Source organism: Rhipicephalus microplus, chromosome 6 (assembly GCF_043290135.1).
Source record: "Rhipicephalus microplus isolate Deutch F79 chromosome 6, USDA_Rmic, whole genome shotgun sequence".
Classification (NCBI taxonomy): Eukaryota; Metazoa; Arthropoda; class Arachnida; order Ixodida; family Ixodidae; genus Rhipicephalus; species Rhipicephalus microplus.
Window position 1 is genome coordinate 112,676,388 of NC_134705.1, and position 254,851 is coordinate 112,931,238.

A 254,851-nucleotide genomic window follows, 5' to 3' on the forward strand; every position below is an offset into this window, starting at 1 on the left:
ACAATGACTTGGTTTGTGCACTCTGAAAACTCTAATGTCATATCTTTCGCTATGATAAGTTCATTATTAGCGGAGAAAATCAAGCTTGACATTTCATTTTAAAATTTCGTGCCAAGATCTCTGGACGTGACGTTAGAAATTTCAGAATGTATTTTTGATATTTTCGTGGCATTCACTTGATGCAATTTTTTGAACCTTCATATGCTACCTCTATGGCACCCACAGATTACAATGTAACTCATTTTTATCTACTAGAAGCTACTCGGGGGCCCAGTAGACGGCTTCAAAGTTTCTAACGTCACTGTGTTCGGTGCGTAAATCTCAAGATGGCGTGGCCACCCGCATTTTTTTTTCATGTGTTTTCTTGCTTAATAATAGTCTTCTCGTGGTCAGAGATGGTTTTTGTGATTGTGAAATTTTACTTTACTAATACGCAAAAAATACTTTTGCTTTTTTACATCATCATCGCGGTGATGACGATGATGCCTGACTACGTTCACTGCTGGGCAAAGGCCTCTCCCATGATCTGCCAATCAACCCGGTCTTGTGCTTTCCCTTTAAGGGGTACTGACTAGAGATTTTTCACTTGCTGATATTTTGCTTCTACGATAGGCCAAGCCCCCAAGAACGTAGAAAATGTACGGTAAGTGTGAGTGCGCCCTGAAAGATTAATTGCAACACGCTTTCAAAAGGTAGTTTCGGTTTCTACTGTATTCTGATGTCACAGCATGGGATGAACTGTGCCGCCAGGCAGTAGTATGTGCACACGCAAATTTTCGTGATGTATCTTCGTCCGCGCGTCGGTTCTTCGATCGTCTGTTAAGTCTGCTGCACGTGTGGTTACTGTCGTGGCAGGGAGGCAAAACGTTAGTATGGCATCACTTGTAAGGCACAGGTTCTTCGTTGACAATCCAAAGTCTGTCAGCAACTGCTTGTTGCGTGTTTACGCGTTTGTAGTGAAGTGCAGCGAAAAGAGTAAACTCTGCTTGGTTGGCGTCCAGTCTTCGCCTCGACCACAGCACACGAAGTCGACCCACATTTGTCTCGGTGCCGGATCGGACAGAAATCGATGGAACTTGCACCTAATGTCCCCTGTTTTACTGGTACAAGATTTCATAAGGCAAAATATTGGTGCCTTGATGACAAAGTCAAAATCAACAGGATTTCTTTGCCTTCTGATAAGCGTATATCTTGTATTCACATGCACGCACACTATGCCAGATTCTGCTAGCTCGCTTATCAAGTACGCTGAATGACAGTGACCGCACGACCATACTGCATGAGCAGACAATGGAGAAGGTGACGCGGAAGCTGTTATTTTTTGTGTTTTGGTGCATGACGTCATCACAACTAGCTGCGTGAAATCACCAGGATACTGTGGCCTGACGCCAAGTTAGTGTCAGTGTTAGTAGGTGCACCGCGAGAAATGCGACTAATATCAAAATAGAATGTCTTATCATTTGCTGAGCATCACACTTGCTCAGAGCCGTCTCTGTATGCAAGAGATTTGTGTGACAGAGTAAAAGGGCCTCCGAAGAGAGGTGTCAGTACCCCTTCACTGGAGTACTGCGACCTTTACATTATAAGAGCAAATAGCTAACATCAGAAAGTGCTGGCCAACACTAGCGAGTGCTAGCTAACATGCGCCTGCATTTAGTGCCAATGCCCCAAAATGGCATATCGCCAACTATGCCAAAATGTCGTCAGCATTAGCCAATATTGAGGCAGCTTCATCTGGTTCTATAGCCTATACCTATGCTATAGCCAACAGTTGGCTAAAACTAGCAAGCATTAGCCAATATTGGTCTGCACTGGCCACCACTGTCCAAGACAAGCATGCTATAACCAGCTGCCAAGCTAACATTACCTAAAACTTGCCAGCATTAGCCAACATAAAACCAGCATGATGCATTAGTTGTCAACATCAGCCAATGTCAACCAGTACTAGCCAATACCAGCAAATATTAGCCAATGTTAGGCTGCACTGGCCACCACTGCCCTAAATTAGCATGCTCGAGAGAAAAAGTGCCGTCATGCCGGGTGGCTCGCAGTTGTGAAAAGGCAGACGTCATAGCCTCGGAAATGCATTTTGGGAGGGTTCCGCCTGTTTTGCGAAGCCCAGAGATTATGGTGTCGCCCAGGGAACCTGCTGTGACAAAGTTTATAGTCAATACTAGTTTACAGTGGACTAACATTAGCAAAAAAAACTTTGGACCATTTCGTCGAAGGGAACTCTGATGAGATGCGGAGCAGCAGCGGTGCACACGGCGTTGACCCGGTTGCGTATTTGGAATTTCTGGCCCCGCATCACACGAAAGAGGGAAAAGAAAGAGTGCGAGGAGGACGCCAGTGCCAGCCTCAGAGTTGCTCGCGCGCTATTGGTTCGCCTCTGAAGGTGATGTGCTGTTGATGCGCATGCCGGAGGTGCAGCGACACAGACTAAGCTTGCACACCTGCACCTCATTTTCAGCCATGCTCCCCGCTCTGCCATTGTACCTCTCCGGCTAAGCAGTGCAGCCCCCGCCATAATCAGTGGTAACGAGGGACGGGGTCGGGGATACACAATAGGGTAGCGAAGAAGAGACTTCACTTGGGTGCTCGAGCTGCCTATTCAGACGCCCTGGAAGCCTCGGAAAGGGCATTGTTAACTCCCCCAAGATTGCCGGCTTCGTGGTCGTTTGAAGCAAAGACATGGGGCGAAAGAAGCGTTTAGGGCTGTTCCATCGTGCAGAAGCACCCTCGCCTCTTCGGTGCCTTGGATGGATCGCTACCGTGCGGCGAGGGCATGAGCGAGTGGGTTTCGATAGAATGGCGATAGCACGGTGATGGTTTCAATGAGCGAAGAGGCTCCGACTGTCAGCGTGAAGTGCCTCCGCGACGCCTTCAGCACAGACAGCAGCAAGCAACTAACGACGTGGATCGTCGTATTAGTTCCCTTGCTGTAGCTTGTGAGCCACTCGTCCGCGTCCGTCTGGGCAGAGGTCGACGAGGAGGCAGTTTACGTCAGATGGGCAGGCTGAACTGGTGTCTATTTCTCACGTAAATGTTCGCGTGGCTGCAATGTCATTCAAAACCGCGTTGTTGACCGAAACACGCTGCCCGTTTGATGTGCTGGCGTCTAATTCAGACGTGAGCGTCCGCCATGAGAGTCGGGATCGCGTTTCTGCAAGGGCAGTTGGAACAGGTATGGTGTGTGACATAAGCGCAATGCACGTGACCGAACGTTAGATGGTAATTTCGAACTTTTAATTCGCACATGAGTGTCGACCACGCCAGAAGAGGCGCGAATGATATAGTGGTTGATTGAATAAAAAAAACAAGCAGTTACTCTTCTAAAACTCTTGCGGGTAGCATGATTCAGCTCCCCTCTTACAAGGAGACGGAAAGAGAGACGCCGAAAGGCAGAAGGAAAAGGTAGAGAAAGAGTGGCAACAGGTTGTGGGTGCTTCCGTACGGTGGAACAGCCGCAAAAACTCCACACATTCCATCGCGGGTGCGTGCGTGCGTCACCTGACGTCACCTACAGGCGCGCACGTCACCTACAAAGAGGAACCAATAGCGCGCGAGCAATCCTGACACTGGCGCTGACATCTTTCTCACACTCTTTCTCTTTCGTGCGATGCGGGGCTAGCAATTCCAAATACGCGACCCGGTTGAAACGGGCGTCGACGCGGGTGCTGGAAGAATGTTTTGAAGCGAAACTCGGTGTGGCGCTTACTCAAGTAAACGTTTGTTTGAAACGCAAAGACACGGGAGGTGGGACACATTGAAGACGCTTCCACTCGTATTCCTTGGCTCGTGTCTCGTCGGTTTTACCAGCGCGCCGTCTGTATTGTCGAACGCGATCGGCGTTCTTGACTCGCACCTCGTCGGTGTCACTGGTCTTCCACTGCTGACGTTTGCGTTCGGCTTCCCTGGCTCGCGCCTCGTCGGTGTTATTCGCAAACGCGATCGGCTTCGCCAACCCTCGCAACGCCGGCGACAGCCGGGAAGGGTACGCGCACACTAGCGGGAAGTATGCCGCGATGGCGTTCCGCCCGTTAACGCGATCGCGCGGCAAGCAGCGGCGCGCTGCCCGCATTGTAGGCGCCGCGAGATTAGGCGAGCGCAGCGCGTGCACCCGCCGGCTCGCGGCCTCTCGTAGACAGATGGAGAGAGGTGGCGCGGGTGACATGATGTCGACGTGAGGAGTGGGCTCGAATTGTGAGGAGGATGAAGCGAGAGAACTGACATGCGGCGAGCGCGTGGCAGGCGAGGGAGAGAAATGTCACCGCGTGCAGCTAGGAGGGCCTGAGCTACTTGGCACGGCTCCAACACCTGCAGCGAGGGGAGTGCTGCGGACGCAGGGACAGCGTTACACAGGCTAGTCAGAGAGCAGCTTCGCTTCTAAAACTTGCCTAAATTAGTAAAAATTGAGCCAGCGTCAGGCAGTATTTGCCAACATCAGCTACCATTGAGCCTGTTGGAACGCACTGCTAGGCCGAGCTGGGCGAGCAGGTCACGTCAGTGAGATGAGCCTCACGTGTGTCAAACAACTGATCTTTTATTTCCTTTGAAGTGCCTAAAGAAAAGTCACGTGGTTCCTCGTGCTTGCGATGTTGGAATTCGTGCACAGAAGCGCCTTTTCACGGTGCTACAAGCGAATGTCACGCAATGCTAAGCAACCCTAAAAGTATAACCCAATATTAGCCTGTGCTGGCCACCACTTTCCTTTATTAGCATGCTATAGCCATACTATAGCCAACGTTATAAAAACTAGCCGGCATCAGCTAACACTAAACGAACTTCAGGTGCTAGTTGTCAACATAATCCAACACCATGCCAACGTAATCTAGTGCTTGCCAAGAGCTAGCCAACACTAGCAAGCATTAGTCTTCGATTGCCACAATTGTCCATAAATTAGCATGTTACAGTTAACATCAGCTGACAGCCAACATTGGCAAAATGTTAACATTATAGCCAAGACTGAATCAATGTTATCCAACTCTAGCCGACGTAGCTATGAAATGGTGCCATGAAGTTAAACAAAGTTACCGAGAAACAGAAGACACAAGGCGCTTGTGTTTCGTATGTTGCTTCGAGATTTTATCGTACTTCGTGGCATCGTTTCGTAATTATTAATTCATACCGACTAGTTGGTCCTGCTAGCCAGCATTTACCAACACCAGCAAGTATTAGCCAACATTAGCCAGTGCTGGCCAGCGGACAACACCAGTCTTTATTAGACAACGCTACTATGCCATAACGCTGCCCCGCAAATGGCTAACTAGTCTCAGTTTTGAGAACAAACGGTACTTGCCTGCAAGCAGGGGCGCCGATCGTTTTATGTGAGAGAGAAAGCGTGCAAGGGTAGCCGACAATCTTTGCTCAAACGGAGAGCAAACGCGCCGACCCTCTTCTGTCGCGCAAAAGATCCACATAAGGGGACCTCAGAAAGGAGTCCCATAATTTCCATCATGTAGTTATGCTTTTTTTTTTTCATATTTTGCACTCGTCTAAATGTGGTAGTCATGGCCGCGGTAACCAACCCTCATCATCAACCTCAGCGCCATAGGAAGTGGGATACGGCCTAATCAACGTGTAGGCTGCCTGAAAATACAAAAGTCACCGCCTCTTATGCCCCGTAGAGATGGTAGACTCACAAATGTTATAGATACACGTGTGATTTTGTAGACACTGCAGTGTGAAAAAAAAAAAAAAAAAACGACGATGAGGACTGAATGACGCTCGTGAATTTTGTGGCCTGTCTGGCGTTTAGTAGCCTGTGTGGCATTCGTGTGGCTTGTGTTTTCTTGAGAGTCAAGTAACTACTTCCCCTTCTACAACGTCTCGGGTGCTTGGAAGACGCCGCAAGACAACACAAAGCTCATAGGGGGTGGCGCCACGGATTATCATCGGTTTGTTTACGACGCCGTGTTACCCACGCTATGAAATCGTATGGTTAGCTGTGTAGCACATATAGCACAAATGTGGCTCTGAATTTCTGACGAAATGTGCAGAAAGTCCCTTTTGAATGCAGCATATGCTTCTTTGTGGTTTTCCCTTAAAATATAGCTCTTTTTGCCGCGATATGCGTCGCTTCGTCTGGCTTGTCGCACGCGCTTGGCGTCTCGTGCACGATATACCTTGATTGATTGATTGATTTGTGGGGTTTAACGTCCCAAAACCACCATTTGATTATGAGAGACACCGTAGTGGAGGGCTCCGGAAATTTTGACCACCTGGGGTTCTTTAACGTGCACCCAAATCTGAGTACACGGGCCTACAGCGTTTCCGCCTCCATCGGAAATGCAGCCGCCGCAGCCGGGAATCGAACCCGCGACCTGCGGGTCAGCAGCCGAGTACCTTAGCCACTAGACCACCGCGGCGGGGCGTGCACGATATATCTTGAGAAGCCAGCAGCATGCGTTTTGTCTTGTTCTGTGGCCTAGTGCGAGACTGTGTCATATTCACTGGGGGATGACGCAGTCTTGCACTAAACCACAGAACAAGACAAAACGTATGCTGCTGGAATTGCGCATTGGCCACAATGCCGATCATAAAGTCAAATGTAAACGCCGTGTTCCTTTGAAGAAAAAAAATCACAGCATATCCACGGAGTGAGTGATTGGTGGGACGAAGCGTTCGTCAGTCCATCCGTGCTTCCGCCCGTCCATGCGTCCGTCCGTCCGTGTGTCCGTGCATTCGTGTGACCGTCGGTACGTCCGTCCGTACGTTCGTTCTTTAGTCTGTCCGTTCGTCCATCCACCCGCCCTCTGTCTGTCTGTCCATCCGTTCGTATGTCTAGTGAACACTCCAAGTACAGACATGTCACACCTTTTCATCATGTATTCATCATATACAAGTACCCCCATCCAGCGGATATTCTAAGGACCGCTCTTTCGGGTATGTGCCACCTTTGGTTACGCATTACGAGGGACGCACAGGCTCTGCCGTAATGAGCTTCGCCCCAAATGGGAGATGAATGAAACGCGAGGTCTTTTCGCCACACGTTCTTTCTCGAGACACTATAGTGGTTGGTAGTGGCATTTGCCCAACGTCGGTGGCACATAGCCTTTTGATGATGATGATGATGATGAAGCCATGGCTCATACCCCCTCAGGGGAATTGGCCAAGAATTTATTACATGAATTATTTAGACAGTCCGGTGGGGGAACGAGCGATTCAGAGCGCATGCTTTGGCGGCGACCCTCGTTACGTGTTAATAAGGACCTCACAGCGCAGAAATAAAGCTCGGCCCTTTATAGGTCGAAATAGGAGCATCAAATTTGTGCTGTTCATAGAGGCGGCGACGCGGTAGTTAGACTAGGTCCTACTAGCAGTGGCCTGCGTTGTCGCCCTAAGAGGTGACACTAATCCGGATCTTTAAATGAAGTTTTTGGTAGTTTACCGAAATATGTAGGCGGTCTTTTGCTGGCGGACGCTTCATTTTTGGTGGAACAGTGGTGGGTAGTGAGGCTTGTCTAATTTGTGCTGCGCATACCTGAGCTATAAAGACAACCTGCCTATGGACATCCGTTGACAACTTTTCTTGGCACTGAAGGGAAAGAAAGCTACGGGGGCGGAGCTTCTGCACATGTAGCACTACGCGAAGTAGTCCGATGTGGCGCGCTTCTCGTAACGCTATACCGAAAGTGACGGGGAAGCACCAACAGCGTTTCATGTAGACGCAGACGCCGCTCAGCGTTTGAGGTGCACGTAAAAAAGGCGGGATTTCTCGCGCGCTCAGACACGCGAAGTAACAACGAGTAAACTAAAATAAATACGAACATCTTACTTATGTGAGCTGCGTCCTGTCTCAAATATCTCCACGGAGAAAATAACAGAGAATTTTTTATATTTCACGTAGAAAATACGGGTGCTATTGTGGAACTACTTTCGCTGGCGGTAGGATGCACGTGATTTGGCTCTGTAGCTTTCGCTCCAATGCCAAGAAAAGTTGTCGCCGAGTATAGTTTGCAGAGCTCCACTGTAAAAGTAATGCACCACTTCATCGTGCGTTTCATAGGTGCTCGTGTGTACACAACTTGCGCATGATTAGCTAAGCACGCACGAATAGAGACTATGTAAATAACAACATCACGTGTACTTTATGGATTCAGCGTAAAATTAAGTACATACAAACACCTTTCGTACGTCGTCGCTGTCGAGGTTGGATTGATAACTGCATACACTCTAACTAGATGGGTACGTTATACAAGAAGCTGCTCAGATATCAAACGGTCATTCAACAACCACACAATAAAAGTTTGCAGTATAATTATCAACAGTATACAGCGGCCTGCGCTTGGCGTCTTCCCGCAAATTGCAGCTGGCCATCTCTTTAAATCCAAAGCATGCATTCTGTGAAGGCTGCCAGCTATACCACAGTCTGAATCGATTATACGAAAAGTATGTCTCGCTATCACAACGATTTTTTTTTCATACATAGAACACATCAATTCGTTACAGAAAGTAGTGCGTTGACTTCGTTATTTTTGTCTATGTTTCGTTTGAGCAGTATGCAACCGTTACTTCAGAGCCACCGTTGGCGTACATGCACGCACAGGAATGAGCCTGCTAATCCACCTGTGCCATAAACTTAATGTTGCAGAACAATTGAAGCATATCGCTCGATACTAAAGTGCAGCAATACGTTCATACCTACTCCTTAAATGTGCTGTTCTACAGACAGACGCAGGTTCATCGTCGAGATGCAGTCCTGGAATAGTCGTAGAAGAAGCACCGTACACACTGAGCTGGAATGTGCCTCCTGGCTCAAGTGTCAATTTTCATTCACGAGAATATCGCTTGGCAACACATACTGCGTCACGTGTAGGATGCGTACCTACACACGCTACGTGTACGCTCCAACAGCTAACCCACCGGTAGATTGCGCTCGTTGAGTCGCAGTTCACCGTCCTCGTCGCCATCGTACAGTCTCTCCATGCGCTCCCTGGTCATGATCAGCGCCATCATTTCGATGGCCTTGGCATGGATCGCGCTCAGCGGTGGCAGGTTCGTGGAATGTAGCGACACCAGCAGGTCGAACAGGTCCGACGAGTAAGTGATGGGTCCCTCGGGCATGGCGGGCTCGAAACCGTCGAAGAAGAGCCCTTCGCTTCGCATCTTGGGCGACGCTACCAGCCCGGAGATGTCCGTCGACGTCGAAGTAGACTTCCGCTCCGTCAACGCGATGCTGGCTAGGCGCGTGAGCACGAACCCGAGGCACATGACCGACGCGCTTGACGGCGAGTTGGCCTGGAGCTCGTAGTGGCCGCCGATGTTGACCTTGTCGCCCAAGAAGATGGACTGTACCCTGTTGCGGATCGGCGAGGCGTCCACGCACGACTTCCACGTGAGCTTGTTGTCCAGGTGCAAACGGTCGCGCACCAGGTAGACGTTTTTGAGGTCGAAGCGTCCGAACGAAAGCTGCCTCTCCTCAACGTACATGATGACGGATGAGAGTTGCTCGGCGACTTTCCAGAGGAAGTACTCCGGAAAGCAGAGTCCCTGAGACACGAGGAAGATCTCGAGTCGTTTGAGTGTCGCGTCCGGCATCTCCATGATGAGGAACACGTTGGACGTGTCGGTGTCCAGCGCTAGAGCGTAGACACACATTAGGTTGGGGTGCGCCAGCTCGACCCATTGCCAGAAGTCTTCGTTGCTGAGCTGCACCGAATTGCAGGTGCCGGCGTGCGCGGCCATGTACTCACCGCCGTCCAGCACGCACCGGACGCGGTAGGTGAGCGCGCGGTGGTACATGTGAAAGTCGAACATGTCCTTGAATGGCGCACTCTCGATTTCCAGGAAGTCCTGGGTGCTGAGAGTAGTCAGCCGGCGCCTGATGAGCGGCGGCAGCGTGGGTAGGTCGCTGCCCTTGAGGCGACGCAGCGTGGTCACCTTGATCACGGCCCGGTAACACAGGTCTTCCAGCGTGTGCGGCGTTCTGCGCACCGGCTTCGGCACGGCGCCTTCCTTGGGGAATGGGTGGTAAACGTGCCTACCCTGGCTCAGTCCGTGAACCAGGAGCTCCATGACGGGGCACCCACGACGTGTGCTCCGGGTTGTACGGCGGTGGCCCCCCGCTGCTTGCCTGCAGGTACCCCCGGAGGTGCTGTGTCAGCGGAGCCGACCACATCCGGTGGGGGGAGGTACGCGCCGCGGGCCCTTACGGCCGAGGCCCTTCTGCTTGCTTGCAGCGCCCGCTGGGACCGTGCTGTGCTGGCGGCGGGCGGCCGCTCTGAAGAGCGCGCGCGCCCAACAGCCTTTCTGGTCGGCTTTGTCTTCGACTCCGTCTTCGTTGTCTTCCGCAGGCAGCGGTGCGCCTAGCGCGCGCCGCTCGGAGCGCTTCTTCTTCGCCCTCCCCGCCGTCTTTCCAGGGAGAACCTCGTGATCACGCGGTCGAGCGCGGGCGCGCGCGCCAGTGAGTGTGGAGCAAGGTCCGTATTTATAGCCGAAGACGCCGTCGACTTCGCGGTCGGCCAAGGGAAGAGATTGACGTCGGCCCGCGAACGAGAATCCGCGGGCCGGCGCGGATGCGGTGCCCTTAGCAACTCGCTGACTGCTGCCACGCCGGGCGAGCTTTGCATCGCTCCGCTCCCGCGATGCAGGAAGAGGTTGCGTTTTCTTCTCCAAGGGTGGGGTAAGACTTCGGACGCAATTAGAGGAGGCACGAGACTGCCTGCGCGTGTGTCTCCACTTTTACTGCTGCTTTTTTTTTTAACGGCGTGCTTCGTTCTTTTCTCGGAAATCAAAGAAAGAAAAAAAATAGAAGCGTGGTGCTCGTTTCTAGCCGGAGCTCGGGCCCGCTGGTTTTCTCCGGCTGTATATACGCCGGCGTGTAAAAAGGCGGCGTGTTTAGTGCCGTCGCTTGTTTACGGTCGGACCGAAGCCAAGTGCGGAGGGCCTTGTGACGTCATAGAAGGCTGCGACTGTTGCGCGCCTGGGTCACTGAGGAGGATGTTTTGGGTTTCACGTGGGAAATGTCTTCATATACGCACCGTTGCTCAACTTTGGGTCATACGCAGCCCGTTCCTCAGGCTTACCCCCCGAGCACTTGGACAACTATATTAAGCGGAAGTCACGCGCACTCTTAAAAAAGACAAAACAACGACAACAGTAAGGACAACGCTGCATGGTTACTCTTGTTTGTGTGTTCCGACTGCTACCCACATATATAACTCTATCCGAAGATACACGTGAGTTCTCTTTGGAGGTCATAAGCAAAAGAGGAGGTCTGAAAATTAACATGCATAAAACTAAAGTATAACGTGCAAAAGTCTCGATAGAAAACAGTGCTTTGCGATTGGTGACGGGACACCGGAAGTTGCAAATGAATACGTCTACTTAGGATAGGCATAGTAACCGCGGAGTCGAACCATGAGTGTGAAATAACTAGAAGAAAAATGATGAAGTGGATCACATTTGGCAAGAATTCACAAATCGTGAATGGTACTCTACAACATCCCTCAAGAGGAAGGTGTGTACCAGCTGCATCTTAACGGTACTAACCTGCGGAGCAGAAACCAGGAGGATTATAAAGAGTGTTCAACTTAGGTTGAAGACGACGCAGTTGGCGATGGAAAGGGAAACTATAGGTGACACGAAGAGACAAGAAGAGAGCAGAGTGGGTCAGGGAACAAACTGTTGTTAAGGATATCATAGTTGAAAACAAGGAGAAATGGAAATGGGCCGAGCACGCGGCGCCTAAGCGGGATAACCACTGATCATTAAAGGTAACTGACTGGATTCCATGAGAAGGCAAACGCGTGGGTGCGAGACAGAAGATTAGGTACGCAGATGGGATTAGGAATTTTGCAGGCAGAACGTGGCAGCACAAAGCACGGGACCGGGTTTATTGGTGGAACACGGAAGAGGCCTTTGCCTTGCAGTGGCCGTAGTTAGGGTGATGATTTACTCCTTTTTGAGAGTCGTGGGACGCATGTCTCTCCAAAAGGGAGTTAACGTGTGTCTTTAAACGGAGTTATGCATGCGGCAAATGAAGAATGACAAAGAGGTGTAAGATGAGAGTTCTGTTCTTTTTTTTTTTTTTAACAGCGAGACCAGTCTTGGTCGAGCCTTTCGTGTCCGGGTTCCATGGTAACGCTTGTGGGCATCATAAACGGGTATGGACCACATAATATGGGTAACCCCGCTATACTCACCAATGGTCCACTGACAATGAAGGCACCAGTTTTCCAAACCAAAGGGTACGTGCCACAAAAATTTGTGTGGCCTAGCGGGAAACTATCATCACCATGAAGGCGTATATGCCACAGAAATCGGACACATCCCACCACACACGACTTCCATCTAAAAAGAAGGCGGCAACAGTTTGCCCGAAAAATGGCGCGCACGTTACCATAGTTACAGTGTACTAGAAAGGGCTTCTAGTACGCTCAACCATAGTCGCAACTATAGTGTACTAGAATATTCTAGTACGCTATAGTCGCAGCACTGTCACGCGATACTCCGCGGTTACTACAGGTGGTGGCTATACTACCGCCTCAAAGTTGTGTAATATAGAGTAATATGCTCAAGATGCAATAAAACTATATTACACCACCTCACAAATGGTTTATCGATAAAGAGCAGTGATACAGCATATCTGAAAGACTTGTAAAGCATGCAAATGCATTAGGCCAATGAAGGCAGAACTGGCTGATTCCCCCCCCCCCCCCCCTAAAATGAGTGACCTATTTCGTGAATATTTCGTAAACTAGAAATTAAGAAAGCGCGAGCAAGTACAGAGGCGGATGTACGGCAAGAATAGACTAGTGTGTGCAAAGTGTAAACTTTTGCGTGCTACAATGAAAGACAATCGGCAAAGAAAGAAAAAAGAAAAAAAAAGGAAATGGGACGACACAAGTGCGAGTGCTTGCAAGTGTACGACACATTGCAGGACATTAAAAAGAAATTAAGCTTGAGTGTCATTCCCCACTCACAACGTAAGGTTGTGGCCGGATGGTTGGAGCGTGGGGCTCTCTTGTGCAAATAGACAGATGTTTAATTCAATCACGGGGCAGTACGTACGTACGTTCCTTTTTAAGCTTATGTGAGTTCCTTAGCTTATGAGACCGGCGTGCCACTCACCGGCTACGCCACTTCCGCACGAGATTCCGCGTAGACAGTACGTGTAGAGACAGGCAGAGAAGAAACGTTTAATGACGTCAAAGCCCGACAAGTGACGTATTTCACAAACTCCGCTAAGCTGCAGCACATCGTCACCTCTCTTTTTCGCGCATCGCTTCTCCGCAGTGCTGTAGGGTCCTCCGCCCGCGTCTTGTGCGCATTTACCTTCACGTCCGTCTCGCAACTGTCTCGTGAGCGCACATCTCCTACGCTCCGTTTTAGTTCAAACACGCTCCTTCACTATTTCTATTTTTTGACTTCCAGTTTTGTTCCGTTTTCTTTTGTAAGCACGGTCGTTTCCACCGCTCGAAGCTTTTGTTCCTGTTTCTTGGAAGCCGAAGCGTTTAGAATGGAAGGAGGGCAAACAGGAGAGGCAGAGGAGAGCGCGCAAGGCGCAACAACCCTTGGGCGACCTTGCGGCAAACGCTCCCACGCGACCGCAGCCAGTACTTGGGGTTTCGGAAGTGCGGCACAGCATAGGCCGCCGTCGAGCCAATGGCCTGGCGACGGGGCTACTTCGTAACGGTGGCGCTGCGGAGGATTCGGCAGAATACCGGAGCGTAAAGAAGAAAAAAAAAAACAAAAACGAAATCACGTCAAGGAGACGCGTTTTGACGCTCAACGACCGCGGATGTCAAGTGAAACGAACGAACCGTCGACGGCCGTTGGCTGGCTGCCAGATTTATTTATTCTGCAACGCTTAGCTCGAAAAGTCAGGGTGATTTCGTTCGCCGAGCGTACACTCACGTTTGGACCCGCAACGGCGAATACACAGTGCTTGTCAACAACACGTTTTGGATTTTTAGGGGCGAAGCTCGTTATTCCGTGGGGCGTGCGTCGTGTGCGTGGGGCGTGCGTCGTGTGTGGGAGTGCGGTGTGTGTTTCAGCGTTTTTGTCTGCCTCACACTACGATTAGATGCAGTTTATGCGCTCTTGACATTAACACATAGTTCTCGTTACAGAGTATAACCGAAAGAAGGGAATTTTTTTTTCGAGAGGCTCTGTTCTTAGTTCTGCACATTCAACCAAACGAACTCCACAAACATACAACAATAATCAGAAGAAAGAACAGACGAAAAAACAAGACCATTAGAGATGCAAACTTCACATCTGGATTTTTTTTCTTTTTGACGCTGCAATTCCAAACAATTTCTGAGAAAACAAATTGAGATTAATAAATAAACGCGCTTCTTGTGGTCAATATACTGGATATTTTTCAATACGACAAACTTGAGAAAACTATCGTGACAGTCGTGTCTAATGCAAATATGTATTGCACACATTCAGATTAAGGGATTCGACCTAAGCATCTTCTCAATCGCAAATCTTGTGCCATGTTTGCCCACATGCGTACTTCTAAATCATGCGGGCGGGTCACGGATAAACGGGCCCGCGACGCTGAAACTCCAGAGAAGCGAAAGAAACCGCGCGAACAAAAGAAAGACTGGTGCCAACACCGAAGGGGTGCTCCTTGTTCACACACGTCGTACTATAGGCGCATACGCAATATCGCGATGAGATTGCCTTGCGCGTCGGCAGACGCAGTGCCCGTCGAAGCGACGTCATGCTGGTTTATGACTTTTATTGCACAGGCCGCGCAATGCACACAAGACATGCACCGACGTGGGCCATTAACGTCAGATGTTTGCCGACCCGCATCGACAACAACGCTGACGTCATCAACAGCTTCTTTCCTATGTGTTTAGAAGTTTATTCGATCGTGAGACGCAACAAACCTATGGAACGAGCGCCTATACAACAAGCACAATAACATGTGTTTAGAAAAAGTGGGTAACGATTTAGAGTACTAGGTACTCTACTATAGGAGGGCACTGAGCCGTCCCGCTAAAACCTTCTGTGTGTTTAGAAAAAAGCGGGTAAGGACTATAGGTACTCTACTTTGAAGGGCATATAGCTGTGTTTAGAAAAACTAGTTAACGATTTTGAGTACTTGGTACTCTACTATGGGAGATCATAGAGCCGTCCTGTGGGCTTCACAGCGCCATAACAACCGTGTGTGTGTGGGGGGGGGGGGGTTAGAAAAAGGGGGTAACGATTTAGAGCACAGGGTACTCTACTATGGGAGAGCTTAAAGCCGTCCCCAAAGCGTAGAACAAACCTCGAAGAGAGTGCTTAACTAGGCATGATTCCAATGGGTGAGAAAAAACGCACGTTTATTGAGGAAGCGGGTGGACAGATAGCAGTGTACATGGCATGATAAATCACGGGCTTCTATGTTGTTCTGGTTAGCAGCCTTTCGTTTTGTTCTTGCTAACCTTTTGTGCTGTCATATGCTTCAATTGATGGGCGATCAAATGTCGGTGTTTTTGCCGGTGTCATGACCTTTTATTCAGTTCATCAACTTCTTTATCACCTTTTTGTTGTTTACAGATGTTTCGGTCTCTGTTCTGATGTAGACGGCGGGCGCCAGTTTATGGATGGTGGGACATTGCGTGGTACTAAGGTGTTTCGCCACTCTGAAAAGAAAGAAAGAAAGAAAGAAAGAAAGAAAGAAAGAAAGAAAGAAAGAAAGAAAGAAAGAAAGAAAGAAAGAAAGAAGCTTGTGTATTTGTCACTCTATTACAACCTATTCCTGCGGGTAGGTATTTGACTCATAAAGGTAAACTTTCCTGGGCCACTACACATGTGTATTCAACCAGCTGCTAATTTAAAACAAAGATGCCCATCTCTGCACAGAGCACATACTCATGCATGCAGCTGTCACTATGTTCTTACCGGATGAATGATTTGAACGTTTAAGCTTGGGATACCGTCCTTGTCCGCCTTAGGGTAAAAGTTTTTTAGGGGCGAAGCTCCTTATAGCGGCACCCGTTCGTCCCTCGTAGCCGTTGTAGTATGTAACAAGTATAACATTTTGATCCCCAAGGTGGTGCAGGTGAGAGATTTCTTCTGTGCGTAGTTGAATAATAAAAAATTCGCAGCGTGCGCGTTACCTAAAAGCCGAATTCTCCTGTCTCTCATTCCCCCTTAGCAGTCATTGGCATGTACATTGAGCACTATCTGACAAGAAAGGGTTGCTACGTTATACTCGCTCGGTGTAACCTCCTTAGTTTTACAAAGGTTTAGCGATCGTTGAGCCGCAGTGCCATGATTGCAATGAACTAGTATATACCATGAATTGACTCGAGTTGGTTAAAAGTGGGAAGTAGATATACGAAGTGCAAGCCATAAGAAAGTAAAAGCCGAGTTCTCCTGTCTCTCATTTCCCATTAGCAGCCATTGGCATGCACATTGAGCACTATCTGACAGGAAAAGGTTGCTACGTTATACTCGCTGGCCGTAACCTCCTTGATTTTAGAAAGGTTTAGCGAGCGTTGAGCCGCAGTGCCATGAATACAGTGAACTAGCATATACAATGGTGGTTAAAGGTGGGAAGTGGACCCGAAGCGCAAGCCGGTAAGAAAGTGTGCGTGTGCCACCCCTCGTTTAGTCCTTGGAATGTCCGCTGGATGGCGGTGCTTCTATATGAGAATATATGATGAAAAGATGCGAGATGGTGGTACTTAGAATGTTGACTAGATGGACGAACGGAAGCAAGAAAGAATGAACGAACGAATGCTTCGCCCCACTCTCCATCATTCACTCCGTGGATATGCTGCCAATTTTTTGTCCAGAAAGCTTCGCAAAGAAAGGGCAAAAAAATTAAAGAGCTTCGTCCACACATCTAGTTTCCATCACTTTTATTGTCGATCGCAAAAAAAAGAAAAGAAAAATAATATGGTGATGATGTTCGACAAATAATGACCGTAGGTGTAGTGAACTAGATAATCATGGGTATCGACACTGTTGGATAGGCAATGATTCGGCCGGTTGTAGTGCCATATACTTCGAGAAGGTTTCATAAAGCTTCATAAAGGCAAACGTTTGTGATTTATGATATGTGAATACAATCGGATAGATCTCTGCCTATACAACACTGTGGATATCCATGATCAATATTTATCAAACATCACCACCATATCACTTTCTTTTTTTTTTTGCGATCGACAACAAAAGTGATCTCAATGATGACAAGATGTGTGGATCTTGGTAGTGAAGAAAGTTTCGCTTAAGAAGCTCTCACTTAATTTTCCCCCCGTTTTTTACGATGCTTTATTAGCGAAAAATCTACCCAAGGCGGGCAAGGGCGACGTCCTAGGCTTAAACGTTCGATCCATTCATTCGATAAGAACACATCTGCAGCTGCGTATTCGTGCTGTACAGGGATGAGTATCCTTGTTTCAAGATTACGCTTACTTCATCTTTCTTGTTCGAATTCGACAACATAGATAGATAGATAGATAGATAGATAGATAGATAGATAGATAGATAGATAGATAGATAGATAGATAGATAGATGTGAAAGTGCTGTAGACTGCTCCCGATTTCTGTACAATCACCTTCATTGGGGCACACAGCGACTCGGTTATAAGTGGGCACTGCTAATGGCAACTTATTATAAGAATGAAGCATCAGTAGCTTGAAATCGCAAAAAAAAAATCACAGCATATCCACGGAGTCAGTGATGATGAGTGGGGCGAAGCGTCCATACATCCATCCGTGCGTGTGTCCGCCCGTCAGTGCATGCGTCCATGCGTCTGATCACGTTCGAGAATGCAGACGGGCACGCGGGTAACAACGAGAAGACGCGAGCCAAGGAAACCTAGCGCAAGCGTCTTAACGCGCCCGCCGCTCTGCTTAGTCCATGCCCCAATCTGTATAACTCTATGCCATGCCCCACCAACGATTCCCCACGTACGGAAACGATACAGAGACTGAGAAAGGCACTCGTTTTCCGCGCACTGTACTCAGGCAAAGCACGCGCAGCAGCCAATCGGAGAGTAGCGGTACAGCGCCATCTAAAATATCCTTACTCAAGTGCAGTTTGTATGTACTTCTATGAGACAGTGCCGTATATTTACTGTTCGGGAGATACTGCTTTCTTTTTTTTCTCGTCTCTTGTTTTTTTCCGTTACGCGTTACTAGTGACAAGTTAGACTAAGAGCAGCTTCGCCTCTAAAAAATATTTAAATAAATGAAGAAAAATAAATGCCTCGTTCTCGCAATCTGCTCGCTGGTGAAACGCAGGTGCAATCATTTCAGCTAGATCTCTCCGAGAAAATTCTAATCTTTCGTGTTCATGCTCTGCGCACAGTCGCCCATGCGTTGTTTCTACGGTGAAGCCTACAAGCAAGGCAAGCAAACACGACATCAAACAAGCAAGCAAGCAAAACGTTGGCTCCTCGCCGTCTGCTGGCAAAATCGGCGTTTCCGGCCGTCCCTATGGCGCAAGAAAGAGGACATAAATAAAGAAGATGAGAGATTAAACTCAGAAGAGAGAGGAAGCATGGTTTCTGCTGAAAGTTGAGGGAGGAGATGTGTCTGCGTGCGGCGGGGTCTCGTGCAATAAACGACCCCTGGCCAGAGTCCAGGCGCCGGAGATCAGCTGTTGTGGTAATGGCTGCTGCGCCGCGCGCGTCGTTTTGTTGGCCGCCCCTGACTTCCACCTCCTTTACATCTGCCGCCGCTTCTTCATTGTCGCCTAGGCCTGTCTGCTCTTTTATCGCGTGAAAAAACAAGAAAAAAAAAACACAAAAAGCGAAACGTTGTACTTTTAAATGCGAAGAATTCCTTAGTGAACTGTCGGCACTTTGAACGTATCTATCTATCTATCTATCTATCTATCTATCTATCTATCTATCTATCTATCTATCTATCTATCTATCTATCTATCTATCTATCTATCTATCTATCTATCTATCTATCTATCTATCTATCTATCTATCTATCTATCTATCTATCTATCTATCTATCTATCTATCTATCTATCTATCTATCTATCTATCTATCTATCTATCTATCTATCTATCTATCTATCTATCTATCTATCTATCTATCTATCTATCTATCTATCTATCTATCTATCTATCTATGCGCCTACGACTATAGCTCTCCTGGCCGTTTCGATACTGGGATCTATACCAAAATTGGTATGGCACAACATGACTGTATGAACAACGTATATGACTAGTAATAGCATGAAAATAATGACATGCATGTCATGAACGTCATGATTTACATTTCATGGTCTTGCTGCTATTGAGGTGGTTTAGTTCACACAACATATTGCAAAACTGGTATGATATGAAATGACGGCATGGTGAACATAAGTGACAGGCCCTAACGTGGAAATCATGACATGCTTGTCATGTAAGAATACGGCTGCATACCACGTTCATGATGCGCTTGCGGCCGTTTCGATAGCTTCACATGTACCAAATTTGATGTTATGTGACGTGAATGGACGACGAACACAAATTCCAGACGCAAACATGATAATCATGACATGGAAGTGATGTGCGACATCATTTACCTCCACGTCGTAACGTGGTGCCGATTTTAATGTGACATATCAACCTTCCTCATTCGTGCTTCGCATGTCATCGATTTCCACTGTACGTCGGATCTGCCATTTTTTTATTTTGTCACATTTATGTTATAGTTATTTCTATTAACATCCATTAACATCCTCTATACCTTGCAGGGTAGCAAACCGGATGTGCGTCTGGTTAACCTCCCTGCCTTTCCTTGTACCTTTATCTCTCTCTCTCTCTCTCTCCTCTATACCTTCCCTGGCATCGCTGTCTGTTTGTTATCGTTAACATCATGTCCAACGAAGAAATGCGAGCCCTTAAATTTACACTTTATTAAAGACAACTAGCCGCACATGACACGTGTGTGGCTGGGTTTTTTCGCGTATGACTTTAGTAAATGTTTCGCGCTACACCCGACGATTTCGGCGAGCCGCAGCTGTCTACAGGTAAAGCCAAGAAAAACACTGGGCTTTTGTTGCCTGGGCAACACCTTAATACGTACACTACAGTGCGACGTTCTGTCGTGTCGCGGGGTGACTGACACTAATGGCAGATACGCTTCGGACCGAAGAAGCGTGGTAGATTAAGCAAAACGTAAAAAAATCACTCGGTACCTTGTACGCACTCTCCAAGATGACCCGAAGTCGAAAGCGACCTTTTCCTTTTCTTCTCCGTCGACGTATCGATCCTTGCCCGCTCCCCACGGAATTCTTTTAGGCGCTGGGCTCGACTTGTCGACGTCTCCTGTCGTCACGCGTCGTGCCATGTAATTACGGTCCGTCATGAAGTTAACTTCATGTGATGAAGTCATCCTATCATGGATACAAGGTCGACATGATTTGTACCGCAATCTTTACGTCATCACGACGTGGCGAAGCACCTCAGATTTTCGACTTGTCGGCGTCTAATTCAGTCACGGTGTGTCGTGTAGTCACGATCCATCGTAAAAGCGGGTATGCGCCACAAAAAATGGTTTAACCCCACTGCTGGCTACATCAGTGCAATAAAAATGAACTAAGTTTATTTGTACCAATTAGGTGGAAAGGGGTAGCCGTCGCCAAGTAACGGTGACAAAAACAACTCCTTCGTTTATTTTCTATTTCAATAAAAAAGGCAATAGTTAACCCAACAGCTAATTCTTTTCATGTCAAGGCACAGCTCGTTTCATGGCCGATCTCCCACGCTTGGTTGCGCCAGGTAAATGGTCAATCAATCAATCAATCAATCAATCAATCAATCAATCAATCAATCAATCAATCAATCAATCAATCAATCAATCAATCAATCAACAACTTTAGTAGAGCTTAAATAGCCTTCCCTACATGCGGTAGGGAACTGAAATAGGGCATGAAAGGAAGACGACAAAGAAGAAACTGCATTCCTCGTCTCATTTATTCCCAAAACTTCAAACGGGCCGGCTATTTGTTTCTTATTAGTGCAGCTCTAGTTTAACATAAAAAGTTATAATATTAGTATTAGCATCATTAATATTACTGTTGTTTATAATTTTATTATTCACGTTCATTTTCAGTCATGATAACGACTATACTGTCTTCTCTGAACGAGAGAAAAACAATTATTGCACTCTTTCCGTTGTACGTACGTCATTTTCCCCATAAGTATTCAATACTGAAAACGTCTCACTAACTCCTGTAATCAATTCTTGGCTGATCCTCTCGAGTGGTTATGAACCATATTTGAGTAATAATAATAATAATAATAATAATAATAATAATAATAATAATAATAATAATAATAATAATAATAATAATAATAATAATAATAATAATAATAATAATAATAATAATAATAATAATAATAATAATAATAATAATAATAATAATAATAAATCGTCCCTTCCCAGTCTAGTTTCACACTATCCTGGAGATGAACTATCATTCCTTACACGCTACGCTCCTCCTACCCCCCTTTTTTTTCGCACGTGACCAAGCTTTGCACTGCCTCCTCGATCAGCCCACATTCGACCAAGCTGCGTCATGCGATCACCTCACGTAATAGTGACGTCGAGTCCTGACAATTTATGACGTCATGATGTCGTATGGCGATGTCATCGCACAATTTTTTTTTGTGCATCACTCATTCGGGCACCTACCAGCGCTCAATTTGCAGGTTATATAAAGCATATTTTAAGGCTTTCGCCATAAAAGCCACGGTAACGCGCGTGCGTTTGCATTTGGGTATAGGATGACTCACCTTATCAACAAATAGCACTACTGCCTCGGATTGTCGTTTTAAGTGATTGTTTGCAATTCAGCCCTGCGGATTCAATATTCTGTGTGAATGCATGCACCAAATAATTTGCCCTCGGGCTGCTGATTTCTGGCTGCCTGGACAGCTCAAGTGGTTTTCTACCACCTGTAAAGGCCGTTTGGTCCGAGGTTAAATTGCAGGTCCAGGACTAATTGTTTCGGCAACTAATGCAGCCTTATATCCGATTTCTCAGATAGAAAGTCTGAGAAATCTGCGCGGATTTCTTCGTGACTTCATGTTACATAAGTGATTATTAATGTATTTTTTATATTCATATCTTGTTTTGGGACGTTAAAACCTAGGTATATCATGCCATTTGGCCTATTTTCGGATCGCTCATTTCAATCTCGCTGCCGTAGAATTGATTCAGCCATGACGTCACACGCCTGCGTCTTGGAGTGGTGTTTCGTCATGAAAAAAAAAGAAACAAACAAAAGAAACCAAGAGTGTCCAGGTTTTCCTCTATAGTATACTCTTGCACCCGTTTTCAGTGTGTGCGGTTTCTTTTGTAATATTCTGCCTTATATTTAGCGCAGCAGTGCTCCATGGTTCAAGGAGATCCCTGCGAAAATGCACTGGCGCATTATCTGCCCGAAATGCCTCCCCTGTTGTTGAGAAGAAAAAGAAACTATATGAATGGCCAAAGGGGAAATGGGATCGTAGGTGGGGCCCCACGTCCCCCGGCTGGTTAATAATGCTTGGGGTTTAACGTCCCAAAACAACGGTATGCTTATCAGAGACGCCCTAGTGGAGAACTCCGGAAATTTCGACCATCTGAGGTTCTTTAGCGTGCAAGTGGATCTGAGAACACGGCTCTCAAACATTTTCACTTCCATTGAACATGCAGCCGCCGCCACCGCCACCGAGATCACCCGTCGAGCGCCATATATTACTAGTACACCGTAGTGGGACCTTCCGCTGCTTCTTTTTATTACACCACTACGAGGTATGACACAGTTGGTCTGTAGCCGCACCACGGACATGCACCCGGAAACACCGTCGGGTAAACTCTGGTTACCTTTTATAAATGCGCGTATGCATTATCCTGCATTTTATGGTAATCGACTGCACCATCACAGCAACTGTACCCCTGGTGCGTTCGTCGGCGAAATCCTTAATCTTGAAAATGTCCTTAACCTACAACTGGTTGACGCACGTTCTACTCATACGACTATGCGAACTCACCTACACGAGGCAAACTCGTTAATTTCGTAGTAGCCAAATTCCACGCGCGGATGAGACACTGAGATGTGCGTTATACAACACTCGTGCTCACGAAACTGCATTAATTAACTGGCGTAAGACAACACAAACGCAGTTCAGGTGACACTTCGAACCTCTGAAACACGATATTCTCGCCACTTCAGCACGAAAACGTTCAACGCGGATGCCACGGTTTTCTACCCATGGCCGTTTGCGTAATGCAGCCTGCCGTGACAGCCTCGTCCGAAAACGACAGCAGCTAGATGTGTCTGAACCATTTATGAAAATTCTTTCGCGACAGTGCCAGCTCTCAACTGCGACCTACACGTGAAATAGAAACGGCCTGCTGCATGCACGCGTTAAAAGGTCAAAGCACACGCAATCACGTTGTATACACGATGAGGCAAACAATTTAGGAAAATCTACGCCGTACTGGATCAAACAATCTGAAGCACTCCGACGACGCGAGTCCACTCTCGCTACCAGTTGAAGACGAATTGAGTGGCGTGCATCTAACATCAACACGGACGTGCGTTAACTTGACTTGAGTGTTCATGCCAGTGGTGGAGGAGCTAGCTTAGAACGTGCAACATGAAGTATTCGATGCCTGTCCAGAAGAGAGGTCTGCTCCAACACATGATGAGGAAATCAATCAAGGGAAGATGAGGACATGCTGTATTTTGGCTCGTACGGGTCAGGCCCAACGTGTGGTGGACTTCGGCTCCCAGTAGCTTTGAGTTCCGAAGTGGGGTCCGAACACGTTGAAGAAACCCGCTGGTCTTGTAGTGGCACCAGCTGATGCTGTTCCTGCTGGTGTTGTTGGTCCTGCCCGTCCCGATGATCCTGCTTATCGGGTTGGTCCGGCAACTGCTGGTCCTTGGACGTCGAGGGTACGTCCGAGGCGACCGTGGTGTTCGACGAAAAGGCCCTGGCTGCGGTGCTCGTCGAAGGAACCGTCTCAGTCGAAGCTGGTGGTGATGGGAAGCGCAAGAACTGATGTATCGTTTGTTGTGTGCAGTGTTACGCGAATAGTCGGTTACAGCGTAAGAATTCAGGCGAGTCTCGCCCACACCCATCACTGTCCATACCGGAGATGAGTTCCCCATTCAGCAGAATTAAATCGACTATTTAAATGACGTCAAACACTTCTCGTGTAGCTAATGACGGTGACTTTTCCGTCGTAATGAGAGTTTAAACCAAAGCCAAAAGCAAAATCAGAACTGAAGAAGACGAACGTCAAACGCGTCAGCTTCAGAACGCAGACAGGCTAGGAAAACCAGCGCGCCACATCATCGGCGAATCAGGGAGCGCAAGACGTTGGTGAATTGAGAAAAAGTGGTTATGCATTAACTATGGGACAGCTGAAAGCCATTACTTGGGCAAGCCGAATCGCACACATTTGTCTTATTTAGTTTTGCATCTGCTCTAGACTGGGAGTAACACTCTTGCTACACCCAAACAGGCACACGCTTCTGTCGCTCGGTGGAAAACTTGAGCTCTCTAGCAAATTTGAGCAAAGATTCCGACTTCACTATGCAGCCAAACGTGACATTTTATCAACGGACACGAAATTTTTATTCATAGCATGCGTAGTAAATATATATATATATATATATATATATATATATATATATATATATATATATATATATATATATATATATATATATATATATATATATATATATCAGCGGAAAAGTACTTATGGTTAAAACGAAAGCTACCGAGCGCTTATAAAAAGTGATTAAAGATTGAGAGTACTTCGTAATCAACTACGGGAAGGCAAGAAACCATCACAAATCATACGCACGGGCAAGACTAACACTGAGCACGACTGTCTTACAGAAAAAACGACAAGCGATCTGCAGTTCTGCGAATGACGCTTGTGTTTATTATGAGCTAGTAACCGACTGTAGTAACCAAAGTAGTAACCAACAGAAATACCTGACGCTATAGTAATGCACTATCCGTTTGAAGATCTACATACTAATCAGTGATGCACTAACTCATTGGTACTTATTATTCTACTAAATTTGATATTCACAACACTGCACACCAATACACGGTGGAAGAAGCAGGTATGACAGAACAGGTACAGAACACAATAAGGCAGCAAAAGTATTCCAATAGCCAGTACAGAACTCTGAAACCTCGCAGCACTGTAACTGTGAATGGCCAGTGCAAACAAACTCTCCTTCATTTGTGCCTATCTTCCGGGTTTACAGTAAGTTTGTAGTAAAAAAAATGCTTACCATTTTGAACAGTCCGTTGACTTGAAACGAGGCTCGGACCTGGAGGAAAATGACTGGTTCGCATTAACTGAACAACAACTCGTGAAGTGAAAAAGAACACACGACAAAAGCACGAACTCTGAAGTCATTTGTTTCAGAAAGATTTTGACGCTTCACAGTCACAAGATCACACTTGTGGTGAAATTGAAACAAAAAAGAAAAAGAAAAGACTCAATTTCGCCACTAGGGCGAGTCAGTGAGTGCGATAGCAACAAATTTGAATGACAAGTGCGAGGCGGTGAATGCGATAGCAACAAATTGAAATGCTATGCGACCTAAGGCTCAGTCGTTTAAGAAACGCGGCCGCTGCAGCCAGCGATGTGACCTTGGCGCTGTCTATGGCTTCAACGCAAGCTACGATGAGAGCACATCACGCACACAGATTTGAGCTCTCTGCTGTTATCCTCTGAAGATACGGTACCCGGGATCGCGGGCGACTAAGGCCGGTCAGTCGAAGTACGCATTTGCCGCTGCCACGACCCTCCTCAACTCCGGCTCCTATCTCGATGCGCATTTTGCGCGACAAAACACTGTCGGCGAGTTCTTTAAGGGGCCCACTACTGATATTTACTGTACTCGTTTTCTTGGGTGCAACGGAAAGATAACTGGTAAGAGCTTATAATCACGGAATGGTCACGCGGAAAACGCCGTAGAACATTTATAATAAAAAAATTTTCGAGTTGCGATGATTATGCACTGTCTTAAGGAAACATGCTGCAAACAGTGGATGTGATCGCGATCGCGATTATACGGCAGTGTAACGCCAGCAGTGATGAAAAGTGAAGGCCTAAGTACAAACACGTAATGTGTTTGTCAAGCCTGCAGTCTCGCCACCACTGCTTTCTAGCGCGCTAAATTATTTTAGAAGAGCTACAGCACTTTGCAGGGCCTTCTTATGCAAGTAATTTTGGTCGTGCACAGGTCGTTTTTTCGACTTTAGCCAAGTCGAGCTAAGCTAAGCCAAGTCTTCGAGAACGAAACGTACGCCTTTACAAGTGATCGACAATTGACGCATAGTATTTCACGTGCGGCCGTAGTTGGACGGCTTCGATATGTCATCGCTGGACAACTTGAGCGATTAAGGGGAACGAATTTGGGCTCACATGCGAGCGTAAAATTCTGGCCCCTATCAAGTAGCGTCAGAGTGGCATGCTTCGACAGACGACAGCGAAAGCGATGAATCCGACGGACCACCACCATCGCCACCACCAGCAGCACGCATGAAGCGATTCTCCTCAGAGTAGTAGGCCGACGGCATATTGAGCGCCCCGCCGCGGTGGTCTAGTGGCTAAGGTACTCGGCTGCTGACCCGCAGGTCGCGGGTTCGAATCCCAGCTGCGGCGGCTGCATTTCCGATGGAGGCGGAAATGTTGTAGGCCCGTGTGCTCAGATTTGGGTGCACGTTAAAGAACCCCAGGTGGTCAAAATTTGCGGAGCCCTCCACTACGGCGTCTCTCATAATCATATGGTGGTTTTGGAACGTTAAACGCCACATATCATCATCAACGGCATATCGAGTGCCGCAGCGATCGCATTCAAAAGCTCGCGTGCTTCTTCAACGCGCCCGACGCGACGAGAATCGAACTACTCATACGGAAACGCACCTGTTTCCCTGCAGAGGCCACGAAAGCAGCGCCACTTTTCATGACATATACTTTTTTAACCTTGTAAGCCACATAGAAACAACGGAAAATGAACAATAACATACGTATTCGAAATTTCAGCTCTTATTCTGGTGCGCTTTACATAATAGAGAGTTTTAGTACTGCGTACGCTGCGTACGTGGCGGTGTGTACGTAAGGACGCCACGTTCTGCGTAGTGCGCATGCGCAGACCGCAACGCGCACGTATCGCGTTACGTACGCAGCTGCTACGTACGCACGCATGAGATGCGTGCGTGCATACGTATGAGCTGATCGCGCCACTCTCGAACAAGTTCGCGACAGCGCGAGACTTCGTTTTGCAAAATGGCGGCATCGAAGGCAAGCACCGACCGGCTCTGTGGCTTAAAATATGGCCATAATCTGGCTATAACACTTGGATTGGCTGACATTGGCTGTCAACAGCACGTGCTTCTATTTCGATCTACCAGATGACGCAACACGCTTCACGCTCGTTACGTACGCGGGTACTACGGCGTACTAACAGCCGATTAGTGGCAAACGACGCCACGTAACGCAAGGCGCTTGCGTGATGCGTACGTAGCACCATTCCGCAGTACTAAAACTCTCTAATGACAGCAAAGTTATTAGGACTTCATAATTGTGTTTCATGGCTCTGGCACTAGGGGCGCGACATGTTGGTTTTGGTTACTTTTGAACGTGATTTAAAAATATAAATCCTACTCAGATCGCGAAGAGTATACTGTTACCTGTCACCATAATTCACGCTCTTTTCTTTTCCACCAGAATCTAATAACCAATTCAGGCCAATTGTTGGTTTCTTTAATGCGCGTGATCAGTGATAGTCGGCAGCTCTCTCATGTTCTCTCTCGATGATTGATTGATATGTGGGGTTTAACGTCCCAAAACCACCATATGATTATGAGAGACACCGTAGTGGAAAGCTCCGGAAATTTCGACCACCTGGTGTTCTTTAACGTGCACCCAAATCTGAGCACACGGACCTACAGCATTTCCGCCTCCATCGGAAATGCAGCTGCCGCAGCAGGGATGCGATCCCGCGACCTGCGGGTCAGCAACCGAGTACCTTAGCCACTAGACCATCGCGGCGGGGTGCGAACTAGAGTTGCGATACACGTCTTCACTATAGCAAATAAAGGATACAGACCCGTATGCAATGAAACCCACAGAGCTTTAATTTCGATAATGCACAAATAATGCATTACTTGTAATAAGCCTGTACACCTCATTGATTTCGCTGATTAAAGTTAAGAAACGTTTTTATTCATCTGTCAGTTAGAGGTGCACCCAGATACTTAGAGTAGTACGGGCCCCGCAGTTCCTTAAAACTAACTAGAGTGTACTCTGACGCTGCGATCGTTCGCCCGCCGTGGGAATGACGGGTAGGGCCGGTGCACGGATTTGCCAATAGTCTTCGCGCTCGCCGGCTTGGAACACACTTGCGGCCTTGTTTATTCCCGTGTTTTGGTTTCGTTTCGAATAAAACGAACGTGCCATTGCGAACTTTGTGGCCCGATTCGAATCGTTGAATCTATAATGAGGTCAAGGTGTAGTAGTAAGTGTGAGGTCAAGGTGTGTAGTAAGTGCTACACAGTGTAGCACTTACTAGAGCAGAAGTGCTAAACTTTTGCTGATGTTTGTATTGCGGCAAGGCAGATTCAGGCCACACGGAGCCAAAAAAAAAAAATTGGACCGAATCCACATGTTCCGCTGTAAATGTCGCCGAAAGACGATAGACTTGCGTCTGGAGAGAGTGAACAAAACGTTTATTTGAAATTCTGCGCAAGAAAATTGGTGAATGGTATTCTGAAGGCGCTGCGTTAGAGTGCCTCGAGCGTGTAACGGAGGCGAACAAGCGCATCTAGGCACGTTAGACACGAGCGCCATCTGGCAGTTATCTTCGAAAACGAAGGCGTGCGCGACCGCGGAGAAAGATGCGCGCCAGTCAAGTAGGTGACAAAGTTTAGAATGCAAAGCGACGGGCAGGTGCCACCACCGTGGCGTCGAAGCAAAGCGTTGGAAACAGCTTCTTGAGCATCGCGTTGCACTGTTAGCGCAGCGCGTTAAACGCTACAGTCCTTAGAGTTACTTGTGTGTGCATCTTTTAGTATAAAGGCAGGCATACAAAACATAGACATGTTGTTATGGCGCCTCAGATATGCGCAATATTTCCTTTTTTAATTGACAATCGCACAACGATGAACGCTAAACCTTGAGCAATATTGCCGGGCGCTGCGGATGGGGTTGGCCGTTTGGTGCCGTTTGAGGTATCGTTAGGGCAGACAAACAGACAAATGTACAGACAAACAGACAGACAAACAGACCAAAATTTTTCCGTTGAAGGTCCCCAAGAAGGACGATCGTTTTTTAAAAAAAGAAGACTAGGCAAAGATAGGCAAATCCGTGTACTCCCATACTCGCTGAAGCGCCTCGCGTTGCAGCTCCCATAGATACTAGCGGCCGAGTTCCCTCTAGTGTACATAAAGGGAACTCTATGGCACGAGCGACGTTCACGTTTACTATGCGATGGACACGCCAGGTGAAATTGTCCCGTAACTCCATCACTAGCCCACGCGATCTTAAAACTGCTGGTTCTTCTCTGTGAACATAACCATATCTCACACGACCTGTTTGCTAGGTCATGTGCCTCAATTGGAACAGTGGCAACTTTGTGTGAAGTGGGCCACATGCGTGGATCAACTCGAACTGGGGCACCAGAAGCAACCTGACATTATCACTTGGTCAGGTTAGCTTTCTCACCATCGCCTGTTATCGCACATGCTCTCTGGGCACTGTCGGATAGCTTGTGATGCGTATATCTCGCGTTAAAAATTGGATATCCTATCGCGTACCTTGTATCGTACTGCTCACGTTGTTGTTGACCGACTCGTCCGAGGTGTTCTCGAAGAGATCCGTGAACAGGAAGAGCGGTTCTTCGGATCCATCCTGTAATGATAATAGAAGAACACCCGAGCGTGAAATGCCGGGCGAATGCATTAGGACTATCATAGTTACAGTCTTACTGGTGTAGAAGCGTACTGCCACACACTCCCCTTTCTTTCTTTCTTTCTTTCTTTCTTTCTTTCTTTCTTTCTTTCTTTCTTTCTTTCTTTCTTTCTTTCTTTCTTTCTTTCTTTCTTTCTTTATTTATTTATTTATTTGTTTCTTGTTTGTTTGTTTTGTTTGTTTGCTTGCTTTCCGATGCTGGCCTACTATTACACGCATTGATAATGTCTAGCGTAAACCGTGTCAGAATATCTGATAGAACCCCAGATTATTTCAGGATCATCTGGAAGGCTTGAGCACGCAAACGTGGACAGCGGAGTTCATTCCCGAACAAACGCGACCCCCAGTGATAACGCTCAGTGATAACGCACCAGTGATAACGCACCAGTGATAATCTTCGGTGTCTCGTGTATAAATACCGATGCGCCTCGCCGCAGATCACATTATCGACGACCGCGGTACGCCGCTACCAGTGCCAGTACGTATTGCTGTAATCTGACTTTCCAGTTAACGGCCACAAGTTAGGCCAAATAAACAGCTTCATCTCGGACATGCAGATTCCAGCCTTCATCAATGTCACGACCATGTGACAATATCGTCATGCATACAAGCACCGCAAATGGGAATAAAGCAAGAATCAAGACAAAAAATGGAAACTACGGCTGGCGTAAGTGCCTTCATAGCGGTGCGCTAAAGTCGTGCAAGAACGGTAAAACTTCCCGCACATGAAGAAATTATTGTCGAGGGTGCGGGTTATACGCGAGAAAATACGGATATACAAAAATATTGCATCCAATGCCCGACTTTGAAAGTGGTTTCATATAACATATCCGAACATCTGGCATGTGTCGAGCGTATAATGCGACACATTATCGTAGTAGCGCGATAACGTTAAAAGCTCGTATCGCGGAAATTCCGCATTCTGCGTCGGTGTATAGGAGTCGTTCGTTGCGAGCGAAAAATCATCGTATTTTTCTTGACCGAAAAATCAAGATGCAAGTAAAATAAATGACAAAAAAGCTGCGGTCCGAGTGAGCATCAAACCCAGGCCACCGCCTGCGTGACAAGTGGTACGTGTTCTGCCCCAGGACCACGCTAGAATACACAAAACCGATCCGAAAAAACACATTTTAATGTTACGTAGTTGAAGGAGCCTAATTAACGCACGCAATATTGCGTGACAGAAGCGTAAACAGCGCCACGCTAATTTGGGCAGCGACAGGGTGTTTTAAGGGCCCACCCATTACCGAAACCACTCAAACATATGTTCGTTGACTTATGGACGCATAGTGGGACCTCTGCTGATTCAGAAAAGGAGAAACGGGATGATAGCAAAATCGTAGCTCACGCAAAGGATTGTTGGCTACGGCGCCCGTCTGCATCGACTTCCGGTTCGAGATGCCGCGCCGCCCGACGGCCACTCTTAACAGTGCCGTCACTCTGTTTGTTCCACCTATAGTACTCGCAGAAGCCTTTTCTAACAAACTGCTGCATAATACATTAGAGGGCTATACAGTTTAGACGAATGACAAACGCAGTCACTATTATATAATGGTAGGACCGGTAATTTTATTTATTCAAGCAGCATGCACCTCCAGACACATGCATATTTTGCAGCAAAGGGTGTTTCCGTGCATATATTCTCGCATACAAAGATATTTATACGCATCATAGCATCATGAAACATCCGTTCATTTCTCTTCATGTCGCTCACTCTTAGAATTGATTATTTGTGTGTCACAAACGTGCCATCTCGGCGTCATTATAGAGAATGGCAACGGTAATCAGTTCCTTATTCTAAAGAAACGAAATGTGCTCGCTGTTTTGTGGCTCTTTTTCACCGCTCAGTCTCCTTTTACGTGTCGTTCCCTGTCCCACTCGGACATCAATTGTGTTTCATTGCGTGCTGAACACACATTTGTGCCCCTAAGGATATCAGTAGGAGTGCAAGACACCCTATCGGTACTTCACGCTTGCTAGTCTGACATATTAGAGACCCCATACCATGCAACTCGAGTTCGTTTTATGTCGTCCGATACCTTAGAACTGAGTGGTCATTTTGCGCCATGGGCCTTTTACGTGCTCAGCCGCTTCCATGAATTTGACAGGCAGTATAAGAGATACAGAATATGCTGCGCAAATATACTGTATCAGCGTGCTTGATGGGGGCATAGTACGCGTATGTTGTAAACGAACTTATGTTGACATTTGGCTGCATGAGCTGACATGTGTGGGTGATTTTGAAGTGGCCATCATTTGTGGTAGAAAATACTATATCGAAGTGATTTTGCAATAGGTTACTGCGTGTTAAATGCGAAGCATTTCTTAGGGAAATTCGGCGACTTTGAGCGTATCTGTCTGTCTATCTTTCTAGGCGCTTACGTTTGGGTGCTCTCGTGGTTATCTCTCTCTTAACTTGGCCTGAACCAAAATTAGCACGGAAGGGTAAGATGGTTTGACGAATATGACGCGCTGGTCAAATCAAATGTGCTATAATATTACAATCGCATCGCGTACGTCGTCATACACTTTCCGCCAGACAGTGGCACATACCGCCGGGCGGGTATTAGCCGCTGGTATGCGGGTATGTGCCACAGGTGATTGACACTTAGTATCTACCCAGGAACGACGAGAACACGCATGGGCAATTTCAACGCATGAGCGTCAAGCAATACTGACATCGGTAGCGTCGACCCAAAGAAAGCACAGAATAAATGTCAGGGTTGCAGCTGGAATCGAACCAAAGAATCCTGCTTGGCAATGAAGCATTTTACCAAAGAGCTACGCCAGGTGTCGGAACTACTTTTCAAAAAGGCGCTGATCTTCGTGAAACGTCAATACTGGTTGCTGTGCTGCCTGCCCAATTTTAAAAACATTACATATGTACTCCTTTGATACAGCCGTCACGTCGAGTTAACGTGAATTGTGGTTAGGTGCTATGCGCTGAAGTTGATTTATGTAGCTGTGTCAAGGACCACCATCTTCACGAGCATCAGCGCCTCATATGAGCTTCAGGTGTCGGTAATACACATGTTCCAGCTGGCATCGTTGCGCAAGTGCAAACAGCCGATTATATCAACATTTGCAACTCTTCAACACATGCCTGTGCGTGCAACATTTGTACATATATTTATCATAATTTCATGACGGGTCGCTCCATAATAATTAACACGGAACACGGTCACCGTCCTTCCGCATGCTTCACATAACGTCTATTCCCAGGAACGTGGGATCAGCTGATTTTTTTTTAAGCTTATATACGCACTCGAAACCCGCCTCTCATAGTTGCTAGCGTTCGCCCTTTAATATCCTTCTCTGAAATGCGCGAAATGTCATGTATCATTTCCAAAATAATTCAAGAAAACACCCATTGGACGAGCGGCAACAAACACGCCGCAAAATTGCATTTGTTTTCTTCCCCACACCACGGCCGCTCCATCTCCGGGTGAGATCGAGTGGCCGTGCCCACTACACTGCGCAGCAAGGCGCCTTGAAGCGGAGAAGGGATATGTATCGAACCGGAAGCACAGCAGATGACACGCCGTTTTATTATCCGCCTATTTCACTTGCAGTTGAAATAGCAGTATACTTTGAAACGGCCAATTGAAACCAATTACGCGCACATTCGTTCGCTTTTCTTTTTTACGGCAAGGTTGAGGCATGCACCGAAAACCGAAGCCAAACACTAAGCCCGATTACGCTATCACATTCTTCTCTCGAAGGCAAAGGTCAAGCGTACTCCAAATGGCGCACTATGATGCAGTCATCTGCAACGCCAAGCAGAGAAAATTTGGTAATGATCTAAACAAACACAGACTTATTTGTGTTGCGAAAAATGTTGAAATGGACCAATGGTCTAATCACTATTTTTCTACAAGCGTACGCGAGTCGGTACGACTGACCTTGCGTACGCTGGTAGAAAAGCAAGCGTCATCAGATTTTCGCGACAACAGATGAAATACGCGAGTGACATCGTCGTATAGCCCCTTAGCAACCAGTTGCCGGAAATCCTTGCCGCACGGTACGCCGCGAGGTGCGGTTGTTCAGATCTACACTGATTCGAGAGCAAGTGACAAGTTCGTGATGTTTCTTGACGCTTAATGAAACGGTTTTCTAAGTTTACAAAGGCGCTATCATCGGCATCGCGCCAAGACTTTGAGAACGGCCGAGCATGACTGCACTGATAAGACAGTACTGGCACAACTGAAGACATATCTCAGCACAAGCAGTACATAAAGAAGGCACACGTGATAAAGTCTTCTGGTGTGCCCCCTTGCAGTTTTAACAATGCGATAGTGTTAATGAGATTGTTTCGCAGAATCTCCGGTATCGGCACCGTTGTTTGTGAGCGAAAAATCAGCGTTGTGCGTGAGCGAAAATTCGAGCTAGGCGCACATACGGGTAGAAATCGAAGCCAGGCCTTGTGCAAGGTAAGCTGGTGTTTTACTACAGAGACACACCATTGCTTGAAACTGCTCCGGAAAAAATCCGTATACGGACGTCATGTAATGACATGTCCTCAACACATGTAATGCTGCGTAGCAGACCGTAATATCGCGCCGCGTGTCACAACATCACAACATGTAAATTGCACAAGGAGTTGCTGCTTGAAGTGACCACCCATTACAAAGCACTCGGACGGCTGCGTGAGGTTTGCGTGTTGACTAACGGACGCTATACTTCTTCGCTGATTTTTAAGAGCATGAGTTATGTCGTAGTGGGCACTTCAAAGCTGCTCCCACTTTAGGCATTCTAGGGAGGTTTGAAATGACTGATCCTTCACCATCGGCATGGTTGAGGTGTCGACCGAGAAGTGAAACGAACTCTGCTGATTGGGAAGGCGATGCGAAGGGGCGCGATTACGCTATCACGCTCTACTGGAAGGCGAAGCTCAAGCGTGGTCCATCTTTTGTGTGTAACATCGTGCAAGCACCGACCATTGGGCATATGGTATAGTTTCTAATATAGGCGAGAAGCGACCATGTCAGCGTTACCACAGTGAACATCATAACGACTTTGTGGATGCACGGTAGCACAGAAAACGGTGTTAGTGTGTCATCATCATCATCATCATCATCATCATCATCATCAACAACCTGACTACGCCCACAGCAGGGCAAATGCCTCTCCCATGATCCACCAATCAACCCGGTCTTGTGTTTGCTGCTGCCATTTTATACCCGCTAACCTCCTAATCTCATCTGCCCACCTTACTTACTGTATCCCCCTCACCCATTTGTCTTATCTGCAGTTAGTTACCCTTAATGATTAGTGGAAATCCTGCCTACGTGCTACGTGCCCGGCCCATGCCCATTTCTTCTTCTTGATTTCAACCATGATATTGTCACGGGGTAGTGAGTGACGCGTCTGAAGGCAGGAGACTGGATGGTCGCATATTAAACTGTTTATTCAGGCCTAACTTGTGGACCCGTAAAAAGGAAAGTCAGATTACAACAGGACACTGGCACGGATAGTGGCGAGCACTATCAGGGCGAGTAGTGTAACGGGGTGATAACAAAACTTGAGGAAAGGAACGTGGCATTATCCTTGACTCTGCATTTGTTCCCTGGCCCACTCTGCTCTCTTCTTGTCTCGTAAGGTTGCACCTATACTTTTTACTCTCTATCGCTCTCTGTATAGTGTGTATGCATCTCTAAAGGCTCGATTAAACGTACGCTTTGCAGCTCTCTCTTCTTATGGTGAGAGAGGGCGAGCGGTTACACGTAGCGGAAGGCGGCGCTAGCCCGCCAGTGTACTCTGTGTGCTCGCGCGTCATGTGGGAAATTTTGTTGCTACTCGTCCATATTCGTTGCTAATATAAGTCAACGGCTCAACGCTCGCACGATATTTTCGCAACTGAAGAGCATTAGAAATCAGCATGCTTTGGGCGTAGTCCACGTGCGACGTGTTTCGCTCTGCCAAGATACTTGGCCGGCTAGCCGCACAATAAAGTTTCATTTTAAACGCCATCACCATGTCGATGTGCTAGAGTATTTCCACGATGTTCGTACCTGGAACGACGTGTTGGACGGCTGCGGCTGGCTGAACGTGTGGAGCGGTAGCGCGACGGGGATCGGAGAAGGCAGAGCCAGTTGCGGCGGCACGGGTGGCGCGACCGTCGATGCCAGGGCGATGACAGGGTAAGGCTCATGCGGCAACTTCCTCAGCTGACGTCGGGGACCCAGGATTGCATCCAGCGAGGCAGACGACGTGGACGGAGTCATCATGTTGCCTAGCACGCTCGAGCGGCCGGGCACAGAAGGGCACAGAGGCCATGGCTCCTGGAAAGTGTAATAAGGAAACATGAAGCATGAACTCCTCAGCTAACTTCTTGCGAGAAAGGAGCTTGACGGAACGCATGAGAACTACACTCAAACGAAAGATCGAGTAAAAAGGGTGCATTATTTGTCCCACGACAACAATCGTCAGCTGTCTTTCCTGCGTTTCCTTTCCCCAAAACTCGGCGCTGACCACTTTCTTATCAAGTATGCCATGTAACGCTGATAACGCGCATGTCGTTCGTGACATGTAAGTGTAGGGCACGTGGCGATAATGCAAGGAAAAGAACATGTGGATGGCGATTATCGTTGCGGCTGGCCGGATTTCTCGTCTTCGTTATTTTTGCGTGCCGCCATTTACTGGCACATAACACCAGGTGGCACTACTGCTCCTCCTCCCAACAAAGCATCGACTCGACGCTCAAACGATGTATACACCATATTGGGGCTAAGGAGGCCACACAAACAAGAAAGCAAACCAACAAACTAACAAATATGATGCCAATGTGGTGTTTTACGTGACGAAATCATGATATGATGAGGATCCACTCCATAGTGGAGAGCGTCGGACATTTTGACTATCCGGAGTGAACTTCAGAATTTCAGGCCAGACATTCAACTCGTCTGGTAGGTGGCCGTTGGCAATCAACTCTACTTGCATTGGCAACGCCGCTCGGTGACCCTCGTCCTCCGGAGAAGATGGCTCCGGCCGAAGTCGAGGCACCGGTGGGCGAGCCGGACGTGGCGCTTCCCTGGGCGCTGCTAGGTCCGGCACCCGAGCATCTGTCCGGAATGTTTCTCACCTTGGCACGCTCCTTTTCCAGCGCCTGGTGCAGCTTACTGTTCTCGGAGTGGAAAAACTGTAGTCGGCCCATGAGCGCCTGCACGTTAAAGGAAGCGAGAATTTATGAAGAATGATGCAAATAAAATAAATACTAAAAACTTAGGCCTGAGTGAGAACAGAATTCAGGCCACCTGCATGGCAAACAGATGTTTGGTCACAGAACCACGCCATTGCGCCGGCACGTTATGGAAACGCGCGACTTTTTGCGGGCGTTTATCACGCGCTCGTTGTTCACGTAAGAACATATCTATATGTAATAATTGTTCATGTAAGTAAATAAATGTTCATGTAATTGTTCATGTAAATAGTTGTTCGTGTAAGAACATATCTATACGTAATATATCCGACGAGTGGCCATCACCAATGGGTACCGATTATTCAGGAGTACTATTTTCTCGTGGGCTTTGCAGCAGAGGTGTAGCCAGGGGGTGGCACACCGATTCCGTCCACCCCCCCTCCCCGCGCGAAATTTTTGTTCGCCATACATAGCGCCACATGACCGTTTGCCTTCTCCTCCCCCCCTCTCTATCAGAAAAAGGAGGCACCTTCCTCTCCCGAAAAAAAGAAATGTGTGCCTCGTGTTTTCGATAAAAGGACGTCCCACAAGCTGCACCGAGTCATGTGCGATGGAAGTGCATTATGTCGCCGACTCACGCGATTGTCGAAGTCCAACTCAGACAGCTTTCGGCCCACCCTGTCCAGGCGTAGCTTGAGGAAACGCAGCGCCGACTTGATTATCTTGGTGGAGTCGCTGGGCTGTTTGGCGCCTTCGGCCGTCTTGCTCTCGCCGCGTCCGCTGGAGGAGCTCGCGCCTTCGGCTTCAGCTTCGCCGGTGGCTGTACCGGTGGCGCCCGAAGCGCGGCGACCAGCAGATGTCGGCTTCATGACGACGGTAGCTCCGTTGACCTGCAGGTAGGTGGGTTGCCCTCATGTAATCGGTGGCCACCACATTAGGGTACTATGCAAATGAGTTATGCGGAAACCCACAAGGTGGCGGAAGGGTTACGAAAGGGAGGTGGGGTGGTTTTCAACGAGACAGAATTCACTTCCATGGGCGGCTAGGTCTTGAGGTGGGTTGGCGACTTGCTTTTTTGGGGGGCACGCCGGCCCTCCGGGGTGCAGGATAGCTAGTAACGAGGAAAACAACCAGAGAGACTCTTTGACAGTAATATGGACAGATACGATTCCAAAGTGGCACCAGTATCTAAGATAGGCAGAGTCCAGGGCAAAAATAGACGTAGCCACGAGGGCCGAGCTAATCCAGACATAGGGTATATTAACATGCAGGGTGGCAGGAACATTCTGAAGTGCGAAGAGATAGAAGAACAGCTAAGGGAGGAGAGGCCGATGGTATACGGTTTTGAAAAAAACACATCTTAGGGACATGGAACAACCTCCTAACAATCCGGACTACGCGTGGCCATATTGCAATAGAACAGAAGGCAGCAGAAAGGGGGCCCGGGTGGTATTGGGGCATTCATTCATAAAAGTGCAGACTGGCAAAGGGTCAAGCAGGAGTGCAAGGAACATTTATGGCTAAAAAGGAAAGTGGCAGGGCAAATGACACTCCTTGGTTTGGTGTACTTGTGGACTGGAGCAAAGGCCAGAGAGGAAAACCAGGCAATGGTAGAGTGTATATCAAATGGCATTGAGGAATCATAGGAGGAGAGTCCGAGATAACTATACTAGGAGATATAAATACGCACATAGAAGACATAGATGGGTATACCGACTCAACAGGCAAAATGATCATGGATATGTGTGAAACGCATGATTTGATCATTTGCAACAGTACTGAGAAGTGTGAAGGGCAAATAAAATGGGAGGTAGAAAGGCTGCAGTCGACGATAGATTACGCATTGATGTCACATATGATGTATGATAAGCTCAGGGGAATGTACATAGATGAATGTGGCTCCAGAAGTCTGGGTAGTGATCACAAACGTATCGAGCTAAGTTTTGGAACAGCAGTGAAAGTGGGAAGGAGACAAGATGAGCAACTACAGGACATTTTTTTTATTCAGAAAGGCAACTAGAAATAGCTACTAAACAAATTTAGAAAGTAATCACTGAAGATAAGAAAACGGTGTGGACATACATGAATCTAATTGGACTGTTTGAGCTAGAGCTTGCCAAGACGCGTGACAAGTCACACCGGAAAAGAAGACACAAACCCAAAAGTTGGTGGCATGATGAAGTTAAGAGAGCCATAGCAAAACGTCAGGAAGCCTCTAGTGAACACAGACATGCTAATCAGCGGGATGAACTGACAGATGATGTGGAAAGAAAATGGGAAACCTTTCTAAGCTGTAGAAGGAATGCATCCCTTCTGATCAATGAAAAAATTAGAAGAAAGGGAGCTCAGTGGGTGGAAGAAGTACATAAAAAAGGTAGAAGGCAGCTGCGAAATTTTGGAACCATCTAAACTCCCTAAGAAATGAAACAAATCTAGAGCAGAGGATTATAACTACAGCTGAAGGCGCTAGTCTAGAAGGGGACGAAGCTATTGAATATATAAGAACAAGGGTGACAGAAAAATTTCAACAAAGAAGTGTCTTATGCACCACAATAGACAGGGATAGATCAAGTGGCACAATGGCTCCATTTTCACAACGAGAGTGGGAAAGGGCTGAGGAGAGGGTTCCAAGTAGTATATCAACAGGCCCAGATGGCATTCCAATTATGCTGATAAAGACATTAGGTTCGTAGTCCAAGGAGGTTTTGAGAGAGGCAGTGAGCAAAATAATATTCGATGGTGAAGTCCCCGATGGATAGAAACTTAGCAGGATGAGCATGATCTATAAATGAAAGGGGACAAAGCTGACATAAACAACTACCGTCCTACAAAAGTGACATCAGTAATCTACAGGCTGGCGATGCAGGTTATAAAAGAAAGACTGCAGGCATAGATGGAGGATGAGGGGGTGCTGGGGGAACTACAAAATGGGTTTCGGAAACACAGGAGGTTGGAAGATGATCTGTTCTAACTGACGCAGTGCATCGAAATAGCAGAAAAGGAACAGAGGCCCCTGTGGCTAGCATTTTTGGATATCAAGGGAGCATACGATAGCGTGGTTCAAGAGGACTTATGGGGAATACTGGACAGACTAGGTGTGGAAGATGGAGTTACTAATCTTTTAAAGGATATCTATAAAAGTAACAAGGTAGTTATAAAGTGGGAAAAACAGGTATCCAAGCCCGCAGATGTGAAACGGGGGCTTAGGCAGGGGTGTCCTCTGTAACCCTTGTTATTCATGATGTATCTACAAGGATTGGAGGCCAAATTAGAGAGAAGTGGACTTGGCTTCAACCTCTCTTTCGTCGAACAAGGAAAACTCATATAACAGGCACCATCAGCATTAATGTACGCAGATGATATAGTGCTAATGGCCGACAACTAGGAAGATTGGCAGAGATTGATGGACATTTGTGGTAATAAGGGATATAGGTTAGATTTCAGATTCAGTAAGAAAAAATCAGCAGTCGGTTTTTAATGATAATGAAGGTAGTGAGCTTAGAATACAGGAGGTGACGCTAGAGATAACAGATAAATACACATATATGGGCGTATGAATAAGCAATGGGACCGAGTACCTAAGGAAACACGAAATATACGAGACGACTAAAGGTAACAGGAATGCAGCCATGATGAAAATAGGGCACTGTGGAATTACAATGGATATGATGTTGTGAGGGGAATATAGAAGGGGTGATGGTTCCGGGTCTGACTTTCGGCAATTCGGTCTTGAGCATGAGATCAGAAGTTCAAGCAGGATTAGAAATTAAGCAACGCGGAATAGGTAGGCTTGCCTTAGGAGCTCACGGGAATACACCAAATCAGGGTGTACAGGGTGATATTGGATGGACATCATTTGAGGGCAGGGAAGCTAGTAGCAAGTGAAAATTTGAGAAGCGATTGAGAGAAATGTGGGAGGAGCGTTGGGCTAGGAAGGTTTTCAGCTACTTGTACATGAAGAATGTAGATACAAAATGGAGGAAGTTAACTCAAAAATTGACTGGTGAATGCTTAGAAAACAGCAGGGGGCCAAACCAAGAAGAATTATTGGTTAAGAAGAAGGTGAAGGAACCTGAGATCGATATGTGGAGAGTCGGCATGATTAAGAAGTTCGCACTAGAGATCTATCAAACGTTTAAGCAGGAAATTGCCAAGGAAAGGATCTATGATAATACTTGGGGTAGTTCTCTAATGTTTGAGGCCAGGACGGGAGTATTGCGAACCAAGACATATCAGGCCAAATACGAAGGGGTAGACACGGTATGCAGTGCGTGTAGAAAGGAGGAGGAAACTGCCGACCACTTGATAAGGTTTTGTAAAGGGCTTCACCCTATAGTTCAGGATGATGGCGCCGAGTTTTTCAAAGCACTGGGGTTTAGGGACAGAGAGGGCAAAGAAGACTTTAAGCGGGTAGAATTAACTAGAAGGAGATTATGTGATTGGTGGATAAAGTCAAGGCACGCGTGAAAATTAAACCCCTCACTGCAAAGTACAAGTCCTCAACCTCACTATTAAAAAAAAAAGAAATCTAGTTTTTGGTTCACTAAGTATTACGGCTTGATGGCGTTAGCCACCACCCGATCTAAAGGGTACAGCCATATCAATCAATCAATCAATCAATCAATCAATCAATCAATCAATCAATCAATCAATCAATCAATCAATCAATCAGTCCGTCCGTCCGTCCATCCGTCCGTCCGCCCGCCCGTCCGTCCGTCCGTCCGTCCGTCCGTCCGTCCGTCCATCCATCCATCCATCCATCCATCCATCCATCCATCCATCCATCCATCCATCCATCCATCCATCCATCCATCCATCCAAAAAAAGGGTGGTATCAGTAATCTTTTAGGGGCGAAGCTCCTTACAGCGGCACTTGTTCGTCCCTCACCGTAGTACGTAACTTGTCGTACGCTTTGACCTGCAAGGTGGTGCCGTGGGAGATTTCTCCTGTGCATTGTTGAACAATAAAAAATTCGCAGCGTGTGCGTTAACTAAAAGCCGAATTCTCCTGTCTCTCATTCCCATTTAGCAGCCATTGACATGTACATTGAGCACTATCTGACAAGAAAGAGTTGCTAGGTTATACTCGCTGGGCGTAACCTCCTTGGTTTTAGAAAGGTTTAGCGAGCGTTGGGCCGCAGTGTTATGAATACAGTGAACTCGAGGTGGTTAAAGGTGGGAAGTAGACCCGAAGCGCAAGCCGTAAGAAAGTGTGCGTGTGCCACCTCTCGTTTAGTCCTTGGAATGTCCGCTGGATGGCGGTGCTTCTATATGGAGAATATATGATGATAAGATGCGAGATGGGGGTACTTGGAGTGTTAAGTAGATGTACGAACGGACACACAGACAGATGCATGGATGGACGCATGAACTGACGCAGGGGCGGATGCAGGGACGAACGCAGGGACGGACGCACGAACGGACGCATGCACGGACGGGCGGATGAACGCACGGATGGCCACACAGACGGACGGACAGAAGCAAGAACGAATAAACGGACGGATGCTTCGCCCCACTCTCCATCATTCACCCCGTGGATATGTTGCCATTTTTTAAAAGGGTGTTGAGGTTCTGCGTCATATGACGTACGCGTTCTGACATTTAACGAGTCAAAGTGTGCGATATGGTTACTAACGCGCTGTCGAGCTCTGAATTAATCGTAACAGCGAGGAGTTATACAACGGGCACCTTAATCTAAGCATACGTGAGCGTTTTCGCATCATTTACCCTCCTACCCCAATCGTCATGCGATCGTCATAGCCGGCGATCAAACTCATGCACTTGAGCCAAGAAGAGCCAGAATTTAGCCAATAGTTTGTCATGGGGGTCCTCATAACCGGCGATCAAACCCGTGCATTTGAGCTGAGAAGAACCAGGTTTTAGCCAACATAGTCCGTCATGCCGGCTGATACTCGAACAGATAAGCGATAGCACAACAAGCGTCTTTCACCAAGCGACCGAGAAGAGAACGATAATCTGAACGATATTAACAATAAAGACGGGAAACACACAAAAAATGTTACCCTCAAACATTAGAATGTTGCGCGTGCGCGATCGAAATCGAGACCTCGACGGACACCCGTCTGGGCCGGGAGAGTCATTGAATGAAAAGGCGAGAACGCCGACCACAGCGTAGATACACGATGTGTGGACGTTGCGACTCCCACAACGGAAAGCCGTGTTCCCATTAGATGCTTTATAGAACGCTTAGCTTAGCATAGAATTGTCAAATAAGCGCGCAAGAACGACGGACGGGCGTGAAAAGACAAATGAACACTTTTCGTATACGTCGTTTTTAGGGCTACTGTTTGACGATCATGAACACAAATGAGCCGTGATTTACCGCTATTGTGAAGACCTCTTACTGGTTTTAGCGTGTGTAGCGCTCCTGCAAGAACCCGCAAAGCTATAGAGATGATCTTCACAACGGCGGTAATCGGGCTAGTTTGTTGTTCAATGCTCAGCTTCCTTTTTTCGGTTTTATTGTGAACAAGGGTACCATTCTGTCAGCTGAAACTCCCATACACCGTCTGTCTTCTTGTGGTGGGCGACCACACCAGTTTAATCAACGCGTATGGTTATATGGCACAGCGACGTCTTGTGGACGTCCGTGTTTACGTGTCAGCAAAGTGAGGGAGAGCGTCCTTGACGGTACTCGCAATCTCAAGAACTGCCAGCACTTCAATGGAGTCTCAAAAACACGTGGCCTCAAACTAGGGCACTGAACAATATGAATAGTTTTTGCCGGGAGGCACGCACAGCTGCAGGGGGAGAGAGGAGGGGGCTAGGGACTTTTTTCCCCCAAAATCAGATAAAGGGGGGTGTTTTACCAAAGACAATTATAGGTGTATTCAACGTCTTCGACAAGTGACCCCCTTCCCATTTGAAAAAAAAAATTCTGGTAACAGGCTGTTTACAAGGTGTAAACACTTTCTCATGGGTCTTTCTCAACATCGTGAAGACTGTACGTCATCCCGCGGCGTGGCTCAACACAGGCCCACACACACAAACTAGTCGCGATGAATGCGTGTAGCAGTGTCGATCCTGGTGACAACAAACTGGCGGCAAGACCAAATATTAGTTTGGCATATCGGATACTCGTTGTGACAGCAGAGATGAAAACCAGCTCTAACAAATCGTCATTCTGGATTACGCAAAAGCCCCACGTACAAATACACATTTATTCAAGGCTTCAAACCAACTTTTACAAACGAGATTACCTCGTTTGTAAGTTACAAACGAGGTAATCTAGACATGTCTGCTTGTGGCATATCAAACTAAATAGATCGGAATAGTGAAGGAGAAAATAGCAACAGACACACCAATGTCCGAAACTTTTTCAATCACATTTGAAACCAAATTTTCCGAGCCGGAACCGCGTTTGTAAGAAATGAGATCGTGAGTTGTCTTTCAACGTTGACTTTTACCACGATTACGTTGAAGAGCTCGTTTCACAGAAATTCCGGCTTCGGTGTCGGCGTCTTTGGTTGAGAGCGAAAAATAATCATTCATGCATGACCCTAACATTGAGGAATATGCAAACAAGGCAAATATTGAAAATATCCTGGCGCCAGTGAGGATCGAACCGAGGTCGTTTGCGTAGCAAGCGGGTATTCTTCCACACGGTCAGTGCGTCCGCTTGGAAATGCAGTGAAAATACCTTCCTCTGCTTGTAAATGCAGTCAAGTAACTTTCACCCTAAACACACGCATGCTGCATGCAACATGTAATACTGCAGTAATAATGCCTGGTACAAGCGTATATTGCGTTCGGGCGTCAGAACATGTGATTATCATAACGACTTCATAGTTTAAAGCCGATCACCTACGAAAAAAAAGAGCAACTCACGTTACTGTAGTGGGTGCATAGCAAGTTCGAAAAGATTTCACGCGCATAATTGCCCGTGCTTTAGAGAATGCAACCCATTACACAGAATGCAGCCATTTGCGAAAGCCTCACCGACACAATTAGCCATGGACTTTCAATTGGTTGAAATACGCACTATTGACAAGACATCGCTATTGCATTCAACTGTGAAAGGCGAAGCTTGTGAGTCCCCCAAATACCCCGCCGTGGTGGTCTAGTGGCTAAGGTACTTGGCGGCTGTACCGCAAGTTGCGGGATGGAATCCCGGCTGCAGCGGCTGCATTTTCGATGGGAGCGAAGATGCTGTAGGCCCGTGTTCTCGGATTTGGGTGCACGTTAAAGAACCTCAGGTGGTCGAAATTTGCGGAGCCCTCGACTACGGTGTCTCTCACAATCATATGGTGGTTTTGGGACGTTAAACCTCGCATATCAATGAGTCCCCCCAATCTTCATTATACCTTTCGAGTCTCGAGCCTTGCGCGAGGAAATAATTTATTGTCACAGCAGCTCTCGTATTTTCGGTTTCTTTATAAAAAGAATGTATAGTACCGAAATGAAACGTCACCAAAGTTTGCATAACGTATTATTCGCTCTAGCAGTGTTAATTAGAGCGAGATTCTTAAGCCGGAAATGTCATTTCAACGCTGCATGCACAATCAGCCGGCGGTCTTCGCCTTCTTGCGCCTCGTGGTACATAAACTTATGACGCCGACTGTACACAAGCGGGTAATAACGGGCGCCTACCTCGGCGGCGATAGCTGCAGTACTGCAGAACCTGGCTCTCAGCAGCGCATCCCTACGTCGTCGCTTACGTGGTACCGTACCGTGGTCAGCCGGTACGAGTGGGTGTGGCCTGGTGAGGCTCGACGCCAGCTGCAGCGACTGAGAGCGGTGTGCGCCGGGCCGGAGGCGCGGGCTATTTGCCAGTGCGCGTGGGCCCGCGAGTGGCGACGATGGTGATCATGGTCGACTACTGCACACGTAACCAAAAGTGGGGGGGGTCCTTAAGCTTCGCCTTTAAGAGCTGAATGCGATAGTGATATCCTCTATATATATACTTCAACCTATACTAGTGCATGCTTTTTATTGCGATAGCAATTATATGGACACTCTCGGTTGGATTTCGCCATCGGTTTCGATGTCATGCACCGTATACGTATCTAAACATGCGTATCTATCATCATCATCATCAGCCTGACTACGTCCACTGCAGGACAAAGGTCTCTCCCATGTTCCGCTAGTTAACCCGGTCCTGAGCTTGCTGCTGCCAATTTATACCCGCAAACTTGTTAATGTCATCTGCCCACCTAACCTTCTGTCTCCACCTAACCCGCTTCCCTTCTCTGGGAATCCAGTTTGTTACCCTTAATGACCAGCGGTTATCTTGTCTACGCGCTACATGCCCAGCCCATCTCCATTTCTTCTTCTTTATTTCAACTATGATATCCTTAACCCCCGTTTGTCCCCTAATCCACCCTGCTCTCTTCTTGTCTCTTAAGGTTACACCTACCATTTTTCTTTTTATTGCTCGCTGCGTCGTCCTCAATTTAAGCTGAACCCTTTTTGTAAGTCTTCAGGCTCTGCGCCGTAGCTAAGTACCGGCAATATACAGCTGTTATATACCTTCCTCTTGAGGGATAGTGGCAATCTACCTGTCATAATTTGAGAGTACTTGCCGAATGTGCTCCACCCCTTTCTTATTTTTTTAGTTACTTCAATCTCGTGGTACGGCTCTGCGGTTATTACCGGCCCTAAGTAGACATACTCTTTTACAACTTGAAGTGCACTATTACCTATCTCAAAGCGCTGCTCTTTTCCGAGGTTGTTGTACATTACTTTCGTTTTCTGCAGATTAATTTTAAGACCCACCTTTCTGCTCTCCTTGTCTAACTCCGTAATCATGAGTTGCAATTCGTCCCCTGAGTTACTCAGCAATGCAATGTTATCGGCGAAGCACAGGTTACTAAGGTACTCTCCATTAACTCTTATCCCTAACACTTCCCATTCTAGGCTTCTGAAAACCCCCTGTAAGCACGCGGTAAATAGCTTTGGAGAAATTGTGTCCCCCTGCCTTACACTTTTCTTGATTGGTATTCTTATGCTTTCTTTATGAAGCACTATGGTAGCAGTTGATCCCCTGTAGATTTCTTCCACGGAACGACAGAAACTGATACGCAAGAAGCCAATCAATGAACTAGCACTGAGAGGGAAAGTACAGGAATTCAGAGTGTCGCTTCAGAACAGGTACTCGGCTCTTAGTGAGGAATCCAACCTTAGCTTAGATACAATGAATGAAAATTTGACGAGTATCATTACGGAGTGTGCAGTGGAAGTTGGAGGCAGGGTAGTTAGGCAGGACACTGGCAAGCTTTCCCGGGAAACGAAGAATCTAATTAAGAAGCGTCAAAACATGAAAGTCTCAAGTACAACAGACAAAATAGAACTGGCAGAACTTTCGAAGTTGATTAATAGGCGTAAGGCATGAGATGTAAGAAGGTATAACATAGGGAGAATTGAACACGCTCTTAAAAACGGAGGAAGCGTCAAAACAGTGAAGAGAAAACTTGGGATAGGCAACAATCGGATGTATGCACTAAGGGACAAACAAGGCAAAATAACTACCAATATGGATAGGATAGTTAAAATAGCGGAGTTTCACAGAGATCTGTACAGTAGCCGAGACAACCACGACCCTAATACTATAAGAACTAGCAGTAACGAAGATGACACTCCACCAGTAATTATAGAAGAAGTCAGAAAAGCTTTGGAGAGCATGCAAAGAGGCAAAGCTGCTGGTGAGGATCAGGTAACATCAGATCTGCTGAAAGATGGAGGACAGATTGTGTTAGAAAAACTAGCCACCCTGTTTACGAGGTGTCTCCTGACGGTGAGAGTACCAGAGTCTTGGAAGAATGCTAACATCATCTTAATACATAAGAAAAGAGATTATAAGTGCTTGAAGAATGACAGGCCGATCAGCTTGCTCTCTGTAGTATACAAGCTGTTTACAAAGGTAATTGCTAACAGAGTAAACAAAACGTTAGAATTTAATCAACCAAAGGAACAAGCAGGATTTCGAAAAGTCTACTCAACAGTTGACCACATTCATACTGTCAATCAGGTAATACAGAAATGCTCAAAATATAACCAACCACTATACATAGCCTTCATAGATTACGAGAAGGCGTTTGATTCAGTAGAAATATCAGCCGTCATGCAGACACTGCGGAATCAGGGCGTAGATGAAGTATATATAAACATTCTGAAGGAAATCTACGTATCTATATACGTACCTATTTATATATATGAAAACGCAAGAAAGAAACCGCCCCCCCCACCCCCCCACCCCAAAAAAAAAAGACACCAGGGCGCGGAATCAAACATGGCACCTCCACGTCGTGAATGCGAGGCGTTAACCACTAAGCCACCGAGGGTGTTTTTTTTTTCTCTTTATTGTCTAAGCCACCGAGGGTACCTCCTCCAACGTTGAAGCGGCAATCTATTCATATCTACCACTCACCGCGGTTGGCGGGTATCTAGGGGGGGGGGGACTATCATGTTTTCAGCATTATCAGCAAGATGGTGGAGTGAGCGCGCGGCCGCCCTCATCTCTCAAGCGTACTTTGGCCCGCGTAAAGAATAAGGGGGGTTACGCTCGATTGCGCGCCCTTGTCTTGCAGTGGGGAGAATCGCACGTCTTGGCTAGCCTTTGAGTATCGGCGGAACGATCTTGTTGTAGTTACAGGGCGCACAAAGGTCACTGCAATCGTTGCACAGCCTACGTTTTCGAAAAGGGCGCGCTTCTCAGACACAGCGAAGTAACAACCGCGTACGTAGCGTGCGTCCTTTGTGCGTGAGAAACGCGGAGCACGTTTCGATCTCCTTGCCATTCTACGCGTGACCTACTAATTTGTTGCTATCGCGTTAATTGATTCGCCTTTGCGGCAAAGCTGCGACTTTTTATTGTGCGATGTTACTCGGGAAGTTCAAATTGTGGATTACTTCAATGTAATCGATAAACTTCAAAGTGACTGGTGTCGCTGAACCATTCAAGTATGGCTGCATTCTTTGTAATGGGTAGGATGCTTTAAACTAAGAGCTATTATGCGCGTGACTGAATCTTTTCGTACTTGCTATGTACCCACTATATAGGTGGTCTTAAGGGAATACGCACAGAGAGGTGTGTGGCTTTGGTAAAGGATGGCCGGCTTTAAACCCCGAAGTCATTATGTTCTGGCACCCGATGGCGATGTACCACGCAATATTACTGCGATATTACATGTTGTATTGTGAAGCGTGTGTTTGTAAAGCATTAATCTTACTTTCAGTGCACTTCGAAGCAGAAAAAGTTATTTTCACCGTGGGTCGAAGCAGAGGCGAGGCAGTGTGGTAGAACTATTGCTTGCCACGCAAATGACCTGGTTTCGATGCTCGCTCGGACCCGGAAAATTTCATTATTTAATTTATTTGAATCTTTCTCGATTTCCCGTTCGCGCTCTATATGATTTTCCGCTCACAACCAACGATGCCTACGCCGACGTCTCAGCACCGGAATTTCGGCGAAACGAGCTCTTTAATGATGTCGTGTTAAAACATGGGTACTGGAAGAAACTATAATTTGTCGATTGGGTCCTGCAGCGGAATGGCTAAACACACTATGGGAGATTTGCTGTTGAAGTTCGCTCGCTACGGTGGAATACATAGCGATTACGGGGTGGACCACTGACCCAAGAGTCGCAGACTCGAACCTCGGCATCGGCGGCCTCATTTCAGAGGAAGCAACATTCTAGAGGCCACTGCCCCTAGATTTTATACCCCATCTCAGAAGGTCCCTTCCGTTACGGAGCTTTTTTATAGTATTGTGGAAAACGCTATGCATTGCCGAACCTACAGGCTTCATAGGCATCAGGAAATGCGCAAATCCCCATGATGTGCTAATCCACGCGGTGTCGTCTGCTCAGCGTCCCCGCAGCGTATAGCGTCTGCAGACATGCAGTAGTTGAGTGAAGTGAGGGGACGGCACTGCTCTAAGAAAAAAAAAATGGCTACACCATCGACGCTGGTGGCCACCAACGTTAGGTGCCTACCACCTCGAATCTATCAGGTCGTCATGGGGCACTGCGTGGCCCTAAATTTCCAAACTGACACTTGTATTTATATTTATGTACCGAAGATTGGCTGCTGACCCGCAGTCATGGCCACGGCAGACGCATTTCAGACGGAGGCGAAAATACGAGAGGCCAGTGGGCTCAGCGCACGTTAAGTAACCCCAGGTGGTCGGAGTTTCTGGAGCCCTCCACTCACAATCATACGGTGGTTTCGGGACGTTAAGCCCTGACAATTATTATTATTGTCCCGACGATTCGGCAGCAATGTTTTCGCGTCAGTATTGCGCTATTTCCAAGAACCACGATGAAATTTTTGGTGCATTATGCTCAGCAGGCGTGGCAAAACAAACAACTCACCTCACCGATAACGAAGAAACCTCGTTGATGCTTTGTACTCGACGTGAAGTGTCACGAGAGGATGGCTCATTCCGCAATTTCTCTGTTGCTGTCAGCGCAGTGGTTGAGCAGCAAGCACAAGTTCGGTTCGAAGATGCGGTCGCGTCTGTATCGGTGCTGCCATGTTGATTTGTGACCATAGATATAGAGGGCTACAGATACAAATAAATGCGTGCGACGTAAATGCGCAAAATAATAAGCATATCAATTGTAGATATGACGTAGCACAAGCCAAACAGACGCATATGTGTCAGCTCTGCGATTGTTAAACGTACACTAAAGAAAAATAGCGACTTGGTTTAGATTGATAAAGTGCACTCTCAGAAGTCTAATGCCATTAGTTTCACTGTCATAAGTTCAATGCTAGCAGAGAAGATGAAGGTTGAATTCTCATTTTTAAATTTTGCGCCCAAACTCCGCTCGTGACGTAACAAATTGCAAAATTTATTTCTTCGTATTTTCGCGGCATAGGCTAGATGAAATTCTCCGCAGCTCCATATCCTAAGCTTATGGCACCCATGAATGACAATGTACTCAATGTTTATTGAGTAGAAGCTATGTAGGACCTAGTACGCGCCCTCAAAATTCACTACGTCACAGTGTTTGGTGCGGCAATCTCACCTGTGGCATCTCCGCCCGCATTTTCTGCATTTCCTCGCCTACGAAGCGTCATGTCGCGGTAAGGTTGTTTCTGGGTGCCGCATGAATTCGCGTGGTTTTCGTGTGGAAGAGGACGAAGAGGTTGGGATTGAGCCGCTTTTTAATGCCGCATGAATTCGCGTGGTTTTCGTGTGGAAGAGGACGAAGAGGTTGGGTTGGAGCAGTTTTTTCTTTTTGTCCTAGCCTGACGAGCAGTTCTGCGGAAGGTTTCCTTGAGTGAGACAAGATTGGTGACAAGATTGGTGGAGCTGCTGGGTACGACAACTGACGACGCACCCCATGCACAAGAGCCCATCCAGGAGCCGGAACACAAGCCCTGTGCCCGTGGACACGCCAGTTCACAGAACAAGCCGCCGCCAACGAGGCCTACCACCAGAGACACCGGCACAGCTTATCCATAGAGCGACTATGACTTCGCCTCAAGGCGTCATGGAAACTCCTACGTCGTCGGCACCAATTTATTGCACTGTCCAGAACCCGCTGATGCCTAGTCCCTTTCACGGAGAGCTGTTTGAGGATGTGGACGACTGGCTGAGCGAGTTCGAACACGTCGCAGCGATCAACTACTGGGACGAAGCCGCCAAACTCCGCAACGTCTACGCGTGTTTGAAAGACGGCGCCCGAACGTGGTTCATGAACAGAAGTGATGTCTTGACATCCTGGCGCGAGTTCCAGCATCGCCTCTTGGAGACCTACCGGAGCCCCGACCGCCGCGATCGTGCTGAACGTGCATTGCATTCACGCATCCAGATGCCTAATGAGACCGTCACCATGTACGTGGAGGACATGACGCAGCTTTTCAGGCGAGCGGATCCGGCAATGCCAGAAGAAAAAAAGCTACGCTATCTGATGCGAGGCGTGAAGGAGCAGCTTTTTGCTGGTCTAGTGCGGAGTCCTCCGAAGAGTGTAGCAGAATTCCTGACCGAAGCCACTACGATGGAGAGGGTACTTCATCAGCGGTCAGCCCTACTCAACCGGCAAGTGAATTCTGCATCACCTACTGAATTTTCCGCCAGCTTCGGGAGCAACAGCATTGAGTGGATTCGCGAAATCGTCCGCTCCGTCGTCCGCGAGGAAATCGCGAAACTACACGGGGCGAGACAGCCGGAGGTAAGCAGCATCACCAATATTATTCGGGACGAGGTCCAGCAGGTGCTTCACAGCCGTCGCCCTCAACCAACGGTTACAAATCTAGAACCACCTCCTGCGTCCACTGATGTTGGGAACCGCACATATGCCGAAGCTCTGCGCACTTCCATGCCGGTCTCAAGCCCTGCAGTCCCAATCCAGACGATGCCGCCAGTTTCAATTCAATCTGCGCATGCTGGTTTGGACATCGACGGTCGCCGTGCCCCTCCGCGGAAGTCCGATATTTGGCGTACGTCGGATAGAAGACCCCTCTGCTTCCATTGCGGTGAAGCCGGTCACATCTACCGGGAATGTCCATACCGACAACTTGGACTGCGCGGTTTCTCTATTCATTCGCCTCGTCCCCTAGTTGGTCAGAGGCCAAGAGAAATTGAGGACTACCTCGCGCAGCAACGTCTGCCTTTCCCACGGCGTCAATCGCGGTCTCCATCTCCACGACGACCCGCAGCTATTGGACCACGTCTCAGTACGATGGCACGGGGACGTTCCCCAAGCCCTCGTCGGGAAAACTGAAGGCAGCGACCTTCGGGGGCGAGGTCGCTGGGACTAAAAGTGCGGAAGACCTCCTATCGACGCTTCCACAAAACGCTGCAGACATTGAATTGACGTCTGAGTGCAGTGCGAGAGAAATGCCGGATTGTGCGTCTGAACCCAGTGGCCGAGTCTCACTCGACATTCCCGTGCTGATAGACGGTCTTCAGGTCAGCGCATTGGTGGACACAGGTGCAGATTATTCTATTATGAGCGGAAAATTGGCAACCAGTCTTAAGAAAGTGATGACACCTTGGAATGGGACGCGTATTCGCACTGCTGGAGGCCACGTTATTACTCCATTGGGTCGCTGTACCGCAAGAGTGGAAATACGCGAGTCAACGTTTGTGGTAACCTGCCTCGTACTACGCGACTGTTCTCGTCAGCTCATCCTTGGAATGGACTTCCTTCGAGAGAATGGCGCGATCATAAATCTCCGCGAGCGAATGGTGACTTTCTCGACGCAACTTGCAACCGATCGAGGCGCTGATAGCTGTCGTAGACCTGCGCTGCGTGTTGCCGACGAAAGCGTGACGTTGCCTCCCCGAGCGACTGCTTTCGTAGAAGTCACCTGTGAAGACCTCCAAGACGGTGACGTGGTCGCCGAGAGCAACGTATCCCTTTTACTGCTTCAAGGTGTGTGTGCAGTGCGAAGCATTCTGCGTGTGCGTGACGGACGGTCGCAGATACTCGTCACAAATTTTAACTTCGAGCACCGACATCTTTTCCGCGGCACCACCGTGGCCTTCGGAGACCGTGTAGCGGATGTCACCGAGTGCTTCGCATCCGAGGAAATGGTTGATGGAGATAAGTTTCTGGACCACATCGACGTCAGTTCGAAGCTTTCGGACGAGAAGAAGGCCGCACTGCATACCCTGCTGAAGGAATTTAAATCTTGCTTCGCCTCTTCATCTAGAGTCGGTCAAACACCCCTCATAAAGCACCGAATTATTACCGACGATGATGTTCGCCCAATCCGCCAGCAACCTTACCGTGTTTCGGCTAAAGAACGCGAGACTATACAGACGCAGGTAAAGGAGATGCTTGACGACGGGGTGATACAACCGTCGAGCAGCCCGTGGTCCTCGCCAGTCGTTCTAGTAAAGAAGAAAGACGGAACGCTGCGATTCTGTGTTGACTACAGGAAACTCAATAGCGTCACCAAAAAAGACGTCTACCCGCTTCCACGGGTTGATGATTCTCTCGACAGGCTACGACACGCGAAGTATTTTTCATCGATAGATTTGAAGAGCGGCTATTGGCAGATAGAGGTCGATGAGCGAGACAGAGAGAAGACAGCGTTTGTAACTCCCGATGGGCTTTATGAATTCAGAGTTCTTCCTTTCGGCCTCTGTTCGGCTCCCGCAACATTCCAGCGAATGATGGATACCGTCCTCGCTGGCTTGAAGTGGCAAAGCTGCCTTGTATACCTTGATGATGTGGTCATCTTTGCCGAGAGTTTCGAAGAACATCTGAAGCGTCTAAGAATGGTTCTGGAAGCTATTCGTTCGGCCGAACTCACGCTAAAACCCCAGAAGTGCCATTTCGGCTACGATGAGCTGAAATTTCTGGGACATGTTGTGAGTGCGGATGGAGTGCGGCCTGACCCAGAAAAAACTGCAGCAGTCGCCACCTTTCCTGTGCCGTCAGACAAAAAAGCGGTACGGCGTTTTCTCGGCTTGTGTGCTTATTATCGCCGATTCATTACCAACTTCTCGACGATAGCCGAACCGCTCACGCGACTCACCCGAGATGATGTACCGTTTGCCTGGACTACAGAGCAAGAAGCAGCTTTCACAGAGTTACGGCAGCGAATGCAAGAGGCACCTGTTCTTGCGCATTTTGATGAGGACGCTGATACCGAAGTTCACACGGATGCAAGCAACGTCGGACTTGGCGCTGTCCTTGTACAACGGCACAACGGCGTAGAACATGTCATAGCTTACGCCAGTCGTACTCTCTCTCGAGCCGAGGCCAACTACTCCACTTCAGAGAAGGAATGCCTCGCAGTCGTGTGGGCAACGGCAAAGTTTCGACCTTACCTCTACGGCCGTCCCTTCAAGGTGGTGACCGATCACCATTCGCTGTGTTGGCTGGCCAATCTCCGTGACCCGTCTGGTCGTCTCGCTCGGTGGAGTTTGCGCTTGCAAGAGTTTGACATCATGATTGTGTATAGGTCTGGGCGCAAGCACGAAGATGCCGACGCACTTTCTCGAGCACCCGTGGGACATCCTGATATGGACTCGGAATATGCTGATGGTTTTCTCGGAGCCCTCAGTGATTCTGACTTTATGTCTAGACAGAGAGCCGATCAGGAATTGCGCCCTATTATTGATTCCTTAGAAGGCCGAAATTCTCACACTCCTCGGCGCATCGCTCGCGAATTGTCATCCTTTTGTCTAAGGAGGGGCATTCTTTACAAGAAAAATGCTCGAGGTAGCAACAAAGCCTTCCTCCTCGTTGTACCAGCCGACATGCGGGATGACATCCTCCTCGCGTGCCATGACGAGCCCACGTCGGGACACTTGGGCTACTCGCGGACTCTCGCCAGAGTGCGCCAGCAGTACTATTGGCCACGACTTTCGACCAGTGTACACCGCTACGTGCAAGGCTGCCGCGAGTGCCAGCGTCGCAAGACGCCACCCGTGAAACCTGCGGGCCTTCTCCACCCTATTACACCACCACGGACACCTTTCGACCTCGTGGGAATGGACCTTCTAGGACCCTTCCCTTTGTCGGCCACTGGTAACAAATGGATTATAGTGGCAACCGATTACTTGACCCGGTATGCTGAGACAAAGGCATTACCCCGCGGCACGGCGTCTGAAGTGGCGAAGTTCTTCGTGCAGCACATCGTCCTCCGGCACGGCGCGCCGTCATGTGTGATTACGGATAGAGGAACATCATTTACGGCACAAATGCTAGAGGACATTTTCAGACTGAGCTGCACGAGTCACCGAAAAACAACGGCTTACCACCCACAAAGTAATGGACTGACGGAAAGGCTCAACAAGACCATAGCGGACATGCTGTCAATGTACGTGGACGTGCAGCACAAAACCTGGGACGATATCCTCCCATACGTCACGTTCGCATACAATACGGCAATGCAGGAAACAACCCGATTTTCACCTTTCCACCTTGTTTATGGACGCAACGTACAAACGATGCTTGACGCTATGCTGCCGTACGATAATAGCGATGCTCTTTCTCCAGAAGCCGAGCAATACACGCAGTACGCCGAAGAGGCTCGTCAACTGGCTCGCGTGAACATCGGTCACCAACAAGACGCAGATGCACGACGTTACAACCTTCGCCGTCGAAACGTCGCATACCACCCGGGTGAACGAGTGTGGGTGTGGACTCCTGTCCGACGACCAGGCTTGTCTGAAAAGCTTCTGAGCCGTTATTTCGGACCATACAAGGTTATCCGACGTGTGAGTGACCTTACATACGAAGTACTTCCGGACGGCACAGTGTCGTCACGTCGACAACATCGGCCCGAAACTGTGCATGTCGTACGACTCAAGCCGTACTACACACAATAGTCTCTGTGCTTGCGAGTTACTTCGCAAACGTGACAGTGATCTCATGTGGTGTTTTTTTTTTTTTCTTGACTCTTCCACTGGTGCTGTTGTGTTCGCGCATGGTCCAAGTGCTTGTGCGCCCTCTTTGTTTTCCCTGGCACTCACTTTGTCATTCTCTGCGTCAACGCGTGTTCTAATTATGGGGTTTTTTTTTTCTTCTTCTTTTTATTTAGAAGCATCGAGTCGATGCTTTTTAAAAGGGGGGACTAATGCCGCATGAATTCGCGTGGTTTTCGTGTGGAAGAGGACGAAGAGGTTGGGATTGAGCCGCTTTTTAATGCCGCATGAATTCGCGTGGTTTTCGTGTGGAAGAGGACGAAGAGGTTGGGTTGGAGCAGTTTTTTCTTTTTGTCCTAGCCTGACGAGCAGTTCTGCGGAAGGTTTCCTTGAGTGAGACAAGATTGGTGACATGGGATTGTGAAATTGTACATTAATAAACCACGATAAATCGTTTTGCTCTTTAGTTTAGCGTCCCTTTAAGGCGTTTATATCAGGAACTATGTTTTGCTGCGAAAGCATGTGGGCTGAACGGTAGCGGCGAGATTAGGCTGGTGTTTCGAGAGCTCTCCACTACGGCGTTTCTCACAATCACGGCCGTCATTTTGGCTCATAAAACGCCCTTTTTTTCTGATCTTAGCACTCGTAGCAGGACTCCGTCACGTGCAAGCGGATGTACAAGACGTATACACATGCGTGAAAGATACACTATCATATTTGCACAATAGGCCAGCTTTAATTAAACAGTTTGTTCATAGCCTTTTCGAGCCAGAGGAGGCGTACCTTGTGCCCTTGATGCAAGACTTTACAAGGCTTGAACCAAAGGCAGTATTTTATTTCCAAAGAAAAGCGTACCTGTAGTCACATTTGTAGTGCTGTAAGCCCGAAGCAGAGTGACGGGAGTAGGTGTAACATTTCGTCGGAATGTAAGGGGTATATTTATGGCCCCGTGTCATTTGATAAAATGTACGTGTAGAGTGCACAAAAAAATTCAGTTAAAAACATGAAGGCGAACAAGTATATCGACAGAAAAAATATTCGCCGTCGTCAAACTAAAATCTGCAGAACACTTCGCTCGTGATGAAGCACAGGGGTCATGCTCGAACGCTGCTGTTCAAAGCTGGTCGAGCAACAACAGATATACCATCACAGTAACTGAAAAGAAAGTCACTATCGCCTCTTCCTGCCGTAACCGTCAGACACACGTTGTGTTCTATCGCAGCTGAAATGGACTACTTTGAGCAGCGGTGGTACTTGCGGATGGGCTTTGGGAAAAGGTAGACAGCCTTCTTGCGCCGACAGACCATCCTTGTTCCATTTAACACGACGTGGGCGTGGTGAAAAAAAATGTCAGCCGTGGAAGCAATTTTTTCTCGGCCTACGGAACTTCAGGCACTGCATGACGGGGTCACACGGGAAGAGTGCATACGTCAGAAAGAACAGTAGGATGCCTCATAAATAACAGTGCACATTATTACTCATATTCACTTCACGCCGTGCGGCGCGGTCAAGCCTATGAAGTTCGAGCAGTCGCACAGCCAAACCTTGTCTGCGGTGGGCAACCAAAAAGGGTCGTCAAGGCACGGCGAACCGTCGTCCCCCAGAAACGAAGTCCTCGGGAAAAAAGTGTGCTCCACGCCCGTCACCGGGTAGTGAACGTGAAGGTGCACCATGTCGAGCGACGGGCAGGCCTTCCGCATGAAGAAGAGGCCCACTAGATCGATGGCCCGTTCCACGTCGGTCGAGTCTGTGCGTCCAGTCAGACAGAGGCGCTTCATCATGGGTGCAGCGGGCATGCCGAAGAATACGTTGAAGCGGTTGAAAGACGTGGCACCCTCGAACTTGGCCACGTGGAGCTGAGGCCAGATGGAAACGAGAGGTTCGACGTTCTCGTCCCCTCCTTCGCACCAGACGCCCAAGTTGCGCAGTCGCAGTTCCCGAATCGAGGCACAGTTGGACAAGAAGCGCAGGTTGCGAACGCGGTATAGCTCGCACAGTGTGAGGCGTTCCAGGCTGTCCAGGTAACGAAGTGGTGCTAGGGCGTCGTCGTCGCACGTGGTCTCCAGAAGGCAGATTGTACAGTTGGGGGCTATCTGTGGAAAGAAACGGACGTCCAACTCACGGAGCTTGAAGGACGCACGACCCAGAAGCGAGAGATGGTGCGGATGGCACAGAGCGCAGGCGGAAAGCGCCAAGGACCGGATGTGGTCCAGACCTCCGTTGGCGAGCATGGAACTCCACTTGAAGTCCTTGCCGAAGTGGAACGCGGACAGGTTGAGCTCCACGAGGTTGACGCAAAAACGGAGGAAATTGCACAGGGACGCCTGGTTGCGAATTTTGCCCTGAAACGAGGCAGCTACACCACTGGCTGGCACGATTGCGAGGTACTTGATACGACGGAACTTGTTTCCGCGCCACCATTCGTTCAGCCGGCTCATGGTCTCGTACTGGAAATCGCCGATGAAAACTGTCAGCTGGTCGTGCTCAGTCGCGTTCTCGGCATAGACGGAATCGAGCCTGCTGATAGAGACCCAACTGCGACTGCGCGAAGGAACCATTCGTAACGTGACACTCTTGTGCACTTCGAAACACAAACCAAAGTCTTCGAAGTCGTCTCCTTGTGGATCAGCGGCGCCTTCCGGCAGCACTGCGTCGGTGGGAGTGCGGTCCGCAGTGTAAGTGAACTCTTCGAAGCGGTCATCCGCGCCCTCGCGGTAGGCGCGCAGGACTTCGAGTGCCGTATTGGAGACTCTGGAGGGCTTGGTTACGCTTTGACGTTCGTGAAAGTGCAGCGACTTGAGAGCGTGGCAGTGCCTTAAGATTCGACAGATGAATTCCTCGTTTACGACCGTAGAGACAGCCTCGACGTACATAGACTTCAGTTTCGGCGGCATGATGGAACAGTAGCAATGAGACGAGCCCTTCCGATCCTCAACTATGAAATCGGGTGCTACGACGCTGACAGCGTTGTTTTCAGGCACGGACCAATGCAGGCACTCCAATTTTCGTAATTTCTTCCAGAGAAGCAGAACCACCGCTCCAGAAAGAATTCGGCTGTGGACACAGCGCAGCTCGACGAGGTTCGCGCACTGCGATATCGCTTTGACAAGCCTCTCCGATGTGGCCCTGACGTAGAAACGGACGTCTAACTCCACTACGATGTCGGTTCTGGGAGGGACCATTAGGGCAGTCAAGACATCCGGCGAATCATTCAGGGTGAAACGTACGCGGCGCATCCAGGGTGCGTCGTTGACGATCTTCTCCACCCGTTGGTACAAGTTGGCTAATGTTAGCCGGCACTCCCAGTCGAGCATCTCCAGTATGGCCCCCAAGAGATCATCGGGAAGCCACAGAAAGATTAGATTTTCGTGATGCAAATGAAGATTAGCGATGGTGTGGGTGCCGGAGACTGCGGTGGCTTCTTCGTAAAAAGGCGGCGTTAGCTTCTCCTGGGGCGGCATATTGAATATGCGTGTGCTTTCTGGCTGCCCGAAATTTTCGCGCACGCCGCAGTGATTTCGCTTAGCGGAAATACTGCTTGTTCCCAATGGCTCTTGGTCGCTTTGCAGGCTGTACTTAACTGGCCCAGCAATTCTTTGCACAGTAGTATATATAGGGCTGCCGTTCAGGGACTCAACGGAGAGTGCGCAAAGAATATGTAACCGGAACGTGTCTGACATATAGGAACAACGCGATAACTCGGAAAACATTTACATTAATACACCCTGTAGATAAGACGCTGACGTGAAGGACAACGCCGTTACCGGATGGTATTGTGACGGTAACCCTAAACACTCGCCAGCGCTTGCGCTCACTAAGATACACCAGTGCTCTCCCTCTCCCCAAGCCGTGATGCAACACTCGTTTGCACACACCCTCCCCTGCCCAAAGAGAAAATTCTGCGGATTTGGTTTAAATCACAGCTAATAAAGCTATTTTTTGCTATTTTGCTGAAAATACTCTGCCCGACGAAACCAAAGTTTTGAGCCGGTCAACATAATTTCACGCTTCTCGTTCACTGTATGCAATGCCACCACCCTTTCGAGAAGAAGACGCGTGAATTGACCAAGGCCTCATTTACTTTGTCAGACACACCCTAACGAAAAAAAAAACGAAAAGTGAAGCTACTTAAGTTCTATGGGAAATCACTTATATATGTTTTAGCTGTAGTACAGAAAGTGTACGACAAGGCGACCGCCGCACAACTGATAGAGCATCGGACACGTAATTGGAAAATCGGAGATTGTCCCCAACATCGACAAGTTGATTTCTAACGCACTTTAATTCCTTTCCATGGATATGACGTCATAATTACTATCATAAAGTTGAAGGCTACAACTAAACTATACCTTCCTTAGCTCTTTATTTGTTTGGTGGTTTCATTAGGTTATTGGCTTCATTTTCATTGGGGCCGTAGCATTCTACAAGGCAGTTTGGCTGCACAACAAAAATTTATGCACAACGTGGCGATGCCTTCGTGATCTCTGCCCTGTACGTGGACGAGAAGCACCGCTATTGTGCATGAGTTGCTGCGCGGATAAGCTACCTTGTAGTTTAATGAAGCTTTTTGTTAGGCTAGTTGACATGCTTACTGAAGTTCAAAAAGACGCATTTCACCGCAAAAGGAAATTTCTGTTCTGTCCTGAATTTTTTTCTCGATGGTACGCGCCTTATTGCCTTGTAGTTACTGGAACTCGTTTGGTTCTCAAGAAATGCTGATCCAGAGGCATGGACGAGCTTGGCCGCTCTCCTTTTATTGTTCGCGTACTTGATTGGCCAGTTTTGTAGCTGTTTTGAAAGTACAAACTTTCGTGAACTCCAAGCCCCTTTGTGAGCCTTAGCCAGCTTGATCGAAGAAGAAACCCAGCTGGTAGCGAGAGCTGTGGCTTTCTGGAAGAGAAAAACTACTCCGAAGACAATGCATAAAAAGTACCGAATAAAGACATTTATACAGCGTCAAGCTAACCAGTTTTTCGTGTCCCGCGGTAGTTAAGAAACGAACGGTGAAAACTCGTTCATTGTCTAATCAGAACCCATGCCTTGCGCTGGCTGATTATCAAGAAAGCCTAAAATCGATATGCCAATGCAATTATTCCTTCCCGGTAGCCACGCGAGCTTATCATGCTTTTCCAGCCCCTCTCCGAAAGATCACAATGCTATAGAGACGCAGCTGGTCGCACCTCGAACTACACACCGCGATTTTGGCAAAACAAGGGGGGATGCGTCACTATTGGGGGGGGGGGGGGGGGCTAGAGGCTGAAAGAGATTAAAAGACTCTGTTTTTGGAGCTCTCATTGGGGGCACGTGTGACTGAGACACGCAGATGCGTTCGCATCTTGTGCGCTCGAGTGTGTGGCTACTGCACTAAAGTGTCTGTCAATGTTCTAAGTATAGGGAACAGCATTACAGCAGACGCAGACTGCCCTTGAAAGCGGGTCGGTATAGAGGATGGAGATGTCGTTACTAAACGAAAGAAATGATAAATCTAGGCATCCGTAAAAATCCGTCGAATTTTCTTCTTATCCGGGAGTCAGTATACGGTACTCAAGAAAATCAGATCTACGGAAAAATGCATAGCTCTGGCGCCGTGGAAGCGTGACTTCGTCCGTTAATCCACCTCGTGGCGTTCGCCTCTCTATCAGCAGTGCGACGCTACCGTCTACAGCCAGTTACGACCAATGCGAAATATCGTAGAGAAAGGAATGCGAAGGAGATGTCATTACGTCATAAGCCGTATGTGGGGAAAAGTAAAGGGCTCCTCGCAAGGTCGATCAAGCTTCAGCGCGCTCATGCAAATATATATATATATATATATATATATATATATATATATATATATATATATATATATATATATATATATATATATATATATATATATATAGTGCCAGGAATTTGTTTTAGGCACTATAACGCAAGCGCAACTGGTGCCGGCGAAAGGGAGGCGAGCCGATGTCGGAGGTGAAGTTCGTAGGCGCTAAAGTTCTAGGGGCTTTAAGAGGCGCTGCGCGGCAGCGCCACCTCCAGCTGATACACGAGCTGGAAAAGCGAAGCTTTCGTGCCGATTAAGAGCAAACGTGCTGCGGTACTCGCTTGCAATATGCCTGAGTGCCACTAGCAGCCTAATTACGGCCCATACCCTGCATCTACAATTAACTTGCAGCTTTGTACTCTCTGTTTAATCGGTAGAATGAAAGAGATCTAACGGTATACGACTCTTGGACAGATAATCGCTACGGACATGCTGTATTTTTTTTCTTCTTACGCAGGTATAGTAAGCTCGGGTTACGGAAGATAATATCACAGTGAGAATCCTAATTGATTTTCCTATTTAGCAAGATGAAGCACCTTCGAATCATTCTTTCTGATGATACGTTCGCACAAGTATCGTTCGTAGCAGCGCGGGTCAGCATATATATTTGGCTGCATTTGGGCCAACGCTTTTTATTTGGACTATAGTTTATCTGGATGTTGGTTACGCGGCACCTAGCCCGACCTGGAGACATTGGCACAGAGGCTGAACTCACAGCCACGGCAAGGGATTTTTCGGGGCCACGATTATTTTCCGCAGCACCGAGAGGATTACGGCGGCGTTTAGGAAGCCTTCTGTGAAATGGTCTACATAGACAATGCCCCTTCAGCATTCCGCTGTAGTAGAAACGCTCGTCCACCCGTCGCGATAATCAGAGAGAGAGAGAGAGAGAGAGAGAGGAGACGCCATGCGTGGAGTCACATCTTCAGGGTGCCGTATCTGACCGAGATAATGGTGTCCAACGTTTCAGCCAAAATGTGTGATTCCGAGCCGCAGGACACGCTTCAGTCAGAGAAACTTCGTGCGCTTTACTTCTTAGTGGCACGCCTACATGCACATATTCTGCTATCCAGCGAACCTATGAGTCTGTCACTCCGGCCTTCGCTGACGTTTCACGCCAACTTCGCAAGTAAGCCTCAGCGCCGTTAGTCAGCTGCAGCGGCTGACTGGGTCACACTTCAATATGCTTTCAAAGCACAAGAAGGAGTCGGTGCGGATTCAAGCATGCGCAGCAGCGGCCACGACCAGCACCATCGAATCACTTGGACCGCACCAAGATGGCGTTCTCCGCCTTCCCGACAATGTCCTGGGCGCCATATTTGAGCTGCTCGGCTGGGAGCAACGGCTGGCGGTGGCGAACACCTGTCAAAGGCTGTCGGACCTCGTCAACGGTGGCCCGTGGGTGCAATGCGCGCGTTTCACCCCGCAGGATACGCCAGCCGTCTTCACCGCCGTGATGGTGCGACCGAGAACCGACGTAATCGCCGAGTTAGACCTGAGCTTCTACGTCACCGCCAAATCGGAGAGGCTCGCCGAAGCGATTTCGCAGTGCACGAACCTCATCGTGCTGCGCTGCGTTCAAAGCCGCATCCGTTCCACCACCGTGCTACGCCTTCTGAAGGACAAGCTACGGAAGTTGGAGTGCTTGCACTGGACGGTCGGCTCTGCAGACGACGAAGTGCCCGCTTACCCAGCAAGGGATGCGGAGGGCTCGCTTCGTTGCGACTGCTCGGTTATGCCTCCGAACCTGAAAACGATGTACGTCGAAGTCGTGCGTCTTCCCGAAAACGTCAATTTCGTCTGCGGGTTGCTCGGGCACTGCCACGCCCTGAGGTCCCTGCACTGTCACGAGCGCAAAGGCGCAGTCGAGCTCTCCGACTCGGCACTCTCCGCTATTGAGTACCGAATATTTGCGAGCTATCGCGATGCATCCGGTCGACATTTCCAGAACTTTACTTACACGACAGAGAGAATTCCCAGCAGCGACGCGCTGCTGACGCGGCTGAAAAATTCTCGCGCGCCACAGGTGAACGTCTTCAGTGCTCTCGGCTCGTGCGTCGATGTATGCGGCAGCATCGTCGTGCAAATCGGTCCACCGATACGGAATTGCGTCACACTCGGCGAACTTGATTCGGCGAATGTAGAGAGCACGCTGAGTCGTTGGCAGCTCACCATTCTTCTCGACGAGTCCGGGGAGGATGCAATCACCCGTCTGAAAAACATCTGGCTGGGCAGGAAGTTCGGCCGTCTGACATCCCTAACGCTCATGACGCTCCCGGAGTCGGCCGCCATGTTCGCTCGTAGCGTGCGCAATCAGTCTTGCCTGTGCAACTTCCTCCGGTCTTGCGTCGCCCTAGTGGAGCTCAACTTTTCGTCGTTCCACTTCAGTCCGCACTTCAACTGGAGTTTCATGCTCGCCACCGGAGGTCTGCACCAGATCCGGTCCTTGGCGCTTGCCGCCTGCGCGCTGTGCCACCCGGCTCATCTCCGGGCTCTGGCTCGAGCGTCCTTCCAGCTCCGCGAGTTGGACGTCCGTTCTTTCCCGCAGGACGTAAACGAGTGCAAGTTCTGCCTTCATGTGACCACGTGCGACGACGAAGCGCTGGCACCGCTTTGTTGCCTGAACCACCTGGAGACCCTCACCCTGTGCGAGATGCCCCACGCACGCTCCTTGAGCTTCCTGCGCGGCTGTGCCTCCATTCGAGAGTTGCGACTTCGCAACGTGCCCGTTGGGTCCGGCAAGAGCGACCGGGACATGGAGCCCTTGGCTTCCATCTGGCCGCAGCTTCGCGTGTTCAAGTTTGAAAGTGTCATGTTGGTGAAAGATTTCCACGCATTCCACTGCATGCCAACTGCACCGACAATGAAGCGCCTCTGCCTGGGCGCGCATTTTACGGACTGGTACACCCGCATAGACATGGGCGAAGAAGCGGGCCTCCTTCAGAAGGCCTGTCCCGCTGTGGACGTCCTGCATCTTCACTTTTACCTCTCGACGAGGGGCGACAAACACGGCTTCTTTCCGAGACGTCAGCTTCTGGAGGCGTGTGACGCGCCGGACATCGACGACGCCGCTTGGCTGTCCACTGCGGACAAGGTGTGGCTGTGCAACTGCGCCAACTACATCGGCTTGATCCCTCCACATGGTGTTAAGTAGAGCACGCTCGAGTAGTGCGTTGTGGTTTCGGGTATCTTGACTTATAAGCATCCGTTAACGATGAACCATTAAGTCTGTTAATTAAGTGGCCGCGGCTCTTGATTACAAGCCGTAGTTGATGTTTCTGCGACATGTTACGACAGAATTTTCGTACAGCAGGTTTTGTCTGAGATTTTCTTGCTCGCAAGCGTGTGACGTAGATCTTAACCTGACGGTGACATGTGCTTATCAGTCCATGTTTTTAGCATTTTATGTTTGCAACTGGACTTTCATGTCCCATTCTATGATCTTGACATTTTTGCATTAACCGACGTAAGTTAATAAAGGTAACATTTCCATGTAATCATGAGTACATTATGAGTTAGATAGCTAGATGGTAAATATAGATAGATGGATAGCAATTTTTAATGGTAACACTATTGTTCTTAGTGTGTTGTATCACCTGGCTTGCTACTCCAGGTGTCCTACGATAACTGTCATTTGTACACTTAAGCAATGCATGCAGTCGCAAACACACGTATTTCCACAAAAGTCAGGACAGTATTATTTGTCTTGATTAACCATAGCCTAATTATGACCTATAGTGAAAGGAATTAAAGTTAATGAAAAAGCACCCTCTGACTATGGGATCCAAAATGCCAAACTTTGTAATAAGACGCTTGAGCCATTCCCAACAAGACTTCGGAGAGTGAAGCAGCCTCACTCGCTGCCTCTGCAACCTTCGAAAAACGTGCAACAGCGGAAATCTAAAATCTTGATGGGAGCTGATGGATGGAAACAACGTAGTGGGATAATCATAAGATGAACAGGTGAAGTGTCTCAGACTGACTGGCCAACGTTTCGATAGGAGGACCTATTTTTTTTCAAAGGCGCCGTGTCATCTTAGGCGTGTTAGTTTTAAAGGGGTTAGTGGTGACGTCATATCATGGTGGTGGCGCGTGTCCCTGTTGACGATCGCTGTCTGAAAAGCAAAATGCTATAAAGAGAAGAGTGCAGTCCTCGCTTCACTTCAAGTCAAGTAATAGTGAATGTTCTCAGAGAGTGAAAAAAAAAGAAAAAAAAAATGAAAAGTGCAAAGTTGGTGCGGTGTGCTGCAAAAGGGGCAGTTGCTTTAGACTTGAAGAAGTGAAAGAGCTTGTTAAGGACTCGAGGTCAATAGCAGGAACGGCGGGCTTCTTCAAGGTAGCTGGCTCCCCACCGTCGTCCGCATAGCCAAACTTAACGCGTCGTTTCGCCAGTGAGGGGACGTGTTAAGAGAGATAGAACGAAGGTTTATTTACATGATAGTTGAAAGATGAGAATTGTACAGAGATTAAGAAGATTCAGCTCTTATTTACAAAATGCTTCGGCTTTTATTGCCCGTTGATTTTTTACACGGCAGTCCGAAGAAGGCGGTGACCACTGTTGCCGCGAATCAGGTGACGTGATGTCTCAGTGACCCACTGAGACATCACGTCATTTCTGATGACCCACCAGAAAGGGTGTAGAAATTGGGCCACTCGTGAGAAGAAGACATGGACATGGGCGAGAATGTCCAATGGTCATCACGAGTGCACCACACAATGATGCACCCGGCCCATACCTTGAAGGCACTGCGGGGCGAGGAGGTAGAGTCCAGAGAGGGAAAGTTGAGCTCCTCTGGGGAGATCGCTGCTGACACGAACATCAGCAGCGGTCCATAGCTGCTTTCAGCTACAGGCTTCCAGAACTCTCTCGAACATGGTAGTCCAAACGCTCGATTCCTGAGAATGGCTTCTTCGACGCCTTCCCACTCTTGCGAACTGTTACAGTTTTGCGATGACCTCGCGTAGATGACAATAGCCGAGTCGAGAGATTGACTTCATGCGAACAGCCATATTGAAGCCATCCCATGCTCTTCGAGCCCGTTCAACAAAAGGGTTGTGTCGCGAAGCTTTCGTTGAGACCCGACCACAGAGAACTACCTGGAAGCCCTACAGGACAGCGATGTGCTTTTCGCTTCTGTACGGGCGTGAGCCTTCTCGCAAGCCGGCTCACGCACAATGGCATCTGTTGAGATGAACTGCTGGGCCAAACGTAACAAGCTTAAAGCTTGGGAGTTGGCAGATGGCCACCGTGTGCGGCTACCAGAAAGAGGTGATGACAATGCGGTGTACGCCTGTTCCCGAAAACCTATGAATGAGACATACAACAAGAAAGCAGTTACAAACAGGGGGGGGGGGGGGGGGGGTGAAGTAGGCGGCGTATTTTTAAACGCCAAGGAGTCGAAGGCAAGAAATACCGGATGGTTTTTGAAGAGCGCGTGTTTAATGGGGAAGGTCATTGGCTAAAATATGCTTTCCGTATCCCCATAGGTGACCCGCTCAGTGGAATTTATTCAAAAATTTGGCGGCATGTTGGCTGACAAGGGAAATTGAGAAGGCTACAGAAATGAGCAACTAGGAGAGAAACACACAAAAAAGGGGGGGAGGGAGACAAAAGGCGGGGGGGATAGGTGGAATGTTAGGGTAAACAGACGGAAAAAAAGGGAGAAGAAAAAAATCAGAGAGAGGAAGGACGCAGAGAACTTTTTGGGTTGGCAATGTCCTGTAATGATGCACTGTAGGAATGGTTTTAGATATGGGGAAAGAAGAAACGAAGCAGTGGTTTCACGGTTCTTTTAAATTAAAACTTTGTAGTTTTATATACCCACAATCGTATCTACAACTCAAATTGAAAAATTGAAAGAGAACATTATTAGTACAATATGCGGGCTGGGAGCGATTCAATGTAATACCAGTTGTATCTATTGGGAAATTGAACGTATCTTGTCTCTGTAAATATTGCCTCAATTATGCTATAGATTTCAGTGATTCCAAATTGCCACATGATACATTGATTTGTGATGGGTGTAGGGACTTAAATTTGTGTATCAAATATGATACCACGTATTTTCTCTCTCGTGGGGACCGGATATTAGTTTGTGGAATGTAAAGCTTAGCTTGGTCGAAATTGTGGTCCTGTTCGTTGAAGTGACCGGCTACTGCTTTTGGTAAATTGAGTTCTGTGTCTGCACGGTGGCCGTTCATTCTTAAGTGAATCGACTGCCCAGTTTCCCCTATGTATTGTTTTCTACAGGTGGCACACTCAAGACAGTATATTAGGTTGTTTGAAGTGCAGGTGAAGTTCGATGTGACCTTGTGAATGTAATCAGATGCTGTGCTTTTTACGCTGGTAGCCGGCTGTATGTGTTTGCAGGTGGAGCATCTGGGCCGACTACAGAGACCACACGTTGTCCTACTCCTTGCTTTAAGTTTTGCGTGAACAAGCATGTCTTTAAGGTTAGCGTAGTGTCTGTAGGCGACTTTAGGCGGTTCGGGAAAGATTTTCTTAAGTTTCTGGTTGGTGGTTAGAATTGGATAGTATTTTGTGAGGATGTTGTTTATGTTAGGGAGTGCATTAGAAAGCTTTGCAGTGAAAAGAGGTGTAGTTGCTGTTGTTGTGCTTTTGGAGCGTCGTTTGAGTGCTTCATTGTGGTCCAGTTCCAGTGCGTCCGTATAGGCTTTGTCAAGGAATGTGTTAGGGTGGTTTCTGTCTGATAGTGTTCCTTTTAGGGCGGTAAGTCTGTTTACCTAGTCTTCGTTTTCTACGCATATGCAATGTAACCTTGCTGCCTGACTTTTGAAAGTGCCCTGTTTACAGTGTCTCGGGTGATGGCTTGTATAATCTAAGTATTGTTGCTCGTAAAATGGTTTTTTATATAGAGTTGTCTTTAGTACACCATTTTCAAGATAAATGGTCATGTCTAGAAAGTTGATGCGCTGAGCTGAGGTATCGGAGGTGAACTTTATTGTTGTATGAAATGAGTTTAGGAATGAGGTGAATTTATCTAGATTGTGCTACCCATGCCTCTATATTATAATTATGTCATCTATGTACTGAAGGTATGTATGAGATTTATTCTCACCGTAAGACAGTAATTCGGTTTCCGGAATCTCATGAATATATTTGCGTAGGTGGGAGCACATGGGTACCCATGCTTGTTCCCTCTATCTGAAGGTAGTAGTTTTCCTCGACTTCAAAGTGACAGTACTAATTCTAGTAGTGTTAAATATACTTCCGTACAATGTTGTGCGCTTTGTCGGGTAAGGTAAGCTCAACTGAAGCTAAGCCCTCGGGGACAGGAATGTTCGTATATAAAGCGGTAACATCTACTGTGACAAGAATGGCGTTTTGTGGTAGAGTACCATTCTTATTAATTTCCTCTATTATTCTCAGCAGGTGGGGTGTATCTTCCACAAATAACGGCAATGACTTTGGAATTACACCTAGAAAGTGGTTTAGAAATATGGAGAAGTTCTCAGTTGGGGTGTGGTTGTTTGATACTATTGGGCGCCCTGGAATATTAGTACCGTATTATTCTGTGGATGGTATTTTGTGAATTTTCGGAAGGAGATAGAACCGCCCCGCTGTTTTGCTGTTTGGTTTCAAGAATTTAAATTCTGATAGAGTTATCAGTTCATCTGCCAAAAGAGATCCAAGCCGGTTGGTAATTGAGTGTGTATTGCTCTGTTGGATCATTGTCTAATTTACGGTAGTGTTCAGGGTTGTTCAGTTGTCTGTAAACTTCGTGCTTGTACTTCTCTATTGGCAAGATCACTATGCTTCCACCCTTATCAGCCACCTTAATTATAATGTCTTCACGCGACTTGAGGTTAGAAATAATGTGGCCTTCTGAAGCAGTCAAGTTCTTAGGTTTCTTACCTGTTTAGATTGATTTATTATTTCCTACAGACCACGAATATTTCGCTTTGGACCGGAGATGCTCCACTGCTGCGTAAGTAGGTGGAATGGTGAACTTTTGTACGGTTCGTGCAAGCTGCACTAGAATGGGTGTAGCTAGAGTCAGCATATGTCCACCCTGGGGAACCGTAGGGAGCATATACAGTAACTTTAGGCACCTAGGCACTGCAAGCTGCTCAGTGACCGGAAAATGGCACTGTTGGAGTGCGACTGGTAATGAACTGACAGAAGACGTCTCGTCATAGTTCCGACCCGTCGAATTTTGCGGCACATTGATGGAATCTTGAATGCGGAGAACATATTCCAGCTTTTACATTTGTTCAAGATTATGTGCATGCTCTGTTGAAAGTTCTGTTTCAATCATCAACTTTAATCCTAATGTTTCACGATGTGCAGTTTGCCAGCTTTGTTACTAAAAAGCCCACTAGTAAATCGGTACATGCACTGATCAGCATGACATCCATGGCGTTTGAGCTCTGAACTGTTAGAGAGCTCTGTAAGGTTTGTGGCTCCTAATGACATACGAAAATTGGAGTACACCTGAGCTGCCCCTTCAAAATTAGAGTGCGCTAGAATAAATGGGCACCATGCGCAACATTTTCAACCCCGCCACAAAGAAAAGAATGTTTGTGTGCACAACAGTGGCCGTTTCAAAGTGTCATTGAATGCCTATTGCAAGCACAGTTCTTAAGCACCCACTATGCCATAATTCCTTTTACAAATTTCCGTAGTACCCTCTACATGTTCAAGCCTAGATGCACTTTGTAGGGGGTGGGCCGCTTTAAACCACCCACTTGAGCGATTCACACGCTTTTATGCCTGGTGGGATTCTATTATAATGCCATGAAATATTATATGCACTAAGGAGACCCCTCCCATGACATGAGATTCTTGTATCTATTTTTACAAAGCAGTTTCAAGCTCTGGCACGGATTCGTCGTAGATGACTTGCTTGCCATGCAGAAAGCCTGGCTTCGGTTCAAACTCGGACAGTCAATTTTTAAATTCGAAGCAGCTTATGAACAAGGCCTGTCCCCTCCTAGTCCAGCGTGCCCCGCTTGTACTCGGAGCACCCGCTAAAGGCGCAGCAGTAGCAGCGCTCTCTCTCTCCCCTAATGCTCGATCGACTGCGATGCGTACTCTAGTTTGACAGGAGGCCGCTGGAGGGCCACAACTGTAAACCGCACTCGCTGCGCTCTCTCTCTTCCAACAGTCGTCAGTCAGTGTGCTTTGACAGCATGAATGAAGATAAGCTGGCGCAGCGGAGGGCTCACAAAGCGGTAGCAGCGCGTGGGCTTGCCTTCAAGCGACCGAGAGCTGAGAGCTCAAGAAGCGGCCGCGAAATGGCAGCGTTTGCAGGTGAACCCGGAGACGGTGAGGTCTCGCAAAGCTGCGGCGAAACGGGCACGTTGACAAGGCCATTTGGAGTTGCGGGCTCGCGAAGCTGTTGCGAAGAAGGCTCGTCAACATGCAGACCTGGAGGCGATTAGCAGGGGTACCTTTGTGGTCTATAAAAATTATTAATACAAAATAAAAAATTTACAAAACTTTAAAATAAATCTATCGCTGTTTTGCATACTACTCCGGCTTCACTTTAGCGATAGATAAGTGTGATTTTTTAAAATAATTGATCTGTATCTGCTTCGAATTCGTGGCATGCTCACGCCTTTGTGACGAAATTCCGTACACGATGCGCATGTCAACTTGATATGTTTCAAAAAACATTGAAGGTGAAATAGTGGTGCTTTAAAACAACTGTTCTTCAGCCACTTTACTTAACTATGACTATTGCATTACAATGATAACAGCATGAAGTGAATCCAGTCCTAATGATGTTTTTGAGTAATATCAGCTATCGACCAATGGCAGCCATCAGCTAAATAAATAAATAGAGTTACCGCCAACAGCTGAAAAGAAAAAGTGAGAACGACCCCTTGTATGAAGAGAAAGAAAGTGGCAAACTTGTGCTTCGCTTGCGAGCTCTACAAAAACTGGCTACAAAATTTGGCTGGGCTGTTCGTAGCAGAGTTTGCTATCTGTGAAATGTTTTTTTATCAAGTCTACTTACTTCACGCACTGTCCGAAAGTCTGCACCAGCTTCAACCATACTGGTGATGATCCACTCTAAATAATGACTCCATGGCCAGTATGAAGAGCCATTAAAAAATAAGAGGAACAACAATGAGTAATTCATTATCTTTTAATTAACAATTCATTATTTTGTGAAAGATATTTACCCGTAGGTTCTTTTGGTGTGATCATTCTTTCTGAAAAAAAAAAAAACAGAAAGGTAGATTGGTAAGTCGGCGCATATTATGATAATTGTGTCTTGTAAGTTGTGGAAAAGTGCAGCATCTACCTGCTCCGCAATATTTTTCTATATGCCTAATGTGACAAAAATAGCTTATATTCGACGAGTTTGACAAACTTACGGGCGTTAAAATTCTCTTGTTGGAGCACAAGGTGCAGATGCACAGGATGTGCTGTGGCACGTGAAACATGGTGCTAATTATTAATTAACATGCCCAACTTGAACAAGATGTACCTAGCTGTAACCAATTTATATTTAGGAAAGATATAGTCACAACATAACAAATTTCGTTTTGACAACGTGTATGTGTTCCCAGAAGATGACACATATGATAGCATAAATAAGATTCGTCATGCATTATTTTCCATGCTGGCACAATCGATGGAAAGCTGATGTCTTATGTAGTCTGCTTGATAGTTGGCATTCCAGTATACTGTTGCCCACAGTATTGCCCAAGACAATGCACAGAAGTGAATTAACTGTTGGGCAGTGCTTTTATGTTTTTTTGTCCCGAGGTCTCCAGCTATAACATGAATGTGATGCATAAGCATTTCGTTAAACTTGAACTGCTGGTGAAAATTGCTTTGCTCACTAAGAAGACGAGATGCTCACAAACAGACGAGAAATAATTTAATGGGGTTCATTCAAATACAGATTAGGTAGTGAAAATAACGTTTGCTCCATTGCAGGTTTCGCTGAATCTGGGGGTTGGCTACTTGAAGATTCAGCAAAATTGGCATTTTTGCGATTTACTCTGTACATGCCCGGCAGTAGTGACAAAAAAAATGCAAGTTAGTCTGTTCTTGGTGCATGTTAAAGAACTACAGGTGACAAACACTAGATTATACAGTTAGCCACCACAGGCCCTCTGTAGGATGTTTGCTTGATGACCGAGATCACACCACAGAGTTATAATCCCATATACAAAACTAGTGATACAGGCACAGCCAAGCTGTTTCACTGACGCAAAAAGAAAGAAATATGGATAGCACTCACCTGTACAAAAATACCTATGCAAGCAGCCTCATTCAATACGACGCACGATCAACTATCCTTTCCTGAAAGGAAAGGTCAGGGATTAATTTTTCCAACACTGGGCAACCTAATCAAGCATCACAATTAAACAGTCAAACATTGAAGTGTCTCTATCCTCTCGCCAGTGGCAAGTAATCATTTGAAAAGTAAGACTTCATCAGCAGAGATCACATCAGCGCTGTATCGGGACCACATCAGCCCTGATGTGAGCCCCGGCAGACTTTTTCTTGTGCTGAAAGCTCTACAGTAGCCCGTAAGGCCTCTAGTTTGATCGTTTCCCAGGGGAAGTGACAGGATTTTTTTTACAAAGTGGCACCTACACTTCGACAAGTAAGTTTCAATAAAGGGGGGGGGGGGGGGGGGGCACGAAGGCGAGTAACTCATGCATTCTGTTTTGGCTACGTTTGCTCTTGGGACGCAAGGGAAAATTTTGGGGTGGCTTCAGGCACCACTGCCATGCCTCCAACTAGTGTTGCCCTTGTGATTATCCCATCAACCAATGGTCGGTCACAGAGTCTCCAAGAGAGGTTACGACAGCTGGACTTCAGGAAGCCTTTGTAGCATGAAAATCATGTTGCACTCGGTGTATTAACACTTAAGAAAACTATTTCGTACCAATCATTGCATACTGATCAGATAAATTAATTGCTTTTACGAGACTTTATCTTGCCACTTTACGGATGGACTCTGTATACTTGTGAGAACATTATGACTAGACATGTGCAAATATTAAGCACTTTGGATATTGGACCGAATATTACAGTATTCAAATTCACTTCAACATGAATTTAAATTATTTTTATTTTAATGCACAAATGGGCATATATAAACTGCATGTAACCCCTTGCAAAGATGATTTCACTCAAGTAAATAAGCGCTGTACCGTGAATATGCCTATCCAAGATAAATCTGTAATGCTGCAAGGCCCCACTTCGAGGTTAAATGAAATTAGTATTACTATCACACCGATTCGTCCCCTTTAAAGGTGGAAAGCTTGTGTATCGACTTAAGTGCTCTAAATACAGTCAATCTTAAAACGTAATGTATTTTACAAGTTATCACTTGCATTCTACTGACAGTCCAATACTGCTACTATTTAAAGTTGCTTCCATTTCCCTCTAAGCAACAATAAAAAAGATGTTTGCCTATGTCTTGTTCTTGATTAAAAAGAATGTACATGTTAGTTAAGTCGTGAAAAATATGCTCATTATTCTTTATAACATGTGACATGTACTATTAAAATTTGTTTTAAAATAACTTGACCAAGTCACTATTCATTCTGAATTAAAAGCTAATATTTACTACTTGCACATGCTTAATTGTGACAAATTATCAAACTGATTTCACGTACCTCAACAGATTAATCTTTTAGTAGAGATAAAAATTTAAAACCGATGTGCCTTTTGCCGCATAACAACAGGGCGTCCCTCCTCACCCCCAGACGACCTGGCCCATACTTTTTGCGTAGCAGATGCTAAAGACAAGTTGGCAAATGTGCTGCATGGCTTAACGAATAAATATTATGAAAAAGATAGCATTCAATTTTGTAGTGGAGTACAGTTATGAACGATCGTGAAATATACTTCGATACCATAGTTATAAAATTTAGACCAGACGGCCAGGTAGATGGAAAGTGTTACCTTCGCACAAGTTTATGTGGCATACAGGCCGAGACATGCCCACGCATCAGGGTAAGTTTGGTAAACGAGACCAGCTACACACTCACCTTGAGACCAACCCAGGAGTCAATGAGCTGCAATCCGAGGCTGCGGGCAGCTACCACTGGCAGCAGGTTGAAACGATACAGCCCGACTAGGGCCTCGATGGCCAGTAAGAAGGGCACCGTGTGCCGTTGGCGCAACGTCTCATATCGCAAGAGCGTGTCGAAGCTCACTGCAAGATGAAGCAAAACTTTCAAAGCAATCGCGGAAGTAGCAAGAATAATGCACGCTTACAAAAACACTAGTCCAATTTGGAGGCTGAAAACTTGGCATCTGTGGGCAAGTTACGGAGTTTCCAGAGATGAGGTATATTAGTTAATTACAGAAATTTATGAACCACATTAGGCCAAGAGGCCACACGCTCAGGTGAAAGCTAGCGCTGCACCAAAGGTGCATCACTACCTTTAATTGATGGCCTGGATGTTTTTTCACTGAGCACGAATATTTAGCACCTTTTCCTTCCCAGCACGACACACTGTCCGACAGTTGTTGCTTCGTGCTTCCATCTCAGGAGCAGTCTATAGGCATTGCTCTTGACAGTCGCAATCTATCTCACAAAGTGACATCCACATACCTGCCATGTTGAAAGATTCTGAATCCGGAAGATTTCAGCAACAGTCACGCTGAATTATTAGCCCCCCTTTTTTTTTTGACACACACACAAAAAAAAAAAAACATTGTGAAGCACAAAAAACAAGAGGGATCTTATAATGGCTTGCAGTGGCAAAAAACATGAGGGCAGGGTTTCCGACTAAGGTGAGAGTCTGAAAGGGGGAACACAAATACTCCCAAAATTTCTTATCATCAAAACAACTAGCAAAATCTCTTTAAAGGAGCACTGACATCAAATTTACTCATGCCAAGTTTTTGCGTCAGTGAGTAGCTATAGACCCTGTAGCAGCAATTCGCGACCTAAAATGCAACTGAGAGATGAATAACTATCACTTTTATTGATTCATGTTACTGGGATCTAGCACTATTCAAAAACAACCGGCAATCCCACCATTTTTAGCGCTGGGAGCACCAACAGTGGGGCTACCTCGCGGTCACCTCCACATCATGCCACAGCTGACCACTTCTTCACAGAAAAGAGTGATGTCAGGCTCAGTTGCTCCGCAAACATTTCGTCTGCTAGGCGGACACAGTCAGGCACGCCTAGTCACCTGCATTGCTGTCGTCGCCGTACAAAGTGTCGAGTCGGATTCAATACGATAGTCTGGAGTTTGAAATCCCCGCAATTCCTGACGTCACGAATTATTTTTGGTTCGATCGACCTTTTGCAGAACAGTGATTCCGAAATGGATGCCCTTCCAAGCAGCACTGCAAAGGTGCTTGAGTATGCACGCTTCAGCCACGTTCGCTCGTGTGTCTCAGTTGGCTATATTAGTGTGTTTTGGCGTGCAAAGCATTCAGGTATACGCAGAGGGGTCAATGCAATATAGCTATCGCGAATGAGCATCAGCGAAGAAATAGAATACATTTCCTGCTTGTCAGGTTCTTTTTCTCACCTCCAGATGGCCCCGCCTATCCAGCCTCTCATGGTTAACACTGTACTACCACTTTTACGTCGACGCAAAGCCTACAGATGAATTAACATTCAACAATACCTGCAAGTTACTTGTTAGCAATGATATCGGACTACACGCTCTTCCAGTTTTCATAGCTTGTGGTCGTGTTGATGTGTAACATGTACCTGATATGAAAAGACGCCCTTATTGTGCTTTTTCCATGCTTCGAACTAGAGGACTGCAACTCGCAGCGATTCCCCGACATGCTGACCGCCAAGCACACGTTTAATCATGCTCTTTTCTTTCACAACTCTGTTAAAGGTGGTTTTTATCTTGATAATTTCACGAAATCATTCAAACTGGTGCGACGAAGATCAGACGCGACGAGCCACGGCCAGGCTAGACTGCACCTGCGCGCGCTAGCCCGGCCGTGGACGAGCGAGTGCGTTTCTGCACTTTGGCGTCACGATAAAGACACTCGGATCGTACACGTCATCGCTACTAGGGCATCGTCACTCAGGATGGTATTTGTGGAATGTATCACACCGAACACGTGGCACTAGTGTCGATGCCGCAGGGCAGTCTATTTTTCGTTTTTTCTCCTTAGCTTTTCTACGCTGTTTGACATCGAATTAAAATAACTTCCATGCGACGGATGTTGTTCAAATTCGGCCAAAAAGACCTATGCATACCAAGCGATCGAATGATGGGCACATCTTGACCTTGAAATTGGATGTCAGTACTCCTTCAAACAACTCGCCTATGTTATTCTGGGACACACGTGAACGAACAGGGACGGAGCAGCTGGCTGTCGCTAAAGCACGGGTGAGAGCTTTGGTCTCTACTAGATTCTTTGGGCAGAAATTCCAAAACACTCCTTGCTTTTTTTTTTGTGTCTTTACAGCCTTTAATCTACCGCTCTATTTATCGCGTGCCCTCAGAGCTTGTAGATCACTATCGCGTCACTGCGACCTCGGTTTTGCGTGTGAGGGTTGTCAGTTACGTCGTTGCCATTCATGATCGTGTCAGGTATGACTGCTGTTTCGTACAAAGTAGTTGTGGCAATGACAACCACAAGCACTGTAGAAAACAATGCATGCGCTAGTGGCACACATACTTTCGAAGCTTTGAGCACACTGCTCTTAGTCTACGTTTGATGGTTTGGGTACTAAAGTTCATACCACCTGCCGCGATTAGGAAAAGTGTTCGGAATATTCGAATTTCGCTCAATGACCACAGTGGAACTTGGCTGGGGAATTTCAGAAAATAGCATCTGCCATGATTTCACATCAGAGATTCTACTGCGCATTTGGATGAACATCTCCTCAATTCGTTTATAATAAAATGCGGTGGGTTCACAGAAACCCTGGATCAGACTGACCTGCATTTTTGTCAATGCGGCCATATCACACAGAGAAATTTCGATTTCCAAGAGATTTTCATGACAACCGTACAAACAAAAGAAACATTCGAAATCCGGGAGTCTCCCGGACAATCTGAGGTACTTGGCAGGTATGCATCTATAAAATGCCACACTATTCTAGACAAGCCATAATAGCTGTGATTCTGCTATCAAGGTAGAGGTGTGATGGTAAGACTTCAGATGAATACTTTGCGTGAATAAAAAAAGGCACTGTGCAGCATTAACAAATCATTATACCTGTGAATAACCAAGACAACACATTTCCAGCCAAGCACTGCAGTTGACAAAAGGTGGCGCACCACTAGGTGCTGCAGACAAGCTGTTCAGCACGCGTTTGCATAGTCGCCAAACTTTTGTGGTTGACTGTACCATCCTTACGGTTATAAAGAACAAGTTGGTTATATTAGCCTACGGGCGGTAATGCAGACAATAAAGGATTGACGTGTGGGCAGTCTATGTGGCGAGCTGCCATCCTTGAATTGTTGGGTTGACTAAAGAGGGCCAGAGAAGCGCGAACAACAGGGACCAGGCTAATGAAAATCCATGGTGTTTAGGGTACTTTTAAGCCACACAACATATGTAACAACAGCGATAGACTATGATGGTGTTTAGGGTACTTTTAAGCCACACAACATATGTAACAACAGCGATAGACTATGATAACAGCTTGTAATAATATCATAAAACCATTTTATTTTTCTTTACTTGTCTGTAAAATCCACTGTGCCTTGGACAGTCGACGACTTGATAAGCATAAGACGTAAGACACAATACTTAATCATAATTACACGTAATGTGTAAAAAGGGATACGAAGGTTATTGCAAAGCTCCTTTGAAGGTTCAGGTGCATTTTGAAAAACAGCATAAATATTCGTTTTACAACCATCGCTTTCTTTGCATGCCCTATACCAAATATCAAAGCCTCACAATTAGGCATTAATAGTGTTATATAATTAGGCATTAATAGTAATAAGAAATAAGCAAAAAGCATGCACACTATTAAGAAAATGGCACGTCAGAACAATGAAAAGACATTCACCACACGAACACAAGAGCTTGTGTTTGAGTGGAAAAAGCTGTTTTGATTTTCTGTAGCACTGTTCTCTTATTAATGCCCCTCGTATTAACTAGCGCTACCGTCAGCGCCACTGGACACAGCTTTAATTGAAAGCTTTGTACTGTGATCCAACGATACGGTGCAGTCGAGATGTGAACATACGAGCTTTGTCAATGAGAGAAGCTCAGCTGACGCATCTTTTCGAACAAAACCCACTCGTACTCTTCCGCTACAAACTAGAGAAAAAATTAATAAATAAAGATTGCGGCAAACACCCAAACCTGATTATAACGAAGTTGCATCCTACATAAAAATCAGTTTGTTACATCTGAAATTTTTTCACAAAGTACTATACAGTCGCCGACCGATTTTTCGGACCTGGCGGGGACCGAAAAAAAGTACGAAAAATCGAACAGTCCGAAAAATTCGTTTTTGCCAAAAATCTGAAGTTTATTGCATCAGGCAGGTTTAAAAAAGTCCTTGATGCTGCCTTGCCTCAAACTACGCTTGGAGGCAATTTGGTTTGCCCGTATTTGCGCCAAGGTGACATCGTCGCTGTAAACGCTCGACAAAATTGTCACCGCGTTGGCGATCTCCGACGGCTGCGGGCGGTCGTCGTTGTCATCCGACAACAACGACGACCGCCATCCGGCGTCGACCGTCATCCAGTGACATCTAGCTGCGAACGTCCACTCTCTATTAGCTTGATTATGGCAGCTTTCTTCTCCATCGTCAGGGTCGTATACTTCCCACGCTTCTTCACACCACCTGGCTTCCGCGATGGCACAGATAGCGGAGCCATGGCACCGAGAACACAAAATTCAATGCCGCAGATAGCCGCTGCGAAGCACACAACGTCTCGACGCTAAGCGACACAACACGTGCAGAATGGCGACTGAAAAAAGCTGCAACGACAATAAAAGAATCCTTCTTTCGCCTCCTCCCCGTGCGATGTGATGACGATAGTGCTGACCGAAGACGAAAAAACGGCATCCATCACCGCGTCTTTTAAAAAGCAAACACGGCCTCTGAAACTTAAAATATGGCGTGCGCATTCCAATCTCGGAGGCAGAAAAGGTATCTGAAGACCAAGCTTAGCCAAGCCGACGGAAAATCCAACATGGCGGCGTTCACAATGGCTTGGGGCGTGGCACAAAACGAGCCATTTAGTCCGAAAAATCGAACTTTCAGGGGCAAATTCGCCCGAAAAATCGGTCGAAACAATGCATTAGCTCTATGAGATCCCTGACGGTGCATTTATGAAGTCCGGAATATCCAACAAGTCCGAATTTTTGGAGTCCGGAAAATCGGTCGGCGACTGTATTCCTAACACTAATTCTATAACAAAGACTACTAAGTTACTTTGTTATGACCGACATTTTGTTATATCCTAGTTCACTATATCGAGGTTTGAGTGCATTACTGCTGCCAACTTCGTTGTATTACCGCAAAGCAGCGCCGTGAAGCAACCTTCTGAAAGACAAAATTCACGAATAATTCTCGCCTCGACTTTACCTACAAGTTCTTCGCATAGTTTGTTCGGGTCATAAGCGAGAAAACCCGGTGATGTGATCATTGCACATGTAATCTTCCTTGCTACAACGTCGATAACTCACCTACTGGCTCTCCATTGTACACAGACTCGACCAATAGCTGAGCCAGTTCCTGGGCATCCCCAAAGCCGAGGTTTGCACCCTGTCCTGCCATAGGGTGTACTCGATGGGCAGCGTCACTGCATCAGTTTTGCAGAGAATAAAAAGAAAGATATCAAGTACTGCATAAAAACAGGAATAACATCCTGACAGGTCTGTCTAAGTAATTCATCTCTATGTTCTGGCCATTGAAAGAACAATAGTTAAAAGAGCAAATCAGTTTAGACTGACGACGTAAATAAGAGCTTGTGTGGGGGCTAGTTGGAACATACTGCATAAAAAAAGCAATGCTGCAAAGTTAAGAACACAAAAAACAGGGGCGGCACAGACGAGGCACATCTAACAACTGATTTGATCAAACGAAAAGACAAAAAAAAATCTGTTGGCTCATGCAAGGTTTGCCCACAGTGCCCTCTCTTTTATATACTCTCACTCCCTTTTTATAAGTCTTTTTGTTTTATTAAATCCGTGGTTAGATGCACTTTGCCTGTGCCGCCTCTGTTTTTCGTGTTCTCAATTTTGCAGCACTGCCTTTTCATACAGGATGACGTATTTTTTTCGAACACTCTCGCCATTATTTCAGCGATACCGTAATTACTCGAATCTAACGCGCACCTTCTTTTTGGTTATGCGAGCTCATAAATTGCATGCGCGTTAGAATCGAGTACGAAAAAAAATAAATACGGTCATTCTATTGCCACCGGCATTTCCAAAATGGCCACCCCTATGTGCGTCGGCATGGCGCGTCGGCCATTTTTGCCTATGTGTTTCCCATGTGCGGCACTTCTTATGTGTGCTGAGGAGTTCATCATCTTGTAGTGTATTAGCATCGATGGCATGGAATGGCCGATTCCAAAAACTCCAGTGCACCACGATACCGCTTTTAAAAGAAAAGTCATCGCGTGTGCATAAACGGACGGAAATCGAGCCGCATCGCTGTCGTTCGGAGTTCTTGAAACGTGCCTGCGGGACTGGGGGAAACAAAAGCAGAAGATTGTCGACAGAAAAGATTCACGCAAAGGCTTCAGTGGACCACAGCAGGGTCGGTTTCAGCAGGGTCGGTTAGAAGAGCTGCTCGCCGGGAATGTGCTTGAGCAGTGAGCGGCACAGTGACCCGTGACGACAAAACTGCTCCAAGAGCGGGCTATGCAATTAGCCTTGGAAAAAGGGCTAATGCGGAGCCAGTTTGAAGCGAGCAGGTGCTGGCTAACTAACTTTATAAAAAGGAAAGGCTTTTCCCTCCGAAGGTGAACGGGCATCTGCGAAATGTTTTGCAGAGGAGTGCAATAAAAAGCTGCACAGTTTTCAGAGGTTCATCCTAAACTTGTGGCACAACAACGGCTACCTGCTTGGGCAAATCGGGAATGCCGATTAGACACCTGTTTACTTCGACATGCCTGGCACCACAACCGTCGAGAAGAAGGGGGCGAAGCAAGTTCGCATGCTGACATCGGTTCACGGTAAAACTACAGTGACGGCAATGCTCTGTTACACGTCAATGTGGGCACAAGCTTCCCCCGTACCTCATATTTAAATGGAAGAAGCTCTCGAAAGGGGTCCTTTTTTCGAGTGGTGTGATCGTGCGGGCCAGCGAGAAAAATGGGTGCGCGTTGCAATTGATGTCTTACTTTTTTTTTTTTCGTCGTGGAAATTGGGTGCGCGTTACAATCAAGGGCGCGATAGAATCGAGTAGATATGGTAAATGAATACATATTTAGAAGAGAAAACAAAGGTTAAAGTTTCATTTTTGAATATCACACCAAAACATCAGCACATGAACGCCAGCATGATGTCACATACTTCAAAGTCTTTTTTACAAACAGTATTTGGCTATGTTTGCTCAATGAAATGTCTTGAAACTTGTAATACTATGTCTCTGACCCGGAGAAAAACTACAGCAGTTTATTTTCATTGATAAAGTTACATCATGGAAATGATGTAATGTGTGATGCTGTCATACTCAGAGAAGGTCCTGTGGGTTTTTGAATGGAGCCTTGCGAGACCTTTGTGAGCCCTTACGGTCTTGTAAAGTCTCGCAAATCGTTGTGTGCAAGTCTATAAGATGGGAGCATCAACACAACCATTTAAAGCTTTTGCGTTAGCAAATAAAATGAATAAATGTGTGTCAAATAACATTCACCCTTTCAATTTCTTGGTAATACGACATGCTTGTACTTTCTGCCACAAATGCTGCACCCCACTCTTGCATTTCTTTGTGAGAATTCTAGGTGTGAAACTGAAATTCCTTTTCTTTTAGAAAGGGCGAGTTTTCTGTTGTGCTGTAGAAAGCTGGGTCGAGAAAACTTGGTCCCTTTACGCACTGTCTGGCAAACAGACTAGGCAAAGAGGTGTCAGGAATAAAGTTTTCAATCAAAACACTAGAGGGAACCCTGGTGCTAGCGTCTATGGGAGCTGCAATGCGTGGCACTTAAGCCAGCATGAAAATGGTGGGTAGTACACAAATTTGTCTAATCTTCATACTTTCGGCTTCATTTGGCTTCGTGTGGCTTGACGCTGCTTTGTCATGAAATAACAATGGGCAAATGTTCAGCAGTTGCACCTCACCACGTGAACCTTTTCGGCTCACCAATTCAAATTTAGTCATGAAGTTCACAACAGTATGTTCTTTTGTTTTGAAACGAAACCGAAACACAACAACAAACAAAGCCGCAAGCACGTACTGAGCCCACTAGCACGAAGACTAGGGGAATTCGTGTACAACCCGTCATTCCCAAGGTGGCTGAACAATCGCAGTGCCAGAGTCCCCTGTAGTTAGTTTTTGGAAACTCTACGGTTTCAGAAGTGGGCAGTAGAGACTATGCAGTGTTGCTTACCCGATGAGGGCCACCCGGGGTAGTACATAGTGGGCCGCATAGCTCAGGCCCAGAGGGAAAGTGGCCCGACTTGCTGGCACTAGCGACAGTATGCGCATTGGGGCATCACTGGATGCAGGGGGCGCTAGTGGATCCAGTGTGCCAATGGAAAAAAAAAAGAAGAGAAGATCTGATACAAAATATGTGGGGTTTAACGTTCCGAAACCGCCATATGGTTATGAGAGATGCTGTAGTGGAGGACTCGGGAAATTTCGACCACCTGGGGTTCTTCAACGTGTACCCAAATCTAAGTACACGAGCCTACAGCATTTCCGCCTCCATCGGAAATGCAGTCCCCACAGTCGAGATTTGATACCGCAACCTGCGGGTCAGCAGCCGAGTACCTTAACCACTAGACCACCATGGCGGGGCAAGATTTGATAAAGATACACTCATGTCTCTATATAACAAACACGGATATAGTGAATTATCAGTTACATCGAAGTGAGTGAAGAACAGTTTAGTAATAAATGCAGAGTGAAGAATATAAACTTATAGCGAATTTTCAGGTATAACAAAATATTTTCAAGGCAGATGTGACTTATAGTGATGTTTGAGTGTACCTCCAAATCGTCGAAACACGAGCACATCATCCGCATAAAAAGAGAGGGGAAATACATGTTGTAGCATCTCATTCATCTTCCCAGAGACTTAAGAGCATGACATGTAAATATCACTTCTTTTCAAACCAAGCATTATCATGAATTTTTTGTGGTGTACTTTTCAGATTACTGCTTATGTAAATTCTCAGAATTTTTTCATAGCAATTAACTGTATTACACAAGACTAACGGTTTGTGCGCATAACTGCTCACAAAATTTTGCTGTATTGAATTAGTCACCAGTCACTTCAGCTCACAAACTTTTAAAAAGTGAGATGAAATTCCCTTGACTGATTGATTGATTGAGAGGTCGGCATTTTCAGGCACAAATTTTGTTCAAAGGTCTGCTAGATTACTGCCGATCCTTTTAAATATATAAAGAGATACAGAAAAAGAAAATACTTTGGCATGGCACAATCTGACAAAGAAAAAAAAAAGACTTGCTTTGCCAGGCTTTGTTTTAGAATACTATGGATGGCAATTTCGGCATTTTTTCTCGAGCGAACAATCACCCATGTACCAAGGAGGCAACCAAAACCACTCGTGAGGAAAATCAACCAAACTGCAAAAGTTAAGTCTTTTCAGTATGTTTCAGTTGATATAAAAGGCACTACAGATTCACACTCTATCCCTTAAGGGATAATAATCCTATGGGGTATTAGATGAAGGTAATTCATATGGGAATAATTTTAAAGACGTTTAAATTTATAAAGCACTATATTTATGCACACTTATTTCAATTTTCTCGATCAAATTTCCCTTTTAGCCAGAAAGTGCTGAGCCCAATGGATTTCTTTGATAAAAAAAGACGGCTGATAGCTAAGAATCTTACGTATGTGAAATGCTTCGTGTTCAGGTACCACTCACACGTTCAAGTACGACTGATGGAATGAAGTAATCTAAGTAAAAATGACAAATTCATGATGTTTTCTAGACAGTCATCTTGCCAAAGCATTGAGCAGTAAAGAAAACTAAAGGAGGCCGATTTGCGTCGCACAGCACGGACTAAAAAAGAATAAGTCACGAACAGAAGACACCACAGTGGCCTAGTGGTTATGCTGCTTGACTGCTGACCCAAAGTTCACTTGAAGGATCAAATCCCAGCCGCATCAGCAACACCGACTACAGTTCGATTGAGGCAAGATGCTAGAGGCCTGTGTACCTAGATTTGGGTTCGCTATAAAGAAACCCAAGTGGTTGAAATTTCCGGTGCTCTCCATAATGGCGTCCCTCACCACCAGCTATTGTGGTTTTTGCAACTAAAAGTACAATTATTATGATTATTATCATGTTTCCTCAGGGGTAGGTGACTGTTGTTGAGTCACTTACCGATTCCAAACCTCTGAAGTACAGATGTAACCGTGGAGAGGGCTGTGTTGACAAGGGGCATTTGCCTGCCTTTACCCCACTGCAGCAGGTAAGACGAAAAAAAAAAGTTTTTGGCACATGGGCAACACGTTGCACGTACATCATGATGTGAAGACATTAACTAAACACATCAGTGCAAGAGAAAGCAGACAATACATACTGATAGTTTTTTTGGGGGGGCTGTAAGTCCATTAACGCAATTCGTGTAATGGCATCAGCCACATGCACATCTGATACATATAACTGTTTAAGAGATGGCTAGTGTGGCCGTCGGTAAGTTGAAGCATGCGTGAAATGTAGGCAGAGAAGGAGTGACAAAACAAATAAAGAATTAAAAAACTTACTCCTAGATGTGCTGAGTGTTAAGAAAATAACTGTGCGGCTAAGCGTGCCTACAAGTGAAGCTGTTACAGGAGGTAGTTTACGCGACTTTAAGGTTAAACATGTGCACAAGCAACTATGCCCCCTCCCCCCAAAATGCTATTCTCGATGAAATGATGCTTGCGAGCAGGAGGATAGTTGCAGTCGGGGAGAGTCATTCTTTTTTCTGTGCTACACTAAAACATCTGGACAAAACGAGACAGGACACATATGTGCTTGATGTAATACGTGTCTCGTATTTTCGTTTTGTCCTGGGGGTTCAGCATAGTGCAGCGAAACAACGCTGCTATACCAACTAACTCCTATTGAACCTTTATTGTCGGGGAGAAAAATATGAGATAACTGAAAGACAACAAGCAAGCTACAGTTGACTGACCTCTCTACTAAGCAGTGTGAGAGTTTGTATGCTTGTTGTTAGCTGCCTATGCAGCATGCTTATAAACTGTATCATTGCATTAAAAAAGAAACATCAAAACTCGGTCTTTGTAGAAAAACTTGGACCATCTCCCCGAAGGAAACCCTGATGGGATGCGAAGCAGTAGCGTTGCCTACGGGTGGCGTCACGAGTTAAATGGCGCTAACGCTAGTGCTGCGGTGAGCGCTAGAAGATTCGTTTGAAGCGATGACTGGCGCAGGTCTTGTAGGTGACAAGTACAGACATGTTTCGACATTTACGTTAGGCGCACATCAGGTTTAGGTGCATGTGAACTGATGAGTCGGCCGTGTAGCGCGCGGTGGTCATGGCAGCTGCGGACACCGCGGCGAGCGCACGGCAGGCGAGGGAGAGAGTGATGTCAGCGCACACTGCGAGGGGAGCCTGAGGTCAATGCGCAGCAGCGAAGCGACTTACTTGGCACGGCACCATCACTAGCGGCACGCGGCACGTTTGTACGAAGGGACAGCGTTGCACAGGTTAGCCAAAAAGCTGCTTTGCATCTAATTAGCCAGAAAACAGTGCCAACCAGTGGTCAAAGCTGTTGAGAGACAAATATACTGCAATGCACACAGCGGAGTATTTACAATTCTGCATAAAAAAGAGTCAAGGATTGTTTGCTTTATCTTTCATAATGTTGTCCTAACTATGCAGCAAATCGCTGCCTGCCGAGGGTTATTGTTCGAGACCATATGCTCCATTACGAAGGTGTCCATGAAAAGCTGTTTGCCAACTCAGTGATCACTCACGGAGCGATCAGTGTCACCCGTGTCTAGTACATACAAGCAGAAAATAGAAAAAGGAAGCCAGACTACAATGCAACAATAAAGCAATGCAGTTGCAGTATCCATGCTGACACATTAAACAACTCACGAGGCTCTTGTTCAGGGCATCCACAAAGCTGTCCTCGGGCAACTGCATCAACTTATCAGCCAGGTCCGATCTCACAGTCCACACCAAGGAAGAGTGTTCTGAATCGAGCTGCAAGGGGCAGGCTTTGAGTTCACACACTTGCTCAATTGTTGCCAAGCTTGCTCTGTCATCATGTGAACTCGTTACTGCACAGTGCCACATTTCAGTAAATAATGCAGCAGCTATAGAGTAAATTAAAGATTGAACTTTTTGCTGGCAGGTTTGTGTCCATAAAAGTGAAAGAGCACTCAAAGCACAACAATGAAAAGACAGGACAATTGTGAGTCTGCAGGTCAAATGAGTCATTGTACTCATACACGAGTCATTGCACAATGCAGTCTCATCAATGGCACTGGTTTACGTCCCAGAATGTACACCACTGTTCGCACTGTGCAAGCAATTTAAATATAGACAATATTTCAGAATCACAATAATATTCCATGAGTTTCAAGTATCTAAAGGCTGGTACTGAACCAAGCTGTGACAGCTAAGAAGTTTTTAGCCAGGGGGGTGGTTGTGCGAGGTCAGAAGGAATGCATAAACATTACACATGCCAACATGGCAAAAATCATCGCAAAAGCTACGCCAATTGTTTATAGGAACCCCACATTACAAGCTACACGTTGCGTAGTGGGCAGTAACCTGCCCACTATTTAACAGTAAAAAGAATACCACTAGTGACGAACATAATGCGTCAGTGAACGTGTTGTAGGTGGTGTTGCCACTAACGAGAAACTGACAGCCAGAGTACTAAGCCTTTTCAATTCATCTCGTCTGATGGTTGCAGGTCCGGAAAAGTTCAAGTCTTGAACATACTGCATTAATAGAGCCAACGCTTTGACAAGTGGTTTTGCCTTCTTCAAGGCTGTTGGAGTAGCAATTTTGAGGCGAGACTACTTGTCGAAACATTGGCTTTAATAACAGGCCGCGTTAAAGAATTTTTCATCGCTTCAAGCTGCCATCTTCCCCTAAACTTGTGCCTCTGTTTGGAGGTATAAGTTTAAGGAAAAGGTATAAGTACTTATACCTCCAACCTAGTTGGAGGTATAAGTATAAGTAGGAAAAACTTCCAGTAATATGCCTGAAAAGTACGTGGATGCAACACGGAGACATGACAAGGCATTCACAACTGCTCAATTGCTCGAACGCCACTGCCAACTGCTGTACCATGTACCCGTGGAATTTGCTTGCACTGCACAATGTTTGTTATCTAGGTTGTTTGTGGAATAACATAAATGAGCAAGCACAGGACTAAGATTCTGTTGTCAGTGCACGCTAAGCTTTATGCATGTACCCATCTCCCAGTGCTTCACTATATACACAGAAGAAAGGAATAGTGGCTCATTGCCAGAAAAGAATGTCAGACATTATATGTACACTTGGCATCAAAAGCTTAGAGATCCTTAGGACCAAGACTCAACAGGACTAAGACTCAACCTCATCATAAAAAGTTGCATTTTAAATGAAAATAGGTTCCTTATGTCTAAATATTCACTATAAATGTTTATTCGTAACACTATATCTATTGTAAGACTATTCTTAACTTCGTTATAAGCAATACTTTATTACATCTGACTTCGTTATATTAAGGTATGTACCTGCTAATTTGAGAGTGAATTTGATTCAACTACACAATACAACAAAAGCTTCAGTTAATTCAAACTTACAGCTGATTCAAATTGACGCCCTGGTCGCACAGTCCTGTGGATTTTTATCAGGGGGAAAACTCCCTAGAATTCAAATGTGTCGCTATCCACAACGGTTAACTCGAACTGTGAGCCCCTGATTTTCATCGCGTCTCACAGAAGTTGGACCATAGTGAATCACAATGTCTCACGAAACCAAACTGCACCAAATTTACTAGAGATATGAAACAGCAGTACTTCTCAGCAGATGAGAATACTGACACTGCGCTGGAGCTCTCAGGTAAGCTGCAATCAATACTCACAGAGTTGCGACAAAAGCAACGTGTGCAAATGAAAATTTTTAATTACTTTTAATTTTGATTGCAGTAACTCTGCCATGTAGATAAATGTGTTATTATTAATGCATGCCTTCTTGTTTCTGGCATATTATTGATTGAACAATATCATTCCCAGTTAGTGCTTGGTGAAATTCATTTGTGAAATCACCTGCCCTAAACATACAGTTGTGCCTAATTCACAATGATGTATCCAGAAGTGGCTTGTTTGAGTTGTGCTCATACAGTGTGGCGCATTAATTCTAGTGCCTGCTCACTCATTCAAACTCTGCCTAACTAAACAACTTTACGCTCCACTTCAAGTTCGAATTAACAAGTTTTTACTGTACATGCTAGCGTGTTTTAGAATAGGCTGAAAATCTAAATACAAGAAATTCTGCCAAGGAAGAGGGAACATTCAGCTTTTTCTTTTGCCTCAGGGTACCTAAGCTTGCGATGCTGACTGCGCACAATAAACTCAAAAAGTCGTCCCAAGCTTCTCCTTGTCTTCCTCCAAGAGCAAGCAATTATACCGAGAAAAAAGTTTGCCTTTGAAAGTTTAAGAAATGCGCAAAATCATGTCTAGAGTGTTGTGTGTGCTAGAGTCGAGTTGTGCGAACAGCTAGAACAACAGACCACAGTGTGGTTGACTCACCGGCAGAAGGGCCACCACCCCGTTAGGCAGGAACCGTTGCCAGGCCACTGTATTGTCCACGGGCTAAAGCAGAAAGGGAGAGAAGGAAAGTGGGGGCAGTTCAGATACCAAACAAGATCCTCACTCAAAAGGGCAGTCTCCCAAATCGAGTTTGCTAACTGGGTACAGCTGTGTTGGCTACCAAAAGATGAAAGTAAAACTTTGCCAGGAGTCTGAACTACAAGAATTACAGAACGAGTTATGCTCAAAGCACGACAGGTCAACACTAATGGTTCCTTTATGAAAGACTGGAAAGCAGAAAGTTTCATTAACCCTTTTACTGGCAATCCCGAGGCAACTCTGGCGACACCACATGCACGAGCCCTACCAATCCCGAGTATGCTCGTTTTGCCTCTTTAAATCACTACCTGCCACTTGCGAGAGAGCTTAAAAAAAAAATAATAATGTGGGTGTGTCTCGCCGTCTATAGAGAAAACGTACCAAGAAATATCACTTGCAGTGAAATTTTGGACAACAAAAAAAGTGCACGATTGCACATACCGTATTTACTCGATTCTATCGCGCCCTCGATTGTAACGCGCACCCGATTTCCACCGCGAAAAAAAAAAAACGTAAGACATCGATTGCAATGCGCACCCATTTTTTCTCGCTGGCCCGCATGATCACACCACTCGAAAAAACTACTCCTTTCGGGAGCGCCTTCCATTTAAATATGAGGTACGGGCGAAGCTTGTGCCCATCTGACGTGTAACAGAGCATTGCCGTCACTGTAGTTTTACCGTGGACCGATGTCGGCACGCGAACTTGCTTCGCCCCCTTCTTCTCGACGGTTGTGGTGCCAGGCATGTCGAAGTAAAGAGGCGTCTGATCGGCATTCCCGATTTGCCCAAGCAGGTAGTCGTTGTTGCGCCGCAAGTTTAGGACGAACCTCTGAAAACTGTGAAGCTTTTCATCGTACTCCTCCGCAAAACTTTTCGCATATGCATGTTCCCCTTCGGAGGGAAAAGCCTTTCCTCTTCATAGATTTAGTTAGCCAGCACCTGCTCGCTTTAAACTGGCTCCGCATTAGACCTTTTTCTTAGACTAATTGAATTGCATAGCCCGCACTTGGAGCAGTTCTGCCGTCACGGGCCGCTGTGCTGCTCGCTGCTAAAGCACATACTCGCCGAGCAGCTCTTTAATTTGCGGAAACCGGCCCTGCTGTGGTCCACTGAAGCCTTTGCGTAAAGCTTTGCTGTCGAAAATCTTCTGCTTTTGTTTCCGCCGGTCCCGCACGCACGTTTCGGGAACTCCGAACGACCGCGATGCGGCCCGATTTCCGTCCGTTTCTGCACACGCGATGACTTTTCTTTTAAAAGCGGCATCGTGGTGCACTCGAGTTTTTGGAGTCGGCCATTCCACGCCGTCGATGCTAATGCACTACTAGATGACGAACTCCTCAGCACACGTACGAAGTGCCGCACATGAGAAACACATAGGCAGAAATGGACGACGCGCCATGCCGACGCACGTAGGGGGCGGCCATTTTAGATTTGCCGATGGCAATAGATTGGCCGTAATTTTTTTGTTCGTACTCGATTCTAGCGCGCATGCGATTTATGAACTCGCTTAACCGGAAAAAAGGTGCGCGTTAGATTCGAGTAATTACGGTAAGTGTTGACCCGAATTGCTTTGTCAGCGCCATGGGCGTGCGCTATTTGATAGAAGAAGGAATTCAGGAACGCATGACTAATTTGGGCTCCAAACGAAATGGGTGATTAGTGCCTCAGTGGCTCTCAAATAGTCAGTAACCATAAATAAAAAAATTATTTTGTTTATCCATTCATTGATTGTAATGAGGACTACTTTTATTTTGTTGACATAATTTCTAATAAATATGTTTACAACACTTTAACAGTATCTTACTGCGTTGCTAACAGAAAATTTCCACATAAAGTGCAGGAAAAAAAAAAAAGCCCAACATAATGTGTGCAGCACTGGTGGGAGGGAGTGAGAGGCAGTGAAACGGTTAAGTACGAAACTACACTCGTGAATGTAGTGAAGTGCAAAATACTGTAGAAGTTTTCTATGTTACATGATTTTTGAAATTTATCATGAGTACCTAACTCCCAAACAGACCCTTCGGCTGGAAAAACGAGGCAGTAAATCTGAAGTTACAGCCGTCCACTTTGCATCCATCATCTCATCCTAATGCCTAGCGCAATCTCATTGTCTAGCTGCGGCAACAAACTAGGGTGCATAACTCGGGTTTCTAGATATTTATTTCTAGTTCAGCACACTACTGTACTTATGAAGTTGCACGCCTTATGGCGCGTCATTGTTAACGCTACACTAAAACGCCCTCAATAACAATCCACACAGACTCGGCATGTGGAATATGCTAGCGTTATTGCGAGTGTTTTAGCCTGAACTAAAGCTTCCCTGTTCAGAAAAATCAAGGATGGTTGGCACAGTGATAGGTGGCAGTGTTATAGCGTGCCTTCGCCTACCTCGCACAGCTTCACGGTGGCAATGATGGACTTTTGGTTGTAGTTCCAGTGGAGGCACCGGACGGCCATGCTCTTGCGAACTTGTGAGTTGAAGCCGTCTGCTCCCACCTGCGATTCAATGCAACTGTGACAGTGCGTGCGATGTCAGCTGCTTGACTTCTTTGACTGTTATTTGTTCGCTCGCACGTTCTACGTCTGACATGTTTAGGTACGTGTGCTACGCTCCGCAAACTATGGTGACGGTGCTGAGATATCACCGAGTGCTTCAGGCAACTTAAGACAAAGTTTAAAAATACACCCTGGTATTCTGTGACAACACGACCAAATGTATGTTACTTATATCGCATAAAGTAAGTTACACAACATTCTGGGTTCTGCTTAATTACCTAAAATTTACTAACCGACTTCCACCGGCTGGGCAAAAAATTCAAATGAGAAAGAGGTATATCGATCTGCTAAATGCTTGATGAGAGACAGTTCCCAACTTTTTTATTTATGACGTATTGTCATACTTAGGCTCACTGCAAATGTCCAAGAAGAGCAAATACATACAATGTGACATTTTTGGTTGCATGCTGTGATTGCTGTGCTCTGTAGCATTTTCTACATTGTACAGATTTATTTTCCAAAATCTTTGTGTGCACTGTGGGTCAATCCTTGCTGACTGTGTTTACACCTTACGGCATATGCTGGAGTGGGCATCTGAAATTTACACCAGTGCAAGGAGTCTTAGAAAAGCAATTCACAAAAGGAAGGGAACATCAAATCACTCAATCTCTTTTAATTTAGCACATGTCACACAGCAATTACCTAACATGTAGGCTTTTGTAAATATAATAGTTCTGGTTTGAGGAAAGAAGTGTAAATTTGAGCGCTCATTTTTTTGTTAGACACAATATTAATGCGAAATAACAGGCCATTATGCCAAAGAAAGCATAAGGGATGTTGCTGGCAGTAATTGAAATGTAAATGTGAAGGAAAAAAAAGTTGGCGAAAAAATAACTTGCCACCGGCAGGATCCGAACCTGCAACCTTCCAATAATGGGTCTGATGCTTTACCACTGAGCTATGATGGTAGATCATCGGAGGTTTTATTCGAAAGTCGCAGGTTCGGGGTTCTGTCAGTGGCAATTAATATTTTCGTGCACTTTTCCTTCTTCATATTAAATTACCTTTACATCTAAAACCATCCCCTATACTTCTTTTACCATCATTGCCTGTTAGTTCTAATTAATACCGTACTTACTCGCATAATAGGTGCACTTCCAGTTTGGTCGCGAGCAATTAGATTTTTATTTACCCGCATTATAGGCACCCCTTAAACATGGCCATCATCAGTAGCTTTGTACTGTATTTGCACGGTGGCAATTGGATGCCCTCTTACGTTAACTGAAGCATGAAAAGAAAAAGCGAAAAGACCGCGCCAGCTCAATGAGCTCGCCGAGTGAAGAAGTACGGTGGTTGCCTAGGTGTCAGAGTAACCTTTGCACTGGCATGGCTCTGGCCGCTAGCCGGCCATGCGCGCTCCACATGGAATATGCGATCACGTCCTTGTCAAGTGCACATTAAATTTCCTGTCAGAAAAAGCGTCGTTATCGCGTTTGGTACCTCGTCCACAAATTTAAATGCTTTTCGGCTTTGCGAACATTCCCCTTTACTGCCACTAGCTGACTTGCACAAGCTCGACAGACTTTCGTTGCCGTTGATTTTCCGGCCATGAACCTATAGATTGTGTCATGCGCGCTGCTTTTGCATCAGTGCTTGAATTCGATCATTTCAACTCCCCATCTTCAAGTCAAGTGTGCAAACTTCCCACAACATGCCGAACCTCAGGCTAGACCTAATCATTTTTGGTGCTTATCGGTGGTGGCCATGGGTCTTCATTGTTGCGTTTTTTGTATGGAATCAACATAACTCTTTTGGTGGCTCTACTTGAAGAAAAGGGGGCTTGGGCAGAGCTTGTGACCACCGAATGGCGGTTCACGATTCTACGCAATGTCTTGTATATGAAGTGCAAGCCCCTGAAATGGAACAATTGGTGCGGTTAAGTGCAAAAACTTTAGGCTGCGATAATTGCGCATAATCTAAACGGGCTGAAACGTTATCTGCGAATTTCCGCGAAGGCCCTTTCTTTCCAGTTTTTTTTTTGCGCTCATTTCGTTGGCAACGCGGGTCATTAGATATGTTAAATTTCTGAAAATTGAAGGCACAACGCATCGCATCCCTCAATTTTCGGATGTGTGAGATTGTATGTTTTACACGTTTTGCGCTTGTGTGGCCTAAAAAGAAGGTTGTTTCAGCTGTAGTGCAAATATTTGACTTCGGCAGCGTATACATTATCAATGGTATATGCCATAGTTAAACAATGAATTTTGAGAAAGTTTTACGCCATGTAATAGGTGCACACTGAACTTGGAGCCTCATTTTCTGGAAAAAAGGTGCACCTATTACGCAAGTAAATACGGTATTTCTGGTTTAAAACAAATAGGAAATTCTGAAGTGAATTCGATAGTAGCGGGGTTCAAATAGCAGTAGGGCAAAAAATCATAAAGGGTAAAAACATTAAGTTTTAAAATTTCAAATATATAGTCCATACAAGCCTGTACAACTAAATTCTAAATTAAAGGTCTTAAATAAAAAAAAATTTGGGTGCACTGGCAATATGCACATTTAATGTTGAAGCGTGGCTCTGTGGCTGCGCATATTTCCTCTGAGTCGGTGGTTTCATGGCATTGCGACTCCATGCTGTGCAAAAGAGCAGTTTTAAGTGGGCCATGTGAGGTAGTTTGTCTATTTGTTTGTTTCAAGCCTTTTAAAATACCCGAAATTTCAAATTCATGTCAAAGCAGGTTCAAACACTCTCAAAGTCTAAATTTGCATGCAGGCCTACTGTATAAAAATTAGTGCACATATAAGAGCTGGCTGTAACTGCTTCAGGACAACAATGACCACCATCCGAGAAAATATAGCTCGAAAATCGTTCATGAATTCAGACAATCCCAGCTGTAACACCCGAAACAAATCCAGCAACCAGAGCTTACCAATAGGAAGGCTTCTAGCGGCTTGTCTTCTCCCAGCACCTGGATTCTTACTGGCGGACAAGGGTCTATTGGGTCATACCTCTCCAATGTCGGTAGCTCATAGTTAACCACCTGCATAAAAAAAAAAAGAGCGGAGGACAGGGCATTTAGATTGCTGCAATCTTGGATTCACACAACTATGAAGAATTCGCTAACAATACTATTGTCTGATTGAATGTAAACGCTATTATACAATTTGAGGAATGATTTTACAAACAAGCACCTATAACAGAGTCACTTTGCAAAATAAGCACGGTTAAACTTCAATTGTACATTGTGAACAGTGTAACAGGGTAAACTGTTGCGAGAGATCCAGTCTGAAGACTTTTGTATAATGCATATCAGGACTTCAGGACTACTTGGCTTACTGTCTCAACAGCGGGGGGTCAGCCAGTTCTGCACTTAAGGGGATAATGAACAAAACTTTTGCTGCCAAGACTTTCAGCCAAATTGTAAGATTGGGTGTTAAAATCGACAGACACAACTTCCATTTAAGGTGAAAATAATAAATTTAATTAGTTTTTGACGAACCACTGTGTCTAGCAGCTATACTGTGAACTGGAGGAGGCGAGGTTTGGCGATGTCACACGCGCCGGAAACAAGCATTTCAACAATGCCATCCCTCGCCCGTGTTTCTCAACCCTCTCAGCTCCCACTACGGTTCCCAGACCCACTATGACAGTGAACTATACTCCCAGCCAGGGTACAGCATCAGAACTTTTACGGAAGATGGAGAGTGGCGTGAAAGGAGAGGTGGAGATAATGAAGAGAAGGAAAGCAACATGTGGACCCGACATTTGCTTTGGGAAATGTGACATCATGGCTGGCCCTTGCGCTCACGTGCAGCTTTTGAGCACTGAACATCCACCAAAAAACACAATCAACTACCCAAAAATACATGAAATAAACTCTGTTTATCGAAACAGTGGTGCCTTTAAAGTAAAACTTCGGTGTTTTTAACAGTTTTTTAAAATATTTATTCAGTATAACTTTGAAAAATTTGCTTCCCGGATATCACTGGGAAAATTCTGTTATCGGGTGAGGATGTCCCACTAACAATTCAGATATCAGCTAAGTTCTTAATAATAATTGTTAGGGTTTAATGTCCCCCAAACCACCATATGATTATGAGAAACACCGTAGTGGAGGGCTTCGGAAATTTTGACCAACAGGGGTTCTTTAAAGTGCACCCATATCTGAGCACACAGGCCTACAGAATTTCTGCCTCCATCGAAAATACAGACGCCGTGGCCTGGATTCGATCCCGTGTTCGCAGGTCAGCAGCCGAGTGCCTTAGCCTCTAGACCACCGTGGTGGGTCTCAGCTAAGTTTTTCAGAATATTTATAAAATGCCATGAGTTCAAGTAAGAGAAAAAAAAGGGGAGGGGGTATTGGAAAAGTGTGGCATATTTTCTTTTCTTTGCTGCTTTAATGTATTAATGTGTGTTTTATGGTCCACACCCTGGAAGACTTCAAGATGCTGTTGTAAACGTCAACTACAGCTCATACTGCTGTAGGCCGTCTATGCCCAATCCCTCGACAAGTAAGTCAGCGATAGGTCAGGGACCTATTGGAAAAGTTGTCAGCAACAGCAACAGAAAAAAAGAAAGAGAGAGAGGTTGTTCACATGGTGGAAAGCTTTGCATAAAAATATGCTGCAACACAGCAGCACATCACTGGTAGTTCAATCATTACGGCACACGGCTGGTAAGTGTGAGGCCATGGGCTTAATCCCTAGCAGCAGCAAATGAGTGGCTTTTGGGCGAAAACGCAAAATGCAATATACTTTGATTTAGGAAGGCACAAACTGCAGGCACAAAAACCATCGTGAGAGCGCAACTAAACATGACACACAGGAAAAGACAGACGAGAACAGGCTCAAACTATCAATTGTAATGAGTTGGTGGTTTGTGCCTGTCCTCGTCTGTCTCTTCTTGTGTGTTGTGTTTAGTTGCGCTCTCACGATGGTTTTTATGTCAAAGCACCAACTTGCCCCACAGACAACGCTTTTGAAATTGCAGGCTGATATGGCTGAACCTTGGCACTGAGCCCAGCCGAGTCAAGGCATTTTTTTCTAACATCCTGGATGAAGTATTCCCGACTTTCAACGCTGTGTGCAAGACGACCTTCACATACACCCACACAGCATGGAATTCATCAATTGATCAAAAACTTAATTCTAAAAAATAAACGAGCTGGCCCATCAGAGCCATGAAACAACTATGACGTTTCATACACACAAGCAAAATAAAGTCGGCATATATGCAGGCAACATTTTATCCCTTTCAATTCAGCTTCAAATACTAAACCTTCATCAGTGAATTATTTCAGTCAATAAAAAATTACTGCGCCTACCTTGACTCCAGGGACGACACGCACCACCTGTGATGGTAGTTGTGCCAGCCTTCGATAGAGCGCATCAGCCAGGTTGCCCATGTCTACATCGAACGCGATTTCGTTGGCCAGCGTGCGCCCGAAGAAGGCGATGGAGGCAGTGGAGTGGGATTCCCAAACCTGTAAATGAATTCTTAGCTTCACATATTTATTTATTTAAAAACTCTCTCAACTTCACTTGTGGCATTACAGAAAGGAGTGGTGTTGCAAGTCAGATTGCTAGGCAGGTTGCTAATCATTCCGGGTTATACTTGTGCCTCTTCCATAGTTTTCAGATGCCACAGAATATTACTGTAGTGTAAGACTTATCTGGCGAAAGTGGACGCACTAGAGACAGTGGCTACAATGACATTGTCAAAATATTGCTTACAGTGACATTACTAGTACAATGAAGAAAAGATGTGGAAACTTGAAAGGCAAATTTTTTTTGCTAGACACAATATTAACAAAAACTAATAGACAACACTGCCACGGAAAGTATAGGGGACACCATTAGTAGTAAATACAATGTAAAGGTGTGCAAGATGTGCAATGTGATTGCGTGTTGCACGAGTTTGATCACTTCAGGCACCGCCAAGAAAAAAATTCAATTGTTGGGCTTCATGTGATCATTATTACATCAATTATGGAGCACACTGCAACAGGGTACTTTGAATCAATTTTGACCCCCTGGGAGTCGCTTAATCGACGTAAATTAGTGAATAGACATTTTTGTATTCTGCCCTCAGACAGGTGCCGTTCCTTAGAATCCAGACCTGTCCTCAAGTTTAGCAGCACGATATATTTTCCACCAAGCTACTAATGGGGGTTGCTTTGCTTGAACATCTGTCTTGTAAATAATTATCTGGTAGTACTTGCTTAACACCAGTTTTTCAACAGTCAGAAGTTATTCACTGAACACAGCACAAGCAAGTATAAAACGCCACTTGCTTTAAGCAAACTATATTTCGTAATTGCAGATGTCACGATCATCTGTGATCAGTATAACGAAATTCCAGTTGATGTTTCTTCTCATTGTACATGCTAAGAGAGCAATGTCATATTTGCAAGAGTACACCCCAGCTACAAGGCAAAGCATCACTTTTTATGTTGTTTGTGTTTTATTGCATGAAGTTTTATTGCTTACCGAGGTGTCACACTCAAAAGTGTATTTATATCACTTGTTCACAAATGCAGTAATATATTACTACATATAATTACATTTCTTTTATACGTTGTTTTAAAATTTATGTTTCTCTGTATAAATAGGCTGTTTCCTGATGTGTTTTCTAATTCTTCTATTTGTTATAATATTTGACTGCACTTGCATCCCCTTATAGCCTGCCTTCAGGGTGCCTACACCTTATTTCTAATATATCAGCTCATTTTAAGTAAACAGTACTCCTAGAGCTAGGTAGCCAGCAAGATGAACTGGTTTCAAAAAATCCCACTAAAAGTGCTCCAAAAAGCGCACAGCTCTTCTGACATCAATCATAACTGAGAAAAAGCAAAACAAGATAGAACAGTTTGGACAGTGTTAATCTCCTTTCCTGGAGCATTCCAAGCAGGTTAGAAAATACCAAGAATGCGTGATCACAAAGTCTAACCAGACCTTAATTTTAGGCTGTTCTCTTCATAATTCTAGAAGCAATCCTTTGAACTGCACATTAACCAACTGTAACAGGGCCACCTGCTGTGACTGTACTGATGCATTATAACTGCATTTGCTGGGGCTCGCCTTTTACACTTGTTAGCATAACAGAAGCCGATTTCTCATTTTGCATGCTGCGGCACAAGAAAACTGCGCTTCTACACATTGTATGCACAAGACTATACCATTACAAGTTGAACGAACGGCGTTGCATGAATGTCGCCTCAGAACTATGAAAGGGCTGGCTGAAGGGTACGGGCAAATGTTTTGCGGCCGGCAATTTTCGCAGCTGGCCGTCAATCACTGACCCACGACCCTTCAAAAAGTCAGGCCAAACTCACTCGCATTCGCTTGATGGTCTGCACTTTAGACTTGGGCAGCATGTCCCACACGCCCAGGGCTGTATGGAGAGTTTGGAGACCAAGAAAAAGATGAACATGACCATTAAATCCCTTCAATCCAAATAGAGGGGAACACAATGAAAGAATCTCAAAGAAGATGAAGTGCTGCCAAAATCAATCAGCCGAGATAGCACACGACAGTTTTCCCATGAGTGTCTCTTTCTAGTGCAAGATCCTGAGCAAGCCCCCCCTTCCCTAAAGTGCAGGATAATTCGAGAAGATTTGGACGGGGGGGGGGGTCATGGTTAAATATTTTGGCTCGGTCAAGAATCAAAATTCAAGATAGAGCCAAAACAGCTGCTGAGAACAAAGAATGCCCCCCGTGCTTCTAATAAAATGCTTCACTGAATTCGCACGCATTCCCTGTTTTCATGCGATATTCTCGGGCAGATAAAAACAGATCGAAGGGGATAAGAGGCCGCAGATTTGGAATATCTCAAAGCAAGGAGGAGGGTGCTTGCTCTAGATCTTACCATATATCTTTCTCTTTCTATTCCTTTCTCTGTTTTTCTATCTCTCTTTACTTTATTTTCTTTCTCTCTACCGCCCCTCCTTCTCCCTGTACTCATTCTCTTTCTCACATCCGAGTTACTGCAGCCCACGCCGTACAAATTGGTGCACGTGTTCTGAGAATGAATCAGAAGATGAAGAAGTAAATTAAGGTGAAAAATAGGACAAAGAGAGTGCATGCCGGTTCACGATAATAAAATTATATTTTTATGTACATAGCATAGGAAAAAGCTTAACAGTTCTGCTGTAAAAAACAAAACACCTCTGCAGTTCAACATTCGAAACCAACGCATAAGCTTCCAGAAATTTCCCAGGGTGCTTGTTTACGCGAGAAGGGGGACGATGCTGAGGGGGCTCTTGACAAGTTTCGACTACTCAGCTTAGCCATGGTTATGGATGAATTGACGAGTTCCACGTTTATCGACAACATTTATTTTATCATCAGTGTACACTAGTACATTGTGCAAGAACAACAAATAGATACAAAGCACATGAGATAATTGTTCTTACAACTTAGTTTTCCATTTACGTTTTCCAGTATTAAAACATGTCACGTCCAGGCATGCAACGTGGCTGTCAGTGCACATTACTCCATCTGAAATACAACAAAACGCTTCGACTACACGACTTCCATTTGCGTCACTCTGCTACCTCCATTAAAGTATAACCAATGCTTACTATCTCCAGTGTACAATAAAATGAACACGAAAGGACCTTTGAACTGTGTTTGCTGAACCCATGACTTAACAGTAATGGCGATTAATGGTAAAAGAAAGTTATTGGCATTCACGCATCGACTACTTCAGGAGGCACAGTTCTGCTCTTCTTTTCTAACGCTACAACTACCAAGCAAGGAATGCGAGTGGCTTCAAATGCGAAACAGATGCTTTCTTTCATCACAAATGTTCTTCCCAAAGTGGCCATCACAGCCAAGGAGACGATTTCGGGAGCTCGGTACTGGGAATCATACCTTGTAAAAAGCTCCTGCTTCCTGGAGTCAACGCGTACACGCGGTTGCTCCAGTTCTCTTCGTCATGGTCAGAACGGAGTTGACGTCTGTCTATGAGCAGCACACGCTTGTTTGCAAACGTCTCCGATGTTCCTGAGTGAACAGAAAGACACGGTCATGCAGTATTCGGATGACCAATAAACTGCGATCACGCAATCCATGAAACTTTTACTCACTCTTAGATATCTACGTGAGACGCCAGTTGAACACACCAAAGGGCACAACTATGGCAGTACTGAGTCAAGTAATGCTTATGAGTAATATGAATGCGTTTCTCTAGAGCCAAGTGCAGTAAGTCTTGAACAGTACCTAGTCACTAATAATGAATTACTGGTAACCAGTTACTTTTCAGGGACTTTCAAAATGCATCTCGTCACTTTCCCATTCTAACGCAATAAATGTTTTTTGACAACAATGGCTATACTCTGTCTTACTCATTAGAATGAAATCAGTTGAGTAAAATGAATAATTATGGTTTATAGAGGAACAAAAAATAAACAAGAGATTTACAATGCCATCACTTCATCAGCAGTGACTGTGACAAGTAGTTTCCCAGTTGAAGCTTGTAAGTACAACAAGATCACTTTTGTGCAGCAGGCTAAATGACTGTAATGCTGTTGCTTCCTGACAGCATTAACATGTTATATCCAGGTAACTCCTAACTGCAACAATGTTACTTTTCAGAGGGCACTAACAACCATTAGGTATCGAGCGTTTCAATGTCACCAAATATTGCGCGAGCATCACGTCAGAAAGAATGGCATTCAGTGGTGTTCTCGCCAAAGTACAAACAAGTGTCACTTATCTAGTGCACTAAAGTTGGTTTTATGTCAGTCAGCCATAAAACAGGCTTTGACCCTTTGTGGTGAGCCTTTGGTGTTCTTGCTTTTTGGCCAAAGCCAGCACTGCCAGAGTCAGGGTCATCAAGATCATGATTCCCCCTCGGCTATGTAATAGCAGAATCGAAAATAAAGTCAACACAGTTAAATTGGCAGCAGAATGTCTGCTCACGCTGCCTGTCTGATGCTGGCTTGGTATACTATCGCATTACTCTTTTCCTTTATTTTATTATTTTTACTTTAAGAATACTGACATCTCTTCAGAGATTATAGCAGGATAGGCGCAAGAAAGATGTTACTTGTTTACATAAGATGACACAAAGTTAACGTGCTCTATTGCTATTATAAGAACACAATATTAAAACTACTTTAATAAGAATGAAATCATGAACGAGATGATCATTGGAAACAACTATAAAAACAGAAGTCGCACATTTGTAATATGGCATACGTCAGCACCTACACATTTTTCGAAGGAAGAATGCATTATGAGAACAATTTTATGAACAAATAAATCAGAGTATGTCATTCAAAATAATAAAAAGAAAAGAAAGTTATGTTATTGTGACGTGACACAGACTCATCACTTAGCTGGTTTATTGATCTTTTAAAGACTTTAGCGCTACTTATGAAGCAAGCAGTTAATTTTTAATCGCTGTTGTAAACACGTGTAAGGCTGATTTGTCGGCTGCTGCGGGTTTCAGAGAGTTCGTCTTTAATGTTTTAAGGGAAAAAATTGAACATGCAAAAGCTTTTAGTGTTAGAGGAGTATTCGGTCACCGAACGGGGAGTGCTTATTACGGTTTGTTCTGCCAAGTGAGTGAGATATATACCCCTCAAAATCAATTTTGTCATCAATGTTGTGCAGTAGCTGGAACATAAGGCCTATTCTTTGTTTCGTTCGGTTTCGTAGCGTTAGTGTGTGTTCGGCGAGTCTGCCGGGCTTTTAATGTTAAGAATTACTGCAGTATCAAGTATCGCGTTCTCTCAGTTGTAGCTCTCACCCAAGGCGCAAGCGAGAGCCGCTCCAGCGAGCCCGGCTCCCGAAATGACCACGTCCCAGCGCTGTTTCGTGAGCTCGGACGCCTCGTCTTCGTCGGCATCCAGGCAGGCTGGCGACGTTCTCAGCAGGCGGCGAGAACCCGGCGACATGAGGCGTCGGCAACGCCTAAGCAAGACGATCGACTGCATGGCCGCGGCACTAAAGGATGCGACGCAGGTAGAAAGGTGATCGGCGACCTCACGGTCGATTTATTCGTGAACGGCTCGGAAAACTCGCAGCTACAAAAGTGATAACTGTTCAACACCACCTCCAACAAACGCTCCGTCACACTCCCGAGTTTGTTGTACCCATTCAATCGTTAACTATTAGCTATCACAACAAGAGAAGTACGCACGTTAACAAGACACCACCGTCTGCGAAACATGCGACAACAAGTTTGGTTTCCGCACGGTTTCCGTTTCTCAACACAGGGTCGCAGCGAACAAGTAACAGTAATAAATAAACAAATTAAAAACCACGTAAAACATAATATTGTATATTGTGTATTTGCGTGTGAAATTGTACGTTGTTCAGTAAAGTGAGTTAGTTTTATTGTAAACATAATCGCTGCGGTCCTGCAGCGCGTTGTTTTGACAGTAGCCATGACAACAAACCAGCGCCGGCGCGTTGGATGGTTTTGCGGCCGTTACCAACGTTACTAGTCGTTTCGTCGTCGCCACATACGCATGTTTCAAAAGACTGAATTGCCGTCGAAATAATTCGCGACGAGTGAATTTCGCTCGAAAGAGAAATCGGCGAAGCAAAAACGATGACGCCTGCACTGACAGCACGAGAAGGGAGAAATATTACGTCTTTCCAATCGCAGTGATGCCATCTGTGAGTTGTTCGATCACGTGTAATCAAAGTGGCGTAGCATGTAGCGCAATATGAGAAGTGTAACTTTAGCCGCTGTTGAGGCAGTTTCTTCAGCTTGAAGAGATTGAACTCCGTGTGATGTTACTGCGCGTGAAAGCAAAACGCACACGTTTGATTAGTCCACAAGAGCGGAGGAAAGCTGGGGAAAAATCAGAAACAATATAGCAACCTCCGGCAAACATCTGTTGGCGAAGAAATCTCTGAGCGTATGCATTAATCGGCTTCTGAAGAACATATTTACCGTCAACAAACAGCTTTTGTGGGGTATAGGCACTTTAAACGACGGTCACACATTTTACAAGTCGTACATGTGATCGGTAAAAAAAAATCGCATATACAATGACTCATATAAAACTGCAAAGTAAGATAAATAATTGTACCGAATGATATAATTAGTTGCTGAGTGCATGTTTAAAAAGTATCATTGGAAGTATATCCGTCAAGTGCGTGACATAACAGCTCTTTATGTAGCCTGGAAGAATATACCTGGAAAGATCACCGTACAGCCCACGTCAAGAATTCTTGATTTTGGTTTCGCACAAGCAGGCGAGTGTCATGCCATGACGGCTACATATGAGCATACCTGGTGAGATCCCCAACCAGCCGACTGACCAACTAAATAATTAACAAACTAAATAGGATGGTAGCTGCTCAAATATGCTACCACAGTTGTTCTTTTTCAATTTTAACTCAAAATTTATGAACAAGCACGGACAGCCGGATATGCTAGCTGCAGCTTCTTTTTTCATCTCAGTCACTCACACCATGAGAGAGGTCTTGATAGATTTTGTTTTCTTTGATTTGCATGTCTCCTAAGCGTTTTTATTGTGTGGTCGCTTGCCAAACCACATATCTGAAGGGCTTTAACACAATTATAGAGTTGTTTGCCAAATCCGCCATATTCCACTGCAAACGACAACCGCAGTTTTATATTTAGGTGGAAATAACGATTAATCGCAGTAATTAGGATATGCATATATTTTAGATGTAGCCTCAGAAACTTGAGTGTTCGGATACTTCGAGATGATCTCATGGTGGCGTAACAGTTTTCGGCGCGCGAGTTCTTATTAGAGCTATAGTTAAAATAATAATGCTAATTATGTCTAGATGCCCAAAAATTATGATCAGTCAAGATTTTTAAGATATCCTACCTGATAAACGGTGATTACGCTGCTTTTCGCGGGTGGTTAGACACACTATCGCCAGTAGGTGCTGTGTGTAAAGCGGGCTTTTTCCTGCGACAGAATGTACTGAAAAAAAAGCCAGCTTTCAGTAGTGGATTCTTGCAGAATGAGTTAATAAACTTTAAGGTCCGGCAGTTTCCTTCGGGCGAGAAAAATAGTCAGTTTGTGAGAGGTACAAGTACGGGGGGTATCAGTGAACCTAACACAGTTGCCTAAACAACTGAGTCATGGTGAGTTAACACACGTACCGACTTAAATCATCATTAATGCCATTAGATCACATAAACCTTCGGACCAATGGCCAACAAGTGGTTGGCAGAAGTGTGCTGTAACAACATTGAATTTTTTAAGAAGGGATTGGCATCCTTGGCCGATACTAGCACCTTCAATTCTTTCGAAACTTAAGTGAGTGTTGGCTGTTATGTTGACTATTATGTGACTGCTGGCGATATGGACTATATGTAACGGTCGCTCTTCAATATGTATTACATCACTGTTGCGTGCACATATATGTGATTCGTGAAAGCGTTGTTTTGAAATGTAATGCCTGGGGGCAAGCAAACTAGAGGGAGCATTTCGCAGTGCGACAGAAAGAAAAAAGTAGCGCGTCGGGCTTTGCTTGCTACCCATTTTCGGATTCGCTCGCAGGATTTCAAGCTGGACGGTTGTGCCCTCGCGATCTCCGACTTCAGCGTAGCTCCCGCCGACTGGTTCGCCCTCCGCGGTCTCCTGACGCCGTGTAGCTCTCGCATTGTGGCACCCCGCCCTTGGACTTCTTCGACCGGATCCCCACTTTCCTATCTCCTTCTTTTTTCCTCTCGTTGGCTGTCTTCTTCTGCTTCTACTTTCCTTCTATTCTTTTTATCCCTCCTTCCCCCCACCCCTATAAGGCACTGCGCCGTGTCGCCTGAAGGCAGACAGAAATTAGGTGCCTTCTTCCTCTTCATTCTAATCACTACCACCACCCTACCCATTTCCTAACCAGAGAAAAATCTCTTAATTATTTTTTTAATGGTGACTAGCTATGCCTTCCCATGTGTACACGCAGTTTACAATGGAGGCCACAATTTCCTCGTTTCGGGAGAGGAGGCGCTGCTCGTCTCCGCTGAGCACCGTGGTGTCCGTGTCGTCGGCCTCTTCCTCCTCCCTGGTGCGTTGCGCGTCCGAGTCGGCGCTGCAGCGCTGCGGTGCTCCTCCAGCGTCCACGAACGACGCCCACCACGGACGCAGGGCTTCGAGAGTCGACAGCTCGACGGACTCTTCGCCATCCACGGCAAGCCTGAACAACGAAGCAGGTCTGGACCAGTAGTTGCATCACTTACAGGGTGCCTACACCTTTGCTGGTGGCATGCAGGGGGTCCACGGATTACAGTAGAACGGACAAGTACGCGACCATCCGGCCTGTTCTGCGCATACTGACGGCCAGTATGCGCACACCGTCATACGTGACGTGACAGTTCCGCAGACTCTACATTGCATTACCGCCTAAATGACATCTGGGGCCAAGATTATATATGCTTGCTCTAAACGTGGGTGCCAGAGTAAAATAATCGGGTACAACGTTTGCATGCACGGGGCAAGGGTACATGCAGAGCTTTAGGTGTATGTATGTATGTATGTATGTATGTATGTATGTATGTATGTATGTATGTATGTATGTATGTATGTATGTATGTATGCATGTATGTATGTATGTATGTATGTATGTATGTATGTATGTATGTATGTATGCATGTATGCATGTATGTATGTATGTATGTATGTATGTATGTATGTATGTATGTATGTATGTATGTATGTATGTATGCATGTATGTATGCATGTATGTATGTATGTATGTATGTATGTATGTATGTATGTATGCATGTATGTATGTATGTATGTATGTATGTATGTATGTATGTATGCATGTATGCATGTATGTATGTATGTATGTATGTATGTATGTATGTATGTATGTATGTATGTATGTATGTATGTATGTATGCATGTATGTATGTATGTATGTATGTATGTATGTATGTATGTATGTATGTATGTATGTATGCATGTATGTATGCATGTATGTATGTATGTATGTATGTATGTATGCATGTATGCATGTATGTATGTATGTATGTATGTATGTATGTATGTATGTATGTATGTATGCATGTATGTATGCATGTATGTATGTATGTATGTATGTATGTATGTATGTATGTATGCATGTATGCATGCATGTATGTATGTATGTATGCATGTATGTATGCATGTATGTATGTATGTATGTATGTATGTATGTATGTATGTATGTATGTATGTATGTATGTATGTATGTATGTATGTATGCATGTATGTATGTATGTATGTATGTATGTATGTATGTATGTATGTATGTATGCATGTATGTATGCATGTATGTATGTATGCATGTATGTATGTATGTATGTATGTATGTATGTATGTATGTATGTATGTATGTATGTATGTATGTATGTATGTATGTATGTATGTATGCATGTATGTATGCATGTATGTATGTATGTATGTATGTATGTATGTATGTATGTATGTATGTATGTATGTATGTATGTATGTATGTATGCATGTATGTATGCATGTATGTATGTATGTATGTATGTATGTATGTATGTATGCATGTATGTATGTATGTATGTATGTATGTATGTATGTATGCATGTATGTATGTATGTATGTATGTATGTATGTATGTATGTATGTATGTATGTATGTATGTATGTATGTATGTATGCATGTATGCATGTATGTATGTATGTATGTATGTATGTATGTATGCATGTATGTATGTATGTATGTATGTATGTATGTATGTATGTATGTATGTATGTATGTATGCATGTATGTATGTATGTATGTATGTATGTATGTATGTATGTATGTATGCATGTATGTATGCATGTATGTATGTATGTATGTATGTATGTATGTATGCATGTATGTATGTATGTATGTATGTATGTATGTATGTATGCATGTATGTATGCATGTATGTATGTATGTATGTATGTATGTATGTATGTATGTATGTATGTATGTATGTATGTATGTATGTATGTATGTATGTATGCATGTATGTATGTATGCATGTATGTATGTATGTATGTATGTATGTATGTATGTATGTATGTATGCGAATTCCGATCCCGTCGGAAGAGCAGCGATTTACCTTTTCCGCGCTGAGACGCAGGCAGCCGTCCCCGCAGCGTGGTGAGGATGCGCAGCGTGTCCTGTTCGCCCCGCTCGTCACCGGCGTCTTCGGATGCGACGGACTACCCGGGCGCTCCTCGACCTGCGCTCATCGTCAAGATGAACGCGTGCACCATTCTCAGACAGAGGGAGCTGGCGTGAGTGCACTTGTAGCAGCGATGTTGCATGTGGCTAGAAGGTGCTGGCGGTCTGTGAGCGCGAATTTTTTAAAACCTCTTTTGTGCGCACAAACTGCAACCTTTTGTGACTGGCATTACGATCGAGTGTCTATGAATGAGTGAAATTCCCATAAGTTGCTTCCAATGATCTGGAGACAATTTTTAACGCGATTGGAATAGTTAGAATGACGTGCAGTGGGCTTCAAAGCAGTTATATGAAAGTCCATGCGAGCATGAGTTCCACTCATGTTGGGGCGGTACAGACGAAGTAGAAGATCACGTGAAGCTATACGGTGAGTCGCCAGAATCTGAAGACAGAGAGGACAAATGCTATTAATTGGTGTTAAAGGGAATCAAGAAAGGCACACGACCAGGCACACGATCAGTGCCATCTATCGCGTAAGCCATTGAATAACGAACGCATTCAATGTCTTCATGTTGCAGTATTTGCAGGGACGACAAAGTACTATTACCCAGTCCCATTTGATATGTAAAAACGCACGCACTGCCGCGTTCAGCCTTGTCAAAATAAAAAAAAATTGTGTGTAGAAGATAGTAGCAAGCAGTTTTAACATGATAGGGCTGCAACGCACATCAGAAGAAACGCCATATTTGCACAATTCGGATGGTAATCACTGCATGTTTGCCCGTTGATTGCCTAAAATTTTTATTAAATTTATTTCAATGCCAAGAAAGCTTCGTGAATTCGTGTCGATAACACTGAACTTGATGCAGTGGTGAAGCATGCTGCTCCAATCAGTCCAAACGGCTCCAAAAGTGAAATCCTGCTATTACACGTGCTGCTCCGAACTGCGATTTTTGTTAGTAACAGCTTTGAATCAACTCCAAAACAGCACTTACGAGGAACTCTAACAGGGCGATTAACTCACAAGTCATAAAAAAAACTAAAACAATCTGATGCTATCATCTCGGTATGCCACTTTTGCGGTTCTTTATTTGCTCTGATCTTATGTAGCACAAACTGCCTTACCAAGCGTATATCTCACTTTGATGCTTTCCCCCTAACTCGACATGCCCGCTGTTTGGGAGCTATGTGAAAATCACCACTGTTGCTTAAACATCACACCAATTATAAATTACTGCTTTGGCAACGTGAATGTCATACGGGAATGTGAATAATACTATATGGGCCCCAGCTTAATCAATCTAATCTCATTTCTGTCTTAAGTACCATATAGCTCGTTTCACGCATTATACTCGATGACCTATAATTGCAATTTTCTTTTATATTTATTTTTGAGTTATTGTTTGTATAAATACTAATATTAATGTGGCACTTGGGCAATGCTTTGAACTCAAAGACTTGTCGGCACATCAAGTCATCTGCTAAAAGAAAAAAAAAAGAAGACGTCAATAGCTTCTACAAACTAGCGTTTTTTCTGTCGTAAATTTTGGTCAAAAAGATAAAAAAAAGTCCCTTTGATTACTCCTAATGGGTACCCGTCCGGGAATGGAAATTGCTTCGTTAAATCGGAAAGTTCACAAAATTGGATTTCGTTAGATTTTTAACCATGTATAAACCCCAACGCTTGGGCATTGCTTAGACAACACCAGCGGAAGATTAGGCGCCCATCATCTAGACTGGTCATCCACATTTACGGAGTAAAGTGGAATCCAGTTTTTCTTGTTTTTTTTTAAACACAGCTACGGTCACCACCCAGCAGTTTGTGTGTGTAAAGTAGTGCAAGCATGGTCAATGACGCATTTCTACTTTTACAAAACTCCCTATTTTTTTGTGTGCTGACTTTTGTGGGCCGGATCTCAAAGCCGCTGTTGACGGCGCGCAGGCGCCGCCAGGAGAGTGAGCGGCGAGAGAAGCACGAGCGAGCTTGGGCCGAGCGTCGCAGGCAGCTGGACAGGGCCCAACTGAGCGACCGACTCGAGTTCGTGCGACGGCGGACCCCGGAGCCAGGACCTTCGGCTAAAGAGAGGCTCCGGGCTCTCAGGTATAGCTGGAGACTATGCTCCGCGATTCTACGAGATTTTTTCACATATTAATAATGGGCTTTTACCAATAATTCAATATACGTCACAACTTAAGGGGATACTGAACAGAAAAAACAATTGTTTCGCGTAGTGGTGGATTTAAAATTTATCAAGACATCAATTTTGCTGCGAGAAAATGTTTGAAAAACGAGAAAACACGTGAAAAGAAGTTGTGGGTGGCGGCGATACCTTGAAATGTCTGCACCAAACGCCGTGACGTCAGATTTTTACACTTTATACTAGGTCTTATCTAGTTTCTAGACAGCAAAAAAATAAGTACGTTGTCCTCTAGAAGGGTCATAAACTTAACATTCGGCAGGGAAGTTAGTTTTAGTCAATGTCTCTTAATACGAAAATACACTTTGAAATTTGTGACGTCACGCACGAAGACATTGTCGCAAAGCTTAAAAATAAATCACCTCTACTATTAAACATTTAATGGTGAAATTAATGGTATCAGATTTTTCAGAGCACCACTGATTAATATAAAACAAAGTATTGTATCACTTTAGTGCCACTTTAAAAAATCAGGAGAGGGTGAAGATAAGCTTTTATTCAAAGTGACGTTGGGAGTTGGCTCATATCAGTTACTTAATGTTTTTTTTTTCGGCATTATCGCTTGTACTGCAGAACAACATGCCATATTCGTTGAGTCTTTGATGTCATCTCAAAATTAACACTGACGCATCTCTGAAGGGGCCCCGTAACACTTTTTCAAGTTATCGCTGAATGGATTAATTAAAAGAGCTCATTGCCTAACGAATCGACTGTCGCAAAAATTTTTCGAACCCCTGAAATGCGAGCGTTGTTACAGGGATTCATCGCAGCTTCAGGGGCTTTTTCTCGCCTTTCGTACCAATGAGCGTCTTTAAGAGAGAGAGAAATAATAAGAATGAAGAAAAGGCAGGGAGGTTAACTATGGCTGAGCCCGGTAGGCTACCCTGCACAGGGGAAGAGGGTGACGGGAATAAATGGTACAAACATGAGCTCAGTGGTAAGTGTTCCAAAAGCTACGCAGGCGGTTACAAAGGGGGAAGATGACAAGTGGGCAAGGCGGCGCGTACGTTCGTCAGCGTGTGTGATGAGCTGTAGCACTTTTTAATTTTTTTTAATGAGAAGCATTTCTTAGCGAACTTCGGTGACTTTGAGTCTATCTATCTATCTATCTATCTATCTATCTATCTATCTATCTATCTATCTATCTATCTATCTATCTATCTATCTATCTATCTATCTATCTATCTATCTATCTATCTATCTATCTATCTATCTATCTGTCTGTCTGTCTGTCTGTCTGTCTGTCTGTCTGTCTGTCTATCTATCTATCTATCTATCTATCTATCTATCTATCTATCTATCTATCTATCTATCTATCTATCTATCTATCTATCTATCTATCTATCTGTCTGTCTGTCTGTCTGTCTGTCTGTCTGTCTGTCTGTCTGTCTGTCTGTCTGTCTGTCTGTCTATCTATCTATCTATCTATCTATCTATCTATCTATCTATCTATCTATCTATCTATCTATCTATCTATCTATCTATCTATCTATCTATCTATCTATCTATCTATCTATCTATCTATCTATCTATCTATCTATCTATCTGTCTGTCCGTCTGTCTGTCTGTCTATCTATCTATCTATCTATCTATCTATCTATCTATCTATCTATCTATCTATCTATCTATCTATCTATCTATCTATCTATCTATCTATCTATCTATCTATCTATCTATCTATCTATCTATCTATCTATCTATCTATCTATCTATCTATCTATCTGTCTGTCTGTCTGTCTGTCTGGTTGTCTATCTATCTATCTATCTATCTATCTATCTATCTATCTATCTATCTATCTATCTATCTATCTATCTATCTATCTATCTATCTATCTATCTATCTATCTATCTATCTGGTGCAAACAGGATAAACATGAGATGCGTGTCATGTAACAACATGATTGCATGCTACACTCATGATGTGCTCTTGGCCGTTTCGCTAGCTTCACATATGCCAAACCAGGTATTACGTGACATCAATGGATGACGAAGGTATGTGACTATTGCAAACATGATGATCATGAGATGCGTGTCATGTGAAAACATGACTACATGCCACAGTCAAGGCGCCAATACATACACTTCGACGTCGGCGTTCGTTTCCTCGCGTCCCGCCGGCGTTACCACGCCAGGCGGCGGTCCTGCCATATACTCGCAGGCGCGCGCTGCGTTGCTTTGACGCATGCGCGTTTCAGCGCGTACGGCCTCCCTCCGTCTCGAAAAGAGGCAGACGCAGTGCTGTCTAGGTAACGCATTGGTGCCAATTGCAGCATGTCGCATTTCGCGCCTGTTGCCGTCGGGCCGCGATGACTGACGCTGGTCGCGCCGATCGCGCCGATCGCGCTTGGCGTCAGACTACAGAGTGCTCGCGTTTTCCTAACGTAGCGTCGCTGTGCCCAGTGTGCGTGCGGGTGAACGTTACGTTGGAGTATATTGGGCCTTCCATGACGCTTTCGAGGCCGTTTCGCTAGCTCGACATATACCAAATTTGGTGTTACGTGGCGTCAATGGATGACGAAGGTGTAAGACTGGTGCAAACATGATAATCATGAGACGCGTGTCATGTAAGAACATGACCAGATACCACGCTCATAGCGTGCTCGCGGCCGTTTCGCTAGCTCCACATATACTAAATTTGGCATCACGTGACGGGAATAGATGACGAAGGTAAACGACACATCCAAACATGATCATCATGACACGGAAGTCATGTACGGCATAATGTGCTTCCACCTCTTAACGTTGTGGTGACTTGAAAGTGGCACATCAACCTTCCTCATTCGTGCTTCGCATATCATCGATTCCCATTGCACGTGGGATCTGCCCATTTTGTCCTTCCCCGAACGCCCGGCCAACTTTCGGCTGATCGCGAGCACATGCGTGGGCACGTGGCGGCATCTTGCGGCGGCCGTGATAGCTATGCAGCTTATGATGCTAAAATCAGGCAATGGCCCCGGACTTTGGGTTTAATGCGCAGTCATTTGGACATATGACATCATTTGTAGAGAGAAGACGAAGCGGTTTCTAGCTGAATTTGAAAATAATAAATTGTTCTGATCAGGTCTTAATGGCAGTCTGATATATGAGCTCAAAAGCATATTACTTGTAGTCTTAATTCATTGCAATACGTATCATTACCAATTTATCATTTTTATATCTCTTAACATTTTTGAATGACCTGCCAATTTTTCTACTACTCATTTTTGGCCAATATACCAGAATGAGTACGTGCCACTGGTTTTGAAGGACAAACAAACAGAAAACAAACAAACAAAGTCCAGTTTGCCTACTGCGCTGTTACGTTTGGCTTTCGCATTAATCTCATGAGCCTCGACTTAGTGGCAGCGTTTCGTCACTGTGCTGAAAATGTGTTGCAGAGAGGGCCCTTTGAACAACGTGTCCGCGTGACGTTTATGAACTGATGAAGGCAGGTACGACACCGGTATATTGCGAAGCGTGCCAGTGGCTGTTAGGATACTGCCGCCTAATTGTTGTAAAACAGACTTGCACAAGACAGAACGGTAATAAAAAATAGCACTTTCCCCTTCCTAACAAGAAGTTTAATCAAGCGCAGGCTTTGACTCTCAGGCTACCGCAGACAGGTTCGTATCCAAGCCCAGCTTCGTTGCATAAATTTTATCCTGACATCTATCATAGTAGCTGCCGCAGGCAGTGCAACGGATTCACTAGCCTAGACCACATGTTCTAGTGTTTCCCCTCGATGCGGGGCACAGACCTTTCCAATAAAGACAAGTGGCGCTCAGATATCAAGAGCCCCGATGTCGGGGATCAACTGTGAACTGTCCAGAGGGCCCACGATGTAGCGGTCGGGCTTGGTCTGACTGTCCCCACCTGGGAGTGGCCCGCTGCGCGTTGAGTCATGTACCTCAGGGCTTTATTTTAACTTTATTTAAGTTAAATGGATGGATGCGAAACTTTATTTTAAGTTTCGCATCCATCCATACTGTACGGTACCTTCTGGGACACCAAGAGAACGATGGTGGGGGGGGGGGGAGTAATGGTTAGAAAAGGAAAAAAGGCACCTAATTTCTGCAGCCCGGTGGGGAGCACGGCGCAGTGCCTGGAGAACGGACCGCGTCCATGCTGTGCTATCCCCACGTTGCTTTGTAGACGGTGCACCTCCTCATATACTACACAGCTGCTGTGAAGCTACAAAATGTTTTGCAGGTTCGAACGCCGATTCGGTTACGTGTACTATACACCGTTTCATACATAAGGTGTGCAGTGAATGGAAGATAGCAAGACTTCCAGCAGTAGATTAATTTGCACGAAGAAATACCCCATTTGTTTTAACTACCGTAAAATGATTTCTTTTCGTCTCTGGGTGAAATAGTAAATGAGGATGTCTTTTGCCTCTGATATGAACGTTCCATTTAATACTGTTGTCAATGGGTTGTTCTGAAGCGCTTAGCGTCTTTGTTTTCTTCACGTGTCCTTCGCGATTAGTTCCGTAGCCCGTAAATGGAGCCAATTGGGGAGGCCACGTTTTACAACAATGAAATCTGAGTGCGAGACGTGTGGACTTACACATTTTGCTGACCGAACTTCTTGGATAGCTTCCAGAGCGTAACACACTATTTATGAAACGGAGTATAGCCGCTGTAATGAAACAAGTGAGTATTCAGGATGCTTGGTTACCACGGGGAACAGTGCTTGTCGTTGTGTGTTCTTTTACTTTGTGTTTGTGTGTTTGCGGGCAAGGAATGTCAAGAAATAGTACAGCCACTGCGCAATATCTACACAATAGTATATTTATGTATCTACGGTACAATACGACATTCTAAGAAGCAAATGATGACAATATCAAAGAAGGTAAGAGCACGAAATAAGGAAAAATGATGGCGAAGAAACATTCTTTATCGTCCTTGTTTCTTATCTCGCCCTGTTACTTTCTTCGATCTAATTATGAACCAATTCGTCCTCATCAAGCTGTTATTACAAGGTTTCACGTTCAAAACAAGTATATTCACAGGTTTGAAACGTGAGAACTGTTCGTGGTGCCCAGATTTGATATTACCGATCCCCGACGTAGGCGCAGTACGCTGGAGCGTGAGGCGGAGTACAAGCGAGAGATACAGAGCATGCAGGCACGCGTTCGAGCCATGCCACTTCTCCTGGAACGACAAGCCGTGGTACGTGGTGGCTGCAGTCGCCCCATCTTCCTTTACTCTATCTATACCTTAGTCCCTTAACAGGAGTCCTCAATGGGCACCTTTTAATATGTGGCTAATCTTCATTTCATATCTTGACTGGATGACTTGGTTACTCAACAAACTGTGCACGCAATTTTATTGCACAATTAATGACATTGTACGATAGCGTAGCACGTTGCCAACGTGCTACGCTATTGGTCGGTTAAAGATTTGCGGCAAATCTTTAACCGACCAATTTTAGGCAATAACATTAATTGAATACGAGTTTGAAGTGAAAGAAAAATATTCTGACCTGAGTTGAGTTATGGCATATGCGCGTTCGTTGTGCTAGAAGATAACCCCCACCGGCAACTATAATAACAGCCTAAGTTCCGATGTTGTAATGTTATGTGCACTGTTTTTTAGGAGCACTGCGCATGCACAGAAAAAATGCTATAAATAGAAATGAAGCAGAGTAGAATGTGAAAATTTCGGCAACATGCAGATATGTCGATGACATTCTGAAGCTATTAAGTGGTCAAAGTGGTCATATTTCCTAAGCGCTGTGATCTAGTGTAATATTTGCGTTTACCCTTCGTTTTTCTCTTCTGCGCAAAGACGACCACATTTGCTTTGGTTATAAGCGTCCACTGAATATTTACTTACAATTCGCGTTATCGTTGTTAACCCGAGTCACATGCATGTGTTCAGCTTGCCTTGGTCCCGGAATCGGAAGTACCATTATAGGGACCCCAAAGTGACTTTGCAGTGACGTTTGCAAACTTGTGGAAGCAAACCTGTTCGATAATCGCCATGGTACTTATCATCAACATGATTACGCCCACTGCAGGACAAGGACTCTCTACCACGTTTTTCCAATTATACCTGTTCTGTGCTTGTTTCGTCCATAATATTTCCGTAAACCTTTTAGTTCCATATGTACAGCGCGCTTGCCTTTTCTCAGAATCCAGTCCATTAATCTTTGTGGCTAGCGGCTATCTTGCTTTCCGGATACATGCCCACGCCCGTTTCTTCGTAATTTGGGCTAAGGAATAAGCAGGTCCTTAAGACCTACTTGTTCATTGACCTTCTTAATTTGGGTTAAGATGTCCTTAAGACGTACTTGTTCCTTGACCAACTCTGTTCAATTCTTGTCCCATGAGGTTACACCTATCAGTTTTCTCATAACATTGCCCTCAATTTAAGTTGAATACCTTTCGTAAGCCTCCGACAGTAAGCCCCGTAAACAAGTATCGGTGAGATTGAGCTGGGGTGTGTTCCAATACTCGCCGTAGACGGCTAAATAGACAGCTAAATGGACGGCGGCCATCTCAAGTCCCATTCAAATTCTCACGTAGCCGGCAAAGTAGACAGCTCCGAGAAGACCGCATCGTAGACAAACACGATGCAGGATACTTAGCGCTCTAAACAAGATGGTGACTCAGCGAATCGCTCAGATAGATCGGATATCACCGGAATGGTCGTCTGCACACAAGCAGGCGCTTCTACAGAAGCTCAACGTGAGTAGCGTTTAGATTATTAAGATTTTAACACAAATTAAGCCAGAAAACACAGGTGTTACGGTTGTTTATTTTAGCTGTTTCTTCTCAACGCGAGGTGACGCCTCTTCGCGTAAAAGCCGTCTAGACGTGTTCCAATTTTTGAAGAGCGTGGGCTCGGTGCTGTTTTTTAAGCAATCTGCGTAGACTGTCTACGTGCTGTTTATTATTGAGAACACAGCTTTGTTTTATGCTTTTCGATAACTGCTTCTCTTAATGAATGCCTGCCAAAAGCACTCAACCCAATACTTCTTCTTCTACTTTCTTCCGTATCATGGTTCGAGTCTGCGATCATGACCATAGACCTCTGTCACTTACAGTGCCTTGCCACGTATCGTAAAGAAATGTTCGCGGAGACTTGAACATCACTTTAGCTTTTTTTACGTTCATTCCCTCATTCACATATTTTTTTGAAACCTCAGGCAGCAGCCCGGCGAAGACTTGAGCAGCAGTACGAGCGCAAGCTGAAGGAACTGGGACTGAGCTACGAATGGGTCCAGCAGAAGGCGCAACAAGAGCCTCACGATCGCCAGTGCGAGCAGCGCAGTTTCTCGGCCAAGCAGGGTTCCTCCGCAGTGTCCACGAGGTCGCGATTCCAGTCGGCCGCGGTGCATCGGTGTCCGGCCATCCGTTCACCGCCTCCAGAGTCGACGACGGCCGTGGTCGCCAGGCGGCGGTCGCGCAGTGCCTCGTCTAGCCTGCGCTCCGCGCTCAGCCGAACCGAGAGCGCAAGCGACTTCTCCGGAACTCCGCATGATGGGGACGGCCCTGAAGGTGGCCTCGTGGCATTTACACGAACTGGTGACTCGAGCGAGGAAGAGATGTGCGACGCTACTGGAGAGATGCGACTGGCCCTAATGGACCCGTAAACGGGTGTGCAGTGCGGATAAACTAACAGGGCGCCAGTTAGGCAGGAGAGGAAGGAGATCAAGTGTGCAACCGCACTTTTGAGGCTGTGCATATCATGAGTAGCCGTTGTTGGCGTATTGCGACGCAGTCATTCAACATTTCACTACAGAGTCTGTCTAGTCGTAAACATGAAATGTGTATTGTATCGTTATAAACATGAATAGCAAGCACCGCAAGCAAAATTGATGTTGTCCCGATATGACGCCTGCATAGGCTCATAGTCCTCAAAGGTGTCCTGAAACACTTTTTTGAGTAACCATATAACAGATTCGCTAAAACAGCTTATTGCCACAGAAATTCCATCACCAAAATATTTAAGAATCCGTTCAGTAGGAGTGAAGTTACGAAGAGTTGTCGCTCGCTGCAATCGTATTCTCCTTTCTCTCGTCCAGATAAAAGTAGAGGGGGGGGGGGGGGGTGGCACGGGCAAATAAAGTAAGTCACGTGCGCCGCGTGACCTAGAGCGCTTTTTTTTCTTCGAATACGTTTTTTTCGTGCTATCGCGCGCGTGGACAAGTCGCGGCCTCCCGCGGCAATCGCTGTAACAACCAAGCACGGCATGTTCAATTCAGCCAATGGCTTATAGAGGGCCTTCTACGAGTGATTTTTAAACATCCGTTGTTATTTGCCGAGAGAAGAGGAGGAATTTTTTTTAGCTGAATTTGATAATTTACTGTGAATTGCAGACCACGTACTGTGATATAATATTTGGCTCGCGTATTCTCGGGAGCCTTGATTGATTGATTTGTGGGGTTTAACGTCCCAAAACCACCATTTGATTATGAGAGACGCCGTAGTGGAGGGCTCCGGAAATTTTGACCACCTGGGGTTCTTTTAACGTGCACCCAAATCTGAGTACACGGGCCTCTAACATTTCCGCCTCCATCGGAAATGCAGCCGCCGCAGCCGGGAATCGAACCCGCGACCTGCGGGTCAGCAGCTGAGTACCTTAGCCACTAGAACACCGCGGCGGGGCTGTTCTCGGGAGCCTTTACTAACGATCGGCAGCATTTTATGGCCATGCTCCAAAACTGTTGTGGGGCCTCTTCAAGACTCTGATAGGCCCTTTTTCCAAGGTAGTTCACGTACTGGCACGGTTCCCGATACAACGCTTGCATTAGCTCTTTTTCCAGAGTACTTTCAAGTAATGCAATGGCTTTGTGGTAGAATACTTGACTGCCGTGGTGAAGGCCTGTTTTTGATTCAGGCTGGAGTCTATTAGTTAGTGAAACAGCACTAAAGTTTTTGTTTACCATAAATGCCGGTTTGGGCGTCAGCATCGTTGGTTGTGAGCGAAAAATTAGCGTTGTGTGTGAGCAAAGGTTCCAGACAGGCGTAAACAGATAAATAACAGAAACCGTATGTTCAAATAAAAATTAATCTGTGCACTTTCCTCAACGTGGCGAGCAGCTGTTCTACCACAGAGCCTAGGCAGTGATTTAATCTGCTTTTGGGAAATCAATGTCACACAGTGAAAAAAGGCTAGTCAATGCAAACAATATTGTGTGTCAAAAGCGAAGTTTCGCATTGGGTGTGTAAACGTGCAATTTACGCAATGAGTGGTGGCCTCAAAGACACAAGACTCACAAAAGAGAAGAAGCCTAAGAAAGTATTCTTATGAGCTACAACACCGGCAGTTTGTGCAGATAAGCGCCTGTTACCTTACGAATGTGAAGTGGCCACTTAGCCAATTCACAACAGGAAGAACTATAGGTGTAGTGGGCATTTCGCAAACGTAGTTGCAGTAGGCATTCTAGGCTAGTTTGAAGAGGCTGATGCTAAGCGCACAAACGTTCTTTTCCTTGCGGCACGGTTGATATGTCCACCGTGAAGCGAAGGCAGGCTAGCGATTGAGAAGGCAATGCGAACGAAGCCCGATAATGTTATCGTGTTCAACTCATGAAGGCGAAGCTCAGGCAGTTTTAACTTAACTGCTTCAGCGCTAGGTTAGACCGTGCAGCTGACAGAACAAGCAACTATTAACATCACGATCGACTTCTAACATTCTAGCGCATTGTTCAGGCAGCGTGCCGGGTTATGGGTTTAGCAATTAAAACCTTGCTGGTTACTACCATACAAGTTATGGCATCACAATTAAGAACACGTTCATCAAGATAATAGTAATTAGGAGCATGGCTATTATATTTCAATAATTATGTCTATGCTGACTGAGGTATATCTAATTAAAACCAAATAATTATGAACAAACCAATTATTCGTTAATATCACCGTAGCCATGACGACACTTCACAATGCAAGACAGTTCTACGCTACACATTGCCAAACGTTGGAATGCCTAGCCAAACCTATAGCAAGAACTTAGTCGAGCTTGTAGAAGTCAACAGAAGCTAGGATGGCCACAATCTTAGCTTTAAGTTTATCCTGACACCACTTTGTGCGAGCTGCGAATATTAATTTATACTCCTTGCATGCATCGGGGCGTTTAGCTCACCGACAACGATGCTGTTAACAGATTTACTATGACACGGGTTCCTTAGTGCTACCGTTGCGTTCCGCTAAGATTTAGAAAGACTTTGTATTGCCCTGTGTGGGCTGATATTGACTTTGCTGAGCAAACCCGCATTCCACAGGCCGTTGCAAGCGGGCATGTGCTATTGGTGTCCAAGAGAAATAGTTTTATCTGGCGCACCACAGGCATGTCACGGTACTACGTCATGTTTCTTTAATCCTGTTCCCATACATTCATGTCTTCTGATGCTAGCTTTAGTATGTACCGAGCTAAGGGGACGACCATGAGAGGGCCAGAAGTGCGTGTATGTGTCAATGGTGATTCACGATGTATATATCTATCCTGGATAGCAAAAATAAATAGTTTACGCTGTCCTGGCGCGGATATCCCCATACATTGGGCCTTTGCATGAAAGTATAAGCTTCATTGTAGGGAAGATGCGTGACGTACGCAGGAGGCCCGATAGTGGTTAATGTCCCAACCTGCTGCAGTCATATGCACTCCCAACCACAGGTGTGCACCCACGTGCGCACTTCCCTTGAGGGAGGGCGAAGGTTCATCGCAAGGCGCGGACTTTGTGCCCCCCCGCCATTTTAGGCGACTAGGGGGAGGGGCGACAACACCACCGATTCCCCCCCCCCCTTATGAACATGCGTGTGCCCATAAGACGGTGGTTCATTTTTGGAGACTTCGCATAAAGTGTGTAAAGCGCTGCATGCTTTACATGACTTCCAATTCCCACAATGCGCCGGAACTGCCGCGATTTCATTACACATACGTCTCACGCACGCAGAGAAAACGATTTTCGTATGTACGCAAGCTTTCGCATATTTACCTCAATAGCATAGCCGTTGCTGGACAGCCGGACCTGGCGTTGCATCATTATCAGCAGCAAATTGCGATAATAGCAAGCCTAACTTTTAATGACAACATGGGCGTCTTTAAAGATGTGATAGGCTCGGTGAGAAATATAATCGTGCGTATCTACATTAAAGGAAGAGGTCAAGTTACGGTACAAAGGAGTAGAAAAAGTTAAGTTCTTCAAGAGACGTCAAAACAAATGGCGCTCAGAAGCAGCCGCACGACGTCAGCGGGTCGCCTTTCCGCTCGCGCGCGGCGAGTCGCTTCGCTCACGGTTGGGACCTCGATAACGCTTCCGTTTGACGTTCCCCTTCGTGGTGCCCCTCGCCACTCTGAGGGGCTCGCGCAAGGCCCACCGACTGGCCTCCATGTCACGCATCGTGTTGGCCGGCTGCAGCCGAGTGGTCTCCGGCAGCCCCATCGCCATCACGGCCAAGTACAGCTGCAGCGCGGCTACCACGCCGTAAGCTGCTCCCTTGAGTCCGGCCTGGTTGATGTCGGCGACGAAGGCGGACACGAGCGTGCCGAGACGGCCGGAGGCGTAGCCGAAGGCGAGCCCCGTCACCCGCACCACGGTCGGGTACAGCTCGGCCGAGAAGAGGTACAGGGCGATGAGGCACATGTCGAAGACGAGCATCGAGGAGACAACGACGCCGGCGAGCAGGTGGTCGGGAGTGCGCAGCACGTGGATGAGTGCCTGGGCGAGCGACAGCAGGGACAGGGCGCCCATGCTGAAGCCCAAGGTACGGCGCCGGCCAGCGCGCATGATGATGGGCACGCCGAGCAGGACCCCGGTCAGCTTGAGGGCGGGGAGGACGAGGCGAGCGTACCTGTTGGTGTGAAATACCCGCAGCGTCGTGAGGTTGAAGACGGCGTAGCTGAGGAACCAGCAGCCGAGCATTACGGCTGTTCGCTTGCGCAGTCGTTGGTCGATGACCAGGTCCATGGCGTGCACCTCTGCGATTGCAGAATCAAAACGACTCGCAGGTGGCACTCTCGAAAAGTAGCTATGGCTCCTGTGCGAAAAAAAAAAGTATCTTCCAAGCGAATACTACGGATGACTCATTCGCAAAACAAAATGCCATGCGCACTACCGCAAAATACCGGCATATTGTTCCTTGATCCGCGACTTTCGATACGTGTCTTGTCAATTGGATGTTTAGATATTTTCCTGTGTCTAATTCCGAATGGAATAAAACGTCAAGAGGACGGCACTCTTGACGTCAGGAGGAGGTAGTGGTTCGCTGTTGCGATTGAATGGATATATAGATATCATATCCGAGTGCAACTTTACTACAGTAAAAATAAAGGCCGTTCAACAGTCAGAATTTTCGTCAACTCTAGCCATATCTTTCTCGTCTCAATTCTTCTTCAGCTTTCAACTAAAAAAAAATCACTCTGAAATGATGTGCTAAAAGAGAGAGCAATAAATAAAAAGAAGAAACTGGGAAGTTAAACAGGTAGAAGTTGTGTTTGCGTTTTGGTACATAAGGCACCTAGACTGCTGCATGAAGTCACCAGAATTATACTCGGCGCCAACTTTTTGTGGCATCACAGCCAAGGCCACGAAGCCTAAGTACACCATTTTTTACTATGCTTCTGCATGTATAGTCCACGAACACTAACTTTTATATACTGCGTAGCATAAAGAAAAACATAACATGAAAATATATAAATATTATGTTCAAGATTGTTCGCATTGTTATTAGGAAACTTACATCGTGCAGAATTTTCGTTCTTTGCTGTTTTCAGTTTTCTGGTCTCCTGCTGTCATTTCACATTTTTTTTGTTCCCCGGTGAACAACGATGGTGTCGTGCGGTTGCAGCAAGTTCACATCAAAACTTGAGAGCGAGCACGAGTTCGTAAGGTGATCTGTATTCATCGAGCAGGTAGAGAAGAAGACAGTGGTGCGTCGTGAAATATTTTGTTTCCCACTAATGCCATTACCGATAAGTTGTGTTCGAGTTATACGAGGATAAAATTAACCGAGTGCAAAGCTTCGCCTGGGCAATAGACGCCTTCATGTATATTATGCTGTTGACTGCATGTGCAAAAACAGTGTTCTTGGCCAAGGAAAGGTTGCGTTTCATCCACTCAGATTCACGACCGTCAGACGCCCGCTTATGAGACCGGCTGTGGCCAAGATTTCTGTTACCCGTCGATGCTTTCGCGTCCCGTAAAATAGAAAATAACTTGAGTTTTGTCAGAAAGCTTTTGCTTTTCCAAAAAAAAACAAAAACTATGACGCCCACCCAGTATACACTGAAATTTGGAATATGTTTGCGCGCCTTTGCGATGTTTTTTTTTTCAATCACCCATCTTCTGCTCGGACGTGCCACTGAGCGTTGAAAATTGGCGTCAGTGCATCTTTAATTTTGCTGTTTTACTTATTTTCGGAAATTTCACACCCTCCTCTCGTGACATCTCGACATCGCCTACTATGCGCGATCAGGGCGATCATTACTCTATGCCCTTGATCTCCAAGGAGTACCTCGCTCGGGAGATGAGACATCAGTTGGAGTCGATGCTTGCTGCGGTTCCCGCTGCTTCCTGAGCCCCGCCTTAAGCTCGGACAGGCGCTCATTGAACACGTCCGGGTCCACCTCGTTCACGCGCGCCGCCCAGGACAGCACCTGCACTGCTCGCCTCTTGTTCGACACGGCCAGAAGCCAGCACGGGGACTCGTCCATCATGTACACGGCCAGAACAAGGACGCCCGTGGGGACCATGAAGGCAATCTGGGACGCGTACCAGCTGAGCTCGAGGCTGTAGACAAGCTCGAAGTACAGCGCCGCCGTGAAAAATGGCGATGCCATGGCCAGGCTGCAGAAGAGAGCTCGGTGCTGCGTATCGGTAACCTCGAAGAGGAGCACGAGGGAAGTGACCAGGACGCTGGACACCGATGCGGACAACAGGACGCGGAGGACGGCGAACGCTAGTACGGTGCGAGCGAAGGCCAGCGAGACGCCGGAGAACATCACGAGAAATATGCACGTGCAGAGCACGGGACGGCGACCTATAGCGTCGGCCGCGACGCCGGCCAGCGAAGCTCCCACGGCACCTGCTAGCAAGTAGACTGCAAACAGGACGCCTAAGATCCACCGGCGGCCGCATACCAGGTTCCACTCAATCACAATGGAGATCACTCCCGAATCGGCGCCTACGTCGTAGTCCCAGCCGGCATCGCAAGGGACCTCGGTGCGGTTTTCGATGTCCTCCGAGTAGGGTAACGGTGGATCGTACCGGAGGCACGCGCTGCGCGTCTTGCCATCGGCCTCTAGCGGCACGCTAGCATTCTTCCACTCACCGACGGTCATGTAGGCGTAGTCGGTCGGAGGCTTGCACCAGTGGTCCACGGGGCGGGCCAGGATCGCGGGCGTCCTGACGTGCGTGACGGCCGCGAAGAAGGCCAGCGCGGTGCAGAACAAGACGCGCTTCTGGAAGCGACCGTGGCCGAAGATGAGGATCTGGTCCATTGGTGATGAGAACACAGTGGTGGTTTCGGTGGCCGGAGTCGTGCCCCCAACATTATTCTCTTGCACGTTATCGGGGGTAATCGACGGTGAGGAAGGCTGCGGAGAGCCGGCGTTGTCAGGGCTTTGTCGGGGATCTGACATTAGTAGATACCGCAGCCGCGTGAATTCACGCGAGCCTCGTGAGCTTCCGTGCACGCAAGCGTGTGCAGCGTGACGGACAGCATCCAGCGAATTTGTCTGCTGCTTATGATGATGATGGTTTGATGGATTCTGACACCAGGGTCGTAGGCAGCAATATTAGTCGGTGGGGGGGGCACTACTTTGATGTGAAGTGGGGGCGGTGTGAGCAGATGTGGTCCAGTGTCATAATTTGCTCTGTATGCTATGGGCGAAAAAAAATTCGGTGTGGGTGGCACGGGCGGGTTTAGCTATCCCATGGCTACGCTATACTGCCTGAGACCTACTCAGAGTTGCAAGATGCCACTGAGCTAAAAAGCAATTAAATAATCATTACCAAAGTAGCCACAAAAAAGCGGCGCCAATATGGCAAATCAGATTGAAATGAACGAACATTTAGTGAATTTCGCCATTCTCGCGTAAAATTTTGTTTATAATGGACAATGTCCCTCGAGTACGAAGCGAAATGGGAAGAAATCAATTCTATTATTCTATACAGCAAGAATAGGTAGTATTATCGACAAAATCACATAATTACGTTCTAATATTTTCATCAGCCCTGCGGTCTCCATTCGGTCGAATGCACATGATTATCGTTAGTTGTTGATCCCAATAACATAGGTGTGGTTCAATTCAACGCTAAACTGCTCAAAATCACCGACAGACGTGCTATAAGTGAATGATAAACACGCTATTGGTTGGCACGATAATTGCTATACAAAACAACCAAATTGGCCAGAAAAACAAAAAAAAAACGTAGCGAGCGACTGAAAAATTCTGTAAGTGACTCGGCAAATAAAGAAGCCCAAATCAGCTCATTGTATTCGAAACTGACAACTCTGCACTTATACTCATTCAGGTAAATTGGCCAAGAATCAAGTATATGAAGTATGATTTCAGAGATCCCTATTTGTACTAAGACTTATGACGGCATTCATAATGGACAATAGTTTGGTTTGTGGGACTGAACGTTCCAACGCGAGTCTAATTACGAGAGACGCGATAGTGGTTGGCTCTAGATAACATCAAAAAGCCAAAAGGTTTCTTCAAAGCGCACTGCCGTCGCATAGTGAGTGTCTTCTAGAGTTTCGCCTCCATCAGAATGCGAGCGCCGCAGCCAGCATGGCACCCATGTCGTCCGAATCAAGGGTCGAGTGCCATAGGCACGAGGAAAGTGGAATGAGTATAAATAGTTCTTATTGAATTTGATAATACAGCGCGAGATCAGTAGCTTTGATTAAACATTTACAAGAGAGGGGGCACACAATGAGGGAAAGGCAGGGAGGTTGACCAGAAATTGGAGCATCTGGTTCGCTACCCTGCACTAAGCGAAAGGATAATGAGGAAGAAAGAAGGGAAAGAAAGCGAAGAGCGAAATAGACGTGCGAAAAAGAAAAAAAAATGTGAGCTGGCGTGCTATAGCCTATACAGTAATAGGCCACTATCACGCAAAAAGTTCAACAACGCCTTCACTGATTTTCTGTGCGAAGACAGACTATGTCGACTTTCAAGCACTGACTGTTCTGACAAAGGTCTGTCATCAAGGCGAGCTAACGCAGCAGCTGACTGCCGTATTTGCATGCTGTAACGAGGGCAGTGACAAAGAACGTGCTCTATTGTTTCATCACTGTTGCAATGATCGCAAGTAGCACTGTCTTTCATGCCGATTCGGAAGGCGAAAACTTTGGTGAAAATGACACCAAGCCAAAGTCGGCAAAGCACCGTTGTCTCGAGTCGAGAGGGTCCGGACGGAGGCCGAAGTCGACAAGACGTGTCCAACCTATGCAGTCGCGTGTGCCGTAAGCACTGAGCGTTCCACAGGAATTTAACTTCTTTAGCAATTTTTCGGATTTTCATTGTAGCATCGGTCCTTGAATATGGGATAGATTCTTCTTCGCCATCTTTGTGTGCTAATCTAGCAGCTGTATCGGCATGTTCGTTGCCCAATATGCCGCAGTGACTTGGAAACCACTGAAACGTGATTTCGTGTCCTTCGTCGAAGAGGTGGTGGAGCAGCTCTCTATTTTCCAGCACTAGTTCTTCATGAGGTCCCCGGCGTAGGGCGAATACCAAACACTGTAGTGCTGCCTTGGAGTCCGTGAACACGCTCCATTTCTTGACTTCTTGGTGTTTAATAAAGCTAACTGCGCTACGTAGAGCAGCAAGTTCCGCAGCTATCAATGACGTCTGGGTGGATAACGGAGTCTTCGTCGTTGTCGCTGTTGCAGGAAAGATCACCGACCCTGCAGACCCACCCACTTTAGTTGAAGCGTGAGTATATAAATGGTCATGCTCACTGTACTTCTCATACAACAAAAGAAGAGAAAGCTGTTTAAGCGCTGGAGACGAGAGCTGGGCTTTTGACCGTATGCTTGGAACCGTGAGTTCAACATGTGGATGATTCATACACCAAGGGGGAGTTGAAATTCTGGACGGAGTTGTATATCCCGTGGGTATGCGTGTGCGATATGACAAGACTGTCTGGCAAAATGAGGCACGAGGTCAGTCTTCTGGCAGTGAGGCTAGATGATGGGCAGAGGCGCGATTAATATGCCTCGCGTGTGCTCTGAGCATTTACATTACAATATGCGTCTTGAGCGGGTAGTCATTTGCGATAGCAATTGTCTCAGCTGTTGATGAACAACGCGGTAGCCCCAGAAAAACTCGCAGAGCCATAGCCTGAATGCATAACCAAATGAATTCAAGAACTTGAGGAGCTATTCCATTCCTTGAAGGTTGGTGAGAGTGAAACTGTTTAGCACACGTCACAGATGCGACACAGACTTTTGAATCATACCCAACGAAGCACTTTGAAACTAAATCCCAAATTTCTGTCGAGGATTGCTTTTTTCCATTTGAGCATGCACACATTTTTTTGTTGGTTTTGTTTGTGCTTTCATCAACTAGGCGCATACCAACTGCGGAAGATTATTCAAGAATTCATTACGGTGCCTTGCTTGACCTTCTCTGGCTAGTCGCATGAGCTCGGCATTTAGGGCACGATTCTAATTGGTATTTTGCACTTCTGTGTTCTCTTCATTTTAGGTGGACCAGTGGTGTGACATGGGGTTCATCCGGTTCGTGTCACACATGTATTATTGTTTGCCGCTTGTGTGTTCCATTGATTTCGTTTTTGACAGCTTGAAGCTGTTTAGCCGGTCATTCGTTGTTCGCCAGTGAAAACTATCATAAACATAAGTGGGTACGTTCAGCGGAAATTGGTCGAGTTCCACTACTAGCCACTGGTTCACTCGAATTGAAGAAGGCAATAGTTTGGCCCAACAAACAGGTATGTGCTACAGACACATGTGCGGCCTATCGGAAAACTGTCATCATAAGTGGCTATATCATCATCATAAGCGGGTTTATCCAATGTAAGGTCTGGTGTCGCAGGCCAGGAGGAGGGAGGGTGTCTTCTTTGTCGCAAAAGGGCGCACTTGCCAAAGCGCCGATTCTCGGGAGATGATAATCCCGGCGTAAGGGCACCCGGTCTGGCAAGAAGACCGCGGTCGGTAGCCGCTTTTAACAACCAGCTCCCCGGCCAGCCGATTGCCGGCGGGCGACGTGAGGACAGTGTATAGACACCCATCCATCTGGATTAGAGTACGCGGGACGGCTGTCACGCTGGACAGCATAGTCATCCCGCAGTAATAGCATGGGCCTGCGGCCGAACGGCGCCACCATTGTGTGCGTTTGCACAGTTCGCGGAACGTAGTGTGCAGGCTGGTCCTTTCGTCTCTCTCTCTCTCCGACCGAGCGGTCGAGTGCTTGAATAGGAGAACAAAAGGGGAGGAAGGCAACAAATATGTTTATTCTGTCCAATAAACGGACTGAATTGTTTTGGTCAGCCGTGAGGAGAATTGGGAGGGGCAACCGAGGGGTTAAAACGTGGATCCCGTTTCCTCACGGCCGTTCTGGTCACAGCAAAGAGTGCTCTGCACTATCGGCTCTGCCGAGGCAACATGCGACGGTTCCAACGGTGAAAGTGTTGTAAATGTGCACATAAGTTCCTGTACATAACGTCGAGTTGTTCAACGTATAGAAAAACGCTGGTCTCTATCCTTTACAAACAGCAGCAGCCACGACAAGACAAGACGGACTCCAAGTAACCAACCTTCCGTTCCCTTTTACAGCAACAGCCACTACGCAGCTGAGAGAGCTCTGTTCAAGGGAACAGAGGGAGTGGGTAGAAGGTTGAGTTTTACTTCCAATTTATGAGGATATGCCACATAAATTGGATGAACCCCACTATACATTACTTCCACTGAAAAGGAAGAAGGAATCGGTCGGCCCAACTAATGAATAGCACGTTACTGCAGTGACACCGCTGTATCGTGGAACCTTGTGGTTATAAAAGGCGGTGGCTATAATGCCACCTCAAAGCTTAACAAAGAGTGTTTAATAAAGAGCAGTTACACAACACACCGAACCATCTCAGACAAAGGCATCTGTGTAAACCCGTGAAAAGAGCGGTATGGTCCAGATGCTGTAGAACTGTACTACCACATCAAGGCTTAACAAAGAGCTTTTAGTAAAGAGCTGCGATACAGCGGGTCTGAAAGACTCACCTGACAAAGTGAACACCACAAGGTTCGCTGATTTATTAGTGTCCGCAAAGATGAGCTGGTGGAAGTTTTGTATCTTCTAATGTAACCTGGCGATATAAATTATACTAGAAAGAACGATGCTCCCCACCATACAACTGCCATTGAGCTAAAGCATTTTAAGGCATCAGGGTTTCGTTGCTAATTTCGAATACATGGAGACAGAAGGGATGCCGTTGGCGCGGCACCTTAACCACTAAGCTGTCACCGCGGGCACAGTTGCGGACTCCATCACTGTAAATAGTCCAACGCTTTACAACGGCACAATTAAAACAGCTTCGGAGTAGTGGTGCTAAGCCTGAAGGGAGTCCTAAGCGTGACAGCCAGATTTAGTCGTTGTTGTTCACCTATTGTTAGTGGCGCATATACCCACTATGGGGGATTGACCAAGAATCGAGTGGATTTAAAAATTACTGTTCAGATTTGAAATAAAGGAGGTATAACAGAAAGATTACCGATAGCCTAGGAAAGTGTGGTGCTTAATGCAATGCATACAAATATTTACATAAACGAATTTATTCTTAGAATAGAGCAATAATCTGATTTTATACGTATATAATTATGATGGTATGTTAGGATAATGAAACTGGTTAATTAGTCAACCCATTAGCTTCATCATTATAGTCCCGGACGGCCGCGCATACTGTCGCATTAGAGAAACCAGAAATGGGTGCTCCAAAAGACAAAATGACACGCACAGATAAGTCCATAGATATATCACGTAAAGGTATTTCTAAAAGAGTTTGTCTTAATGTGTTAAACCGCCTGCAGGTAAAAAAAACTGATCTATTGCTTCCAGTTCATCACAGAATGCGCACAGTGGCGAAGGTGCCTGAGCAGACCTGTGTTTATAGAAACTTAGATTTGGTACCCGGCAACGCAGCCTTGTGATAGCTACTTCTTGTTTACGAGTGCGGCAAAAGTCTCTTCGCCAGGGATATAATAAATGGCGATATTCTGTAGAGTTTGTTAGTGCTGAAGCTTTAAGGACTTCCATAAGCGTACGTCTGCGGAATCGAGCAGCAGTCACATAAGCGGATGATGTTTTGTTTCTTTTCAGTTTTCCTTTTTTTCTCCCTCTTCTTTTCCAGTTTTTTTCTGTCTTGTTTTCTTGTTTATTTCGACTTATTTATATCTTTCCCTCTTTTTTTCTTTCTAAATTTCTCGCTTGCTCATTTTTTTCTGCTCTTGTACGTGATCTTGCCTGCGTTACACCAATCGATGACAGCATACGAGAGCCTTGCTCACTAAAGTTATCTGCACTTAATATCATCATCAGGGCGCTTGAAGAACAAGAATAATAAGACTTATCGTTTGGGCGAGCGCGCGCTTATTGTGCTATTTGGCTGTGCTAGATATACTTTTGCGGCTGACGACAATATACAGCAGCATACAACAGCCCAGGCCCCTAACATAATCCACACTTAAAAAAAAATACGAGATTCAAGCTCTTCAGACTGCCTATCCCTAAGAATTCTGCCCTGTAGTCGACACAGATGAAAGTGAGAGCTGTTAAACGCTTTATTTAAAATAAAGTGCACATCATAGTCGTCACATATCCCCATTCATGAAAATTATTTGAAAAAAAAAACACCGTATCACTTTTTTTATTCTACGAATCAGTAGTGTTTGTCAGTGCACGCCACAGCAAGACGAGGCACAATAATTTAGTGCTATTTGGTGGGACGCTGGAAAAGTTGTTGGCCACTGGGAATTCAAAAAAATGTGGCGCCTCTTCCATGTACTGAGCGCCTTCCGTTGCGACAGTCAAGTTTATCTCGGGGGAAGAAAAGTGATGAGCCACAGTCAGTGCTGTACGCACTGGAAAACATTAACGATTGTACTGAAACTCCACCACTCTACAATTACATCGAGAAAGGCATCTTATATGTCGTGAGGAAACACGACGAAAAATTGGGTGGAGTAAATAAATTAAAAAGTTTTCAACGAGAAAAATATGCGACGATGTTACGCCGACATCAACGGAAGTCACTATAGATGCAACTCTGGTGCTATATAGTGACCATGGGATCTGCGGATGTAAAGATTCATGTTTGCTAATGCAAAAAAAATCGGCACTTCGCACGTATCTTGGGAATAGACGTTATGCGAAGCATTAGATTAGATTAAATTTGTGGGGTTTAACATCCTAAAACCACCATATGATTATGAGACGCCGTAGTGGAGGGCTCCGGAAATTTTGACCACCTGGGGTTCTTTAACGTGCACCCAAATCTGAGCACACGGGCCTACAACATTTCCGCCTCCATCGGAAATGCAGCCGCCGCAGCCGGGATTCGAACCCGCGACCTGCGGGTCAGCAGCCGAGTACCTTAGCCACAAGACCACCGCGGCGGGGCATTTTATGCGAAGCACGCGGAGGGAAGGTGACTGTATTGTAATTTTTCGATTGAGTGACACTGAAATTACGCTGTATATATGAATAAATGTTGCATGCACAGACATATGCTGAGCAGTTGCAGATGTTTATATAACCAGTCGTTCGCACTCTCGCAAAGATGCCAACTGGAATTTGAGTATTGGCAGCACCAGAAGCGATAAGCTGCTATGAAGCACTCCGTGGTGCTTGCGAGTATGGTAGCTCTGGACACTGCTAAATAAGTCAACTTCAGCGCATGACGCCCGACTAATATTGACGTTAACCCGACGAGACGGCTCTGTCAAAAGAGTACATATGCAACAAAAACCGACGTTTCAACTGGTTTCACGAGATTTAGCGTCTATTTGCTAAGCAGCTCCGAGACCCGGCGTGGCTCGGTGGTGGAATGCTTGGCAGCCACGTAGAAGAGGGTGACATGCCCATAGAGTGAATGGGGACAAAAATTGGACGTGATGACCGAACATCCAATTGGACCGAACATCCAATTTTAGACGCGAAATCTTTGGGGATGTATGGGCGCTCAAAAAGAACAATGGCTGCTGAGTAAGCTGTACGCCTGAGGACAAATGCTGAGTTGTTTTACCAATTTCAGTTTTATCAGTCAAGTTAATCGGTGCCGTGGCGTTTTGGAAGTTCTCATTCAAACAAGGCTCGCTCGAATGCATCCGGTACTGTGGCAACGAGCGTATAAACAAAACTGTAAGTTCGCAAATGAACTTACTCGGGCTTCAAAGCAAGCGCACTGCACTGATGACGGCATAGGCGCATCACGTGATGTCTTTGAATACGTCACAGCGACAGCAGCGCTTGCCTCTCCAGTGGTCGCCCTCGCTCCCAATACGCCCTCCTGTCTCGATTCAGGGACAAATTTCTCGCACAGTATCTGGGAATGGCCTCGGCTGTAAGAAAATTTAGTCGTCAGCAATTTAAAGTGTTCGTTATTTCAAACGCTCTGTCTGTGTTTGTCTTCTACATATTTGTGTTAAGAAACTGGGCCTTCAAATCGGACACGAGACAAAAGTCACTTACGTCGATGTTGTTTTCCCATGTGAGCCAACCTTCCGTTAACTTGCGTAAAAAAATCTACTGTCTGAACAGTGAGTGATCTGTTACGTAGATCACTACGTGTACCGGATTGATAAGTATCGCCTCTTGCCTAGACTGCGCAGATTAGGCTTTGTGCCTTTTAAATTTGCCGCAGCTGTGCGCCTTTTCAGTTGTTAGTTCGACGCTTCTGTTGTCCTGGCTTGTGTACGTTCATATGCGCATTCTAATGTAAATGGCGCATTCTCCTGTTAATGTGTTTGGAAAAAGTTCTTAACGATTTAGAGTACCTCGTACTCTACCATGGGAGAGCAAAAAGCCTGTTAATCAGTGTGTGTTTAGAAAAAGTGGGCAACGATGTTGAGTACTCCAAATAAACTCATGCATAACAGGGACGCGATAATCCTACGTCATGTTGATTTTAGAAAGAAATGTTCAACGATTTAGAGTACTTAGTACTCAACTATGGGAGAGCAATAAGCCGTCCCTAAACGCCAATCGGCAAGCTCTGTTGGAAAGGGATTTGCAGAAACAAACCGCAGTGCTTTTTGAACTTGATACATATAGATGCACTGAACGTCATTTCGTCCAAGTTTCAAGACACACTGAAACCCTTCTGAGTGAATCTACTGGCTTGTTGGTGACGTCATATTTTAATATTCCAGCAATAACTTCACTTTCACACATTGTTTTTATGCAAGTAAAGAAATTATTTCCTTTCCATTTCTCGAATGCCTGGCTAAAACAGCTAAGTTATATCGCTATAGCGTTAAAGAGAGTGTTTCGTAGATATTCCAGTGTCGGCGTTGTTGGTTGCGATCGATAGATCAGCGTTCTTGTTTGCGAACGAAAATTTAAAATAGATGCTAATGAATAAAAAATGGCAGCATATCCACGGAGTGAATGATGGAGAGTGGGGCGAAGCATCCGTCCGTACATTCGTCCTTGGTTCCGTCCGTCCATGCGTGCGTCTGTGTGGCCGCCCGTGCGTCCATCCGCCCGTCCGTGCGTGCGTCTGTTCGTGCGTCCGAACGTTCATCTGTGCGTCCGTCCCTGCTTTCTTCCATGCATCCGCTCCTGCGTCCATCCATGCGTCCATCCGTCCGTGCAGCCATCCGTGCGTCCGTCCATGCATCTGTCTGTGTGTCCGTTCACCCAGCTATTGAACACTCCAGGTACCACCATCTCGCATCTTTTCATCATATATTCCTCATATAGAAGCACCCCCATCCAGCAGACATACCAAGGACTAAACGAGAGGTGGCACACGCACACTTTCTAACGGCTTGCGCTTCAGGGCTACTTCTCACTGTTAACCACCTCGAGCTCATTGTATATACTAGTTCACTGTATTCATGGCACTGCGGCCCAACGTTCGCTAAACCTTTCTAAAACCTAGGAGGTTACGCCAAGCGAGTGTAACGTAGCAACCCTTTCTTGTCTTCTGTGCGTTGTTGAACAATAAAAAATTCGCAGCGTGCGCGTTAACTAAAAGCTGAAGTCTCCTGTCTTTCATTCCCACTTAACAGCCATTGGCATGTACATTAGCACTATCTTTCAATGTTCAACAACGCACAGAAGAAATCTCTCACTGGCACCATCTTGGATGTCCAAATGTTATACTTGTTACACACTACTACAATGGCTACGAGGGACGAACGGGTGCCGCTATAGAAAGCTTCGCCCCTAAAAATAAAGATCTTCAGTTTAAGTGGGAATCAAACCCAGGATATCTGCGTGGAAAGCGTGCGTCCTTCCACAAAGCCACGTCTGGGCTTGAAACCGCTTCAAAACCGAACGGATGGACGGACAGACAGACAGACATACGCACGCACGCACGCACGCACGCACACACGCGCGCACTGACGGCCGTACGCACGGGTGGACGTAAGGATGACGGATGAATGGACGCACGGACGGACGGAAGGAAGCATGGGCGGGCGGACGCAAGGATGGACTGACGAATGCTTCGACTCGTTCGCTGAATTCCGTGCTGAGTGGTTGTGCCCTCGCGATCTTCAACGACAGTGCCGCTCTGGCCGACTGGGATGGTCCTACGCCAACTCCTGCCGCGCTCCCCGATGACGATGACAGTGCAGCTCTGGCCGACTGGATTACCCCTAAGCCATCTCCTGTCGCCGACAAGAGCTCTCACAAGTGGTGCCCCGTCCTCGGACTCCTGCGACCATCTCCATCTTTCCTGTCTTCTCCTCACTTCCGTCGTTCGCTGTCCCTGCGCCTCGCTCTCTCCTTCCTCTCTCTCAATCTCATCGCCTTTTAATTCTATCCTTTTAATCCCTTCTCTGCCCCCATCCCTCGTGAGCTACTGTTGAGGTGTCCTCCCACTGAGAGACAGTTACGGGCCCACTTTCCTTTTTATTTTAAAATACCTTGTATATGCCTTGTAAATCCCTAGTATATACCATGAACTCGAGGTGGTTTAAAGGTGGGAAGTAGCCCTGAAGCGCAAGCCGTTAGAAAGTGTGCGTGTGCCACCTCTCGTTTAGTCCTTGGAATGTCCGCTGGATGGCGGTGCTTCTATATGGGGAATATATGATGAAAAGATGCGAGATGGTGTTACTTGGAGTGTTGACTAGATGGACGAACGGACAAATAGACAGATGCATGGATGGACGCATGAACGAACGCAGGGGCATATGCATGGACGAACGCAGGGACGGACACACGAACCGACGCACGGACGGACGGGCGGATGGACGCATGGACGGTCACACAGACGGACGCATGGACGTACGGAAGCAAGAATGAATGGACGGACGAATGCTTCGCCCCACTCTCCATTATTCACTCCGTGGATATGCTGCCATTTTTTTTTAGTCTCATCCCTTCACCTAACTTCCTGTCTCCCCTCGCACATTGACCTTCTTTTAGAATTCCGACTCTTACTCTTAATCAAAAGCAGTTGTCATGACTACGCGCTCCATTTCCTGCTCGGGCCCATTTTTTTCTTCTTGATTTCGATGAACACCCGATTGTTCTTTGTCCCACACCGCTGTCTTTTTGTCCCTTAATGCTAAGCCTATCGTTTCCTTTTTTATAGCTCACTGAATTGTCCTCATTTTAAGGGGTCGCCGAGTAGCGAGAGCATGCGACGGACGCGAATCACATCGGCTCCGGCTCAGGTTCAATTTCAAGAAGAATTTCTTCCTAGCGACCTGTTGCAACGATAGGAACTTGTTCCTAGCATCACCACTGTCAAGCCTATACCGAACTTCAACCTGTGTGTGTGCTTTTAAACGTTTTAACGCTTTCGAAAGTTCTTGAAGAGGTCCACCTTGCTAACCCTAACAAGCCGGAGACGCGGCTTGGACAGAACGCCACCCCGCTTTACAGCGGATGGCGAGCGTCTCTGGGAGCGTCGCAGCCGACGAGAAGCACTCATTGCCCTCTCACTCCACGGACCACATGATGGATACGCAGACCAGTCAAGACGCCGATACGCAGGTGAGCGATGAGCACAACGCAAATCCATGGATCACTGTTACCAAGAGAGCGAACAAACGCCGACAGCTGCAACGCCATACCGTACCGACTCAACAGCTGCCCAGCACGCCGTCTGAGCCCGCTCTACGCCAGAGCCGGCCTAAGACGCGTCTACCAAGACTCCCACCACTCCCTGCCGAGGAATACAAGCTAGCAATCCGTCCGCATGGTGGATTAAATCTCAGCAAGGTTAACCCCAAGACATTACTTCTCGCCGTAGTTCATGCCGCAAATATACGCAGTGAGAAGCCTGATATCAAGCTTCGAGTTGACGAAAATCAAAATGTGCTAACAATAAACACCTCATCTGAACACATCGCCATGGCACTTGGACAAATCACCAAAATTACAGTGCACGCAGCAACCTACGACATCCCCTCTTATGGTATTGCGCCTGATAATTCGTGCAAAGGGGTGGTCAACGGAATAGGCCATGAAATCACACCAGACGACTTCTTGACAGAAGTTGAAGTACCGGGATACGAGGTCCTTACGTGCAGACGCCTCGGCAACTCCGGAGCAATGGTGCTCACCTTTTTGTGGCAAGCGAGTCCCTTTCTTCGTGAACGCGTACGGACAGGCTCTCCGCTGCTACCTCTACAAACGGACTATTCCCCACTGTAGAAAGTGCAACAAAACTGGACACCGCGAGGATGTGTGCCCACAGCCTCCTGACACACCGAAATGTCGAGTGTGCGGGGATTAACTATCCCCCAACAACCACGAGTGCCGCCCTTCTTGCATGCTTTGTGGTGGCGACCACCCGACGGCTGCCAAACCATGCCCAAAGCGGTTTTTGCCACCTGTAGACCGACGCAAACCACCCCGGTCAGTTACTCCCACCAAGAAGGCCCAGTCACCATCTCCCAGCCCCGGACGGCAGAGCAGTGCGTCCGGGAGTGCAGCCAGGCGAAGGAGCCATTCCAGGGATAAGTCGGGGCCCAAGCGAGGAAACTCGTCATCGCGGAGTGGTTTCGCTGGCCAGCCGGGATCTCAAGGCTGGCACACGGACGGGACAACGCATCATCATGGCCAGCAAAGCGGTTCCCACAAGAAAGCACAAACGGTAAGCTGGGCAGGGCAGTTCCCTCCTCTCCCTCTCCACACCAGTCCCACTCCCTCACACAAACATCAACACAGGAAAGAACACCACAACCAACGCCACCTGGACTACCACAACCCATGTCAGTAGACACCCAGCTTCACCCTGACATGTCGTCAACTACGGCACGATCCGACTATTGCACACGAGAGGCGTTGAACGAAATGGCTACTTCTTTAAGGAACGAATTCGCAACTATGATGCAGGTAGAAATGCAGAAAATGAAGGATAGCATTATGGCTGAACTAACAGCTCCACTCCAACAATTGATCCAGCAGGCCCTGCAACCTGTTGTCCAGCAGATTGTAACGGATGTTAAACAGCAGATATCGGCTGCACTTGGCCAACTTGATATTTCGCCATCTGCACCAAAACGCACCACGTCTCCGACACGTGAAACACTGCGACCACATCACATACGCCCCTCCCGTTTCCTATCACCGTCCCGAAAAACCGTCCCAACGGCCGCAGCTGCTGCAGTCCCGCTTCCCACCACCTTCCACCAAGATTTAGCACAGTCCGAAATGCCTCCGTGTACTACCGAGGCCCCGCTATTGCATGATCATGGCGAGAAACCGTAGGTCAACGCGTGACACCCCTCAACTCCTACGTGTGTGGCAGTGGAATCGCAGGGGGTATCGTAGGAAACGCGGAGCTCTAATGCAATTCATTGCGACGCAGCAGATTACTCCCGATGTCATAGCGTTACAAGAAGTACAATGTACCCCTACGCTTCCGGGTTACACCACATACACGGACGTAACGAACAATACACCACATCGCACAGCTACATTAGTTTCTAAGCATGTCACTGTCATAGAACACACGCTTCAAAGCACCTCCATCACACACGTACTTCTCGAATTAGTCCCGTGCTCTCGTTCCAGTAGCAGCCTGTACGTGCTTAACGTTTACAGTGCACCTAACGCCAGGAACGATGACTTCGGTAATCTATTCGCACAAATCTGCAAGTTGGGTAAACAAATAGTTATTGTAGGAGATTTCAATGCCCCCCATTCGGCTTGGGGCTACGCAACAGAAACGCCTAAAGGCCGACGACTCGCACAGGTTCTCGCGATTCATCGCATGACCCTGCTGACAGAACCTGATCAACCCACTCGCCTAGGTAATAGTGTGAGCAGGGACACATGCCCCGACCTCACGATAGTCAAGGGTGTTAGTCACCATTCCTGGTGCAACCTCATGGTGAATCTAGGCAGTGATCACAATATACTAACTACAGAGCTCCAAGTAGCAGCCACGCGTGCCCCAGAGCGCATCATAAAACTAACGAATTGGGATGCATTTAGGCGTAATCGTACAACTACCCATCAAAACTCTCCTTCCCTAGAGGCTTGGATATTACAACTTCACTCCGATTTTCAAAGAGCTACCAAACTCATCGCTGCGACGACAGAAACGCCGGATGTGGACCGGCATCTGCTACATCTCTGGGATGCCCACAGAGGCTTGACACGGCGGTGGCGGCGACAGAAACATAACCGAAAACTTCGTCTCCGAATCGCCAAGCTAGCTACTGAGGCACAGGACTATGCGAACATCCTCACTAGCAACAATTGGCATAACTTCTGTGATCGACTCAACGGCTCACTAAGTACACCTCGAACGTGGCGTATACTCCGTGCTCTTTTAAATCCCACGCAGACAAAATCACACACTGCTAACGCAATCCGCACCATTCTCCACAAATCAGGGCTCGACGATAACACTCTGCTGCACACCTTAAAGCAACACTATGTATCCACGGGCCCCCGTCCCGCCTACCGTGATTATCCACACGTACACGATACGCCTCTAGATGAGGACATTACAGAAGCAGAGGTTAGGGCAGCTTTGCAAAGCATTAAGCGCAACACATCACCCGGTACAGACGGGATTACGTACACACTTCTGCGTAATTTAGATGACCAGTCCATCGAATATTTAACCGCTTTTTACAACGAACATTGGAAAAACGGCACGCTACCACATGAGTGGCGACACGCAGAAATCATACTTATTCCAAAGCCTGGCAAGCCGCTATCCCTCCAGAATCCTCGCCCTATATCCTTAACTTCATGTGTAGCTAAACTCTTTGAACGCGTTGTTCTCTCTCGACTACAACCATTTCTCGAAGACAATCACTTTTTTTCCTGATACACTATTCGGCTACCGTCCTGGTATCTCTACACAGGACGTATTATAACAGCTTAAGGAGGACGTGTTGGATAGCCCCACTTAAAACCAGGTCCGAGCTATTCTGGCCCTGGATCTGAAGGGTGCTTTTGACAACGTCTCCCACGACCTTATTCTTGACAATCTCGCTTCATCTCAGTGTGGCTCACGTATCTACAATTACGTCAGGTCCTTTCTTTCTGACCGCACGGCCACTATTGGGATTGGAGACCTCCGTTCGGACGACATTCGTCTCGCAGGCAGAGGAACACCACAGGGCTCGGTTCTCTCGCCCACTTTGTTCAACGTGGCTATGGCTAAACTCCCTTCCCTATTACAACAGGTTCCCAACATCCAGCATGCCATCTATGCAGATGACATTACAATTTGGGCGACCAAAGGATCAGACGGAACCATTCAGGACGCCCTACAGGAAGCTGTGTCTGTGGTACAAGACTATGCTGCTGCCGGCAGCCTTACGTGCTCAGTGGATAAGTCGGAGTTGGTATTAGTATACAAGCGGCGCCGCAAAACCGCTGATTCTCCTGACATTTCGCTGTTTCTTGATGGCCATCCTATTCCTCTGGTACCACGAATTCGCATTTTAGGCCTCTACCTTCAGTCCGACGGCAAGGCCTCGTACACTACACCTTCTGGCTCAGCAGATAACTCAAATTACACACATGATCCAACGCATCACCAATCGCAGGAGAGGCCTCTGCGAGAAGGATGTCCTCCGCTTAGTACAAGCACTCATAGTTAGTCGGCTCACCTATCATCTTCCCTTTCACAATCTCACTCTAGCTCAAATAAAAAAGATGGACATCCTTCTACGGACAGCTGTGAAGGCGGCTATCGGCTTGCCTCCACACGCATCTACACAACGCCTCCTTCAATTAGGAGTCCACAACACCATAACCGAACTCATCGAGGCCCAGCACAACAGTCAGCTCCAACGGCTCAGGCAGACCCGTCAGGGCTGCGCCATCCTGTCTCGTCTTGGCTACCCGATTCCTCAAAAACCCGCACAAGTACCGCGATATAAACTTGCTTCTACTGTCCGCGCACTCATCAAAGTGCCTCCGATTCCACGCAATATGAATCCCTCCCACCACGCCGGTCGTCGACGTGTCCGAGTTCAGGCTATGACACGCGTCTTTGGTGATGGTACATCAGACTTACAAGTACTTTACACTGATGCAGCACGCTACGCAGAGAAGTCAGCCATGTGTTTAGCCGTGACAGATGACACAGACGCCCTTGTGGCGTCTGCCACACTTCGCACTACAGACAGTGGTTTGGCAGAGGAGGGAGCTCTCGCTCTGGCAATTGTTTACGCTACGACACTGTCACATGACTCCCCTGTCACTATTGTAACAGATTCACAAGCTGCTTGCCGTGCTTTCGCTCAAGGACGTGTGGCTGCACATACACACAATATCCTCTCTTCTGTCTCACCGTCCGCATTACGTCCTGTGTGTATCGTCTGGACTCCTGGACACGCCTCTATCCATGGTAATGAACGCGTTCATGCGGTTGCCCGAGAGCTTACCGGCCGGGCTCCATTGGAAGAGCTGTCCAATACAGACGACGCATCGACAGAACCACTAAACTACAACGCTACGCTGCAGTACTACCGACAGAGCTGTTATACGTATCCTCCCCCTCATCCTTCACTTAACAGAGCAGATGCTGTCGCTTGGCGGCAACTACAGACCAATTCATTTCCTTGCCTTTATATGCTAAATCGCTTTCATCCGACTCTCTACCCCTCCTACTGCCCCTTCTGTGGATCCGTACCGACGGTGTACCACTCCACGTGGGAATGCTCTGCCCCACAGGGCGTGCCTCCCATTCCCAATCCCACCCCTTTCTCTTGGGAGTCTGCACTGCTCAGCTTACGCCGGCAGGAACAGCAGCAGCTGGTCCAGCGGGCTCGCAGGGTCGCGCAAGGCAATGGAGCCCTGGACTGAGGGCCCCACCCAAAGAAGGCTCAGTGTTCATTTGTTATTAATAAATGTTTATTCTCTCTTCTCCTCATTTTAGAATGGAGCCTTTTGTAAGAATCCACTTTTCTGCTTCACCGGTAAGTACATGACGTCTCTCAAAATCAAATCAAAGCTTTGGGACACCAACAGCTATGAGGAGCCAAGCTTCTTAAGCCCGAACCCCGCCACTGCCGTCGTCGAAGCTCCCTGCTTCTACCGGGGTACGTCACAGCGTAACGTCACCGGTGCACGTGCAAGGTGGTGGTTGGCAAAACGCTCCCGCCGGTGGTGTAGTGGGGTGCTCGGTGCTTGGGACAAGTTTTTTTTTGAAAGCTTAATATTCATCCCACAGTGGCAACATTAGGTGTGGTATGTGTCAGAGAACATCTAGGTATGTGGTAAAGTGCGTGATGAAATATTCGCCGCGCTGGCTGGCTGTTTATCATAGATAAGTGAACACACGTGGCGGCCTGTGCGAGGAACAGCGGCATCATCCTCAAAAATGTGCTGTGTTGACTGTGGCGTGTAGTGTATGTTGAAAGGCATCAAAAATATTGGTTCACCATCACGGACGGTGAAACTGGGACTATTGTGCGAGGTGTGTGCAGTGTGAATAACATGATGCGTCCTGTTTGCGAAAACACTGGCATTCGTTGTGGGCCGGTTGCACAAACCGGTTGTCGATGAAACTTTACGATCTGAGATTTTAGTCAAGGTAAAAATGCGTTTGACGTGATTATCTGCGTGTGGGTACATCTCAACGTATGCGCGGCGTGAATAAAAATAAAAGTGCATCATCTCCGGGCGATGTATACAACCACGCATGAGCTAGGTATACGCATGTTGCAGCATCGGCGAATCGGCACATACGCTTCACCACGGCTAAAATAGGTATTATTGGATACCTGATACGTGCTAATGGAAACAGCGGGGATTTTCGTTTCTTATCTACTTCGCACTATTACAGATCGATCCTCATTAAGTGACAATTAGCATTAGAAGTTCGTGTGCCAGGCTCAAACAAGCAATACAGGTACGACAACACGTTATACGTGTCAAATGCAGCAAGGTAACTGTACCAGATAATATTGTTGCAAATGTTGCATATTATTAAGTTGTCGGGTTTTACACTACGTAAATACTTTTCACTAAGTTATTGAGAAACGTGGTAGAATTTTGCTTTAATTTTCACGTGGATATGTTAACCCGAGCCTAACACACGGCAGGAAGTGTTTCTCTCTCCCTCTCTCTCTTTTTCATTCATCTTTAATCAGAGTTTTGCGCAATGAGCGAGAATTTTATCCATGACGTCGCGCACAGCAGCTCAAAACCATGCTGCCGCCAATGTTGTACCTCATTTAAAACTGCAGTGCACATGCCACAATGGAAGTTGAATGTGTTTACATTCATGCCATGCAAATATTTCTCAAAGTGCCAGTCACCGTGTACATTCAAAACGTTCGCTTTCGGAAAAGATCATTTTTTTAATGCCTGCCGTTTACGTCGGTGAAGCCTACTGCGTGCTAGTCGCGTCTCTCAGTGCTCCAATTAAAGTTTCTCCATCCATACACCCATCTGTGACGAATGACTTGCACACTATGAGCAGTGACCCTTCCGCGACACCCTTCTTTTAAAAGCTGTGACTTGGGGCATAGCAAGGTAGAAATTTCTGTCGAAGGAATGCTGACACGCCGCTCTGCTATGCAGAAAGATGCCGCAGGCGGAACTTTCTTGCCAACCAGCGCCTGCTCCAAGCGAGGGTATGGAGGGCGGGGTGACCGCAGTGACGTCACAGTGTTTACAAACAGGGAGAGGTCTATAGGCGCTTGCTCTCCGAAGTGAACCCAACGGCCGACGCAAGGACTCGCGGCCCTGCAGTTCTATCTCGCATCATGTGCTAACGCGTTCGCAAATCACGCACGAAGTACAGAGAAAGCGAGAACAGGGAAACGACGCCACTGCCGCCACAACCACCACCACCATTATTATTATTATTATTATTATTATTATTATTATTATTATTATTATTATTATTATTATTATACGCGAGGCCCACCGTGTGTCATCGTCCGGCCCGTCGCCAAAACTCGCTACAGCCGTCCTGTCCTTGGCGCTGCTCACGAAGTTGGTGACCCAGACGGCGGCCTGGCTGCGACGCGTGTGACCGACAGCACGCACAGCAGACGTGACCTCCATGGCAAACCGGCTCTGCTGTCTCGGTTGGCCCGCTCCGCACTGCTCGACGTCGGGGCACACTCCGCCACAGTGCTCGTCTCTGGTTGATATCAGCAGCGCTGACGACATACCCACTGCTGTAACGCGTAGAGTCGTACGTGTTGTTTATTTGGTGAAATTGACTTTTAAGGGAAACGACAATCAATTTTCATGGCACCCATTTCCTTGAGCGCAACGGAAAGCTTACCGGTCAAAGTGTCTAGCAACTTACGGAAATACGATACGCAAGTATGGTAGGGTATTACTCTGTTACGATATTGCGTACGGTATTGCCTTACGAAAGTATGGTACGGTAATACCATACCATATGGTACGCACGTATAATACGGTATTACCGTAACACTTCTCCTGTCCCGGTTGTTGACCTTTTGCCAGAAAAGACAACCTAACGACACAAAAGCTCTTTCAAAAATTACTATGGAGTTGTGATGACTCGTTGTGGCCTGTCACTGCCACGCATTGTTGACGAGGGACATGCCGGACGGGAAACACAATGTCATTGGAAGGAAAGAGAACTGCCGTACTGGCTTACCACATTTACGTATGCCGTATTTCCATGACATGCTAAAAGACCCTGATATGAAAAACGCCGCGAAACATTACCTTTTATATCTGCGGCGAAGACGAAGTCGTGTACACGCATGCTGCAGACAGTGAGTGAGAAGGTGGTTCGAGTGCGGCGCTTCACTTGCGCATGCGCCATGGCTTGACATGACCCACTGGCTGGCGCTTCTTGCCGTGCAACTCGTTTTTACCTCGCAAGTAGCACGACATAGAGCGGGATGCATATAGTATACGTGTTCTAATTTGGAGTGCTAAGTAAGGTGCGCATCACGTCACCAGACTATGTGACTACGTGCTGCAATGCGATCAACTTCACAAACCTGTTTCAAGGATATCCCACTTAGCGGCACAACATACTGGTTTTAGTTACGATTAGGCAAGATTTAGAAAAAATAAATCCTACTCGTAACGCGAAACGTATACGGTTGGATCTGTCTCCACACTTGACGGTCGTTTTGTTTCAACCAAGACCTAATCGCACATTCTGGCCGCCTATCGCTCCATTTAAAGGGGCCCTCAAACGCTTCTTGAAGTATTCTTCGCACGAACTCACTATCGGAGTTTATCGCCACAGAAATCGGGTGTAACAAAAATGTTTAGAATTCATCGATTACTAACGAAGCTACACATATTTGGTGCACGCTCCATGCGCTTTCTCTCTTCTTTAAGGGGGGGGGGAGGAAGAAGTGCACGAGGAATATGACTTGGAAGCGTGACCTACGGATGCCAGGGAAACAAAAGATCATGCGCGCTGTCAACGCCTTCGACGAGGTGGTATGGTAAAACATTTAATGGGCATTAAATGGTTAAAAAGAGGTGATTGGCTTGGCCCTTATTGGCCTCCTGCCATCACAGTACTAGGTGGAACTCCTACTCCGAAGCTCCATTGGCAAGCAATGCCGCTCACGTCCGTTTAACCAGGACCTTTTGGCCTTTAGGTCCTGACAGCTGAGCAGGACCGCCTCCCAGTCATCTCTTGTGGGGTGGTGTTTCGGGTGGGGGGGGGGGATGCATTTGACTGGCACACCGAGACTATGTGGCAGGGGTCAGAAACATTTTCACAAAACTGACACGTGCCATCAAATGATGAATAGAAACGTGGCCGCGGAATCTATGCAGCTCACGACGTCCACAGTAGGCAATGGCCGTGTATTTTCGGTATGTGACGCAGTTAATTTTGGGTATATGACATCTTGTGTCTAGAAAAAAGCTAGCAATTTCTAGCTCACTTTGTAGGTCCGTGTGCTCAGATTTGGGTGCACGTTAAAGAACCCCAGGCGGTCGAAATTTCCGGAGCCCTCCACTACGGCGTCTCTCATGATCATATGGTGGTTTTGGGATGTTAATCCTCACATATCAATCAATTTCTAGCTCACTTGCAAACTTAATTGTAAAATTCAAGCCGCGTGCTGCGCTATGTCTTGGTCCCAATTTCAGAAGAAAATGACATCAGCTACTAATACATGGTCCTTTTAAAATGTAGATTTTTAAACATAGATTGCCTTTGCCTCACGTTGTCGGTGGCCTTCAAGTGACCTTGAGCCCCAAAAGCCATTATCCGGGCTTTTCTACGAGAACGTCCGGGTATCTTTCCGGGAACAGAACGAGAACATGCGGGTGACCAGAAAGAACTTCGCGGTGCAGGTATTGCCGTTTCTAGGAGAGATAGCACTAGGGTTCGGCTACTGTTAGCACTGCATGTTTACGGCTACTGTCAATTACGGAATATAACTCATTTTTATAAATATGTGAGGGCATGCATAAGCGAATTTGCATAGAGCTCATTTGTCAACATGAGGGCTATAGTGTCCCGGCCTATCAATTTACAAAGATGAAGTTGTTATCGAGCCCTATGTCACTTTAAATAGTTGTTCTTCAGTGACTACAAGTAGCCGCGATCATGCACTGACAAAAGCGCTGTAGTTATTCATTTAGTGAAACATGAGTTTCAGTGTGATCACCACCAGCTTTATGTATTTTTTTAAATTTCTTAGGAATGTGGTAGCGACCCGCTAGGTGCTAGTTTACGCCGCGATGGATCTAAAGTTTTTCCATACCCTACCATGTCATACCATACCACACCACTCCATACCTATCATACCATGCCATACCATACCTTGCCACACCACACCATATCATACCATGTCGTACCATACCATACCATACCATAACATACCATACCATACCGTACCATACAATTTCGTGCTTGCCAAAACTTCAGTAATGGTAAGTGAGGACTTTTTTACTACTTGGAGGCTACAGTGTGCATTTAAATAAAACAAGGCCACTCGATTCATATATACGGGTACCTCTTTCTTGATTGTGTGCGGCTTCGTTCTGTTCTTTACACCAAGTATCCTAGTACTCTGGGTCTCCTTATTATATTAAATGTCTTAGCACTTCCAACTGAAAGAGAACGTAAACTTGTCAGTTTTAATTGTAACAATCATGATGTGCCTACGGGGTGCACTAAAGTGGTTTCCTTAGCATGTACCTAAATATAAATTCCAAGCGTGTCTGTGTTTCACCCAGATTAAAATGCGGTCGACGGGGAGGAGAATCAAACGGATGACCTTGACCACACCAGCAAAGAGAGTTCTCTGATGAGCGCCTATGTTTGTGACATGCCGCATCTATTAAATAGGGCGAACGTAAACACGGCGTCAGTCGTAAGCAGTGGGCGGGGAAACGGAACGGTCTGCTGATTTTTGTCGTTTGCGAAGAAATCTAATACCATGGAGGTTGGCTTCCTGCAAACCTTTCTCAACACCCGTTGATGCTTACGCTCCGTGTGTGCATATGCGGATCGCCCATAGGCAGTCAGCCAGGCAAATTAACATGGCGGCTGCTAGATGGCAGCAATTTCGCGTAAGGTCTAAAGCCGAATAAGGTCCACAGGCACGCACAGGGTTCTTGACTAGAGAGAGGGGGTGAGGTTAAGTTCAGTTTGCTCCTCCACAATCCCTTGATCGAGCACGAGAAAACAAGCTTGGTATAGGCTGCAAAGAATTACGCGAAATTCAAAGAATATTGAGATAGGTCTGGCATACATTAAGAAGGTGCGTTATAGGGGTGAACTAGAGCGTCCCGTTATAGGAATGGGGGAAGGGGCTTCTCACGCCCGTGCACATGTGTGCGAGCATAACGCCATAATTAAGCATGGTTTTATAGGTAGCTATAGCTAGCTGGTGTTACAATAATATATTTAGATGGTCTATAGATTGTCTAAAAGTGGGTGTGGATGGTGAATAGACTGTATACATCTATTTTTGTCATTACCATCGTTCCTGATTTTACTTTTTTTCGCGCCACATTTTTTGCGACATCGTTACAATCACTTCTGACAGTTAAAGCCACAAGGACATGTTTACTTGAAAACACAAAGTGCTTCAAAAGGAACACCTACAGGTGACGGAAAGTACTACAAACGTTGACACTGAAGGTGGGAAGGGTATACAAATACAGTAAGTGACGTTTTTACTCACCGACCGGCGTTGTAGCTGAATCTTCTTACTTGTGGAAACGGTTTTATGATGATGGATTTTCTTTTGCCCCGTGGCGCATACCCACATTGGAGCACTGACTTTCCGAGTGTGTCTATAACGCTGTGATAAACGTTGTCATAACGTTGTAAATGAAGGCATAGGTGATAAGAGATGTGGTATGTCATGTTTTGTGTGTCAAATGGTATGATATCTGTACATAGCGAAAAGCGCACACTGAGTAAAATCATAATTTTTCGAAGTTAGTATCCACTAAATTCATTGCGCATAGTGTTCCAAGTTATTGCCCCGATCGTATTCTGAAATGCGTTATTGGTAACATATTATTCCTCCATGATAATATTCCCCATTCCGAGTTTTTATTCATATAACACTTCTAACGTCTCCCCATGGTACTAACATCAAGGCTTTACAAGTGCTTATTCGTGGACACTCTATGATGACTAGAGTGTGCAAGCAGTTTGATAAGCGTAATGATACATGGTAGCAAGAAATATAGGACTTTGCAAGTAAAAAAATTGGCCCCGTATCTGCATGTTTCACTGCAATGTCGTCGAAAGACGATAGTCTTGCATGTGGAGAGAGTTAACAAAACGTTTATTTGATGTTCTGCACGAGAAAATTGGTTAATTGTATTCTGGAAGCGCTGCGTTACAGAGTCTCGATCCGTGCAGCGAAGGCGAACGAGCGCAGCGAGGCACTTTAGACACGAGTGCCATCTAGCAGTTATTTTCGAAAACGAAGGAAGGCGTGAGCGCCCGCGGAGAAAGATGGGCGCCAGTCTCGGAGTTGATAAGGTGTATATCGCAAAGCGACGGGCAGGTGCCACCACCGTGTCGTCTTAGCAAAGCGTTGGAAACACTTGTCTTTTTGAGCATCGCATTGCAGTGTCAGTGCAGCGTGATAAGTGCTACGGTCCTTAGAAATCACTTGTGTGTGCCTTCTGTAGTATGAAGGCACACATACAAAACATTGACGCGTTGTTTTGGTGGCTCATATATGCGCAACAAGTGCTCTTTAATTGACAATTGCACAAGTATGAACGCTGAAACTTGAGCAATATTGGTGCGCGCTGCGGATAAGGTTGGCTGTTTGAAGTATTGTTTGGTGTCTTTAAAAAGATCGTTACCGCGTACAAACAGACAAATGTTCAGACTTCTTCTTCTTCTTCTTCTTCTTCTTCTTCTTCTTCTTCTTCTTCTTCTTCTTCTTCTTCTTCTTCTTCTTCTTCTTCTTCTTCTTCTTCTTCTTCTTCTTCTTCTTCTTCTTCTTCTTCTTCTTCTTCTTCTGCTCCTCCTCTTCCTCCTCCTCCTCCTCCTCCTCCTCCTCCTCATCTTATGACTCTTGCCGAATGCCGAATGCAGGGGATTGGCCGAGTGTTTGGTGAATTTCTTTTTTTTTTGTTTCTTCGCAATACTACTCGTATATACTAGGGATAGGTTTCACATAAATAATTATTGAATTATAATAGTTAAACGTTTAAAAGAATAAAGAATTTAGCTCTCTACTCTTTTAGTCTGACTGATAAATTCCTCTATTGCATAGTAAACATCCCTGTGACTGTAGCCCAGAGTAGAGGCGCCGAATGATAGAAGAACTGATTCGGATATTTTCAGACCCAAGTTTCGAAGAGGTGGTGCTAAGAATCTTCTTCTCAATGACGTATACCGGGGACAGGATAGAAAGTAATGGCTGATTGTTTCCTTCTCCTTACAGAAGATACACAGAGGAGACAACGCTTGACATGCTCTACGCAGGTAAAAGTTGAGGGAGGTAACCCGGCAGCGAAGTTTGGTAATGGCCACTTCCATTATTCTCGACCACGATAACTCACTTTCCAGGGAAATAATAGGGGCTTATATTCTGCAGAAGCTGCTCACCGATAAAGCCAGCCTGACCTATTTTTCTTTAGCCAAACCAATTAGAATGCCAGTCCGAAGCCTATTGTTGTTAATGAATCGTATCGCAGAGCCATAGGTTAACTAAAACAGCACAGCCAAATTAAAAACGCGCAGGTTGTTCCCAACAGGAGAAAAACTGTGGCTCTATCTTTATGTGCTCCCTATTGCAATAACAATTATATGGACACTCTTGACAAGTTGTTGCATTCAGCGATGCCATTGCCATTGCCATCAGGCTCCATGTAAAAACAAAATCGATATACCCCCCCCCCCCCCGGCACATTGTACGTGTACCTGCGCGTGAAAGTGCGTGAGCGGGGTCTCAAACGAATCAGCTCACATCTCCGTCGCTCGGAGGGCGCATACACTCTGCCTTCGATGGATACCGTCGAATGCTGCTCGAGCAGAAGGAGAAAACGCCTTACCCGCCTTGAAGGAGCATAAAGAGCCGCGGGAGGACGGGTTGAGGGCTGGAGGTGCAGTCGCTCGAGCCGCAACCGTTAGCTTTAAATAAACGGGCGCGATCACGATCACTGGGGCATTCGCTTGCTCGGTAAGCATAAGTGTCAACCGCTCGTGTACCTTTCCGCGTGAGGCTCTCTCAATGCGAAGAGAATGCGTGAAATCCGATTGTCTCACCGGAGCGGCCGTATTCTCATGGAGTTGCATTTTGTAGAGTTACCTCATCGAAAGAGATGTACCCGCCAGCCTTACTTCGTATAACATTACTATTTGCTGCTGTCACATTTCTTGTGCATACTTGGCGGTGAACCTGCGATTTTTGTTTATTCCCTCTGTTTTACTTCTCGTTTCACTCTTTATGTGTTTATTCTCTTTTTTTTCTGGTTTACCATGTCACCCTCCATTTCGCGCTTTGTGTGTAGACTTTCTCTCCCGTGGGGTTTTGCTCTTTCTTTTACTCCCTTTGTGCTTAATATACCCCTCCCTTTTTGCTTTCTACCCTTTTACTCTCTCAGCGACACTGCTTTACCCCCTTTATATTTACTACACACCATAATATCTGCGTGTTTTGTTTAGACGCGCTATCCTTTAACTAGAAAGCCGTACCAAATACCAGCTGTGCGCCTCGGTGCAGCAAAATCAAGGTATTGGTGTGCTCTAAGAGTATACTTGGATGCAAAAAAGGTATTGGTTCAAGCACCGAAATTATTTTTTTCTTTACCGTGCTTCTATAGCAACTACCAGTGGTGACGAGAACGGGGTGCCACTCCCTAAGATATACGCAAGTATAAAACTAAAACACAAGTGTTCCAATACAACAAGCCCTGACTTTTCTAAAAAAAAAAACGCTTGGAAATATTGAATCATTTTTGCTGTTGTTTTAAGTAGCGTTGCTCAAGCAGCAATGCGATGACATTCTTTTACGCATGGGAGTGAGTACCGTTATAACTAAGTGAATTGGAAAGTGGTTTGACGTAACTCCACAAAACTATAGAGAAACATACCGTAGCGGTCGACGAAGGACAACGATCTCTGTTGGATAAGTTATATTCACACGTTTTTTTTTCAGGACTGTTAATCGGGTAGACTGTTTCGGAGAGCACGCACTTATGAAACGTGGGCTGCGTGATGTCTTCTACAGATGTTTTTAATGCAACGACTGCGAAGTTTCAAAGTGACGTCTGACAATGCAACGAATGAAAATCTCGTGCCCACTCAGCTCATTACCATGTGCAGCATTGTAGATGATTTCATTCTCGGCCCTTTCTTACATATGATACGAACCGCACGTTCTGGCATAGCATAAAAGACATGCTGAGCAAGAAATCGAGAAATCTGGGTCTCCTGGATATCGGCTATCGAAACAAATGACACACTGTGTTGGAACACGTGACTCTTTTTTTTCTTCTTTTGTCACCGACTCTATAGAGCTTTTGCAAATCTTTCTATACTTATGGTACTGCGGTTGACGAAATTTTATCTGAAGCCGATGAAAACAGTAGTCGTTGCTACAAGGTTCGTCACAGCCACCGAGAAAGAAGCAAAAGGTCAGGTCGACCAACATATGAGGTAGATGTGACAACCCCCCTCCTCCCCAGTCCCCTCCCCATTCCCTATACGACGTTACACACACTGACCAGCCTGTCACTCGGAGGCGCGAATGCGCCTCATCCTACGAGCTGCCAGGAGGGCCTTCATGAAGGGAGACTTCTGGCGGTAGGGGTTTCTCAAGATCTTGTAAGACATGACCACAAGGATGCCCAAGATGACGCAGAGCACGATGAGCAGAACCAAGAGGGCGATGACCTTGCCCCACCCGTGGTTCCACGACAAGAATGACGGCTGCGGGCGCGTCTGGAGCCGTCTCCGCCGCTGCGCGCGAAGGCGCTGTTGGTTGCGATGCATTTCCCAGGAGGTCATGCCGGCGGGCGGTTTGACGCGACCCATAGGGCGGATGGGGGGCGGAACGCCATAGGACGTCGAGGTGGAACCTGACAGCGCCGACGTACTCGCTCCGGAAGTGGCGGTGCCCGCGGGCCTTTCGCCCTCTTGCTGGTCGGTCTGTCCTGCGGTGGACACCATGCCGCCGTCTGGTTGATGTAGATTCGGGGTAGCGTCTAATGTTCGCGCCGGTCTATCTGGAAGAAACGACGGCTCTTTAGGCCGCAGCGACTCTTCTACAAATCCAACTTGCAGATTGGCAGGAACCTCGCAGCTAGTAAGCACAGTCCCGCGGTGGTGGTGGTACTCGTGGTGGGACGTTCACTGCCGCCCGCTATGCATCCAGTGGGCGGACCACCTTGGACAAGGTTAATCTGATGAAGATGATGATAGTGATGATGATAATTACGATGACGATAATGCTTTTGGGATGATTGGCACCTACCCACGAAAGAGGATCTGTGAAGGGTCAAGAGGATTAATATGATGTTAACGTTGTTTCGAATCCTACTGAAGGTCACGGTGAGGACAGGTAAAAGGAAAAATGAGCTATTATCAATTGGATTAGTGTTCCCATTCGCATCTTAGTTTTACACTACCAAATAAATCATAATACGAAACATGTAAATAAAAAATTGTTATTACAGGAGGCATAACCAATATTTAGTAGCGATAGATGTATTTATTAAATTTATTTTATTCAGATATGAATTTCTCTACAGCACTGCACATATTACCGCCCTAGTGTCCCAGCACAGAAGCTTCGAAAGACAACAGTACAGTCAAAGTAACTGGTAGACTGTTGTCGCATTGCAACTTCAATGGTTCTTGTTGTTGTTCAGTTTCTACGTATGTTCACACCTACTGTGGGGGATAGGTCAAGGATGTAGTGGTCGTATAAAATCTTATGGAATTTTAGAATATGGAGGTTATGCAATAAAAATCATCAAAAATCTTTATGAAATTTCGTGCTCACTTATATGTACAAAAAATAAAGTTTTTTGTTAGTACTAGCTAATGAATTAAATCAATACCCTACTTTCCCAAAAAAATTCTGCTTGATGATGCTGTATTTTTTATTGTTTCTTTATATCGAGACCCTTGGCGCATACCCACTGGAAAAAGCCAGGGTAGCGATTGAGTACTGACCAGAGAGGAGTACAAATGACTATTCTTCAGTGTTACGTTTAACAAAAATTAGTGAAAAGTTAGGAAGAAAGACAAGACGAGAAAAACTACAAAACAGAAAGTAATCTGTAGATGGTGTTTCTGCGTAGTTTTTTTTTTTGCAGCGCTGCTTCACGGCATGTTATGCACGGTCACAACTTACCATTGGAGTGGAAAAAATGTCAGGTACGTGCACGAATAGAACCCCCGAGCAAGACTCTTTGTAGAAATCTGACCCAAATGACTATGCACCTGATCTCGCTGCTGGGTTTCACGAAGGGGAACAGGTTGGCAGTGCGTCTGCTGCGCTCGGCGGCGGCAGCGATTGAGCGAGTGAGTGCGCGCTTGCCCGGCGCTGCAAGGTTCGACGGTGACGGCGGGATGCGGGCCTAAGGAGCTTCACCCCGAAAAAAAGGAAGTATGATGTCCACGTTTCTCCTTCAAGAGCAGAGCGCGACAGCGTAATCAGGCTTTCGTTCGCATCGCCGTCTCAATCCCGTGCTTGCCTTGGCTTCGCGGTGGATACCTCAACCGTGCCGCAAGGAAAGGAACATCGGTGCGCGTCCCATTGGATGCATCGAACTATATCCCAGAACGACGACTGGAAGTCCTTTTGCGAAAGACCCACTCCACCAATATGCTTACTTTTGCGAAATAACGAAGTACTCATTGCCGTGCACCCGCTCAGCTGTACACTTACACTTGCTCAATTTTTTGTGGCTGATAAGGATGATTATCGATACCTGCGTGCTTTTTAAACTGGTGGGAATTTGAACGAACCAATTGTTGCGCGAGTGACATGTTTTTACACCTGCTCCGATACAACGCCTCTGCCACGCAATAGCATATGCATCGAGGAGCCTCCTCGCGCTACATGGCATTCATATAGGCGTTAAGTGCGAAGCTGCTTATAGGGTCTCGGGATTGTTGGCACCTGTAGTCACGGTCCATCATATGCGCGTACATGCCGTGAAAATTGCCGTAAATCCCAGTATTCCCCACCGGTCCACACAAAATGTAGGCGGCAGCTCGAGAAACACCTTCCCTAGATGCCGTATAGGTAACTGAAGCCGGGCATGTAAGAAAGAAGAAGATGGCGAAGAAGAACCTTCGCGCAAACTGCTTTCCAACGCGGTTTTCCGAAGACGTTACTGAAGCGGAAACGCACTTCCGTATACGTGCCCAATTTTTAGATTCGGCATTGCTAGTGCCTCATCGGAGTGATCTCGTTGAAAACACTGCATCCTTCCCACCCAACCTAGGTTTCACGTCAGGGAAGCCGAAACACCCTTCCATGTATAATTCGCCCCTGCCCAGTTTTCCTCCAGCGCCGAACCTGTTTTAGGCTGTTGGTAACTTGTTGTCCACCGCAAAAGAACTTTCGTCATCATGAAGGCCAAAAACTCTATTCAAGCTTTTTACGGTGATGCTGTTTTATTGCGAAAGCAATTGTATGGACACTCTGCATGGGCTGGATTTTGCCACCGGCGTCGACGTCGACGTGGCCGTCACGGTGAACTAGCGTGTGCATATATATATATATATATATATATATATATATATATATATATATATATATATATATATATATATATATATATATATATATATATATATATATATAGCGAACACCACAACGTCATCGAGGTAACACAAGCACGTGTGCCATTTCAAGTTGCGCAGAACGGTGTCCATCATGCGCTCAAAGGTCGCAGGTGCATTACATAGACCAAACGGCATGACGTTGAATTCGTACAAGCCGTCGGGTGTGATGAACGCAGTCTTCGGTCGAGCGTCATCAGCCATGGGTACCCCGAGCGCAGATCGAGAGAAGAAAAAAATTCGGCTCCGTGAAGGCTGTCAATTGCGTCATCGATGCGCGGCAGTGGGTAAACATCCTTGCGAGTGATTTTACTGAGCCGTCTGTAGTCTACACAGAACCGCGCAGAACCATCTTTCTTCGCAACAAGAACAACTGGAGACGCCCATGGACTGTCCGAGGGCCGAATAACGTCGCGTCTGAGCATATCATCAACCTGCTCGTTAATTTCCCGACGTTCAGCAGGCGACACGCGGTACGGACGTTGCCGTAATGGTGGATGGGCACCAGTGTCGATACGATGCGTAACAGCGGACGCACGACCGAGAGAACTTCGCCCGACATCGAAAGAAGAACGATATTCTCGCAACAGGTTCAGAAGCTGGGAACGCTGTACCGACGTGAGGTTGTCATCAATGCAAGGGCCAAATACATCAGGAGATGACGAATCAGAAGTGGAAACAGCACTGATGGTACGCAAATTGGGACAACGCGAGTCATCAGGTACGTCCAGGACTTGTGCGTTATCCACTGGTTCCACTCTGCCGAGACATTCCCCTCGAACCAAGGTAACAGTGTACGGGGATGGGTTGGTCACGAAAATAGAGGCGTTGCCCTGGGTGATTTGCACGGTCGCGAAAGGTACTAGCAACCCTTTCCTTCGGCAAGCATGGTTGGATGGCGAAACGAGTGCAATTGTGTCGGAGAGTCCAGCGCAGTAGACAGATACACCCATCGTGGAGCTTGGAGGCACTATGGTATCGTCTTTCACGAGAATCTTGCTCACTTTCGAAGAACTGTCTTCCGGCGTCAAATGCGAGAAGGGGGAGAGTTCAATTTCGGCGGCGGCACAATGGATGACGGCGTCGTTGCGGGAGAGAAAATCCCACCCCAGGATGACGTCATGAGAGCATGCGGGAATGATGATGAATTGGGCGACATACAGAACGTCCTAAACGACAACGCGAGCTGTGCACCCTGCTGTAGGATGGATACGATGCAAACCGGCGGTACGAAGGGACAATCCAGAAATTGGCGTCGTCACTTTACGAAGCAAGCGGCAAAATTTTTCGTCCATAACGGATACTGCACCTCCTGTGTCAATAAGAGCAGATGCGTGAACACCGTCCACAAGCACGTCAATGACATTAGATGGGCGGCTCTGAGGGCTTTCACAATGCGATAGCATCGCAGTCCTTGCCTCGGGGACTGCGACGACTAGTTTTCCCGCTCGTGAGCAGCTGAACTTGGCCGCATGGGGGACGGGGAACGACGTCGTGGAGACGGTGACCTACGAGAAGATGAAGCTAGGCGAGTTGGCGGTGGCATAGACGGCGTTTCCTCGTGATAGGTACGCCTAATCTGGCCAGCAACAGGCGACGAGATATGGGGCGTCTGTACGCGAGGGCAATAACGTGCTACGTGGCCGGCGCAACCGCAGGCAAAGCAAATGGGCCGGTTGTCGGATGTGCGCCATCGGTTCGCCGGGGTAGGTCTTGTCCATGACGCAAGAGCCGATGGACGGAAGGGTGGCTGGAAAGGCTGCAGGGGGTGCTGGAGCTGAGTCTGAGAGGTCACGTCAACATACGTAGCCGGCATACCCGCTGCAAAGGATGGAGGTCGTGCGGCAGCTTCGGCGTAAGTCAGTGGGGCGGGCGCTTGAACGACTGGAGGCGGCCTGGCGACCACTTGGGCGTAACTTGGGGGTACAGGAGCCGGAAGCTGTTGTGGGTGGTACGCAGGCATAACCTCCGCTATTTCCTGCTCAATCGCTCGGCGGATGGGGGGGGGGAGGAAATGGTAGTGGCCGATTGTTGAGCAGCCGGTGGGTGGGCGAAGGGCAGGAGAGAGAACTGCCGTGCGATTTCCTCACGTATGAAGGACTTGAGGTCTGCCAGCAGTGCCACCTGGTCACAGCTCGCCTCCAAGCCTGCAAGCCCTGCATCTCGTGGTGTGGAGCGACGGGTCATCGAACGCTGCCGGCGGAGCTCCTCGTAGCTCTGGCACAGCGTGATGACCTCAGCTACTGTGCCTGGGTTTTTGGCCAGCAGCATCGTGAAGGCATAATCGGCAATGCCCTTCATGACGTTCCGGATCTTGTCTGATTCGGACATGCTGTCGTTGCATTTCTTGCATAGGTCCAAGACGTCTTCAATGTAGCTGGTGAATGATTCACCAGCCTGCTGAGCGCGTTCGCGTAAGCGCTGCTCGGCTTGCAGCTTACGAACGGCAGGGCGGCCAAAAACGTTGGTGATAGCGGTCTTAAAATCGGGCCAGGTTGCGAAATCAGACGCGTGGTTGTTATACCACATGCCGGCCACACCCGCGAGGTAGAAAACCAGGTTGCCGAGTTTACCTGCCTCGTCCCAATGATTGGGGACGCTGACGCGTTCGTACATGACGAGCCAGTCCTCGACGTCGGTGCCATCCGCGCCGGTGAAGACAGGTGGGTCGCGGATGCGGGGGACACCGGAACATGGCGTCGGCGCAGGAGGAAGCGTTTGCTGGGCGGCGTCTTGTTGCATGGTTGAAGGCACGGTACGGGATCTAAGCTCCAAGGGCATCGAATGTGAACCGAAGATGTTTGAAGGGCACAGCACCTCCACCAAAATGTTAAGGCGTTTAATAGCCGGTCCACAGCGAGCAAGCACAATGGCGACAGTAACGGCCAAGCACGGGCTCTCAGTGCGAGCGGCGTCCTTGTTGGGTAGCCCCACAAGAAGGTACTCAAGAGTTCGACCCATTTCATAGTTCGGAGGCTTCGCTACAATATATATATATATATATATATAAATATATATATATATATATATATATATATATATATATATATATATATATATATATATATATATATATATATATATATATATATATATATATATATATATATATATATATATATATATATATATATATATATATATATATATATATATATATATATATATATATATATATATATATATATATATATATATATGTATATATATATTGCCACGTGTGTTTAGAAAAGATGCGGACCTAACCTAATCACTCTGACACCGCAGAAATGCCATTTTGCGTACGAAGAGCTCCTTTTTCTCGGACACGTGGTACTGCCCCTACGGGAGACAGATCATCGTCCCGATGCTATCGCAGAAGGTGATCGGCCTCACCGCAGTGGAAACAAAGCGGTCGTTGATCTGGGGTTCTCCAGGCATCAGTCTCACGTGGTGCCGTTGGCGGGTACGTTGCTGAACGGGGGGAGGGGGGGGCTGCCGCGCGCGTGGCTGTGGTGGACCAGCTTGCATGCGATGTTGTGGCGCGGAGGTTTCTCGTCGCCAGCCGGTTGGTCTTGAATGGGCTTTCAAAGCGGCGGCGTAGGTGTGAACTCCTGGCTCCTGGATAGGTGGCGGTGTGGGCGAGGCCGTTTCGGCGGTACCAAGTGTCGCGAGCGCTTGCTGTACCTCGTCCCGCACGACGTCAGCGAGTGATGAGGTTGCTGGTTGTGCACCCGGTAGCAGAATGCGCAGCTCATCGCGAACGATGGCACGAATGGTGTCTCGAAGCGACTCAGCGGTGGCACTACGGCGATCAATGCTGTCTGGCGGTGCAGCGTGGTAGTTGCGGTCGTACGGCTTTGCGCGTAGCTCAAGTGTCCTCTCGATGGCGGCGACCTCGCTAACCCAATCTGCGACGGTCTTCGGGGGGTTGCGAATTAGAACCACAAAAAGTTGCTCCTTGACGGCCTTCATAAGGTACTGAAGCTTCTTGTCTTCAGTCATGTTCGCATCAGCGTGCCGGAATAGCTTTTGCATTTCCTCGGCGAAGATGGTTACGGCCTCGTTAGGGTGCTGATGGCGATTTTGGAGTAAGGCGTCAGCCCGCTCTTTGCGGAGGATACTTCCAAATGTTCTCGATGCCTGCCTCCTGAAGGTATGGTCGAAACTTCGAGACTGCCCAAATGACAGCGAGGCATTCCTTTTCTGTCGGTAAATAGTTCAACTCCGCTTTCGACAGGTACCGACTCGCGTAGGCGATGACTCGCTTGAGGTCGTGCTTCTTCTGGATCAATACTGCGCCAAGTCCGACGCCGCTTGCCTCTGTGTGGACCTAGATGTCGGTGCTTTCGTCGAAGTGACCCAGTATTGGCGGTGACTGCAAACGTCTCTGAAGTTCACGAAAAGCGTCCGCCTGAGGCTTCTGCCACGAGAACTGCACGTCGGCCTTCGTAAGGAGTGTGAGGGGCTCGGCGATCCATGAGAAGTCTCGCACAAAACGCCTGTAATACGCACAGAGGCCCAAGAATCTACGGACAGCTTTCTTGTCAGCTGGTGTGGGGAAATTTTCAATGGCTGCCGTCTTGCTGGGATCGGGGCGGACTCCTTCGCGACTGACCACGCGTCCGAGAAAAAGGAGCTCTTCGTACGCAAAATGACATTTCTGCGGTTTCAGAGTGATTAGGTTAGGTCCGCATCTTTTCTAAACACACATGGCAATATATATATAATAAAATAGAGGTGTTGTACGTCGAGAAAGGTTCAGGCGCATCTTGGCAAAATGTGCTTTATCAGGCAGGTCTGGCTAATGGCGAGTGGCGTGCGCGAGCTACTACTACAGCCACCGATCATCATCTTCTTCTTTATTACCAGCAGAGCGTCCGTTATTCAGATTCATTACAGTTACTCCTTGCGAACTGAGGAGCCATCCTGGCGACCTATGGAGAAGTAAACACGGGAGGGTCGTAGCAGGGCTTAAGTCTCGAGACGTGGACAATTTCCTGGCCACGACCACGTTGGTCAGAAGATGGTTCCAATGGCTCAACGAGGTAATTCACTGTTGACGTTTTTTGTAGCACATGATATGGGCCGTGATACTTGGGGACCAACTTGGTAGAAAGGCCAGGTGTAGCAGAAGGGACATGCAGCCAGACGAGTGAACCTGGATCGTAGGAAGTAGTGTTATTTGATGCGTCATGGTGGTGCTTTTGGCGTCCTTGGTCTTCGGTTGTGAATGATCTTGCCAGTTGGCGGCTGTCACAGAACGAGCGCTAAACAAGAGCGCGCCGCCAAATCCTTGCGACAACGGGCGGCAGAAACGCCGCGAGGTAAAAAGAAAAAAAAAAGAAAGCAAACATCTAGGGCTCCCGGGCGCGCGCTCTCCCCGCAGAAGCACGGCTTCGCAGACGATCCTCCTCACCCCACATCGGCGGCCCAGCAAGACCGCGATTTTTCTCGAACGAAGGAGGCGGGGTCAGACCGAGTGAATCATCCTCGGGAGAGGGCAGTCGAACCGTCTCGTGCCTCTCCCCAGCCTTCGCTGCGTATCGCGCCGACGAAATGACGAGAAACATCTGGAAAGTCGCGCGCAAGGTATTTAACCGAGCAGCCGAGACGAGAAATCAGGAGGAGACGGAAAGTTAGCGCCGGAGCGCGTAGGAATTCCGCCGTGTAGTCGGCGAAGGTTCTGCCCGTAGTGACAGAACAGGAGGAGACGGAAGTGAGCGCCGGAGTGCGTAGAGTGTCCGCCGTGTAGTCGGCGAAGTTTTGGTCCGTAGGGACGGCTCGAGCTACAGGCAAGAGCGTGGGTTTACCGCTATCGAGCGAAGACGCGGGCAACAGCTGCGTGTGTGAAGCCGACGGATTTCCGGCGAAGAAGTTTGAAGCTTGGAGAGTGGCCATTTGAGGACGCGAGGTTTCCTGGAAGAGAAACTTCGAGAACTACGGAACGACAACAACGCTGAACTTTGAGTGAGTGATTCTCGGAAGAGTATCATTCAGACTTTTGTTCCAAGGACTTTGGACTGAATAGGTTTTCTATCTCTTTAGTCCTTAGGTGTCTTGGTTGTTCAATGCATGCGACTGCATTGTAGTGCGTATTGTTGTCTGTGTCAGTTGTTTTGAGTGTGGCTGATTGTACTGTGTAGTACGTTGTCTGATTGGTGACGTATTGTATGTAACTATTGTGGAGTGTGCATTTTTGTGTATTATTTTCGATCTGCCATTATTGAGAATATAATTTGTTTGTTTATCAACTCTCGGCTCTGTCTTGTTCTTTGGGCCACAGCCGGCGTCCGCTGGCGCACCAATAAGGACCACTTCTAAATTGTCCACGCTTTCGTGGTGCGGTTCGGGGGGCCGATACTTCGGCTCTTGGAATTAGCCCGGCGATCGCCTCCCTAATAACGGGACAGGTGTGGCAGCGGCATTCTTTAGCGTATGTAGCGGCTTGAAACAAAATTGTGGACTCTGAGGAGTCAGGTTTGTACGAAAGAATGGTGTCCATAGGGCAAGAAGGTTCGCGTCCGTAAAGGAGGAAAAAAGGAGAGAACCCAGTAGTGCTTTGAATGGCGGTATTATAGGCGAACGTGATAAACGGGAGCACTCGGTCCCAATTGGAGTGGTCTGACGAGATATACATAGACAGCATGTCACCAAGGGTGCGGTTGAAGCGCTCTGTAATTGGTCTGAGGATGATAGGCGCTTGTAGTGCGGTGAACGATGTGGCACTCACGCAGCAATGCTGTGATGACGTCTGACAAGAATACGCGACCACGATCGCTCAGTAACTCCCGAGGTGCTCCATGACGTAATACGATGTTGTGAAAAACGAAAGTCGCAACGTCTTTTGCTGTAGACGAGGGAAGGGATGAAGTTTTGGCATACCTCGTGAGATGGTCGACGGCAACTATGATCCAGTGGTTACCGTCAGCAGTGTTGGGAAGGGGACCATAGATATCGATGCCGACGTGGTCGAATGGTCGGGATGGGCATGGTAAGGGTAACAAGGTACCGCTGGCGTGATAAGGGGGAGTTTTTCGTCTCTGGCACGTTGAGCAGGCCCGAACGTATTGTCGTATAAAACGGTACATGCCACGCCAGTAATATCGGAGACGTATGCGAGAATAAGTCTTCAGGAAACCTGCGTAACCACATTGGGGGTCGTCATGAAACGTGGAACAAATTTCGGATCGCAGATGACGTGGAATCACGAGTAGCCACTCTGACGTCCACCGGGTGCGTAGTTGCGTCGGTACAGGACATCGTCGCGAGTGGCGAAGTGCTCGACTTGCCGACGTGCGAGAAGGGGGGCGAAGCTGTCTGCCCAGCCAGGATGTCTAGAATTGAAGCAACCCAAGAGTCCTTGCGTTGCTCAGATGGCATGTCGGCGATGGTGACCACAGTAGCATCACAGGTTAGAATTTCGCAGCAGTCCGGGTCAGGGGGTAGGGGCGAACGGGATAGGGCATCTGCGTCCGAATGTTTCCAGCCGGAGCGATAGACCACGCGAATATTATATTCTTGGAGGCGTAATGCCCATCGGGCGAGGCGACCGCTTGGATCCTTCAGTGACGACAGCCAGCAGAGGGCGTGGTGGTCAGTTGCGACGTCAAAAGGGCGCCTGTACACGTAAGGTCGAAATTTATCTATCGCCCAAATAATGGCGAGGCATTCCTTTTCAGTGACGGAATAGTTGATTTCGGCTTTGTTAGGAGTTCGGCTTGCGTAGGCAACCACGTACCCTTGGAAGCCGTCTTTTTTCTGTGCAAGAATAGCGCCTAGCCCGGCACCACTAGCGTTGGTGTGGATCTCTGTGGGTGCCGATGGGTCGTAGTGTCGCAGAATAGGCGGTGACGTGAGGAGGCGGCGCAGTTCATTGAAAGAATCGTCACAGCGTCACAGGTGGCAGACCAGGCTGAAAGGTCTCTAGAGCCGGCGAGGAGCTTGGTCAATGGAGCGATGAACGTCGCGAAATTGCGGACGAAGCGCCCTAAGTAAGAGCAAAGGCCTATGAAGATTTGGAGTTCTTTCATGGTGGTCGGTTTGGGAAACGCTGAACGACTGTGAGTTTGGCAGGGTCAGGAAGAACGCCGTGTTTTGAAACCACGTGGCCAAGGATCGTAAGCTTTCGAGCGGCGAAATGGCACTTCTTCAGAATCAGTTGCAGCCCCACGGCAGAAATACACGCGATGACTTTCTCGAGGCGGGTTAAATGGGTTGCGAAATCAGTTGAAAAGACGACAATGTCATCTAAATAACAAAGGCAAACGTTCCACTTGAGGCCTCGAAGGATAGAGTCCATCATTCGCTCGAAAGTAGCTGTCGCGTTGCAGAGGCCGAAGGGCATGACTGTGAATTCGTAAAGCCCATCGGGCGTGATGAAAGCTGTTTTTTCGCGATCGGCCTCTGCCATGGGTACCTGCCAGTATCCAGAGCACAGATCGAAAGAATAGAAAAATTCGGCTCCCTGTAGGCAGTCCAAGGCATCGTCAATGCGTGGCAGCGAATAGACATCCTTGCGCGTGATTCGGTTGAGACGTCGGTAGTCCACGCAAAACCTGATGGATCCGTCCTTCTTCACCAACACAACTGGAGAGGCCCAGGGACTGCTTGACGGTTCGATTACGCCACGTGTCAGCATGTCGTCAACCTGTTCATTGATGGCACGGCGTTCGATAGTTGACACATGATATGGACGCTGCCGTAATGGCGTCTCTTGACCGGTACCTATACGTTGAACAACAGATGACGCTCGACCTAAGGAAGGCCGATTGTGGTCAAACGAGGCTCGAAAACGCTGTAGGAGCTTGATCAGCTGTTCCTGCTGCCCAGGCGTGAGGTTGCAATTAATGGACTTGCGGAATACATCCATAGGCTCATTAGCGTCAGTTGCGGGTGTAATGGCACAAGTCGGTAGAATGGCCGTGAAATGGCCCTTGCGCCATAAAACATCAAACATCAAACAAAACAAAAAACAAGTCGGTAGAAATGGCTTGTCTGGATAGATCATGTAATCGAAAATACATATTAAGGTCTCGAGGCTTCCCAGACACTCGCCGCGTAGCAGGATGTACGGACAAGCAGAAACGTTGCACGCATAAAGTACCGCCGAACCATTGGATAAGTTGATGATGGCAAACGGGAGGACGATGGTTCGGTGTTGCACACTAGCTATAGTTGGTTGGAACAGGAGCGTCGAGTTAGTGGCAGCAGGCGAAAACACCGGCACTAGGACGGCGGATAACGGCGTGATGCAGACGTCAGCTGCGGCAAACACTTTCGAGGGACTGTGGTGGTCGATATGAAGGCACGGATTCGTCAACGTGAGTTCAGCACGAGCGCAGTCGACGAGGGCCTGATGGGTAGAAAGGAAATCCCATCCTAGTATGACGTCATAAGATGAACGTGGGAGAACAACAAAGTTGACAGCGTACCAAACATCTTGAATAAGAACGCGTGCTGTGCACTGAGCTGTCGGCGCGATGAAATGGGAGGTGGCTGTACGCCGAGCAAGATTCGTAAGAGGCGTTGTAACTTTTCTCAAATCGCGACACAGTTTTTCACTAATAACAGAAACGACGGCGCCTGTGTCGACAAGTGCACGTACAGCAACACCTTCTACTAGCACATCAATTTCGTTGGTCGGACAAAGAGGAGGTCTTAGAAAGTTCGACGACGACGCAGTTCTTGCCTCCGGAACTGCGGCTGTCAGTTTTCCTCTCGAGTGGGGCTCGTGCGCCGAAGCATCGGGGAGACAGATCGGCGACGGGGTGGTAATGACCGGCGAGAATCGACAGGGCGTCGAGGGGACAATGAGTCGGTGATAGGAGAAGATGGTCGCTGGGGATTCTGGGCAGCCTGGTAATTTGCAGAATTCCCATGGTGTGGAGGCTGGAAGTTGCGACGGCGACAGTAGCGTGCTATATGTCCCATGAAACCGCATGCGAAACAGATGGGTCGATTATCCAAGGTACGCCATGGGTTAACGACAGAAGGGGCAGGGGGCGAAACGGGATGGGGTGCCGTGTATGTAGGCAGTGTCGTAGGGTAGGAAGACCCGGTGCCCCGGTATGCGCCAGAGACAGGTGAGGCTGGGGGTCTAGCAACGACGGCCGCGTAGGTCAGCGGCATAGGGACAGATGGCGATGGAGGCAGTGCCTGCGTGACCTGTGTCTCAATGACCTGGCGTAGACGTGGATCTAACGAGGTCACTGGCGCGGATGCTTCGGCCACAAGAGAAAGCTGACGCGCAACTTCTTCACGAATGAATTGTTTGATGTGGGGCAGTAAGACGGTGTGACCAGCAGCGACGTCGCGCGCGAGGGCGGAAACATCAGCCGTATCTTCAGCGGCCCTGCGCGTCGAGACACGCTGCTTACGTAACTCGTCGTACTCCTGACAGAGCCGGACAACATCGGTGACGGTCTGTGGATTCCTAGCGACGAGCATCTGGAAAGTATCGTCGTCAACTCCTTTGATGATGTGCTTGATTTCGTCGCGTTCGGTTAGAGATTCATCGACGCGCTTGCAATGGGACAAGACATCTTCAATGTAACTTGTAAAGGTCTCGTCCCTGCGCTGGACTCGGCTACGGAGACGCTGTTCCGCGCGAAGACGGCTTCACGGCGGGACGACTGAAGACCGCGGCGATGGTGGTCTTGAAGGCGGACCAGTTGTTGATTTCGCCTTCGTGGTTCTTGAACCAGAGGCTGGCCACATCAGCGAGGTAAAAGCGCACGTTTGTGAGCTGGTCACAGGCGTTCCACTTGTTGGAAGCGCTTACGATTTCGTACTCGACGAGCCAGTCCTCGACGTCTTGTTCGTCGTTGCCGCGAAAAATTGGTGGGTCCCGTCACCGAGGCACGCCAGTACAGTAGGCTATCGTTGGTAAGGCAGCTGGAGAAGGGCCAGGAGCAGTCATGGAGAACGGTGAGGGTAGCGTCCGATTGCGAAGTTCCAGGTTGATGGGAACCTCAGCTCCTCCACCACTTAAAATACAGGTGTTGTACGTCGAGAAAGGTTCAGACGCAGTTTGGCAAAATGTGCTTTATCAGGCAGGTCTGGCTAATAGCGAGCGGCGTGTGCGAGCTACTACTACAGCCACCGATCATCATCGTCTTCTTCATTACCAGCAAAACATTCAGACTCATTTCAATATATATATATATATATATATATATATATATATATAATTATAATTTTAATATATATATTATATATATTATATTATATATAATGATATATAACAGACAATAATACCAAGGAAAGCATAGAGGAAGTTATTGAAGTGAATTATTATGTAAATGTCAAGAAATAAAAGTGGGTGTTAAGATAACTTGCCGTAGGCAGGAACCAAACCTGTGACCTTCGAAAAACGCGTTCGATGCTCTACCACTGAGCTACCACGGCGGCCATCCACCCACACACTTCGTTGGGTATATATGTGAATTTACACGTCGGAGTGTCAGTCAGCGCCACCACTAGCCATAGCGGCGAGTGTAGCACACCTTTTATGAGCCTATTTAGCGTCACGTAGCACGTGAACTTACTATGAGTGGGCAGCTGACCAATAGTCCCTCGAATACAACCTGAAGGCGCCAAGTGTGCCAGTACGAGACCCACGTTAATGAATAAAAAATTAAGTGTATACTCAAGGGCTCGTTTTTCCGTGTTTGACACACTAATAATGAGATTTTACATACAACAACACCAAGTAAAGTATACGGAAAATTATTAGAACAAATCGACATATAATTGTCAAGAAAGAAGAGTGGGTGAAAAAATAACTTGCAGTGGGCAGAAACCAAACCTGCAACCTTCGAATAACGCGTTCGATGCTCCTCCACTGAGCTACCAAGCCGACGGGAAGTTATCTTTTCACACACTTTTTTTTGTTGACATTTACATAACAATTCGGTATAATAGCTTCCCCTATGCTTTCCTTGGCATTTTTGTCTGTTAGATCTCATTAATGCTGTGTCAAACACAAAAAAGAGCCCTTAAGTGTGCATTTATTTTCTTATTTATTAACGAGGGTCTTGTAATGGCAGACTTGGTGCCTTCAGGTTGTATACGAGGGACTATTGGTCAGCTGCCAGCTCGTAATAAAGGCACGTGCTACGTGACGTTGGAAAGGCTCATGAAGAGTGTGCTACACTCGCCACCATGGCTACTGGTGGCGCTGACTGACACTCCCACTTTTAAATTCCCATATATATCCAATGAGGGCGGGGAAGTGGCCGCCGTGGTAGCTCAGCGGTAGAGCATCGAACGCGTTATTCAGAGGCTGCAGGTTGGGTACCTACCTACCCAAGGCAAGTAAATTTTTCATTCACTTTTCTTTCTCGACATTTACATAACAGCTCGGTCTAATAGCTTTCCCTATACTTTCCTTGGCATTATTTTCTGTTACATCTGATTAATGTTGTTACCAATAAATATAGCACCTCGTACTATAAAAACTCTTCATTCAGGGTGAACTTGTGCCCATAAACTCAAAACTAAAAATGGTCAGCCAAAAGTGTCTCTTGCTCACTGACTCCAACTTCGTCGGTCTCTTCATCTGCCCCTCGAGCCTCCTGCCGGTCCCGTGGCGTAGCATCGTGGCGCGTGCAGGACGGCGTTCCGCGGCGCGGCTTTCTTGCTACTTGTGTGGCGGCTTTTAGAACGCAAATCATTGCACGTGTCTTCTGCGAATATCGAACTGTGTCAAGTTTGTGTCAAACATGAAAAAAGAAGCACTTAAGTATACAGTTCTTTGTTTTTTCATATATATATATATATATATATATATATATATATATATATATATATATATATATATATATATATATATATATATATATATATATATATATATATATATATATATGCAAAAGAAAAAAATCAGAAAAAGACCACCGCACGCGGAATACAACTTGGGACCTCAAACGTGTGTGCGAGGTGTTAACTACTGAGCCACAGAGGAGTACGTCTCTCAACGCTCAAACAGCAAGTTATTTATATCTACTACTTACAGCTGGTGACGGGCATATATGGGGTGGGGACTATCGTGTTTTCGGCATTACCAGCAAGATGGCGCAATGAGCGCGCGTCACCACGTCGTCATGACGCGGCGGCACGCGCTCTCATCTCCCACACACCCTTTGGGTGGAAGGGGTGGACGCTCAGTCGCGCGCCCTTATCTCGAGGTTAGGAGAATCGTACGTCTTGGCTGGCCTTTGGCTTTCACCGGAACGATTCTGTTGTTGTTAATGGGCGCACAAAGGCCACTGCAATTGTTGCACAGTCTCCGTTTGAGAAAAGAGTGCACTTTTCAGACACAGCGAAGTAGCAACTGAGACGCTTATTCACGTTCAACTGTACCTGTGAGTACGTTTCGTGCGTTATTTCTGCGTGAGGAACGTGGGGCCCGTTTCGATCTGCTTGCCATTCTGTGGGTGACCTTCCAAGTTGTTGCTATCGCGTTCAGTGCTTCGCCTTTGCGGCAAAGCAGTTACTCTTTTAATGCTGTTAAAACATGGGCAGTTTTGATCAGGATTGGGATGGGTCTGAATCAAATTTGTTCATTCATCGTGATTGGCTGCTTTAGCGGTCTGCGAAGAGGGAGTTAACCACTGCCGAGCAATTTGACCCCGATTGGGATTAATCGCTATCGACAGTGCATCATGTGACAACAATATTGGCTATCGGTAGAACCTGTGCTTCGTCGGGCGGAGTTCCTAAGACGGGTGCGAGTCACAGAAATTGGGAAAGCCCCATCGCCATGTACTGCAGCTACGAGGGTCAAACGAAAAGGAACGCGTGAAAAGGAGAAAAAGACGTAGAAAAAAAGAGAGAAAATTGAGAGATAGAGAAAGAAAGCAAAAAAACGAGGAAATAAAACTAGAGAAATTAAGGGAATAACCCATAAGAAAATCAACAAGAATATAAGAGAGAGAGATAGAGTAAACATATGACATAAAAATATTATATAAGTCGACAGAAAACATAAAAAGAAAAGGAAAACGTTAATTAAAAAGAAAGAAAAAACAGAGGAACATAATTAAATGTGCAGAGAGTGAGAAAGATGAAGAAATAGGCTGATTGAAACAGAAAGAGAAAAACAGGTACAAAAAGAGATGCAAGATATAAAAAGAGAAAGAAAAAAATTGGCAGCACATCCACGGAGTGAATGATGGAGAGTGGGGTGAAGCATTCGTCCGTCCATTCGTTCTTGCTTCTGCCTGTCCATGCGTCTGTCTGTGTGACCGTCCATGCGTCCATCCGCCCGTCCGTGCGTGCGTCTGTTCGTGCGTCCGTCCATGCGTTCATCCACGCATCCGCTCCTGCGTTCGTTCATGCGTCCATCCATGCATCTGTCTGTGTGTCCGTTCGTCCATCTATTCAACACTCCAAGTACCGTCATCTCGCATCTTTTCATCATATATTCCCCATATAGAAGCACCGCTATCCAGCGGAAATTTCAAGGATTAAACGGGAGGTGTCACACGCACACTTTCCTACGGCTTGCGCTTCGGGTTTACTTCCCACCTTTAACCACCTCGAGTTCATGGTATATACTAGTTCACAGTATTCACGGCACTGTGGCCCAACGCTCACTAAACCTTTCTAAAACCAAGGAGGTTACGCTTAGCTAGTATAACGTAGCAACCTCTTCCTGTCAGATAGTGCTAAATGTACACGCCAATGGCTGCTAATGGTAAATGAGAGACAGGAGAATTCGGCTTTTACTTTCTCACGGCTTGCGCTTCGTATCTACTTCCCACCTTTAACCACCTCGAGTTCATTCATGGTATACACTAGTTCATTGTATTCATGGCACTGAGGCTCAACGCTCGCTAAACGTTTCTAAAACTAGGGTGGTTACACCCAGTGAGTATTACGTGCAACCTTTTTTTGTCAGATAGTGCTCAATGTACATGCCAATGGCTGCTGATGGGGATTGCAGCGTGCGCCTTAACTAAAAGCCGAATGCTCCTGTCTCTGATTCCCCATTAGGAGCCACTGGCATCCATTGGCAGCAATGGCTGCTGCACGAGCGTTCATGACCGGGTCAGTCTGTGCGCAGGCGGCCCATCTTCTTACCAAAAGACCACATTGCACGGAAATCGACGGCCACATCACCTGGTTTCCTGCCCACATGGGCAAGGATGTCCACCCTGTTATCCCCAATGCCAATGAGCTTGCCCATGCCCGAGCACGCGAACTGTCCCACCGTGACGGGCAATCGGCATCTAATTTTGGGGATGGCATCCGGCAGCTTGATTCGCTCCTCACCTTTAACGAAATTTGCAAAGATTATCAATTGGCCAGGCGTAGCTTTCCGCTCCCGCACCCGCAACTCTCTAGGGCCCAGTCAGTCACTTTAAGAATGCTGCAAACGGGTACTTACCCGTCGCCTTTAGTGTACAGCAAGTTTATCGACAGCATAAAGCCGCAATGCCCTCATTGCGAAGAGAGACGTTGCACGTTACCCCACATGCTCTGGCAATGCGCGGCGCTGCGCGATAGCGAGCCTCTCAGCACAGAAGCTGCCTGGAGGACGGCAATTACCAGCTCGGACCGAGAGGTCCAAATCCGGGCTGTCCAGAGGGCCCGCAATTTGGCGGAGGGGCTCGCTCTTCCTGTCCCCACGTAGGTGCGGCCCGCAGCCGACCCTCCCCCTTGAGGGGAATCGGCTCCTCAGGACAATTTGTAAATAAAGTTCATTGACTGACTGACTGACATTGAGCACTATTTTTTCTTGTTCAACAACGCACAGAAGAAATCTCTCACCGGCATGACCTTGGAGGTTAAAATGTTATACTTGTTACATACTACAATGACTACGAGAGACGAACGGTTGCCGTTATAAGGAGCTTCGCCCCTAATTGTGGGTAACGATTTAGTGTACTAGGTACATTACAATGGTAGTTTGTTTAGATGAAGTGGGTGGAACGATTTAGAGTACTAGGTACTCTATTATGGGAGAGCGTAAAGCCGTCTCGTGAGGAGTAGAAATAAATGGCCAGACATTCTGCACACCATGGTTTCATCCGTCAACAAGTTAACGTTACACGTACTGTTACATCTTGAGTTCAGGAGTATCTGTAGCCCTATACCTTTGGTGAACGCAGGTAATGTCAGTGGGCCGCTGTGCTTTTGTATGCATTATTTAGGTTATGTACCTTTGTTTAGACAGCCTACAATCCTCTTGGGTGCGGGAGGTAACGCAGCACAGGACTTTTAATCAAGTATATAAAGCATAAAGCATATTCAGTACTACGCTGAGGAGCGTAACAATATGTTATGTCAGATTCAGCATAATACTGTTTTAACATGACCTTATATACAAGCCCGCAGATTTCTACCCTAAGCTTACATGCATCGCCTGAGTAAACTTGAATGAATCTCCGTGGTAGTAAATAGGTAGTTAGACGCTCGTAGTAATAATCTGAAAGGTTTGTTCAACAGGTTCGTTAAACAGGTGCATGGCAAAAAAAATACAGCATATTCACGGAGTGAATGGTGATGAGTGGGGCGAAGCATTCGAGGGGGGGGGTGGAGGGATTTTAAAATGAAAAGGAAAGTGAGCTCGTAACTGTCTCTCAGGGGGAGGACACTTCAACAGTAGCTCAAGAGGGATGGGGGCAGAGAAGGGATTAAAAGGACAGAATTCAAAGGTGAAGAGATTAAGACAGAGGAAGGAGAGAGCGAGGCGCAGGGACAGCGAACGACGGAAGTGAGGAGAAGACAGGAAAGATGGAGACGGTCGCAGGAGTCCGAGGACGGGGCACCACTGGCGAGAGCTCTTGTCGGCGACAGGAGATGGCGTAGGGGTAATCCAGTCGGCCACAGCTGCACTGTCGTCGTCATCGAGGAGCGGCGGCAGGAGTTGGCGTAGGACCATCCCAGTCGGCCAGAGCGGCACTGTCGTCGAAGATCGCGAGGGCACAACCGCTCAGCACGGAATCCAGCGAGTGAGTCGAAACATCTGTCAGTCCATCCGTGCGTCCGCCCGCCCATGCTTCCTTCCGTCCGTCCGCGCGTCCATTCATCCATCATCCTTGCGTCCACCCGTACGTGCGGCCGTCAGTGCGTGCGTGCGTTCGTATGTCTGTCTGTCTGTCCGTCCATCCGTTCGGTTTTGAAGCGGTTTTAAGCCCAGGCGTGGCTTTGTGGAAGAACACACGCTTTTTACGGAGATGTCGTGGGTTTGATTCCCACTTAAACTGAAGATCTTTAATTTTTAGGGGCGAAGCTCCTTATAGCGGCACCCATTCATCCCTCGTAGCCGTTGTAGTAGTGTGTAACAAGTATAACATTTGGACTTCCAAGATGGTGCCGGTGAGAGATTTCTTCTGTGCATTGTAGAACAGTAAATAGTAGTGCTCAATGCACATGCCAATGGCTTCTAAGGGGAAATGAGAGACAGGAGAATTCGGCTTTTAGTTAACGCACCCGCTGAGAATTTTTTATTGTTCATCAACGCACAGAAGATAAGAAAAGGTTGCTTCGTTATACTCGCTGGGCGTAACCTCCTAGGTTTTAGAAAGGTTTAGCGAGCGTTGGGCCGCAGTGCCATGAATACAGTGAACTAGTATATACCATGAACTCGGTATGGTTAAAGGTAGGAAGTAGACACGAAGCGCAAGCCGTAAAAAAGTGTGCGTGTGCCTCCTATCGTCCAGTCTTTGGAATGTCCGCTGGATGGCGGTGCTTCTATATGAGGAATATATATGATGAAAAGATGCGAGATGGGAATATTTGTTGAATAGGTGGAAGAACGGACACACAGACAGATGCATAGATGAACGCACGGATGGCTGCACGGATGGATGGACGCATGGACGGACGCAGGAGTGGATGCATGGACGAAAGCCGGGACGGACGTACGAACAGACGCACGCACGGACGGGCGGATGGACGCACGGGTGGCCACACAGACGCACGCATGGATGGACGGAAGCAAGGACGAATGGACGGACGGATGCTTCGCCCCACTCTCCATCATTCACCATCCGTGGATATGCTGCCATTTTTTTTCATTCGCATTCATTTTGAGCTTTCATTCGCAAACAAGAACGCTGATCTATCGCTCGCAACCAACAGCGCCGACACTAATATCTACGAAACACTCTGAGCTATAGCGTCGCGAGAAACCACGAAAAACGTGGCACCGTTTTTTCTTCGCGCTGTGCCAACAAGACGCCGGGTGAAGACTTCGAGGGCTCGGTGCCCTACAGGTACGAGGTTCCTCTATCAAAGACTTGGCTAGTACGCGACCACTACGGTGGTTGGCAGCCATCGCCACGAGCCTTATGCTCGTCCAAGTGCGTTAAACCACATGAGTGATACTGCAGGCCACAATGAAAAGCCTGGGGGCTTACAGGTGCGCACAAGCATCATAAAGCCGGCAAGTTTGCAAATTCACAACCGCGAAATGGCTCCAGCGAGCACAGCAGCATTGGAGGACGATGAAGTTGAGAGCAAGAAGATTCGTTTAGAAGAGAATCCTCTCGACGATAAAACGTCAACTTATTACCTAAGTGATGAAGAAGACATGGGCGAGGATGAACCATTTACGTTGGTTACTTATAAAATGAAACGAGCAGAGGGTATTCCAGTCGTCTTTCGTCCTACAGCTGAAGGTGCTAGCTTCTGGAAAGTGAACCCCAATCAAGTGTCAGCTGAAGTAGTTTCCGCTGCTAAAGAAAAAGTGCAGTCATTCAGAACGACCAGAGATGGAAGCTTTAGTGTGAGCGTTGCTTCCTTAAGTTCAGCTAAGCGACTTCTGATGCTTTCAAATGTAGGTGGCCTGGAAGTTAAGCCTTTCATCCCAGAGTCATACACTCGGAACGTTGGGAAAGTAACACATGTTCCTCTGCAGTATTCAGACGAACAACTCCTAGAGTACTTGAGAGATGCAGGGGCTATATCGGCGCGATGGCAAATAAAATACTACCGCCAGGAAGATGGAGGAGTAACGACGCGTCCACTTCACTCAGTGATCCTGACTTTTCGAGATGACCACCCGATTCCAGGAAGAATCTACTTAGGATTCACCAGTCACCCAGTAGAAGAATATCTTGGTCCAGCACTTCGGTGCTATAACTGCCAGCTATTCGGACACGTGGCGAAAAGTTGCCGTAACACACGCCGGTGTAAGATCTGCTCAGAAGAACACCATCATAAGGAGTGCAAGTCTGTTCTTCAGCCTAAGTGTGCAAACTGTGCAGGCAATCACGCTGCCTCATATTCAGGCTGCCCGCAAAATAAAGCTGCTGCAAAAATGCGTCGGCATGAGCTCATCCATGGAAGAAAACCGCGCCCCAATGAACCATCTCTAAACCTTGAGATTGTTCATCCTGTACGTGATCCACCTCAGCGGCCACCGCAACAACAGCCGACAAGCACGCCAAGAGAACCGCCAAGAGAACCGCCAAGAGCACACTCGAGAGACCACTCACGAGAAGTACCTTCAAGTAACCCAACCTACGCGTCAAAGCTACGAACGCCCATGGGACCTCTGCCGGAAAGTAGCAAAACCGACAGTGCCAGTGTTCGCCCCAACTACAACATCGAAACGCCACGTCATTCTCAACAGGCCTCAGAAAATCAACCATTCAATGGAGACCGTGCCTCTGCATCAGTCATGCTATTGATTCTGCCAATGCTTTTCGCAGCACTTAAGGCAATCCTGTCTGCTCTACCGGAAGCAAACAACCTGCCAGAAGTAAAAGCCCTGCTGCCTCTGGAAGCACTACTGTATCAACAGTCCGGGTCAAACCTGCGACAAGTAACATATGAATAAGCGCTACAAAGATGTCTCCATATACCAGTGGAATGCCAATGGTCTTCGAAGGAAGTGTGTTGACTTCCGTAAACTCCTTCTGCAGTATAATTTTTCAATACTTTGCATTCGAGAGGCAGGAATGAATGATGATTTCCGCCTCTCCAACTACGTGATATATAAGTCATCTCGTCGAAGTGGTCCTAGCAGAGTACATTTGTGCGTCAGAAAGGACCTACCTTCTCATCAAGTTAACTCAAGTGATTCGGACTTCCCGGAATTCGTCGCTTGCAAAGTATCCTTTGGTGAGCAGTGCTTTACAGGGATCAATTTTTACCTACAACCTTCAAGCCGCATTCCGGTGGAACAGCTAACAAATATCTTCAACATTTCTAATTCATATACGTTTATATGCGGAGACTTTAATGCGCACAACATAATCTGGGGTAGTGTTCGATGTGATGCACGTGGGAACATTGTTGAGTGTGCCGCAGACAAATGCAATTTGACAATTTTAAATGACGGCGCCCCAACTTTTCTCCGAGGGCATAATTACTCTAGTTGCATCGATGTAACCTTGTGTTCCCAAGATCTAGTGGATGGTGTGGTATGGACAACGGATGTAGAAACACGTGGGAGTGACCATTTTCCCATTCTAATAAGTCACCCCTACTTGCGAAAAGACGACACCGGACGCTACAGCAAACTGACGAACTGGAAAGCTTTTCGGCACCACCTAACAAACCAAAATAGTGAACTCACGACAGTTGAAAGGTTTACTGAATTTCTGCAAGATAATGCGAATAAATGTACAAAGAAAGTCCCAATTCCAAAAGACTATGCTGCAGTCGATGGAGAGTATGGACATCTAAGAGCCATCAGACGACGTTCAGAAAGGGCATATCGACGCAGCGGAAGTTTAGAAGCATACAAAAATGCACAGAAAATCCACAGTGTAATGCGCAGACGGCTAGAAAATTTAGGTAAACGACACTGGCGTGATTTCTGCGGCACGCTCTCTCCCCACACACCTGTTCCAAGAATTTGGCTTGTAATTCGAGCACTTAGTGACCCTGTATCACAGAGCTTCCCATTTCGTGCTCTTGCTGTAGCTTTGGACAAACCGGAAGCTGTGGTAGCAGATGAATTTTGTCAACTTATTAGTAGGCCCGCCGCATCACAATGTGCCTTATTTGATAATTCTGTCGCATTAGCCAGCCAGAAAATTAATGCTTGCTTTTGGGCCCAGCATCCTCAGCTAGACCCTGTATTTACGTTAAGGGAGCTGCATTGTGCTATAGCAACATGTCGTCAAAAAATCGGCCTCTGGACCGGATGGCATTACGTACAATATGCTAAAGAACCTTGGGCCCACAGGCACAACTATTCTCTTAGATATTTACAATAATCTATGGAGGCAAGAAATTGTACCCGAGTCTTGGAAGTCTGCTCGCATCATTCCGATCCTAAAACCGGCTAAGACACCCTTGAACCTTGAATCCTTCCGTCCAATCAGTCTGACAAGCTGTTTATGTAAGGTAATGAAAAAAATGATTGATGCGCCACTTCAATGGTGGTGCAACAGAACTGGTGTATTCTCCAACTACTTGACAGGTTTTAGGAAACAGAGATGCAAAGTGGATGCAATACTGGACCTAGTAACGTATGTGGAGCATGAACGCGCCTGTGGTAGTTTGACGGTCGCAGTGTTCTTGGACATCAAAAGCGCATTTGACACAGTCAGTCACACTCATACTCTGCTGAGTATGTTGGAACACGGACTGTCCGGCAGGTCTTTGCGGTGGGTATCCAAATTTTTATCAGGTCGTAAAATATTCATTCAGACGAGCGAAGGAAAAAGTGCAGAACACGACGTCAGACAGGGAGTGCCACAAGGAAGCGTACTCAGCCCTTTTTTTTTCAACTGTGTTACGGCTGATTTAGCTGAAAGACTGCCTTCCAGGTTGAAATACTCCTTATATGCAGATGATGTGTGCATTTGGGCATCTGGCACGGACATACGGTTAATTCAGATTGCATTGCAAGACGGAATAAATATTATCAACAACTTTTTAAAAGAAAGAGGAATGATTCTATCGCACGCAAAGACAGCTGTATTGCCCTTCACCCGTAAGAAGTTAAAGAACTTCAATCTCAATTTAGAAGAAGAACCACTAATGATTCTGACACAGCATCGATTTTTCGGAGTAATACTTGATAGGCAGCTATCATGGGCACCTCACATAAAGAAACTCGAAAACGAGGTGCATATGCTAGTGAATATACTCCGCAGAATTGCTGGGACATCATGGGGTGGATCTGTATCATCCATGCTCGCTGTTCACAATGCTTTAATACGACAAAAAGTTGCATATTCTGCAGCAGTGTTACACGGCCTTTCCCGCACTTCAGAGGAGCGACTTCAAAGACTATTAGCTAGGGGACTGCGCGTCTGCATAGGTGTTCCACGAGCGACTTCCAGCAGCCTTGTCATAGTAGAGACTCGACAACCACCCTTTCCAGTCATGAGAACAATTGAAACACGCCGCCATTTTTTTCGCTTACAGACGCAACACAGGGACCACCCATTGGCGCTGGAGATTTTACTAAGAGATAAAAGCAATGCTCATAACGAAGTACAGAGTAATGTACATATATTACCCAGACATGAATTTTGGAACTCTGAAATGGACTATCCTTCATGGGTGCTTGTTATACCAAGCATTGAATTCTCAGTGGATGGCATTATTAGAAAGAGAGACATGTTCATCCAAGCTGCTCAACAACTAGCGCTTCATCAGATACACATGCGGTATCCAGGGTACATACATATTTACACAGATGGCTCAAGTACTACAACGTCTTCAACATCGGCATTTATCATACCACAGCTCAATATTCAGGAATCGTTTAAATTATGCCGCACGTCATCTACAACATCTGAGCTCTTCGCTATTCTGTATGCTCTAAAGTTTATAAACTCGGTAGCAGACGCTAGAAAATGGGTACTTTTCAGTGACTCACAGGCCGCATTAAGACCACTATCCAGTACAAACAGGACAGTAATAAGTGATAGTATGACATACGAAACGCTGAAGGAGCTCACTAAAGCAAAGAAGGCGCAACATGAGATCAAATTCCAGTGGATACCTGGCCACTGCAAAATTCCTGGAAACACAATTGCCGATGAAGCAGCACGACAAGCACATCGTAAAGACGTTACTGTTTCTTTACCGATTTCGAAAAATGAATTGCGTAGTATTATAAAGAATACAACTTTAAGAATGAGCAAAACTGCTTGGTTTGACCAAAGTACAAAGAGCTGCGATTTATATCACATCGATCCATTTATTGAATTCAAAATTACGCTGACATTAGATAGAAGGACGGAAACTCTAATTCACCCATTGAGGCTAGGCACCACATACACAAAACATTTTTTGCACAGAATCGGCAGAGCTGAAACTCCCGAATGCGATTGTGGATTTATAGATGAAGACGTATGTCACCTTCTCATAGACTGTCCACATCATGACACGCCAAGACGCCGTCTTAAAAGCGAACTGTTCACATTGGACCACAGACCATTTAGCATGAAAAAACTTCTGGGCCCGTGGCCAACTGGAGTTTTACAGTCCCAAACTTTAAAAGCATTAACACGTTTTTTACAAGACAGCGGGATTGCTGACAAGTATTAACAAAGAACAAGCTTTCATTTGTAACACATGTACTTATGTACAGTATCATGTGACACCCATCACGTGTGTGTTGTGAAATGAATGACGTGTCGACTATTATGTACATACGAGCGAATGCATCTTTATAAGGACCAGACGTGTGCTTTGTTGTTTTGTTGTTGTGTTTTGTGTTTGTTGTTTGTGTTTTGTTGTTTCCAGGGACTTCTTACAATGACTTTCAAACATTTACTTACCATTGTGATATGTACGTATACGTGTGTCTTTGCATATCTGTGCCTGAGTTTTCTATTTTCCATGCACTGCTTTGTATGTTTTGCTTCAAGATACGTGTTCAAGTTTCAATCAACGGCTAAGGAGTAGCCGGCGCCATAATGGTGCGCCAACATCTCCTTATATATCATATCAATAAAAAAAACGAAACACTCTCTTTAACGCTACCGCGTTAAAACGTAGCTGTTTTAGCCAGGCATTCGAGAAAAAGAAAGCAATTAATTTCTTTACTTGCATAAAAACAATGTGTGAAATTAAAGCTAGTGCTGGAACATTAAAATATGACGTCATTAACAAGCCAGTAGATTCACTCAGAAGGGTTTCAGTGTGCCCTGAAACTTGGACGAAATGGCGTTCAGGGCATCTATTTGTATCAAGTTTAAAAAGCAGACTGGTTTGTTTCTGCAGGTCGCTTTCTGGTATAGCTTGCCGATAGGTGTTTAGGGGATGGCTTATTGCTCCCCCATAGTTGAGTGCTAAGTACTCAAAATCTTTATACATTTCTTACTAAAAATAACGTGATGTAGGATGATCGCGTCCCTGTCATGCATGAGTTTATTTGGAGTACTCAGCATCGTTGCCCACTTTTTCTAAACACACCCTGATTACCAGGCTTTTTTGCTCCCATAGTAGACTACGAGGTACTCTAAATTGTTAAGAACTTTTTCCAAACATATTAACAGGAGAATGCGCCATTTATATTAGAATGGGCATATGAACGTACACAAGCCAGGACAACAGAAGCGTCGAACTAACAACTGAAAAGGCGCACAGCTGCGGCAAATTCACAAGGCACAAAGCCCAATCTGCGCAGGCCCAGGCAAGAGGCGATACTTATCAATCCAGTTCACGTAGTGATCCACGTGACAGATCACTCACTGTTCAGTCAGTAGATTTTTTTACGCAAGTTAACGGAAGGTTGGCTCACATGGGAAAACGACATCGACGTAAGTGACTTTTGTCTCGTGTCCAATTTGGAGGCCCAGTCTCTTAAAGGGCCAGTCACCATACCCCATACCGAATTTCAGTTAGACAGTGGAAGTAGTTGGGTGTCCGATGAGGAACATGTTGCCACAAAAATTTTTCGAATCGGTTCATCATGAGCGGAGAAAACAGGTTTTTGGATGCGGCGCGAAACGAGGATGAAAGGAGGCGAGCTCGAAACTCTTGCCGCTCCTCCGCGTAGCGTTCGCAAACCAAATCTCTTCCCCAGCCTCTCCAGAATCCGACCATGAGATGACGTGCGCATGACGTGCCCAAACAAGCCCAACCCCCGACAACGCGAGCAGCATTGCTTTGTTGACAGTTATTTTGTGGTCTTCTGTCTATTTCTGCGGTATGGTTTGGAAACACTAGCTTAGACGTGGTAGAGTAGATGAGGACAATGAAAGCGCAAACGCGTAGAAGCGTTACAAAGCGGTCGTCTGCGTAATGCGCTGACCGTGGGGACACGAATGCATGCGGAACGGCGGCACATTATTCTCGCATCTCGTAGCATTTTGAGAGGATCTTCAGCGGGTAAGGAGGTGTAGACATGGCTCCGCGTCGGCTACGTGAAATGATCACTTCTTCAAGCGGAAAGGAAAACAGCCAGCTGATAAAGTGCTGTGTGTGGTTGCGGACGTGCTCAGGATCCTGTGGCTACCATTCTGAAGATTGTAAGTGGATTTTAAAGGATTTTATTGCGCGTTTGGTGTTCGGCCACGTTGTGCGTCTCGCCAACTCCACCGTTCGGCCTAACGCCGAGGTGGTCGGAGCGGCGTTCGAGGCTTCAGGCGTCGGCTCGTAGAGCGTCTGCGGAGGCACTTTGACGATGGAAGTGACTGCTAATGGTAGAGATGCCAATCAAGAAGAATTGGAAAGCTCGGACTGGGTGACGAAAGTGTCGAAACGTGTGGCGGAGCTCCAGGAGAGTCAACAACGAGAACGCGATGGCGCCACCAGGGCGGCATCTACCAGCAGTGGATGCGGAAAAGAAGTCCGGACGATGCCGGCCGGCTTCAATGGCGACGAGCATGGTGTAAGCGGGAGACCCTCATATAAAGCGTCGGGAAAAAAGCTCACGGAGCGGTCAGTAGCGTCGCCTCTACCGCGTCTTCCGAACGCGGATCACAAGGTTATTATCAGGCCCAAAGAAGGACCGACGCTCACCAGACGCTCGGCACCTGTGATTGGTGGAGCAGTAAGGATGGCAGCAGGCATTCCATGGCAGAAAGGTCGGGAGGAGGACAGGATCGTTGTCAACGACAAGCAAGGAACATTGATATACCTCGCGCCCAGGGAGGATGATGCCAAAAAAATGTTGGACCTGAAAGTCATAAAGCTCGACGGCAAGGAGTACAAGCTGAAGACATATATGGCTGCGCCTGAAAGCTGTGGCAAAGGAGTGGTACGTGGACTTGATATCAGACTCTGTGAGAGGGAATTGGAACTGGCTTTCTCACACGAAGAGAATCGTCCTATTCTTGGTGTGCGAAGGATGAGCAACTCCACTTCGGTAATCATCACCTTTGTTGACGACTACGTGCCGAGATGGATGATCTGGTTTGGGACGCCGATAAAATGTTTTCTCTACAAGAAGAGATATTAAGTGTGTTACAGGTGTGGTGAGCTGGGACATCGATCCGACGTATGTGACAGCCCGCACGAAAAATGCAGAGGTTGTGGGGTGGCCTCCCCACCCAAGGACCATGAATGTACACCGAGGTGCCGTTTGTTTGGCAAGGAACACTTGACCGGAGACAAAAGGTGCAAAGAACTTTTCTGAACAACTTATATAGTGATGAAGCGACAGTGGGAAATGAAGCTTGAAGAAGCGCGGGAGCAAGAAGAACGACGCAAGGCCAAAGAGGACACCAGGACAGACGGGGTTCAAGATCGTTCGAGGCGCAAATCCAAGCATCGCAGTAGATCCAGAGGGCACTCGGAATCCTTCCCCAGATTGCCACCGCTGGAGAAGCCGCGAGTTTCTCACAAGGCACCCCAGTATGGTGGTGATTGTGCCCAGGAGAAGTCAAAATCCACAGGTTCACAGGTGGGTTGGGTAACTAAGGTCTCCCAGGATGCTAATAGAGAGATTATTAATGCTCTTAAAGAGCAAAACAGGATATTACAGGAGCAAAATGCAGAATTATGCAAACAGCTTGATGAGATTAAGGCTCATCTAACCAGTAAACCAAGGCAGGCGCTGGAAACACCTCAGGTAGCAAACCAACCGCCTTTAAAGAAGAAGAGCGCTAAAGAAATCGAAATTGAAGAAAACCACGGAGCGAGAAGTGAAGCGCTTGAGGTGGAAACAAAGTGATTACAAGGTATGCTCCAAGCTGTACTTGAACAGAATAAACAAGTAGGCAACGCTATTGAGCAAATTAAGGCTGAATTTTGGTAGCAGGGACCGACAGATAGAATGGCTATGCCAAGCGCTCAAGTTAAACCATTATGGCTCTGCAACCTTGCAGTAATACGATTTGGCATTGAAAGTGTAGGGGTTTCTCGAGCAAACGTGCGGTTTTACAATCTTTTCTTACCAACGCCGATCGACCGAAGGTTATCGCGATCCAGAAGTGTGGGAAAAATTCAAAATTAGCACGTTACAATTCTTTTGCCGGGTCGGGTAATGATACCCAAGTTACGACCCTTGAAAAGAGAAACATTACGACATTGCAGCATGAGACGGGGAATTGACAGATCGATCTTGTTTTAGTCGAACTCGTGCCTCGCAAGCGCAAAGACAAGAGTCTTTTTATTCTGAATGTTTATAGTTCCCCCAGGCAGCGCAAAATCAACTTTGGTGATTTTTTCACGAAAACAAAGGTTATTTCAGCAAACGGTCTACTATTGATTTTGGGCGACTTTAATGCGCATCATACGGCATGGGGTTATAAATTCACCCAGGTTAAGGGCAGAAATTCGTAGAACGAAATTCAACAACCTGAGCTGATAGTTATAACAGACCCAATGCAGCCAACGAGGAAAAGAAATAGCGTATCTCAAGACACGACGCCAGATCTTACCCTGGTCAGCAGTGCCACCGCCACCACGTGGTGCAATACCGGGGAAAACATGGGTAGTGATCATAGAATTTTAGAGATTATATTTGTCAATGGCCCGCTGGTGATCAATAAGAGAAGAGTTAAAACTACAGATTGGGTGACCTTTCGAAATATCAGGTCGGTACAGGACCCCATAAATGATATTAAACATTGGAGTAAAGGGGTGATCTAGTCGGTTAAGGACGCTACCAAAGAGATTGACGCTGGCGATGAGGAAGTTGTTGATAGACATCTTGTAAGCATTTGGAAGAAAAAGAAAAACAGAGCGAAAAATCAGTCTGAAAAGAGGAGACAGGAATCTCCGAAAGGAAGTTGCTGCACTGATTAGAGAGATCGAAGATTATGCATTGGAACTTACCAAGCAAAAGTGGGGTAGTATGTGTGATAAGATGGATAGAGAGATCGGCAGTGCTAAAAGAAGGCAGCTACTATGGTATCTATTGGACCCAGAGAAAACCAAGTCGGAGGCCCGACAGCAACTGCAAAAGCTCGTGTATAAGTATGAAGGTCACACGACGGAATTATTAACAGAGTTTAGGAATCGATACCTCAGCTGCGCAGAATTTCAAAAGCTCCCTGACTACGCTGGTTCAGAAAACCCGGACCTAGGCAGTCCCATCATGGTTGGAGTAGTCAGGGCTAAAATTAACCAAATTAAAAGAAAAACGGTGGCTGGTCCGGACAAAATCAACAACAGAATGCTCAGGAATCTTGACGACGGCTCCATTCGTCAACTTGCAGCTTATATGCAAGAATTTTGGGACGAGGGAGAAATACCGCAAGCTTGGAAAACGGCCAATGTGGTCTTCATTTCTAAGCCAGGAAAAAAGCTCAGCCTTGAACATCTCAGACCCATTTCCATCACAACTTGTGTAGGAAAATTGATGGAGATCCAAACAAGACTGACTAGGTTCTTGGAAGACGAAAACCTGTACCCTGATAATCTGATAGGCTTCAGATCCCACCTATCGACGTGTGATATTATGCTATAGCTAAAGCAGGAGGGAGATAATAGACAAAAAGACGGTTGACACCAAAGTAATTGTGGGTATGGACGTCTCCAAGACGTTTGACAATGTCAAACATGAAGCCTTACTTAAGAACCTAAGTGCGCTAAGCGTAGGCGTCAAGACATACAACTGCGTGAGGGGTTTTCTCTCAAATCGTACAGCCACTATCAGCATGGGAGGGCTGTCGCCCGAATACATCAAATTGGGTAATAAAGGGACGCCACAAGTGTCTGTACTTTCTCCGACTCTTTTTAATATAGCGATCATAGGACTTCCTGAGAAGTTGAAAGGAATCGAAATTCTGCATCACACAATATACGCAGATGATGTGACGCTGTGGATAAACAGGGGTAGTGACGGACATATTGAAAACAAACTTCAGGCGGCTATAGCTACTATGGAACAATACCTCGAAACACCAGGGTTAAAATGCTCGGCAAAAAATCAGAGGCTTTTTTTCTGCCATCGTAAAAGAGGAAAACAAACAATCTCCTTGCTAGGGGTTGTGACATTGCTTTACGAGTGAATGGTAAGGCCATTCCAACCGTAGACCGTATTAGAATTCTAGGGATGCACATCGAAGCAAGTGGAAAAAACACTGAAACTATCCGGAGACTCGAAGCTAGTGCAAACCAGACGTACCGCCTGCTTAGGCGCATTTCCAACAAGAATGCGGGGATGTAGGAAGCCAATCCTTTAAGATTAGCTCAAGCTTTCATGATAAGTCGTGTACTATACGTTGCCCCTTAAATTAAGTAGAGCATAAAAGGGTAATTTGAAGCCATTATAAGGAGAGGCATCAAGACTGCGCTAGGGCTTCCCCCGAACACCTCTACGGTTAAACTTCTTGGGCTGCGTGTCTCCAACACTTTAGATGAACTAATAGAAGCCGCCATGATGTCACAGCACCAAAGACTTCTGAGAAGTAGAACCGGGAGGAAAATCATGGAGCGCTTGGGTTTCGAGCCCACGGAGTGTTCTAGACAGACAGCTAGAATACCTTAATCAACTAGGGCAAGACTAAAAATTATACCACTGCCGAAAAACACTCATCCGGTGTCTCATGAAGGCAGACGCAAAGCTAGAGCTGTAGCCCTGCAGGCGAAACTTGAAGGTCGATCTGGCGTGCTTTACACGGACGCTGCAGAATAGGAAAGAAATGGACCACACACAGCGGTAGTGATTCGCGAGAATGGGGACCTGGTCTCGTGCTGCACTTCTAAGAACACAACCACCACAGAGGCAGAAGAACGTGCGATTGCTTTGGCAATAGCTCAAAAAGGCACACGAGTGATTGTTAGCGATTCTAAGTCGGCCATTAAAAACTACGATATGGGCAGGATCTCTGCTACAGCCGCCAAAATTCTGAGACAAGGACCAGTAGCCGCAGAGCTAATCTCACTAGTATGGTCCCCGGCTGATCAAGGTCTGAAGGGGAATGAGGAGGCGCACGCGATCACCCGAGGGCTCACTTTCTGGTCGATCGACGCTGATCCGACGCCTTCGCGCGAGCAGCCCCTCTCCACAAGAGACGAACTACGAACGTTTCTGGAAATCGCTGCACACTATGAATTCCACCGTGACATTTATTCAGAGGCAGCTAAACAGCTGAGCAAAAAGGAGAAATTGATGTGGCGAAAATTGCAAACCGGGGTGTTTCCAAATCCTCACCTGTAAAGTAAATGGCACCCGGAAGTGTTCAACTCCAGGTGTGCGCACTGCAACAGCACCTCGGGTTTAGTACACATGGTATGGACCTGCTCATCCTACAACGATCCAAGTAGAAACGTAGAATCCTGGCAGGCCTTATTACAGAGCCGTGACGCTGATGAACAGCGTCAAGTCATCGGTATCGCCCTGACCGCCGCCGAGTCCCAAGGGATTCCGGCCGATAGCTAGGGGGATGATTGGGGGCTGAGGCCGAAGCCTCCTCTGCCGTCATTCTAGACTGGTGCAAATAAGCGTTATATATATATATATATATATATATATATACATATATATATATATATATATATATATATATATATATATATATATATATATATATATATATATATATATATATATATATATATATATATATATATATATATCGTAGCATTTCAGGAGAAAAAATAAAAGAAAAGCGTGCACAACTTTGTATTGCGTCTCATTATTTATTTCAAGTTTTGTTATTCTCTTGAAGACACAAATACATAAACTACGTGTGTTGTGTTACATAATTTTTGCCATGTAACGTGGTATACTGTTGAGAACGTCAGAGCCGACTCGTCTACGTAGAGGACCAACGTCAATGCATTGCCGTGTACGTAGGGCCATTCCTACGCCTACGTCACGCCCTCATTCTCTACGCGTGCACCGGCAAAGGGAAGGGGGAGCAGCTTTCATCTGGAAATTTGACCCATCTCTGCCGCGCGTAGCGTTGCAAAGCTTGGCGGACGTGATCATGAACACCTCGTCTACGCATTGTGCTTGTCAGCTCAAAGTTGTCAAACCTGGTGAGTTGCCCTACACACAAATATGTAGAAGACATAGACAGACAGAGCGTTTGAAATAACGACTACATGAAATTGCTGACGACTAAGTGTTCTTATAGCTGAGGCCATTGCCAGATGCTGTGCGGGAAATTTGTCTCTGAAGTAAGACAGGAGGGCGTATTGGGAGCGAGGGCGACTACTGGAGGGGCAAGCGCTGCTGTCGCTGTGACGTAGTCAACTACATCACGTGATTCGCCTATGCCGTCGTCAGTGCAGTGCGCTTGCTTTGAAGCCTGAGTAAGCTCATTTGCTAACGTACAGGTTTGTTTATACGCTCGTTGCCACAGTACCGGACGCATTCGAGGGAGCCTTAATGTGAAGGAGGCCTTCCGAAACGTCACGGCACCGATAAACTTACTGATACAACTGAAAATGGCAAAACAACTCAGCATATATTCTCAGGCGTGCGGCTTAGTCAGCGGCCATTTTTCTTTTTGAGCGTCCGTGCATCCCCAAAGATTTCGCGTCTAGAATTGGCGATAAAATGTTCGGTATTTATGACAGTGTACTGTTTCACGAATCTGTAGGCATATATATATATATATATATATATATATATATATATATATATATACATACACATATATATATATATATATATATATATATATATATATATATATATATATATATGTATATATATATATATATATATATATATATATATATATATATATATATATATATATGTATATATATATATGTATATATATATATATATATATATATATATATATATATATATATATATATATATATATATATATATATATATATATATATATATATATATATATATATATATATATATATATATATATATATATATATATATATATATATATAAGCTAGAAAGGCTGCTGACCCGCAGGTCTCTGTTTCGAATTCCGGCTGCGGCGGCTGCATTTCTGATGGAGGCTGAAATGTTGTAGGCCCGTGTGCTCTGATTTGGGTGAACGTTAAAGAACCCCAGGTGGTCGAAATTTCCGGAGCCCTCCACTACGGCGTTTCTCATAATCATATGGTGGTTTTGGTACATTAAACTCCGCATATCAATGAAATCATCAAAGAAGCTAGAAAGAACAATTTTTGAAGCTAGGACTCACAGCAACCATTTTCTTCGACCCTTGTATGGTTTAAAGGAACGCACGGTGTGGTATTTACTTCTCGCCCTGATACGAGGTTTCGTGCGTACGATAAAATAAGAAGCAGCACCACGATGCATGTTCGATAAAGGCGAGAATAATTCGGCATTGCATATTACGTGTGCGGCAAGAACTTCCGAGAAAATATTTTGTGTTCTACGTTGGGGTTTAGATCCGGTGAGCAAAATGTGGGACTTGCAGGGAACGTACACATAAGAATCCGCGACGTTTTTTCACACTAAGCCGACAGGCCTTTTCCAGCTGTCAGCAGCTCAGAGCGGCGAGGATATTTTTGTCCTGATGCTGTCATTTCACATTGCATATTCGAACGTCTTTTCTGTTGGCAGCCTTGATGAGCTGAGCTGCTGGTAACCAAACTGGCTGATGCCAGGGAGCAGCAGAGACACTGAAAACGATATATGGCAATTGTAACTAATAGTCCAGCAAATGATGTGAGCAGGTCCGTATTATTGCAACGTTCGCGTATCACAACGCGAGTCAATTCACCCTGCACAGAGAAGCACGTACAGTGAAAGTGAGGATTAGGGTGACAAAATATACCCGTGTGAAGTTCCACCTATTGAAATATATCCTATAAATATTCGTCGAGTAATAATTTTGGTGAAAGTAGCAGGCCGCACAAACCACGTTGTTGTGAAGAGTATGCGGGGTTTAACGTCCCAAAACCACCATACGATTATGAGAGATGCAGGAAAGGAGGGCTCCGGAAATTTCGACCACCTGGGGTTTAACGTGCACCGAAGTTTGAGCACCCGGGCCTACAACATTTCCGCCTCCATCGGAAATGCAGCCGCCGCAGCCGGGACTCAATCCAGAGAGCTGCGGGTCAGCAGCAGAGTACCTTAGCCACTAGACCACTGCGGCGGGGCATGAAGAGTAATGTTATAGCGGCAAAAGAGCTATGGTACACTTCTGAAAGATGAAGTGAACTTAACCAATGCTAAAGCGTCGTTCCCCTTTTGGCACTTGATACCGCTCTGAAAGCTAGGGTGAGGTGTTGCCGTGAATCCTGCGCGGCAGTCGGCAGTGATCAAAACGTTACCTCTCGGCCACGCATTTTCCGAGCAAAAGCAAGAGACAGGTGTGCAACATCACGCTTGCCTCAGTAAACAGAAATTCTGGCGCAATGAGAGGATTATTCGACTTACAGATTGCTAAATGATTTTTATAACAACCCACCTTTTACCACAGAGCCTGTGGAAGTTGTGCGTTTATGTCGCCATACGTACACTCTCCGTCGAAAGTGCGCGACGTGGCAGTGACACTACGTTGGCTCTTTAAAAATCTTTGTTGTCAAGCACTCGAGGTTGCTTCACAGCCAATACAAACACAACCGGTGCTTGCGAAGGGAGAGCAGCCATGGCGGAACAGCCAGAACCACACAGTTGCCGAACACTTCGCACAGCTGGTACCACGTGATGTCCTTTTATACGTCACAAAAGGATTCTGGTCGGTGATGCCATGGTATGTCCTCGTTCCCAATAACGAACACTCAAGCTAAGAGAAAGGTGTTCATATTTGTATGACTGTTTTTCATTACCAGGATCGGTTACATTGTTGACTAGACAGACTGTTGATCCCGCTTCCACTTCGCTCAAATGTTGTGTGGTTGGTGTGCTTGGAAAAGTGGTTAACAATTCAGAGTACTCGGTACTCTACTACAGCAGAGCTGAAAGCCGTCCTGCGGGCCAATTACTCAATGACGCAGCATCAACCAAATTATAGAAAAAGCGGACTGTTTTCTCTATATGGGAGTAGCTGACGCACAGTATAGGCTTCGTATACCAACTGATGAAGCTCCACGTGACAAGTCGCAACCCAACAGAGTGGTATGGGAAAAAAGTATACGGTGAAATAAAATAAGCTTGAATTCTGAGCATGCAGAGTCGGCGCCCAAGATGGGCCGCTGCCTTAGAGCAGGTAAGCGCGAGCAGTGGCCGTTAAATCAGGTGGCACGAATGCCTCCGGTCCGGCTGTAATATCCTTACCTTTCACTGCTCCCCCGTTTTAAGACAAAAGCCTTATGCTTGAGTCATCAGATGAAAAATCGCGTGTGATCACAAAATAGTTTAAACAAACGAGAAAAATAATTCGGCAGAACCTACCATTGGAATCGGTGCATGCGGAGGGACGCTAAGCGACAGTAACGTATTTTTTTTTACTGAGCGACACGTAGCTTAAGGCTTATAATTATATGTGTAAATGCAGTACGCACCAACACATGTTGAACAGTAGCCCATGTTTTACAGCGAAATCTGTATACGACTAGCAGAAACAAAAAAAAAATGTTCCCGCATATCCACGAAGTGAATGATAATGAAGGAGCTTGCTCCAGAGGTTATATCCGGTAAACCATTAATCCTCTGTACATATGCACAATCATCATCATATAAAGACATGACACGAGAGTTTTTGTGGTTTGATTGTTTATGCACGTTATATACGCAATGTTTATTATTTACACAGCAATGTGCTATATGCAGATATTTACATACTGTTCCAGTATACACATTTTGTTCGAAAGCTTATTTACTGATAACATTAGCTCGGAGGAACGTTTTCCATTCAGTGTAATGACTTTGTGATCTGTAAAGTACAAAGCCAGAAGATCGATCTTCAATTTTATGACGCAGTGGAAAGTTCAAGAGGGGTCTTGACGGTGAGCCTGCGCTGCAGCCACATTGGAAGCCCTCCGCACCGCCATTTAGGCTTCTGTGGTGTTCATAGTGGGTAGCGGTATCGACGCACACTGAGTGATTTCCGCCGAAAGAGAAAGGAAGCACGCCGTGAGCGAGCGCTATATATAGGCGTGGCCACCTAGCGGTTTCCTACCAAGCTAGAGCACGTGCCGGGAGTGGAGCGAGCGTCGCCTGCGCGGTGGCGTGCCATCTAGCAAGCGCTCTTGAAAGGCTGCGCAGCTGTGCTTGTAGCGGGTGCAATGAGCACTAGAGTTACACACCGGCGCAAGGACGAGAGACAAGCCCCCAGCGAAAGGAGCAAGCTCCTAAAAACATTCGGCATTGGTGTCACGAGCGGTTTATATTGGCTGTGTTATCAGTGACGTCGTTCTCAGCGTCTTACTCAAGCACGCACGCCATTGGTTGCGTTGTGAGTGACGTCGCCCATCCTATTACAGCCATGACCCCGAGCACGCATTCATCCGTTTCTACTGAGAGCTTTCACAAAGGCGAGCCACGGACAACTTCAGAAGAGCTCCGACAGTGGAAACGTGAGAGAGCTGACGTTCGCCGGGCCGCTGCTGCAATCCGGACGTATTAAAACAGGTCCGGGAGTCGAGTGCCGGCAGCAACTGCGTTCATCCGACAGCCCTTCAAGCCATGCTAAATCGCGCACGGAAATGCAAGCACCGGTGGTGGTATCCTGCACACCAGGCCACCCACTTAGCTCACAATGTCAAACGCTTGCAACAACGCTGCGCCGAACAAATGGCGATACGGGCTCAACAGCGTCAAGCTGACTATTGCGGGAGCACGCTCTTCGGGGGCAACGCTCGCTTTCGGTGGGAGTTTCTCCAGCGGCACTTTGGCACGGCTGCGACGGCTGTGACCGCCAGTGGTTCGAGAACAACCACTGCAATCAACGTATTGCGAAACACATTTAACTGCTCATTACACTCCTGCACGATCATGATCATGTCAGGCACAATGTGTGGTACGTGAAATGAACACTGTGGTGAACCCATGCCAAACGCGTGTCTTCAGTGCAGCGCCGGGTTCAACTCACTGCTACGCACCGGTGCCACACATTTTGCTCATTAACCCTTTGTGTGGATTGCTTGAGCGGAGACTTTTTTAAAATAAAGAGCTTTAGAATAGCGTTTGCAAGCGCTGCGGGCGTTGCGGGCGTTTCGGGCGGAGCGTGCGCCATATGAGTTTTAGAATAGCGTTTGGCCTCCTGCAAACCGCAACGCACGATTGCAGCGACACCCTAGCCTCGAAAGATGCGCTTGCGGGTTACATGCGGGCTGCGATTGCCGCACATATTTCGAATTTTCTGCGCGTGGGCCACGAACGCAAACGCCGACTCGCGTTACGAAGCATGTGCAGTGGCAGCGACTGTACCGCAAGGGCTCGCGGTGCGCTATTCTAAAACTCCCGGCGTTCGCTTTCGCGGACCGCACGCGAAAAATCCGAAATTGCGTGCGGTGATGGCGGCTCGCATGTGGCCCGCAAGCGCTGGTTTTGAGGTTACGGGCGGTGATGGCGGCCCGCATGTCGCCCGCAAGCGCTGGTTTCGAGGCTACGATGTCGCTGCAATCGTGCTTTACGGATCGCAGTAGGGCAAACGCTATTTATACTAAAACTCATATGGTGCCCGCTACGCCCGCAGCGCTTGCAAACGGTATTCTAAAACTCCCTATTAATTTGTTTACAGTTGCGTGACGATGTCAACAGCAGCGTGGGCGTTGCCAACACCAGAAGCAGTGAGCTGATATGAAGCACTTGTGTTTTTGAGGATGTAGCCCTGGCTTGGGCTACGTGGACCAACTGCAGTGGATGACACTCAATTAAACGCACGAGGCGTTAACCCGACGTGACACGTATGTAGACACGCTTTCACTTTTTAACTGATGCATAAGGACATGCTTTATCAACGCACTTTCAGAGGACTTTAGAAAATACACGCACTCATAAGCTTCAAAGATGTGTGCGCATGCAGCGCGAACGAATACAGAAATCTCATAGGTACTGTTCGTTATGCACAAACAAGTGTATATCATCAATGAACTTAGTCGGGCGCTGTGATGCTGCCCTAATTTATAATACCAGCAACTGCTCGCTACAGGCTACACAGGGTCGTTCTGTGTCGTTTTTTGTATTTTCTATAGAGTAGGCTCATTCGTAGCATTGTTGATTATTGAGGATAGTGTTAAATCCGAACGTGCGCTTAGTTTACGATTTAATCTCGCAGGAGACCCTATAATCAGTTTTGATATTAGGTTCAGCTCCACATTGCATGTATGTTGCATGTATCTAAGCGCACATCAAAAGACAATAAAAACAGGGGAGATACGAAATATGTAAGGAAGGGTAGCTTTGCTGACGTTAAACCTGTGAAGGGGCTAAGTTTGCAGCGTTTGCAGAGAGATTGCTTCGACGAGACACTGGTAGTGCCAAACCCCAAACCACGCACGTACGGAAGGGTGTTCGAACTACACTAGCATCGTTAAGAACTGCGTCGGCATGCACCTTACCTTAGGTGCTTCTCGTTCTTCTTCCCTAGATGGGTGATTTCAGATACGGTATCTAGGGAATGGTGTTTCAGCTCTACTGACATCACCGCCTATTTGTTGGAGTAACTATTGCCGTCTTCGTTTTTAGGGAACAGATGGCGAATACAGGGATTTACCCAATGTTTGCAGTGCATCACTTTTTATGACGGACCATGACACACCGCGACGACATTAGACGCCAAAAAGCCGAGACACTATAGGTGCGGCGCACCTAAGCGCTACGCCCATGAAGCGTGCCTTATGCTAAACGCAATACCTGTTAGCGTGCGCCTGCGGTAGTGCATCCTGCGTGATAAATAATTGTCTGTTAATGCTAACTGATATTACGTGTACCAAAGAAAAACAGGTACTTTAGTTTTCACTTCAATGTTTCAGTGAAAACACGGAGAAAAACGAAAGCAACCTATGTTTTTCAGTGCTTCGAAAAGCGGTAAATTTGCGGGCTTCTATTGATGATTACCGCCAGTGGCATTGAGCAAACCTGTGCTTGACGACGCGGACAAAAAAAAAAAAACAAAGAGCACAGGACGCATGAGGCGCATGAGCATCTTCCGTCCTGTACTCGCATGATTTTATTGAACAGAAAAGGTGGCTACTTTAGGCCAACACGTTTCCGCTGGGGATGAGAGTAAATTAGCGATTGCTTTAATACGTATCAACTTGGTCGGCGCGGTGTGCATTACTAACATGCTCTTTCACAAGAAGGGTGCAGTGTACCGTGAGGACATGTACCTGCTCGGAGCTTTCTGCACAAGCAATGTGTCCATGAAGCTTCAGCAGAAACTGCCCCCACTGCCCGGTGACTGCAAGCACTCTGTACCACATGGTAAGAAGTAAGGGGAGGCCTGGTCTTAAAATAGTTTAATCCTGTATTTGTCTGACCACAAGAGGGTTTCATCAGACATCCTGCTCATACAATGTCGCATTTTACAAAAAAATTCGAAATAGCCCGTGCATTCGTTCAGCGACCTTGTGAATCCATGCGGTACAAAATAAACGCGTATATCTACAGTCCAAAAAGGAAGGCTACCAGTCGAATTCCGTGGTCGCATACTGCTGTGTAGCCCGAGGGGTGAGGGTGGCTTGCTGTTTGCGCTTTTTGACGGCAACGTAGACCAGAGCCCCGAGCACCACACACGCCACCACCAGCACCCCGGAGAGGCAGAGAAGCCAATAAGGACGCGTAGACCGCACAGCGGAGAGAGACGGTCCAGTGCGGGAGCGTGAGGAGCTGCTGCCGTCCTGGAACTTTGGAACCACGGCCTCTGCTTGGGAAGGGAAAGGAAAGCGAAGGGAACCGTTATTGCAAGACATAGTGTCGAGAGCATAGGTCGGTGAGCTCACTCATAAGTCGACTCACTCGGACTTACTCACTGCGATCTAGTTGCGAGTCTGAGTCAGAGCGAGCCCAGGTAAGCAATATTTTGATGAGTTTGAGTCCGAGTGAGACAAGCTCAGAAACGTTTTGGGGAGTTTGGGTCCGAGTGAGTCCTAAGCGCAAAATATATTTGATGAGCGAGTCTGGGTGAGCTCGACATCTATGGTAGAGAGGGAAAGAAAGAAGTCGTGTTCTCTCGTTGTTACGTGAATTTAACTACGCTTGAGAAGAGACACCAGAGTAAATGTATAGACAGAACCAACGCAGATGGGTTTGTCCCGTCCCTTTATATTTTGGTGTCTTGTCACAAGAGCAGTTTAAGTTCACGTAATAATGTATCGCCCCATTCAGAAACTCTGCGCTCCTGCTTCAAGACACGCTCACTCGCTGTTTTGAAGCATCGTCGAGTCACTGGCGACTCATGGTGATATCATGAGCACATAAACGCGAGTAATTACTATCATCATCATCGCAAGTTCTCAGAAAGACGAAGACTCCAGTGATCTCCAACCCAGATCGCCATGGGCGAGGCGATCCTATCTTAAAGCTGCAAATTTCTCAACTTCTTTATGCTGCCCCAATTTGGCGGCGCTTCCCGTCTCTTCGGCTGTCCCGTCGTAGGCGTGCGCACGGGAGGAAGAAATGGCACCCTCTTTAGTAAACTAAAAGGTGGCGGGAGTGGGGGGGGGGCGAAAAGTCAGCCTTATAAAACGGCTGGGTGGAGCCAACGCGCCATGACGTCGCTATAAGTAATCCACACATATCAACGGCAACTACCACTGTTTGCAAACGTGGAGTTCGTCTATGCCACGATGGACTATACTACAACATCCCGCATGGTCATATAACGTAGTTTTGGGACATAAAACCTCGATAATTATTGTCATTAGCTTAAAACGATGATGCTTTGTTACCATACGGCATTTAGTGTGTACGACGTCACCGGACAACGGATATTTTATTTTTTTCCTCATGAGCCATATGCACTTTAGCCTTAATAATGAGAATTGTATATTACCTTCCCGTCGATTGCGTCCAGTTGGTCTGGACGCGACGTTGTCTGCCGCATTGGACGACGATGGCGCGGCTGGTATCCGCGATGTCATGCCCTGCGAAGAAAACTGTTGAGCGACGCCCTGGACAGGAAAGCCAAAGGCAGCCGCAGAAGGGGCAACGTCGGGCTGTCTAGAGTAAGAAGCTATAGGGCACCATAGGGTTTCATACAATATTTACTAGAGGGAGCTCTGGAGCTGTGGTCGTTAAGCCATTTTGGGAATGGTCAATACATTCTTAACGAGGTACTCGTTAAGTACCGGCTATATCTTGCAAACCAGACAAAAGAAATTCGGTTTCCTGGTTATATCTAGCAACTCTAAGCGAGACCTGATTAAATGTGTAGAGTACACGGATTTGTCTGGTCTTCGTGCTTGCGGGCTTCAAACGCACAAGTGGCTTCGTTTATTGTTGAGCTTTAATTTTGTTTCGAACAAGAAAACGAACCGTTGCGAACTTCGTGAAAATGAAAAGGTTAAGATGGTTGAGCCGAACCGCTGAACATTGGCTGAACTTCGCCTTGCGACAAAGCGGAAGCAGGCCACGTGGTGCAAAACGGAGCCGAAGGAACGAAGTTAAGACAAACGCGTGTACTACCCATCATTCCCATTCTGGTTGAAGCGCCGTGCATTGCAGCTTTTGTAGACGCTATAGGGTTTTCGAATAGGGGCTTGAATCATTTTGGCGCTCCACAGAAATAGCGTCAAAGCCACTGAGCATGCGTGGGACTAAAGTAGGGTTTGGATTTTGCATTAGGGGCGCTATTTCTTGGATTCAGCGGGAGCCCTTAAGCCTGGCTCAATAGATTTGCGTCATACAAAGGTGACAGCACACACTAGAGTGACTGCTCTGGGCCAAGATATAGTGACCGAGAATAGAAGGATTGCCCAAAGTGCCGCAGGTTTCATTCAGAAACTCTTCGCTCCTGCTTGACCAAAAGTGCGCATACGCAAAGGGCTTTGGGGCCTCAAACTTTTGGAGCCATTATTCGAAAACTCCCTACTAGCGCTAGAGTACCTAGCTTCTAGAGTATTTAAGAAAAATCAATATAAGTAGTGCACTACCCACCGATGGAGCATCGTAACCAGGATACCCGGGCGGTGCTGCTGCAGCAGTCACGGCCTCTGCAGCTGCAACTGGTGCAAGCCCGGTCGTGCCCGGTGAGGTGACCTCAGCATCGTCATCTTGGAAACGCTGGTAGTACATGGCGAGGGTATCGTTGATGCCGGCGTTCAAGATTGTCTCTTTCAACAGAGACTGTTGCGCTCCTTTGATGGCACTAATAATGCTTAGAAAATTTTCGCCCGAGCACAATCGTCGTTGCCATACGCGGCCTTCTCTTTCTTCACTCGCGCGCCAACTAGTGCCTTCATTCTTGGCTCCCACCCACTAGGAGCGTTGGTCATGAAACCATCGAAACTTACAACAACAACAACAACAACAACAACAACAACAACAACAATACTAAATTATATATATATATATATATATATATATATATATATATATATATATATATATATATATATATATATATATATATATATATATAACAATGATGATGTTTACATTATCAATAGCCCGCACCGGCTACAAGAAGCTGGCTAAAAACACTCCGTAGAGCTAAAAAAAACGTAGTTTCCCATTAAGGGCGGAACATTGAGAGCGGTAGCAACGCATTTGACAACCATACACGAAATAAAGTTCGTATTTATATACGGCAATGAAACTTGAAACTTCAGCAGTGTAATTATATTGAGAAGCATCATATCATACGCAGACGAGCGAACAGGAACATGTGTTGGTAGAACGTCTGAAAAAGCAGCGTTATAGAAAACAGTGGGACAGAGACAAACCGAATGGACAGCGGCCACTAACTAACAGCTCGTCCTTAATGCCATTTTATGTTCAAGGACACACACCACTAACTCAATATCTACTTCGACAGTAAGCCTTATCGCCAATTTCACAGCAGACGCGTCATGCTCTCTCTCTTCAAATTGTTCCGTTGGATGTCGAGATAAAGCGACATCCAACGGAACATTGTACTGAGAGACTCGCAGTTGAGCTAGTTGTTGCTTGCTGATAGTGTAATTTAGCACAAAAGCACAAATAGACAGGCACGGAAACGTACTACACAGACGCAACAACTTTAAAGGGAAATCAACGAGAAAAAAAAAAAGATTACTGTATTTCCTCGATTGTGACTACGATAGTAAGGCCAGGGGTGACACAATTGTAACACGATCGTAAAATTATAAGCTGCAAAATTCCGAGAAAAAACCTCACGCTACGTATGAGTAAGTGTGGCATATAGGGCGCAAAAGGTAAAAGACACAACAGAAGAGAAAGTAGGAGTAAAGCCTGAAATCTGTGGCACGCACCAGTGCTGGAGGATTAGCCAAGGATCGCGTAGTTGTAAGAAAATACTGCACTTTTGTTAGCTTGCGTCTCTTAATATGATGAGAAAAGTCAAGATAAAGAATTAAACATCAGAAATTTACAAATAGAAACTACGGATAACGCAAGAGATATATTGTGCGAGAGCTTTCTTTTTGTAACAAATATACCTGCCCGTATGCGTTCGAACAGTTATATCTTCTATACCTATATCTATCCATAAAAAGAGCTGGCAGTCTTGCTGCATACTAGCGTTCTTGATTGAGATAATTATCACCCCGTGGACAAATAAAATTGTGAGAACAGACATATTAACATGAATTGATGCTATAGAAGGAGGGTCAAGATAAAGGAGTTTGTGATATTGCAATTTTTTTCCCAGTAAGCTTGCTTTGGGGTTCATTGGGACAGACCATGAGAAAATACTGAACCAAGTAAAAATTATTCCTGCAAAACACAGTCCATACAATCAATAGTAGTAATTTTGCTTTCATTGACCCCTCATAACGAAATTACACAGCAGTTTTATCTCAGCAGGAAGGAACTTCTCCTTCCTAACAAGGAGTTAAATCGAGTGCAGGGTTTGGCTTTCAGACTATTGCAGACGGGTTCGCATAGCAGGCCCGCTTTATTGCAAAAAAAACAACTCCCAAGCATTTCCCCGAGGGTGAACATGGTTAAGTGCGAATACGAGGGGTGATCCTATGAAGGGTATTTATTAATTCGCACTATTATATTTATTAATCCCACTATGGTGCCTTAATGGTGTAATGGTTCCTGGGAATCGCAATTTGATCACACGGGGGAGTTTACGTTAACTCACTGGCGAATGCCAACGGATTTTAACTTTACTCCCCCTCACGACCCGCTCTCGACGGGAGACTGAGAGAGAAGGCGGGCGCGCGAGAGAGAGGGGTGCGCGCGCAGCTGCAGCGAGCGAGGAGAGCGGAGGAGCGAGCGAAGGGGGAGGAGCTATAAGGCGCGTTACTGACACCGATATCAGCGTCGCGTCCGTGGCTTGTTCGGTAGAGCGTCGCGCTGCGGCCCGCCAAGTCCTCTTTCTTTTAAAGAGAGAGAAGACTGCGGACGCCGCCGACGGCGGTGGATGGTGTGGGAAAACCACGCTTCGGAGTTTAAAGGCACCAAATGAAGGAGACGCAAACGCCAGCATCCATGGTAAAAGAGCGTATTCTCTTTCGGCTGGTCTCTTCTTCTTCCTCGTCGTTCTCCGTCCCTTGGTGCGCGCGCTGTTCGCGCGGGAGGTTCAAACAATTTCCAACATCCTCCGCGCCCGAAAGTTCAATCGCCCAGCTCCAACGGGCATAAAAGTTGTACTGGCCTCGTAACTTCCGTACCTCCTGCCAAGACAATCTTGCAGGCTCTAACGTGATTATCACTTGATAAGTACACGTCAGTAACTCTACCAACTTTCCAAAAAGTTATGGGCACCTTGTCTTCCTTAATGACGACTACATCGTTAACCTTAAGCTGGTTGCAAGGCTGTACTCGCCTAATGTGTGCACTCCTCAAGCACAAGAGGTAGTCTTTATACCAACGCTTCCAAAAATCAGCCATTATTTGCTGCCTGTACTTCCAATGCTTTAAAGTATCGGAGCGAGTTCCCGACGTTTCAGCAGTATTAGCACTAGGCAGTGTAGTAGACTTCCTACCGGTTAGAAAGTGCGAAGGTGTAAGTACAGCTGGATCGGTAGCGTCAGCGGAGAGGTACGTTAATGGCCTAGAATTCACTACATTTTCTACTTCGGCAAGAATGGTCACAAGCTGCTCGAAATCAAAGCAACCTTTCCCTAGAATTTTCCGTAGGCAGCTTTTAACAGTGCGAATCATCCTCTCCCAAAATCCACCCCACCAAGGACTACGTTCTGCAATGAATTTCCAGGTAATGTGGTTAGTAGAGCAAAAGTCCTGTACTTGGAAGTCTCTCAAAGCTCTGTACATCACTTTTAAGTCGCGACTGGCAGCATGAAAAGCTAGAGCATTGTCGGAATAAATAACACAAGGCAAGCCGCGTCGCGACACAAACCGACGGAAAGCCATTAAAAATGACCCCGCCGTCATATCGGAGCACAACTCCAAATGGATCGCCCGAACGACGGCACACGTAAAAATAACGATATAGGCCTTCACGGGACTGGTTCCTTTCACAAAAACGGGACCAGCAAAGTCAACACCCACAACTTGAAAAGGGTGTGATCTCTTAACCCTGTCGGTCGGCAGTGGTGCGGTAGGGGCTGTTGCAGGTTGGAGCTTGAATCTAGCACACACTTTGCACCTAGAGAGCACTTTTTTCACACACTGGCGGCCCTTAATCACCCAAAAACACTCGCGTAGCTCTGAAAGGGTATCGTTTACACCACTGTGCAGCAGGCGCCGGTGCGTGCGGTCGATGATGAGGTATGTGCAGCGGTGGTCAGCTGGTAGTAGAATCGGGCACCTCACGTATTCTGATGTTTTTACGTTGTCAAGCCGGGTCTTGATTCTTAAAATCCCATCATTGTCCAGGAATGGATGCAGATCACGAATTCGGGATGCCTTAGCTAATGGTTGGTTTTTTAACAATGAGGCGAGTTCTATACTAAAGGCTTCCGCTTGTGCATTCTTCATCCATGTAAACTCGCCTTCTTTTATCTCAGGGGCAGTGAGTGGGCCCATCAGACGACGACTGGTGTGCACTCGACAATTGTGAATAAATCTTCGAATCCAAGCTGTGATTCTAACAACTCGTATCCAGCTGCTGTACTTGTCGAGCTCGAAAAGTGGCTCTGCTTGCGAGCATTGACAAGCCAAAACTGTTGTGTCTTCGTCGTTTGATCTACATAGTTCATCCGTTGACTCATGAGGACCAGCTTCACTTGCCGGCCACGTTTCTTGGGTACCAGATAGCCAGTCAGGCCCATGCCACCATAAATCGCTTGTACAAAGGTGATGCGCTGATATCCCTCTTGTAACTAAATCGGCTGGGTTTGTCTTTCCAGAGCAATGTCTCCAGCGACTCGGGTCTGTGAGCCCTTGGATCTCAATTACCCTGTTACAAACGAAGGGCTTCCACTTGGTGGCTGTAGACTTGATCCAACTCAAGCAAACTTGGGAGTCGGTCCAGCAGAAGTATTCTATATTTGTGTGTGGCAAAGTATCCACAAGTAGCTTAAGAAGTCGAGCTCCAAGAACCGCAGCGACGAGTTCCAGGCGTGGTAAAGTGAGACCCTTGATTGGAGCGACCCGAGACTTAGCGAGCAGCTGCTGGAGTCGAACCGCTCCGGTACTGTCTTCCACTCGTATGTATGCCACTACTCCGTAGGCACACGGGCTAGCGTCCGTGAATATATGCAGCTGGTGAGTGCTTTTATCAGGGCTGCTGTTGTCTAGTTGATACCTCTTGGTTCTAAAGTCTTTGAGGTCTTGAAGTTCGACAGTCCACTTGTCCCACTCGATCTTCAATGTCTCGGGGAGAACGCTTTCCCAGTCGAGTCCTTGCATCCATATCTTCTGAAAAAGTATTTTAACTCGAATGGTGAACGGTGCTAGCAGTCCCAAGGGGTCGAAAATTCGTGATGAAGCCTGAAGCACAGTTCGCTTGGTACAAAGTCCCGCTTTTAATACTTTCGTCACAGAGTCAATTTTCACCGAAATGGTGTCGTCGGTGTAGTTCCAGGATAGCCCAAGAACCTTAGATTGTGTGACCTGCTCAGCTGCCGTCTCTCCTGCTTGCTTGAGCTTCTCTCTTAACAGGTCGCAGTTTGTTGACCACTTCTGCATTTTCATTCCGGCCAGCTCCATTATGGCCTTCGTCTCTTCGTAGAGTTGTAGCGCTTCTTTTGTCGTTGAAGCTCCGAAAACTAGGTCATCGACGTAGAAGCTTGCCTTCAGTTTTGCGGCCGTTACTTGGTAAATTTGTTCAACGTGATCGAAATGGTATTTCAACGTTGCAGATAATAGGAAAGGGCTTGCGGAGGTGCCGAATGGAACTCTGGTCATTCGCATTTCTTGTATTTTTGGCAGTGGTCTGCCTGACATTGGTAGCCCTTCAAACCACAAGAAACGAAGAGCATCTCTGTCTTCTTCTCGAATGCTGATTTGTAGAAACGCCTTCTGCACGTCTGCTGTAATTCCGATGGCGAAAAGGCGAAACCGGATCAAAACCTTGAAAAGGTCAGCATTCAGATTAGGACCTTTTTCGAGTTGTTCGTTGAGAGAACAAGCTCCTGATGCATGCGATGATGCGTCGAAGACTACGCGAAGTCTCGTCGTCGTAGATGTTTCGCGGATTACCTCTCGATGCGGCATGTAGTATAGGTGCTGTGTACAATAAGGGGCATCTTCAACTTTTTCAGCATGACCGTCCACCTCATACTGCCTGATAGCCTTATCGTAGGCTCTCATGGCTTCGTCGTTTGGTGACAGCCGCTTGACGAGTCCATGGAGCCTCGAAAGGGCTACTTTGCGATTGTCGGCCATGTCGACGAGAGGTGATTTCCATGGCAACGCAACTTCATAGCGTCCTTTCCGAAGCTTGGTAGTGTTGTTGAATTCTTCCAAAATATCTGCGTTGCACTGAGACGTCGGCGTGTCGGCAATTCCGATAGCATCGAGGTCCCAAAATCTTTGTAATGGGAAGGCGATCTGGTCGTCTTCGTGGGAACCTGTTCGAAGAACACATACTTGGGTGCTTGCTTTGTTACTCGTGCTTCCACCACCAGATAAGGGGCCTTGGAGAGTCCAGCCCATCTTTGTGTTAATGGCGAGTAAGGCAGGGTTTTCTTCATCCCACCTCACTTCACTCGTGTTGGGCATCAACTTCCAAAGCTGGTCCGATCCAATGAGGACACTCACACCTGGCTCACAATCTACACTCGGGTAAACGACTGCGTCAGCCAGATGTTTCCCCTCCGCTGCGATGGCTTGAAGAAGACGACTCTGCCTTGGTGCTTCAATCATCTCCTCGCAAATAAAGGGCACCACTATGGCCTCAATGTCAATGGTTAGGTCGTCGTGCTGACTGCGGAGCGTGATCTTGACCATTTTGAATCGTCGGGTTGGGTCGCTCGCTCTACCAAACGCACTGATGGCGAGTTCGGTCTCGGCAACAGCAGGTAGACTTAGCTTGGAAGCGACGCTCTCAGTGACGAACGTTCGCTGGCTTCCATTGTCGAGAACACCGCGTATATAGCAACAATGAGATGAAGTCGTTACCCAAGCTCGAAAAGTCTGGAGAAGAACATCATTGATGAGTCGGGGAACTGAAGCTCTCTGAGTGGAAACTTGCACCGTAGCATTCGGTTTCTTCTGAGCATTAGTCACTGATGGTGTTTCAGAACTACTAGCATTGCACATCGAGGAGGCGTGTCTGCGCTTGCATGCTTGGCAGTGCACTCTCCGCCGGCAATTGCGGACCAGATGTCCTTTTGACGTGCACCGGAAGCATCGACCGTCTGTTACAAGTTTGTTGCGCTTCTCGGCCAGAGTCATGTCACTCGTGCAGTCCTCTGTCTTGTGATCGGTAGCAGCGCAGAAAAAACAGGACGAGGGGGAAGATAGTGTCTTGTTTTGAAGAACGGATGCTGTAGGAGTCGCGGACTGCTTCTTGAATGATCTATTTAATACAGGTACGCTGTTGTTCGATGTCGTTGGCAAATTGTTCACTAAAGAACTCTTTTCTCGACATTCAACTTCGATGCGGAGAAATTTCATCAGCTGCTCAAGTTCCTGATCAGATGAAGCCTGGCTCGTTTCCGTCGTGTTCTCCATACTTTCTTTTTTGAAGTATTCTACGACAATGTCAGCTGGTATGACTTTGAGCAGAACTTCATTCAGCATAGCCGCGTAGGATGACTCCGTGATTCCAAGACTACGCAGTCCCCTCCTGTTTAGTTGAACTGTGTCGAAAAGCTTGCGCAGAGCAGTGACATCACTCGCTAATTTCACTGGTTTGAGCGTGCGCAAATTTCCTAAGTACTTCTGCTCAATGACTTTCTTGTTTCCAAACCGACGTTTCAAAATTTCCAGCGCGTCATCGTAACAAGAATCTGTCACCTGAATACCGGCGACGGCCTGAGCTGCAGGACCATCTAGAAGTGAGGCCAAGTAGTGAAACCGGTCTGTGTTGGACAGCCTTGGGTTCTCGTGCACGGAGTGCAGGAACATATCCCAAAAGGGTTGCCACTTGATCACGTTTCCATCGAAACGAAGAAGCTCCAGCTTGGGAAGTCGTGCGCCGAACTCACGTTGTGGAAGTCGTTCATGCTCGCTCGGTGCACCCTCACAGGTCCTTGCGCCCATGGCTGGAGTTGTAGACGACGCCGGCGTAGCAGAAGTCTTCAGAACTTCAATGTGGTGCTCGAGCAACGCCAGAGTACTGTTAGCGGCGTCATCGTATTGCATGACCACCTCATAGTCGTCTGCCGCCAGGTCGTCAGTGATCAGGGTTTCAACCTCGTTGTTCAAGGCTTTAAGTTCCACGTTGCTGGCGCGTAGGCGGCCGTGCAGCATTCGAAGTCCAGAAAGCTCGAACTCATTGGACTGGAGCACCTGGTTGACCTCGTTGATGATTCTTGTGTTCATCGATCGCCGCGAGGCCCGCTTGCTCTTCGCTCGCTCCATGTCGGTCTAGCTCGCAGCGCAGCTCACCCACACCAGGAATGAAAGGCTCGGGTCGTTGTAGGCTTGATTCCCGGGTCGTCGGCACCAAAAATCGATGTGGGAAAACCACGCTTCGGAGTTTAAAGGCACCAAATGAAGGAGACGCAAACGCCAGCATCCATGGTAAAAGAGCGTATTCTCTTTCGGCTGGTCTCTTCTTCTTCCTCGTCGTTCTCCGTCCCTTGGTGCGCGCGCTATTCGCGCGGGAGGTTCAAACAATTTCCAACAGATGGTTCGGGGTCGCTTATAAAGTGTATTCACACTTAAAATTATTTCGACATTTATCCCAGTTGCTCCATGCAGGTTCTGCAATGAATTCGCTAGTGTAGACCACATTCTCTGGCCGGGGCACGGACAAAACGGCACGGGGCACGGACAATACCAATGAAGACAAGTGGCTATTCACTATCAACAGCCCTGATGTCGGGGATCAACTGTGGTCCACGACGGCCCACGATGCATCAGTCGAGCTAGGCCTGACTGCCCCAACTGGGGAGTGGCCCGTTGCGTGTTGAGTCGTGCACTTCAGGACTTACAATAAAGTTTCGCATACATCCATCCATCTATCCATTGACCCTAAACACGAAATTAAAAGTGTTTCTACAGTAAGCTTCTTCGACGTAGTGGGGCTGTGTCATTGCTTCTCATCGGGAACAAGAACGCAGCTTCATGCATCAAGAGAGGTCGAGCAGCCGGCTAACGCGAACACCGACGGCAGTCACAAGGAGACTGCCCTTAGACCCGAACGTCTTCATGCACAGCATGTCGACACTACCTCGCCGTGCGAGTATCTCGCCTTCCTGTTTGGACTGGAAGCAAGAGAAGCTGACCAGGGCCCTCCTTGAACTCGAATCAGGCAGCCGTCCACACGCCTCGTCCATCGCTGACCCGACGGAAGTTGAATTGGTATCAGGTGAGTTTCCGTTGTACATGCGTGCATAAGCATAGAGCGTAGCCTTGAGGCAGTACAACAAATTGAGATACTTGGATTGAGTCGATAGGTAAATGTACGCCCAAGCGCTAGTATAGTTAATTTATCGGTAGTGTCTATATTGCCGGCAGCTGGCGGAGTATATCGACCGACCGGGTACCGGCAGTTCATTTCTATCGGAGGGTTTCAAGTGACGTTCTCTGGGGAGTGTGCCGAGGCTGGTCTGATACTGCCGAACGGCAAGGAGTTGACCAGGCTAGACGAATACCGCGACCTGGGTGTCATATTGCCCACCTCAGAGATGCTCTTCTCTACTCGACGCACTCTTGAAATAAGCGGCACTGCGAGCTAGCCATACTGCCTGAACAATGCCTGTGGGGCGCGTTAGGTTAGGTTAAGTTAAGGAAGCTCAGGCCATTGACTATCCTTGACAACAGTGATCAGTGTTGCGAAATGTCGGAGAGCGAAAATAGCTAAATGACGGTTTAAAATAAAGTTACAACAAGCCGGCAAGACAGGCTCCCCAGAAATGTGCCGGCGCATAAGTCTCATGGTCATGAGCAGCCAATAAGGGAAAACTGCCGGCGACTTGTTTTCCGGGATAATATGCCAGTTGCCGGCACTATAGGCATGGTCTAATTTCTTTTTCTTATCTTTGTGATTATAGGTGTGCGCAAGGGTGTGTGTGTGCGGGGGGGGGGGGGGGGGTGCTGTCTTCTAACCAACCAAAGTGGGGCATCATTTCTGTCCGTACATTTACTCAGTCAGACATTTCACGTACTTTTCTTAATGCGATGCATTACGGTTACGCATTTTTGTGACGACTATGGCGATCAAGGACCACTGATGTGATATCTGATGCCCACATTTGCTGCCCACATTTACTCCAAGAAGCCAGGAACCAAACGTGGGCCTTTTAAGTGTGAATACACTTTATAAGCGACCCCAAACCATCCACCACCGTCGGCGGCGTCTGCAGTCTTCTCTGTATCTTTAAAAGAAAGAGGACTGGGCGGGCCGCAGTGCGACGCTCTACCGAATAAGCCACGGACGCGACACTGATAGTCCCCCTCCCCCTTCGCTCGCTCATCCGCTCTCCTCGCTCGCTGCAGCTGCGCGCGCACCCCTCTCTCTCTCGCGCGCCCGCCTTCTCTCTTAGTCTCCTGTCGAGAGCGGGTCATGCGATGAATGTCCCGGAGGCATCGCTACCATCTGGATATAAGGCGCGTTACTGACACCGATATCAGCGCCGCCAACGGATTTTAACTTTACTCCCGCTCATAGCATCACCCCGTGCATTCGCACTTAACCATGTTCACCCTCGGGGAAATGCTTGGGAGTTTTTTGAGAAGTGTTTTACTACGTCATTTTCCATTTCGTACCTCGTTTTCTTTAGGACGGGAATGGCAAGGGTGTGGGGGTAGGGGTGAAACTTACCCTCTTCCTACTGATGGAGAACACTGTGCGCGTCTATGTTAGTCGTATGGCTGTGATACATCACCTACCATGCAGCCTTTTGATCAATTTAGTATAGTAGAAGTAGAAGTAATAGAAGCAGAAGTATCTAGTAGTTAAACAGCAGCAGTAGTAGTAGTAATAGTAGTAGTAGTAGCAGTATCATTAATAATATTATTATTATTGTTATTATTATCATTATTATTATTATTAGTACGTTCTTGCTAATATGCGGAAATTTAATAGCAGGAAATGAAATTGAAACTTTACTGCTGACCGTACTGTAACTGTCTTGCATAACCATATGACATCTGAACGGAAGTCCGAAGGAGTCAATTCAATTCAATTGAATTCAATTTTACTGACCAGAAAACAATCTGGAGGGACACCTGGTCAACAAGCTGTCGCAGCAGCTTGACGAAGGCCCAGGGTTCCTTACATGGCAATAGCACATATATGATACATGTCAACAAGTGCTTTTACATGGCATTCACATCGAAAGCATTATACATACAGATCAGCGTACATCACACGTACACATAAAATCTAACAACGAGACAGTCAAAGGAGAAAAGTAAAATGCATGGTTTGCTGACCGAATACACGAGTATATTTACATACACACAAAGAAGGGCATATTGCATCAGGTATAGGAACATTCAACTCGCCAATTTTGTTTCGGGAGGAAATATGTTATGAAAGAATTGCTGGAAACAGCACTGGTGCGGATATAGCCCCGGAAGTCAGATGCGAAACTTAACGTAAAGTCATTACTTGAACAGCTGGAGTAGTCACTACGGATTTCGTGAACGCGCCTTATGAAACATAATGAGCGCCAGGCGTTACCTTATCTGAACTCAAATCGGGGCTTCAAGCTAATTAAGACGTACCTTTTAATACGCGGAAATAGATTAAGTAATGGAGTGCTATAGGCGCGAAAATAGGTTGAGTCAAGCTAAGCATTGCTACAATCGTTGTGGGCACTGGGCTCACTGCGTCCTTTGATAGTCAAACCATGTCATGTGGAGGCCTCAAAGAACAAAATAGAATTAATTTACTGATCAAAGCTCTCACAGAAAGATGGGCATAGAGACTTACGGACGCAGAGAGAGGGAAGCTGAATTCAGGAGCCACGTGGCAGTTCTTATTTACTGTAGCTGGGGCAAAGCTATCGGCCAGAGCAAGTGGTAGCGTCAATCTTCCCGCACAGCCAAGGGACTAAGCTGCTAGTCTCCGGGGTCAACGTGTGGGCTGCCCTTTTATAACCGCACAATTGGACTACGCGCCCCACATTTGCGCAGCACGACGCCCCATCTTGAGACAGCCTGTGCGCGTGGTGCTCACACATTTTTATCGTTTAGCTATCTCTTTGTATGGTGTGGTATGAAAAAAAATATTCAGGTTTGACGGGACATGGTCTAGCTTGTAGCGGACTGCTCCCACGATTGATTGATTTGTGGGATTTATCGTCCCAAAACCACCATATGATTATGAGAGACGCCGTAGTCGAGGGCTCCGGAAATTTCGTTTCCCTGGGGTTCTTTTAACGTGCACCCAAATCGGAGTACACGGGCCTACAACATTTCCGCCTCCATCGGAAATGCAGCCGCCACAGCCGGGATTTGATGTGGACTGCCCCCACGTCAGGACAGATAGGCCTGGCCTCTCCGCCATGTCACCCGTCCGTTGAACTGCCCATATAGTTGTCATCGAATCAGAGCACAGCATCCAATCGGAACACTCAGTATGACTGATAGTTGGGCTAGTTGGTGATACATTATGGTCTCATAATGTATCAATTTTCTTTGTCCCGTGAGTGTGTGCTCTGGTACTGCCCATAAAATAACTCTCATTATCTTTCCATTTCTATTATATGTAGTTTAAAAGTGCCCCCATAACAATTATTCTCCGCGTGCTTCTTTTGTACATCAGCGACCCAGCCAACGTTCGAACGCGAAACCAGTGGTGGCTTGCCCTTCCACGCTTTGGCGGCGTCCAACCAGCTGGCCATCCGCATAGCGAGCGTAGTTGTCGCCCTGCTCCTACTCCTCGCGGTGCTCGTCTACCTCAACCTGAGCGCCATACACCGGCGTTGAACAACTGCAGACCTCTCCGTGGGCCATGGGCAGATATGTGGACTGACGACGCTGGACGCACCTAAGCGATGAACTTCAATCTGCTATCATGTTTTCAGCATTAGAAGCAAGATGGAACATTAAGCCCTCGCCGCCACATCGCGCGGCGGCATTGCCTTTGGCATCGCACGTGTATTACCTGTTCACCCGTTTCGCTTTTTGCAGAGGCGCTATAGTATATCGATGAATAAAACTCGTATTGCGAAATAATAGGCCTTACCGTGTTGAAGCACGACATCTAGGTGCGATGCGACCTTTTTCACAGCGTATATCATGAAATCACAAGGAGACAAGGCGTGCAAACACATACACAAGAGAAAAGTCAAGACACCTGGCAAACTCACAAGTGTAGTGAAGTGTATGCTTGAGCCGATCCATCGATTGATTTGCGTAAAGAAGAGATCAAGTGACGAAACAGTTATTTCTCGCGAAGACTACCACGCGGGCCGGAACGATATAGGTTTGCCCCTCGCCTGGCCATGTGCAGATGTACGTATATGTGTCTACTTTCTTTGCTCACTGTACACCTTTTTAAGTTGTTTGCGACGTTTGTGCGTTTGTGTAGTCAACTTCTTTTTATAGTGTCCATGCAGGCGTGCCCTGTCACGTTAACATGAATACCAAATAACTCAGCACTCTGTTATTCTGAGATCACAATAGCCAGCTTTTATGGTCATGTCGTCCGCCACCGACTACGTCTCTCGCAGCTAACGCGCATATATGAAAGATGTTTCTAGCCGCAACCTAATTCAGGTATTTCCCGTGGTAATGAAGTAACTGTCGCAAACCCGCACCGGTGCATGAAATCAATCTTGAAACTACACCTCGGAGAGACACTGTGCATGTAGGCCCCTGTGCTCAGATTTGAAAGCACGTTAAAGAACCCCAGGTGGTCGAAATTTCCGGAGCCCTCCACTACGGCGTCTCTCATAATCATATGGTGGTTTTGGGACGTTAAACCGCACATATCAGTCAATGAGACACTGTGCAGGTGCCATGTCAGGCGAGGATTCACGTTAGCTGCTACGCTCTGTGTGGTTAAAGAGCATTGTCATCTCGATCAGCTACAAAAAAGACAAGAAAGTGCATGACACAAGCGTTGTCTAACTGAAAGTTTAATGGAAGAAACGTGCCATATATTTGCAAACATGAAGGCATAAAAAAGTTTTTGACCCCCCCCCCCCCCCTCCCCACGAAGAACGTAATCAAGTGTGCCGTAAATGTGAAATCTCAGCATCTGTGAGAGCATTTGAGGGTTTCTCACGCACCTTTCTCCTGCTTTTAAGAATTCATATGCTTCAACGATTCCACGCATGCGCTGCTCACTACGCCTCGCCAACACAGTAGATTTGTGAAACTGAGCTGCGCAGCCGCACTGCCGGCAATAGAGGTATTGCCGGCATTGCCGGCAGTGCACTTACTTGTGTTGTTTGTTTTTTTTGTACGTTACAACTACCCCAATTTGCTACTTTACTAATAGAGCATTACACTACAGAGCCGTGCCAGTGCTTGAAATCAATCTTGAAACTACTTTGGAAAGTCACTAAAGAGGCGTCATGTCAGGCGAGTATTGACGTTCGCAGCTACCGTCCTAACGGCGCACATTTAACAAACATATACTCGCAAAAATATTATGGCTTACAGGCAGGTCTTTGTTGCAATTCAAAAAAAAAAGCTACGCAGATACATGAAAAAAGCATATAGGATCGCACCAGGCCTGACACTATGGAAATTGCGCAACTAGTGATTGGAGTGAAGCTACCCAACCATTACAAAGGGTTAAATCGTAATTATCGGTCACTATATCAGCCGCAGCATGAACAAGGTGTGCTCATACGTGGGTTCACATGTTGCATTACGAACGCACAGTGTGTACTTCGCTACTTCGCCAAATGATGAAGAGTGCTGTAGTGGGTGCTTTGCAGCCGTACTTGAAGTACGCGCACTAAGGGAATTTAAAATGGGCTATATAAGGCCACCCTACACCTTAAGATTTGAAAGTGCAGCGCGTTCCACGCGGGCCTGGCGTTTTTAACGCGACAGTGGTAAAGAGCTAGTTTTGATGAAGATTTGGTGTCGGCGTTGATGTCTGTGTCGGCGTCGTTGGTTGTGAAAGAAAAAAAAACACAGCGTATTCAGGGAGTGAATGATGATGTGTGGGGTGAAGCGCTGGAGGTTTATATACACAAATACAGTATATATTTATACAAGAAATTCTACAATTCGTCAGTGGTAGTGGTACATCGCTTCCGTTCCATCTTCACTATAACGGCTTTAGAGTCAGTGAAGTGGTGGATCGGTGATGGAACATAGTGGGATGTTGCAAGGACAATGTAGTGGGCAGTTTGCAAAGGTGGAACTATAGGTGGGCACGTACAAACAAGAATTGGACACTCTAAGACTATCTATGGTCCTTTAACGTGCACCTGGATACAAGTACACGACCATCTTGCATTTTATATTGGCTACTTCTGGACAGTATTTGCTTCATAGTCGGTGGAGCGGTGGATCGGTGATAGGGCGTAGTGGGAAGTTTGCACGGACGAAGTAGTGGGCAGCTAGCAAAGGTAGAACTATAGGTGGTCACATACATACATACATACATACATACATACATACATACATACATACATACATACATACATACATACATACATACATACATACATACATACATACATACATACATACATACATACATACATACATACATACATACATACATACTGTAAAGAAGAGGAAGTACTCCGGCGCAGAGGCAGCAGCATCGAGTGTGCAGCAGCGGCTCGAGCTCGGAAATTGCGGCTGGTGCATCGCCTTCCAAGCCTTCCAAGCATGAACCTTTCTGCTTAATAAGTCTCCTTTATAATTGGTGGAGCTGTGCCGGGTACCTTCCCTTACACCTTCCCGCTACCATCCTGGAACTCCGTTCTCGACGGCTACCTTCTGCTATGCCGGACGCCGATCAGCAGACGCTTCCATCTCTTCCGGCCACCTGTCCAGGCAGTGTTCCTCAGCGGGAGCCTCCAATCTTCAGTGGAACAGATGACAATGACGTTGAAGATTGGCTCTCGACTTTCGAACGGGTGAGCGCTTTAAACAGATGGACGGACGTGAACAAGTTGACACGCGTGTCGTTCTACCTCGCGGGTGTAGCCAGCCTTTGGCTTAGAAACCACGAGGCAGACGTTCGAACGTGGCCGCAATTTAAAACGTCGATTGTATCAGTCTTCGATCGACCAGCCGTCCGAAAACTTCGTGCCGAGCAACGTTTACGCACACGCGCACAAGAAACGAGTGAAACCTTCACAAGTTACATAGAAGACGTCGTCCATTTGTGCAGACGCGTGAACGCCGCAATGACGGAAGCTGAAAAATGTAAGCACATCCTCAAAGGGATTGACGACGACGCTTTTCAAATGCTCTTGGCGAAAAGCCCGACCACTGTTAACGACGTATTTAGCCTCTGCCAAAGCTACGATGAATTGCGGAAGCAGCGAGCTCTGACAAGACGTCCTTCAGCGCACGATTTGGCAACGCTGTCTAGTGTGATCAGTGGTCATGACCAAGCGTCACTAATAGCCGGAATAAAAGCATTTGTTGACGAAGAAGTTGCACTACAGCTTTCCTTGGTGCCTTTCACACCAGAAGCTACCACAACTTTACCATCGTCTCTACGTGACGTCATTCAAGGAGAGGTCGCCGAGGCCTTACCAGCTGCTCGCGAGCCTAATCTTGTGGCTGCTCCTCTTGCCTACGCTGCGGCTGCAGCCATGCCAACTCGCAAGGCGACTGCGCCTCCGTTCCAGCCTCGCGTGAGCTATCCGCCACCTCCAGTTCACTGGACCAGCACTAACACCGCCAACCCGTGGCGCACCCTCGACAATCGCCCGATATGTTACGCTTGTGGATACCCCAGACACGTCGCAAGGTACTGCCGCCGCCGGACGCATATCACCAATGAAAACCGCCGTGAGCCTTTCTTCCCGCTTGACTCCATTGCGCGATACAGTTCTTCCACTCCAATGCCAGCCCGCTACCAGGACGACCACTGCCCTCGGTCGAACGTCTTCGCTCGCCCTCTCCACGCCGCCGCTCGCCTTCTCCTATGCGTCGATGGACCACGCCTAACGAGGAGGAAAACTAGACGACGCAGTTCCTGAGGCAGGAACTGTGCAAGTTTTGGTTTGCCCAAGTCCTCATTTGTCACCTACCAATGTTATTGATGTGTTCGTCGAAAATATCTCTACTGTCGCTCTTGTAGATACCGGTGCAGCTGTTTCTGTTATAGATGCTGGATTTTGTCGCTCAATTCGTAAGGTTACGACGCCTTTCTCCGGATTATCGCTTCGCACAGCCAGTGCTCAACCTGTTCAACCGACCACCGTATGTACAGACCGCGTGACAATTCAGGACGTTCTGTATACGATAGAGTTTGTGGTTCTTTCATCGTGCTCCCATAATAATATTTTGGGATGGGACTTTTTGTCGCGTCATAACGCCGTAATCGACTGCGCTAGGGCTGAGGTTGAATTTTGCTCACTGGATGACCAAGCGTCCGTCGACACCCAGTCTGCCGCTAAACTTGTCGTTAGCGATGACACCTACATCCCTCCATGCTCTTTTGCGTTCGTGCCAGTTTCATGCAGCGCCATATTCGACGGCACGGTCTTCTTCACACCATCTCCAATATTCGTCGCACGAAGATTCGTCGCATGAGGTGCCTTCTACCTCCGTCTGTGAACTGGCTGTCGTCTCAGCGCCTAACTCAATGTGGGCAAACATATTTCAACCATTCATCGCTGCAGATTTGACATCTTCGCAGCGTTCACAACTCCTCACCATTCTTGAGAGCTGCCGCCATTGTTTTGACGTTGAATAAACATCTCTAGGCCGTGCCTTAGCAGTAGAACACCACATCGACACTGGGTCCCGCTCACCACTGCGACAACGACTATATCGCGTGTCCGCTACAGAACGCCGCGTCATTGCTGACCAAGTAGACGACATGCTTCGCAGAGGCGTCATTCGGCCTTCACAGAGCCCATGGGCGTCTCCAGTGGTTCTCGTCAAAAATAAAGACGGTTCTATTCGTTTCTGTGTCGATTTCCGGCGACTGAACAAGATCACGCTGAAGGATGTCTATCCACTAGCGCGCATTGACGATGCTTTGGACAGTTTGAAGGGTGCCGAGTTCTTTTCCTCGTTAGACTTGCGGTCGGGCTACTGGCAGGTGCCTATGGCGGAGGCTGATCGCCCCAAAGCCGCTTTTGTCACGCCAGACGGCTTATATGAATTCACCGTCATGCCCTTCGGACTTTGCAATGCACCTGCAACGTTCGAACGAATGATGGACAACATCCTGCGTGGACTAAATTGGAAGATATGCTTGTGTTACCTCGATGGTATCGTGGTCTTGGCCCCTAACTTTGACACACACTTACGTCGCCTTCAGCACGTCCTTACTTGCTTAACTAACGCCGGTTTGCAATTAAACCTCAAAAAATGTCGATTTGCCATGCGTAAACTGAACATTTTGGGCCCCGTTGTTTCCAAGGAAGGCATCCTCCCGGATCCCGAGAAATTGCGAGCTGTTACGGCGTTTCTTAAACCTGCCACCATCAAAGAACTTCGAAGTTTCATCGGCTTGTGTTCGTATTTCCGGCGATTCGTCCGAAACTTCGCGTCTATTATATCACCTCTCACGCAACTTCTCAGCAGCTGTAAAGACCTCTTATCGTGGTCCCCTGCCTGTGACGAGGCTTTCACCACCTTGCGACGGCTTCTCACGACGCCACCCATTCTACGCCATTTTGATCCTGAAGCTCCAACTGAAATCCACACCGACGCCAGTGGTGTAGGCCTGGGTGCTGTGCTCGCACAGTGTAAACCGGAGCATCAGGAATACGTCGTGGCATACGCAAGTCGCACACTTAACAAGGCTGAGAGCAACTACAGCGTCACAGAAAAGGAGTGCTTGGCCATTGTGTGGGCCCTTGGAAAGTTTCGCCCATATCTATATGGTCGTTTTTTTGACGTCGTGACCGACCACCACGCGCTGTGCTGGCTTTCGACGTTAAAAGACACATCTGGCCGCCTCGATCGCTGGGCGTTGAAAATTCAAGATTACGACATACGCGTGGTTTATCTGTCAGGACGGAAGCATGCTGACGCCGATGCCCTTTCCCGTCCCCCCTGTACCAGAATGCCACAGCTGACTCCGCTTGCGATTCCACATTGTCATCGCTTGACTTTGACACCATTGCTATCGAACAACGCAATGACCCGTGGACTGCGTCTCTCCTCAATCATCTCTCCGACACTTCTGAACTCCCAAAGACGCGAACGCTTCGGCGCAAAGTTCCACACTTCTCGATACGTGACACGCTTCTCTATCGACGCAACTACGCACCAGAGGGACGCAAGTGGCTGCTCGTCGTTCCACGAACCCTGAGGTCACAGATTTGTTCCTCTTTCCACGCTGACCCTCAATGTGGCCACGCAGGAGTGTTCAAGACCTACGAAAGGCTTCGACATCGCTACTACTGGCGTGGTATGTATACCTTCGTCCGCAACTTCGTCCGCTCTTGTGCCGAATGTCAGCGCCGAAAATTTCCACCACACGCCTCCGCCGGTGAACTGCAGCCTTTACCATGCCCTTCCCGACCCTTCGAACGGGTTGGAATAGATATTTATGGGCCACTTCCATTGACTCCGACTGGCAACAGGTGGATAATAGTTGCTATCGACCACCTAACGCGCTATGCTGAGACCGCTGCTCTTCAAACGGCTACAGCACAGGAGGTTGCCACTTTCCTACTGCGTCATTTTGTGTTGCGTCATGGAGGCCCTCAAGAACTCCTCAGTGACCGCAGCCGCGCCTTCTTGTCCGAGGTCATTGAAAAGCTGCTCGCTGAGTGTGCTATTGTACATCGCACATGTACCGCGTACCACTCTCAAACCAATGGGGCTACCGAGCGCTTTAATCGTACTCTCGGTGACATGCTATCTATGTATGTGACGCCTGACCTTTCTAACTGGGACTTAGTCCTCCAATTCATTACATACGCCTATATTACGGCAACGCAAGCGACAACAGGCTTCTCCCCTTTTTATATCCTCTACGGCCATCACCCCTCCCACACCATTGACACCATTTTGCCCTATCGACCGGACGCGTCCGAGTGCCTACTGATCTTGGACGCCGCCAGACACGCAGAAGAATGCCGCCAGTTAGCTCGTCGCTTTACCTGCGATGACCAAAACAGGCAAAAAGCAATTAATGATGCCCAGACCTCAACTTCCGTTTTTCTTCCGGGTGCTCTTGTATGGATGTCAGCGCCGAATCGCACAGCTGGGCTCTCTTACAAACTTCCGCCAAAGTACGATGGGCCATATCGTATTCTCGAACAAACTTTGCCAGTAAACTACCTAATTGAGCCTCTTACGCCACCATCAGACTTGCGACGTCGTAACCGCGAGGTTGTACACGTCCAGAGGCTCAAGCAGTACCACGGTTCAACGCCGCCTGCACAGGACTAAGTCGCCAGGATGGCTCCTTTTTTTCTCCGTGGGGCCATTGCAAAGAAGAGGAAGTACTCCGGCGCAGAGGCAGCAGCATCAAGTGTGCAGCAGCGGCTCGAGCTCGGAAATTGCGGCTGGTGCATCGCCTTCCGAGCCTTCCAAGCATCAACCTTTCTGCTTAATAAATCTCCTTTATAATACATACATACATACATACATACATACATACATACATACATACATACATACATACATACATACATACATACATACATACATACATACATACATACATACATACATACATACATACATACATACATACATACATACATGCAAGAGATGGACAGACCCACACCATTAGGAGCTTCACCCGTAAAGCCATTCTCTTGTCCATTGCAAGATGCAAACAATATAAACGTACAGTTTGGTACGAGTCATAATTGTTCCAGGCCGTCTGCCTGGCAAGAAAGTGTTCTGCCCCAGAGCCAAGATATTGCTCGAAACTGCTTAAAAAACTTTGGACGCCACGAAGTGAAAGAACTCTCGTTAACAGATGTAATACTGCGTATGTAATCCAGGCGTCGAAACATGTGGATTGATTAGCGAGGGTGTGTTTCAAGGACCCACCCGGTAAAAACAAAAAAAAAAAACACCCTCGGACATCTTTAACGGTCATCATCAGCAAAGTCATGAACAAGGTGATCAGCAGCGTAGGTTATCGCATTTCCTAACGAACGCATATCGTGTTCTTCACTGACTCGCAAAAGGAAAAATAATGGCGTACTCGCCACATGAAAACTGTTCTTGCAGTGGACATTAGACGATAGTTCTGAAAAGACCAATATTACGCGCCCAGTCGTTCGTTTCCTTATACGGTACGGTCGAGACATGTGCCGAGAACCGAAGCAAAGCTAGCCGTTGAAATGGCGCTGCGCAGGGCGCACGATTGCGCTATCACGGTGTGCTCTCGACGGCGTAGCTCAAGCGTCCTCCAAGCTCATGTTTTGTCCACAAGTGTATTATCTCTTCATACATAAATATTGGCAGCGCAAACTAAGGGGACGCAAAAGTAGTAGACAAACGAGCGCAGACTGAAACTTGGTTTATTTACCGAAGATAGTATATACAAAAAACGCCAGGCCAGCGCGGAAGGCGAAACACAGTCACTGCGAAAGCTAGAAGAGCGGCCTTTCACAGCCTTTTCAAAACAAAAAACTTGTTGGGTAACTGCAAGCACACTTGCTTGATACCCTCTAGAGCTTCAATAATAAACTTTTGGTTAGTAGGCCAGCGTTCGCTACGCTATTTGTCGTCCTTCTTCTGAGAAGCGTGGTGTCCACTAAAAACTTGCAAGGAATTTCGTGCCAATTCTTCACGTAGTGGCTGACGACGATGAGGAATTATGACTTAAGTGGGTATGCGCCACAGGTAATTGGGGGACAAGAATAAGCTTTTGTAAGAGTTCGAGCATTGGAAGGCCCCCTCGTTACGCTATTCACGTTGTGCGACGACTGGTTGTTCTTTCGCTGTTTTAAAACGCTTTATAAAACGTCTTAACGCAATTTCTTTCCTCACATCAAGCCTGCCTTAGGCAATTCGCCAAGTCACAAGCACAAGCGTAGCTCAGTGGTAGAATACTAGGCTGGCACCCAGCGGACCTGGGTTCGAGCCCCACTGTGTATTTGGTGCGAGGTTTGCCAACAAGTCACAAGCATTAGCGTAGCTGAATAATAGAGTACTGGGCTGGCGCCCAGCAGACCCAGGTTGCGAGCCCCATTGTGTCTTTCTTTTTCTAATTTCGCGCTATGTGGTTGCAAACACTGGCGGTGGTGGCGGTGTCGGTGGCGGACAACTGCGTGTGACCCGAGTTGGGATCTTATAAGAGATTTCCCTGCAAGAAAAAAAAAACGAAGGGAAAGGGAAGTACCATGTATTATTTTCTGAGAATAAATCTAAGTTTCAGTCTGCGCTCATTTGCCCCCTCCTTTGCGTCCCGTTAGTTTGCGCTGCCAATATTTCACTATGAATCTACGCCAACTAGCCCGCCTTTCAACACTTCTGTCTTATATCTCCTTAGGACTTCAAGGGCGAAGCACCTAAAGACCTTACAATGTACAGTCACAGCCACGTTTGTGTAGAGCATGCGAGAAGCCAATTTTCACTCTGTGGGGCGAAATCTCGAGGTAGTTTCGGGCTCTGATGTGATCAGCCTGACAAGAAGGCCGCACATGCTTCTGATACAACACTTCAGAGCCCGAAAATGCCTCGAGGTTTCGCTTCACAGAGCGAAAACCGGCTCCTCGCGCGCTCTACACAGACGTGGCCGCGGCTGTACCTCCATACATAAACCACCGTCCGGGGTCTACTGCAGATCACCGATCACAGTGCAGTCATACTCAAAGGAAAGCAAACATGCAAAACTACGTTTTCACGAATAATAAGCACATTAAACATTTAGAGTCGTCTCAATAATAATTTCGCGGATAATTCACGTTTTGATGCACAGAGCCTCGCCCCATCATCAGCGTTCACTTCGCGGTTATGCGTTTTTTCCCTCGCGTATTGCACCCCCCCCCCCTCTTTTTTTGTCTCTTCAGGAACTGGAAACCACTGAATATTGAAAACCAGCTGTCCGTAGTGCGCCTATATTCCAGTCATATGGTTCACGCCTAACTGCATAATAATTTTTGATGCTACAAGTTTAAGACATGCTCTGTTTAAACGTGATTTTCAGGTTTCTACAGCGCAGTTAGAAGCACAGTCACATCGATTTAGGTGCTATTTATTATTAGCTTTTATTTACAGAGACATCAGGCTCTCTTCTGTCCCATGCAGGAGTGAAATACAAGATTACAATCAGACCACACACTGAATAGTTTGGCATAATTGGAAAAAGCCACAGTTTCAACAAAAGGGCGAAGCAATGAATGTGATAGCAACATATTCGAATGTTTCACGAAGCAAGGCTAGCAGTTTTAGGAGAAATATTATTTGTAGTAAACGTGCTCTTGCTAAGTAACCAAGGTTCTTCCTTCGCGACCACAATAGATGACCAAAACAAGGCCCGTGCGTAGTGACGGAGTTCATGAAAAGCGCCCCTCGTGGGCAGCGCATGCTGGCACTATGAGCTACACGTTGTGTGCCACCGATGGTGGCAGTTTGTTATGTGTAGAGTGCTTATATATGTCGACGGCCGCTCCAGGTACACTATTGGCGCCGTTTTATTTTTCGTGCTGAGAGCGCATCCCGTAGATGCTCCTGCCTGCTGGGGGGCAAGAGCCACGCGCTGAACGTTGTCGCAATAGCATGGCAACGACATCCTTTCTATAAGTGAATGACATTGGCAAAGGCAAAAACCAGCAGAGACTGTCAATATAACTACTATCGCAATGATAATATAAAAATAATATGTACATAATAACTGGAAAGGTATATAAATGTTTAGTACACATATATTTATGGTAGACAACAGATAGGAACAAAAATATATATCAATATACAGAAGTCACTTAAATCGCACAAGAAATCAAGGTAATAATAACATACATCACTTGTATAAAAGAAACTGAAACTTGCAATATGTTTAATAAATGAAGCCATCGAGGCCACATTCACTGCTTCTGCAGATGACGAATTCCAGTGAAAACTAGCGAGAGGAGAGGGAGCGAACTTGTGGACATTAATGTGGCTAAGTGGCTGCCGAAAAGTTTCTCATGATTCGTCCTTGCTGAAAGCTTTGAAGGTTGCGGAATATAACGTTCCCGTGATAATTTGAGGTCCCCATGGCAAATTTGGTAGATAAATTTCAACCTGGATACTACTTGGCAAGGTTCAAGTTTTGGTAGGCTTGCCTTAATACGTAGATTTGTTACACTACACTACCGGGAGTAAGCTGAATAAATAAAACGTAAAGCTTCATTTGGACTCTTAAAAATTTTAAGCTCAAATATTGTTGCCAAGGACTCCAGATAATGTCGGCATACTCTAACTTTGGTGGGCGATGTGTAAATCTGAACTCCACTTGTTGGAATATCTTTTAATGAGTAACAACAACTTCGTGGCAGCCTGTGAATCAGTAACGTGACAACGTAGTTGTGCCTCTGCCGTATACCATCGCTACTTTTTCATCAAAACAATGACGTTTTCTGAACATTTACAGGTGATATCACCGGCGTGTAGCGTAAGGAGAGAGAAAACCTACATTTCCCTCCCCCCTTTTTCTAATTTTTAAAATTTGGCACATGCAAGTACTCTCGCAAGCATATAAACACACGCACGAACATACATAAGGCGTATAGTTGAATGACCAATCTGAAACAAAAAAAATTCTGCCTACGCTTCCGCGCAATGCCCGTACAGTTCAGGTACTGATGACTTGACACAGTTTCAAAATTATGTACCCAGAGCTCTGCGTGCCTGAAGTCTTTTCACCATTGCGAATTCTCTATACGCTAACCGCTGTTTGGTGCATGTCGTTTGGGGCCCTATTTTTATTTTTTTAATAGCCTGCAATCGCGAGCCGACCACAAGGCGTTCGTCTAACAAAAGTATAATAATATCTTCCCATTTCACCTGTAAGAGGCGATGTAAGCAACTTGTCAACACTTCTATTACATCCACTCATTTCTCAATGTAGAGTCCTCTATACTATTTCATTTTATAGAAGCCCTGCAATTTCCCGCGTACTTATGCCAGAAGGTTACGGACGTGATTTATTTTTTCCCACATACGCCCGCCCGCGTAATTGCGCAGACGTTTTCACACAGGCACGCGTGCACACCATTGTGGTGATTCTGTATTTCATTAGTTGTCACCACAGCTGTCATTCTGTCGAAGGCAACATTGATAGAAGCGCAACTGAGACTCCATGTAAAGAAACGCTTCTAAGAGAGAAATAGTGAAACAGTAGGCGCACGAGCCATAAAGAGCCACGCTTGAGTTGAATGCAACGATATCGAGTCGCACCGTGGTACCTTTTCGCAAACTGACTGTCGAAGACAGGTGCGCTGTACTTTTCCTTTACAAATGTTTTTTCTTCTCAATAGCGCTCTACTTGGCGAAAAACTTATCTGCAACAACAACAAAAAAGAAAAACGTCTACAGAAAGCACAAGTTTCTCAGCATTGACCGACTGCACATTTTCTCTCAACTTTTACAGAAGTTAGTATCTCGTTTCACAGCATTGATGTCTCGTACAGTCACAACAAAACGCGCACTTGTTACTTTACTAACTGTATTACCCTTACTTCATTTTTCCCTGTGAAGAACAACGTCACATTGGGCCGTGATTGCCCCCTTGAATGATTTCAATCTGGACATGTGCTGTCCTGGTTGACAAGCTACAACGGCAGTATGCGAACTCCGCTTTTTTCATGTATTTTGTTTTAGAAATTCAAATACATGTATGTCGTGTAAAGCTCAGTACAATGGATGTCTTCTAAGAATGAGTTTGCTGTATATCACTCAAGCTCGAAAGTAAGAATCTCGATTCGAGCATTGCGTGCCAATGGTTACCTCTGTACATGGGCAGACTGACAGGAAAAAAACAACAAAAACTATCCACGTGCTTTTTCATTTGCTTCGTACGTAACATTCCAGCACGGTAACTTCAATGAACTAAATAAAGAAAAGGAACGAGGACACGAAACCCCCAGACAATTTCTCCTCGAGTTACTGCAGATTTTCGCGCAGCATAGTAGTAACACGAGAGGCGATGCACCAACTTTCTCTGGTTGACGAGTGCAAGCTCGCTAAACTGGTTTAAAAACAGACTCTGGTCTGTGCAGTTCTATAGCTCCCGACATGTCAGACATGCCGCGGATATTCATTTTTTTAGGTAAGAATTTAATTCACACGTTTTACCGCTTTCGCGGAAAGCCACATATGCCTTTCGAATCTTGCTAAAAGTTTGCCCCCTTCCTTCGTTTCGAAATATTGTTGTCACTTAACTACGCTTTATTTCACAGCAACGTAATCTATTGCGTTTCATCATGAGAAAATATGTATGCCACTCATTTATCGCCCGTCCAATATCTTCAAAACCAAGCATAGAGAATAATAACGTTCAGTAGTTTCATGTCCTTACTCTGTTACTTACTGATGTTTTACTCATCATCCTTACTCTGTTCACATGTAATTTCACCAGTTCAGAAGTTGGCTAGATATTTTCTCGGCATTTTTATCTACAAATGTGTGAATGGAAAACCTCCCATTCCTTTACTAAACTCAATTCACTTTTCTCAGATGTTATCTACTTGTTTTGGAAAGGCTAACAACTTCCTTGTACCAAAACCCTGGACTAATTATGGCAAACTTGTCATAAAATTTTCGTCTGTATCATTGTGGAATTTTTCATCTTTTGAAATCAAAAATAAATTCCTTGTAACGTTTAAAAAAAGGCTTGCGTTCGCACTTACTAAATTCATTGTGCCTAATATTGCACAGAGTATATTATTGCATTTCTTCGTTATAGTCTCCCTATCCGAATATTTTGTGTGACCTGTGCTTATCTATATTTAGCATCATATCTCAATTTTTCTTTCGTTACCGTCATAACGCTTGATATTATATTGAATGAATGTTATTGTATTTTTGTATTAGTCTTTTCGTGCTTATCTACACATTTAGTCTAACTTATATTCGCTATTTTGTACTTATCTGTACATTTTATATATCCTTATTTTTGTATCCTTACCATTGTTTACTATTGCGTTGTATCTCTGATAGATGATTTTCGAGAAGGTCTCATTGACAGTCTTGTGACTTTGAGACTGAGACCTCCTTTTCTATATGTATTGAAAACATGCAATTTATCACTAGTACTTTAATTTCAAATAAAATTCAAATCTAAATAAATTTCAAATAAATTTCAAACACGTAGTTCATACAGTTATCAGACTACGGTACATTGCTAACGTCCCAACAGCAATAAGCCTCTCCCCCCTTCCCACCGAAATAAAAAAAAACAAAAAACACGGGTTATTAAATGGCCGATTCATCCTTAGCATCGTGGGATTTAGTGACGATTCCGCCACAGAGGCATGCCGGCATTTGAAACGAATTTGCAGAGACCTTATAAAACAGAATAGTCAAATAAGAGCCAGTGATCACACAATGCTATTCGCGCGACGATTGTGTGGTTTATTGCATGCAGTCTACAGTGCAAACTGCTCAGTCCGAATTTTTTCTCATCAGCCACATGTTTCATCACCAAAAGTGCGCATAATACTTCACTGATGCGTAGCGGGTATCTCGCCTATTCGCAGAAAGATGAATAATGATGCGGTGGGTGCTGTTATTCCCGAAAATACCCATTTATATGTGAGTGCCATCCATGCGAGGATATCATCATCGCTATAGGACTCGTGGCGTAGCCAATATCTTGCAAAAAGTCATAACATAAAGCACATTTTGCCTTTCCCCAACACAACGCTGAGCTGAGAATTCACATTAGTCAGTACCGTAATCATCGGGGAATATATTTTCTTGCTCCACTGGTATACCAATCAGCCCGCTCTATAGCAATATAGTGTTCTGGAGTGTGCGGCAGTATATAATATAGAGTGCCCTACAATGCAGGAGCACAGGCAGAACTTTTCTTTCGGGTAGGGCGGGACCTGTTTGATTAGAAGTGGGGGTGTATCGTGCCTTTAAAAGAAGCAGACAGTCATGTTGGCTAGAGCTGCGCCACCTAAACAAAAAACTGCCCCCAATGGCTTATTTCCAGCTTTTTTAAAGTGAGCGAAATGAAAGGAGGGAAAGAAAACATCAAGGAAAGACTCAGTGTGACGTACAAACACTGATAATCTGCAATCAGATACAGGGGCCAGCAGGAAAATTTGGTGGGGTGTCATTTTGTACTCGGTATGCCATGGCAAAAAAAAAAAAAAGATGCAGAGGGGGGGGGGTGCACGAGCCTTGTGTGACACCATCACTACGGCCGTGCTACAGTGTAGTACACATCACTAAACTATTACTCTTCGACTACAGTACAATATAGTATATACCACACTTCTAATGTATATGCTTGCCTGTGTTTGTATGTGCACATGTGCGTGCAAGATATGCGCGCACTACCTGTCTGTGTACGCAGGTCACGGGATCGAATCCCGGCTGCGGCGGCTGCATTTCCGATGGAGGCGGAAATGTTGTAGGCCCGTGTACTCAGATTAGAGTGCACGTTAAAGAACTCCAGGTGGTTGAAATTACCGGAGCCCTCCACTATGGCGTCTCTCATATTCATATGGTGGTTTTGGGACGTTAAACCCCACATACCAGTCAATGATTTATTCAATCAATCAATCAATCAATCAATCAATCAATCAATCAATCAATCAATCAATCAATCAATCAATCAATAATCAACCTGTCTGTGTATCACGGGACTGGAAAACGATGAGCCAAGTAGCAAGATTAAATAAAAAAGAAGGCTGATCATAAACGTACGAGCTTTGATGACTGCACTCGAGTTTAATTCTTGCTAGTGTAGCTCGGTGTGTGCTATTATGAATGCGACTTACTATACATTTATTGGAGGCATACGTAATTTGCCACAAGAAGCCGTGCAAACTCACCCGAAGTATAACTTTTCTGCTGCTACAGTGAGGTGATGCGGCAACACGATAAACTTATACCGTGCAACAGAGCTAGACGGCGGGCCCATATAAGTGATGCCTCTAAGCTCCATTTATTAAAGAGGTCCTAAAACAATTTTTCAAATAGCCATAGGATGGATTCACTAAAGAAGCTTATTGCCTGATGAACTGATCACCGCATAATGTTTTTTTTAGAATCCGTCCAGTATGAGCGGAGTTACAAAATTTTGTCGCACTCTGCAGTTGCATTCTCTCTTCTCTCGCCCCAACGAAAGCGCTGGAAGCTAGGTATGTAGGAATGGCTCAGGGAAAGAAAATATGTCACGCGCACCTTGTGATTTTGAGCACTTTTTCTCTATGTTTTTCTTCGAATACGCGGATTTTCCGCACGATCGCTCGCGCGTGCGTGGACAAGTCGTGACCTTTCGCGGTGGCCCGAGCAGCGACCGAGCGCGGCATTCTCAAATTAAGGAATGGCGGATACAAGGGCCATTACGAGTTATTTTTGAGCTTGAATCGTCATTTGTCGAGACAAAAGAATATTTAGCTGACTTTGAGAATTTCTTGAAAATACCAGACCACCTGCCGCGTAATATTATTTGGAATGCGTGCTCCGGGAGCCTATATTACCGCTCGGAAGCGTTTTGTGACCTTACCAAGAACGTGTTGCAGGGTCCGTTTAACACTGTTAAATTCAGAAGGGTGAAAAGTGGAAGCTTACGAGGAAAAATCCGTAAACCGAGGGTGTGTAGGCTGCAGCCGACGTTTGGAGTATAACAGACGTGTATTCTTTGGTTGCAGTTTTGAAGAAAAGCCCGCTTGTCGAAACGTCGGCTCCAGCACGCACACCCTGTTCACAGATTTTCCACTGTTCACCATTGTCACACGTCTCTTCCATTCCTTTGCAGGTGCGTTCTGGATTACCACACAGGCCTGTCACCATCACGTGAGCTGTGATTCACCTGTCATAGAGATGTGACGACAGTAGCACCCTTTCAACAGAACATGCGTAAAAACAACTGTACTTTCGGAGCTGGTATACGTTTCACAAAACACGTCGGCCAAGAATGTTTGGCTAAGTGCTGCAGTTTTCCCGGAATTATGGAATGAATATTTTGGTGAGAGTTACAGTTCCTTCCGCCAGTTATTTTCTTCCCCTGCCTTCGTCCGGCACGACTGTTTGATACACATCCCCACGGCAGGTGTGTGAACCCTATAATTGTCAAGCTTGATCGCGTTATAACGCGAGAGCGTTCAAGAGCCCATCCCTTAGAAAAAGCTCATTCCTTAGTCTACGTCGGGGCGGCAGTGTGTTTAATAGTGACCGAAAAAGCACCGTTGGCAGTGAATGAAAATTTGAAGTAGATACTGATAAAGGTAGGAGCAGGAGAGAAATTGCACTTTGGCTTTTCTTAAGGCACGGTTTCGGTCACCATCGGGAAGCGAAGGCAAGATATATCGACCGGGAAAGCGATATTCTGCATGTGCGTACGTGCCAATCCCCCAACTTTAGATGCGAAGCAGCTTATGGCCGAGTTCGATCCGGTGTGCGTGGCCATCGTCACCGCGCATGCGCAACAGCTGGCCCAAGCAATGCTCACGCGCTAGCGTGTTCCGGCCTGTGTAAGTTCCTGGGTAACACACTGTGGCCCCTCGCCCTTACACTCTCTCAGTAATCACGCGATGGCATCGGGGAACGATATTCTGCAGACGCGCGATGAACGCACGTGCTTCCGCGTGGAGAAGCGATAAAACCACGTGGCGTGCTCTAACGAGAGTTCGGGACGAGCCACAGTAACAGAAACGACTGTGAATTCATGGTGTGCTCCACTCGCCAGGGCGCGTTAATAGGCCAAGGTGCCCATGATTAATGGAACTTTCACTGTTTTGCATGCTACTTACTCATGATTCCCTTTAGTGGGAGATGGTGCAATTTCTTTCTGTAGCATCGCTAGGGGGGGCTATGATAGGAGATAAATAAAAAAATATTGATTGATTATTTATTGATTGCTAAACATTCGCTCACATGATTTTATATTCTCGAGCACAGCACAAGTTGAAGTGCGGACAAATCCTTCAAAATGGTGACCTATGCAAAGCAAGTCGCCGTCTTTTTCTTTGCCAGCAATGCAATTAGTCTGCACGAATGTTCAAAACCTCATCAAAACTTGACGCGATCATTTTCGTGCTGCTTAAACGAGAAGAAATTCACCCTACTTGAAACTTAACACGAATAGACTGAGGCTAATAATTACAAACCAACTTTATCCGTATCTCGCGTTCCGTGCCTTTTATAAACAAACTCAGCCGGTATTCAGAAACCAATCTTGTAGCTAGTTGTTGTCGTGTTATTATTTATGTCTCCTTATAATGCACGTGTAATGCACGGAAACTTAAAGAAAAAATGAGTTTAGGATAACAGTGGTTTGTAAATACAGATGTTGGCAAAAGAAAGGTCGAAGTTATACCGCAGGGCTGAAGCAATAAATGCGATAGCAATGATTTATACAACAGTATTCGATGTGAGGCTGGTAGGTAACTCTCTTGGATCTCATTTCACGTTATAGCTACAAAACGTTGGTGTAAGAGAATATGGCCGCTCCAGTGAAAGATGATCTTTTCGCACAGTATTTTCAAGTTGAGATCGCAGCAAAGGGTACACGAGACGCAGAGGCGAAGCAATGAATACGATAGCAACAAACTGTAAAATATTATGCCAAGTGAGGCTGACAGCTAACTCTTTTGGAGCCCATCTCACGTTACGCTACAAAACGCTAATGTAAGAGAGTACGGCCCCTCCAGGGAGATATACTCTCTGCGCACAGTTTTTTCGAGTTGAAAGGGCAGCAAAGGGTATACGAGCCACAGGCTGATGGCTTCCCATATAGCGTGTGCTCCTGCGATACCGACCGCCCCACCGTGGTGCTTTAGTGGTTATGACACTCGAGATCTTACCCGAAGGTCACGGGATGTAACCCCGGCTGCGGCAGCTGCATCTTCAATGGAGGCAGAAATGTTTGATGCCCGTGTGCTTAAATTTAGGTGCACGTTAAAGAACACCAGGTGGTCGAAATTTCATAACGCAGTTTTGGGACGTTTAATCCTAGATATATTATTATTGCGATTGCGACCACGGCCTTAGAATCAAAGCTCAAAGTGGCTTTTCGAGGGACACCTCCCATGGCAGGCTTTCCGAGCGGGTGGATGTTATCGCATTCGCCCTCCTAGCGACTAATATGGGCTGGCTCGTTTGATCTCTGCGCCAGCTGCGTTCGGCAACCCCGTTCGCGAACTCTTACCCACGGTAGAACATACAACGCGCGTGGAATATCAGTTTAGATTTTATACGACACATGCGACACAAAGCGCGACGAAAGCGCTTTTGTGTCGTCTTAGTGCCCCACAGTTATTGGTGTGGGGCACACCTGTTTCGCGTGCCTTCCTTGCGTTAGCGGCGCGTCCGGTACTTCCCAGCCATGGTGTGTGCGCGATCAGCGCCGCTTGCAGGAAAGCACTCTCGACAGGAAACCAGTGAGCGCAGATTTTTCGGGAAAGGAAACGCAACAACAATTATTCTTGCGTGGAAGGACGACTCCACACATAATCCTGCCTGTCGTACAGAGTCCAAAAGTTACACGTTCTTTGGTTAAAGCCTTTTCACCATTTGGGGAGTCTTTGCGTCGCGCAGCACTCCGGTTGCAATTTGGTTTTCTTGCGTTTCCTTTCTTGAAAACGTTTTGGTAGCCGCTATTTTCTCATCAAAACTGCCATGTCTTGATGTTAGCATGCATGAACTTTTTTGTTTGAAGGCGAACTGCAAACAATGAAGAAAAAAAAGGCGCTAGATAAGTATCCATTACTAAACTGTGTGATAAAGAGTACGCTGCAAAGGGTGCGATTTTTTACATTGTATCTTTGGCTTATTTTATTCCGGACACTCTCGTGCCTACTGAAACTTCCCTGTCATTGACGCAAATGCCACGTAGGTACGTGCATACAGTACTCGTGTCTTGAATGTATTACCCGCAAACCATAAAAAAAAAGAACGGGAAGGGCGGGCTGACCTTATGAGTGGTTATTCTCCCGGAAAAACAGATACCTATATATTTTTGAACTTTTTCATAAATTGAGTTAATCAGTCTACCGCACTCGCTAAAGTTGCTATAAGGTAATGCATGTCTACGGGGTATCACAATTCGCGTTGTCAAAGCAAAGAAATTTCGCCGTAGCTTGATTAAACAACTGCGTATTTCCGTGTCCACAAGCTGCAACTATATACTTCAATAAATGCCCATTTATCTATGTCGTTACGTTTAGTTCCTACTAATGTGGCATCAGTAATCTTTTTTTTTGTCCTTTCATTCAGTGCCCTTCCCAAGTACTGTAAGGTATCTTGAACAAACAAAAATAGGATTCGGATTAGGATGTCGGTTGCTGGCGGATCTGGCTTTGCGAATTTGCAGGCAATCTTCGCACCCGGTTTCTTCTTTTCTGAGTACATGCAACTAACGTGTAAAACTAATGTTTAAGTTTAGGTGGTGATATCGGGGTCCGGTACAACAATGCATGCGAAATAGTTAATAGGCCATTGGCTTGAGCATGGTTCGACTTTCCGGTAGCATGACCAGGCTTCACTTAAAGAACAAAAAAAATCACTGCTTTACAGCAAAGGCGAAAAATGAACGCGATAGCAACAAATTGGAAGGTCAGGCGCAAAATGGCAAGCAGATAGAAACGTGCCCCACGTTTCTCACGCTCAAATGACGCATGAAACGTACTCACAGGTACCAATGAACGTGAATAAGCGTCTAAGCTGTTACTTCACTGTGTCTGAAAAGCGAGCTCTTTTCGCAAACGGAGGCTGCGCAATACTTGCAGTGACCTTTGCGCACCCCGTAACTACAACAGAATCGTTCCAGTGCAAGCCCAACGCCAGCCAAGACGTATGTTTTTCCCCACCGGGAGATAAGGGTGCGCGAGAGATCGTCCACTCTCCTCTCCGCAGGCCAAAGTATGCGTGAGAGATGAGAGCCACCGCACGCTCATTGCGCCATCTTGCTGATAATGCTGAAAACACGATAGTCCCCCCCCCCCCCACTCCTTCCGATATGCCCGCCGAGAGCCATGAGTGGTAGATGTCATTTGAATGGCGGAGGAGGTACCTTCTGGTGGCTGCACAGACAAAGAAAGTGTGGCAGAGGTTATCACTGTAGTGAAGAGTTCCAGCAATACCACTGGTAGTTGAGTGAACTGGGGAAACTTGGTCGAAATTTCCGGAGCCCTCCACTACGACGTCTCTCGTAATGATATGTTGGTTTTTGGACGTTAAACCCCACATATCAATCAATCAACTGGGGAAAGTGCTTAGGTTTTTGGCACTGAGAGTGTTATTATTAGTTATTATTTCACAATGCGTCTTGTTTTCACGTCTCACGCAGTCTTTCAAGATGTTCAAGTCCTTTTTCGGAGTGTGCTGCGGAAGCACCTGCGTAGTTCCGCCCGCAGTCAACCCGTGCTTGACGACGGCCACCACGCCCACGACCGAGGCGACCGCCGCCGGCTGCTACGATTCGTGCCACAAGCGTTGCCTGGCACGCCACCGCGGTGCTGCGCCATCCGCCAAGTGCCGCAAGCGGTGTGTGGACGAGTGCACCATGATGTGCGGAATACCGCATCCCACCCCACCACCACCGGGTTATCCATCACCGGGTTATCCACTGCCGCAGCAGCAGCAAATAAAGGGGTGGTAGAGCCAACCGTGACGTATACGTGTTAAGAATGGGGAACTGTAGCCACACTTTTCTTTTTTTTTGGAGGGGAGGGAAGTACTGAAGAGAAGTTCAACTAACGTTTACGTATGAACAACAACAACAACAACAACAACAACAACAACAACAACAACAACAACAACAACAACAACAACAACAACAACAACAACAACAACAACAACAACAACAACAACAACAACAATAATAATAATAATAATAATAATAATAATAATAATAATAATAATAATAATAATAATAATAATAATGATAATACTACTACTACTACTACTACTACTACTACTACTACTACTAATAATAATAATAATAATATTAATAATAATAGCAACAACAACACAATCGGCAGATCCCACGTACCTGGGGATCGACGTTATGCGAAGCATACGCAGGGAAGGTGACCATGTTGCATTTCTTTTTATTTTTAATGACACGGCATATGTTGAAGAGACATATGTTGAAGAGTTACAGATGTTTATATAACCAGTTGTTTGCACTAGCGCAATGATGCCAACAGGAACAAACCTATTAGCAACACCAGATGCTGATATGAAGCGCTGATGCTCGCGAAGATGGTGGTCCTGGACACAGCTACATAAATCAACTTCAGCGCATAGCACCTAACCACAATTCACGTTAACTAGACGTGATGGCTATATCAAAGGAGTACATATGTAATATTTATAAAACTGGGTAGGTGGCACTTCAAGTACTATAGACGTTTCAGGAATATTAGCGGCTTTTTGTAACGTAGTTCCGAGACCTGGCGTAGCTCTGTGGTAGAGTGCTTGACTGCCACGCAGAATGCTTGGGTTCGATTCTTGCTGGAACACGAAATTTGTTATTTGCATTCGTCGGGGAGTCAATGCTGCCTATGTCCGGTTTTTATTAACACTGACATTTATTCTATGCCTTCGTTGGGTCGACGCTACCAATGTCGGGTATTGCTTAACGCTCACGCGTTAAAATTGCCCATGTGTGTTCTCGTCGTTCCTGGATAGATACCAAGTGTCAATCACCTGTGGCACATACCCACATACCAGTGGTACATACCCACGGGTAAGTATGTGCCGCTGGTATGCATTCGCGACGGGAAGTTGACATTATTCATGTTCTGACGAGCACGTTATACTCTTCGAGCCATTTACCCCCCCCCCCCCCCATGCTAATTTTGGTTCACGCCAAGTTAAGCAGGTGACCGCGAGAACATCCAAACGTAAGCGGCTAGATAGATAGATAGATAGACACGCTTAAAGTCACCGAAGTTCGCTAAGAAACGCTTCGCGTTTAAAACAACAACAACAACAACAAGGCTGGTGCACACCGGTGACTATAACCGTGGTCGCCCGACCATTTGCGACTGGCGACCAAGAAGTGACTGATGTTCACACCGGCAGAGGCTGCATGCGAGCGACCGGAAGTCTCAAACCCAGAGATTCACATCCGGATCTCGTTATCAGCGAGAACTCTGGAGACCGGCGCCGATCAGCTGATCACCGCTAGCTGAGTGAGTGGAGTGAACTGAGCGTGCCGCGTTTATTCTTTTCGTCCGTTCTCGCACAGCATTCCCAGCAACGTCAAGGAGTTCGATTCAAGCCAAGAACAAGAAATTGTCATGGCGCTTATGCGCTATGCCATGGTGTCAGCGCTGGCAGCACAGAAACCTCAAAAAAAAAAAAAAGAAAACAAAGCCGGTGAATGAAAAATTCGCAGCGTGCGCATCAACTAAAAGCCGAATTCTCCTGTCTCTCATTTCCCTTTAGCAGCCATTGGCATTAAAATTGAGCTCTATCTGACAAAAAAGGGTTGCTACGTTATACTCGCTGGGCGTAACCTCCTTGGTTTTAGAAAGGTTTAGCGAGCGTGGGGCCGCAGTGCCATGAATAGAATGAACTAGTATATACCATGAACTCGAAGTGGTTAAAGGTGGGAAGTAGACACGAAGCGCAAGCCATAAGAAAGTGTGCGTGTGCCACCTCTCGTTTAGTCTTTGGAATGTCAACTGGATAGCAGTGCTTCTATATGCGGAATATATGATGAAAATATGCGAGATGGTCATACTTAGAGTGTTGACTAGATGGACGAACGGACACACAGACAGACGCATGGAAGGACGCACGGATGGCTGCACGGGCGGATGGACGCATGGGCAGAAGCAAGGGCGGATGCACGGATGAACCCAGGGACGGACGTGCGGATGAACGTGTGGACGCACGAACAGACGTACAGACGGTCACACAGACGGACGCATGTACGGACAGAAGCAAGAACGAATGGACGGACGCATGCTTCGCCCCACTCTCCTTCATTCACCTCATGGATATGCTGCCATTTTTTTTTAAGGTTACAAATCTTGTGGGCGTGGTGTTCATGAAGAAAAAAAAAATGGCAGGTCTCACGTACAGTGGCAATCGATGATATGCGAATCACGAATGAGGATGGGTGATAGGTCACTTAAAATCAGCACAACGTTAACAGGCGGAGGTGCATTATTCCGTACATGACTTCCATGTCATGATTATCATGTTCCTTCGTCATCTATTAACGTCACCTGACACCAACTTGGGTATATATGGAGCTGGCGAAACGACCACGAGCGTGCTATGAGCGTAGCATGTAGTCATGTTTCACATGACATCCATATTGTGATTATCATGTTTGGACGATCATTTACTTGCGTCGTCCATTCACGTCACGTAATACCAAATTTGGTATATATGGAACTACTAAAACAGCCGCGAGATCGTTATGAGCGTAGCATGTAGCCATGTTTTACATGAAACGCATGTTATGATAATCAGGTTCGGACACGTCATTTAGCTTTGTCGTCTATTCCCTTGTGTGATACCGAATTTAGTACATGTGGAGCTAGCACAACGGTGGCGAGCGTGTTATGAAGGGCCCAAAATACTCCGACGCAACGTTGACGCACGCACAGGCTGGGCGCAGCGACGCCACGCTAGAAAAATGCGAGTACTTCATAGGCGTTTTTAAAGACGATAGTCTTTCTTGGAGACCTTCGACGCAAAAATTTTGTTCTGTCTGCCTGTATGTACGCTTGTCTGTTCGTCCATTCTTAACAGCTTCGGGTACTTGAAACGGCCGACCTCATCCGCAGCGCCCACCAATGTTGCTCAAGGTTTAGCGTTCATGCTTGTGCAATTGTCAGTTAAAAAGCAATTATTGCGCATGTCTGGGGCACCATAACAACACGTATATTTTCTGCATGTGCGTATTTTGCTAGAAAAGGCATACAGAAGTAAATTTAAGGACCATAGCGCTTATCACACTGCGCTGACAATGCAACGCTTGCACGGAACGGGGAGTGTCTCCAACGCTTTGCTAAGACGAAACGGTGGTGGCATTTACCCTTCGCCTTGCGTTCTACACCTTATCACCTCTGAGACGGGTGCGCACAGCCGTCTCAGAGCCACGCGTTTTGTTTTCTAAAAAAACTACCAGATGGCGCTCAAATCTCACGTGTGACTGTGACTTGACGCGTTCGTTAGCCTCCGCTGCACGCTCGAGGCACTCTAACGCAGCGCCTCCAGAATACCACTCACCAATTTTCTTGCGCAGAACATCAAATGAATGTCTTGTTCACTCTCTCCACACGCAAGACTATCGTCTTTCAACGACATTTGCAGAAACACGCAGATACGGGGCCAATTTTTTTTCGTGGGCGCTGCCATCTTGCTGGCCGGTGGCCCTTTCCTGGTTTGGCAACCCATCTGGCTTGCGGGAAGCTCGCTGTTAGCATGGAAGGCAAGCGCGCGGCTGTGGATTTGTCATCCTTTCGCAGTTTTTACGCAGTGAATTTCGACTGAAGTGATGCAGGTTCTTTAGAAAATGAATCTATGAGACGTTCTAACAAGGTTCAAGTGGTTGAGGGTCAATTGCTTTATTTTACAGTGCCGCGAACGAGCTCGCCTTTGTTGATGCAGTATAATAAAAGCACCGACTTAATGTTGAAGAAAGCGCAGTATTTTCAGGTCTTTCTTTTCGAGAATGAGCAACAACACTGCGAGAACACAGCGAATATCTTTCTTGAGCCGTAGTGATCCGACTTCCTAACAAGATTTCTTTGCGCCATCCTGTCGCATCGGCTACCGCTCTGGCATGACGCCGTGCGGTGGAGTGTAGTGGTTCATCTTGATTTCGTGGCACTGTCGGTTTTTGTTAACTGCGCACTAACTGTTGTCTAAATTGTTTCTCGATTCTGAAGGAGTGACCGTATTTTACTCGCTCGTTTGTTTTTACAGGTGTGCACTTGAATACAGCTCTTGCATCAAACGAGACTGACGTGCCTGCGTGTCCCCTTTTTATGATCTTTTATTAATAAAAAAATTTCAGTGGCTTTTGGTGATTCGGTACTTTGACCTGCGATAGAGAGAAAGGTTAAGTCGGGCTGTTTATCGGGGGAATGCTGTCATGGTTGGAATAGCTGTAGGCTGCGTACCTTCCGTTCATAGCCGAAATTGAGCATCGGTGTCGAAGGCGTTTCGGTTAGTTCGCCTGAGGAGTGCTCTGAAGATACCCGAGTATGCGCGGAAGGTACAAAGTTTTTCCTGTCTAAGTTTGCAAGCCATAGAAGCCACTGCTCCTCGTCAACAGGAAAACGATGCAACTTGAAGAGTCCACAGCCACAAAAACTCCGCGTCTGGTGATGCACATGACATATTTCTTCCGACAATATTTTCCTGTGTCTGTAGTTGTTACTGCACCCAAAACCAGTGCAGTGGTTTCCTGATGTCCACTTCATGGCCGCCATAGCAATGAAGAAAAACAAAATCCAAACGTTGGTTTAATATCCGGAAATTGCTCGATAACACCACACATACCAGCTTCAACACACACCCTCCGAGCCGTCGCCCGCATGCCAGAGAGCAGGAAGGCGTTGGCTGCCAGACCGGACCTCCTCGACTGATGCAAAGGTCCACAGTCTGACGCCAGGTGCAACCGTCGCGACCAGTGCCGTCAGCGTGGCCCGGTGGCAACCGACGCGAAATGCGACATGCTGCATTTCGCGCCGACGACGTTGCCCAGACAGCACTGCGTCTGCCTCTCTTTGTGACGGAGGGATGCCGTGTGAGCTCAAACGCACATGACACGCATCTCATGATTATCATGTTTGCACCAGTCACATACCTTCGTCATCCATTCACATCCGGTAATACCAAATTTGGTATATGCAAAGCTAGCGGAACAGCCACGAGTACATCATGAGTTTGGCATGACACGCGTATCATTTTTTGTTAGGGTCTGTCGCTTGTGTTCGCCATGCACTCATGTCATGCCATACCAGTTTCGCAACATGTCATGTGAATGACACCACCGCAAGAACAGCAAGATCATGATATTGTCACGTCGCTCCAGGGGGTGTCGACAAGGTTTATTGACGTCTGAGCAACAGGGCTCTAACCAAGCGCGTCGGTTGGGCTTGTTTGCTTGCTTGCTTGTTCCTTTCTTTTGTGGCTCTCACCCACTAAGGGGGATTGGCCAAGAAGCCGGTGGTTAATGCAAGTAAATACCTATAGAGTTTCTAGATTAGGGGAATATGATTACTGTGTTTTGAGTGTGACATTAATTTGGCGCAATGTAAAAAAAAAGAAAAAAAGGGGGGAGAAATAATAGAATTTGTTGAATATCTGTGGTGGAATCGTTATATGAAATTCTCCTGAAAGTTGAATCATTGCAGTGTATCAGCTAAATAATAAGTGGTAGTGTGATTAGTAAAATTCGAGAGCTGATGGCTGACTCAGCAAGGTAATCTTCTTGTGTTGTATATGAATTCGCAGAGAGCCCCTCAGATGTTCCTGTCGCTATGTCCCAATGAAATGGCCCCAAAAGACAAAATATTGAGAGTATTAAGTGATATTCCTAATTTTCTGAATAAAATTTCGGAGCAGTTTTTTCTTTGATTTTTGAATCGGTGACATGTGATAAGAAAATGGTCGATATGTTCAGGTTCGTTACAGGTTGAGCACAGAGGGGATGGCACCAGACCAGACCTGTTTAAGTAGAAATTAAGAGGTGGTACACGGCAACGTAATTTTGTTACCAAGACTTCCAATTTACGCGTGGGACACTATTTATTATTCCATGTGAAGTGCAGGTGCGAGAAATCTGGATTCGGTATCATAGTTTTTGATGAGTCTTCAAGAAAGGAAAGTTTTCTAAACCTCGCTGCTGTTACATAAGCTGTAGGAGGCATGATTGGCACAATCGGAAGATCAAGAGATGTTCGCGCAAGTTTGTCAGCCATCTCGTTTATAAATATACTACGATGGCCTGGCACCCATATCATTCGCACTAGACGAATGTTTGCTGGGATTAATGATTTAAAATTCTCTAGTACTGCCGATGTCGACGACGATGATAAGAATGAACACACAGAATACGAGTCAGTCACTATCACAGCTGTCGAATGAGTCGCAGGAAGTTTACGAATAGCTAGTATAACGGCCGTTAATTCCGCTTCAAATATTGGTGTATAATCTGGGAGGCGTAATGAAAATGACCAGAATAATGAGAGAGAAAAAATACCCACACCTGCCTTCTCACCACTCATAGAAGCATCCGTTGCAATTACTGTATTAGTACCTAATTGAGATAGGTGTTATTCTAATAAACCAATCAAATATTTAGAGGGCAAGTGTTTAGCGTTCATGGGGAAGATATCATCAAATTCTATTTGCACTTGGCCGATTGGTTTGACAGATGGTCTGATCTCGAAAATATTAACATCTAAAGCATCTAGAAGTGTTTGAACAAATAGCACTTGGGGTTTATATACACGGGACCAATGCTCATTGAAAAAGACACCAGGCTCGGCAAAGAATACAAATTGTCGCCTTCTTAAAGTGGATTCAGAAAATTTTAAATAGGTGTTTACTGTTAAAATACGAAATCTGCAAGCAAGGGTGGGTATCCGAGCTTCTTGATACAAAACATTGTTAGCTGTGAATTTTGGCACACCTAAACAACTACGTAGGGCTTCCCGCTCTAAGAGAATGAGGGGGTTTATTTTGTATGCTGGTCCACCAGAGAATAGTACACATCCGAATTCAAGAATCGGACGAATGTACATGCGATAAATCATGATCATCGTACCTCTGCGAAGACCGGAACGGAGGCGGCCAAGCCTACTTATCATTCCAACAGCGCGTGTAGCCTTAACTTTATTATATTCAATGTGGTCACGCCAGCTCAGTTTTTGATCGTACAGTACACCCAGATATTTAACACAATTAACCTGGGGTATTATTTCTTGATGGTATTGAAGAGAAATAGTAACTGGTGCGTCCAACGGAAAAACTATTATAGCACTTTTAGTTACGTTCAGGTTCATATGAATTTTCTGAAACCAGGTTTCCAATGTTGCCAAATAACACTGTAAAGTCGAATGTAGTGAATAAATATCGTTGTCAGATGCAAAGAACGCGATATCATCTGCCTATACATATACGTGTACCTTATCACTCTGTGGTATTGAACTTAACAAAATGTTAAATAGCACAGGCGATAGAACAGAGCCTTGAGGAACACCTCTCGTTTGGCTATACTTCGGCGTGGAAATTCCTCGTTGGAAGCAATAAAATTTTCTGTCCTTTAAAAATTCGTATATCCAATTTGTTATGTACTGCGGGAACGTAAGCTCTTTTAGGACATTGATAAGAATAGCATGCTCAACACTGTCATATGCCTTGGCTAAATCAAGGGTTACTAGGGCCGCATATTGTCGTCTGTGCCGAGCAAGCTTTATACGAGCCTCTAAATCAACATGCGCCCACCATATAGAGTAACCTGGTCTAAATCCAATCTGGCACGCACTGAGTATCGCATTATCTGTTATGAACTTCGTAACTCTAATTTAAAGTATTCTTTCTATTAACTTAACTACGTGTGATGTTAAAGCGATTGGCCTAATGTTATCTATCTGCATTCCTAGTCCCTGTTTTTTAAGAAGCGGTATTATTTTTGCAAGTCTCCAGTCAGGAGGTATCCAACTATTTTCAAGTGAATAGTTGACAACGTTAAGGAGGTCTTCAGGAGAGATGTCGAATAATATTTTTAACATTTCCGAAGTGACGCCATCTGGTCCAGGACCTGTGTTTGGCAGAATACGAACGACGTGCGCAAGTTCATCCCTACTTACTTCAATAAAATCATTTCCGAATGACGGTTTTGCACATTTTATTTTGATTTGTGATGTAAATCTCTTCTCCAATTCTATTGCAATTTCCGTTAATGTATTTTCCAAATCAGTTGGAGAAAAAATAACTGAGTCAATATTTACGTGTGCTGTAATAGCTTTACGATTACGGAAAAATCTGAATAGAGCTTTCTTGTTGCCACTCTTGGATAAGTAGCTGTAGTGTTTTTCTTCATAATCGTCTTTCGCTAATGAAACTGTTCTCCTAAAGGTAGCTCTAGCAAATAAATAATTTCTCCAAGTAGTCGTACATTGTTTGGTGAGGAGTTTTTTCCATGCAGCGTTGCGGCGTCTATAATCTCTGGCGCAATCCGCATTCCACCAGGCAGATATGAATTTTCACTTTGTTGAAGATATAGTGAACTGTGATTTTTTAATTGTACACTTTAGGGTGAAACAAAGGCTCATAGCTTTCATATTTGTTTCCATATTGGGAAAGGAAGACAGCGTTGACAGTAAGTTCTTTTTAAATTTAGAGTAGTTTACAAAACTTTGCACCTGGCGATCTACCGTTTCTAAAGGAATGCTGACTTCAAATACCAGAGGGCAGTGATCACTACTTGTAGCATTATCAAGAACAGTCCAAGACAATATTGTCACACTTGAGCTAGCAAATGTCAAGTCTAAGACGGACCTCGAATTACATCGAACGAATGTCGGAACTCTGGATTTCCAACAAATAAGGTTATTCCGGTTAGTCCAGTCCCACAACCGTTTTCCTGATGAATCAGTGCGGAATCCCCATGAAACGTGATGGGAATTGAAGTCTCCCGCAAATAGCATACTGTTTCCGCAAAAACTAGCAGTCACGTCAAGGGCTCTTTCATCTTGTATTCCAGCCGGAAAGTAGTTGCTGACTATAGATAGTGGCGCGCATCCGGGAAAGTGAATTTCCAGAACCAATACTTCATAATCGTGTGATATTCGTTGGTAAACTAAGTGTGCTTTATGGCAAATTTTGGATGAAATGAAAAACATTAATCCTCCACCACGTGAGTCTCGGTCCAGTCGAAAGCACTGATAGTCTTTTAGATAGAAGTTTTGATCAGCAGACAGCCAAGTTTCTTGTAAAATTATGACGTCTGGAGATTGTTGAGAAATTAGGTATAATAAGTCTGTAGTTGCAGAGAGAATTGAACGGCAGTTCCACTGAAGTACTCTAAGGTACCCTATGATGATAAGCAAGCCGTAGCAACTGCTTGATCTAAGATACTATCTTTAAGGAAGTCCGCTTTAGTCCAAGGTTCCTTCACACTCTTTTTTTGTTTTCGGATGAGAAGAACTATTAAGTTTGCTAGTGGGTGATCTGGTGCGTTTCAAAAGGCGAGCATCCATATCTACATCCCTATTAATTATTCATTCTGAATCAGATATACCTTCCTGCTCAGTTGTGTTAGGACTGGAAAGCATTGCCTCATTATCGATAGAGACATCTGAGTGATGTTCGGCAGGTTTACTAATTGAGGCACTAGGAGGTTGGATACGCTTAGTTATTCGATCAGATGCACCCGACATTTGTGAATCCATAATACTATTGAGTGAGTCGGACAGATTGAGTAAAAATTTTTCTAATACTTTTTCTACGGCCTTTTCTACCATAGCAGAAATGGACTGAGAAAGTGATGCATCCATAGAAAGAGGTGGACGAGCTGCTATACCGGCATAACCCTGACTCCTGCTTTGAATTTCTGCATTTGCTTCTCTACGAGAGCATCGTCTCCTTTCAATGATTTCAATCACCTGAAGTTCCTTTGATCTTGCAGGGCAGTTAGGATCGTCTGCAGCGTGATTTGCCTTGCACAAACAGCATATCTTATTGTCTGATTGACACTCAGCAGTACTATGACCAGCCCCGTATATGGCTCCGCATATGCGGCATCGAGTCTCCGATCGACAACCTTTAGTGCTGTGTCCAAAGCGCCAACATTTAGCACATTGCAGCGGACGGGGAGCCAAAGCTTCGACCTTATAAATAAGCGGCCATGCCTTGATCTCCGAAGGGCGATCTGTTCCAGCGAATGTGGCAATTACAGTTTCAGCGGGAACTTTCTGTTGGTTTTCCTGTTTTGTACAGCGGTAAACAGAAATAACACCAGCTCGGGAAAAGATGTCCAAGACTTCTGCTGGGCTTAGACTTGCGTCTACCCCCCGAACCAATCCTTTGCAGCAAGCTAGATGAGGTGGGATAAAAGAGCTCACCGGATGTGATGCAAAAGTAGTGCACTTCACAAGGTCTTGGATGCAGGCCTTGTCTGGTGAGCAGCATAGTATCCCGCCGCGTCCAAACTGACGAACCTCTGTTATCAGTAGAGAGTGGGGAGTGGTCGCACGAAGTTCCGTTTGGATTGTCTTGGGGTTTTTCATGCGGATGAACCCACCGGTGGTCCGCACCAAAGCGACAGGAACGCTACGGGTTCCATTGCGGAGAAACAACTCCAGAGGAAGATCTTGAGGGGGAACAGAGGCTGACCAGAGGGCAGGCCTCTAGCCCGGAGAAGAAACAGACATGAAATAAGAAGAAGTTACACTTATCAATGCACTAAAACAGTTGCGGAACAAGAGGTAGATCTAATAAAAATAAAATAAAATAAAAGTGACCGCCGGCTACTTGACCGCAACCCTGAGGATGGAACAAGGAACGCAGCCGCAGGCACGAACGCAGTCACTTGCAGCTGTGCTAGTCCGGATTCGCACCCATTGCCAGAGCGGGGGGGGGGGGGGGTCCACGCGCACTTCTTTCTTCTCTGTCGTGTGAGCCTTCACCTTGGCATACGACCCACTACTAGAAGTAGGTGGCAATATTCCTCCTCAACACAAAAAAGAAAGAGCATCGTCCCGATGCTGTAAAGTTATTGAAATAAAAAAAAACAAATCAAAGTAGGTTAAACAATGAAAAAGGGCACCAATAATCAAATGTTAGACGCGTTAAGTTCACCAATGATGAGGCGATTGGTGGAGCCCCCCCCCCCCCAAAAAAAAAACACAGGAAAAGTGGTCTTCTGGGAACGCGCAAAATAAGGCTTCATGCGCACCACGTGAACTATCTCAGAGGTTGGTTGTTTTCGTTGTACCCATCGTGACGACGTAGCGTCCGGAACCACTTCGTAGTTTACGTCGCTCACGCGGCGTAATACTTTATACGGACCGAAGTATCTGCTGAGCAACTTTTCGGAGAGGCCACGGCGTTGAACAGGGGTCCAAACCCAAACTTGGTCTTCCGGACTGTCACATACGTCATTGTGACGCATATTGTAACGTTGTGCATCGACCTGTTACTGCTGACCAATGTGTAGCCGGGTGAGCTGGCGAGTTTCCTCGGCATGCTCTGCAAATTCTTCTGCGTCAGTTGTCAATTGATCGGGGCCTTCACAAGGAAGCATCGCATCCAGCATCGTCTAAACTTCGCAACCGTAGAGAAGGCGGAACGGTGTAAATCGGGTTGTTTCTTGAACGGCGGTGTTGTGAGCGAACGCCACATAAGGCAAAATGCAATCCCATGTTTTGTTTTGGACGTCGATATACATGGAGATCATGTTTGTGACTGTCTTATTTAGTCACTCGGTTAAGCCGTTGCTCTGCGGATGGTAAGCAGTCGTCGTTCGATGCCTAGTGTTACTTAGTCGAAAAACTTCATCAATAGGCTGTGCAGTGAACGCTGTTTCTCTGTCGGTTATCACTGTAGATGGAGCACCGTGGCGCAGAACAATGTGGCACATGAAGAACTGTGCTACCTCAGAAGCCGTGGCTCGTGGTATCGCCTGTGTCTCTGCATAGCGGGTCAAATAGTCAGTTGCAACAATGACCCATTTGTTGCCATCGGACGATAAAGGAAATGGGCCGGGAATGTCCATGCCGACTTGGTCAAATGGCTTGTGGGGTGGATCAATAGGCTGAAGTACTCCAGCCGGCTTGCTTGGTGACGACCTTCGACGCTGGCATTCACGACAGCTTTTAACGTACTGCTTCACGCTTGCCGAAAGTCCGGGCCAGTAGTACGCCTCACTTACTCTGGCGAGCGTTCGCGAGTAACCTAGATGACCAGATGTGCGCTCGTCATGACATGCGGAGAGGACTTAGTCCCGCATGTCCTTCGGAACGACGAGGAGGTAAGCGCGGCTCGTAGAACGGGCGTTTTTTTGTACAGGACATTATCTCGGAGGCAGAAAGACGTCACAACGCGAGATAGATGGCGAGGTATAACGGCTCTATGACCCTCCAGATAGTCGATGAGCGGTCGAATCTCTTCAACCTCTCGCTGGCATCTGCTCAAGTCAGATGAGCTAAGGGCGCCGTGGAAACTGTCATCGTCCTCTTCTTCTTGATTGAATAAAGGTATGGGTGCATGCGACAGCGTATCAGCGTCTTTATGCTTCCGTCCAGACTTATATACGATGGTAACATCAAATTCCTGTAGACGCAAGCTCCATCGGGTCAGCCGTCCAGAGGGATCACGAATGTTTACCAACCAGCCGAGGGCATGGTGGTCCGTCACCACTTTAAATGGACGACCACAGAGGTACGGGCGAAACTTGGTGATCGCCCACACTACTGCGAGACACTCTTTCTCTGTGGTCGTGTAATTCCCCCCAGTACGGGACAGTGAGTGGCTGGCATAGGCTATGACTCGTTCTTTGCCGTGTTGATGCTGGACGAGCACTGCGCCGAGGCCGATGTTACTGGCATCAGTGTGCCCCTCTGTGTCAGCATCATTGTCAAAATGCGCAAGAACAAGGGCTGACTGCATTCGCTTTCGTAGCTCGGCAAAGCAGCCTGTTGTTCGGTAGCCCATACAAACGGTGTGTCGTCACGTGTAAGGTGAGTGAAGGGTTCAGCTATCTTTGAAAACCTTCTAATAAATCTTCGATAGTAGGCGCACAAGCCCAGAAAGCGCCGAACAGTCTTTTTGCATGTAGGATGCGGAAACGCGGCTACAGCGGCAAGTTTGTCGGGTTCGGGCTGGACTGCTTTCGCGTTGACTACATGGCCAAGAAATTTGAGCTCTTCATAACCAAAGTGACACTTCTGCGGTTTGAGTGCAAGGTCTGCTGATTGAATAGCCTGCAGCACACTCCTGAGGTGGTGAAGATGCTACTGGAAGGTTTCAGAAAAAACGAGATCATCAAGGTATACGAGGAAAGTTTGCCACTTCAGACCAGTAAGCACGGTGTCCATCATTCGCTGGAAGGTTGCGGCGCTGAGCACAAACCAAAAGGAAGGACTTGAAATTCCTACAGGCCATCAGGGGTAACAAAGGCCGTTTTCTTGTGGTCTCGCTCGTCAACCTCAATCGGCCAGTACCCGCTTTTTAAATCCAAAGAAAAAAATCGTGGGCGCGGCGTAATCTGTCTAACGAGTCGTCGATGCGTGGCAGCAGGTACACGTCCCTTTTAGTCACGCTGTTCAGCTTCCGGTAATTGACGCAAAAACGTAGCGTTCCGTCTTTCTTCTTGACTAGGACGACCGGAAAGGACCACGCACTGTTGAAAGGCTCGATGATGTCGTCGTCAAGCATTTCTCGAACTTGCGTACGAATGGCTTCTCGTTCCTTCGCTGACACACGGTAAGGCTGTTGGTGTACTGGGCGGGCGTCGTCGTAAGTGATGATTCTGTGCCTAGTGATCGAAGTCTGGCGCACCTTAGAGGAAGCAGCGAAGCATGACTTGAATGCAAGCAAGAGTTTTTGCAGTGCTGTCTGGTTTTCTGGTTTGAGGTTAGAATTAATATCGATATTGTTTAGAGACGTATCGTCGGCGTTCCCTGCGTCCGACGAGAAGCAGATGAGAACGGTTCCTAATTCATCTGCAAACACTAACGAAGTGCCACGGAAAAGGTGTCGGTGTTCGTTGCTGAAATTTGTAGTGAGCAGTTGAGATCGGCCATCACGTACCTGTATGATACTCCTAGCCACATAAACACCTTGAGTCAGCAGGTGTTCAAAATTACTTTCTGCAATCGCTTCACCATTTCGCAATCCACAGCATGTGACTACGACAATAACACTGGCTCTTGGAGGAAGCGTTATACTTTCAGCAGAAACACGAAGAACGTCGGCACGTTGTTGGTCGTCCTGCTTGTCGATTGCTCGGTCGGCTGAGAAGGTGATGCGATTCTCTTGAAGGTCAATGACAGCTCCATACTCTTGCTGGAAGTCAACACCAAAAATCACGTCGCGTTAACATTCATGGAGCACAAGGAAACTTGTTACAAAAGTATAACCGCAGACCCGAACTCTACTCGTGCAGGTTCCAAGCGGAGAGACGGTGTGGCCACCAGCCGTTCGAATCACGGAGCCATGCCAGGTCGTGATTACCTTGTCTCGTAGTCTGGTCATTCTCCCGCTTCGTATCGAATAGTCAGCCCCGGCATCAACTAAAGCACCTACTGCATAGCCGTCTATCAGCACCGGTATATCCAGAGAAAGCCGCACATATCGCTCAGTCGAATCTGCACCCTTTACTGTTAGAGTCGATCGGAGGTTTTCAGCACGTCGACTGCCAGCGACCTCGCCTCCAAGGGTCGCTTGCGTTAGTTTTCCCGCGGGGACTAAGGGACCGTGCGCCAGCATGACGCTGTGGCGAAGATGAAAAGCGCCTCAGCGACGGTGAGCGCGGCTGCCGTCCAGAAGGCGGTGGCATGCGCTGTTGAGCCAGGTAGTCCTCAATGTCCCGGGGTCGCTGGCCATATCGAGGAGGCGCTGAATATACTGAAAATCCGCGCAGCCCGAGGCGCTGGTATGGACACTGGCAGTACAAATGATCCGCTTCACCGCAGTGGAAGCACAAAGGCCGGCGATCAGGAGTGCGCCAAAAATCAGATTTCCGCGGTGAAGCACGTCTGTCGTCAAGGTAGTGTGCTGGTTGTTTTGCAAGATGCACAGGGCTGGCGTAACCGAGGTGTGGGGGCGTACGTGTGTTCTCGTAGTACCGTAGAGGCTGCGCCGACTGAAGTGAAACCGTAGGAGGGGCCTGAACAACAGCGGGGAAGAGGAAGCTGGGCGCTTCAAGGCTTCCACTTAGGTCGCACGGTGGTAGTCAGCCGGGGCGGGTGTGGCGTTATCCAGACTCACAGGGTCACGAAGGGCATGATGCAGCTGGTCCTTGACGATGCTTGCAATAGAACTCACCGTAGGTAGTGGTGGTGGGGCAGCCTTTTGCAGCTCCTTGCGTACAATAGAGCGGATAAGGTCGCGCAGACACTCGGTGTTGCTCCCAAAAGTCGTGAGAACTTGAGCAGTGGAAGTGTTCACTTGCCGCTCATACAGGGTGGATCGATGCTGAAGCATCTTTTCCATCGTGACGACTTCGGACAAAAACTCGGCGACCGTGTTCGGAGGGCTCCGTACAAGGCCAGCCAAAAGCTGCTCCTTAACTCCCCGCATCAGGTGACGCAACTTCTTTTCTTCTGTCATACTCGGATCAGCCCGTCGGAACAGGTGCGTCATATCTTCCACATAGGTCATGACAGTTTCATTGGGCATCTAGATGCGGGCCTGGATCGCTCGCTCCGCTCGTTCGTGGCGATCAGCACTTCTGTAAGTATCCAACATCCGGCGGCGGAATTTGGGCCACGATGTCATCCGTTCCTCGTGATTCATGTACCAGGTACGTGCTCCATCCTCCAAATAGAAGTACAGACGCCGTAGTTGGGCCGCGTCGTTCCAGTTGTTCGAAGCAGCCACGCGTTCGAAGTCGACCAACCAGTCCTCGACGTCTTCGAGCTCGGTGATATGAAACAGTGTCGAAACCTGTGGACTTTCGAGGGTGTATCGAGTCACCGAGGGGTTTCCCGTACCTGTTAAAGTGGTTTGAACGGACGTGCTCATCATACTGGTGTGAACTGTAGGGTCAGCTTCGGGTGGCAATCCCCTGATCCTGCGGCTTGTCCGATGAACGGGAGTGTTGAATCGCACTGGGTTTGTGGTGCCGCTTCCAGGAAGGGTCTGAAACATCCGTGACGGGCTACCCAGCACCTCCACCAATTGTCACCTCGCTCCAGGGCGTGTCGACAAGGTTTATTGACGTCTGAGCAACAAGGCTCTAACCAAGCGCGTCGGTTGGGCTTGTTTGCCAGAGAGGGGGGGGGTGTCCACGCACACTTCTTTCTTCTCTGTGGTGTGAGCCTTCACCTTGGCATACGACCCGCTACTAGAAGTAGGTGGCAATATGTCATGTCATAATTTTCATGTTATGACTGGTCACTTATGTTCGTGATAGAGTCGTGTTACATCATACAAAGTTTGGAATCGAGACCATTATCCAAACGGCTAGGAGAGCTAAAAGTCGTAAGTGGCTAGATAGATAGATAGATAGATAGATGGATAGATAGATAGATAGATAGATAGTCAGTCATTAGTACAGTCATTGGTACAAAAAGTTTTATTTAGAAGGAAGCACAGGGTGTAGCACTGAGGAGGGGGAGGGGGGGCAATGACCCCTCCTCTGCTGAACACATGGCTACGACTTCCACTGATTGATCTATGAGTGAAAACCTACGCGTTGCTCTTGGGAAAGAACACTCGTAAATGCCAAAGCCAGCTCATGCAATTGCGATTGTAAGCACTTTTGTGTTGGAAATATTTCTTGTCGTGTATATATTTCTGCTACGTCTGCGGCCCATATTACCGATTACCTCTAAAATGCACAACTCAATTGCGCATGTATACCAGTACAAAAACGGCAACTGGCTCACGCACAAAACACTTGCCACTTATTATTACCGAGGTCTTGCGAGCCACCATCTAGCTCGCAACCCAATTAACTGCAAGTTCTTTTTCATTCGTTGCATTATTACTTTCTCCAGCTTTGGCGTCACAACTGAACAACTGCTCCGATGGGCGAGTAAGAAAGGATCCTAACGGTACTTACGATCATGACGTTCAGGACATAATAGCCCTTTCTGGACATGAAGCTCGCCGTGCCAGCCAGTCTGAATCCCTCGGGCTTGCGAATGGGGACCAACGTGCCATCGTCACACGCCAGCACGCCTGGGATGCACCTGTGTAGCACAAACTCCGCCTTTGCCTCATCCTTAGCAGCTGTTGTCAGTGGGAAGTCCACCAGCTTTTTCCTAGCAGCCACGGTGATGATGGCCTGCGTCACCTCGTGGATAGTGTTGCTCTCGGCCGGCTGAGTCTTGCCGATGTGCTCCTCGCGACCGACGCTCCTCCAGAAGCAACCAATGGCGAAAAATTGCAGCACACACAACACTTCCCTTTTTGTGGAAAGGCCACTGGCTCACTGGCATCCGATGATAGGGACAAGTTCGTCACACAAGCTACGCACTGTTCGTTCGGACAGACGAGAACCTTGCCGGAACTGTCTTCAGTGAACTTTTCAAATGCATCTTTAACCTCACTTCGTCGTCTCTGCTTGGCTGCAGCTGCCGCACAGGTGAGAAGAAAAACCGTGGCATTGGGAAACCCCATGTTGTCGAATTGCCCGGATGCTGAAAAGTCGCGAAGACTTACATTTCACTCCAATCCATGCCACCTAGCAGCCATTTCAATCCATCCGGTTCCTTTCGGTAGAGTGTACTAGAACTTCTAGTACACTGTACTTTCGGACGTTCTGTTCGATTGTTCTTTCGCTTTCATCTGAAAACTGGAAAAAAACAGTCACGTGACACGTCGAACCACGTCACATAGAACGTCACAGCATTCGTCACGGCTCGAATGGGCCAATCGCGTGCGACTCAATGGAACAGGCAGCCTCCGTTTAGATTTGAAATTAGTATATAATTGCACCACAGCTCTACCTAGACAGCACCGCGTCTGCCTCTCTTCGTGATGGAGGGACGCCGGGCGCGCTCAGCGGCGCATACGTCAAGGCAACACAATGTTGCGCGTGCCTGCAAGTATACGGCAGGTAGATCAGCGCCTGGCGTGGCATCGCCAGCGTGACGTGACGAAACAAACGCCGGTGCGCACTCGCGCCGGGTCACGTCGAACTGTATTGGCGACTTGAATGTGGCATGTAGTCATGTTACATGACACTCATCTCATGATTATCATGTTTGCACCAGTCACATACCTTCGTCATCCATTCACGTGACGTAATACGAAATTTGCCATATGTTACTTTGTGATTTTTTACTCTTAATTTCTTGGGCAAAGTCAGAGTAAACCTGTTAGATACACCTTATATGAAATGAACATTCAACGAAGGCGTGGTTCCATTCTCCGCACAAGATGGTACAACAAGGGCTGATAGCAGTTTAATAACGACGCTGCCCATGCAGCAATTCCCTGGTGTGACCTCTTTTCCCCCTAATCCGCAAGGGCTGTCGGGAGCCATTCCTTGAATAAAACACGTTTCTCGTTATTTGATTCATACAGTATGAATCCGATTGATGGCACCCCGCTTAAAAAAGTTTTCGCTACTCGCTCAGCGTGAATTATGTACGCAAATTGCTTGTTTCTTGAGTGTTGCTTTTGCAGTACATTCAACTTGATAAAACAATATTGCCGCATTCAACCTGCAGAGGAGAGCTCGCACAGCCAAAGAAGAAGACGAAGCTCTTGCCCGGTCCTCTTTACGAGCGCCTTTCATTTTTAATTAAAGTGAGCTCTTCTATATCGAACTTCTGCTGTGTCTGCGTCGTGACACTGGTGGAGGAGCTGGGTACATGTCCAGGACGCCTTCCAACAGCCCGGGATCTAGTCCACAAAGACTTCCGCTCGTCGAAACACCCGTTCACCGCGCCAGCCGCCGCCTGTTAGGCCTGAGCCCAGAGTTCGGTCCTTGGACGGAAAACATGACTGCCCCGGGAAGCAGTTGCCCCACCATGACGAGCCCAAGCACGACACAGGTGACTGTTTTCACCCCTAAAACTCCTGTGGACTTCCATGGCAACTCATATGAGGACGCAGATGACTGGCTTGAGGAGTTCGAGCGCACAGCCAACGTTAACGGGTGGAACGCCGCACAGAAGTTGGGGTACGTGTATTTCCCTCTTCAAGACGGGGCTCGCACGTGGTTCACGAATCGCGTGTGGTCAACGTGGGACGAGTTCCGGCGGAAGTTCCTGGGCACCTTCGCAAACACCGAAAGGCGGGAGCATGCACAACGACTCCTTGAATCACGGATTCAAAAGCCCAACGAGTCTGTTGCTATGTTTGTTGAGGACATGGCTCGTCTCTTTCATCGAGCCGATCCCGACATGTCCGAGAACAGAAAGATCAGCCACCTCATGCGTGGTGTTAAAGAGCAGCTGTTTGCTGGTCTCGTACGGAACCCACCTTCAAACGTCGACGAATTTTCGAAGGAGGCGACCGCCATAGAACGCGCACTACAGCTACGGTACCGCCAGTACGACCGTCAAAACAACAGCGGACAAATCAGCGCAACCGCCGTGACCACGGTGACTCCTGACGAGCGTTCTTTGCGTGACCTGATACGCGAAATTGTGCAAGAAGAGGTGAAGAAGCTCGCCGCCACACCGAATGACTGCGCGATTGCGTCGGTCACAGAAGTTGTTCGCCAAGAAATAAGGCAAGCGCTTTCACTTCCCGAGCCGAACACTGAAATAGTTAGGCCAACATATGCAGATATTCTCCGTCGACAGCCTAGATCTAACGTGTTGCCACCTCAACAGTACCACCAGCAACAGCCGCCGACAGTGCCTTGGTACTACAGGGAAACGTCGACGCCGATGCGACCCCCACTCCGCAAAACCGACATATGGCGTACCCCTGACTACAGGCCCCTGTGCTTCCATTGTGGGGAAGCAGGCCACATCGTGCGGTATTGTCCTCATCGCGTTACCGGGTATCAAGGATTTCCGTCCACTACCCCTCGGCGCTATTTCGACGGAAGACGCAACGTTGAAACGAGCGCGACGATCCCGCGAGACGTTTCTCCTGGGTTCCGGTCACGCTCGCCCTCCCCAGATCATTTTCCCCGATCTAATAGAGGTAGCACCACGGACATGGCGAGAGGAAGGTCTCCCAGTCCACGCCGGGGAAACTAAAAGCAGCGACCTTAGGGGGGAAGGTTGCGAATTGCCGAAGATTTGAAAATCCCCCATTGCCGCCGCATGAAGTGCCACACATTTCGAATGAACCGACGAAAGACGAGATTGTCACCGCCGACATTACACTTTCAATTGACGGTCACGACGTGACCACACTGGTCGACACTGGTGCGGACTTTTCAATAATGAGTGCGAATCTGGCCGACCAACTCAAGAAGGTAAAAATGGAATGGACGGGGCCGCAAATTCGAGGAGCCGGAGGCCAGCTGCTGACACCTACCGGAAAGTGCACCGCACGAATCAAGATCGGGGATTCATCATTCGTGGCAACCTTCATTATTCTTTCTGAGTGTTGTAAACAGGTCATCTTGGGTATGGATTTCCTGCGGGAGTACGGTGCCATTATAAATATACCGGACGGTGTACTGACCTTCTCAGCGGACCATAGCGCAGCGCTGCAGCGCAAGCCCATGCGCGTGATTGACGACGTGACCATGCCACCGTTGTCATGCCGCCTCGTCTCTGTCACGTGTAACACGCAGCATAGTGGAGAAGGTGTCGCGGAACAAATATCGACGCTTTTACTCTCTCGAGGAATCGCTATTGCCAGAAGTCTCGTCAGTGTAGTGTCTGGGCAAGCAGAGGTCCTGTTGACAAACTTCAGCAACGAGCGTCGACACATTGCAGAGGGTACCACAGTTGCATACTTTGAAGAAATTGTAGAATTCCGCGAGTGCTTCGCAGTACAACAGGCAGAGACGCCGGCCGCTTCAACACCACTGCCTGTCGACGTGAGCACAGATTTATCGCCAGCGCAGAGGCAGAGTCTTCTAGATGTTCTCGGCCAGTTTGAAGATTGTTTTTCGTCGACCTCGAGAGTAAATCAAACGCCACTGACAAAGCACCGAATTATAACGGAAGAGACGGCAAGACCAATTCGACAAAACCCATACCGCGTGGCACCGAAAGAACGCGAAGCAATCCAAGAACAAGTCCAGAAAATGCTCAATGATGACATCATTCAGCCGTCAAAAAGCCCTTGGGCATCACCGGTAGTGCTAGTTAAGAAGAAAGACGGCAGCTTACGCTTCTGTGTAGACTACCGCAAGCTGAACCGCGTGACCAAGAAAGACGTATACCCACTACCGCGTATTGACGATTCACTTGACAGGCTGAGGCATGCACGCTTCTTCTCGTCGATGGACCTGAAAAGCGGTTATTGGCAAATCGAGGTCGATGAGCGGGACAGAGAAAAGACTGCTTTTGTTACGCCTGACGGGCTTTACGAGTTTAAAGTCTTGCCCTTCGGATTGTGCTCAGCCCCAGCAACATTTCAGAGACTGATGGATACCGTCCTATCAGGCCTTAAGTGGCAGACGTGTCTGGTATACCTCGACGACGTCATTGTTTTCTCACCAACATTTGAGGAACATCTAAGACGGCTGCTATTAGTATTTCGAGCAATACGGTCCGCTGGCTTATCGCTGAAACCTGAGAAATGTCATTTCGGTTTCAAGGAACTCCGATTCTTAGGACATGTGGTGAGCCATGAAGGTGTTCGTCCGGACCCCGACAAGATCGACGCCGTCCGAAAATTTCCGGTGCCAACAGAAAAGAAGGCTGTAAGACGTTTTCTTGGCCTTTGCGCCTACTACCGCAGATTTATCGCCAATTTCTCGCACATAGCGTCGCCCTTAACACGCATAACGAGAGACGATGTTCCATTTTTATGGGGCGAAGAGGAACAAGCAGCATTTGACGGTCTACGACAGCGCCTGCAGACACCCCCTGTGCTTGCTCACTTTGACGAGGACGCTCCAACCATGATCCACACTGATGCCAGCAACGTAGGTTTAGGCGCTGTACTCGTCCAGTGGCAAGACTCAGCCGAGAGAGTGATTGCATATGCAAGTAGGACGCTTTCCCGTGCCGAGTCCCATTATTCCACAACGGAAAAGGAATGTCTTGCTGTAGTATGGGCAGTTCTGAAGTTTCGCCCATACCTCTACGGCCGTCCCTTCCACGTAGTCAGCGACCACCACTCTCTTTGCTGGCTGACCAACTTGAAGGACCCATCCGGTCGGCTAGCGCGCTGGAGCTTACGCCTACAAGAATTCGATATGACGGTCGTCTATAAGTCGGGATGACAGCACTCTGATGCTGATTGCTTATCCAGGTCACCTATAAAGCAAGATGATGTCTCAGAAGATGATGACATGGCTTTTTTAGGAGTGGTCGACACGGTCACCATTTCGTCTAAGCAGAAAGAAGACAGTGAGTTGCTCCCTCTTATTAATTTTCTTAACGGCCAGTCTACAAGCGTTCCCAAGATATTTGCAAGGAGCCTGCCATCATTCTGCTTGCGCAGTGGTGTCCTATACAAGAAGAACTTTGCCCCCAGCGGAAACGCCCACTTACTTGTCGTCCCGACATCCATTCGCGATGAGATCCTGAGCGCTTGCCACGATGAGCCACCCTCCGGCCACCTCGGATACACGCGCACATTGGCCAGAATCCAACAAAAGTACTACTGGCTGAAGCTTCCAGGCACTGTAAAACATTACGTCCGCACGTGTCTCGATTGTCAACGACGAAAATCGCCACCTTTAAAACCAGCCGGATTGTTGCAACCAGTTCAAGTGCCCACCATGCCTTTTGCACAAATCGGAATGGATCTCCTTGGACCATTTCCGACTTCGCATACTGGAAATAAGTGGGTAATTGTCGCTACGGACTATCTTACTCGCTACGCAGAAACAAAGGCTTTATCAAGTGGAACCGCAGTAGAAGCGGCACGATTTTTCATTGAAAATATCGTTCTGAGGCATGGTGCTCCTAGAATTATAATAACAGACAGAGGTACCGCTTTCACGGCCATGCTCCTCAAGTCAGTGCTTGAGTTGAGTGGAACAGCGCATCGAAAAACTACCTCCTACCACCCACAAACCAACGGCTTAACAGAACGCCTCAACAAGACAATTGCTGATATGCTTAGTATGTACATCGACGTGGATCACAAAAATTGGGACGACGTTCTACCATACGTGACGTTTGCTTATAATACGGCGCAGCAGGAAACTACGCGGAGCACGCCATTTCGTCTTCTTTATGGCCGTGAAGTGACGACAATGCTTGATGCCATGCTGCTGCACGACTGCGAGGATACAGACACGGATGTTCAAGCCTTTACCCAACGAGCTGAAGAGGCACGGCAGCTAGCACGCGTGCGAATCGCCCGACAGCAGAGTTATGACGCACAACGTTATAACCTGCGACACCGATACGTCACTTATCAACCAGGCGAGAAAGTGTGGGTCTGGAGCCCTATTCGCCGACGCGGCCTTTGTGAAAAGT

General features: G+C 46.8%; 6 protein-coding genes across 9 annotated transcripts; 2 read left to right on the top strand and 4 right to left on the bottom strand.

Annotated features, from left to right (window-relative positions):
• Positions 1-20,203: 20,203 nt before the first annotated feature.
• Positions 20,204-72,254, bottom strand: LOC142765429 (uncharacterized). Of its 4 annotated transcripts, XM_075866449.1 has the most exons (8): positions 72,129-72,244; positions 45,650-45,878; positions 37,678-37,929; positions 36,839-37,060; positions 35,913-36,182; positions 29,748-29,841; positions 25,214-25,252; positions 23,222-23,929 (listed from the first exon to the last, which is right to left on the bottom strand). In XM_075866449.1, the coding sequence occupies exons 3-8, from the start codon at positions 37,906-37,908 to the stop codon at positions 23,610-23,612; spliced, it is 1,176 nt and encodes a 391-aa protein (XP_075722564.1). In that variant the 5' UTR covers positions 37,909-37,929; positions 45,650-45,878; positions 72,129-72,244; the 3' UTR covers positions 23,222-23,609. The 4 variants fall into 4 exon arrangements, with proteins under 4 accessions (XP_075722565.1, XP_075722564.1, XP_075722563.1 ...); XM_075866450.1 differs by lacking the exons at positions 23,222-23,929; positions 45,650-45,878 and adding an exon at positions 20,204-20,299 and having other exon boundaries at positions 72,129-72,254; XM_075866448.1 differs by lacking the exon at positions 45,650-45,878 and having other exon boundaries at positions 36,983-37,060; positions 72,129-72,254.
• Coq6 (ubiquinone biosynthesis protein COQ6, mitochondrial) lies at positions 72,243-103,766 on the bottom strand. Its single transcript, XM_037418879.2, has 14 exons — positions 103,307-103,766; positions 101,425-101,556; positions 99,885-99,943; positions 97,875-98,033; positions 95,481-95,591; positions 92,440-92,547; positions 89,951-90,013; positions 87,297-87,404; positions 85,571-85,649; positions 83,602-83,725; positions 80,732-80,847; positions 75,133-75,299; positions 73,368-73,429; positions 72,243-72,327 (listed from the first exon to the last, which is right to left on the bottom strand). Exons 1-13 carry the CDS (start codon positions 103,491-103,493, stop codon positions 73,400-73,402), a joined length of 1,443 nt encoding a protein of 480 aa, XP_037274776.2. The 5' UTR covers positions 103,494-103,766; the 3' UTR covers positions 72,243-72,327; positions 73,368-73,399.
• A 4,682-nt stretch (positions 103,767-108,448) lies between these two features.
• On the top strand, positions 108,449-118,922 carry LOC142765431 (uncharacterized). The gene is made up of 4 exons (XM_075866451.1): positions 108,449-108,772; positions 110,602-110,760; positions 115,911-116,010; positions 117,992-118,922. Exons 1-4 carry the CDS (start codon positions 108,642-108,644, stop codon positions 118,436-118,438), a joined length of 837 nt encoding a protein of 278 aa, XP_075722566.1. The 5' UTR covers positions 108,449-108,641; the 3' UTR covers positions 118,439-118,922.
• Positions 118,923-120,840: 1,918 nt separating this feature from the next.
• On the bottom strand, positions 120,841-122,833 carry LOC142765432 (solute carrier family 22 member 7-like). The gene has a single exon (XM_075866452.1). It carries the CDS (start codon positions 122,753-122,755, stop codon positions 122,036-122,038), a length of 720 nt encoding a protein of 239 aa, XP_075722567.1. The 5' UTR covers positions 122,756-122,833; the 3' UTR covers positions 120,841-122,035.
• A 1,267-nt stretch (positions 122,834-124,100) lies between these two features.
• LOC142765984 (solute carrier family 22 member 7-like) lies at positions 124,101-125,462 on the bottom strand. The gene has a single exon (XM_075867792.1). The coding sequence runs from the start codon at positions 125,425-125,427 to the stop codon at positions 124,276-124,278; it is 1,152 nt and encodes a 383-aa protein (XP_075723907.1). The 5' UTR covers positions 125,428-125,462; the 3' UTR covers positions 124,101-124,275.
• Positions 125,463-205,551: 80,089 nt separating this feature from the next.
• On the top strand, positions 205,552-209,549 carry LOC142764882 (uncharacterized). Its single transcript, XM_075865427.1, has 2 exons — positions 205,552-205,800; positions 209,206-209,549. Exons 1-2 carry the CDS (start codon positions 205,557-205,559, stop codon positions 209,367-209,369), a joined length of 408 nt encoding a protein of 135 aa, XP_075721542.1. The 5' UTR covers positions 205,552-205,556; the 3' UTR covers positions 209,370-209,549.
• Positions 209,550-254,851: the final 45,302 nt, after the last annotated feature.

What these genes read in the sequence shown, in the direction of transcription:
- LOC142765429 (XM_075866447.1), bottom strand. Translation starts at nt 72,254, where the DNA reads ATGAATTACTCATTGTTGTTCCTCTTATTTTTTAATGGCTCTTCATAC. An exon ending in AGTTGGACTTCGACAATCGC is followed by an intron (nt 37,061 to 37,677) that starts GTGAGTCGGCGA and finishes TTTAACGTGCAG; the next exon opens with GCGCTCATGGGCCGACTACA. An exon ending in TCAACGGACTGTTCAAAATG is followed by an intron (nt 23,930 to 25,213) that starts GTAAGCATTTTT and finishes CATCACCACCAG; the next exon opens with CTTCGACTGAGACGGTTCCT.
- Coq6 (XM_037418879.2), bottom strand. Translation starts at nt 103,493, where the DNA reads ATGCAGTCGATCGTCTTGCTTAGGCGTTGCCGACGCCTCATGTCGCCG. An exon ending in CCACCGTGAAGCTGTGCGAG is followed by an intron (nt 90,014 to 92,439) that starts GTAGGCGAAGGC and finishes TTTCTGCTTTAG; the next exon opens with CCCGTGGACAATACAGTGGC. An exon ending in GTACAATGGAGAGCCAGTAG is followed by an intron (nt 75,300 to 80,731) that starts GTGAGTTATCGA and finishes TTCATCTTGCAG; the next exon opens with TGAGCTTCGACACGCTCTTG.
- LOC142765431 (XM_075866451.1), top strand. Translation starts at nt 108,642, where the DNA reads ATGCGCAGCGTGTCCTGTTCGCCCCGCTCGTCACCGGCGTCTTCGGAT. An exon ending in CTCAGACAGAGGGAGCTGGC is followed by an intron (nt 108,773 to 110,601) that starts GTGAGTGCACTT and finishes GACGGCGCGCAG; the next exon opens with GCGCCGCCAGGAGAGTGAGC. An exon ending in TCCTGGAACGACAAGCCGTG is followed by an intron (nt 116,011 to 117,991) that starts GTACGTGGTGGC and finishes TTGAAACCTCAG; the next exon opens with GCAGCAGCCCGGCGAAGACT.
- LOC142765432 (XM_075866452.1), bottom strand. Translation starts at nt 122,755, where the DNA reads ATGGACCTGGTCATCGACCAACGACTGCGCAAGCGAACAGCCGTAATG.
- LOC142765984 (XM_075867792.1), bottom strand. Translation starts at nt 125,427, where the DNA reads ATGTCAGATCCCCGACAAAGCCCTGACAACGCCGGCTCTCCGCAGCCT.
- LOC142764882 (XM_075865427.1), top strand. Translation starts at nt 205,557, where the DNA reads ATGCATCAAGAGAGGTCGAGCAGCCGGCTAACGCGAACACCGACGGCA. An exon ending in GGAAGTTGAATTGGTATCAG is followed by an intron (nt 205,801 to 209,205) that starts GTGAGTTTCCGT and finishes TTTGTACATCAG; the next exon opens with CGACCCAGCCAACGTTCGAA.